Source organism: Procambarus clarkii, chromosome 18, assembly GCF_040958095.1.
Source record: "Procambarus clarkii isolate CNS0578487 chromosome 18, FALCON_Pclarkii_2.0, whole genome shotgun sequence".
In the NCBI taxonomy this organism is placed as follows: domain Eukaryota; kingdom Metazoa; phylum Arthropoda; class Malacostraca; order Decapoda; family Cambaridae; genus Procambarus; species Procambarus clarkii.
Genome location: NC_091167.1, coordinates 43,135,433 through 43,409,078, shown reverse-complemented (window position 1 = coordinate 43,409,078; position 273,646 = coordinate 43,135,433). Strand labels below are relative to the sequence as shown.

The 273,646-nt window shown below is 42.7% G+C and overlaps 4 protein-coding genes across 4 annotated transcripts in view; 2 read left to right on the top strand and 2 right to left on the bottom strand.

Moving 5' to 3' along the window:
* Positions 1-8,657: 8,657 nt before the first annotated feature.
* l(1)G0004 (lethal (1) G0004) lies at positions 8,658-22,004 on the top strand. The gene is made up of 7 exons (XM_045736881.2): positions 8,658-8,814; positions 11,850-12,007; positions 17,363-17,454; positions 19,208-19,313; positions 20,088-20,232; positions 20,775-20,966; positions 21,089-22,004. The coding sequence occupies exons 2-7, from the start codon at positions 11,882-11,884 to the stop codon at positions 21,154-21,156; spliced, it is 729 nt and encodes a 242-aa protein (XP_045592837.1). The 5' UTR covers positions 8,658-8,814; positions 11,850-11,881; the 3' UTR covers positions 21,157-22,004.
* A 726-nt stretch (positions 22,005-22,730) lies between these two features.
* Positions 22,731-32,850, bottom strand: mEFTs (elongation factor Ts, mitochondrial). The gene is made up of 5 exons (XM_045736880.2): positions 32,695-32,850; positions 29,020-29,181; positions 26,293-26,538; positions 23,210-23,486; positions 22,731-22,958 (listed from the first exon to the last, which is right to left on the bottom strand). The coding sequence occupies exons 1-5, from the start codon at positions 32,731-32,733 to the stop codon at positions 22,771-22,773; spliced, it is 912 nt and encodes a 303-aa protein (XP_045592836.2). The 5' UTR covers positions 32,734-32,850; the 3' UTR covers positions 22,731-22,770.
* Positions 32,851-48,903: 16,053 nt separating this feature from the next.
* Usp16-45 (ubiquitin specific protease 16/45) lies at positions 48,904-263,457 on the top strand. The gene is given in 25 exon segments (XM_069326551.1): positions 48,904-49,086; positions 49,303-49,501; positions 60,929-61,264; positions 84,193-84,297; positions 93,042-93,074; positions 138,702-138,847; positions 144,236-144,387; positions 154,479-154,603; positions 160,443-160,585; positions 170,526-170,810; positions 174,940-175,062; positions 182,516-182,536; positions 183,132-183,387; positions 184,370-184,449; positions 188,831-189,617; positions 196,918-197,062; positions 203,199-203,285; positions 233,760-233,901; positions 240,841-240,981; positions 244,613-244,869; positions 252,684-252,814; positions 255,283-255,467; positions 260,299-260,524; positions 260,527-260,582; positions 262,527-263,457. Coding segments are annotated over 23 exon segments (3,915 nt in total). The 5' UTR covers positions 48,904-49,086; positions 49,303-49,501; positions 60,929-61,095; the 3' UTR covers positions 262,647-263,457.
* Positions 263,458-271,422: 7,965 nt separating this feature from the next.
* Positions 271,423-273,646, bottom strand: part of LOC123754639 (alpha-1,4-N-acetylglucosaminyltransferase-like) — a 5,723-nt gene continuing 3,499 nt past the window's right edge. The window contains exons 3-4 of the mRNA XM_045737112.2: positions 273,445-273,635; positions 271,423-272,570 (exon numbers count right to left, since the gene is read on the bottom strand). Coding sequence (XP_045593068.2) covers positions 272,157-272,570; positions 273,445-273,635 — 605 coding nt within the window. The 3' untranslated portion in view covers positions 271,423-272,156. The remainder of the gene's footprint in view (positions 272,571-273,444; positions 273,636-273,646) is intronic.

Genomic DNA, 273,646 nt, shown 5'->3' with positions numbered 1-273,646 from the left:
ACTGCTCCATCACCGTCAACACTCCCTCGGAACACAAGGAACATCACCAGCGCCACACAGTATGATGAGTTTCCCATTTTCAGAATGGTCTTTATATACATAGATAGTGAAACATTACAAGGAACTGTTCACGACCTTTGTGAGACCATTGTTGGAATATGCAGCGCTGGCATGGTGCCCATATCTCAAGACAATAAACTGGAGAGGGTACAAAAGCATGCTACTAAATATCTCCCGGAACTGACAAACAAGAGCTACGAGGAGGTAAGGTAATTAATTATCAGGAGAAAGCACTAAGCCATTACTATTATATAGCACTTACAAGGGATCAGGATAAGGATTTGACGGGGGAAAGGAATCCGGTGCCCAACCACTTGGACGGTCGGGGATTGAACGCCGATCCGCATGAAGTGAGACCATCGCTCTACTGTCCAGCCCAAGTGGTTGGGTGAGAGCTACGAGGAGAGAGAGGCAAAAGGTGTTAAATAACTAGAAGATAAAAGAAAAAGAGGCACATTAATCACTACGTTCAGAATAGTTACAGGAATCTACAAAACTGACAAAGAAGAATTCATGAATACTTCAATTCAAAGACACGAGGTTACAGATTCAAACTAAGCATTCAAAAAAATTACATTAGGGAAGTTCACTTTTGTAAACATATATTTTGTTATTATTATTTTTCTACCACGGACGTGGCCACACATTTACAATGCTAAATAGCATATACACATTTTCTTCTGTCCTCCATGGACAGAGTTAGAGATGTGTTAAATATATAGTTCAGGGGTTTATTGAACAATCAACTACAGAAGGAGATTGTAATGCTTTTAAAATGCTAAGCTAACCTACATATGTAAATACATAGATACACAGAGTTACCTCTGCCCTACATAAAGTGTTCGATGTGACTTGTACATAGTGTCATTAATGTGCATTTACAAAGGGTAAATGTAAATCTGATGAGCTGCCACATATATAGTGGTAGACGGTTGGGACAAGCAGGTGAGAAGGTGGAGGCCAGAACCTTGTGGCATAGTGGGTGGAGGCATAGTGGGTGGAGGCATAGGCATAGTGGGTGGCAGAGGAATGCCACCTACACTGTGCACTATGCCACCCACACTGTGCACTATGCCACCCACACTGTGCACTATGCCACCCACACTGTGCACTATGCCACCCACACTGTGCACTATGCCACCTACACTGTGCACTATGCCACCCACACTGTGCACTATGCCACCTACACTGTGCACTATGCCACCCACACTGTGCACTATGCCACCCACACTGTGCACTATGCCACCCACACTGTGCACTATGCCACCCACACTGTGCACTATGCCACCCACACTGTGCACTATGCCACCCACACTGTGCACTATGCCACCCACACTGTGCACTATGCCACCCACACTGTGCACTATGCCACCCACACTGTGCACTATGCCACCCACACTGTGCACTATGCCACCCACACTGTGCACTATGCCACCCACACTGTGTTCCTCTTTACTAAAGAGGAACTTAACACTATGCCTTCAGCCGAACAAGTCTATGTGGGTGGGGAAGAGGACAGGTCGACTAGTTTAGCAGTTACCAGGGAGGATGTTATTAAACAAATAGTGTAACTCATGCCAAACAAATCCCCAGGCCGGATGAAGTGTTCGCCAGGGTGCTAAAAGAATGCTAAGAGGAGCTTTGTGAGCCGTTGTCTACAATACTTAACAAATCATTAGGGTCAGTCAGAGTGCCAGATTCATAAGAACATAAGAACATAAGAACAAAGGTAACTGCAGAAGGCCTATTGGCCCATACGAGGCAGCTCCTATTCTATAACCACCCAATCCCACTCATATACTTGTCCAACCCGTGCTTGAAACAATCGAGGGACCCCACCTCCACAATGTTACGCGGCAATTGGTTCCACAAATCAACAACCCTGTTACTGAACCAGTATTTACCCAAGTCTTTCCTAAATCTAAACTTATCCAATTTATATCCATTGTTTCGTGTTCTGTCCTGTGTTGATACTTTTAATACCCTATTAATATCCCCCCGGTTATGTCCATTCATCCACTTGTAAACCTCTATCATGTCACCCCTAACTCTTCGCCTTTCCAGTGAATGCAACTTAAGCTTTGTTAATCTTTCTTCATATGAAAGATTTCTAATTTGGGGAATTAACTTAGTCATCCTACGCTGGACACGTTCAAGTGAATTTATATCCATTCTATAATATGGCGACCAAAACTGAACTGCATAATCTAAATGGGGCCTAACTAGAGCAAGATATAGCTTGAGAACCACACCAGGTGTCTTGTTACTAACGCTGCGATTAATAAATCCAAGTGTCCGATTTGCCTTATTACGAACATTTATGCATTGATCCTTTTGTTTTAAATTCTTACTAATCATAACTCCCAGATCCCTTTCGCAATCCGACTTCGCAATCACAACACCATCTAGCTCGTATCTTGTAACTCTATCATCATTACCTAACCTCAGAACTTTACATTTATCAGCATTAAACTGCATCTGCCAATCCTTTGACCATTTCAAAACCCTATCTAGATCAACTTGAAGTGATAGTGAGTCCTCCTCCGAATTAATTTCCCTACCGATTTTCGTATCATCGGCAAATTTGCAAATGTTGCTACTCAAACCTGAATCTAAATCATTTATATATATTATAAACAACAGAGGTCCCAGGACAGAGCCTTGAGGCACTCCACTTACAACATTTTCCCACTCTGACTTGATTCCATTTATACTAACTCTCTGTTTCCTTTGGTATAGCCATGCCCTAATCCAGCTTAATATAGCACCCCCAATACCATGAGACTCTATTTTTTTAATCAGTCTTTCATGTGGCACTGTATCAAAAGCTTTGCTAAAGTCAAGGTATACAACATCGCAATCCTTACCACTATCAACTGCCTCAACAATGCTAGAATAAAAAGATAACAAATTTGTTAAACATGAACGGCCATTTATAAAACCATGTTGCGACTCAATTATTAATTTATGTTTTTCAAGATGAAGACGAATTTTATTTGCTATTATAGATTCGAGTAACTTTCCCACAATAGACGTTAGGCTAATTGGTCGATAGTTAGACGCAAGTGATCTATCTCCTTTCTTAAAAACTGGTATCACATTAGCAACTTTCCAAAACTCTGGCACTCTGCCTGACTCTATTGATTTATTAAATATGGTTGACAGTGGGTCACAAAGCTCCTCTTTGCATTCTTTAAGCACCCTGGCAAACACTTCATCCGGCCCTGGGGATTTGTTTGGTTTGAGTTTTACTATTTGTTTAAGAACATCCTCCCTGGTAACTGCTAAACTCGTCAACCTGTCCTCGTCCCCACCCACATAGACTTGTTCGGCTGAAGGCATATTGTTAAGTTCCTCTTTAGTAAATACAGATACAAAATATTTATTAAAAATACTACTCATCTCTTCATCACTATCTGTTATTTGACCTGTCTCAGTTTTTAATGGACCTATCCTTTCCCTAGTCTTAGTACGATATAACTGAAAAAACCCTTTAGGATTTGTCTTTGCTTGCCCTGCTATGCGAACTTCATAGTTTCTTTTTGCTTTCCTTATCTCTTTTTTTAACATTTCTAACCAGTTGTACGAATTCCTGTTCTAAAGTGACCTCCCCATTTTTAATCCTTTTGTACCAAGCTCTCTTTTTACCTATAAGGTTCTTCAAATTCTTTGTTATCCACTTTGGGTCATTAGTATACGATCTATTCAATTTGTATGGTATACTACGTTCCTGTGCTTTGTTTAGATTATTCTTAAATAAGTTATATATTGAATCCACATCGAAATCCCCATTTAAGTCACCTATCGCTGGGTTCATGTCTCGCTCCAAGACCGGCCCACACCCCATACCCAAGCCTTTCCAATCAATTTGACCCAAAAAATTTCTTAGGCTATTAAAATCAGCTTTTCGAAAATCTGGCACTTTAACAGAATTTTCTCCTACTGGTCTATTCCATTCTATGCTAAATCTGATTTCTTTGTGATCACTGCTCCCTAGCTCACTCCCTATTTCGATGTCATTAATTTGCGTTTCCCTGTTAGTTAACACTAAATCTAAAATATTATTTTCCCGTGTTGGTTCCTTAATGTGTTGCGTAAGAAAGCAATCGTCAATTAATTCTAGAAAATCTTCTGCTTCACTATTCCCTGTTTTGTTCAACCAGTTTATTCCGCTAAAATTAAAGTCACCCATGACATAAATACTGTTAGATCTAGATGCTCTAGATATTTCATCCCATAGATGCTTTGCTTCCATTCTGTCTAAATTTGGTGGCCTATATATTACTCCTATTATAATATTATTAGCTTTTTCGTTTAATTCAATCCAAATAGTTTCTGTGTGTGGCTCTGTTTTGATTCCCTCTTTGAGACTACATTTCAAATTGTCCCTAACATATATGGCTACTCCACCTCCTCGTCTAATATATCTATCTGTGTGAAATAGTTTAAATCCATATATTTGATATTCAGCTAATAGTTCTCTATTTTCTACATTCATCCACGTTTCGGTAAGTGCAATAATATCTATTTTTTCTGTGCAGACAAGAGCATTTAATTCGTTAATTTTATTTCTTAGACTTCTACTGTTAGTGTAATATACCCTAAGTGAATTGTTATTTTGCGGACCTTCTCTTTCCCTGATCGTTTTGCCAATTCCTTTCTCCCACAAACACATACGTTTATTACCTCCTTCCTCCAAATCAATTCCCATACCTCTATCTACTAACAGTTTAAACCCAAACAAACCCCTCTAACCACTTCTTCTAGCGAGTTCGCAACAGCAACAACCCCAGCTCTCGATAGATGCACCCCATCACGAGCATACATTTCATTTCTTCCATAGAAGTGTTCCCAGTTGTCTATGAAAGATATTGCATTTGATTTGCAATATCTTTCCAGCCGGCAATTGACACCAAGTGCCCTCGATATCCATTCATTTCCCACTCCCTTTCTTGGAAGAATGCCACATATGATCGGGATTCCTCCCTTGCTCCTAACTAACTCTATGGCTGTTTTATACCTCTGAATCAGTTCCTCACTCCTGACTCGACCAACATCATTTCCTCCCACGCTAATGCAAATAATGGGATTGTTCCCATTACCAGCCATAATATCATTCATGTTGTTTATAATATCACCAATGCCAGCTCCGGGATAGCAAACCCTTAACCTGTTCCCCCTATCTCTAGCACAAAACGTTCTATCCAAATACCTTATCTGGGAATCTCCCACAACTAATGTTTGCTTAGGTACTTCCTTTACTTTCTGAGGGGCCTGCGCTTCCTTTCTCTTCGTTGCTTTCCCTTTTGCGCGATCCACAGTCTCTCCACAGCACTCGTCCTCCAAAACGTCAAATGAATTTGAAGTTGCTATGGCGTTTGAAGGCGGCTTTATCAAAGTCTTCTTAAGGCCCCTGTCTTTCGCAACTCTCCAAGACGAGGTCCCTTTACTGCTGGTCTCCTCCTTCGTTACTTCTCGTTGTAATTCGTGGAAGGTTGCTAATGTGGTACCAATTTTCAAAAAGAAGATAGATCACTTGTGTCAAACTATCGGCCAATCAGCCTAACGTCTATTGTTGGAAAGTTTCTTGAATCGATAATTGCAAATACCATCACTCGTCTTCATCTTGAAAAAACATAAATTAATAAACGAGTCACAACATGGTTTTACAAATGGCCGATCATGTGTAACAAATTTGCTATCTTTTTATTCCAGCATAGTTGAGGCAGTTGATAGTGGTAAGGATTGTGATGTTGTGTACCTTGACTTTAGCAAAGCTTTTGATACAATGCCACATGAAACACTGATTAAAAAGATAGAGGCTCATGGTATTGGGGGTGCTATATTAAGATGGATTAGGGCATGGCTGTACCAAATGAGTCTACCACTTACGGGCTATTCATGTCCGTGCTACCTCTTGGGTGGCTTAATCTTCATCATAAGAACATAGGTAACTGCAGAAGCCCTATTGGCCCATACGAGGCAGCTCCTATTTATAACCACCCAATCCCACTCACATACCTGTCCAACCCGCGCTTGAAACAATCGAGGGACCCCACCTCCACTACGTTTCGTGGTAATTGATTCCACAAATCAACAACCCTGTTACCGAACCAGTATTTACCGAAGTCTTTCCTAAATCTAAACTTATCCAATTTATACCCATTGACCAGACCACACACTAGAAGGTGAAGGGACTACGACGTTTCGGTCCGTCCTGGACCATTCTCAAGTCGATCAAGTTATCAAGTTGTACCTATTGTTTCGCGTTCTGTCTTGTGTTCATACTTTTAATACTTCATTAATATCCCCTTTGTTATGTCCATTCATCCACTTGTAAACCTCTATCATGTCACCCCTAACTCTTTGCCTTTCAAGTGAATTCAATTTAAGCTTTGTTAATCTTTCTTCAAATGAAAGATTTCTAATTTTGGGAATTAACTTAGTCATCCTACGCTGGACACGTTCAAGTGAATTTATATCCATTCTATAATATGGCGACCAAAACTGAACTGCATAATCTAAATGGGGCCTAACCAGAGCAAGATATAACTGAAGAACAACACCAGGTGTCTTGTTACTAACGCTTCGATTAATAAATCCCAGTGTCCTATTTGCCTTATTTTGAACATTCATACATTGATCCTTTTGTTTTAAATTCTTACTAATCATAACACCCAGATCCCTTTTACAATCCGACTTCGCAATCTCAACACCATCCAGCTCGTATCTTGTAACTCTATCATTACCTAGCCTCAGAACTTTACATTTATCGGCATTAAACTGCATCTGCCAATCTTTTGACCATTTCAAACCCTTATTTAGATCAACTTGAAGAGATAGTGAGTTTTCTTCCTGGTTAATTTCCCTACCGATTTGTGTATCATTGGCAAATTTGCAAATGTTGCTACTCAAACCTGAATCTAAATCATTTATATATATTATAAACAACAGAGGTCCCAATACAGAGCCTTGAGGCACTCCATTTAACACATTTTCCCACTCTGACTTAACCCCATTTATACTAACTCTATTTCTTTTGGTATAGCCATGCCCTAATCCAACTTAATATAGCACCCCTAATACCACGAGCCTCTATCTTTTTAATCAGTGTTTCATGTGGCACTGTATCAAAAGCTTTGCTAAAGTCAAGGTACACAACATCACAATCCTTACCACTATCAACTGCCTCAACTATGCTGGAATAAAAAGATAGCAAATTTGTTACACATGATCGGCCATTTGTAAAACCATGTTGTGACTCGTTTATTAATTTTATGTTTTTCAAGATGAAAACGAATGGTATTTGCAATTATCGATTCAAGTAACTTTCCCACATTAGACGTTAGGCTGATTGGCCGAAAGTTTGATGCAAGTGATCTGTCTCCTTTCTTAAAAATTGGTACCACATTAGCTACCTTCCATGACTCTGGCACTCTGCCTGACTAATGATTTATTAAATATGGTAGACAATGGATCGCAAAGCTCCTCTTTGCATTCTTTAAGCACCCTGCCAAACACTTCATCCGGCCCTGGGGATTTGTTTGGTTTGAATTTTACTATTTAATAATATCATCCCTTGGTAACTGTTAGACTAGTCAACCTGTCCTCGTCCCCACCCACATAGACTTGTTCGGCTGAAGGCATAGAGTTAAGTTCTTCTTTAGTAAATACAGAGATAAAATATTTAATAAAAATACTACTCATCTCTTCGTCATTATCCGTTATCTGACCTGTCTCGATTTTTAATGGACCTATCCTTTCCCTAACTTTTGTTCAATATAACTGAAAAAAACCTTTAGGATTTGCCTTTGCTTGGCCTGCTATACGAAATTCATAGTTTCTTTTTGCTCTCCTTATCTCTTTTTAACATTTCTAACCAGTTGTGTGAATTCTTGTTCTAAACTGACTTCCCCATTCTTAATCTTTTTGTACTAAGCTTTCTTTCTACCTATAAGGTTTTTCAGATCCTAGAACTAAACTAAAAAACTTCTGACCAATAAATAATTTTTGTTTAACAAGTTATCAAGATTTTTAAACATTTTTATTCGGGCGTTAGTTTATTCCAACATAGTTGCACTAGTTGCACAATTTTGGAATACGGTACATGAGTTGACCCAACTGAGAGGTCAGATTCCAGTGTGTCAGACAGATTTCGGGCAGATTCCTGCCCGAAACGCATTGCGTAATAGTGGCTTTAGGCACTGTATGTACTAGCTCTATCTATATATTTTTTTTTTTTTGAGATATATACAAGTGTTGTTACATTCTTGTACAGCCACTAGTACGCGTAGCGTTTCGGGCAGGTCCCTGGAATACGATCCCCTGCCGCGAAGAATCGTTTTTTCATCCAAGTACACATTTTACTGTTGCGTTAAACAGAGGCTACAGTTAAGGAATTGCGCCCAGTAAATCCTCCCCAGCCAGGATACGAACCCATGACATAGCGCTCGCGGAACGCCAGGCGAGTGTCTTACCACCACACCACGGAGGAGACTAATGCATTCTTACCACATTTTAAAACATAATTTTTTCTGGGACATTATAATATCTCAAATTATTTATAAATAGAACTAAACATATATTTCGGAAAATCACTATTTTTGTTAGGCATGTAGACGGTAGATATTTTCCAGTGGCACACGTGTGACTCAAAGGTAAACATCCTAGTGGAGAGCTATCTGCTGTAGCCCAGTTCCTGCACCTGTGTGTGTAGCCAGGAGCCCAGAGGTCACTCCCACGCCCAGTGTAAAGGTTAGTGGACAATACTGTACTATGTAGCCCAGAGGTCACTCTTACTCCCAGTGTAAAGGTTAGTGGACAATACTGTACTATGTATGTAGCCCAGAAGTCACTCCAACGTCCAGCGTGAAGATTAGAGGACAATACTGTACTATGTATGTAGCCCAGAAGTCACTCCAACGTCCAGCGTAAAGATTAGAGGACAATACTGTACTATGTATGTAGCCCAGAAGTCACTCCTACATCCAGCGTAGAGGTTAGAGGACAATATTACCTGTGTTTACCTGGGGGTCCACTACTGGCCTCAATGAGTACAGGAAGCTGGCGGCTTGTTTAAGGTCTTCTCATTTACCTTGATAATCTTTTCAAGTTGGATTTTGAAATTCAACTGTCTTGGCATTTACGGCTTCGGCTGGTGGGCGGTTCCATGGGTTTATAACCCTTTGGGTGAAAAAAACATTTCCTGTTCTCAGTCCTATATTGTGGTTTGTTGAGCTTGAAAACATTGCTCCTTGTTTGTGTTACATTTGACCTTTTGAAGAAATTGTCTGGATCAACATCCTCAAATTGTTTAGTATTTTAAAAGTTTCAATGTGATCTTCCCTGTCAAGCCTGATTTGCAGTGTTGTTAAGAACACCGAGTCCTTCAACCGTTCCTTATATGAAAGATATTTACTTTTAAACATCTCTATATTTTATATTAATATATTTGACTATGTATGTAGCCTAGAGATCATTCCTATATCCAGTGTCAAGGTTAGAAGATAATATTGTAGTGTGTAGCCCCAGAAGTGTGCTTCTTCATGGTAAGTGCAGTTTGCGTGAAGGTTTCTCCTTCTGACAACTGCTGCCAGAGGTCACTCCTTCACTCAATGTCGATCTTGGAGGACAAGTGTGTACAATAGCCCACTATAAATGTATGTTCTTGAAAAGCTGTCCAACTTTTGCCTTATTTAAAAATAAAACCAAACAAGTACCTAATCTCATCTTCATAGTTTCCTACCTAGTACTTGAAACACTGTATCTAGTTCTACCCAATCTTCCAATATATGTCTTTAAATCATACAACTACCATTGTAATCATTGCTATTATCTTATATCATGATTGTTATATTGAATGGATATTTTACTGCATTATACCTTGAAATAATCCTCAAATTATGCTACAATATACCTGTTGATAACCCTTCAATTATACTTTAATATACCTAGTGATTTTTGGCAATTTGTTTACACAATGTAATTTTTATACTTTCTTACAATGTATCTTTTATACTTTCTTACAGTGTACCTGTAAACATTTAAATTTTTGCTAGAAATTGCCTACTTAAAATTATTTGATAAATTAAGGCCCTGCCTGAACAGCTTTGTGTGCTAGCGGCTTTACAAGAATGTAAAACATCAATGCTATGTACTCTCTTAAACCCAATTTACCATCTTGTTTATAAATAAATAAAAAATAAATAAATATGTACAGTACATTATTAGGTCATGGAGATGTATTCATTAACTACTGTACTATTAGATTGAGACTAGCATACCATTACCTGAAGTTGAAAAAGTGACATTGCTTTGTTTTCAGTAAGCTACTGTCATTGTCTTAAATACATTAAAAGCCTCTAGAGGCTAACATAGTTACTTGCCACCGAACCGAGGGTTTTTGAGCCTCAAGGTATGTTGAATCTGAAAATTGTAAATAAAACTGTATTTTAGGATGCTTATTTGACTACTAGAGTTCTTGTAAAATATTCAGTTACAGTTGGCATGCCAAGATGGCTTGTACATGAGCCACTTATACCACTAATGGGGCTACTACATTTTGTGATATCAGGCAAACTGAGATGGTATTTGTAATAATAATTTGTGGTTTTCTTGCCATACTAGGTGACAATATTTTGTGATGCATTTCTGCTCCTTATTGGAATCTGAACCTATGTATAGGATTTAAAAAAATGTGCAATCATGTTGGAATGGCCAGTGATGAGAAAAGCAACTTTTTTAAAACACATCTTTGGTTTTAATTAAAATATTTTTCTGGTATAGGTTCTACATACAGTATACAATGGGGCCTTGACTTACGATGCTAATCCGTTCCCAGAGATGGATCGTAAGTCGAAATATTGTAAGTCGAAGCGATTTTTCCCATAAGAAATAAAGGGATTTGAATTAATCCGTTCCCCACTCTTCAAAATATTAACATACAAATACATTTTATACTGAACACAATGTTTTTTCTAACTACAATACAGTACCTAAGTTTATCTTGCCTTTATGGAGGGCTCTGGATGGCATATGGAAGATGGTGATGAGGGGGGAGGAGGAGAGTTGTTACTGTTTGGAAGGGGAGTCCCCTTCCATTATCACATCAGGCAGTGATGTTTTCTCTGGGGTACTCACTCTCCTACGTTTTGCCTGAATACCACTAGGACCTGGTTGTGGTTCTGTACTTGTTTGTCTCACTACAAATTTGTCAAGACATTTGTTTTTCCCTTCGTTTAACCACTTTCTCAATGTTCCCACAGCCAAAGTAAGTTGAATTTGTTATTTTTTTTTTTTTTTTACATGTACATGTTCAGAGAAGGAATTTAACATTTTACAAAGTTTTTTTTCTCTCTCTCTTGCGAACATTTGATTTTCGGCGCACAGCCAGAATTTCACAATAAGCACAGCACATCACAGTGGTTAAGCAGGTGTCGAGGCTTCGGTCTCTTTTTGAATCCAGGAGTACAGGAGTTTGTTTTGATACACTGACTTCCAGGTTGCCTTTCTTGGTGAAGTGGTAAATACAAATGTCATTGTTGCCTGTTCCCATTGTTCCCTTGTTCAACTCTGTCGCTGGTCCCCAGTTGATCCATTGAACTCGACAGCTGATGCGACCTATTAGATACTGTAGTACTATCTCAGTGTATAGTTTCAAGGACCCACAGGGGCTCACCCAGAAATTGGTGTTAAATTACATTCAACTCCCTCATTACATTCAACTCCCTCATTACATTCAAATCCCTCATTCCATTCAACTCCTTCATTTCATTTTGTCTTCTTTTTAGGTAAAACAAGGGATTTACTCTTTTGCTGAAAGATGGCATCAGTGAAACCAAAGATTATGGCCAAGTCTGTGGCTGCAGATGGGATAGCAGAGGTACAGCAAAAAACTTCTCCACAGAAGAGGAAGATTGAGGAAGACACCACAATGGATGTTGAACAGGTACTGTATTGTACAGTATTTTGATCAACTAACTAACAGTAGGTTCATTCTAGCTCATTAAGTGAAAGGAGAAAACAAACTTAAAATGCAAGTTTGATTAAGAATATTATTTAAGGGTGGAATTTCTGAGATTTTGTAACTTTTATAAATAATTGCCAGAATGCTTTTAAGTAAGGTCAACATATTACAAAAGAAAACAACAGTTAAAGTTGGCTCTTTAAGGCCAATTTATTCAACATTAGTATTATGTTGCATTTAGATAAAGTGATTGAAAACATTTGTGGAAAGTTATAATAAATGAAAAGGCATTTGGAATATTGTGTGCATTAGAAATTTTCCAATTTCTAATGCTCATGTACAGTGTATTTGTATTAGGCCCCCAACACTTGCCTCCCCTCCCTCTGCAGCTGTCCAAGTTATTTCACAGGAGCTGCCAAGCTTTAGGGAATGACACCAGGCCTCCAAGTCCCACTCAAGCTACCTGAGAGCCAGGACCAGAGTCTGGCTCTATGACATGAAAGGAGGTTTGGGATCACAGATCACTCCAAACCTGAGAAAAAACCGACCTTATAATATAAGCATATAAGAACAAGCAACTGCTTTTAAGGAAATCTGTAACCCTGAGGGAAAGAAAATAAATAATTGTTGCTTTGTGGTAAACATCCCACAGTAAGGCAGTGGCCTTACTGCCACCATATGGCAGGCCGAGTCCCTGTCAGCCAGCCACTTCATTCATACAGCTTGTACAGCATGGGTTGCACCATGTTGTAGGACCCACATTCAACTTTGTTTTCAGATAAGTGGTGTTGACTATCTTTGAATGTTTTGTTCAAAAGTGGGCCATTGCTTTGTTTTCTGTAATTACTTAAGTGTAGATACAGGATGAGAGCTATGCTAGTGCTGTCCTATTTTTCCAGTGCTTGAAACTGCTCACAAATCAAGCCTGGCCTCGGGCCGGGCTTGGGGAGTAGAAGTGTCGGGTCGTCTTGGAGTGGGTGCGCTTGGGCGTGTTTATGAGGCCGGGCTTGGGGAGTAGAAGTGTGGGGTCGTCTTGGAGTGGGTGCGCTTGGGCGTGGTCAAAATGACAATGTCCCTCAGGCGGGTTTCCCGCCTGTTTCCAGTTCCGAAATGGGTCTGTGCAGACCTACGGTTCATTCTGGACTTGTCCGGTCTGAACCCCTGGGTTTTTTACCCCTCCTTTCGGATGACCACTCTGTCCCGGGTCCAGCTTCTGTTGGAGCCAGTGCTTGGATGGTGTCCAGGGACGCATATTGACACATCCTGATTCATCCAGGGTTCAAGGACTGACTCAGTTTTATTGTGGGGTGTCAGAGTTACTGCTTTCGTTGTCTCCCGTTCGGGTTGAACCTGGCACATTGCGTGTTCACATGCCTTACCCGGGTCGTGGTGGCCCGTCTGCATCTGTTAGGTGTTTGGGTGTTGGCTTACCTCGACGACTGGCTGGTTTGGACTTCCAGTCGGTCCACGTGTCTGCTCGCCAGGGATTTGGTTCTTTCCCAGCTAGCCGGGTTTGGGTTCCTGGTGAATTGGCGGAATTCCCATCTGGTTCCCTCCCAGGTTCAGACCTGGCTGGGCCTTGTGTGGGACGCTCAGACTGCTTCCTTGTTTCTTCCTTTGGAGTCTCTCCTTCGGGTGCGGTCCCACATGCTTTGGTTTTTGAGGGGGGGGCTCCCGGGTCACCCGGTGGTTGCTCAAGGGTCTATATGGGAGCCTGAACTTTGCGATGATGGTCTACCCATCAGGTCAGGTTTGGCTTCGTCGGCTGTTCTGGTTCCTTTGGGGACATTTCTTCTGCCTTTCTTGTGATTGCTGGGTTCGACCCCCAGGGGCCTTACGTCGGTTGATGCATCGCTGGCTTCCTCTTCGGGTTTTTTGGCGTTCAGTGCCTTGGCTTCTACCTGTAACTTCACTCAATGTCTTCATGGACACGTTGGCTCTCAGCTGGGGCTTTGTGACCAGTGCTCACCAGGCCGGCCAGGGGCGGTGGGGTCCGTCTTTCCGTCGGGCTCACAGCACGGTGCGGGAGTTCGCGGCTGTTGGTCTTCACTTCGGAGGGTTTGGGTCGCTCAGGGTTTGACCATCAGACTCCATTCAGACTGTCTCCGGTGGTTCATTGCCTGAACCGCAGCGGTCCCGTCGGTCCTTGCCTCATTGGGGCTGGTCGCATCAATTGGCTTGTTTGCTGGATTCTAGGGGTTTGGCTTTCCGTGCAGTTCATATCCGGGGAGTCCGTTGTCCTGTCTCAGTTCATTCCTCTGTCCATAGAATGAACGGTCGCTGCCGACTCCTTCCATTGACTGCCGGACAACATACAGACCTCCGGAAGTAGGCCTCTTTGCATCGGTGTGGTCTCGGCATCTCCAGATCTATGTGGCGCCTTTCCCAGCTGCGAGGCTGTTGCAGTAGATGCCTCTCGGCAGGACTGGTCGAGGTAGGGTTACCTGTACCTCTTTCCCCTGGTCTAGCTGTTGCTTCGGATTCTGGCTTGGTTGGAGTCCTTCCTAGGAAGAGTTGCCCTTGTGGCCGCTTGGTGGCCGGCCTAGCCTTGGTTCCCAGGCGCTGCTTGCTCGGTGTGCAAACCTGGGCATTTCCTGCGGCTCTGCCTATTACAGCAGGTCGGACCAATCCAGTACACAGCTGGTTCAGTCTTCTTCTCTGCTCTTCGCATCTGGTCTTTTTGATGTGGGTTTATCACCATTTGTATGGTAGTCAGGTAACTTCATTGATGGTGTCCCACTTAAGAGCTAAAATTATGTTTTCTGGCGTATTTTCCACCATTTTCTTTCTCTTAGTGGGTTGTCTTCTCTTTTGGATCGGGTTGGCTTTCCAGGACTGTTCTTTGGTGTCTAATATTGTCGCCTCGTATCGTGCGGCGCTGGTGGGGCCATTCCAGTTTACGTTGTCTCCTCTGCCCCGTTCCGTAAGTTTTCTCATGCTTTGTTTCCCTCTGGCCTGCTCATGTGCCGCCTGAGCCGTCCTGGTCCTTGGACAGGATGCTCTCCTATCTTTCTTCTCCTCGGTTTGTGGTGGCCCCTTCGGTTCAAGATTGTTTTTCTAAGGCTCTGTTTTTTGTTGGCTTTGGGTTCTTGTGGTGAGGTTGGGGAGCTTCCTGCTCTCCTCTGGCACAGGGATTTCTGCTCTTTTGGCCCAGGTGGTTGGCTTGTTAGTTTGTAGCCTTTTCCTTCTTTTCTTGATTTTAAGGTCGAACAGAGTCCTGTCCACCTTTTCTTTGTTTAACGTTCTTACTCCTGGGCATTCCTGTGTTGCTTTGAGTCGCAGTTTACTGCCCGTTGTCTCAACTTTGCGTTGAGGAGTTTGTGGTGGCCATCTCCTGGGTATGTCCCCCCTCTTTTCCTTGTCTATGGTGATGTAGCTCCATGGGGGGCCGAAGAGGCTTCCCCACGGAAAACCTGCGTTGAATGTAATAAAATGCTATTTTCTGTGTGTGTCCTGGCTCTCTGGCAACTCTCCCTCCCTCCAGTAGGCAGTTTTTCGTGTTTTTGATGCTTAGCTTCTGAACTGGAGGTCTGATTTGCCTGTGTGGAGGTCTGGGGCTCCCCCCCCTCCACTCCCCCTGGGAAGGGGAGGGCTGCGTGGACGAGTGGTGCAACGGTGGAGTGTGATGTTTGCATGTTTCCTTGGGATTAAAGGGAGCTCTACCTCTGTTCAGTTTTTACTTGTTAGTTTCTTACCGTGTAGGGTTTGTTTTGTTATGCCTACTGTGACGTAAAAGTGAAAGAAGAGAGCAGTGGCTATTCTGGCTGGTGTAATGCCAATCACATTAAATAAAAAAAAAATAAAGTAAATAAGACTGCTTCTGACCTCTTTACGGTGTGAGAGCTGTGCGTAAAGTCCAAAGAATGAAAAACTTTAAATATTTAATATAACAAAAATGACTTAAACAACAAATAAAACAATTCCCATATTCTACTTGGTGATTACACAATACAAAAATGCAAAAAGAAATATAAACATATCACAGTTACGTTAATGGCAAAGAAAGGTGCAAAACACAATATACAAAAAGCTGTACACATCTACAGTTCCCTGGAAAGGCGACAGTAGATGTTACGGCTGAGAGCACTTAAGAATATTCTGAGGTCTGGCCGGTGCTGAGCTGCTTATATATGCAGCCAGGCCTAGTGTAGATGGTGCTGGTGTGCCGGTAACTATCACTGGCAGTCTTAGACAAGTGGTTCAGCTGGTCGACCAGCGAGTGGAGTTGGCCCCAGACAGGTGTCTCGGGAATTTGGGGGTGGAGGGGGGGGTACCTGCTTGATAGGGTTCTGGGAGTTCTTCTACTCCCCAAGCCCGGCCTGAGGCCAGGCTTGACTTGCGAGTTTGGTCCACCAGGCTGTTGCTTGGAGCGGCCCGCAGGCCCACATACCCACCACAGCCCGGCTGATCCGGGTTGGGTTGGTGTCTTGTCTAGACACAGGCTTCTGAGCATGTATTATTGTTGTTAATTTCTTACACTTGAGTATGCAAATATGTTGTTGAATACGCAGTAAAGGAATAGGCAGGATCTCCTTGCCTAAGCAGGAGTTTACTGTAACACTACCTCTGGGTGCCTAACCCTAGTCGATGGCAGATAAGTAAAACCCCCAATCACAGGGGGGGTTTTCCAGGGCCATTGCTCCCTGAAACCTCTCTGAAGGGGCCAGGTTCTGGCGCATGGTCCCTGGTAGGTCGAACTCCATAGACTAATGCCCAGGTTTAATATATCACACATTAGCCCAATAGCTCCAGAGAGCCTCCTGGGCTCACCCAGAAAATGGTGTTTCATTACATTCAACGCTGGTTTTTTGGATGGGGCAGGGATTCCTTACAATGGTGCTTCCACCTGGTGTGTGCTAGGAATACAGGGCTGTATAGGATAAAAACACACACTTATTTATTTGTGAAATTTATGTAAAGATTTTCACCAAGTCTTTTGCACTCTCCTGGGTGCTTTGCTACGGTCTTAGTACATGGTTAGGACGAGACTTACATCTCAACGATTAGTCATTGAGATGTAAGTCTCGTCCTAACCACGTACTTAGACCTTGACAAAGCACGCAGGAGAGTGCGAAAGACTTGGTGAAAATCTTTACATAAATTTCACATATACATAAGTGTGTGTTTTTATCCTATGTTGTTATCTCTGTGAGAATACATTACCATTACTTAACTGGGCTATATGTTATGGTTGGTGGTCACAAGTTTGACATCACAGGGGCGTAATTATGCTGACTTGGTATTCTGGCTGGATTGATTTGGTCTCTGGTGATTCCCAACCACCTGTATATATATATTGCTATTTACAAGCTTAACATATATTTTCTTATTTCTCAGGATGATGCAGTAATTCGTCCATCTTTCCCTCCAGCCAAAAAAGAGAAGGTAGCTTTGTCAGAGATGAGGAAGATCCCTGTTCCAAACAACAGGTATTATATATTGCATAGCTTGAAATTGACTTGACAATTTGCATATGAATACATATATGATTAATGGAATTGTGACTTAAGATTTATGTAGTATGGAAAATGTCAATTAGTGTGTGTTGTGGTACTGGATTTTGAAAGTGAAGTTAAGAATTAGAGCCAGCCAGGGAACGAATGTGGCCTGACCTTTTAAGAAAAATAAGAAAGGATTAGATATAATCAGAGAGGTGCATAAAGGCATGGAAGTATCTACTGTTACCTTGAGGTGGTTGTGAGGATCAATGTCCCCATGGCCCGGTCTCTGACTAGTGTTATTACACTGTATGTACACGTTATATATAAGTATCTACATTCGTGTTCACCATAAAGAACCACTAAGTTGGTATGCTGAGTGGCAGTGGCAGCCTGCCACTGGCTGCCACTCCCTCCCTCCCTCACCTCACCTGACTCGCCACCATTCTCCTCCCACCATACTGTTTTTGCTTTTATATACAGACGTTATATATCAGTATCTGCATGTTTTGTTTACCATAGCGAACAACTAAGCTGGTATAGCGAGTCCAGACAGTAAAAGGTGGTCACACAGAGTCAGCAGACAATGCTACCTCCCTCCCCACCAAGATTACTCCTCCCACTACAGCGCTAATTATCACAACAATCCTGCTATTATCAGAATCCTGGTCATTTTTATCAGTCAGGGGTCTTCTGTAATAATATCATCGCTAAATAATAGCGTGCAAATGTATATTATGGCATTTTTAGGCGATGCTGTGGTCACAAGCTGAACAGCAGTGTTGTGAGCTCATGCTGCGTGCGTCAGGCTTGGTAGCTCACTCAATACTGAGGCCCCTTACACCCGGGAATTTGGCCCACGATTTTTTTTTTAAATGGCGTCTGTTTACAAGAGCCCTGATGAAGGTATGGTGAACCCCGTGTATCCGCGGGCTGTTTAAATCTTGCGTAATACTCCAATACATCATATGATGTGGAGCGCAAGTTACTGCAAGTCACTGAACACATCATATGATGTGTTGCGCAGTTAAAGGGTTAACTGAAACTCATATAAAGGATTTATACTCTGTAAGGAGTAAATTCATCTGGATAGACTCTTGTTTCAAATACCAAGTTACCTGTTACTTAGCAGTAAATAGATACCTGGGAGTTAGACAGCTGCTACGGGCTGCTTCCTGGGAATGTGTGTGTGTGAAAATTAGGATTAAAGACTTATCTGAAACGCTATGCATGCTAGTGGCTGTACAAGAGTGTAAAAACTCTTGTATATATAAATAAAAAAAAATCAAGCTTAGATTAAGTTTAACGACATATAATAAATATATGGCACTTATTAATTGTTAGCATAATGTTGTGATTCCAGATCAAATGTTTTTAACTGTTAACAGAATATAATATGAGTATCGCAGTTATTATAATGTCTATGTTTCTTGTCATTTAAAAAGAAAGAGAAATACAACCAGCTTGTTGACAAGAACATTTTCCATGCATTAATGAAGAATTGTAACTTGAAGTTGGCCAGAAGTGTCTAGGTACAGAGACCTTGAGTCTTGGTGATAGGCCACAAGTCTACCAGGAAGTGATAGACCACAAGTCTACTAGAAAGTGATAGACCACAAGTCTACTAGGAAGTGATAGACCACAAGTCTACCAGGAAGTGATGTTACGCTGGCAGAGGAACTGGGTGCATTGTGCTACACCTTATCAAAAGAGCATTTAGTGTAGAATCATTATTTTTTTCCAGATACACTCCCTTAAAAGAAAGCTGGGAAAAGATCTATTCTCCCATTGTTGAGCACCTGAAGCTTCAAGTCAGATTTAACCTAAAAACCAGGAATGTAGAAATTAGGGTAAGTGGCAAAGTTTTGTTTAACTGACATTTCATTGTATGGTGATTCATGCCATCTCATTATTTTTAATATTTTATCAAGTAAGTAAATGTTATAAGATGTTAGTTCAACGAGTGTATCATAAATGTTGTTCATAAGTGTAGAGTTAAGTAGCGACTTGTGGAAGGTGGCCCCAAGGGCAGTACTTACAGGGCACCTAGGGACGGTGACCCTAGGCGCATGCAGCAGAGTACTTGTGAAATTACTCCTGACTCGTGCACCACCAGAGAAAACAGCACCACACCACTAGGCACAGAGCTGGAGGGCAGGAAAACAGGAGCCAGTCACACGACCATTGCCAATCACATCAGCCAAAGAACTGGGGTGTGGATAGCTGGCGTAAGTGGTCTAGGGCTCCTCCTTTCCCACCCCGGGGAGGAGGGAGCTGCACAGACAAGCAGCGCGGTGACATGGTCATTTGGTCATCATGCTCATTTGCGGGGAGTTCTGTCTACTAGTTCGGCTTTCAGTAGCAATTCTTAACCAGAATAGGAGTTTGTTTTGGGGGCATCTACCTTTCTGGGTGCCTGACCCGGTTGATTGCAGACTAGAATGCTTCCAACCACACGGAGGTTTCTATAGGCTATTGCTCCTCATGCCTCTCTGAGGGGGCCAGGTTCTGGCTCATAGTCAGAGAGACAATTAACTTCTCTAATTGGATAATATTACATTATAAAAATGCTCTGTATCTGTCATTCTGAATATTGTACAGTAACTTTTATTTGAATTTAACAGACAAGTAAAGAGACTGAAGATCCAAACAGCATCCAGAAGGCAGCCGACTTCATACAGGCATTTGTTTATGGCTTCGATATTGATGACTCTCTAGCTCTTATAAGACTCGATGATCTTTATCTTGAGACTTTTGACATTAAAGATGGTAAGTTTATAGTATTAAGATAATTAAAACTACATTTTTGCAGTGATCTGTACCTTTACTTCATTCAGGATTGCTTAATGGAATATTACATTTGTTGATGTTTCAACCAGTATAATGAATAGTGACCAACAAAATATACAACTGTTCATCTGATACATACATACATACATACATATATATATGTTGTACCTAATAGCCAGAACGCATTTCTCAGCCTACTATGCAGGCCCTATTTGCCTAATAGGCTGAGTGATTTTTTCTATTAAAAAATCCAATTGGTTTATTTGAATTATTACTGTTATATTATATTAGGAACATAAATTATTGACTTAGTTATGTTAGTTTAGGTTAAGATAGGTTAGGTTCGGTCATATATCTCTCTTAGATTTTACTCAAATTAAAAAAAATGAACTCATACATATTGAAATGGATAGCTTTATCATTTTGTTGGGACTGATTTGTACTAAATAGTGCCTAGACTGGTAAGTATTATAGACATCCAAGGTGATGAAATAAATTTTTATTTGATTCACAATCAACAGTGAAGCAGACACTGCAGGGTGATCATCTCTCGAGAGCTATTGGTCGTGTGGCTGGCAAAGGGGGCAAAACACGCTTCACAATAGAGAATGCTACACGAACTCGTATTATATTGGCCGATTCTCGTGTCCATATATTGGGCTCTTACCAAAATATCCAGATTGCCAGAAGAGCAATATGTAACCTGATTCTCGGTAAGATTTTTAGTAATTTTGTTGCTGAATAAACGGAAGATAATCTGTTGAGAAAAATGCTTCTATTTCACTTAAGCAATATAGTCATAAATTGTTTACATTTACAAATTTTTTCTTTTCAGGTAGTCCTCCATCTAAAGTTTATGGAAATCTAAAGGCGTTTGCAGAGAAAGTTAGAGATAGATTTTAGTGTTTTTTTTTACCAAGGAGCAAATATTTGTCTTTTCCAGTCTTCAGAATGGTTAAATTTTACAGTATGAGCTGTTGTAACCGATAAAACGTCTGCATATAGGACAGGTACCATATTGCTGGTATTAAATTTATTAATATTTTTCACATAATAAAATTAAACTATTCAAGACAGATGTTCTCTTTGGGATTCTTAATTTCATTATAAATAGGAGAACCATTGACATAGCAAACATCTTGTTAAAATTCGCCTTTACTTTTAATTAAAATTCACGATGTTTCAAATACTTCTTGTATTCATCATCAGATCTAAAATACAAAAGTTAGATTAAAATAATCAGCAAAACAAAGAACTCATACTGGACAAGATTTCATATTAAAAAATGAGATACAAAGTGACGCTAGGTATAAAACAAAACACACTGTTCAACTTAAGTGAGGTGATCAAGTTTGACTTTGTTCACTTCATGCAAGTTGAACCGAATGTTTTGTTTTGGAACTAATGTGCTGTTACATCTCTTATATTTTAATATGTCATCTTGTCCAATATGAGTTCTTTGTTTTGCTAGTTATTTTAATTTAACTTTTGTATTTTAGATCTGATGATGAATACAAGAAGTATTTGAAACATCATGAATTTTTCTTAAAAGTAAAGACGAATTTTAACAAGATGTTTGCTATGTAAATGGTTCTCCTATTTACTATGAAATTAATTAAATTGTATTCTGCATTATATATATACTGTACTACAAATTTATATACAATATATCAGACTTTAAATTAAGAAATTTAGTTCACTAGTATACAGTAATGATAGTGTATCTTAAAAACATAAAGATCCTTATTCATTATAGTTTTTCATTTCCACACCATCATACTGTTTCCTTTGAGAAGTGATCCTACAGAGGGAGCCACATGTTGATGAAATTTAAAATGTCTAGGCCAGATGCAAGTGTTAAAACTTTCTTCGAGGCTTCATTTCCCTGCATAGCATGTGTCACAGGATTATACATGGTGCTTGGTGAGAATAAGTGTCATGTTCATAACCAGAATGTGTAAAAAGAATGGAGATCACACATGCATACCTGTGAGAAGTAGGAAGAGATTTGAGAAGATAAAGGTTCAAGAGAAAGAATGGGAAACTATGTAGTGAAAGAAGACTGAACAGATGGATAAAATGAAATGGCACTGAAGTGCAAGTGTAGCAGGAGGTGAAAGAAACTCGGCCCATTTTGTTTCAGCCATCACCGGGGATTGAACCCAGACCCTAGGATTACAAGTCCAGAGCGCTGTCCACTCAGTTATCAAGCCCCCAACAGTGTTGTATATATATAACCCCCGCTTGTATAAGTGTTATATAACTAGATATGAAGAGAAGCTCAAATATATTTAGTAGAAGTGATTAAATGTTGCCTTCTCTTTCTGATTTATGTAAAAAGGTGAACCTAAAGAACTTTAAACTTGCTTAATTTTCTCAAACCAGACTAGAATACCTGCTGTAGTGCTGACTACTAATGTAGTGGAAAAAATGAAACATTAAGGTTCACAATAACTACTCAATCATAAAAGACAATATAAATTCAAATTTTTATTAAAATTAAAATTGTATAAATATTTATTCAACATTCTGCTCTCCCGTCCCAAATCTAATAAAATCTAATATTTCTATGTTTTCTTCTTGTAGCACTTCACCAACAGTCTTTGTAGGGTCCACGAGGAATTCTTGATGAACAAGAATGGTTTCTTCATCAGGATTGGGAGCCTTTGGGTCAGATAATGTCCCAACTGTTTTTGGGTTCATACCTGAAAACAGTTATGTTATTGAATTATATATTTTCTTGAAGGTGTACAATTTCTCAAATTCCATCTAATCCTACTTACCAAAAAAAGATAATGTATACAAAAAAAAAAAAGCGAAAGTTGTAACTTTGTATATTGAACAGATTCACAGTATCAGAAGAAACTAAAGTCATTACACAAAATGTTAAAAAAAAAAAATGTAATATAATTATTGTATAAGTTTAGAGAGTGATAGGAAAGATAAAGGATCGCACCTATAACATGTATACACAGTTCTCTTGCAACCTCACTCAGCTCATGGGGAGTCTTCAGTGCCAGAATTACCCCAAACTTGCCAGTTGCAAGGTTCTGGTCTGGAGTGCTTGGGTGACTATAACCAACAAGATGAATTCCAGCAGACCCTCTTACTTGTACAGCACGAGACAGACTTATGTTCTCTCCAATACTGCCAATAGCAAGGGCTGCGACGTCTCCCAAGGTTTTACCCTCACTCGTTACCAAGGTTTTCAACTGCTCTTGTGATAACTTTGCCTAAAAGGAAAACAATCTGATATGGAATACTTTAAAACAATATAATTTGTCAACTTACTATTAGATAGCAGCCACAGATACATTGTACTGTAGCTTCCCCCACCAAGTACAATTCAGCTCATAAGGAAAAAACAAATTGAATATAATGAAATGTTAGTTTCTGGGTGAGCCCCCTGAAGCTATCATACACTGATCAGTGTTAAACTGAGTGTTACGAGTCGCAGAGTTCTATTTGCCTACCATGAATCACTTAACATTTAAATCTTTGCCACAACCTAGGAAAAGCACCCAGAAAGATAGGCGAATCAAAACAGATCACTCCATGCTTAAAAATGAGAACACAGCCCAAAAATTGCCGAAAGAACTCCCAAATAATGAAAACAACCAAAATTTTGTGAAACTAGCCCCCCCCCATTAATTTACTCAACCCCCCTCCCCCCTTGCTGGGGAAGGTCAACCAGGTGCCACACAGGACACTTCTAGAATCATAAAACACACTAATGACCTCGGGGAGGGAGGGTGTCAGGGCGCCCCATCAGCTCGCTAAAGTTAACTACCCACGGAGAAGAACAAAAAGGACAGGGAGGGAGCAGTACTGCAGGTATCAAGTCAAAGGCGTGACCGACAGCCGTGACACATGACCCAAAGCTACACAAGGCCACAGAGGACCCAGGGACATTATCAAGATACCTGGAAGCTAAGACCCTGTTTGATTTCCAAAACCCCCGTGCTCGAATATTGGTCCAAGACATACTGTACAGTACTACTAAACACAGCTGTCAGAGCAACATACTTCCGGGCATCATGAGTACGAGGGCTTCATCGAGAAGCATATAATCTCCTCACAACCAGACCATCACCAGAGACATGTTAACAAGCAACACTGAAATAATTGACAGGTATAACGACAAACAACAGAAGTCTGGATATCAGCGAGGCCTTACACATCAAAAAGTCAAAACCAGCAATCAACAACCAGTTAACACAATTACATTCTACCCACTTCAAAACCTCAAACCAACACAGAGACAGTAGAAGCAAGAACATAAGCTGCTTATGTTCATGCATGAATTAGCCTATTAATATCCATTATGTTTCATACACTTGTTCATCTCAATCACGTCCTGTACCACCTCACCCCAAGAGAATATAAGCTCTTGTCAAAGCATTGTAAATTTGTCTTTGAAAATGTAAGGAGTGCCTTGCGAAACGCATCCCTAGGCGTCAGACCATAATAAATGGTTAAAAAAAAAAAGCGTTGAATATAATGAAACGCCATTATCTGGGTGAGACCCAGAGGCTCCCTGGAGCTATCCAGGCTGGTATGTGTCTATTAACTTTCTGGCATCAGTCAGTGTATGGAGTTCTTGCCTACTGGGGACCACAACCTAGAAACTGGCCCCTCAGAGAGGCACGAAGAGCAATGGCCTATAGAAATCCCCATGCGGTTGGGAGCATTCTGTCTGCCATCGAGTGGGCCTGGCATCCAGAAAGAAGCGCCCCAAAACATTCACCTATTCTGGTGAAAATATTGCTACCGAAAGCCGAACGAGTGGATAGAACTCCCCAAACAAAAATTAGCAAATGAGCATGACGTCAGCACGTTGCCGTGCTGCTGTCTGCACAACTCCCCCTCCCCAGGAGGGGGAGCCCCAGACCTGACAGGTATAAATTGACAGGTATAACAACAACAGAAAACAGGACATTAGCAAGGCCCTACACATCAAAAAGTGAAGACCATCAATCAACAGCCAGTTAACACATTATTACATTCTACCCACTTCAAGATCCTGTACAACACAGAGACAGCAGAAGCAAGAACAGGGATTTAATGGCCTATTAATATCCATTATGCCATTCATCCACTTGTTCATCTTAATCACATCCTGTTCCACCTCACCCCAAGCGAGTATAAGCTTTGGCAGAGCATAGAAAATTTGTCTTTGAAAATGTAAGGAGTGCCTTGTGAAATGCATCCCTAGGCATTAGACTATATTATAATGTGTAAATAAACTTTTGGAGAGTTAATTTTTCAACTTCCCTCGACAGTGAAGAAAAACATAAGAAATGTTGAGAAGAGTCTTGTTAGAATCATTAATCTTACCCTCTAGGTCATATTCAACAACATATGTTTATAAGACATACATACATACATACATATACATATAAATAAACTGAAAACTCACACCCTAAAAGTGACTCGAACCCATACTGCCAGGAGCATTCTGCAACTGGTGTACAGGACCCCTTAACCACTCGACCATCACCACCGGACAAAAGAGGTTGGTAGCAGAGGCTAATTCCCCATCCTCCCGCCGGCACTCAGATGGTAATCTTGGGCATGGTATCTTATCAAATCACCTCATTCTTTGGGGCACACGTGAGGAACACAAATGCGAACAAGCCTGAATGGTCTCCAGGCATATATGCAACTGAAAACTCACCCCAGAAGTGACTCGAACCCATACTGCCAGGAGCACTGCAACTGGTGCACATTAATTTTTGGTCCTGGTCTTTACAAATACTGTATAAATAAGAAATTAGATATTGCAATATTTCAAGTTGTATGCAGCTAATTTTATAATTCATGATTAATCATTGGCTAACTTGTGAATAAATGTTTTCTTTGATCACAACAGAGCCACATACACAATAACATTTGATACAGAAAATGCTAGACCACAGGAAACTACAGTATTAGCTATTAACAATAAAACAAGTCATGTCAAATGTTGCTAGTTATTAGTTATTGATACAATAAAAATGTTTAAGTAAAGCAAAAATTATTACCCAAAAAATTTATTACCTTTGTTACAGCATGATTTAAAATTGAAGGTGTGGAGCTAATGCATTCCCTTGCTATCTGAGCCACCAAAGTCTTGAACGTGTCATTCCGGGCTACAAAGTCCGTTTCACAGTTGACTTCAACCATAGCACCTTTGTCCCCCTCAATATGGATGCCAACAAGACCCTGCGTTGTCTTGCGACTGGATAATTTCATGGCTTTTTCCCAACCTTGTGACTGCGCCTCAGCTTGTAACCAAGTTTCAGCCTAAAAAGACAATTATACAATATAACCCATTATGTAAAGTGTTGAGAAAGTCTTCCCATATATTACCAAGATGGAGAGATGTGGTGTGTGAGGAAGTGGAGGTCAAGTGTGAGTGTTGAATGAGAAGTGGTAGGAAAAACTTGGTGTTGTGAGCAAGTGAGCTCTCAGTGATATGTTGGAGTGTACTTGTGTTTGCCATGGAGTAAAGGTTCAAGATATGGTGAAGGCAATGCTTTATCTTTACCCTTCTTTTCCTATACAATACTGACTTATCTTCTCTGGGTTGATGCCTCCCCCACCATGAATGTGGAAAATATGGTGATGACACACTCATAATACATGTTCTATCAAGCTTTAATTGTTCAATAAAGAAATGCAAATCCAATACTTTTTAAAGTTCAACAAAAATATTTATTTCAATACCATTTATTAAGTCATGATTGTTTATAGAATTTCAAACATTTCAACAACAGTACAGTACCTTCAAGTTCTACATTTTCATAGGAACAATTTAAACATTTACACCTGGATGAGGTCCTGAAAGTTCTACTCTCCAAGCCCGGCCCCGTAGCCAGGCTTGACTTGTGAAAGCTTGGTCCAACAGGCAGTTTCTTGGAGTAGACCACAGTCCAACATATCCACTGCAGCCCAGTTGGTCTGGTGCTTCTTGCAGAAAAGTGTCCAGTTTTTTCTTGAAGACTTTCACTTTAGTTCCAGGAATATTTTTTATACTTCCTGGGAGAGTATTAATTAACACTTTCGCGCTATCTGGACGCGCCGGCGCGTTCGGTTTCGTCTAACGTAAACGCATAGTGGACATAAAGTTAGGTCAACTTTTAAAATATTTGTATAAAATTCAATTTTTATCCGATTTACTTTGGGTTTGTTTCAAACTGCGCGCTATGAAGCTCTCTTTCTCACCACTAGGCTGCATAGTACAATAAGTTCATGAAAGGTATGGATAACTTCGATCAAATGGTATTTTGTCCCAAACGGGTTGCAGGTGGGTGACTTTAGCCGTTTATACTGGTAATTCTTCCCCCATATCATGTATTATATGCATATGTCTGTTTAGGGAATTTTATTCCGATCAATATACAACCAAAAATAACTGTGTGCAACAAGTATAATCTTGACAAACATAACAAAAGTAAAAATATTTCGTGTGTGTTTGACGCTCACTGATATGTTCCAGCGTTGTTTTATATTTGTCGCTATTCTAACTTACGCTTTGTTGATATTTTTTACCTATGGGCACATAGAACATTCTATTGCGAACACATTGACATAAAAATGAATGACGTACATAGAAAATTAATGTCATGAGAGTGAAATAAGTATAAACTTTCAAAGCGCCGTGCGTCGTCCCGTCACCGATACCGGGTAACAATTTCACCACTTCCCACACTCTTGCGGGCGGGATGCATCATTATTCTACGCTTATATTCATATCACCGTGTTGGGAATTTCATTGCGAGTCCATTGATACCAAAATTAACGCTGTAGAACAAGTGTGGAGGTGATTACAATCCCAAGAGTAAAAACATTTTGTTGCTGATGGGCGCTCACGGCGAGTCATCTACGTAGTTATTTATTTGTTGCTGGTATCCCTATATGTTTCGTGACTTATTTTACTAATGTTCTTCTAGAGAATTTTATTGCGAACACGTTGGTACCAAAATGAAATACGTAGCATGAGAACTAAGGTCAGAAGAGTAAAAAGAGTATACACATTTTTGTTTTTACGCTTAAGCGATAAAAACGCAGCGCGCACATTCGGTTGGCTGAGTGACCTTTGCGGAGAGCGCGAAAGTGTTAACCCCTGTACTACACAGCCTTCACACAAGACCCTGCCGTAGCGTACAAGAAAAAACCAGCATTGAATGTAATGAAACTCCATTTTCTTGCCAAACCTCAGAGGCACTCTGAAGCTATCCAAACTGATATGTATTCACCTAGTTGTGTTTGCGGAGGTTGAGCTTTGCTCTTTCGGCCCGCCTCTTAACTGTCAATCAACTGTTTTACTATTTTTTTTCTCTACACCACACACACACACCCCAGGATGCAGCCCGTGACAGCTGACTAACTCCCAGGTACCTATTTACTGCTAGGTAACAGGGGCATTCAGGGTGAAAGAAACTTTGCCCATTTGTTTCTGCCTGGTGCGGGAATCGAACCCACACCACAGAATTATGAGTCCTGCGCGCTATCCACCAGGCTACCATAATTTAGGGACCTGGCCCTCCCGTAGTTTCCACGTATATATTATATGATGCCTCTCTCGTAAGAATCTGCATATCATACTGGCTATTACATGTATACAGCACGTGCCAAGTTTCTTTTTAATATTAACAGCCAATAAAAGTCAATATTATGAGAAGGCAGCAGACTGCCAACTGGCCTTACAGTATTACATTGCATGGAATATAAATACATTCTTGGAACACCCTAACAGGTAGTATATAACAACAAAACACTTACCTTTTCAAAATCATTGTTATGCATTTCCAAAGCTTTCTTGCAATTACTAATGGAGAAGCCAGTTTGTTTGCGGAGTTTTGCCAAATGATTTTTGTCAACTGCAGACAAAGCCTTGTACATATGAAGTAGCTTCTTGTCTTTCGTTTGGTACCATTTCAACTCCTGCAGAAGAAAGGAAAGGAACTATCAGGAGAAAGCACCAAGCCATTATGACAATATAGCACTGGGAAGGCGGGTCAGGATAAGGATTTGGAATGGGACAAGGGGGAAGGAATGGTGCCCAACCACTTGAATGATTGGGGATTGAATGCCAACCTGCATGAAGCAAGACCATCGCTCTACCGTCCAGCCCAAGAAGAACATCTTTATTAGAAAAATGTTTATTACAGTGTTCAAAATTTATAATTAAACAAAATAATCTATTATTAGTTATGACACAAAGGTTGACACAGATGAATTAAACAAAATCTAGCACATTTGTTCTAATATGGTGCAAGATATCATGCTTATCAAGTTGGGTACAGTGCATCCTCACTCTAATCAACCCCGTTCTATAAAATTCCCGGATGATCCAAACAAATTGAATTTGGTATCAAATATTCAGTGGAACATACAAATGTTCGATTAAGCGAGGATTGTTCGTCCAAGTGGTCACCGAGACCGAGCGTCAGAGGTGGCTGTCATCAACTATGATTCACCAAAGTGTAAACAGTGATTTATTGTACTTACCCATTGTTTCTAGGAAGTAATTGAAGGATGATAAAATGATGTCAGGGGTCATTGGTGAGTTGTCAGGGGTCATTGGAGAGAGTTGTTGTCAGGGGTCATTGGTGAGGAGTTGTCAGGGGGCACGTGATGTCAGTAGTTAGGGTTTATTGTCAGGGGGGGGGGGGGCAGGTGGTGGAAGTTATTCTCATGGGAGGCAGGTGAAGTTGGTAGTGGAAGAGGTCAGAAAAGACTGGTGGTGTCAGTGGTGGAAGTTGTCAGGGAAGGCAGGAAGTGATAGTGAGGTCAGGGGAGGCAGGTGGTGTCAGTGGTGAGCTCTGGCCTGAGATATTTGCTAATTGGCAACACGTGGCTGCGGCCTCGACTCACTGTCTGCTTTTCACCAAATTAGCTGAGAAAATGTTGCCATTTCAGTTGTTTGTAACACATCGCTCAATTATAAAGAGCAAACCAAACAGAAGCAAACAGATGTAATAGAACCCATAATCACCACACCAGAAATATCTTTGATATTCAAACTTATTCTGTGTAAACACTATGCAAATAAAGGGACCTAGTCTATTGAACTCACTCCCTAATGAATTGAAAAGCTGTCCAACTTCTGCCTTATTAAAAAAAATTAAAAAGTACCAAATTTCATCTTCATTTATTTATTTATATACGAGAAGGTACATTGGGTTTGTGAGGATTCATAGTATGGTATTTACATTCTTGTAAAGCCACTAGATTTGTGATTTGCGATTGCAAAGTGATTTGTGCAGCATTTCAGGCAGATCCTTAACATTATCGCACCCTAGGCATGCGCGCTACCAACTTAGAGGTCACGCACCTGACATGTGGGCAAGCGCAGAGCGACATTGAAATGTGTATATTTGTTTCAGTTTTCAAACCTTAATTCTCGTGCTACGTCGTTCGTTTTGGTATCATTGTGTTCGCAATAGAATTCCCTACAGTTGTATATGCATATAATGTCCAAAAGCCTGGCGTGACTCCCAACAGCAAAGCCTAAAGTCAGCAAAAGTTACCCATGAGCGCACAAAATCAGTAAAATGTGTATTCGCACTTCAGTTTTGTCACCTTAATTCTCGTGCTACGTCGTTCGTTTTGGTATCAGTGTGGTGTGAAGTTTTGTGAAGTGTGTTCACAATTAAATTCCCTACAGGTGTATATGCATATAATGTACAAAAGCCCGGCGTGCCTCCCCACAGCAAAGCCTAAAGTTACCCATGAACGAGCACCAATTGGCACACTGCAACCTAATGTGTATACTCGTTCAGTTTGATAACATCAATTTTCGTGTTACGTCTTTCATTTTGGTATCAAATTGTTTGCAATAAAAAGGCTTGTATTTTAAAACTAGTCCTATAATAGTAGAGCAATAACTGGAATTTTAACAAATATTTTAATTCTGGAAGCTCATCATCACAAAATTATTTATATCTTTCCAGTGTTCTGACATAATTGTTTGTGTTACATCTTTCATTTTGTTACCAAATTGTTTGCAATGTAAAGGTGTACATTTTAAAAGTAGTCCCAAAATAATAGCACAATAAATAGAATTTTAACAAATATTTTAAAATTTTGACCAAAAACGTATTTATAATCTTTCAAGTGTTCTGATATCAGGTTTCGTGTTACATCTTTCCTTTTGATATCAAATTGTGCGCATTCTAAAGGCTTCTATTTTGAAACTGTCCCGAAATCAATCGGATAATAAATGAATTTAATACAAATATTTTTGTAATGGACGCGAGACCTGTCCACGGCTAGGACTCAAGAGAAAAAATGGATGTGATCGGTGTCCAAATCGAGCAATAGTGTTAATCTAACAGATAATTTTAAGTAGGTAAATTCTAGCAGAATTTATAATATGATAACAGGTACATTGCAAGAAAAAAAATCATAGTTTCCTACCTAGTGCTTGAAAATCTCACTATATCTAGTGCCACCCAATTCCCCAATATATGTACCCAAGCCATACAACTTTACCATTGTAATCATTGATATCATCTTTTATCATGGTTGTTATACCGAATGAATCTTTTACTGCATTATACAATGAAATAATCCTCAATTATGCTATAATGTACCTGTTGATAACCCTCAAATTTTACTTTAATGTACCTATTAATCTTCGTCAAATTATCTTACAATATTCCTGTAATAATTTTTTGTGCCCAATCATGTCAAAAATTGTACCTCTCTCAACCAGTTTAAGATGAAAACTAAGTACTACCTAATTAACTCCATGTAACTTACCTTACTTCTAAATGTCAACCCATGTCTTACTATTTAACAAAAAAATGCTGTTTGTTGACCAATTTGTATATTGGCTATTTTCTACCATGTTCCCCCTTTTTTTATCTTTTATTATCTTTTTTTCAATGCAATTTATATTTTAAGCTCAATTACTATTAAGTTTTAGTCTAAGTATTTTTTCCCCCACCTCTCCTTGCCCGAAACGCTATGCGTACTAGTGGCTTTAGGTATTGTGTGTACTACCTCTATCTTTAAATCTAACAATGTTTGTACTGTAACTCTGCAACTATTTATGTACTTTTCTTAAATAAATTATTATTATTATTATAAATGTAAATAAATAAATCAGTAAAATAAATAAAATAAATAGCAGGAGCAATGGGTAGTGCAAGGGCATGGGAGGCACTCTTGTATACCATAGATGGTATTTCACTAATGTTCCCAGCTTGGGCTGGACGGTAGAGTGACGGTCTCGCCTCATGCAGGTCGGCGTTCAATCCCCGACCGTCCAAGTGGTTGGGCACCATTCCTTCTCACCCGTCCCAACCCTAATCGTTATCCTAATCCCTTCCTTCCCAGTGTTATACAGTCCGAATAATTCCCTCCCTTCCAGCTTTGGTTTTTAGTGAGTGATTTGCTATGTTATGCTTTAAAGGTACCATTTGCTGCTGTATTTACTCTCTCACTCACTCTAAGTAGAGGTATCCGAGTTATCCACAGCGACGACATGACGAGCCAGGTGAAGGAGGCTTCAGACGCCGGGTGTTGTGGCCGGGCAGTAGACGACGCCTCCACAGGGGGGGGTCATCCCAATTGCTAAGAGTAGCGACTAGCGAGTTGACGGTCTAAAAGTAGCGACTAGCGAGTTGACGGTCTAAAAGTAGCGACTGGCGAGTTGACGGTCTAAAAGTAGCGACTGGCGAGTTGACGGTCTAAAAGTAGCGACTAGTGAGTTGACGGTCTAAAAGTAGCGACTAGCGAGTTGACGGTCTGAAAGTAGCGACTAGCGAGTTGACAGTCTAAAAGTAGCGACTAGGGAGTTGACGGTCTAAAAGTAGCGACTAGCAAGTTGACGGTCTAAAAGTAGCGACTGGGGAGTTAACAGTCTAAAAGTAGCGACTAGCAAGTTGACGGTCTAAAAGTAGCGACTAGCGAGCTGAACTTGAACTCTGTGTGTAGTAACAGTAGTAGAACCCAACTCAATGATACTTGCTATTTCATCAAGTTTGTCTGAGAACTTTAAACTAGAAAAGGTCTGCCCCAAAAAATTATAATTTGTAGGTTGCGAACACGTCTCCTCAGCTCTTTTATCTTCCGCAAAACCTTTCCTCCTATCTCAACCCTATTAGTTCATGGTCTAGTGTTTCACCTTTTTGTTTAAAACTAAATCTACACATGCGATATGAAATGTGAAAACAACTAACTCTAAACTCATTACGGTTGAAATAAATGAAAACCTAATCTGTGTGTATAAACGGTGGAGAGCCAGAAATAACGTGTTGGTGTGAGTTATATATCATAAACACAAATAAAAAGCTCTGGCGGTGTGATCATCACATACTTGCTTCTTATAGGAAATGATGGGGAAGGTGAAGACTGTTTATTAAACACATAAGGTTGCCTTCTCTCTCTCAATATAGATGTGTGATGGTGGAAGTATTTAAAAAAAAGTTCCTTTATGGTGTAAAACAGAGAACGAAATGGTAGTGTCATATGTTTTCGTCTAGTCCAGCTAATAGCTATTGTTACATTAGTCTTATATGTTATGTTTACTTTGCTAACAGCGCAATGCTTGGAATGTGTATGTGGGGGAACATGGCTCACCTATGGGAAGAACGATGTTGCGTGTTGAGACCTTTAAACCTAGTCGCCCAGGCAAAACTTTTAAAGAATGAATGACGCGTTTTGTGGTGGAGTGGAGTCAGACCGCAAGTGTTTGCTGACGCGGTCTGCCGTCTCAGCGATTTGCTGAGACACGCTGTTTATGCTGGGTTGGAATGTATGTAGGACCTTAAAACTAAGCTACCTAGCCAGCTTGAAAGTGTAAACTGTGATGAAAAACGCTTAGTAATATCATTGGATTAGTGATAAAAATGTAAACGGTCTAACCACTTTTACTGTCCTAATGAGCGGTCATCTCGCGAGATGGAGAGAGAGAGAGCGGTGGTGCTAACAAGGTGATAGCAACACTCAACGCTAAATGGCTCAAGGACATCCTGGGTCATTATTCTTATTCTGGTTGTACATAAGCTAATATCTTCGATTTCAGGGTGAAAGGCTATATGCTCAATGATAAACTGTCTCAGGTTTTTAAATCATGTTGATCCTAGCAAATTTGACCAGACTATTTCACTATTGTCTCAGCTGGGGAGATGCTAAAACAAATGTACACACAAGAAAATGATTCCCACATTCACTAAACACTTATTGATTTGACTGCGTGAGATAACAACAACAACATATAGTCAGCCTTGATGTTAGCATGTTATTATTACTTTTAAGATGTAAAACTTTAAAACTAGAAAATGATTACCACATCCAGTAAAACGCTTACTGACTCGACTGAGTAATGCTAAATGCGACTTGACTGAGTGACTGACTGCTTTTACTTACTCTTAAAAGTTAAATGAATCAGAAATATTTGTTAACGCCAAGTAAACAGATGCAACAATTGAAAGGAAAACGCTTCATCAAGTCGGTCTGAGAACTTTAAACAAAAACCCTTTTGAGATGTAAAACTTTAAACTAAACTAGAAAGCTTTACTTAAAAGTTAAATGAATCAGAAATATTGTTAACGCTAAGTAAACAGATGCAACAAGTGAAAGGAAAACTTTAAATCAAGTCGATCTGAGAACTTTAAACTAAAAAAAAAACTTTTAAGATGTAAAATTTACGAAACGGCATTGGCAGAACCTAGGTCTTAGCAAATTAAGCTAACTATTTCACTAATGTTCAAGCCGGTCTTATTCTCATCGGTTGCTGTTTACATTTAGGATAATGTAGGTCTTAGAGCGAGCCTTGAACTCGGCGATAATGAGCAAGTTAATTTAAAATATAATATCAAGGCTATGATTTTCCACGTTGACCTGAGAAAGGCCTTTGACACTGTTAATCACAATTACCTCTTACGTAAACTCCATCATTATGGAATCCGAGGCCATTCACTGTACTATATCCAATCCTATCTTAGTGATAGACACCAATGTGTAACCATCAATAATATAACCTCTCCCACTCTACCAATAACCGCTGGAGTGCCACAGGGCAGCATCTTGGGACTCTCCTATTTTTTTTTTTTTTTTTTTTTTTTTTGAGATATATACAAGAGTTGTTACATTCTTGTACAGCCACTAGTACGCGTAGCGTTTCGGGCAGGTCCTTAATCCTATGGTCCCTGGAATACGATCCCCTGCCGCGAAGAATCGTTTTTTCATCCAAGTACACAATTTACTGTTGCGTTAAACAGAGCCTACAGTTAAGGAATTGCGCCCAGTAAATCCTCCCCGGCCAGGATACGAACCCATGACATAGCGCTCGCGGAACGCCAGGCGAGTGTCTTACCACTACACCACGGAGACTGCAGATTTCTTATATACATCAATGATCTGCCTATTTCTTATATACATCAATGATCTGCCTAATGTCTCTAACATTCTGAAACCTATTTTGTTTGCTGATGATACTACCCTCATCTACTCTGACCCCAACCCACATACACTAAATGATGTTGTTAATAATGAACTATAAAAAAGTCCACTTATGGATGCCAACCAATAAACTAACACTTAACATAGAAAAGACCTACTACATTTTATTTGGATGCAAATCTACAAATGCAATTCAGCTTCAGATAGATAATGTAAACATTAGCAATAAAAATGATGGAAAGTTTCTTGGCCTATTCCTAGACAAGAGACTCAACTTCAGCACCCACATACAACACATAACTTAGAAAGTCTCTAAAACAGTTGGGATACTCTCCAAAATCAGATGTTATGTACCTAACTCTGCTCTCATTTCTCTATATTATGCACTAATCTATTCCTATCTTAATTATGTTATCTGTGCATGAGGTTCAACCACTGCAAACCACCTCAAGTCCATTATCACCCCGCAAAAATCTGCTATCAGAATAATAACAAATTCTGCTTTCAGACAACACTCAGCCCCCTTGTTTAACTCCCTTAACATGCTAAACATAATCGCACTCCACAAATTCTCTTGTGTCAACTACATTTACAAAACCCTGTTCTTAAACGCAAATCCTGCTCTGAAACTCTCCCTGGACAGATGTAATAGGACCCATTATCACCACACCAGAAATAAATATATCTTTGATATCCCCAGTCAAACTTAATCTGTGTAAACACTATGCAAATAAAGGGACCCAGTCGGGCGAGCGGACAGCACGATGGACTTGTGAACCTGTGGTCCCGGGTTCGATCCCGGGCGCCAGCGAGAAACAATGGGCAGAGTTTCTTTCACCCTATGCCCCTGTTACCTAGCAGTAAAATAGGTACCTGGGTGTTAGTCAGCTGTCACGGGCTGCTTCCTGGCGGGTGGAGGCCTGGTCGAGGACCGGGCCGCGGGGACACTAAAGCCCCGAAATCATCTCAAGATAACCTCAAGATAACCAGTCTATGGAACTCACTCCCTAATGAATTGAAAAGCTGTCCAACTTTTGCGTCATTCAAAAACAAAACTAAAAAGTACCTAATCTCATCTGCATAGTTTTTTTTTACCTTGTTGCTTTAAAATTGCATTGTATCTATTGCTACCCAATCTTCCTATCTTTATGTACCCAGTCCGAACATCTTTACCATTGTGATCATTGCTGTCTTCTTATATGTGCTATCAATCTGCTGTTCGGTGTCTGTTAATCTTGTTTAAATTACCAATCAAGTTGTCAATGTAATCAACCGGAGCTTTAATATACCAATGTGCTTTAATATACTTACTATTCCCTCTCATCTCATTTTTTTCTTGCAATGTATCTGTTATTTTATTAATTCTGCTAGAATTTACCTACTTAAAATTATCTGTTAGATTAAGGACCTGCCCGAAACGCTGCGCGTACTAGTGGCTTTACAAGATTGTAAATACTATGCTATATATTCTCTCTAACCCAATGTACCTTCTTGTATATAAATAAATAAATAAAATAAGTGAAGACTCACTTGCACTCTTCCTAGCTAGGGCTTCCGTCACCCGCCTGTAACACTGTGCGTGTCATAGTAGCTTAGCAAGAATGTAAAAACGCCAATATTATGTACTCTCACAAACCCTTTGTACCTTCTTGTAAATAAATATATAAATAAAATAAAATAAATAAATAAAATCGCAATTTTTAACTAATATTTTTTCATGTTTAAATTTATTTTTATTAAAATAAAAATGAAAAAATACTTATTACATTTTTTCTCACTGTTTGATAAGCATGAAACCTTTGGACGGGTCCCACATTCAGCGGGAACTGGGGTCCAGCTCCACATTCAGCGGGAACTGGAGTCCAGCTCCACATTCAGCGGGAACTGGGGTCCAGCTCCACATTCAGCGGGAACTGGGGTCCAGCTCCACATTCAGCGGGAACTGGGGTCCAGCTCCACATTCAGCAGTAAGTGGGGTCCAGTTCCACATTCACCGGGAACTGGGGTCCAGCTCCACATTCAGTGGGAAGTGGGGTCCAGCCCCACATTCAGCGGGAAGTTGGGTCCAGCTCCACATTCAGCGGGAAGTTGGGTCCAGCTCCACATTCAGCGGGAAGTTGGGTCCAGCTCCACATTCAGCGGAAACTGGGGTCCAGCTCCACATTCAGCGGGAATTAGGGTCCAGCTCCACATTCAGCGGGAATTAGGGTCCAGCTCCATATTTAGCGGGAATTGGGGTCCAGCTCCATGTTCAGTAGGAAAAGTGGTCCAGCCTCACATTGAGCGGGAACTGGGGTCCAGCCCCACATTCTGCGGGAACTGGGGTCCAGCCAACCTGTCCTCTTAAAAATAACGTCGATTTTAGCCGTTTGCCCGTATGGCGGAATTTGGACGTAATTTGAAAATGAAAAAAATTGAAAATAAATTTGGGATATTTTTTTTCAACAACAGTAAGTTAAGGGTCCTCTGATAGGTTAGGTGGGCAGGAAATTCTCATAGTCTCAAAACGTTATGAAAAACGTGAATTGAAAGTTATCTATTCTAACCTTACAGAGTAGGCCGGACGACTCAAACAGAAAACGGAACAGTACGTCACTTTTGTGAGTCGATTTCATTTCAAATTACGTCCAAATTTGGCCATAGCGCGCATACGAGCGAAAAGTGACGTTATTTTTAAGAGGACGGGTAAGCTCCACATTCAACAGGAACTGGGGTCCAGCCCCACATTCAGCGGAAAGTGGGGTCCAGCTCCACATTCAGCGGTACTGTTCTAGCCAGTAGTGGTGAACGGGTCTTAGAGTTTGGGTGCTTTTCGGTCACCCACATCAAAGTCCCTCCCGCCTTTCGAGCTGCAGACCTCGTAAAGTGCGCACTGCTGCCCATTGTACTACTTGCACCTCTGTTGCCTCTCGTAGAGTGCACAGGGCTGCACATTGCATCTTTTCCTGCACTTGGAGACTGTCCTCCACTCGTAGAGTGTGCAGAGTCCCACTCAATACTCTCGTCTCACCAACGCGAGACGACGATCCATAAAGCTATGTAGCATAGTAGGACCTTGGCGGAAGTCCTGAGGGCTGAGACCCCAGGGCCGAATACCTCAGCATGCAGCCCAGCCCCAAGATGGGTCAGCAGCACCACTTCCACTATGGCTGCTAGACCGGAGGGAACCTCCAGCCCCAGCCCTGTCATCAGCCCCGACTGAACCACTCGGCCCAGACACCTCTGCATCAGGTAATGCCACAGACTCCAGGCTCGGTCGAGGAGCAGCACCTCCAGCACCGCCGGTAGAAGTGACGGCTCACCCTTGACCTTCATCATCGTCTGGACCGCTTGACCCACATACCTGTGATGGCAGTTTTGAAGCACCGTCCACCACGTCACCAGGAGGCCAAGTCCAGAAAGATGCGGATAGAGAGAGTCGTCCCCTGATCGGTATTCCCTAGGGCCCGGGGCGGCAGTAAATGAGTATGTTAATATTATGCCCAGCAACCCCCAGAGGACTTGAAGGGTCCCCGCCGGAAGGAGGTAGGGATCCCCTGCCTGCCACATCCAGGGCTCAAGGACGTTCCCCTGCCCCTTGTCTCTCAAGTGACTCGTCCCGTGACTCAGCCCTGGGAGCCAGAGTACCCACGCCAGTACAAGGAGCCCTAAAATCGGGAAAACTGAGGGGTCGAGGACGACGTCAACCCAGGGGTGATGCTCGAAGTGCGGAACCCACACACTAGGGGTCGAGAGGGGAGAGTCCCTCGTCATACTGGCCGGGAGGAGGGACACCAGCCGGTCCCAGGCCAGGTGGAGGCATTGATATCGGCCCTGAACCACAGCTGCAGGTGGGCAAGAGGGGTCCCACACCACCTGGTGGGCGGTCCTCAGCCATCGCCATGCTAGGAACACCCAGCAGGTGGCTAGGACCGCCGCCCAGACCACCGCCGGGAGGATGGAGGGAACCTCCACCCCCTCCAGACCCTGCACCTCCATGCGGAGCGCCTGCGCCAGGAGCACGCGCGCCTGCTCCTGGAAGGACCTGACCGTCAGGAGGCTACCGACCGCCGGCCAGTGGCCCCAGGGCGGGACCTGGAGTTGGAGGGGGAGGTGGGTTATGATCAAGGGACGCCCCAGGTGGAGGGCCTCCACCAGGCTGCCGTAGCACTCCGCCAGGGTCGCCCTCAGCCTCACCAGGTACGCTTGGTACCAGCAGGTCAACAATATAAACAATATGGTACCACCGTCAAACATCTTTATCATTACACCTGATACAATTACCAGACTATCACTAAACATTTTGTCCAAAACATCTGTTTGTTTAGTTTCCTGTAAAGTGAGATGGTTTCATACATCTGTCCTGGACACTGGAGGTGGTCTCCCACAACAGTCCTGGACACTGGAGGTGGTCTCCTACAACAGTCCTGGACACTGGAGGTGGTCTCCCACAACAGTCCTGGACACTGGGGGATGGTCTCCCACAACAGTCCAGGACACTGGGGGATGGTCTCCCACAACAGTCCAGGACACTGGGGGATGGTCTCCCACAACAGTCCTGGACACTGGGGATGGTCTCCCACAACAGTCCAGGACACTGGGGATGGTCTCCCACAACAGTCCTGGACACTGGGGATGGTCTCCCACAACAGTCCTGGACACTGGGGATGGTCTCCCACAACAGTCCAGGACACTGGGGGATGGTCTCCCACAACAGTCCTGGACACTGGGGATGGTCTCCCACAACAGTCCAGGACACTGGGGGATGGTCTCCCACAACAGTCCAGGACACTGGGGGATGGTCTCCCACAACAGTCCTGGACACTGGGGGATGGTCTCCCACAACAGTCCAGGACACTGGGGGATGGTCTCCCACAACAGTCCTGGACACTGGGGGATGGTCTCCCACAACAGTCCTGGACACTGGAGGTGGTCTCCCACAACAGTCCTGGACACTGGAGGTGGTCTCCCACAACAGTCCTGGACACTGGGGGATGGTCTCCCACAACAGTCCAGGACACTGGGGGATGGTCTCCCACAACAGTCCAGGACACTGGGGGATGGTCTCCCACAACAGTCCTGGACACTGGGGGATGGTCTCCCACAACAGTCCAGGACACTGGGGATGGTCTCCCACAACAGTCCTGGACACTGGGGATGGTCTCCCACAACAGTCCTGGACACTGGGGGATGGTCTCCCACAACAGTCCAGGACACTGGGGATGGTCTCCCACAACAGTCCTGGACACTGGGGGATGGTCTCCCACAACAGTCCAGGACACTGGGGATGGTCTCCCACAACAGTCCTGGACACTGGGGATGGTCTCCCACAACAGTCCAGGACACTGGGGATGGTCTCCCACAACAGTCCTGAACACTGGGGATGGTCTCCCACAACAGTCCAGGACACTGGGGATGGTCTCCCACAACAGTCCTGGACACTGGGGATGGTCTCCCACAACAGTCCAGGACACTGGGGATGGTCTCCCACAACAGTCCTGGACACTGGGGGATGGTCTCCCACAACAGTCCAGGACACTGGGGATGGTCTCCCACAACAGTCCTGGACACTGGGGATGGTCTCCCACAACAGTCCTGGACACTGGGGATGGTCTCCCACAACAGTCCTGGACACTGGGGATGGTCTTCCACAACAGTCCTGGACACTGGGGATGGTCTCCCACAACAGTCCTGGACACTGGGGGATGGTCTCCCACAACAGTCCAGGACACTGGGGATGGTCTCCCACAACAGTCCTGGACACTGGGGATGGTCTCCCACAACAGTCCTGGACACTGGGGATGGTCTCCCACAACAGTCCTGGACACTGGAGGTGGTCTCCCACAACAGTCCTGGACACTGGAGGTGGTCTCCCACAACAGTCCTGGACACTGGGGGATGGTCTCCCACAACAGTCCAGGACACTGGGGGATGGTCTCCCACAACAGTCCAGGACACTGGGGGATGGTCTCCCACAACAGTCCTGGACACTGGGGGATGGTCTCCCACAACAGTCCAGGACACTGGGGATGGTCTCCCACAACAGTCCTGGACACTGGGGATGGTCTCCCACAACAGTCCTGGACACTGGGGGATGGTCTCCCACAACAGTCCAGGACACTGGGGATGGTCTCCCACAACAGTCCTGGACACTGGGGGATGGTCTCCCACAACAGTCCAGGACACTGGGGATGGTCTCCCACAACAGTCCTGGACACTGGGGATGGTCTCCCACAACAGTCCAGGACACTGGGGATGGTCTCCCACAACAGTCCTGAACACTGGGGATGGTCTCCCACAACAGTCCAGGACACTGGGGATGGTCTCCCACAACAGTCCTGGACACTGGGGATGGTCTCCCACAACAGTCCAGGACACTGGGGATGGTCTCCCACAACAGTCCTGGACACTGGGGGATGGTCTCCCACAACAGTCCAGGACACTGGGGATGGTCTCCCACAACAGTCCTGGACACTGGGGATGGTCTCCCACAACAGTCCTGGACACTGGGGATGGTCTCCCACAACAGTCCAGGACACTGGGGATGGTCTCCCACAACAGTCCTGGACACTGGGGGATGGTCTCCCACAACAGTCCAGGACACTGGAGGTGGTCTCCCACAACAGTCCTGGACACTGGGGATGGTCTCCCACAACAGTCCTGGACACTGGGGGATGGTCTCCCACAACAGTCCAGGACACTGGGGATGGTCTCCCACAACAGTCCTGGACACTGGGGATGGTCTCCCACAACAGTCCTGGACACTGGGGATGGTCTCCCACAACAGTCCTGGACACTGGGGGATGGTCTCCCACAACAGTCCTGGACACTGGGGATGGTCTCCCACAACAGTCCTGGACACTGGGGATGGTCTCCCACAACAGTCCAGGACACTGGGGATGGTCTCCCACAACAGTCCTGGACACTGGGGGATGGTCTCCCACAACAGTCCTGGACACTGGGGATGGTCTCCCACAACAGTCCTGGACACTGGGGATGGTCTCCCACAACAGTCCAGGACACTGGGGATGGTCTCCCACAACAGTCCTGGACACTGGGGATGGTCTCCCACAACAGTCCTGGACACTGGGGATGGTCTCCCACAACAGTCCAGGACACTGGGGATGGTCTCCCACAACAGTCCAGGACACTGGGGATGGTCTCCCACAACAGTCCTGGACACTGGGGATGGTCTCCCACAACAGTCCAGGACACTGGGGGATGGTCTCCCACAACAGTCCAGGACACTGGGGGATGGTCTCCCACAACAGTCCTGGACACTGGGGATGGTCTCCCACAACAGTCCTGGACACTGGGGATGGTCTCCCACAACAGTCCTGGACACAAGGACTATTAGGTATGTCGGCAAGAAGCTTCAGGGTACTGTACGTTATACCATCGTCTCCAGGAGAAGTTGCTTTGCCCTTCTTAAGTGCAGTTTCAAGCTCAAACAGAGAAATGTCATAAGCATCATCTGGACCCGTTTCACTACAGGCAATTCCAATATTAATACCCCTAGTAACATTAGTACTAGCAAGATGTTGTTGAATATTTTGGGGGAAGACTTGATATGCAAGCAGTGCTTACATGCTGTTTATAGCAGCATGTCAGCATAAGCTGTTGGGGCGTGATGAACAAGTTGAGGGATGAAAGATTTGGAGATCTTTTTAATTTTGGTGTATATTTGGGCTGAGAATGTTGCACGATTGATGCCCCTGTACGAGTTGTTCTCAATATTAGCTACGTTCCAGTTCCTCGAGAGCGCGGTAAGCTTGAAATGCATTGAGTGAATCAATTGTTTTGTGAGCTCTATAATGTTCACCAACTTGTAGTGCATGATTTATTTATTTATTTATTTATTTATTTACTTATTTATTTACATGAAGGTACATTGGGTTTATCAGGATCAACAAATATTTTGAATAAAAAAAACAATGCTCTTATCCAATGACAATTGTGTGTTTTCAGCCTCTGGCACTGCTATTGAATTCAATAAGTTCTTCTCATCCAATGGGTCATCCTTTGCTAATGATATTCTATCCTCCCTAACTAATATCAAGGAATGTTCAGGATTTTTTTTGAAAGTTTGCCAATTTCGTCATATTTTGCCCCCCCCCCCTGCAGTTTTCAAAATATCTGAAATATCGGAAATTTGACTCCTGAGCGTCATTTTTGAGCCGAATTCTGGCTCTCTGCACCTATTTGCAGTTTCAAATTATGAATTTTTATACCGAAAATAGGCCAAATACTGAAAACAGCTATGGGTCATATTTTGACCAACCCCCCCCTCCCTTGCAGTTTTCAAAATATCTGAAATGTCGGAAATTTGACTCCTCAGCGTCATTTTTGAGCCGAATTCTGGCTCTCTGCACCTATTTGCAGTTTCAAATTACTACTTTTTATACTGAAAATATGCCAATTACTGAAAACAGCGATGGGTCATATTTCGTCAAAACCCCCCGGCAGTTTTCAAAATATCTGAAGTGTCGGAAATTTGACTCCCGAGCGTCATTTCATTTATGAATCCAAAGTTGACACGCTAATTGTAAGTGACTCCTTGTCATCCTTGACTGTCCTCAGCTCCCTAAGGCATGACTGTGACGTGCTTATCTCTGAAGCTAGACACAGATATAATGAAATAATCAATGGTGGAGTCAGAGTTTGTCACCTGTGGATTCCTTCCCATACTGGTCTCCGAATGCATGATAGAACAGATAGGTTGGCCAAGACTTATGCTCGTAAAGAGAGAATTGATTACCAACTTGGACTGCCTTCAAGCAGCCTGAGGGCGTCAATAACCCAGGAACATCAACTAAATTTCTGAGACTTGAGGCAAAGTGAAATTCACACCAGTTACATCATCTATCATTCTATTATGCAGGAAGAACCGCACGTCTATGGGTCATCCAAAAATGTTAGCAGACTTCTAGATGTTACCACTGCTAGGCTTAGGCTCGGCTACAAGTACCTCTGGGAATTTATAACATCTGCTGATGCAGATTTGACTAAATGTGACAGTGTCAGACCACGGAGGAAAATTGAAACAGGAATTTCCTTAAGTACTTTCGTATATTAATACATCTTCAGAAGGAGTGGTTTTACAGGTCGAGTACTGGACATAAATAGGCAGGAGAGAATAGTGAAGTGAGGTGAGGTACAATAAGTGGACACAAATACGAGCCACACAAAAACTGCAGAGGGCCTATTGGCCCATCCGATGCAGCTCCCATTCATAACCACACACAGGCCCACACATGGATAATCATAGCATAAGGTAATAAATATTTACAATGAATTAGTGAGACAAATGTGTTCCAATGATCCTACTCAAATCGCCCTTTAATTGATCTATTAAAAATGGATCTAAGTTATATAAACCACTGCTAATGTTCAAATTACTTTCTTTTGTGATCTGTATCAAAGCAGAATCAATTATGTTTCTGTTATAAGTGCTTTTACAATTCGTTATTGAAGAAGCCATCTCCCAATCAATTTGGTGAGCATCTTCTGACAAATTAACGAACAAAGCATTAGTCAATTGGCCATGTCTGTTACGGCCCTCTCGGGTCTCAACTGGGTTCTTACTCTGATGTTGTTAGAGGAAGGGTATCCGGCCCCAAGCCAGTAGTGGCTTTCAAGGGATGTGATCCGTAGCGCAAGTAACTTAAAGGGGAAGGGAAATAAAGTCAAGAACTTAATACTATAATTATTACCATCACCAATAAATAATGTATAAAAGATTACACAGGGGGAGGGGTATTAACACTGCACAGGGGACGTATATACACGGTCGTCTTCTCCTGAAGACGCTGGATCCTTTCAGTGCCAAGTCCTCAGTGCTCTCGTGGTCTCTTGACGAATCCTTCGATCAAGCAGAGTCTACCCCGGCCACAGGCCAGCCAAAACACAGTTCCACTGGGGCACCGCCATGGAGGCCATCAACCACAAGCCCAGCAAGCCGCTGGCAGGTTCCGGATCAGCAACGCTGTTCAGGCCACTCCACGAGCGATACTAGGGTAGCGCCCTAGTCAGGAGCCTCGTGTGATACCACAGATCACTCTCCTGTCCAGAATACCCCAGTGGTCAATCGTCTCCAGCAGTCGGTCCCGGGTACGACAACCCTTCAACTGCCACTTCACTGACAGGGTAACACCACAGTGTTCTTCCGGGAGGCGACTCACAGCTGCTGCAGCAAAGCACAAGGTATGGGGACGGCTGCCTTGGGTAGACTGACTCAACTTCCCTTACAGCAGTCCCAGGTCGACTCTGTAAGCAGACACGTCATCAATAACAGGGATACACTAAAGCACCTCACTTACAGGCTCAGACCCAAACGCCCACCTATCCACTCCATAGATGGCATTGGTGTCTGAGCACCACCTCACCAGAGGTCAGCGGTGGCTGTGTTGTGTGCTGAACAGGACTGGAAATTGGCCCTTGTGGCCAGTACGCGTCGTCCTCACCAGGTGTCGTCGTCCATTTGGAGGGGGTTTCGGGAGCTGACCCACAGATGGCGCGGTCGTTACTGCTCCGTGCTCGGACGCTGGATCCGGGTCCGTAACAATGTCTTACAGAGTATTTATGTTGCGAAATTCTACATTTCAAATCTTTAGATATTTGCCCAACATAGAACTTATTACAGTCTTTACAAGGTATTTTATAAATGACACAATTATCACTACGAGGGCTGTTTCTAACTAATAGTTCACCAACAGTATTGTCATAGCTAAACAATACATGTATATCAAAAAGTTTCAAGGCCTTGACAATATTCTCAAACCCAGAGAAATATGGTAAACATAACACATTCTTTGGGCGAATTTTTTCTCTTCATATATTATTATAATATGTACGACGTGCTTTGCTACGGCAAACTTCCCAAAAATTCAGTGGGTAACAAAGCTTGAGACCAATCGAATCAATATTCTTAAACTCTTCATCTAAGAATTCTGGACTCACAACTCGAAGAGCTCTTAGATACATTGATGAAAAAAATGATTTTTTCACATTGTATCTATGCCCTGAAAAATAATGAACATAAGATAAATTATTCGTAGGTTTTCTGTAGATACTAAACTTTAGTGAAAAATCTTCCCTATGAATAAGTACATCTAGGAATGGCAAACATTTATCAATTTCAGTCTCCATAGTAAATTTTATAGAGGTGACTTGATGATTAAGTTTGGCTACAAATTCGTCTGTGTTTACATCTGAAGGCCATATACACAAAATATCATCAACATATCTAAACCATGGAATGATTCCAGGGGTAATTTTTGAAACAAATTTCTTTTCGAAGAATTCCATGTACAAGTTTGAAAGCAATGGCGATAAGGGATTCCCCATTGCCATTCCAAAAGTCTGTAAATAATACTCATTATTAAAGGTAAATTTACATTCTTTAATGCACAACTTAACAAGATTGACAATAATATCAGCAGAAAGAGATAAAACATGATTCATTAGTTCACGAACAAGATAATCAAGAATTATTCTTGATTATCTAATGAAAACATGGTTCATTAGTTCACGAGCAAGATAATCAAGAATTATTCTTGATTATCTTGCTCGTGAACTAATGAATCATGTTTTACCAGTTTTTGAAACTTTTTTTGATATATGTAGAATGTGTCCTTGGAAATTCAGCTTGCGGTCAATGAGAACGCCAAGGAATTTGCCATCTACTTTGTTACAAATTTGGGTATTGTTATTCCTGAGATTTATTTGATTTGAGGATTCATTGCCAAACACAATATATAGAAAGTTTTGTCAATATTGAGGGTGAGTTTGTTGGCAGTTAGCCAGTGATGGACTTTATTTAGCTCAGTATTCACTGTGACATTTAGAGCAAGGGGGTCAGGACTGGTGTAAATGAAGGTCGTGTCGTCAGCAAATAGAATTGGTTTGAGATGTTAGGAGGCATTTGGAAGGTCATTAATGTGGATGAGAAAGAGGAGAGGGCCAAGTATGCTGCCCTGGGGAACACCAATGTTGATGGGTAGGGTGGGAAAAATTAATTTATTCACAGAAACATATTGGAGCCTGTCAGTAAGGTAGGACTCAAGGTACTGCAGGGAGTGACCTCTGACTCCATAATGTTGTAATTTAAGAAGGTTTTGGTGGTTAACAGTATCAAAAGCCTTACGCAGGTCCACAAATAACCCAACAGGGAACTCATTTTTATCAAGAGCTGTGTGTATCAAGTTAATCATACTAATAAGTGCATCTTTAGTGCTTTTTTGGGTCGGAAGCCATATTGACAAGAGCTAAGTATAATTTGTTTGGCTAGATAAGAGTAAAGCTGCTTGTATATAAGTTTTTCAAATATTTTAGACAAGTTTGGCAGAATTGATATAGGTCTGAAGTTGTTAACATCAGTGGGATCACCACATTTGTGGACAGGGATTACTCTCGCTTTTTTTTAGAGTATCTGGAAAGGTTTGGAGTTCAAGTGACTTGTTGAAGAGCAATGCAATGGCAGGAGCTAAAAATCTGGAGGCTTTTTTGTAAATAAAAATATGGTATCTTGGTATCTCCTCAAGGGCACTAGACTTGGTTTTAAGGGAAAGGATAATGTCAGTAACATCAGTGGAATTAGTAGGCATTAGGTACAGAGACTGTGGATATAGTCCTCAATATTAGTGTGTATATATATATATATATATATATATATATATATATATATATATATATATATATATATATATATATATACCTTCTTGTATATAAATAAATAAATAAATAAATAAATAAACAAATAAATAAATAAATTAGTTGCTCTCAAATAAAAAAAAAATCAAATGTTTATTTAGGTAAGGTACATACATACAAGAGATTATACAAAGAGTGATGAATTTATAGATAGGGCTAGTACATACAATGCCTAAAGCCACTATTACGCAAAGCGTTTCGGGCATGAAAAACTTAAATGACTAAAGCTTAATACTAATTGAGCATAAAGAATAAAAGGTAAATCTCTCAGGTAAATAAAGCAACGGAACTGCTTACCCGCTGAAGTTATAAATGCTAAACACTGCTACTATTACAAATTCAGCCAGATAAAATCATCAGGAACAAATGGAGGTCTTTGACATGTCACCGGCTTCCTGTCACAATCGAGACTAATAGTGAGATGGTGGCCCCCACAGGTAAATTTAGGTAATATTATTATAAAGTAGTTACTGCTTCAGATTACTATTTACTTCAAAGAAAATGTTTCCCTGACCTACTCATAATGTGAAGAATTCAAGAATAAATAGACAGTAGTCGCCCTTAAATCAAGAGTATAAATAGACATTCTAATTTCTAAGGAATTCACAATAAAGACCGATAATTTGTATGAAGGTTTCAATAAGTTTGTTTAGTGAGGTGTTGAGAGAGAGAGAGAGGCGGCCAGACACACCAGTGTTGATGCCACCGTCCTCACAGGGGCTTCTTCCTTCATTCCTCACTCTGGTAATATACTTTTGTTCTTTGTTTGTTCTCGTCACACGTGATCACCGTGACCTGGGGTGTGAACAACTATAACTGGACATGCACCTTATGTGCTTGGCCTAGCTCCTACCTCACTGCCAGTGATAAATACAGATGAAATTTTATGTAGTGTCAAGTCACATTTTTCACGTCACTTGGCTCGGGCCGCAATACCAGCATCTTTTTTGTATACGGTAGAGTGACGCAAGTGTGATGCGAGGCTGAGTGTGGGATGCCAGGGTGAAGCTGAGGCACTTGGCAGAGTGCCTGGGGGGAGCCGCGAGCCTCAGGCAGGCTCCAGTGTGCTCCGGCTACCATGTGTTCAACACCCGCGCCTCCTGCACTCGTGTCACCTCCACATACCTCACAGTTACTGCCTCTGCTCACCTCCTCGCAGGTGCCTCTCTGCCCCCTGGCAAGTGTTGGCAAGTGATGGCGGGGCACAAGTGGCACCACAGAGCCTGGCCGGCCCTGCGCCTCACTCACTCACACCAACACATTATACTCTGCTATATTCTCAACATATCATGCATGAATAATGCTAATGTTAACTCTGCTCTTCATCAAATTTAGTTATAATTTAACAGGTGTTAAGTATATTACAATTTATCAATGAGGGAAGATACGTAGCAAGAGATTTCGTTTGAATATAGTCTCCATAATGACAAATTACATATTTTATAATTAATTTTTTGTTAATGATCAAATATGCATCTGGCTCCACTGTTGAAGAATTGCAAGGCTGGTTTTTTATGCCAGTTGGGTGTCTGCCCTGTTTGTTACATATGATATTTCCTCAATGCTTGCAACGACTGGATTTCGTGATTTTTATAATTTCCAGTTTTAGGGACGTCATAACCTGTGGATGTTAAAACATTCTGAGGTGTGTCTCAGAGTAGCTGGTGTTCTTGCTACAGCCGTACAACTACTGTATTAAATAACTGAATTTATAGTGGGAACTTTTTATTCGCACAATGTCTTGAAATACTCTATACTATACAGTACTTGAATTTACCCGAGGGCTGCTAACAGTAGTGGCCTCGACGAGGACAGGAAGCCGACGGCTTGTTTAAGGTCCTCCTATTTGCCAAGATGATCTTTTCCAGATTTACTGTACTTTAAAATTTAACAGTTTTGACCTTTACTGCTTTGGCAGGTAGGTGGTTCCATGGGTTTAGAAGCCTCTGGAACAGATCACTGTGGAACCCTGTGGAACAACCTATGGAACACATAAGGATCACTTCATATACTGTAAAAGACTATAGATTTACCTAACCTAACCAAACGTAATCTAACACTTAGTGGGCCAGCCAGAGGCTTAGGGCCCATGCAGGACTATCCCTGTATAAAAAAAAAAAATCCAAATTTATACTGTATCCATGGGATTGTGTCCTAATAGCTCAGTTTCCCATATTTAACTACAATTCTTAATTTCGGTTTGAGTTCACATTTCTGACAATTTTAAAATTACTTCTCAAAACCATAAGAATAAGGGAACCTGCAGAAGGCTCATTGGTCCATGCGAGGCAGCTCCTATTTATATCTACCCAGACTCATTCATGGGAGGGGGAGACCTTTGATAAGCCGCTAGCTTATTGTTCCTGTTGAGGCCACTAGAGAAAGTGGCCACCAGTTAAATTCAGGTAAATACTGTACAATACAGTATATGTCTAACCTATGTTTGAAATAATCCAGCGATTCCACATCTAATATGTTACCTGGTAATTTGTTCTGTATATCAACAACCTGTTTCTAAACCAGCATTTACCTGGCCTTTTCTGAATCTAAAGTTCTTCAGTTTATATCCATTGTTTTGAGTTCTATTTTGTGTTGATGTATTTGAAGCCTTATCAATATATACCCTTTGTTATATCCTTGTATCCATTTATGTTCAGTCATGTCCCCCTGTTATCCTCAACTAGTAGGGTAGCTGGTAGTGCCTGGGATAGCCTGTCCCTCCCCCCACCCCCATTCCACCTCTCTTTTCTTCCCTCTCCTCACATCTCCCCTCTTCCCCTCCCTCCTTTCCCACCCTCTTCTTTCCTTTAGCATCCCACTCCCATCTCATCTGCCCCTTCTCCCCATACTTCCCCCTTTCCTACCTCCCAACCCATCCCCTCCTTGCCCCTCCAATCTTCAACAGATTAACCGTTCCATATACTGTACTGTACAATAGTACCTCTGTTTTCGAATTTAATCTGTTCCCAGAGACAGTTCGATAGCCGAAAATTTGAAAACTGAAACAACTTTTCCAATAAGAAATAATGTTAATTGAATTCTTCTTGATAGTAGGTGCAGTAAATTGAATTAATCCGTTCCACACCCCCAAAAATATTAACTTAAAAAATACATTTTATACATACTACTACAGTACTACTAATATTTTGTGCTACAGTATATACCAATATATCTTGCCTTTACTGAAGACTCTTGTTGGCGTATGGAAGATGGTGAGGAGGATGGGGGGAAAGAGGAGAGGTGTTAGTGTTTGGAAGGTAAATCCCCTTCCATTATAGCATCAGGCAGTAATGACATTTCTGGGGTATTCTCTCTCTCTCTCTCTCTTACATTTTGCAGGCATACCACTAGGACCTGGTTGTGGCTCACTGCTTGTTTGTCTTACTAAAAACCTGTCTATCAACACTTTGTTTTTCCCTACATTTTAACGCTTTCACTTTTAAATTCACTCACTATGAATGATTTATTGTTTTTCCTCTATCGTCATCCTCACAAATATTTTCTTAGATTGAGCTTTATCACTGACTTCCTTGGGACCCATGGTGTGATATATTATAATTACTTTTATGTTCAGAAACCAAAAAACCACAAAAACAATTAAATTCTTAACAAAAAATTAAAGCGTGGTCATCACTAGGTGGGATACAATGGTAAACTGAGGCACGCCACACACTCGGTCGGCCCATACGTGTATCAATAAACTCGGCAAGCGAGGCAAAGCTCGTATACAGAGTCAAATTTTACGAAGAAATTGAGGTCATAAACCGAAAAATTAATTAAGCAGGGCATTCGACAACCGAGGTTCCACTGTATGTATAAGAAAAGCACGAAAATAAGTGAATATATATCGTTTCACTGTGTGGAGGTGCTCTGTAAATCTGCTTCTGTCACTTATCAACGCCTGGTGCTTAACTTTGCCGACGCTTCATGACTTATTCTCTAATGTTTCACCGATTGTTTTATTATTTGTTTTTCTTTATTTACATCCACAGAGAGCTTTTATATCCATATTTGCATCACCCATGTTAAACTCAGACAATAATTGTTTAAATCAAGTGTTTGTTATATGCTGTTATCATATGATGATAACAGCATTACCCTGTGATTCAACAATTGACAATAATCACTGTCTAAGGGTTAAAGCATTTAACTTTGGCTGACCTTGACCAGCTTATGTTCGTCCTGTTCCCCAGACCATTCCCGCTACAAAGTTGGGTGACACAAGCCCAAGCTTCTGGCTTCAAACTTGGGACAGCCAGAGAGACAAACATTCTCTCTTAGTAGTAGGCATCCATCAGTCTTGGGAGACTATAGAGTTGCTCTCTGGTTGTCGGTCTGGAGTGGCCTCTCCGGGACGCAAAGCCAGAGTAAGTTGATACAGGGGAGAAGCTGTTACCCATGCAACAGGTCCTCCTTCTCCATGGCGCCGAAAGTCTCCAATGGAAAGGCAAACGCCAATATGATTGGTTCCAGCGCCATCGCAGGAACTGTCAGAACGAGATTGAAGGTACTGTAACATCGAACTGCCCTAGGGGCTCCAGCTCCAGAGGTTACCTCGAAGTTTGTAAAAGAAGGCACAGGGACTCCAAACCCAGAGACCGCCATGGTTAGGGCTGGAGAAGAACCACCCCAGCAAGGGCAAGAACAACCCAAGCCTCCCAAAGCAGAGCCTGGGCCGCACGAGCCTCCCTGGAGGTGGACTTCTGAGCCCTGCACCTACTGGGTCCAGACAGAGATCGTCACAGCCTCCTTGTACCCAAGACCGGTTTCCTTCAAGACCAAGCAGAAAGAAGATTAATAATTATTAATTACAACAATTATGATTATTATAATAAAATATAATTAATTAATAATTATTACCCTTCTGCTTGGTCTTGAAGGAAGTCGGCCCTGGGTGAAAGGGAGTTGTGATTATCTCTGTCTGAATTCCATAGGTGCGGGGTTTTTACAGTATTCTCTTTTATCTTATAGATATATATATATAGAGAGAGAGGAATTGGTAGTGCCTGGGTCTTTCTGCTCTCCCCTCCCTTCTTTTCCCTCCTCCCTCTTGCCCTCTGAGTACCTGTTGACAGTTTCAGGGATCAGTGTCCCCATGTCCCAGTTTCTGACCAGGCCTCCTGGTTGCTGGTTTGATCAGCTAGGCTTTTCGTTCTTACACCTCCCCTCCCCCCCAAGCCCGGCCCTGGGTAGAACTACTCCCAGGACCACCCGAAGTTCGAGGTCAAGTATCGTTATTGAGACAAGAAAAAATACATCTCAAAGGGATAGAGTAGCTTGGGCTATTTCTACACCCCCCCCCCCTCCCTCCCAGAACCCCCATCTAGGTACAAGTGCAATCCAGATGCAGCTGTTTGCAGCCTGACATACAAGTTGCAGCCTGATTGATCAGGTATCCTTTGAATATCCTCCTCTTCCCCACCTGTCCTCTTCCATCTTTTTTCCATTTCTCCTCTCTCCCCATTTCACTACCTCACCCCCCTCTTCTCCCCATTTCACTCCCTCACCCCCTTTCTCCCCATTTCAGTCCCTCTCCTCATTTCATTCCCTCTCCCCATTTCACCCTCTCTCCCATTTCACTCTCTTTCCCCATTTCACTCATTTTACCTCCTCTTCCTTCTTCCATTTACCACTCTTCCTCTCCCCTTCCTCCCATTTCATTCCCCCATTCTCCTGCTTCAATTCATCTCCTTATAACTGAAGATTAGGGGAGATGGGGGGCATCTCTCCTAATCTTCAATCTCATACCCCACCTTCCCTTGTTTATTATTATTTTTTTTTTTGAGATATATACAAGAGTTGTTACATTCTTGTACAGCTACTAGTACGTGTAGTGTTTTGGGCAGGTCCCTGGAATACGATCCCTGCCGCAAAGAATCGTAGAATTAATAGTCAAGAACTCTAAATTGATTTCCATCAGGTAACTCAAAGATTTGATTTAGCAGGATTAGCAGATATATTTGGATTAGCAGGCTCTAACAGTACTGTACAGTACAGTATTTTCTAGACTAAACTTATTTTAAATGCTTTAATAAGCATTTAAATGAAATGCCCAAAATGATATGCGTGTTAGTGGCTTTGAAAGAATGGAAAAATACCAGTCTCATGTAATCTCACAAACCCATTGTACCTTCTTGTAAATAAAATTATTATTATTACACAGAGAAATCATATTATCGTGATATATCAATGAGAAAATCCACTGAAGCCATGATGAGGATTCTAACCTATGCACTGGGTGTTCCCACATTCAGGCTCTAATCAATTGCACCACGACATGGTCAAAAGAATTGTTCATCCTCACCATCCCCAACTCCCCTGTCCCGTCGTCCTCCCCACCATTCCCCACTCCCTTGTCCGATGCATTCCCAAATGATATGGTGTTCCCATCAGAAAATTGGGAACATCAAATGATCTGATGTTCCCATCACTGAAATATAAGAAAAACAGTTAAAAAACAAAATTAAAAAATTAAAAATTAAAAGAATAAACTATACTCACGAAATGAACGGTATGATAAACAACACAACTCAATTCCAACGCAATGTCACACAAAATAATTAAAAAAAAATAATAATTAATCTAAATGTATGAAAATTCTATTTGTCAATTCAATCAGAAACATTGAAATGGAATTGTAACATATTTAGTATACAATGCATCCTCCAAATAGACAGTATGTTTTAATACTAAATGTAATAAGTATATTTCCTGACTGTCATGCATAGTACATAATTACACTTATGGTGCTGTTATATTTACCTCCCCATATATTCTCATTTTCTTTTAAGACACTCAAAATTTTAGGATGAAATTTTCATGTTCAATTCTTTATACACAAGTTTTAAATATAAAGAATTTCTTTTTCAGTGTTATTAAACAATAGAGATTTTATACAAAATTTGAAAATATTCTGAGTTACTTTATAATTTATTGAAAGATTTTAGTTTTGTTCTATTAGTTTTATAAAACTGATATCAATATAGCTATAGGTTGAGTACTAATTGTAATTAAGAAGCAATAAAATGCTTGTCCTCATACACTAAGAAGGTTAGGTTAGGTTGTGGTTTTCTATTCAGCTTTTCAGGTAAACTAATATTCTGGTACAAAATCGCGATTTTGGCGATTAAGTGTATTTATGTACTAAGCCTGTAGTCAGGATTGTACTTATTACACTTAGTATTAAAACATACTGGCTATTCAGAGAAGGGGCTGTAGTATAGCGTGTGTTGCTATTATGTGCAACAGATGGCATTGTTTTTAAAAAATAAAAAGCATATTTTTACCTGCCATAGGTGTGGCATCTATATACTGTAGTAGGTACTGTATATAAAAACATATGCATATTCGAATGGAACGCAGTGTCAAAATTTCAAAGCAATCGGTGAAGAACTTTCCGAGATTACAGCGTGTGTTGTTCTTACGTCAAACAGATGGCGCTGTTTAAAAAAAAATGTTTTTCCTGTCACAGGTGAGGCATGTATATAGTAGGTATATAAAAACACGTGCCTATTCGAATGCAACATTGTGTCGAAATGTCAAAGCAATTGGTAAAGAGGTTTCAAAGATTTTCCTCACATGAAAAACACAGTTTAAAAAAAAAAGTTTTTTCCTGTCACAGACGTGACATCTATATAGTATGTATATAAAAACCCGCTCGGATGCAAATGAAACGTTGTGTGAAAATTTCAAAGCAATCGGTGAAGAACTTTCGGAGATTAGCGATTTTGAACAAACGAACATTTACATTTTATTTATATAGATTATTTCATTTAAATTACAAATACTGTATGTAGTTATTTCGTAATTACATATATATTTAGATTATTATGTAAAGATTGTTTTGTCTGAATTGTATCAATTATACAATTATATGCAGGATTCTGTTTGGTAATTTAGGCTTTGTTGATGGCAAAATATATATAAAAATCTTAACATAGCCATTTAAGATTATAGTGCACAAAAAAAATCACATTAACGTGATGCATCAGTGAGAAAATTAACAGGATCCTTGAGGAAGATTTGAGCCTATGCACTGAATACTCCCAAGCAAACACCTTAGACAACTATACCACAACATGGTCAAAAGATTTGTAACCTCGGATTCAACAGAAGGATACCATTGAAGCCTAATTTAGGTTTCACACAATTTCCCCATACACTCTGACTGTGTAGTCTGGGAATTCTACCGCCAACATTTCTCTTCAAATTCGCAAGATAGAATAGGGTTCCTGAATCGTCACGAACCCTAGAGGATTCAGTTGAATCTCGGTTTGCAATACTTTTGACCATGTTGGGGTGTAGTTGTCTAAAGTATTTGTTTAGAACCCAGAGCATAGGTCTGAATCCTCCAAATGGCTCCTACAGATTTTCTCGTAAGATTATAGTGTTTCTTGTGGCCCTAAAATTTAAGAATACAACACAGTACAATACTGTATTGTACAATATTGTCTTGAAAGTATTTTATAATTAATTAGAACAGCATAGACTTAAATAGAGATTAACCCTTAAATTGCTCAGCATAAGGGGGTATAATTCAAAAAATATTTGAATGATGTCAAAATTACTTAAAAATGTTAACAAATCTCCAACTTATTGGCTTCAGCGTCGTGAAACATTCATCAGAATATTTTCAGAAATTGATTTTTGACGAATATTTAAAAAAAAAGAAGTTTTGCTAAGGGGAACGGCTCCTATTAACTGGAACTGATGGATAATGCAATAATAAAGAGATGCAAGCGCCTGTCCGATGCACAAAGAAGAATAGTAATAAGAAGTGTCCACAAAGTGGATGTGCAGCTGGTGCCTTTATAGCATTGGTGAGTAATACATAATAACACAAATAATAATGAGTAAGTATGTTATTATGCTTTATTTTATTATATATCATATAAATACATTACCCAATGTTATTCACATTTACTTTCAACAATGTTCAAATCAAAATTTTTAGGGAATTTTTTTTTAATTGGGTTTTTAGTTTTTTCCTCCTTCGTTTATTATTTGAATTTGTTATAACCTTTACATCCTGGAGAATGCATACCCTTACCTAACTATATGAAGACAGAAGTAAATTGGTCAACAAATAAATCAGTCACAACCCTCAGAACTTGGGACTTTTAATTTTTTTGTCTGATTTTTTCAGACTTCAAACTCTATTTTCCTTGTTTCTTTAGGTTGTTTTGTTGATTAGGGACCAGATTAGGGTTTTTTTTACTTATATAAAGTACAGTATACCTTAAATATATCCCCTAAATCATTATAATTACAGTGGTACCTCGCATAACGAATTTAATCCGTTCCATGTTCGTCATGTGAAACGGACGTCATACAAAACGAGTGTCTCCCCATGTAACCAGTGTGATGCACTGTGCTTATTGTGAAATTTCCCCAGAGTGCATGACATCAAATGTTCCCCAAAATAAAATTTTTCTTTGTAAAATGATAAATTACCGTCCCTGAACATGTCTATGTAAAAATAATTACCAAATTCCACTTACTTTGGCTGTGAGGGCGTGGACAAGGTGCGCTGTGACGTCATCAGGGCCTGGTCGCCCGTGTGTGAAGCTCCCAGACACGGTCGCGCAGGCCATTCAAGCACCGCGTGTTGCCACAAATATATTTTCAAATATTTTTTCTATGCATTTCCAATGCGGCTTTATTTGTTTCATTTATCGTATATGATGCATATTTGTGACCTTTACAATATGTATACAGTAGAATGTTCATAATTTTCCATGAAACTGTGATACATGTGTCAGTAATGTGTCCACAATAAATGTTTATTGTCACAATATTACGTGGTAATAATTCACTAATATTACAATATGTACAGTTTCACATACTATTTACACAGTAACACACTGTATTACACACTCAGTACTTTGGAGGTGCATAATAGTCGACGAAGTAGTCCATGGTACACAGCGCGACTTTGCTCTCCTTGCACCAGCTACAGATAGATTTTTGCTTCCTGTTTCATCGTTATGTGTGCTTGCAAATAACGCACTTGCGTGCACCCTTGGCTTTAGTACTTGTAGGTGGTATGTAGCCAAGCTTGTAAAGCATAAAGTAGTATTGAAACGATTATAGGAAAAGCTCAATTTGTAAGGTAGTCTTGAAAAGATCGCTTTGTAAGGTCCCACACAGGAAGAGATTCAGCTAGCCTCAAAGAGTGTCCATCAGTCAGGAAGAGATTCAGCTAGCCTCAAAGAGTGTCCATCAGTCAGGAAAAGATTCAGGTATTCTTGAAAATATCAATGAACACCACCACCATGGAAGCCGCTAACACTGTTAATCTATGCTACTTGTATCAGATGCATCATCACTGAACGCAGAAAACGATTCATCTATGTATCATCTATATACATTAGAGATGGCAAGGGTGGGGCTCAGAGCTACACCTGGATACGCTTGCTGTATCATCCTCATAGGTGCTGTATCACTGGCATCCGACCGTTGTGTTAAGCCCTTATTGCGCCTAGCTTCACCAATGTTATGACCCTTATGTTCTTCAAACAAAAGGGTCTGAATTGCACCGACTGAGCACAGTCTTTCAACACCGTGTGGGACAGGTGTTTGAGAGCCAGAGGCACGTGTGCCACAAATGGTTGCTCACGCAGTACTAACCCAGCCAGCAGCCCTTGTCTTTCATATTCGTTATGGCAAAAGGTTCGTTCAGTTTTTGTTGGGTAGGCTGCTCCATTATGACAATCTTTCTTTGTTTCAAATGTGTTCCATTTGTTTTGTATTTGTCACTTACGTCTCAATAATGGAGCAGCCTACCCGACAAACACTGAACGAACCTTTATGACATTTGTCCATTTTTCAAATTGTTTCAACAGTTCTTTTATTTTTCGTTTTTTTTTTTTTTTTTTTTAAGAAACATGGAGCAGCCGACCTGTAGACCACCGAACGAACCTTTTTGACATTTGTACTGGTTTTCAAAATTCTTCATTCTTTTTATTATTTACGTTTTTTGTATGTAAGAAACATGGAGCAGCCTACCTGCCGACCACCGAACGAACCTTTTGCTATAAGGCAAATGAAAAATAAATATTGAACACATTTGAAGAAAGGAAAATGTCATAATGGTTTATTCAGTGTATGTAAGGTAGGCTTCTCCATTATTGAGACGCAAATGACAAATAAAAAACAAATGGAACACATTTGAAACAAAGAAAGATTGTTATAATGGAGCAGCCTACCTGCCGAACACCGAACGAACCTTTTTGACATTTGTTGTATATCAGACATTTCATTTCTTTTTTCCTACAAAAACGTCAATGCTTTGCAACATCTCAGTAGTCACCCTTTTATATCCCAGCATCATTAGCATCTTTAAACAAGAACAACATAATTTATGTGCATCGTCGGAGGCGTCTAAGAATGTGCAAGAAGCAGCGCGACCCCTCCATGTGGTGTTGACGTTACTCAAACCAGCGTTCGTCATAAGGGACGATTTGACGCCGATCGGGCCGTTCGTTACCCAAAATATTCGTCTTTTGGGGCAATCGTTATGCGAGGTACCACTGTATTCCTATATTTTTTTTTTGGGGGGGGGTATTTTTTTCTTGACTTCATTTCAACACATAGTGACCTACAACTTTCACATATTTGAGTCTGAATGCCAAACAATGTTTATTACAACATACAAGTAAATTCATGAATTAGATCTGCCATATTCATTGTCGATAAATTCAACTTCAATTATATCTATTAACTAGAATTTCAACTTACATCAGGATCCAAAAATCTAGTTTCTGACCGATTCTCATCATTTTTACATATACAGTAGTGTGCACAGCTGTCTGTTTTACAATCCCTATAGAAATGATTTTTAATAAAATCTAAACGTTTGGAGTTATAAATTTTGCTGTCTAAATTTGCGCATATTTCAAATGCCATAATGACAAATTTTTTTTACAGTAAACTATACTGAAAACCTATATTCTAAATATATGAAAATGAAGATCATATGCTATTCTGAGAGCATAATAACACCAAATGAACAGTTGGTGGTATTTTATATTTTTGCAGCTAATTTCAAAATCTTAAGTTTTCAATATTCAATTTTATAATTATTTTATATTTTCTTGTTTATTAAGTTACACTGGTGTCATTTAGACAAAGTTGGATCATTTGCCTAGTAGATTATGCACAAAACATTTGAAAGAGTTTCCAGAAAATTTAAAAAACTGAGCTCAAGGTCACACATCATATGACGTTTTGCGCAGTTTAATTAAGGGTTGTGACCACCATAATTAGGTGTTGCTAGGTTGGCATGTTGTGAACATACAGTTTGAGCCTGATGGTTGAGGTTAGTGTCTATTATATTAATTTTGAATTAACTTTGATCTAAAAAATTTATCTTTATATTAAAAAAGGAAAATGAAAAGATGCTGACTACTTTCTGAACCTTGCTGCTTGTCCCTGGTAACAAAACATAGCATTATTTCATGCCTTTGTAACATGAGTATCTTCTCTATACAGTACTGATTTTTTTCTTGGCTTAAGGTGTAAAGTGTTCCTTAGTGAAATTTGAAGAAATTGAATGACAGTATTTCAATTAATTCTTTCATACTAGAGGTGAATTACTGTACAGTGAAAAGGTGGTTAATATTTATATTGAAATGAAATGAGTAGAAAATTTGTGTATAGTGCTGTAAGATAATCATTAATCAAGTGTAAATATTTTGAAAAAATTATATTCAAAGTTAAGTGAAAATTGTTGCCGAGTTGTGAGAAAAAAAAATGTGTGCGATGAGGAATAATAAGAGAAACTCGCTCCCTTCCCTGAGCATGAACAAATTCTTTGTGAACAAGAGGGCTTCTATGTTCGAACGACAGGATGAAGCTCCTCGAGACAAGAGAGAATGGAGCCCATGCGGTATCGTTGAAACCTCTCAGCGGAAGATGGAAGGTGCAGTAATGTTCCCAGAGTTGTCTTGTGTGTGTGTATGTTCAGTAATAATGTGTGTTGTGTGCCATGCAATACTAATAGCTAATGCATTTCTTAAAGTTGACATATTTTACATCAATTGGTCTAAGACTGAAATTTTATTATAGAAAAGAATGAATATTTTATTGTGTAGAAAGACATTATGTGGTTCATTACATTGTTTTTTTTTTTTTGGGGGGGGAGGGTCAAGTGTGGGGATGGAGGTGGTGGTTAGGGTCTAGTGTGGGGATGGAGGTGGTGGGGAAAGTCCACTATGGGGGATGGATGGAAGTGGGGAGGGTCAGGTGTGAGGATGGAGGTAGTTGGGAGGGTCTGATGTGGGGATGGAGTTAGTGGGGATACCTGCATGATGGGGTTCTGGGAGTTCTTTACTCCCCAAGCCCGGTCTTAACTTGTAAGAGCTTGGTCTAACAGGCTGTTGTTTGGAGTGGCCAACAGGCCAACATATCCACCACAGCCCGGTTCGTCCGCCACTTACTGAAGAAAGCAACATAGTTTTCTTTTGATGTCCACGGTTGTTCCGGCAATTTTTTTTTATACTCGCTGGGAGGATATTCAACAACCCTGGACCTATGATATTTATACAGTGTTCTTCTGATTGTGCCTATGGCACCCCTGCTCATAACTAGTGCTATTCTGCATTTTCTTCCATATTGTTCACTCCAGTATGTTGTTATTTTACTCTATAGATTTGGTACCTGGCACTCCAGGATTTTCCACGTGTACATTATTTGATATCTCTCTCAGTTACTTTCTAGTGAGTACATTTGGAGAGCTTTGAGATGATCCCAATAATTTAGGTGCTTTGTTGTGTTTATGTATGCCGTATTTGTTCTCTGTGCTCCCTCTATTTCAGCAACTTCCTGCTCTGAAGCGGGAAGTGAGTACTGAGGAGTACTCAAGACGCGACAGCACAGGTGATTTGAATAGTACAACCATTGTGGTGGGATCCCTGGATATGAGAGTTCTTGTAATCCATCCTATCTTTTTCTGGTTGCTGCAATATATGGTTGGTTATGCTCCCTAAACTTTAGGTCATCAGACATCATCAGCAACAAACTTGTTACCCGATGCAGTGCTTGTATCCCAATGCAAATTTTCCGAACAAGTCGGTCTCATAACCGAAAAACTCATAAACAAGGACGCTTGTAACCCGGGGTTCCATTGTATAACAAAATAAAGCATAATAATATACTTACTCATTATTATTTGTGTTATGTATTACTCAGCAATGCTATAAAGGCACCATCTGCATATCCACTTTGTGGACACTTCTTACTATTCTTCTTCGTCTTTGTGTGTTGGACAGGTGCTTGCATCTCTCTATTACTGCATTAGCCACCAGTTCCAGTTAACAAGAGCTGTTCTCCTTATCAACAAAACGTTCTTCTTTTTAAAAATTCGTCTAAAATCAATTTCTGAAAATATTTTGAAAGTTTCACGACACTGAAGCTAATAAGTTAGAGATTTATTTAACATTTTTAAGTAATGTTTATATAATTTAAATATTTTTTGCTTCCCTGCCCCTTTTGCTGAGCAATTTAAGGGTTAAATGGGGATATTTATTTACCAAGACGAGTGTTTCACACGATGAGCTCGGTGCCAGAACGGATTAAATTCGTTAACCGAGGTTCCTCTGTATCTGATATAAGAATAAGGAAAGGCAGTGGTGCAAAGACTGTACCCTGAGGTACAGAGCGTTTTTTTTTTTTTTTTTTAGATATATACAAGAGTTGTTACATTCTTATACAGCCACTAGTACGCGTAGCGTTTCGGGCAGGTCTTTGGAAAACGATCCCCGCCACGAAGAATCGTTGTTACAATAAGTACTTATTTTACTGTTGAGTTAAACAGAGGCTACAGTTAAGGATTTGCGCCCAGTAAATCCTCCCCGGCCAGGATACGAACCCATGACAAAGCGCCCGCAGAACGCCAGGCGAATGTCTTGCCACTGCACCACGGAGACTAACTGCACTTGGACTCTATTTTATTTGATTGACTGTTATTCTTTGTGTTCTATTCGACAGGAAATTAAGTATCCAGTCTTTACTAGTTATTCCCATTTACCTTATTTTGTGTTCTATCACTCCATGGTCATTTGTCGAATGCCTTTGCAAAGTGTGTATACAACATCTGCATTTTGCTTTTCTTCTAAGGCTTCTGTAATTTTGTCATAGTGGTTGAGTAACTGTGACAGACAGGATCTTCCCACTCTAAATCCATGTTGTTCAGGGTTGTGTAGTTCTTAATTTTTCATAAAACTACAAATTTGATTCCTAATCACTTTTTCAAAAACTTTTATAATGTGTGATATTAGTGCAACTGGTCTATAATTTTTTGCCAATACTGTATTGTACTTATACCTCCCTTGTGAAGAGGAGCTATATCTGCAAATTTAAGTGCTGCTTGTATCTCTCCTGTATCCAGTCTCTCTCTCTCCATATTACACTGAGCATTCGCGCAACTGATACTTTACATTTCTTTATGAATACAGTGGAACCTTGTTTGATGAGCGGCTCCATCTATAAGTATTTTGAGTAACGCGCTAGCCACTCACAGAAAACGTGTCTCGATTGACGAGCTTCCGCTCCATTAACGAGAAAACCACGTGGTACTTCCTAGCATTCCCGCTGGTTCTCCCAAATTCTCGGATGCCTTCGACGATGCAAATAAATGTTTTTTTTTTTTTTAAAGATGCTAATGATGCTGGGATGTAAAGGGATGACTGCTGTAATGTTGCAAAGCATAAATTTAAAGTCAGACTAATATAACATCCTGACACTGGCAGCTATATTAGCCTGATTCTGGCCGTTATATTAGTCTGACACTGGCAGTTATATTAGTCTGACACTGTCAGTCATATTAGTCTGACACTGACAGGTATATTTATCTGACACTGGCAGTTTTATTAGTCTGACTGGTAGTTATACTAGCCTGACTGGCAGTTATATTAGTGTGACTCTGGCAGATATATTACTCTGACACTGGCAGTTATATTAGTCTGACTCTGGACCACCCCTAGATCTCTTTCTTTGTCAGAATTCTTTAAAGATTTCTCACATAATTTATAGATTGTGTGGGGTCTATGTTCACCAATTCCACATTCCTTAACATGGCATTTATTAACATTAAATTCCATTTGCCAAGTGGTGCTCCATATACTTATTTTGTCCAGATCTTCTTGAAGGGGATGACAATCATCTAGATGTCTTATCTTCCCTATTATCTTAGCATCATCAGCAAACATGTTCATATAATTCTGTATTCCATCTGGTAGATCGTTTATGTAGTGGTTATCTTGAGGTTATCTTGAGATAATTTCGGGGTTTAGTGTCCCCACGGCCCAGTCCTCGACCAGGCCTCCACCCCCAGGAAGCAGCCCGTGACAGCTGACTATCTCCCAGGTACCTATTTACTGCTAGGTAACAGGGGCATCAGGGTGAAAGAAACTCTGCCCATTGTTTCTCACCTGCACCCGGGATCGAACCCGAGACCACAGGATCACGCGTCCAGTGTTCTGTCCGCTCAGCCACCGGCTCCAGCTTTGTTTATTGTAGACAATAAACATTACCGGTGCAAGAACTGAACCCTGTGTTACTCAACTTGAGACATTCCTCCAATCCGATACATTGCCTCTGATTATTGCCCTCATTTTTCTATCAGGAAATTTTTCATCCATGTTAGAAGCTTACCTGTTACCCCTCCAAAACGTTCCCGTTTCCAAAACAACCTCTTCTGTGGAACTCTTTTCTTTTTTGGCTTTGTGGAAGCCTTTTTTAGGTCCAGATAGATGCAGTCAACCAACCATCTCTTTCCTGTTAAATCTCTGTGGCTTGATCATAGAAACTTGAGTAAATTCGTTACACAAGACCTTCCAGATCGAAAACCATACTGTCTGTCTAATATTATTAATAAATTTTTCTCCAGGTGTTCTACCCATTTAGTTTTAATTATTTTTCCAATATTTTGACTTGTCAATGATGCGGGTCTGTAATTTGGGGGGGGGGGGGGGGGGGTCTTCCCTGCTGCCACTTTTGTAGATTGGAACTATGTTAGCTTTTTTCCACACATCAGCTACAACTCCTGTACACAGGGATGCCTGAAAAATCAGTTGAAGTGGAATGCTAAGCTCAGGTGCACATTCTCTCAGAACCCATGGTGAAACTCCATCTGGACCAACTGCTTTGTTCTTACTTAGCTCCTTGAGCATTTTTTCCACTTCGTCTCTAGACAGCTACCTCTATGTGCTCTATGCTGTTTTCTGGAATTCTTATTTTGTCTGGTTCCCCTGAAGATTTCATTTTGTACAAACATACTTTGGAACTTTTCATTTAATGTTTCACACATTTCCTTTTTATTTTCTGTGAATCTATTTCCCATTTTCAACCTCTGTGAATATTATCCTTTACCTGCAATTTGTTGTTTATGAATTTATAGAATAGACCTAGTTTTACTTTACTTTTGTCCGCAATCCTTTTTTCAAAATTTCTTTCTGCCTCTCTCCTCACTGCCGTGTAGTTGTTTCTCGCATCTTTGTATCGCTGGTAAGTTTGGGGGTTAGCCTCTTCCTATACTGATTCCATTTTTGTGTCTTTTGGTCTCTGGCCCTCTTGCAATTTTTGTTGCACCAATCCTGTTTCCTAGTTCTGCATCTCTTGTTATAAATTTTTTTGTTCCTTTATCATATATTTCACAAAATTTGACATACATCTCGTTTACTTAGTGTCCTAACAGCAAGTCTTTCCAGTCAAATTCCTTAAAGAAATGTCAGAGTTCCCCATAATGACCTCTCCTGAAATCAGGCTTTTCAACAGCTTCACCCTCATTTTCTTCCTGATTATAACGCATTGCATACTTTATTCCCAAAATGACATGGTCACTTTTACCCAAGGAATAGAGGCACTGAATATCTAGTATCTCATCCTCCTTCCTGGTAAATATCACATCCAGCATGGAGGGCACTTCCCCTTCCCTCATCCTCGTAGCTTGTTTAACATGTCGAAACATGAATGTTTCCAGGATGAGGTTTACGAATCTACAAGTCCAAAAATCTTCTGTTCTAGCTTCATATGCCTCCCACAGTATGGATTTCAAGTTGAAGTCGCCGACTACAACTGTTGTGATCTATATTTATCAGCTCTTGCTATAATCTCTCTCATTATTGTTACAAGACCCTCTCGTTTATTATCCAGCTCCTCCTTTGACCATGTGTTGCATGGCGGTGGACTATATGCATTTATGATCGTTAGTTTATCATCCTGATTGCAGATTTCTAGTGCTATTATGTCAACGTCTCGTGGATTGGCAATCATTATTTCATATACCTTTGGGTGTTCTTTCACCAGCACAGCAACACCACCGTCTTTCCTAATTTTTCTGTCCCATTGCCAGACTGAGTAGCCCCATGGGAATATGAGCATTTAAAATATCATCTTCAAGTTTTGTCTCTGCGAGTGCAACAATATCTAGTCTCTGCAACTGTATTACATCACTTGACTCCAGTATCTTTGGTCTCGTCTATCTATGTTGGTGTGCGCAATTTTCAGGAACATGTTTCCCCCTCTCCTATTCTTCACTACCTCTTTCTCTAGTGATTTTGTTGGTTTGCCTTTTTGTACCATTTTACTGGTCTGCCTACCCCTTTCACTTTGTAGAAAAAATAATTAATTTCTTCTTCGTTCCTGCTCTCATTTAAACGTTTTGCCTTGATGAGGTTCAGTTTTAGCTTCTCTCTACTTCTTTTGAAAGACCTTGTCCTAAAGACCTTACTTTCCCTTCCTCTTCACTTTGTAATTTTCTAGCATTCCTTAGTACTTCTTCCATCTCTTTGACACTGTTTAGGGTGATCCTCAAGTGGTTGATATTTCCCTTTTACGTACTTTCCAATCCTCCAGTAGTTGCAGACATTCTCAATGGTAATAATTAAGACCTTCCACGAGGCCAACAGTTTTATCTACTACTTTCTCTTCTTCTACAGCTCTTTCTGCCCTAGATGTTATTTCCTTTTCTTTGCAACCAAAAATTATCAGGGACTTACTTCGATCAACTGTGTTTTGCACCAACTTCGGGTTAGACACCAGTTCCTTTCTCACTTCCAGCCTAATGTTTGTTTTATCCTGGTTGCTGCGATGTTTGGCTTCCTTTACTGCTTCTATTTTTTCCTTCTCCTTGGCCACTTGTGCATAGGTGAGTTGCATATCTTTCTTGCACTGTTCAATTCCCTGTGTAACTTCCTCCATCTGTACTGACAAAAGCTGTTTTTCTTGTAGAATTTTCTTACCTAACCTATCATAGTCATTTATGTTTAAATTTGCTTTAACTTCTTCCAAAGCTATTTTTAAAAGTTTATTTTCCTCATCCATGGCTTTGCAATTTGTTTCCAATTGATTCTTTTCCTTGCATAAGTCTTTCACTAACCCCTCAAGACCTGAGGAAGTGAAGCCTAGCTAGTTCAACAACACTAGTACCATTTTCATGTTTACATATGACCTCTTGTTTTTCCTCTATGGTCATTCATACATGTCTTTTCATATGTTGCACCTTACCACTGACTTTCTTGGGACCCATGGCGTGATATATAATAATCAGTCTTATGTTCAAAAAGCAAAAAATCACCACAAAAATGGAATTTCTTATAGGCGTGATCGTCACTAAGTGGGAAGCTCTAGTAAATTGAGGCAGGTCAGCCCGCGTGACCAGGAACCACACGCTCGGTCGACCCAAACGTGTACCAACAAATATCGTTAGGTGAGGACACTATCGTAAGTCGAGACGCATTTTTCGATCATATTTACATCGTAACTCGAAATTATCGTAAATCGGGGCAATCGTAAGTCGAGGTGCCACTGTATATATATATATACATATATATACTGTATATGTGTATGTATACAGTGGTACATCGGTTTAAGAGTTTAATCCGTTCCTGGAGACAGCTCGTATTCCGAAAACTCGTAATCCGAAGCTAATTTCCCCATAAGAAATAATGGGAAATGAATTAATCCATTCCTGACTACCCAAAAACTCACTTCAAACTAAATTTTATATCTAATTCATATAAATAAACCTACAAAACTATGTTCAAGATATTACTTACCCTTGTTGATGAATGCTGTTGGCGTATGGAAGATGGTGAGGTGGGGGGAGGAGAGGTGTTACTGTTTGGAAGGGGAGTCCCCTTCCATTATAACATCAGGCAGTGAGGACCTTTCTGGTGTGCACTCCCTGGCACGTTTTGCCTGCATACCACTAGGTCCTGGTTGTGGCTCACTGCTCGATTTTCTCACAACAAATCTGTTCATGCAAGCTTGTTTTCCCTTCTTCGCAAGATGTCTCTGTAGTGAGGCATCACATTGTCATTGAAAAGATTAAGGCAACGGCCTACTACAGCATTCTCTGGGTGAATCTTCTCAATAAAAGTTTGCATCTCTTCCCACATCTGGCACACCTTCTTAATTTCTGCAGAAGGGACATTCGCTACTGCCTCATCCTCCTCCACTGGAGAAACATCCTCAGCTGGGTCTTCTTGCTGTTCCTTTTGAAGGGCTTGGATGAGTTCTTTGGTGATCAGTTCTTCGTTGTGTTCTTCCACCAACTCCTCCACATCATCACCATCCAATTCCAAGCCCATTTGCCGGCCCAGAGTAACAAATTCCTCAACAAGAGGCGCATCATTTACAGGCTCAAACCCCTCAAAGTCTAGTTCTGTCACACATTCAGGCCACAATTTTCTCCAGCCAGAAGTCAGGGTTCTCTGAGTCACTTCTTGCCAGGCTTTGTCAACGAGTTTTAAAGAACTACAAATGTTAGAATGGTCTTTCCAGAACTCTTTGAGAGTGAGGTTTGTGGCTTCAGTCACTTCAAAACATTTCCGGAAAAGTGCCCTTTCATACAGTTTCTTAAAATTCGCTATGATTTTCTGGTCCATAGGCTGAATTTCGAGGAGTGGTGTTAGGAGGAAGGAACTTTATTGTGAAAAATTTACTATCTGTGCATCAATTCGTCTTCCAATCCTTGAGGATGAGCAGGAGCATTGTCGAGGAGAAGCATGGCCTTGAGTGGCAAATGTTTCTCCTGCAGATATTTTTCTATGGCAGGGCACACCACATCATTCACCCACTCCGAAAAAAAATTCCTAGTCACCCATGTCCTTTTATTAGCCTTCCACATCACACACATTTGGTTTTTCTGCACTTTATACTGTTTGAAAACCCTTGGATTTTCAGAATGATATACTAGCAAGGGTTTAATTTTCAAATCGCCACTCGCATTTGAACACAGCACAAGCGTAAACCTATCTTTCATAGGCTTGTGTCCGGGTAAGGATTTTTCCTCCTTGGTAATGTATGTCCTCTTAGACAGTCTTTTCCAGAACAGTCCTGTTTCATCACAATTAAACACTTGTTGCAGTAGGTATCCCTCAGCCTCTGCAAACTCTTTAAATTCTTCAATAAATCGTTCAGCGGCTGGTTTGTCTGAGCTGGCTGCCTCCCCATGCCTCACAACACTATGGATACCACTTCTTTTTCTCAATTTTTCAAACCATCCCCTGCTTGCCTTATAGTCTATCGTATCTGCACTTGTTCCAGGGGTTTTCTTTAGGTCTTCGTGCAATACTTTGGCTTTCTCACAAATGATGGCCTCCAAAACACTATCACCCCTTTAACTCCTTGTCGTGTATCCAAATTAATAACAACTTTTCCACTTCTTCAAGTATTTGTGGTCTTTGTTTCGTGATTGTTCTTACGCTTTTTGCCACTTTAGCACTCATAATGTCCTTGCTAAGTACAGTATAGTGCATATCATTGACGTGGCTTTGTTGTACTGCTTACAAAGTTCAACAACACATGTACCATTTTCATGCTTCCGAATGATCTCTTGTTTTTCCTCTATTGTCATCCTCACATGAGCTTTCTTGCCATGATCCTTACCACTGGCTTTCTTGGGATCCATGATGAGATAAATAATAACAACTTTTATGGTCAAATGACCAAAAATCTAACAAAACACTGAAAATCCGGGTGAAGAATTGACGTGGGATAGTCACTGGGCGCGAGGCACTGGTAAACTGAGGGGTGAGGGGCGACGATCGCCGTACCACCACGCGCTAGGTCGGCCTGTACGCGTATCAACAAACTCGCGTTCCGAGGTAACCCTCGCCTTCCGAGGCACATTTTCCGAGCAAATCCTGCTCGTATTCCAAAAAACTCGTATTCAAGGACACTCGTATTCCGTGGTACCACTGTGTATATATTATATACAATGGGACCTCGACTTACAATGCTAATCTGTTCACAGAGACAGATCGTAAGTCGAAATATCGTAAGTCAAAGCGATTTTTCCCATAAGAAATAAAGAAAATTTAATTAATCCGTTCCCCACCCTCCAAAATATTAACATACAAATACATTTTATACTGAATACAATGTTTTTTCTAACTACAATATAGTACCTAAGTTTATCTTACCTTTATGGAGGGCTCTTGATGGCGTATGGAAGATGGTGATGAGGGGGAGGAGAAGAGTTGTTACTGTTTGGATGGGGAGTCCCCTTCTATTATCACATCAGGCAGTGATGTTTTCTCTGGGGTACTCTCTCTCCTACGTTTTGCCTGAATACCACTAGGACCTGGTTGTGGTTCAGTGCTGGTTTGTCTGACTACAAATTTGTCAAAAGACATTTGTTTTCCCTTCGTTTTAACATTTGTCTTCCCTTCCTTTTAACATTTGTCTGTAATGATGCATCACAGTGTCATTGAATAGGTTAAGGCAATGACCTACTGCAGCTTGATTTGGGTGAGTCGTTTCAGCAAAGGTTTGCAATTCTTCCCTTGCTGCACACATTTTCTTAATTTTTGAGGAAGAGACATTCTGTACTGGCACATCCTCCCCTGAAGAAATTTCCTCAGCTGTCTCTTCTTGCTGCTCCTTTTCAACGGCTTGGAGTTCTTCAGTGGTCAGTTCTTCATTGTGTCCTTCCACCAACTCCTCCACATCAGCACCATTCAACTCCAAACCCAATTGCTGACCCAGAGAAACAATTTCCTCAAGAAGAGGCACTTCAGGTTCAGGCTCAAACCCCTCAAAGTCTTGTTCTGCAACACATTCAGACCACAATTTTCTCCAGCCAGAGATCAGGGTTCTTTGAGTCACTTCTTGCCAGGCTTTGTCAACAAGTTTTAAAGCACTATAAATGTTAAAATGGTTTTTCCAGAACTCTTTAAGGGTGAGGTTTGTGGCATCCGTCACTTCGACACATCTCGGGAAATGTGCCCTTTCATAAAGTTTCTTAAAATTGGCAATGATTTTCTGGTCCATATACTGAAGTAGAGGAGTGGTGTTGGGAGGAAGGAACTTTATTGTAACAAACCTAAATTCCTCATCCAATGAATCCTCCAAGCCTGGAGGATGGGCAGGAGCATTATCGAGGAGAAGCTGGGCCTTGAGTGGCAAACTGTTTTCCTGCAAATATTTTTTGATGGCAGGGCACACCACCAAATTCACCCACTCTGTAAAAAATTGCCTAGTCACCCATGCCTTAGCATTAACCTTCCACATCGCACATTTTATATTTCTGCACATTATATTTTTTGAAAATCCTTGGATTTTTTAAATAATACACAAGCAAGGGTTTAATTTTCAAATCGCCACTCGCATTACCACACAACACAAGAGTAAACCGACCTTTCATAGGCTTGTGTCCAGGTAATGACTTCTCCTCCTTGGTAATGTATGTTTTCTTTGGCAATCTTTTCCAGAATAGCCCTGTCTCGTCACAATTAAACACTTGTTGTGGTAGGTATGCCTCACTCTGCACAAAATCTTTAAATTCGCCAATGAATCTTTCAGCCGCTGGTTTGTCTGAGCTGGCAGCCTCCCCATGCCTCACAACACTATGAATTCCACTTTTTTTTCTAAATTTCTCAAACCATCCCCTGCTCGCCTTAAACTCTTTCACTTCTGCATCACTCGTTCCAGGGGTTTTCTTTAAAAGGTCTTCATGCAGTTTTCTTGCCTTTTCACAAATGATGGTCTCCAAAATGCTATCACCCGCTAACTCCTTGTTGTGTATCCAAATTAATAATAACTGTTCAACATCCTCAAGTGTTTGTGTTCTAGGTTTCGTGATTATTGATATGCCTTTTGCCACTTTAGCACTCATAATGTCCTTTTTCTTAGCCAGTTTGGTGGATATCATTGACTGAGATTTGTTGTACTGCCTAGGCAGTTCAACAACCCGCACACCATCTTCATATTTACGAATGATCTCTTGTTTCTGCTCTATGGTCATTCTTACATGGGATCTCGTATGTTGAGCCTTACCACTGACTTTCCTGGGACTCATGGTGTGATATATAATAATTACTTTAATGTTCAAAATGCAAAAAATCGCCACAAACAAGGAATTTCTTATAGGCGCGATCATCACTAAGAGGGCAGCTGTAGTAAACTGAGGCAGGTCGGACCGCGTGACCGGGAACCATGCGCTTGGTTGACCCGAACGTATACCAACAAATATCGGAAGTCGACGACACCATCGGATATCCAGTCACATTTTTCGATTAAATTTACATCGTAACTCGAAATTATCGTAAGTAGGGGCAATATATATATATGTATATATATATATATATATATATATATATATATTATATATATATATATTATATATATATATATATATATATATATATATATATATATATATATATATATATATATATATATGTATATATATATATATATGTATATATAACTGAAAACTCACACCCCAGAAGTGACTCGAACCCATACTCCCAGAAGCAACGCATCTGGTATGTACAAGACGCCTTAATCCACTTGACCATCACGACCGGACATAATGAGGTGATAGCCGAGGCTATTTGAACCACCCCACCGCAGGCACTCGGATAGTTATCTTGGGCATAGCATTTTACCAAATCACCTCATTCTTTGGGGCAACACGTGAGGAACACAAATGCGAACAAGCCTGAATGGTCCCCAGGACATATGCAACAAATATGCAGGACATATGCGGTTGCATATGTCCTGGGGACCATTCAGGCTTGTTCGCATATGTATATATATATATATATGTATATATATATATATATATATATATATATATATATATATATATATATATATACTGTGTATATATATACACACACGTATATATATATAATATATTGTGACGGGAAAGTGTTGGAGTGTAGATGTTCGGCAGTCCTCCAATGGCAGGTGTCAATGCTTAGTCACACTTACAAAAAAAAAAAAGATAGACTGCTTGCCTGTTGTCTGTCTGTCTGTGGTAAAGTAAGGGAAGACACGCAAAATACAAAGTGTGAACAATGACACTTTAGTTAACATAGAAAACGAAATATAAACAAAGACAATCCCTTGGCAATGTACAGTGCAAAAGAACAAGTCAAAAACAATATAGCATAAATGAATAATAGGGATGAAGTTACTCTACAATAATATAATGTTAAAAGTGAAAAATAATCAGGTGCCGAGAATATGGCGCTAGCTGCGAGACATCCACCTGATACAGCAATCAGTTAGTTGTTCACTGCTTGAGAGCACAAGGATATTTTGACTTCAATGGCTGGATCAAGCCCAGACATTGACTCAGGTAGAGGGCTCTGAGGTGCAGTGTGCAGGTGTGCAATCGGCGAGTCACCAATTAGGAGCAGGCAGGCTGGGAAGGGTAGTTGGCTGGTTGATGACGAGCCGGCGTGGAGGGAGTGGAATAGGGGGTGAGTTTTGGGTACGTTTTGCCTCCTGGTCAAAACGTTTTGTGCTACTGGGAGACGTATCTTGAAGGTAGCATCTTATTTTTGTGTAAAATACGTAACTTCATGTAGAGAAGAGCAGGCTCAATCTCTCTTGAAAGAGATTATCGTCACAAAATATATATACAGTATATACAGTATATATATATATATATATATATATATATATATATATATATATATATATATATATATATATATATATATATATATATATATATATATAAGCCTATACTTGCATAAACCACAAGTGAAGATTAACAATCTTTGGACAACACCCACCAGTGGGACTCGAACCCAGAAAGCACAACTACCTTCCAGTAGCTGCCATAACTAGTACGCTTTAACCCACTACACCATCAGACCCTACAAAAGAAGTAGAGACTTCGAGATATATATACATCTCAAATATCTCCACTTCCCGAGGGCACTAGACAAGTGTGAGGTTAGTCTGCGTTTTTCATCAAGCCACTGTCAATGTGAGAGAACTCGTGTCCATGCTATAAGCCTATACTTGCATAAACCACAAGTGAAGATTAACAATCTTTGGACAACACCCACCAGTGGGACTCGAACCCAGAAAGCACAACTACCTTCCAGTAGCTGCCATAACTAGTACGCTTTAACCCACTACACCATCAGACCCTACAAAAGAAGTAGAGACTTCGAGATATATATACATCTCAAATATCTCCACTTCCCGAGGGCACTAGACAAGTGTGAGGTTAGTCTGCGTTTTTCATCAAGCCACTGTCAATGTGAGAGAACTCGTGTCCATGCTATAAGCCTATACTTGCATAAACCACAAGTGAAGATTAACAATCTTTGGACAACACCCACCAGTGGGACTCGAACCCAGAAAGCACAACTACCTTCCAGTAGCTGCCATAACTAGTACGCTTTAACCCACTACACCATCAGACCCTACAAAAGAAGTAGAGACTTCGAGATATATATACATCTCAAATATCTCCACTTCCCGAGGGCACTAGACAAGTGTGAGGTTAGTCTGCGTTTTTCATCAAGCCACTGTCAATGTGAGAGAACTCGTGTCCATGCTATAAGCCTATACTTGCATAAACCACAAGTGAAGATTAACAATCTTTGGACAACACCCACCAGTGGGACTCGAACCCAGAAAGCACAACTACCTTCCAGTAGCTGCCATAACTAGTACGCTTTAACCCACTACACCATCAGACCCTACAAAAGAACGCAGGTCTTTGTAGTTCAAGTATTCTTGAAAATATCTATGGAAGACACCACCATGGAAGCAGCTAACACTGTTCATTTATGCTAATTGTATCAGATGCATCATCACTGAACACAGAAAACGATTCATCTATGTATCATCTATATAAATTGGAGATGGCAAGGGTGGGCCTCAGAGCTACAACTGGATACGCTCACTGTATCATCCTCATAGGTGTTGTATCACTTGCATCCGACCGTTGTGTTAAGTCCTTATTGCGCCTTGCTTCACCAATACTGTATTATGACCCTTATGTTCTTCTAACAATAAGGTCTGAATTTCACCGACTAAGCGCAATCTTTCAACACCGTGTTGGACAGGTGTTTCGGAGCCAGAGGCACGTGTGCCACAAATGGTTGCTCACGCAGTACTAACCCAGCCAGCAGCCCTTGTTTTTCATATTTGTTATAGCAAAAGGTTCGTTCAATGATTGTCGGGTAGGCTGCTCCATTATGACAATTTTTCTTTGTTTCAAATGTGTTCCATTTGTTTTGTATTTGTCATTTACATCTCTATAATGGAGCAGCCTACCCGACAAACATTGAACGAACCTTTATGGCATTTGTCCATTTTTCAAATTGTTTCAACTGTTTTTTTATTATTCGTTTTTTATTTTTTATTTAAGAAACATGGAGCAGCCTATCTGTAGACCACCGAACAAACGTTTTTGACAATTGTTCTGGTTTTCAAAATTCTTAATTTATTTTTTAATTTACGTTTTTTTATGTAAGAAACATGGAGCAGCCTACCTGCCGACCACTGAACGAACCTTTTGCTATAAGACAAATGAAAAATATATATTGAACACATTTGAAGAAAGGAAAATGTCATAAAGGTTTGTTCAGTGTATGTAAGGTAGGCTGTTCCATTATTGAGATGTAAATGACAAATACAAAACAAATGGAACACATTTGAAACAAAAAAAAGATTGTTGTAATGGAGCAGCCTACCTGCCGAACACCGAACGAATCTTTTTGGCATTTGTTGTACAGTATTTCAGATATTTCATTTCTTTTTTCCTACAAAAACGTCAATGCTTTGCAACATCTCAGCAGTCACCCCTTTATATCCCAGCATCGTTAGCATCTTTAAACAAGAACAACATAATTTATGTGCATTGTTGGAGGCGTCCGAGATTGTGCAAGAAGCAGCGCAACTCCACCATGTGGTGTTGACATTACTTAAACGAGCGTTCGCCATACGGGACGATTTGTCGCCGATCGGCCGTTCGTTACCCAAAATGTTCGCCTTTTGGGGCGATCGCTATGCGAGGTACCATTGTGTGTGTGTATGTATATATATATATATATATATATATATATATATATATACATATTTGGTAAAAATGCTATGCCCAAGATAACTATCCGAGTGCCGGCGGTGGGGTGGTTCAAATAGCCTCGGCTATCACCTCATTATGTCCGGTCGTGATGGTCAAGTGGATTAAGGCGTCTTGTACATACCAGATGCGTTGCTTCTGGGAGTATGGGTTCGAGTCACTTCTGGGGTGTGAGTTTTCAGTTGCATATGTCCTGGGGACCATTCAGGCTTGTTCGCATTTGTGTTCCTCACGTGTTGCCCCAAAGAATGAGGTGATTTGGTAAAATGCTATGCCCAAGATAACTATCCGAGTGCCGGCGGTGGGGTGGTTCAAATAGCCTCGGCTATCACCTCATTATGTCCGGTCGTGATGGTCAAGTGGATTAAGGCGTCTTGTACATACCAGATGCGTTGCTTCTGGGAGTATGGGTTCGAGTCACTTCTGGGGTGTGAGTTTTCAGTTGCATATGTCCTGGGGACCATTCAGGCTTGTTCGCATATATATATATATATATATATATATATATATATATATATATATATATATTAGTATATTTTGGTAGCAGTCTTTCCTGTAGACATATATTATTAAATATGACCGAAAAAGTAAGATTAATAATTCTAACACGAATTTTCTCAATCTTTCGTACATTACGCTTCACTGTTGGAGGTAAATAAAAAATCAATTCTCCAAAATTCATTTTTATTTCTAGTCTGACGCGACACGGGCGCGTTTCATAAAACTTATTACATTTTCAAAGACTTTAGTTCACAAATACACAACTGAATAGAACTTACGTATCTCCGATTTTATATCTACATTTGAGTGAGGTGGAAGGGGTGATGTGGCATTAACACAAGACAGAACAAAATGTGGTTTTAATAGGGTATTAATTTCATCAACACAAGACAGAACAAGAGTATTAATAGGGTATTAATTTCATCAACACAAGACAGAACACGAAACAATGGATATTGAATAGAAGTGTTTGTAGAAAGCCTATTGGTCCATATTTCTTGATGCTTCTATATTGGAGCGGAGTCTTGAGGTGGGTAGAATATAGTTGTGCAATAATTGGCTGTTGATTGCTGGTGTTGACTTCTTGATGTGTAGTGCCTCGCAAACGTCAAGCCGCCTGCTATCGCTGTATCTATCAATAATTTCTGTGTTGTTTACTAGGATTTCTCTGGCAATGGTTTGGTTGTGGGAAGAGATTATATGTTCCTTAATGGAGCCCTGTTGCTTATGCATCGTTAAACGCCTAGAAAGAGATGTTGTTGTCTAGCCTATATACTGGGTTTTTTGGAGCTTACAGTCCCCAAGTGGGCATTTGAAGGCATAGACGACGTTAGTCTCTTTTAAGGCGTTCTGTTTTGTGTCTGGAGAGTTTCTCATGAGTAGGCTGGCCGTTTTTCTGTTTTTATAGTAAATCGTCAGTTGTATCCTCTGATTTTTGTCTGTAGGGATAACGTTTCTATTAACAATATCTTTCAGGACCCTTTCCTCCGTTTTATGAGCTGTGGAAAAGAAGTTCCTGTAAAATAGTCTAATAGGGGGTATAGGTGTTGTGTTAGTTGTCTCTTCAGAGGTTGCATGGCTTTTCACTTTCCTTCAACAGAACGCCTTAAAAGAGACTAACGTCGTCTATGCCTTCAAATGCCCACTTGGGGACTGTAAGCTCCAAAAAACCCAGTATATAGGCAAGACAACAACATCTCTTTCTAGGCGTTTAACGATGCATAAGCAACAGGGCTCCATTAAGGAACATATAATCTCTTCCCACAACCAAACTATTCCCAGAGAAAAACTAGAAAACAACACAGAAATCATCGATAGATACAGCGATAGCAGGCGGCTTGACGTTTGCGAGGCACTACACATCAAGAAGTCAACACCAGCAATCAACAGCCAATTATTGCACAACTATATTCTACCCACCTCAAGACTCCGCTCCAATATAGAAGCATCAAGAAATATGGACCAATAGGCTTTCTACAAACACTTCTATTCAATATCCATTGTTTCGTGTTCTGTCTTGTGTTGATGAAATTAATACCCTATTAATACCACATTTTGTTCTGTCTTGTGTTAATGCCACATCACCCCTTCCACCTCACTCAAATGTAGATATAAAATCGGAGATACGTAAGTTCTATTCAGTTGTGTATTTGTGAACTAAAGTCTTTGAAAATGTAATAAGTTTTACGAAACGCGCCCGTGTCGCGTCAGACTAGAAATAAAAATGAATTTTGGAGAATTGATTTTTGATTTACCTCCAACAGTGAAGCGTAATGTACGAAAGATTGAGAAAATTCGTGTTAGAATTATTAATCTTACTTTTTCGGTCATATTTAATAATATATATATATATATGACCGAAAAAGTAAGATTAATAATTCTAACACGAATTTTCTCAATCTTTCGTACATTTCTTTTCACTGTTGGAGGTAAATCAAAAATCAATTCTCCAAAATTCATTTTTATTTCTAGTCTGACGCGACACGAGCGCGTTTCGTAAAACTTATTACATTTTCAAAGACTTTAGTTTACAAATACACAACTGAATAGAACTTATGCATCTCCGATTTTATATCTACATTTGAGAGAGGTCGATGGGGTGAGGTGGCATTAATAGGGTATTAATTTCATCAACACAAGACAGAACACGAAACAATGGGTATTGAATAGAAGTGATTGTAGAAAGCCTATTGGTCCATATTTCTTGATGCTTCTATATTGGAGCGGAGTCTTGAGGTGGGTAGAATATAGTTGTGCATTAACACTTTCGCGCTCTCCGCAAAGGTCACTCAGCCAACCGAATGTGCGTTTTTATCGCTTAAGCGTAAAAACAAAAATGTGTATACTCTTTTTACTCTTCTGACCTTAGTTCTCATGCTACGTATTTCATTTTGGTACCAACGTGTTCGCAATAAAATTCTCTAGAAGAACATTAGTAAAATAAGTCACGAAACATATAGGGATACCAGCACCAAATAAATAACTACGTAGATGACTCGCCGTGAGCGCCCATCAGCAACAAAATGTTTTTACTCTTGGGATTGTAATCACCTCCACACTTGTTCTACAGCGTTAATTTTGGTATCAATGGACTCGCAATGAAATTCCCAACACGGTGATATGAATATAAGCGTAGAATAATGATGCAGCCGACCTGCAAGAGTGTGGGAAGTGGTGAAATTGTTACCCGGTATCGGTGACGGGACAACGCACGGCGCTTTGAAAGTTTATACTTATTTCATTCTCATGACATTAATTTTCTATGTACGTCATTCATTTTTATGTCAATGTGTTCACAATAGAATGTTCTATGTGCCCATAGGTAAAAAATATCAACAAAGCGTAAGTTAGAATAGCGACAAATATAAAACAACGCTGGAACATATCAGTGAGCGTCAAACACACACGAAATATTTTTACTTTTGTTATGTTTGTCAAGATTATACTTGTTGCACACAGTTATTTTTGGTTGTATATTGATCGGAATAAAATTCCCTAAACAGACATATGCATCTAATACATGATATGGGGGAAGAATTACCAGTATAAACGGCTAAAGTCACCCACCTGCAACCCGTTTGGGACAAAATACCATTTGATCGAAGTTATCCACACCTTTCATGAACTTATTGTACCATGCAGCCTAGTGGTGAGAAAGAGAGCCTCATAGCGCGCAGTTTGAAACAAACCCAAAGTAAATCGGATAAAAATTGAATTTTATACAAATATTTTAAAAGTTGACATAACTTTATGTCCACTATGCGTTTACGTTAGACGAAACCGAACGCGCCGGCGCGTCCAGATAGCGCGAAAGTGTTAATTGGCTGTTGATTGCTGGTGTTGACTTCTTGATGTGTAGTGCCTCGCAAACGTCAAGCCGCCTGCTATCGCTGTATCTATCGATGATTTCTGTGTTGTTTACTAGGATTTCTCTGGCGATGGTTTGGTTGTGGGAAGAGATTATATGTTCCTTAATGGAGCCCTGTTGCTTATGCATCGTTAAACGCCTAGAAAGAGATATTGTTGTCTTGCCTATATACTGGGTTTTTTGGAGCTTACAGTCCCCAAGAGGGCATTTGAAGGCATAGACGTCTATGCCTTCATAGGCGTCTATCGTCTATGCCTTCAAATGCCCTCTTGGGGACTGTAAGCTCCAAAAAACCCAGTATATAGGCAAGACAACAACATCTCTTTCTAGGCGTTTAACGATGCATAAGCAACAGGGCTCCATTAAGGAACATATAATCTCTTCCCACAACCAAACCATCGCCAGAGAAATCCTAGTAAACAACACAGAAATCATCGATAGATACAGCGATAGCAGGCGGCTTGACGTTTGCGAGGCACTACACATCAAGAAGTCAACAGCCAATTAATGCACAACTATATTCTACCCACCTCAAGACTCCGCTCCAATATAGAAGCATCAAGAAATATGGACCAATAGGCTTTCTACAATCACTTCTATTCAATACCCATTGTTTCGTGTTCTGTCTTGTGTTGATGAAATTAATACCCTATTAATGCCACCTCTTGTTCTGTCTTGTGTTGATGAAATTAATACCCTATTAATGTCACCTCACCCCATCCACCTCTCTCAAATGTAGATATAAAATCGGAGATGCGTAAGTTCTATTCAGTTGTGTATTTGTAAACTAAAGTCTTTGAAAATGTAATAAGTTTTACGAAACGCGCTCGTGTCGCGTCAGACTAGAAATAAAAATGAATTTTGGAGAATTGATTTTGATTTACCTCCAACAGTGAAAAGAAATGTACGAAAGATTGAGAAAATTCGTGTTAGAATTATTAATCTTACTTTTTCGGTCATATTTAATAATATATGTCTACAGGAAAGACTGCTACCAAAATATACTAATACATATATATATATATATATATATATATATATATATATATATATATACTGTATATATATATATATATATATATATATATATATATATATATATATATATATATACACACACACACATATATATTTGTTTTATTTGAACTTTGTTACAAAAAAGGAGTTACATATAGGTTACAAAGATGGTTATCATAGGTTGTCGAGTTCCTCCAGCTCCTAAGATGGCGGGCAGGAACCCTGGATGCAGTGCGCATTTCCCCTCTGTATCGCCACGCTGAGGCGCTGGAAAAGAAAGCTGGCATCTCTAGGGTCCCTTGTTGTTTCAATGAGCCTAGAACCCAGTTCTTTCAAAAAACTGGTAGCACTTTTACCTCAGGCGCCGAGTGTCTCGGAAGCAATGGGGACAAAATTGTAGTGGTGATCCAGTTCTCTATACTTATGGGATATATATATATATAATATACTGTATATATATTATACAGAGCACCACTTGGTTTTCGAATTTGAGTTATCCGAATGTTCCAGTTTCCTGATTGGGGTTTGGGGTTAGGGAGTCATGCTACACGAACTAAGTTCGGGTAGGAAAGAGTCTGTCAAGCGTCGCGCCGGCCCCGGGGTGATGGGTGGCTGGGAGATGGTCCAGTTTACCCACTGACAGTGTTGTGGGCCACCACTCTAGAGTGCCTTCTACCCTGTGACTTCACAGATTCACTGCCTATTGTTCCTGTTATTTTGATTTGTCATGAGGCTCGAGTGTTCATTCTGTGACTTTGTTTTACATATCTGTACAATCAAGAAACATCTGTGCACTATGTTGGCTCCAAATGCACGTATTGCATCAGTAATGGCTGACTGGTGGGTGGACGGATGGGAGAGCTTAGGTGTAAGGCAGTATGTGAGAGAGGGGGAGAATTAGTGAGAGAGAGAGGGAGGCAGTGAGAGAGGGAGGGAAAATGTAAGGGAGGGGGAGGGAGGGAAGTAGTGAGGGAGGGGGGGGGGGAGAATTAGGGAGGGAGGGAGGGAAAGGCTGGCTGGCTGGCTGGCTGGCTGGCTGGCTGGCTGGCTGGCTGGCAGGCAGGCAGGCTGGCAGGCAGGCAGGCAGGCTGGCAGGCAGAGAGGGAGGAAGGCTGGCTGGCTGGCTGGCAGGCAGGCAGGCAGGCAGGCTGGCAGGCTGGCAGGCAGAGAGGGAGGAAGGCTGGCTGGCTGGCAGGCAGGCTGGCTGGCAGGCAGGCAGGCAAGCAGGCAGAGAGGGAGGAAGGCAGGCTGGCTGGCTGGCTGGCTGGCTGCCTGCCTGGCAGGCAGGCAGGCAGAGAGGGAGGCAGGCAGGCAGGCAAGCAGGCAGAGAGGGAGGCAGGCAGGCAGGCAGAGAGGGAGGCAGGCTGGCTGGCAGCCATGCAGGGAGGGAGGGAGGGATGGATGCTGAGTTGAACTAGGTAACCTTTAAACAGGAAGAGTGAGTGTATGGGATGATGGGAGGGAGGTGTGTTGGGGGAGGCTTCGATAAGCCTAACACACTCGACCCTGTTAGCCAGATTTGTTTCTTAAATTCTGGATGTACATCATCATACGTATTTTTGGTTACAGATTTTGTTTAGTAATATTAGGATAATAAAAAGTTATAAAAATACTTGTTTCATGAATGCTTTATTGTATTAGATGGAGATTCTCTGGCTGGCAATCTACTAAGTCTAGCCACTTTGGGGGGAGGGAGGGCAGCAGCAGTGAGGGTGTACTCACATAGTTGTACTCGCCTAGTTGTGCTTGCGGGGTTGAGCTCTGGCTCTTTGGTCCTGCCTCTCCTGAGGGAGAAGTGGATCAGGACTGCTCTTATTGATGAGTGCAAACAAAATACTGTTGCATTTATGCTATGAACCTGTCATTTTTTTCCCTTAGATTATTTATTTATTTATTTTCTCTCCGTTTTCCTCCACTTCTCGTTTTCGAACTTACACGATAACAGACGGGTCTCGTCCCCAAGGGGCTTCGAAAACCAAGTGGTGCTCTGTGTGTGAGTGTAATTACCTAAGTGTAGTTACAGGATGAGAGCTACGCTCGTGGTGTCCTGTCTTCCCAGCACTCTTTGTCATATAACGTTTTAAAACTACTGACGGTTTTGGCCTCCACCACCTTCTCACCTAACTTGTTCTAACTGTCTACCACTCTGTTTGCAATGTGAATGTATATGTATATATGTGTATAAAGTATATGTGGAAGTTGATCAGAATTACATTTCACCTTTGTAAAAGCACATTAATGACACTATGTAAAAGACACATCAAATACTTTATGTAGGGAAGACGTAAATCTGTGTATCTATGTATTTACGTATGTAGGTTAGCTTAGCATTTTAAAAACACTACAATCACCTTCTGTGGTTGATTGTTCAATAAATCCCTGAACTATATGTTTAACAGATCTCTAACCCTGTCCATGGAGGACAGAAGAAAATGTATATAAGTTGGTTAGCATTGTAAATGTGTGGCCACGTCTGTGGTAACAAGTAATAATAATAAAAAACTGTATATACATTGTCTAGAATCGGAGGAAATCCTCCTTAATGGAATTGGACTTGATCGTACAATGTTGCATTAAAAATATAAATACTGTATCTTTATTTTCTTTCTATTTTTTACAGCACGGAAGGAGAAAGAGAGGAAAGAAGAGATGAGGGCACGTTTAAAGAGACAAGTTGACCCATATGCTGAACAGAGTAGTGAGGCAGAGCAGGAAGAGATGCCAGGTAAATATGCACTAGAATGGTTAACATTTGTTTGATCTTAACCCTTCCAATGTGAACTGCATTAAAGAGAGTTTTTGGCATTTCTGTGGTGTATGGGCACAGTATCTCTGGTCATTTAAGACAAGTTGGCAACTGTAGGTAAATTATGCAAATGTTTGGGTCTTCAACAGTTTTGATGAACTTGGGAAAAAATGAATGCCCATCTCACCTTTGGATAGGTAACATGTCACTCTCATGTGTCACTACACTGCCATCTTTGGTGATCTTGACGACTCTTCAAACAGGATACTTGAGAATTATTCAAAGTTATTAGTGATTATTTAATTTGTTGTGATTGCAATAAAGCTCCTCCTCAGTAAATTTGTGGAAATAGTGGATATCATTAATCCTTTGAGAGGCACTTAATATGTTCTTGGTGAAGGCGATGTGGCATCCAGGAAGATGCCCCATGAGACAGGGCACAGCAATTTGAATCAACATATTTATGTTGACTCAGCCAATTTTTCTCTTTTTTTTCTCTTTGGTGCTTGCTACCTGGCAAGCTCCTCCCAATATAATCCACACCAGGCTGTATCCCTAACTAAGAAGATGCCACCAGAAAGGAGGGCAAGCCAAAATAGACAACAGCAAGGTAAACCATACAAAACGGGACAGTGAAGCCTCGAGATTCACAAGCCACTTTGTCCAAGCAGTTCTCATATTAGCCCACCAGAGAACTGCACACCCTCCTCCATGATCTTCCAACCTTACTATCTCAGTCATATTGCCAAGTAGTTATATTAAACACATTCACAGTTACACATTTGTCATCAGGTTTAGTTCCTTTACTCTGTCTTCATTCCTCATCCCTCGCAGCTCTGGGACAAGTCTCGTTGCTAACTTCTGCACCTTTTGTTTACGACTTTTGTTAGACCAAAGCTGGAATATGAAGTAATTGTATGGTGCCCATATCTTAAAGAGGTACATCAACAAACTGGAAAAAGTGCAAAGACCAAGTGGAAAAAGTGCAACTAAGTGGCTCCCAGAACTGAAGGACAAGAGCTATGAAGACAGGTTAGAGGCATTAAATATGTCAAAACTAGAAGATAGAAGAAAAAGAGGCACTGATCACTACTTGCAAAATATTAACAAGAATTGATAAAATTGGTAGGGAAGAACTCCTGAGACCTGGAACTTCAAAGGAGGCCAAGTCCGTCAGTAGTTTCAAAGCGTTATATGACAGAGTGCTGGGAAGACGGGACACCACGAGCGTAGCTCTCGTCCTGTAACTACACTTAGGTAATTACACTTAGGTAATTACGAGCCGCGCCGCACGTCTGTGCAGCTCCCCCCTCCTCGGGAGGGGGAAGGGGGAGCCCCAGACCCCCGCGCCGGTGATCCCTGCCTCAGTTCCTCGGCTGATGGGATAGTGCATGGTCGTGTGGCTCCAGCTCCGGTCTTGTCTCAGTGCTGTGACTTGTTTTCAGTGCTGCTCTTACGGTGGTCGTATGAGCTGGGAGTAGTATTCTCAGGTACTCGGGCTGCATGTGCTTAGGGGTCACCTTCCCTGAGTGCCCTGTAAGTACCGCCCTTGGGGCTTGGGGTTGCCTTCCACAAGTCACCTTGGGTCTACCTCTGTTGGCTTTTCGCTGCTTGGCGTTTGACCACCCTGAGTGTTTGGGGGTTTTCCTCCCTTGTTTACCTTGGGGTAAGTGGTAGTTTTAGCACTGGTGGAGCGCAGGGTACTGCGTAGCTAGTTTTCACCCCTAACAGCGGCCGGCTCTGTTCCCTCTGGGTACGTTGTCCACTTGTGTGGTTTTTCTTTTATTTTTGTTTTTGCCTGGTAGGGGGGTCTGCCTTGTGTTCCCCCCCCTTATATTAGGGTCGTTTGTGCGGTGGCACCCCTTGCTTCGTCCTCACGGGTGGACACGTCCTGTGGGTTCAGCTTTAGTAGTTTGCTTGGTAGTTTGGGGTGCCGGTTAGCAGTGCCCTGCCTGGGATAACCCTTAGCAGACCCAGTCCCAGGGGCCCTGGGAAACCCCCCTGGGGGCTCTCGGGTTCGATAGTGGAGACCCTTGCATCCCCTCTCGCTTTGTGCGAGTTGAGGGTTGCTCTGTCCCTTTGTCTCAGGGTGACTCTCCTTGTTTTTGCCTCCGTCATGCTGCCTGTTGTGTCGGTGACACATTCAACCCTGAGTCCTGCGAGCTTTGTTGCTTGTTCGTGACTCAATTCACCCAGTCTGCTGACGAATTCCCTTGGGTGCAGGCAGCTCACGCTTTGCAGGGTAGGTTGTTGCAACTCGCTCGGGTTGTCGCTTCCCCGGACGCCCCGAGGCTGCCCCGCTGTGTGTAGCGACCCAGACTTGGGGGTTTTGGTTGCTTCAGCTTTGGTTCTGTCCACGCCCCCTTGTTTCTCCCCTTCGGTGGTTAATTTTGTTCCGCCCTTCGCGCTGGTGGAGCCGCTGCTGCTTGCTTTCGGTATCGATGTTCCTTCTGCACCGTTTCGCAGGCTGTCTCGTGCATTGTTTCACCTCCAGCCTGCTCATGCACTGCCTGTGCCGTCCTGGTCTTTGGACAGAGTGCTCTCCTGTCTTTCTTTTCCTTGGTTTGTTGTGGCTCCTTCGGTTCAGGATTGCTTTGCTAAGGCTCTTTTTCTGTTGGCATTGGCCTCTGGGGGTCGTGTGGCAGAGCTTCATGCTCTTCTCAGGCGCAGTGGTTTTTTGCTCCTGTGGTCGTGGTCATAGGTTTGTTCGTTTGCAGCCATCTCCCCTTTTTCTGGTGAAGAATGTGACTGCTGCTTTCCGGAGGGGTCCTTGGGTTGTCAGGCCAGGGGTTCACCTTGTGTTGTGTCCGGTTGCGGCCCTTCGCTGTTATCTGTGCGCCACAGCTTCTGTGTCCGGGAAAGCGCTTTGGGTTGATCCGGTTTCCCTTCTTCCCTGTTCGCGGGTGCGGGTCTCCCAGGTCGTCCGCAGGGTTATTAACCAATGTGCTGCGCCGAGTTTATTGTGAAATTCCCCCTGTGCGCATGAAATCAAATGTTCCCCAAAATTCTTTTTTCTTCGTAAAATGATAAATTCCCTTCCCTGAACATGTCTATGTAAAAATAAAAACCAAATTCAACTTTGGCTGTGGGGATGTAGACAAGGTGTGCTGTGACGTCCAGGGGTTTTATTTGTTTTTTTATCGTATATGATGCATATTTGTGTCCTTTACAATATGTATACAGTGGAACGTTCATAATGTTCCATGGAATTGTGATACATGTGTCAGTAATGTGTCCACAATAAATGTTTATTGTTGCAATATTACAGTACTTGTTAAAAATTCACTAAAATTATGATATGTACAGTTTCACACATTATTTACACAGTAACACACTGTATTACACACTCAGTACTTCGGAAGTGAGTAATAATCAACGAAGTAGTCCATGGTACATAGCGCGACTTCGCTCTCGTTGCACCAGGTACAGATAACTTTTCGCTTCCTGTTTCTTTGTTCATTGCGCTTGCAAATAACACACTCGCATGCACCCTTGGCTTCAGTACCTGTAGGTGGTATGTAGCCAAGCTTGTAAAGCATAAGGTAGTCTTGAAAAGATTATAGGAAAAGATCAATTTGTAAGGTAATCGTGAAAAGATCGCTTTATATGGTCCCACGCAGGAAGAGATTCGGCCAGCCTCGAAGAATGTCCGTTAGTCTGGAAGAGAATCAGCCAGCGTCAAAGAGTGTCCATCAGTCAAGAAGAGATTCAGTTATTCTTGAAAATATCTATGGAAAACACCATCATGGAAGCAGCTAACACTGTTCATCTATGCTATTTGTATCAGATGTGTCATCACTGAACGCAGAAAACGATTCATCTATGTATCATCTATATAAATTGGAGATAGCATAGGTGGGCAAGGGTGGCGCTCAGAGCTACAACTGGATACGCTCACTGTATCATCCTCATAGATGCTGTATCACTTGCATTCAACCTTTGTGTTAGGTCCTTATTGTGTCTAACTTCACCAATATTATGACCCTTATGTTGTTCTAACAATAATAAGGTTTGAATTTCACCGACAGAGTGCGATCTTTCAACACCGCTCGGACAGGTATTTGGGAGCCAGAGGCGTGGACGCCAACCATGGTTGCTCACTCAGTACTAACCCAGCCAGCAGCCCTCGGGCATTCTGGGAATTTTTTCCAAGATGGCTGCCTCTCACTGTAGGTCCTAAGAGTCCATTTCGTACACAACGAACCGTGCACACATTTAGAATAGGTATGAAAAAATTGAAAAGCGTTTTCTCGGTTTGTGCAATATCCCACCGACCGAGAATACTCGTTTGGCGCAGTTCAGTGGTTAAGGCTAGCCAGCCTGCGGTCTATCCCCATGCCCATGACGTTCGCAAGTTCGCTGCTCTTGCTGCTGTCTTTGGTAACATGTCCTAGGCTAACATTTGGGCGTGGGGATTTTGGTGGTCGAACTGGGTCCTAGCTGCTCGATAGCTCATGAGCGTTCCTGGGTCTAGTTTGACCTGTGTCGCTTTGGGTCAGCGGTAGCAGCCAGTTGTCTCGACTTCGGGTTGAGGAGTGAGCAGCGACTGTCTCCTGGGTAAGTCCCTCTACTTTTCCTATGTGGGTAGTTAGCTCCGGGGAGTCGAAGGGGCTCCCGCCAGAAAACCAGAGTCGAATGTGATAAAACACCATTTTCTGGGTAAGACCAGGAGGCTCCCTGGCATTCCTCCCTCCCCTCGGTCTGCAGTTTTTTTGCATGTTTTGACATCCAGCCTCAGAACTGAAGGGTGGGTAGCCGGCGTGGGGGTCTGGGGCTTTGGGGAAGCTGCACAGACAGCGGCGCGGTGACGTGACGTCATGCTCGTTTGGTTGTTTCCTTTTGGGGAGTTTTATCCACTTGTTTGGCTTTTGGTAGCAATTTTCACCAGAATAGTGGTTTGTTTTGGGACGCTTACCTCTCTGGGTGCCTGACCCGGTCGATGGCAGACAGAATGCTTCCAACCACACGGGAGTTTCTATAGGCGATTGCTCCCCATGCCTTATCTGAGGGGGTCAGGTTCTGACTCATGGTCCCCGGTAGGCCCACAGAACTCCATACACATGACTGATGCCAAAGTCTGACATATCAGCCTGGATAAGCTCTGGGGAGCCTCCGGGTCTCACCCAGAAAATGGCGTTTCATTAAATTCAATGCTGGTTTTTTCGTGTTTGTTGAAGCGTAGCTTCCGAATTGGAGTGCTATGCAGCAGGCGCGGTGAGGTCCGGGACATCCCCTCCCCTCCCCGAGGGACGGAGGGGAGGGGAGGGCTGCGCGGACGAGCGGCGCTGCAGTAGTGTGTTACGTTTGCTTGTTTTCTTGTTTCCTTGGGATTGTAGGGAGTTCTACCTCTCTGTTCTGTTTTCTTGTTAGTTTCTTGCCATGTGGAGTTTGTTTTGTTATGCCTACTTTTCTGGGTGCCTAACCCCAGTCGATGGCAGATAAGGAAAAACCCCAACCACAGGGGGGGGGGGGTTTCCAGAGCCATTGCTCCCTGCAACCTCTCTAAAGGGGCCAGGTTCTGGCTCATGGTCCCTGGCTGGTCTGAACTCCATAGTTAATGTTCCAGTCTAATATTATAGACATTAGCTCGATAAACTCCAGGGAGCCTCCGGGGCTCACCCACCCAGTGTTTCATTACATTCAATGCTGGGTTTCTGTTTTTTTTTCTGAACAGTAAAGTTCTGATTATATTTCACGCCATAGGTCCTAGCTCCAAATGTACTCTCTAGAAAGGAGACGAGAGAGATACCAAATAATATACACATGGAAAATACTGGAGGGTCAGGTTCCAAATCTACACAGTAAAATAACAACGTACTGGAGTGAACGATATGGAAGAAAATGCAAGATTGAACCAGTGAAGAGCAGAGGTGCCATAGGCACAATCAGAGAGCACTGTATAAACATCAGAGGTCTGCGGTTGTTCAACGTCCTCCCAGTGACTATAAGAAATATTGCCGGAACAACCGTGGACATCTTCAAGAGAAAACTGGACGGTTTTCTAAGAGAAGTTCCGGATCAGCCGGGCTGTGGTGGGTACGTGGCCCTGCGGGCCGCTCCAAGCAACAGCCTGGTGGACCTGGTGGCCTCGGGCCGGGCTTGGGGAGTAGAAGAACTCCCAGAACCCCATCAACCAGGTATCAACCAGGTATCTAGGATGGCGAGGGTACTGGATGGATGGTGAGGGAAACTGGATAGATGGATGGAGGGTGGAACTGGATGGATGGATGGATGGGGGGGAACTGGATAGATGGATGGAGAGTGGAACTGGATGGATGGATAGTGGGGGGAACTGGGTAAATGGATGAAGGGGGAAACTGGATGGATTGATAGGGGGTGGATGGATGGATGGATGGTGGATGGGGACTGGATGGATGGATGGTGAGGGAGAACTGGATGGGTGGATGGTGAGGGGGACTGGATGGATGGTTATCTTGAGATGATTTTGGGTTTTTGTAATGTCCCCACGACCCGGTCCTCGACCAGGCCTCCACCCCCAGGAAGCAGCCCGTGACAGCTGACTAACACCCAGGTACCTATTTACTGCTAGGTAATAGGGGCATAGAGTGAAAGAAACTCTGCCCATTGTTTCTCGCCGGCGCCCGGGATCGAACCCGGGACCACAGGATCACAAGTCCAGTGTGCTGTCCGCTCGGCCGACCCTGCTCCCCCTGCATGGTGGGGGGACTGGATGGATGGATGGTGAGCCGGTCAGCCGAGCGGACAGCACGCTGGACTTGTGATCCTGTGGTCCTGGGTTCGATCCCTGGCGCCGGCGAGAAACAAGGGGCAGAGTTTCTTTCACCCTATGCCCCTGTTACCTAGCAGTAAAATAGGTACCTGGGTGTTAGTCAGCTGTCACGGGCTGCTTCCTGGGAGAGGAGGCCTGGTCGAGGACCGGGCCGCGGGGACGCTAAAAAGCCCCGAAATCATCTCAAGATAACCTCAAGATGGTGGGGGAACCGGATGGATGGATAAGGGGTGAATGGATGGATGGTGGAGGGAGACTGGATGGATGGTTGGTGGGGTGAACATCTGTCCCCCTAACCCCACAGTCACTACCAACCCCCATCCTGCCACTGGACTCTTCCTACCTCCCCCATACTGGCACCGAACCTTCCCCGCTTCCTCCATCCCCCACATCACCCCCCCCCCCCACCTCCTCCCAGCTGTACCAGCCACATCTGGGCGGTATTATAACAAGTTTCGTTGCTACCAGCTGGTGGATCACGAGGCAGACTGCATGACATTAAACTCTTATTGTTTACTGGCTGTGAAAGCCTGATTGACTGTAAATGACTGAATGACTGTAAATGCCTGAATGACTAAATGCCTAACCGGTTGCTACTACAACTGTGAATGCTTGATTGACTTGTGACTAAGTGACTGGTTCTGACTGGCTGCCACATAACAGAGGCAGGGAAATGTGTGAAAAGAAAATCTGAAACTATTGATGCAGATATGAATGCACTTAAGGCGAGCATAGGACAGTCTCACCACCTCCTCTCCCCTTATCTCCTCCTCACCCTCCCCATACACCAACACTGCTCCTCCCTCCCACCTCCCTCCTCCTCACTGTCTCCCATACGCCACGAAGAGTCCCCAGTAAAGTTAAAGTGCAGTTAAATGCTCACTTATTTTATTTATGGTTTATATTTATACCTGATTGTTTTGTGTATGAATAATTTGAGCAGTATTCTGTATAAAGTGTATTTTTAAGTTACTATTTTTGGGGGTGTGGAAGGGATTAATTCAATTTACATTATTTCTTAAGGGAAAATTCGTTGTGGTTGACGAATTTTTGGATGACGACGTGTGTCTGGGAACGGATTACAATCGTGAGCAATGGTACCACTGTACTTAGTTTTCTTGGAAGAATAAATTGTGCTTCTGATTTATTTTCCAAAGTTATAATTGCAGTTCAAGACTTCTTTATTTAAAAATGCAGTTAGTCTTTCTGTTGCTTCATTACATTTATATTGTAAAAAAAAACCCTACACAGTGAAGCATTTACGTAAGTAGCCAAAATGAATGTAATGTATAGTGAAAACAAATCCAGAATAGCCATGCAAAAATTTTCACTATGTAGCTCATTTGATGTACTGTCTGATTTTGTTTGTTCTGTCCAATTATAGTTTGTGGCATGATTGATTGATATTGATATTATTCATTTAACATGAGATTGTCTTGTTATAGCAACATCAAATAGTTTCTCATTACTAGCTTGCATACTAAAGATATATTTTATAATGTAAATAGGACCATAGTGCAGTGATGTCTTAATTATCTGAATCACTTGGATTCAGGATATGTTGTACAGTGATATTTTTTCTGTTGTTGCAGTTAATTTATTCTTAGTACCTGGTAGTATAAATGATGCAGCATGTGTGTGTCTATTTTAATAACATCATCCCAGGACAAAATTTATCACATGTAAAATAAAATGTTAAAATTAGCTTACTAGTAAAACAAATTCCAATTGCAGTTCATGTTTTAGATTTTCTCATTTAACCAGACACTTAATCTGGATAATTGAGGTAAGAGTTAACTGGATTGCAATCCTTACGTTACATCCACATTCTCTTTTGAACCGAGTTCTGTTTGAGCGAGACACCACTGTACTTAAAATACTGTACTGTAGTTTTTAGGCATTCACTATAATGCATTTTAGCTGTGAAACAGTCTTGTAGCATTTATTTATAGTACTGATAATTTATTTCCAGCATCAGTGACCTCTGACATGGAATCCAAAAAGGGTAAATATTCAGAATTTTTGTTTGTAGCTTTTCTAGAGAGGTAAGATGATGTGTAGTGTAGTGTAGTGTAGTGTGGTGTATCCTCGTGTTCATTGCTGTCTCCACTCTGGTAGTAACTAGAGCCTGTTTTGCTTGTTTGGCTCGTTATGTATCCTTGTCTGATGCTTTGTAATGTAGTTTTATGTATAGTAATTTATATTTATTTATTGTTAAAATAGTGTTTCATTATTTTACTTTGTTTATGTTTTTAATTTATTTAAAACCCAGCGTGGAATGTAATGAAATACCTCTTTCTGGATGAAACCCAGTAGCTTCCTGAAGCTATCTTGGTGAGATTCCTCCATGCAAATGTCTCACATCAGCTGTAGGAGTTCTGTTTGGCCCACCGAGAACCAGAACCAAAACCTGCCCCCCCCCCTCCCCCCTCACAAAGGCATAGAGAGCAAATGATAATTTGCCACCACACCAGGAAAGCATCCAGAAAATTAGTGAAGTTTTACTGAAAATTGGAGGATTAACAAAGCCAAAACATCAAAAATGCCAAACAACTCCACAGACAATTCACACGGAACAAGAGGAACATTCACAATTAGTGCAAAACTCAGAGTACCGAATGCCACCACCAGGCAGCCTGGTTCTCCACACAGCCATATTGCTTGGCGGTTCTGGAGCTGATGCATAGCACAGGGCAAACACAGGGCGGTTTGCAGGGCAAACCTCCCTATTAACCTAGTAGGGAGGAAGTCAGGGAGCCATCAGGCCCCATCCATAAAGAGATGTTTCATTACATTGAATGCTGGGTTTCTCGGGGAGCCTCCTGGTGTCTCCTTGAAGCTAACCACAAAGAACAAATGCAGAACTTACTAGGGAGGAGGAGAGGTGCATTTCACTAGGATTAAGAAGAAATACAACCTAAGGCATCACACGACCAACTGAGACCAGGGGCATTAACAAACTGCTACTAAGATGCCAGAACCTTGTTAGAATGCCAAAGCCCCGGAGCCCAAATATCAGCCCAGGACTTGTTGGAGAAGACTGCAGCCAATGCAGCATACTTGTGAATATCGTGGTCACAAAGATAGACTGCAGCCTGGCTAGATTTGATGACACTGTGCATAACCTGGGAAATATGAGCCTTGGAACAGGGGGACCAATGAGGCATCCACTAAGGCAGAACTGGTGACTCGCAGGTATTAGGGAAAAGCCGCCACCGGACACAAGAAGTGGTTCACTGCTGGCCGGTTAAACCAAACATTAATCACCATTGAACCTCTCATTTCTCACCAGAAAAGAAAAAGGCTGCAAACAAACTGCTCACCACAGCCAAAGAAACAAAACACCCCACCTTTGGATAAGAGCCTGAGGCTTCCCAACCCTACAACTGGAGGTGAGAGCCAATAAAAATGAAGCCTTGAGAAAGATATTATGAGCCGAAAGGGAAACATAAAATGAGGCGAGGCAAGGAGAGGACGACTAATATCCAGTCAAGAGATCAGGATGGCTCAGGTGGAGCATGTGCTGGCCGGAGGTGAAAAAATACTCAAGACAACTTGTGGAATAGGTCTGAAGAAGACCTTCCACGCAACTTCCATTTCCACACAACTGCTCGATAAACCAGCGAGTCACTCGGGGCTGATCCAGCACCAGCCAGCAACAAAGTTGCAGACAGTATAAAGCTGCTAGAGGTAGGGAAAGAGAAGCACACCAAGAATCTCAAACGAAGCTCGTCCAGGTTTGAATCTGGGATAGAACCAACTGGGACTTTCACCAGTTAACCAGGAACCTGAGCCTGGTGAGCTAGGAAAGAACCAGATTCCTTGCTTGCTGATGCATGGACTGACCGGGAGCCCAAACCAACCAGTTGTTGAGGTATGCCAACACATTAACCCCTAAAAGGTACAGCTAGGACACAATCACATGTGTCAGCCTTGTAAACACAAGAAGAGCCAGGTTCAAATCAACATGAAGGACATTGAAGCTGTAAGCCTGATTCCCCACTACAAAACCTAACCAGTCCCTAAATTTAGGATGAATAGGGACATGCCAGTATGCATCCTTGTAGTCCAGAGGCACCATCCAAGCTCCTGCTTGTAAAAGCAGGTGCACTTATGCCAAGGTGGTCACATGGGAGGATGAACTGGGAATAATGGTGTTCAAACTTTGAAGATCAGGGATGTACCGTAGGTCTGCTGAGTCCCTCTTCAGGACCAGGAACAATCAGCATGCTCACTGAAGGGATGAGGTCAACTTCACCACACCTGAGACAACAACCCAAAATAACCAGATGCAGAGGCAGGTAGGATACCTGACCCAAGAGCCCCATCCCAAGATAGGAGGAGGGACTGACCAACTCCACTGCAGGCCACTATCCTCTAAAAGACCACAAATTGTAGGACAGAACATGAGTAGAACCACCCTTCCATGTGTTATTGCAATATTTAGTGGAAAAGGAATTTATAACATGAAGTGCAACAGCCTTGGAATCTAACTCTTCTGAGGGACCTTTCTCAAATACCTCTGAGTGGGGGGCCAAACCCTAAGAACACAACAACTTGTCAATAGGCCAAAAGGAGAAGGCCACTGCAGACAACTTTGGACACTGCAGCATTTGAGAGGAGAAGTGAGAAAGGGGAGGTAGACAAAATGGAAAGGGACCAAACCAAATTTGACAAACGAGTCAATATAGCCTTTGGACGTGTCAGGCAGGCCTAGTAAAATGCTCCTATCACTTCCAGAAGGAGAGGGCTGAGCATCTTGAGCAAGGCCACCAAAGCAGGAACCACAAACTTCAAGGCCTCCATACCTTGGGTGGTACTGAGCAAAGCCACATTTTCATGAAGCTGCCCAGAGAGACCTTCCACAAGGACCTAAACCCACAATACTGCTACTAAGGGCAAACGTGCCTTGTGGTCATTCACAGTAAGAGCTCCAGATAGCATAGGCAGCTGGACATGGATCTGCCATTTGTCCACATCCTTGGGGAGTGCCGGAGCAAACAGGTAATCTCCAAGTGGGGTACAAGAAGCGCCACCCGAAAGACAGAACACACCTGCCAGTCAAGCATGTAGGTCTGACACAACCCTTATCAAGCCCACTAGGAAAAAGGAGATGTCAGCCAGCCTGGATGAATCCAAAACCTCACATCGCAGTCAAGAAGCCACGATAGACCCCGTAATCCTAAGAGGCCAGATCTATCAGTGAAGAGAAGTCCAGATTCTGCAGGACGTGTGAGCCGCTAGAAGGGAAAATGCAGGAAGATGGAATCCCCTGGAAATACAATGATTCCAAGGCATGGAATGGGACCCGGAGCCAGACAGAGCGAAAGTAGCTGAACGATCATACTCATAGATAGGAAAATATGAAAAATTATCCCTCTGAAGAAAAAGACCCTCCGGAGAGAGGGAACTAAAATCCAAAAAGGGTTGAAGAGCAAACATGGACACTCCTCAGAGTCACCCTCATTCCCTAAAGCCTGCCATAGGCTACCCTCAGGGGAGGATGAGCTACACCTGGGACTAAAACCTGCCCCGACACGGAACCCTTGGACACATTGGAGCCGGAACCAGTAGATATCAGAAGCAGGGGCTAACCAGACCTGCAGGGAGAAAGAAGCAGAAGGTGTGGACTTGGTCCAAGTGGAGATCACTAACACCTCTACTTTTTGGTCCCTAAACACCATAAGGGCCCCTAAACTCTGAGGCATCTATCCAATCACAATTCTGCAAACAAACCTAGCAAAAAAAAAAAAAAAACTGGCAAACCTAGCTCTCAAAGTGGCAGCTGCCCAGAAAGCTTCTGTATTGGAAGCTGAATCAGTCAGTTTGGAGACCCAGAGGAAACAAACCAACCAACCACACAAGGCTCAGGGTCATAGATGGTTCAACCCAACTGGCAGCATGGCAGAGGCAGAAAGTGTTACTATCATCTGGTACCAAAGATGATGAGTACCTTGCAAACTCAACGCGCAGCATCAATCATGCCAAAGACCCACTAGGAGATTATTGAGTGCTGGGAAGATGGGACACCACGAGAGTAGTTCTCATCCTGTAACTACACTTAGGTAATAACCAGGGTCTGAAGGCAGCTAGGTAAGCAGAGAACCCAGGCTCTTCGGCTGCTCACGAGAAGGCAACCTTGGAACAAAATATTCGTTTGTCATGTAAACAAACAAGCCCCAGTGTGTGATTCCCTCAGGACCAAAGAGCTAAAGCTCAACCCCTGCAAGCATAACTAGGTGAGTACAAGCCCCAATGCACAACAGCACAATCAACAGAATGCCCTCAGCCTAGGGGCCCAAACAGAGTAGTCGAAGACTTTTGAAGAGCCCTAAGGGTCTCCAACTCGGTGGTCTGGTCTCTCAGGGATGAGCTCTAAAACATACCAAAGAAGATATCTTTTGTCAGTGTAGGGGCAGTGTTAGTGGGCACCTTCCTATCTTGAGGCTATCTTGAGATGATTTCGGGGCTTAGCATCCCCGCGGCCCAGTCCTCGACCAGGCCTCATTTTTGTTATGCATCCCCAGGAAGCAGCCCGTAGTAGCTGTCTAACTCCCAGGTACCTATTTACTGCTAGGTGAACAGGTGCATTAGGGTGAAAGAAACTCTGCCCATTTGTTTCTGTCTCCGCCGGGATCGAACCTGGAACTTTAGGACTACAAATCCTGAGCAGTGTCCACTCAGCCGTCAGGCCCCCGTCCTACCTACCTACCTACCTACTCTGGGTAGGAACCCAGAATTCATGCAGCCCAATGCACAGTAAAGCCAAATCCATACAATATGTAGATAAAAAACATGCATGTGAAGCAATTACTGTACTAAAATATACGATAGAGTACAAAGCAAGTGGGCCATACAGGAATTAGTCCAAGGATGGTTTAGCTTGAAGCTGGGGGGGGGGGGAGACCCTTGCAACATCAGAAAGACACAAAGCAGTAGTGTCCCACAGGACATCAGCAAAAGAACTGGCAAGCGGTATGACTGTGTGCAGAAGCTAGGCTACCTTGTGGTGGGATTCAGTACTATGAGTTTCATGTTAATTTTGAATGTTTCTCTTGTTCTTTGTGAATCATTTAAGGAGTTGTTTGTCATTTTAGAGGTTTTGGTCGTTGATAATCCTCAGCTATCAGCTAAGCTTCACTGACATTCTGGACTCTTTCTTGCTGTGGTGGCAAATTGTCACTTGCTCACTGTGCCTCTGTGAGGGGGCCAGGTTTTGGCTTTGGTCCTCGGTGGGCCAAACAGGACTCCCACATCTGATGTGACTCATTTGCATGGAGCAATCTCAGAGAAATAGCTTCTGGGAGCCACCCAGGAGCTTCGTTAGAAAAGGTACTGTACTTTAATTTGTGAGTATTACACAAGTAATATTTACACACCAATTATTCCATAATTTTGGAGTGACAACATTCTTTGCCAGTCACTGTTCATATTGAGAGATTGTGCTGTTTGAGTGTTTGAGGTATTTATGCAAATTGTTTTTAGGTGTTTTTTTTATAGTAGTTATGTTGTTAATGATATTCAGATGTTAAAGTATCCCTCTTGGTGATTAGTTATGTTCTGAAACATTGAATATTAATGTTATTGTTTGAGTCACCACTTAAATTAGGCCCTTGTTAAACTTTAATGTTCTGATGATACTAAAACGGGTCATCCATCTCGAAATTCCCAAAACTCTCACCTTTCTCACCTTTATTTTTTAGCAGCATTTTGCTTTAATTTATGGGTTACTCATGCCTATGCCACCTCTTGGGTGGCTTAATCTTCATCAATCAATGCAAGCTGGCACAAGTCTGGACACCACGAGTGAAGCTCTCATCTTGTAACTTCAAATAGTTAATTACACAATGTATACAAACACAACCACCTGTAGCTTGTGTTTGCAGTGTACACTATATGTAGAATTGATATTCAGTACTGTATGTATTTGTGTTGTATGTATTTACAGTGCATATTTAATCAAGATGGCTTTTAGGCAATTGAATCAACTCGAAAAACTACAGTTTTTACTTTAATATAAACACCTGGGTGAAGTAATTAAATTTTATTACAAAGAGAAAAGAGCTTTCTAAATGTGTGTGTTTTGTAATATTTGTGTGTGTGTAATCACCTAAGTAATTACCTAAGTGTAGTTACAGGATGAGAGCTACGCTCGTGGTGTCCCGTCTTCCCAGCACTCTGTCATATAACGCTTTGAAACTACTGACGGTCTTGGCCTCTACCACCTTCTCACTTAACTTGTTCCAACCGTCTACCACTCTATTTGCGAAGGTGAATTTTCTTATATTTCTTCGGCATCTGTGTTTAGCTAGTTTGAATCTATGACCTCTTGTTCTTGAAGTGCCAGGTCTCAGGAAATCTTCCTTGTCGATTTTATCAATTCCTGTTACTATTTTGTATGTAGTGATCATATCACCTCTTTTTCTTCTGTCTTCTAGTTTTGGCATGTTTAATGCTTCTAACCTCTCCTCTTAGCTCTTGCCCTTCAGTTCTGGGAGCCACTTAGTAGCATGTCTTTGCATATTTTCCAGTTTGTTGATATGCTTCTTAAGATATGGGCACCACGCAACCGCTGCATATTCTAGTTTTGGCCTAACAAAAGTCGTGAACAATATCTTTATTGCATCGCCATCCATGTATTTAAAAGCAATTCTGAAGTTAGAAAGCGTGGCATAGGCTCCTCACACAATATTCTTTATGTGGTCCTCAGGTGATAGTTTTCTATCTAGAACCACCCCTAGATCTCTTTCTTTATCAGAATTCTTTAAAGATTTCTCACATAATATATAGGATGTGTGGCGTCTATGTTCTCCTATTCCACATTCCATAACATGGCATTTATTCACATTAAATTCCATTTGCCAAGTGGTACTCCATATACTTATTTTGTCCAGGTCATTTTGAAGGGCATGACAATCATCTAAATTTCTTATCCTTCCTATTATCTTAGCATCATCAGCAAACATGTTCATATAATTCTGTATACCAACTGGTAGATCATTTATGTAGACAATAAACATCACTGGTGCAAGAACTGAACCCTGTGGTACTCCACTTGTGACATTTCTCCAGTCCGATACATTGCCTCTGATCACTGCCCTCATTTTTCTATCAGTCAGAAAATTTTTCATCCATGTTAGAAGCTTACCTGTCACCCCTCCAATATTTTCCAGTTTCCAGAACAACCTCTTTATGTGGAATTCTGCCGAAAGCCTTTTTTAGGTCCAGATAGATGCAGTCAACCCAACCATCTCTTTCCTGTAATATCTCTGTGGCTCGATCATAGAAACTGAGTAAATTTGATATACAGGATCTTCCAGATCGAAAACCATACTGGCTGTCTGATATTACTGTACAGTGGTACCTCGGAATGCGATTGTCCCTGTATGCGAGGTTTTCGGAAGGCGAGGTGTATTTACTCCAAAAATTTGTCTCGGAAGGCGATGGTTACTTCGGGAGGCGAGTTTGGACGCGAGTTTGTTGATACGCATACAGCCGACCTAGCGCGTGGTGGTTCGGCGATCGTCGCCCCTCAGTTTACCATTGTCTTGCGCTCAGTGACTACCCCCACATCAATTCTTGTCGCGGATTTTCAGTGTTTTGTTGGATTTTTGGTGATTTGTCTATACAATTTGTTATTATATATCTCACCATGAGTCCCAAGAAAGCCAGTGGTAAGGATAAAGGCCAGAAAGCTCATGTGAGGATGACAATAGAGGAGAAACAAGAGATCATTCGGAAGCATGAGAACGGTACACGTGTTGTTGAACTTTGTAGGCAGTACAACAAAGCCACATCAACAATATGCACTATACTTAAGAAGAAAAATAAGATTATGAGTGCTAATGTGGCAAAAGGAGTAAGAACATTAACGGCACAAAGACCACAAATACTTGAAGAAGTGGAAAAGTTATTAATTTGGATACACGACAAGGAGTTGAGGGGTGATAGTGTTTCGGAGGCCATTATTTGTGAGAAAGCCAGGGTGTTGCACGAAGACCTTCTAAAGAAGACCCCTGCAACGAGTGATGCAGATAAGAAAGAGTTTAAGGCAAGCAGGGGCTGGTTTGAAAAATTTAGAAAGAGAAGTGGTATCCATAGTGTTACAAGGCATGGGGTTATGTGATGTGATTATGGAAGGGGACTCCCCTTCCAAACAGTAACTCCTCTCCTCCTCCCCCCTCCTCACCATCTTCCATACGCCTACAGCACTCGACAGCAAGGTAAGTAATAACTGGAACATAGTTTTGTAGGTTTATTTAGATAAATTAGGTATAAAAATTTAGTTTGATGTGGGGTTTTTGGGGTAGTCAGGAACGGATTAATTCATTTCCCTTTATTTCTTATGGGGAAATTAACTTCGGAATGCGAGTTTTCGGAAGGCGAGGCGTCTCCAGGAACGGATTAAACTCGCATTCTGAGGTATGCCTGTATATCATTTCTCTCCAGGTGTTCTACCCATTTAGTTTTGATTATTTTTTCCAATACTTTCACTTACGCTTGTCAATGATACAGGTCTATAATTGAGGGGGTCTTCCCTGCTGCCACTTTTGTAGATTGGAACTATGTTAGCCCGTTTCCACACGTGTGCTACGATTCCTGTACACAGGGATGCCTGAAAGATCAGGTGAAGTGGAATGCTGAGCTCAGATGCACATTCTCTCAGAACCCATGGCGAAACTCCATCTGGGCCAGCTGCTTTGTTCTTACTGAGCTCCTTTAGCATATTTTCCACTTCATCTCTAGACACCTTTATCCGCTCTATGTTGTTCTCTGGAATTGGAATTCTTATTGTGTCTGGTTCTCTGAAGATTTCATTTTGTACAAATACACTTTGGAACTTTTCTTTTAATGTTTCACACATTTCCTTTTCATTTTCCGTGAATCTGTTTCCCATTTTCAAACTCTGGATATTATCCTTTACCTGCAATTTGTTGTTTATGAATTTGTATAATAGGTCCGGTTCTATTTTACATTTATCCGCTGTCCCTTTTTGAAAATTTCTTTCTGCCTCTCTCCTTACTGCCGTATAGTTATTTCTCGCATCTTTGTATCACTGGTATGTTTGGGGGTTTGGCCTCTTCCTATATTGATTCCATTTTTGTGTCTTTTGGTCTCTGGCCCTCTCACAATTTCTGTTGAACCAATCCTGTTTTCTAGCTCTGCATCTCTGTTTTGGTATGAATGTTTGTGTGCATTCATCGTATATTTTGCAAAATTTGGCATACATTTCATTTACTTCCCTGCCTAGCAGCAAGTCTGTCCAATTACACTCATTAAAATTTTTTCGAATTTCCCCATAGTGACCTCTCCTTAACCCTCAAACCGCGCATATCATATATAAATAATATCAGTGACAAAACCAAAACCGCGCACATCAGTTATATATGATTTCATGTCTAGCGCTATAATTTAAATGCCCCGCCTGGGATAGGGGCAGCTATAGTACAGCCACGACCGATAGTTGCCAGATGCCACCTAGAAAAAAAATCCAGGCCAACATTCTTGCGTGTTAGAGCGTCAGTATTGAGCAAGCCACCAAGGCTGGCGCTCGCAGCACCGCTGTTCAGCTTGTGACCACAGCATCGCCTACAAATGCCAAAATATAAATGATACTGCTATTATTTAGCAGTGATAGTATTACTGAAGCCCCCTGACTGTGATAAAACTGACCAGGATTCTGATAACAGCATGATTGTGGTGATATTTAGCCCTGTGCTCCATGGAGGGAGGAGTAAAGCTGTGGAGGGAGGGTTGTGGCATAGTCTTCTGACTGTGTGTGGCCACCATTTTTTTTTTTTGTTTGAGATATATACAAGAATTGTTACATTCTTGTATTGTATCATTCATTTGTTGTGTTGTATCATTCATTTATTGACTGCACTCACCATACCAGCTTAGTGGTTCGCTATGGTGAACACAAATGTAGATACTTATATATAACGTATGTATAGTGTGAGATAACAGCGAGAAGAGTAGGTTGAGAGCCGCCATTTTGGTGAGGGAGGAGCGTCGTCTGCACGACTTGTCATGTTGTTTACTGATGGCTACTATGGTCTTTGGGCACCATGCCAGCTTATTTGTACAGGTATGGTGAATAAAACAGGTAGATACTTATATATACTGTGTGTATATAGCGTAATAACACCACAACCAATATTGTTGGAGGAGAAATATAAGTGCGTCTGGCCTTGAGGGCGGCCGCTGATCAGCTGACTGTATGAGTAGCTATGTCTTTGTGCCTTTACTCACCATACAAGCTTAGATGTACAGTTATGGTGAACATAACATGTAAATACGTATATATAATGTCTGTGTATAGTGAATAAATGCAAAAACAGTATTGTGGGAGGTGAATGAGGGTGAGTAAGGTGGTGTTGAGGGAGGGAGTGGCAGTGAGTGGCTCGCTGGTGTTTGGCGGTCACGCCTCGTTGCTTTTTTACTCACAAGCCCAACTTAGTAGTTCGTTATGGTGAACAAAACATGCAGATACTTATATATAACCTGTGTATATAGTGTAACAACAACAAAACTATTTGTTTATTGTTTTATGAACATAATAATTGAATCACTTATATGCGCACCATAATTTTGAGTACAGCGATGGTTCACACATTTTATAATATAAATATACCACAATTCACTGTATGGAATAATATTACTGCAAAAAAACTAAGAAAAAATCAATCAGAGACATTGAAATAATTAGGTAATAATATATTTGTGGCAACTGCCGTCTGACAGCTCGGGCGGAGTAGACCTCGTCTGGCTAAGGCTCTGCCAACGCCCCTTTTTTGCCACACTTCCCTACCCGATTGCGGCTAAAATATGCCACCTACGATTTTTTTGTTATTTTTTTCCATGATCAGGGAACAAAAATGAACACTTCTATAAGACGAAAGAATTTTTTGGATTTTTTTTTTTTTTTGTTGCGCCTGTGGGTGTGAATTCCATTTGGGCCCCCTAGCGGTTTGAGGGTTAAAGCGAGTTTATCAACTTTTTCAATGTCCCCATTTTCTTCTAGATGATATCTTAAAGCATAATCAATGTCTAACAGGACGTGATCACTCTTTCCCAAGGGAGGAAGGTACTGGATGTCAAATATCTCTTCTTCTTTCCTGGTGAATACTAGATCCAGTACTGACGGTACATCTCCTTCCCTCATTCTTGTGGCCTGCTTTATGTGTTGATACAAGAATGTTTCAGAATGAGGTTCACAAATCTGCATGTCCAAAAGTCCTCTGTTCTTGCTTCATAGGCCTCCCAGTCTATTGCTTTAAAGTTGAAGTCCCCCAGTATCAACAGTCGTGATTTATCTTTATCTGCTTGTACAATAATATCTCTCATGACCATTATGAGGCCCTCTCGTTTGTCATCCAGTTCTTCCTTTGTCCATGTGTTGCTTGCTGGTGGGCTGTAGGCATTTAATATTTTCAGCTTATCATTCTGATTCCAGATCTGCAATACCATTATGTCAATATGTCGAGGGTTTTCAAATACCCTATATATAATAATAAATAAATAATAAATAAATAAATAATAATAAATAAATAAATAATAAATAATAGTGTGTGTGTGTGTGTGTAAATTATGAAAATTAACACATGATGAAAAATGTGACAGTGTCAGACCACGGAGGAAGAACTGAAACAGGAATTTCCTTAAGTACTTGCGTATATTAATCTTCGAAAATACTTAAGGAAATTCCTGTTTCAATTCTTCCTCTGTGGTCTGACATTATCATTCATATATATATATAATATATATATATATGTATATATATATATATGTATATATATATATGTGTATATATATATATATATATATATATGTATATATATATATATGTATATATATATATGTGTATATATATATATATATATATATATATATATATATATATATATATATATATGTATATATATATATATATATATATATATATATATATATATATATATGTATATATATATCTAGAAGAAGGGGGACCCATAGCCTCGGAGGAAACCACGCATATGGCATTAGAGGGAATGTTTAGATCCCCTCCAATACAGTTTCTGTGTGCTTTTCTCCTACCACCCCCTTCCTTTTTTTTGTGCTTTATTATGTATTTGATGGTTACAAGATATACTTTTGGTATTATTTTTGTATCAACCAAAGTGCTTAAAGGTTATGGATCTCTTGAAGAACATGACAATGGGAAACATTGATGAATGTCACAGACGGGTTCGATCATTGTTGCAAGTCAAACACTTCTTCGAATTCCTCTGAAGTTGGACTAGTGCCCAAGACGCAACAGGCATTTCCCCTCTGAATCGCAACACTGAGGTGCTGGAACAAGAAGCTTTTTGCTCTCTGATCTTTAGTTACGCTGATCAATTTGTCTCCCAATTCCTTCAGGAACTTCAATGCACATTTTCCCCACGAACCGAGGGTCTCCGAGCCGATCGGAACAATGCTGTAGCAGTGTGCCAGACCTCTGTATTTAATAATTTTCTGCGATTCCCTGAAAGAAGGGAATATAGAGGGGAAAATAAATATATATATATATATATATATATATATATATATATATATATATATATATATATATATATATATATATATATATAATATAATATACAATGTATATTGTGTGTCATGTATATAGCCCAATCGATACAACCCCCCCTCAAACCGACCCCATCCCCTCCCCCCCACCTCACTACCTGAGCTGACCCTCGCCCCACCTCACTACCTGAGCTGAACCTCACCCCACCGGCCCCTATACCCAGCCATGGCCTCCACACCCAGTTGATGCCTCCACACCCAGTTGATGCCTCCACACCCAGTTGCTGGCTCCACACCCAGTTGCTGGCTCCACACCCAGTTGCTGGCTCCACACCCAGTTGCTGGCTCCACACCCAGTTGCTGGCTCCACACCCAGTTGCTGGCTCCACACCCAGTTGCTGGCTCCACACCCAGTTGCTGGCTCCACACCCAGTTGCTGGCTCCACACCCAGTTGCTGGCTCCACACCCAGTTGCTGACTCCACACACAGCACGGACCCTGCAAAGCAAGCACGCACCCAGAGCCCATCAAGGCGACAACATCGTTCCGCCGCCAGCCGACACCATTTCAGACCTATTAACTGTTGGTGAATCTGAGGTCTACAAAGCAGCCCTTTCTTTTCCACCTGGGTCAGCAGGCAGCTTTACAGGGTTAAAATCTCAACACATCAAGCAAATGTTAAATCCTACGGTTGGTGATGCTCCACACGATCTTCTTATGGAACTCACAAGGTTCGTCAACATGTGCCTGGCTGGTGATATACCTGAGGTCATCAGGCCCATCTTTTTTGGTGCCTCCCTCTGTGCTCTCAAAAAGAAGGACGAGGGAATCGGGCCAATCGCTGTTGGCAACACTCTCCGACGCCTGATTGCCAAGGTTGCTTCGAGGGTTGTCAGCCAGCAAGCGGCTGAATTGCTGAAACCAATCCAGCTAGGATTTGGAATCCCCCAAGGCTGTGAAGCGTCTGCCCATGCAGCACAAGCGTACATCACCAACATTTCTGATGAAAAGGCCCTGCTCAAACTGGACTTTAAGAATGCCTTCAACATGGTCAGAAGAGATGTAGTACTTTGTGCCGTACATCGCCATTTTCGGCCCCTCTACCCGTTCATACTATCATGCTACAGTGGTGAGTCAAAACTGCTCTGTGGTGAACATGAAATCAGATCATGTGAAGGTGTTCAGCAAGGTGATCCTCTTGCTCCCCTTCTTTTCTGCTTAGTCTTAAAAGAAATCACCGAAAGCTTGTCCAGCGAGTTCAACATCTGGTTTTTGGATGATGGCACTATAGCTGGCACTGTAGACCACCTCATGGAAGATATCAGGAAAATAAGGGAGCAAGAAGTAAGCCTGGGTCTCTTCCTGAACCCTTCCAAGTGTGAAGTAGTCTCCTCCAACCCAGACATCGTAGCTAGAATAAGGTTTGCCTTGCCTGGAGCCCATGTCATTAGGGCCGAGAACAGCACCCTCCTTGGAGCCCCCCCTCGGGTCTAACGCCATTGAGGAGATCCTTGACAGGAAAATCACAGACCTTAGGAGGATGGAAGACAGAATAGGTGACATCGATGCCCACGATGCTTTATATCTCCTCATCGAATGCCTATCCCTTCCGAGGCTAACCTACTTTCTGAGGTGCGCCCCATCTTACGACAACCGAAAGCTTGAAGAGTATGATCTTTCACTGAAGCCCATGCTAGAAAAAGTTGTTAACCTCTCCCACAATGAATGCCAATGGCAACAAGCCACTCTTCCTGTCGGGCTCGGTGGCTTGGGTGTCCACACCGCCACCCAAATTGCTGTCCCAGCCTTCCTGTCTTCCTCCTCAGCATCAGATGACCTGGTTAAGGAAATTCTACCTGACACCCTGAGTGATGTAGCAGGGATACAGGACTCTCGCTGCATGGAATGCGACACGAAATGAGGTGCCATGGCAGACCCTGCACTCAGACCAGCCATGCCGAAAGCCAAGAAACAATCTAGTTGGGACAGCCCCATTGTAGACAAAGAAGCCACAGCTTTGTTGGAGGCAGCAACAACCCCCAGTGATCGTGCACGCCTCACAGTTGTGCAAGCTCCCCATGCAGGGGACTTCCTTTTGGCAGTCCCTATGTCTGCGACAGGCACACGTCTTGATCCGCAGGAGCTCTGTATTGCAGTCGCTCTCTGCCTTGCTGCCCCTGTCCACACTGTTCATCGGTGTATTTGCGGTGAGGCAGATGCTAACGAATGTGGATTGCATGGCCTGCACTGTGGAAAATCTTGTGGTTGGCACACTAGATACGACAAAGTCAATGACATCATTAAAAGAAGCCTTGCCTCTGCTCAGTGTCCAGCGGAGAGAGAGCCCCGCAACCTACTGAACCATGACTCTGTTAGCTTTGCTGGCCGACCAGACGGAATCACACTGCGCCCGTGGAAGGGTAGCAGACAGTTGGCGTGGGACTATACTTGCGTATCCACCCTGGCAACCACATACATCAACCTCTCTGCCCGCCAAGCAGGAGCCGCGGTGACACACAGAGAAAGACACAAGTCAGCCAAGTACAGGGAATTACATCATCGGTACAACTTCGTTCCAATAGGGTCTGAGACCCTAGGCCCATGGGGAGAGAGTGCAAGAAGGTTTCTTTAGGATCTTGGTTCCAAGCTCATTGACACTACAAGAGACCCTAGAGCAGCAAGTTTTCTCTTTCAGCGCCTCAGTATAGCGATCGAGAGGGGGAATGCCCGCTGCATCCTCGGTTCCTGCGGCGTCGGAGGAATTCAAGGAAATCTACAGCCTCTAGGAAGCGAACTTTTTCTTGTGTCCTCTCAATGTTCATTTTTTGTATAAAATCAGATATGTAACCATATAACCTTGCACAATAAAGTGTACACCATAAAAAAAGGGGGTGGTAGGAGAAGCGAACACTCATACATATTTAGAATTAAATGATAAGTTTTTCTCTGAATGCGCTGTGTTCCCTTCTTTGAGGCTGTGGATCCCTATAATTGCACCAGAGGTGGTACCCCCCTATATATATATATATATATATATATATATATATATATATATATATATGTAATGTCGTACCTAGTAGCCAGAATACACTTCTTGGCCTACTATGCAAGGCCCGATTTGCCTAATAAGCCGAGTTTTCCTGAATTAATATGTCTTCTCTAATTTTTTTCTTATGATATGATAAAGCTACCCATTTCATTATGTATGAGGTCAATTTTGTATTATTGGAGTTTAAATTAACGTAGGTATATCACCGAACCTAACCAACCCTACCTAACCTAACCTAACCTATCTTTATAGGTTAGGTTAGGTAGCCGAAAAAGTTAGGTTAGGTTAGGTAGGTTAGGTAGTCGAAAAACAATTAATTCGTGAAAACTTGGCTTATTAAGCTTTTATTAGGCTAACTTTTTCGGATACCTAACGTAACCTATAAAGATAGGTTAGGTTAGGTAGGGTTGGTTAGGTTTGGTCATATATCTACGTTAATTTTAACTCCAATAAAAAAAAATTGACCTCATACATAATGAAATGGGTAGCTTTATCATTTCATAAGAAAAAAATTAGAGAAAATATATTAATTCATGAAAACTTGGCTTATTAGGCAAATCGGGCCTTGCATAGCTGGCCGAGTACGACGTTCTGGCTACTAGGTACAACATTATATATATATATATATATATATATATATATATTTATATATATATAGCATGCATGCATGCATGCAAACAAGGAGTCACAATAACATGGCTGAAATATGTTGACCAAACCACACACTAAAAAGTGAAGAGACGACGTTTCGGTCCATCCTGGACCATTCTCAAGTCGATTGTGATGAGGTAAGGAGGCGAGGCAGTAAATAGGCAAGAGAGGTGAGGAGAAGAAAATCTTGGAGAAAGAAAAAAGCCAGGCAAAAGTTATGAAAGGTTAGGTGTAATAAAGGGGATAGTAATTTTAATTGATTACTTTATTACAATATTACAACATCTACAGCATAACAAAACAATGCTAAACAAAAAATATACTGTGTGTGTGTGTGTGTGTGTAATTACCTAAGTGTAATTACCTAAGTGTAGTTACAGGATGAGAGCTACGCTCGTGGTGTCCCGTCTTCCCAGCACTCTTTGTCATATAACGCTTTGAAACTACTGACGGTCTTGGCCTCCACCACCTTCTCACTTAACTTGTTCCAACCGTCTACCACTCTATTTGCGAAGGTGAATTTTCTTATATTTCTTCGGCATCTGTGTTTAGCTAGTTTAAATCTATGACCTCTTGTTCTTGAAGTGCCAGGTCTCAGGAATCCTTCCCTGTCGATTTTATCAATTCCTGTTACTATTTTGTACGTAGTGATCATATCACCTCTTTTTCTTCTGTCTTCTAGTTTTGGCATGTTTAATGCTTCCAACCTCTCCTCGTAGCTCTTGCCCTTCAGTTCTGGGAGCCACTTCGTAGCATGTCTTTGCACCTTTTCCAGTTTTGTGTGTGTGTGTGTGTAATTACCTAAGTGTAGTTACAGGATGAGAGCTACGCTCGTGGTGTCCCGTCTTCCCAGCACTCTTTGTCATATAACGCTTTGAAACTACTGACGGTCTTGGCCTCCACCACCTTCTCACTTAACTTGTTCCAACCGTCTACCACTCTATTTGCGAAGGTGAATTTTCTTATATTTCTTCGGCATCTGTGTTTAGCTAGTTTAAATCTATGACCTCTTGTTCTTGAAATTCCAGGTCTCAGGAAGTCTTCCCTGTCGATTTTATCAATTCCTGTAACTATTTTGTATGTAGTGATCATATCACCTCTTTTTCTTCTGTCTTCTAGTTTTGGCATATTTAATGCTTCTAACCTCTCCTCGTAGCTCTTGCCCTTCAGTTCTGGGAGCCATTTAGTAGCATGTCTTTGCACCTTTTCCAGTTTGTTGATGTGCTTCTTAAGATATGGGCACCACACAACAGCTGCATATTCTAGCTTTGGCCTAACAAAAGTCATGAACAATTTCTTTAGTATATCGCCATCCATGTATTTAAATGCAATTCTGAAGTTAGAAAGCATAGCATAGGCTCCTTGCACAATATTCTTTATGTGGTCCTCAGGTGATAGTTTTCTATCTAGAACCACTCCTAGATCTCTTTCTTTATCAGAATTCTTTAAAGATTTCTCACATAATATATAGGTTGTGTGGGGTCTATGTTCTCCTATTCCACATTCCATAACATGACATTTATTAACATTAAATTCCATTTGCCAAGTGGTGCTCCATATACTTATTTTGTCCAGGTCTTCTTGAAGGGCATGACAGTCATCTAAATTTCTTATCCTTCCTATTATCTTAGCATCATCAGCAAACATGTTCATATAATTCTGTATACCAACTGGTAGATCATTTATGTACACAATAAACATCACTGGTGCAAGAACTGAACCCTGTGGTACTCCACTTGTGACATTTCTCCATTCCGATACATTGCCTCTGATTACTGCCCTCATTTTTCTATCAGTCAGAAAATTTTTCATCCATGATAGAAGCTTACCTGTCACCCCTCCAATATTTTCCAGTTTCCAGAACAACCTCTTATGTGGAACTCTGTCAAAAGCCTTTTTTAGGTCCAGATAGATGCAGTCAACCCAACCATCTCTTTCCTGTAATATCTCTGTGGCTCGATCATAGAAACTGAGTAAATTCGATACACAGGATCTTCCAGATCGAAAACCATACTGTCTGTCTGATATTATATCATTTCTCTCTAGGTGTTCTACCCATTTAGTTTTGATTAGTTTTTCCAATACTTTCACTATTACACTTGTCAATGATACAGGTCTATAATTGAGGGGGTCTTCCCTGCTGCCACTTTTGTAGATTGGAACTATGTTAGCCTGTTTCCACCCGTCTGCTACGATTCCTGTACACAGGGATGCCTGAAAGATCAGGTGAAGTGGAATGCTGAGCTCAGATGCACATTCTCTCAGAACCCATGGTGAAACGCCATCTGGGCCAGCTGCTTTGTTCTTACCGAGCTCCTTGAGCATTTTTTCCACTTCGTCTCTAGACACCTCTATGTGTTCTATATTGTTCTCTGGAATTCTTATTGTATCTGGTTCCCTAAAGATTTCATTTTGTACAAACACACTTTGGAACTTTTCGTTTAGTGTTTCACACATTTCCTTTTCATCTTCCGTGAATCTATTTCCCATTTTCAACCTCTGAATATTATCCTTTACCTGCAATTTGTTGTTTATGAATTTATAGAATAGACCTGGTTCTGTTTTACATTTGTCCGCAATCCCTTTTTCAAAATTTCTTTCTGCCTCTCTCCTCACTGCCGTGTAGTTGTTTCTCGCATCTTTGTATCGCTGGTATGTTTGGGGGTTCGGCCTCTTCCTGTATTGATTCCATTTTTGTGTCTTTCGGTCTCTAGCCCTCTCGCAATTTCTATTGAACCAATCCTGTTTCCTAGTTCTGCATCTCTGTTTTGGTATAAATTTTTTTGTGCCTTTATCATATATTTCACAAAACTTGCCATACATCTCATTCACTTCCTTGCCTAGCATCAAGTCTGTCCAATTATACTCACTAAAAAAATTTCTAAGGTCACCATAATGTCCTCTCCTGAAGTCTGGTTTTTCAACTGCTTCAACCTCCTTATTTTCTTCCAGCTTATAACGCATTGCATACTTTATTCCCAAAAAGACATGGTCACTTTTACCCAAGGGAGGAAGGTACTGAATGTCAAATATCTCTTCCTCCTTCCTGGTAAATATCAAATCTAGCATGGAGGGAACGTCCCCTTCCCTCATCCTCGTAGCTTGTTTAACATGTTGATACAAGAATGTTTCCAGGATGAGGTCTACAAATTTACAGGTCCAAAAATCTTCTGTTTTAGCTTCATATGCTTCCCAGTCTATGGATTTCAAGTTGAAGTCACCGACTATCAACAGTCGTGATCTATCGTTATCCGCTCTCGCTATAATCTCTCTCATTATTGTTATAAGACCTTCACGTTTACTATCTAGCTCCTCCTTTGACCATGTGCTGCTTGGCGGTGGACTATATGCATTTATCATCATTAGTTTATCATCCTCATAGCAGATCTCTAGTGCTATTATGTCAACTTCTTGTGGATTGGCAGTCATTATTTCCTTCACCTTTAGGTGTTCTTTTACCAGCACAGCAACGCCACCGCCTTTCCTAATTTTTCTGTCCCGTCTCCAAATTGAGTAGCCCCTTGGGAATATGACCTCATTTAAAATTACATCTTCAAGTTTTGTCTCCGTGAGTGCAACAATGTCTGGTGTCTGCAGCTGTATTACATCACTTAACTCCAGTATCTTCGATCTCACTCCATCTATGTTGGTGTATGCAATCTTCAGGAACTTGTTCCCCCTCTCCTTATTCTTCACTCCCCCTCTCTCTATTGATTTTGTTGGTTTGCCTTTATGTACCACTTTACTGGTTTGCCTACCCCTATCACTTTGTAGAAAAAAGAATTTATTTCTTCTTCATTCCTGCTCTCATTTAAATGTTTTGCCTCGGCGAGGTTCAGTTTCAGCTTCTCTCTATCTTCTTTTGAAAGATCTCGTCTTAACGACCACCCTTTCCCATCCTCATCCCTTTGCAATTTTCTAGCATTCCTTAGTACTTCTTCCATCTGTTTGGCACCGTTTAGGGTGATCCTCAAAGGTCGATCTTTCCCTTTTACGTACCTGCCTATTCTCCTGTAGTCGCACACATTCTCTCTGTTTGTAAGACCTTCCACGAGGCCAACAATTTTATCTACTACTTTAGCTTCTTCTACAGCTCTTTCTGACCTAGATGTTATCGCCTTTTCTTTGCAGCCAAAAATGATCAGGGACTTACTCCGATCAACTGTGTTTTGCACCAACTTCGGGTTAGATGCCAATTCTTTCCTCACTTCTAGCCTAATGTTTGTTTTATCTTGGTTGCTGCAGTGTTTGACTTCCTTTACTGCTTCTTCTATTTTTTCCTTCTCCTTGGCCACTTGTGCATAAGTGAGTTGCATATCTTTCTTGCACTGTTCTATTCCCTGTGTAACTTCCTCCATCTGTGCTGACAAAAGCTGTTTCTCCTGTTGAATTTCCTTGCCTAACCTATTGTAGTCATTTATGTTTAAATTTACTTTAACTTCTTCCAAAGCTATTTTTAAGAGTTTATTTTCTTCTTCCATGGCTTTGCAATTTGTTTCCAATTGATTCTTATCCTTGCGCAAGTCTTTCACTAAACCCTCAAGACATAAAACTTTGCTATTCAAATGGTCATTACTTTCTTTCAATTTACTAATTATTTCTACATGAGAGTTCACTATAGTATCTAAATTTACCAACTTGTTATGTAGACTACTAATATCAATGCTTTCTTCATTGAATCCCTCAAAATCAAGCTCTGTTTTGTTTTTCCCCTTGCCAGTGGCCATCTTGAATGTTCTTCTCTGCACTGTAAACACTAGGGCAACTTTTTCTCATCCAATTTTTCACTTCCCTTAGCACTTTCCTGTTATCTCACCTATTTTTCAAGAGCATTATACCTTTATGTTCTCTGGGACACCACTCACTACCATCAACCTGTACTACAATACTTAGGATTGTTGAAATATGCTGGAGCTCCTCTGCTGCAAGTGTTGACCCTAGGGGTGTCACCTTTTGAATTTTTCAAAATTCTGTGTGTGTGTGTGTGTGTGTGTGTGTGTGTATATATATATATATATTATATATATATATATATATATATATATATATATATATATATATATATATATATATATATATATATTTATATATATTTTATTAAATATGACCGAAAAAGTAAGAATAATGATTCTAACACATATATATATATATATAATATATATATATATATATAATATATATATATATATATATATATATATATATATATATATATATATATATATATATATATATATATATATATATATATAAATATGACCGAAAAAGTAAGATTAATGATTCTAACACGAATTTTCTCGATCTTTCGTACATTTCTTTTCACTGTTGGTGGTAATTCAAAAATCAATTCTCCAAAATTCATTTTTATTTCATTATTTATTTTATTATTAGACTAGAAATAAAAAATAAAAATAAAAATGAATTTTGGAGAATTGATTTTTGAATTACCACCAACAGTGAAAAGAAATGTACGAAAGATCGAGAAAATTCGTGTTAGAATCATTAATCTTACTTTTTCGGTCATATTTAATAATATATATATATATATATATATATATATATATATGCATATATATATATATATGCATATGTATATATATATATATATATATATATATATATATATATACAGTATATATATATATATATATATATATATATATATATATATATATATATATATATATATATATATATATTAATATAATATAATATAATTTGTGGTGTGATAAAACTACATGTTACACTGATACACCACTTGCTTAAGAACACCACTTTATTTCTCTCAAAGTTGATAGGAATTTGATTATACTGTATGTGGAATTTCAAAATTATTTGATACTGTAAATAAATCAAATAATTGCTGTAATATATAGTGAAGGAACCAATAAATAATAACGTAGGCGGCTTTTTCAGTGTGCAGCATTACGGAAGTGTTCTCTAGTTGGATCTAATTTTTTTTTCCTTCGGGTGTGTGTTAAAGTTTTGAATGTGTGCCAGGTTAGAAGGGAGCTGATTGTGGTGGTCGCAGTAGCAGGCTGCATTCTCAGGCTGTCTGGGTGTTGCCAAAGGGACCAACACAAAGTCCTGTGGTATTTTCCTCCATGCATTTTTACATGTTGCTTATTGTAATTTTGGCCTTTATTTCAAATATTTGTATTTATTATGGTGAGTTTCACATTTTAATTTGCCCTGTAATAGTACGACTGTAGTATGGTGTAATTATAGTGTCATGCAGTAGTGTTCACATTTTATCATTTGGCTAAAAATGCAGGCATGTGCATCAGCCTAGTTTTTGTAAACATTTACTCAGTGAACTGTGTTTATTCTTCAATGATTTTATAATTACTCTTTTAAGCAATTTTAATTGATTACTTTATTACAATATTTACAAAACATGTATTTTAAATTGGTGCATAGGGCCTAATATATTTTAATTAAAAATTGTGCCTTAATTTTTTGTTCTTTTTAGAGGTTATAAATTTCTGAAGTTATTGCTAGTAATAGCTGTTAGTAACAGTACATGTCTTCTGTGACTTTCATAGATGACAGATAGTATGGTGGCAAATATATATGAAATACAGCACACACAGTCACAATAAAGCACCTAAATTATTGGGATCATCTTAAAGCTTTCCAAATGTACTCGCTAGAAAGGAGACGAGTGAGATATCAAATAGAGATATCAACTCTATTGAGATACTGTATCAATGACAAGTGGAAAATACTGGAGGGCAAGGTCTCAAATATACACAGTAAAATAGCAACATACTGGAGTGAGCGATATGGAAGAAAATGCAGAATAGAATTAGTGAAGAGCAGGGGTGCCATAGGCACAATCAGAGAACACTGTATAAACATCAGAGGTCCACAGTTATTCAACATCCACCCAAGGAGTATAAAAAATATTGCCAGAACAATTGTGGATATCTTCAGGAATAAACTAGATAATTTTCTTCAAGAAGTGCCGGACCAACCGGGCTGTGGTGGATATGTGGGCCTGCAGGCCACTCCATGCAACAGCCTGTTATACCAAGCTCTCACAATTCAAGCCTGGCCTCAGGCCAGGCTTGGGGAGTAGAAGAACCCCATCAAGCAGGTAACAGTAAAGTGATAAACCTACCTGTTGATCATTTCGAGGATCAATGTTTCCTCGTAGAGACCAGGCCTCTTGGTTGATTGTTTGGTCAACAAGGCTGTTTGGTGCTGTTGCTCGCAACCAGTTTTTTATAGTTTCCATCAGTGATTTCAAGATTCATTCCTTTGATGTCGAAGTGAGGGGGACGGCTTGTCTGTTTCGGCGTCATCCTGCTCCCATGATTTCTGGGCTATTTTAGATCATTGTGTTTGGCCTGCAGTGGAGTTGGTCAGTTCCTTTCCCCACTCTGGGGGTTTGGGTCTTTCTCGTCAGGCTTCTATCCTTTATCTGTATCAGGACATCTCTGAGTGGGTGGCTTCCTGTGTGGTCAAAATGACTGCATCTCTTCACTAGGTTTCCCACTTCTTCCCGGTCCTGAAACAGGACTCGCCAAACCATTGACTCGTCCTCAATCTGTCGAGGTTCAACTGGTTCATTCCCTGCCCTTGGCTTTGGATGATTACAATTACCTTGTCCCATGTCCTAGATCTGTCTCGTACTGGAGGCAGGCACCTGGATGATCTCCCTGGATATCTGGGACACATATAGGTGTGTCCTTATACATTCGAGGTTTAGGGATTGGTCAGGTTTTGTTGTGGGGTGACAAACTTACGACTTTTGTGTTCTCCATTTTGGGCTCATTTGACTCAGTGTGCATTCATACGCTTAGCTCAAGTCATCGTGGCTCATCTTCATTTGTTGGGGGTTCATATTTTAGCCTACCTCGGCGACTGTCTGATGTGGCTTCCAGATGGTCCACGTTGTTATCTTGAGGTTATCTTGAGATGATTTCGGGGCTTTTAGTGTCCCCGCGGCCCGGTCCTCGACCAGGCCTCCACCCCCAGGAAGCAGCCCGTGACAGCTGACTAACACCCAGGTACCTATTTTACTGCTAGGTAACAGGGGCATAGGGTGAAAGAAACTCTGCCCATTGTTTCTCGCCGGCGCCTGGGATCAAACCCAGGACCACAGGATCACAAGTCCCGCGTTGATCACAAAGATCACAAGTTGGTTTGTTGGTGCTTGGTTGGTCGGGCCGGGGATACATCGTGTTTTGTGCCTGGTTGCGGCCCTCCACTGTTATTTGCGCGCCACGGCTGCTGTGTCCGGGACACGCTTTAGGTTGATCCGGTTCCCTTCTTCCCTGTTCGCGGGTGAGGATCTCCCAGGTCGTCTGCCGTGTTACTGAGGGTAGCCAACCTGTGTTCCATTGCGGTGTCCATGGCGTTCGTAGATTCGCTGCTCTTGCTGCCGTCTTGGCGGCATGTCCTGGCTGACATTCGGGCACGGGGCTTTTGGCGGTCGTACAGGGGCCTGGCTGCTCGATATCTCGTGGTTGTTCTCATGCCCATTTGGGCCTGTGTCGCCTTGGGTTGGTGGTTGCAGCCAGTTGTCTCGACTTTGAGTTGCGGAGTGTGCGGCAGCCGCCTCCCGGGTACGTCCCTCTTATTTCCTTTGTGGGTTATCTTGAGGTTATCTTGATGATTTCGGGGCTTAGTGTCCCCGTGGCCCGGTCCTCGACCAGGCCTCCACCCCCAGGAAGCAGCCTGTGACAGCTGACTAACTCCCAGGTACCTATTTACTTTTTTTTTTTTTTTTATTTGTGTGGCCAAGTCTGTGGTAGAAAATAATAATAATAAAAAAAAAAAACCTATTTACTGCTAGGTAACAGGGGCATCAGGATGAACGAAACTCTGCCCATTGTTTCTTGCCGGCGCCCAGGATTGAACCCGGGACCACAGGATCACACGTCCAGTGTTCTGTCCGCTCAGCCACCTGGGTAGTTAGCTCCGGGGAGCTGAAGGGGCTCCCGCCAGAAAACCAGCGTTGAATGTAATGAAACGCCATTTTCTGGGCGAGACCCAGAGGCTCCCCGGCATCCCTCCCTCCCTCCGGTTGGCGGTTTTTCATGTTTTTTGACATCCAGCCTCAGAACTGATGGTGGATAGCTGGCACGGTAGGTCTGGGGCTCCCTCTTCCCCCTCCCGGGGAGGGGGGAGCTGCGCAGACAGCAGCACGGTGACGTGTGACATCATGATCATTAGCTTGTTTCCTTTAGGGGAGTTCCATCCACTGGTTTGGCTTGTGGTTGCAATTTTCACCAGAATTGGGATTTGTTTGGGGACGTTTACCTTTCTGGGTGCCTGACCCGGTCGATGGCAGACATAGAATGCTTCCAACCACACGGGGGTTTCTATAGGCCATTGCTCCCCCTTGCCTCTCTGAGGGGAGGGGGGCCAGGTTCTGGCTTGTGGTTCCCGGTAGGCAAATAGAACTCCATACACATGACTTATGCCAAAGTCTGACATTAGCATATCAGCCTGTATAAGCTCCGGGAAGCCTGCAGGTCTCACCCAGAAAATGGCATTTCATTACATTCAATGCTTTTTTTTGGGGGGGGGTCATAATTTAGTTTATCGTACTGCAATGAAATGGGTGATATAAATTTATGTACTAAACTGTAATTAAATAGTTTGTATTACTGCCACAACTCTGTTAGCTATAATTTAAAATGATCTCAGCTGATTCAGTAGTGTTGACTGGTCATTCAACATAAGATACCCTCGGACACATGTACTCTGTACTGGACATGTATTAATGGCGTCCGCATGGTCGTGGGATGTATCAGTTCAACTGATGTTTCATGTGGTCACAATTTACCTGCTAATAAGTTAAACGGTAAAAACTCTTGATTACGTGTAAAGCATAGGTGTTACACATAAAATTTAGGTACAGTGGTACCTCTGAATACGAGTGTCCCTCTATGCGAGTTTTTCGGAATACGAGCTGGATTTCCTTGGAAAATGTGTCTCAGAAAGCGAGGGTTACCTCGGAACGCTAGTTTCTTGATACGCGTTCAGGCCGACTTAGCGTGTGGTGGTACGGCGATTGTCGCCCCTCCGCCCCTCATTTTACCATTGTCTCCCGCCTAGTGACTATCCCACATCAATTCTTCACCCGGATTTTCAGTGTTTTGTTGGATTTTTGGTCATTTGACTATACAATTTGTTATTATTCAAAGAGATTCAAAGAAGAGGAAGAGATTCAAACTTGTTGAAAAGACTCACCGAGAGAAAGCTGTAGTAGGCCGTTGCCTTAATCTTTTCAATGACAATGTGATGCCTTACTACAGAGACAGCTTGCGAAGAAGGTAAAAGCAAGCTTCCATGGACAGATTTGTGGTGAGAAAATCGAGCAGTGAGCCACAACCAGGACCTAGTGGCACTCAGATAAAACGTGCTAGGGAGTGCACACCAGAAAGGTCCTCACTGCCTGATGTGATAATGGAAGGGGACTCCCCTTCCAAACAGTAACTTCTTCTCCTCCCCCCTCCTCACCATCTTCCATACGCCTACAGCATTCAACATCAAGGAAAGTAATAACTTGAACATAGTTTCGTAGGTTTATTTAGATGAATTAGGTATAAAAATTTAGTTAGATGTGGGGTTTTTGGGGTAGTCGGGAACGGATTAATTCATTTCCCATTATTTCTTATGGGGAAATTAGCTTTGGAATAAGAGTTTTCGGAATACGAGCCGTCTCCAGGAACGAATTAAACTCTTAAACCCAGGTACCCCTGTAATTATTAATGAATAAGACGTACCCTTTTGGATGGTGTTTTCCTGCATCGTTGCCAAAAATTTTGTACTTCAGTACAGTATTAGAAAAAAACGAACCCTGCACTTTCCTTATTTCTGTCAAGTCTTGGCAGCAAATGGTAACTAATGTAAGTCACACTGCTCTCTGGAACTTGCTAGAGTAATTTTCTGCACTGTGGGAGGTACGCTCTGTTGCGGCTCAAGTTTCACCAACCGGAACAACATGGCTGTCCTCCTCCTCCTGCCTCGGCATCATACTCAACTTGTTTTCATTAAGATTCAGATGGAGGAATGGGTTTGATGTCAAATCTTAATTGACTATATAATTAATTTAGTAATTAATTTTATTTTGGTTTCAGTCCTGAGATTGATTATTTTAGTGAAAATTAGGTAAATAAATTTTGTGACGAGATGATGATGACGTGGGGAAATTAACCCTGTTTTCTGGAGTAAAGTAGTCATTTTCAGTTTCTTATGACTAGCTAATGTGTTAATTTATAATGGAATTAACACAACCAGCAGTAATTTATTTCTTCCTGTTGCATTAACAATTTATGAGTGATGCGAGAGTATTTTCCCACACACGTGTCTGCTAGCCAGGGATTTGGTTCTTAACCAACTCGATGGGTTCTGGTATCTAGTGACCTAGCGGAAGTCTCCGTTGGTTCCCTTCTGGGTTCGAACTTTTCCGTGCCTCGTTTGGGAGACTCGGTTCGGATAACTTTCCCTGTCTCTGGCGGCCTTGCCTCAGCTGCAGTGCTGCCATCTGTTGGTGTTGAGTCGGCTTTGAGTGATTCTGCAGTTGCTCGAGTGGTTGTGCAGGAGCCTGAACTTTTCCTACATATTTTTCTGTGGGGGAGCCCAGTCGGCTCTCTGGGCCTATTGGACTGATATTAGCTAATACTTGTATGGGGCTCCAGTCATATGGAGTTGTTATGCCTTCCGGGATCACTAGACAGAACATGGTCCCCTCAGAAAGGCGGATAGAGCAATGGCTTATGAAACTCACATGTATGAAAGTATTCATGTCTGCCATCGACCGGGGTTGAGCACCCAGAAAGGTAGGTGCTTCAAAACAGACCCCTCCTGGTAGAAATATTGCAACCTGAGACCGAACATAAGGGAGAAACTCCCCCAAAGCAAAACAAGCAAACAAGCAACAAGTCATCACCACGTGCTGCTCATTTGTGCCGACCAATGGAGTGGGAGAGGGGGTCCCAGCCCACCGAGCCGGCAGCTGGACAGTCAGTTTAGAGATTGAAGCTATACGGGGTGGAAACCTGCTCTGGCCTCGATTACCCGATTGGCTTCACCCTGCTGGTGTTCCCTCTGTGTGCTGGTGATGGCCAGGAGTTTGTACCAAGGGCTGCATACACTTAGGGCTCCCTTCCCTAAGCCCCCTGTTAGTACACCCCTTAGGGTTCAGAGTTCTTTTCTCTGGATCCTTCAGGTCCCCATTCCCATAGGGGTAGTGACTGCTTGGTTCGCTACTTTGCCCTTGGGGTCAGCTTAGGTCCCAGTACTTTCCTTTGGCCCTGGGTAGGGAGTGGTTAGTTGCTGGTTGGGGTGTGCTGGGCTGCCCAGTTTGTATAATCGCAGCGGCCGTGACTCTTTCTCGTCCCCTTGGGATGTGGCGCTTTCTCGAAGTTCTCTTTCAATCTTTAGTTTGCTTTCTTGCTCGTTGGGAGGCTGCCACAGTTCATATTAGGTGCTACCTAGGTTCAGTTGGGCAGTCCTCCTCTGGGCCCCTGGGGGTTGCTCGCCTCACAGGGGCCAATTTGCCTGATCAATTACAGGGATACAATTGGCTTTGGCAGTCCAGCACCTGAGTTTCCCGTACGGACGCACACCCCTGCGGGCCCTGGAAAACCCTGTCAGGACTTTGCTGACCATGATGGATGAGTTTTCTGAGTCCCATCTTACCTTGTGCAAGTTTGAAGGTTGCTTGTTGCCCCCGTCTCAGGCTGACAATCACCTGTATTGCCTCCGTCATGCTGGTTGTTGGGGCGACGACACCTTCGACCCGGAGTCTTGCGATACTTGTTTTCTGCTCATGCTCCAATTTACCTATACTGCTACGGCTGAGATTAGGGGGTCAAACGGCTTGTGCGTTGCATGCTAGGTTTAGGTTGCTCCAACACGCATGGTTGATTGCCCACAGTTAACTTCAGGGAGCCACAAGGGGGGATCCCTAGAGAACCAGCAATGAATGTAAGGATATGCCAATTTCTATGTGAGCCCCAGTGGTTCTTTGATACCCACCTCTTCTCCCCTTTCTAGGTTGTTATGTGGGTGTATACTTCTGATCAAGAACTGACTGCTCACACCCTGGCAAACTGTGAGCCACTTCTTCCTCTTCCCCCGGCCCCCCCCTTCCCCCCACCTCCCCAAATGAGTGTGAGAGGTGCGATGAATGAGCTCCCACTAGTTTCAAGAGAATTTGTTTACATAGTTTGGGGTGGAATCCATTAGCCGGGTTTAAAGACTTCTGTCACTTTTGATCCCAGCAGTAGTTTGTTTTGCCTCGCTGACTGTTGCTTTGCCTTCCACTGTGAGGTGACAAAGTGTCACTGCTCCCTGCACCTCTGTGAGGAGCCAAACTATGGCACTGATCCCCGGTAGGCCTAAAGAAATCCACAGCTGGTGGAACCTGGTTGATGGGAACCATCTCGGCATATAGCTTAAGGGAGCCACCAAGGCTCACTCAGAAATTGGTGTGTCATTACATTCAGTGCTAGATTTTTACAAGAGGTGAACCACTAGTGTTAAAAAATAAGGCTTGCAAATCCAGTCAACAAACACTTTACCTCGAATTTGATGGAAACAATTATATATATATGTCACCAGCAACAACTTCAGCATCACCAGGGTTAAATTAGGAGAAATCCAGTGATGAGAATGCATAACATGTAATAGTATATAAAAAATACATTATTCATAAGAGAGCAAACAATATGAGAGATGTGTTGAGTTGTGTTCAGGTGAGGAATAAGCTTGGCTTGACAGCCCCACAACCCTGCTGGCACACACCTGACTCACTCCTGCCAACTGCCCCCCCAGATATGCACCATGCTTCACCTCCCTCTACAGTATGCACCATGCTTCACCTCCCTCTACAGTATGCACCATGCTTCACCTCCCTCTACAGTATGCACCATGCTTCACCTCCCTCTACAGTATGCACCATGCTTCACCTCCCTCTACAGTATGCACCATGCTTCACCTCCCTCTACAGTATGCACCATGCTTCACCTCCCTCTACAGTATGCACCATGCTTCACCTCCCTCTACAGTATGCACCATGCTTCACCTCCCTCTACAGTATGCACCATGCTTCACCTCCCTCTACAGTATGCACCATGCTTCACCCCCCTCTACAGTATGCACCATGCTTCACCTCCCTCTACAGTATGCACCATGCTTCACCTCCCTCTACAGTATGCACCATGCTTCACCTCCCTCTACAGTATGCACCATGCTTCACCTCCCTCTACAGTATGCACCATGCTTCACCTCCCTCTACAGTATGCACCATGCTTCACCTCCCTCTACAGTATGCACCATGCTTCACCTCCCTCTACAGTATGCACCATGCTTCACCTCCCTCTACAGTATGCACCATGCTTCACCTCCCTCTACAGTATGCACCATGCTTCACCTCCCTCTACAGTATGCACCATGCTTCACCTCCCTCTACAGTATGCACCATGCTTCACCTCCCTCTACAGTATGCACCATGCTTCACCCCCCTCTACAGTATGCACCATGCTTCACCTCCCTCTACAGTATGCACCATGCTTCACCTCCCTCTACAGTATGCACCATGCTTCACCTCCCTCTACAGTATGCACCATGCTTCACCTCCCTCTACAGTATGCACCATGCTTCACCTCCCTCTACAGTATGCACCATGCTTCACCTCCCTCTACAGTATGCACCATGCTTCACCTCCCTCTACAGTATGCACCATGCTTCACCTCCCTCTACAGTATGCACCATGCTTCACCTCCCTCTACAGTATGCACCATGCTTCACCTCCCTCTACAGTATGCACCATGCTTCACCCCCCTCTACAGTATGCACCATGCTTCACCTCCCTCTACAGTATGCACCATGCTTCACCTCCCTCTACAGTATGCACCATGCTTCACCTCCCTCCACAATGTGCACCATGCTTCCCCTCCCTCCACAATGTGCACCATGCTTCACCACCCTCCACAATGTGCACCATGCTTCACCACCCTCCACAATGTGCACCATGCTTCCCCTCCCTCCACAATGTGCACCATGCATCACCACCCTCCACAATGTGCACCATGCTTCACCACCCTCCACAATGTGCACCATGCTTCACCTCCCTCCACAGTGTGCACCATGCTTCACCACCCTCCACAATGTGCACCATGCTTCACCACCCTCCACAATGTGCACCATGCTTCACCTCCCTCCACAGTGTGCACCATGCTTCACCACCCTCCACAATGTGCACCATGCTTCACCATCCTCCACATACTGGCATGTTAAACTGATGGCCCCTCCAGGGTGACACGGCTCACATTTGTGTTGTCATGAGGGCTACACATGACAATTAATTGAGGTCATTTAATAAAAATTATTGCAGAATATTTTTATTACTTAACCCTTAAACTACTCAGCATAAGGGGGCATAATTAAAAAAAATATTCAAATTATGTAAAAATTATTTAAAAATGGTAAACAAATTTCCAACTTATTGGCTTCAGTTGGAGATTTGCACCATGGTGTATGGTGTAAATCATATTCGAGTATGAATGCCAACAAAATAGTCGTGAAATTTTCATTAAAATATTTTCAGAAATTTATTTTCGAGGAATATTTAAAAAAAAAAAAAACGTTTAGTTTGTTTAGGAGAACAGCTCCTATTAACTGTCACTGATGGAGTATGCAATAATAGAGAGATGCAAGCACCTGTCTTATGTACAACGAAGAAGAATACAAGTAAGAAGTGTCCACAAAGTTGATATGCAGCTGGTGCCTTTATAGTATTGGTGAGTAATACATAATAACAAATAATAATGATTAATTATGTTATGCTCTATTTTGTTATATATCATATAAATACATTGCCCAAAGTTATTATCAGTTACTTTCAACAATGTCTAAAAAACATTTTTTTAGGGGAAATTTTGTTTATTTAGGTTTTTAGATTTTTTCCTCCTTTGTTTATTATTTGAATTTGTTGTAACCTATACATCCTGGAGAATGTATACCCTTACCTAACTATGTGAAGACAGAAGTAAATTGGTCAACAAATAAATCAGTCACAACTCTCAGAACTTGGGACTTTAAATTTTTTTGGCAGATTTTTTCACAGATTTCAAACTATATTTTTCCTTGTTTCTTTAGGTTGTTTTGATGATTCCTATATCCCTATATATATATATATTTTTTTTTACCTCATTTCAAAACATATTGACCTACAACTTTCACATATTTGAGTATGAATGGCAAACAATGTTTATTAAAACAAACAAGTAAATTTATGAATTAGAACTGCCTTATTCATTGTCGATAACTTCAAATATATCTATAAGTAGAATTTCAACTTATTTCAGTATACAAAAATCTAGTGTCTTGATTCTCACCATTTTTACATATAGTGTCATTACCCAAGTGTAGTTACAGGATGAGAACTACGCTCGTGGTGTCCCGTCTTCCGAGTACTATTTGTCATATAACGCTTTGAAATTACTGATGGTTTTGGCCTCCACCACCTTCTCACCTAATTTGTTCGAACCGTCTACCACTCTGTTTACAAAAGTGAATTTTCCATATTCCAGCTTTGGTCTAACAAAAGTCGTGAACAATTTCTTTAGCATTTCTCCCTCCATGTAATTTAAAAGCAATTTTTCTGAAGTTATAAAGTGTACCATAGGCTCCTCGCACAATGTTTTTAATGTGGTCCTCAGGTGACAGTTTTCTATCTAGAACCCCCCCCCTAGATCCCTCTCTTTGTCAGAATTCTTTAAAGATTTCTCACATAATTTATAGGTTGTGTGGGGTCTATGTTCTCCAATTCCACCTTCCATAACATGGCATTTATTCACATTAAATTCCATTTGCCAAGTGGTGCTCCATATACTTATTTTGTCCAGGTCTTCTTGAAGGGCATGACAGTCGTCAAGGTTTCTTATCTTCCCTATTATCTTAGTATAATCAGCAAACATGTTCATGTTCATATAATTCTGTATTCCATCTGGTAGATGGTTTATGTAGACAATGAACATCATCAGTGCAAGAACTAAACCCTGTGGTACTCGTGACATTTCTCCAGTCCAATACATTGCCTCTAATTACTACCCCTCATTTTTCTATCAGAAAATTTTTCATCCATGTTAGAAGCTTACCTGTCACTTCTCCAATATTTTCCAGTTTCCAGAACAACCTCTTATGTGGAACTCTGTCGAAAGCCTTTTTTAGGTCCAGATAGATGCAGTCAACCCAACCATCTCTCTCCTGTAAAATCTCTGTGGCTCTATCATAGAAACTGAGTAAATTCGATACACAGGATCTTTCAGATAAAACACCATACTGTCTGACTGATATTATAATATTTCTCTCCAGGTGTTCTACCCATTTAGTTTTTATTATTTTTTCCAATATTTTGACTATTACACTTGTCAATGATACAGGTCTATAATTGAAGGTGTCTTCCCTGCTGCCACTTTTGTAGAGTGGAACTATGTTAGCCTATTTCCACACATCTGCTACAACTCCTGTTCACAGGGATGTCTGAAAAAACAGCCGAAGTGGTATGCTGAGCTCAACTGCACATTCTCTCAGAATTCATGGTGAAACTCCATCTGGGCCAACTGCTTTGTTCTTACTTAGCTCCAAGAGCATTTATTTCACTTTGTCTCTAGACACCTCTATGTGCTCTATGTTGTTCTCTGGAATTCAGATTGTGACTGGTTCCCTGAAGATCTCATTTTGTACAAACACACTTTGGAAGTTTTCGTTTAATGTTTCACATATTTCCTTTTCATTTTCTGTGTATCTGCCCCCATTTTCAACCTCTGAATATTATCCTTTACTTGCAGCTTGCTTTTAATGAATTTATAGAAAAAGGCTTGGATCTGATTTACATTTGTCTGCTATACCGTTCTCAAAGTTCCTCTCTACCTCTCTCCTTACTGATGTGTAGTTGTTTCTCGCATCTTTGTATCGCTGGTATGTTTGGGGGTTTGGCCTCTTCCCATAATGATTCCATGCCTAGGTCTTTTGATGTCTGGCCCTCTCGCAATTTCTGTTGAACCAATCCTGTTTCCTAGGTCTACATCTCTGTTTTGGTATGAATGTTTGTGTGCCTGCATCGTATATTTTGCAAAATATGGCATACATCTCATTTATTTCCTTACCTAGCAACAAGTCTGTCCAATTATACCCATGAAAACAATTTCTAAGTTCCCCATAGCATCTTACAGTATCTTGAAATTGAGTTTAACAACTGTTTCAATGTCCCCATTCTCTACTAGATTATATCGCAAAGCGTATTTAATGTCCAAGAGGACGTGATCACTCTTTCCCAAAGGAGGAAGGTACTGGATGTCAAATACCTCTTCTTTCCTTGTGAATATTAGATCCAGTATTGACAGAACATCCCTTTCCCTCTTTCTTGTGGCCTGCTTGACGTGTTGATACATGAATGTCTCCAAGATGAGGTTTACAAATCTGCCTGTCCAAATGTCCTTTGTTCTTGCCTCGTAGGCCTCCCAGTCTATTGCCTTAAAGTTGAAGTTCCCCAGTGCCAACAATCGGGATTTATCGTTGTCAGCTCTTACCATAATCTCTCTCATGACCATTATGAGGCCCTCTTGTTTGTCATCCAGTTCTTCCTTTGTCCATGTGTTGCTTGCTGGTGGGCTGTAGGCATTTAAAATGATCAGCTTATCATTTTGATTCCAGACCTGCAATGCCATTATGTCAATATCTCGAGGGTTTTCAATTATTAACTCTCTTACCTTCAGGTGTTCTTGCACCAGCACAGCCACTCCTCCCCGCTTCCTAGTTTTCCTGTCATGTCTCCAAACTGAGTAGCCCCTTGGAAATATGACTTCATTTAAAATATTTTCTTCAAGTTTTGTCTCTGTTAATGCGACATTATCTGGGACTTTGAGCTAGATTATATCCTTCAACTCCAATATTTTTTTATCTCACTTCATCTATGTTGGTGTGCACAGCTGTCTGTTCCACAATCCCTATAGAATTGATTTTTCATAAACTCTGAACGTTTGTAGTCATAATTTGTTTTTGTCAAAATTTGTGCATATTTCAAATGCCATATTGACAATTTTTTTTTTTTTCAGTAAACTATACTGAAAATCTATATTCTAAATATATGAAAATGAAGATCATAAGCTATTCTGAGAACATAATAACACCAAATGGACAAGTGGTGATGTATTTTTGCAGCTGATTTCAAAATCTGAAATTTTAATATTCAGTTTTATATATATTTTTTTATTTTCTTGTTTTTCAACTTACACTGGTATCATTTAGGCAAAGTTGGAGCATTTGCCTAATAGATTATGCACAAAACATTTGAAAATGTTAAAAACTGAACTCAAGGTCACACCTCATATGAAGTTTTGTGTAGTGTAGGGGTTAAACTTAGAAACATATATTATACATATAAATTGTGTAGTGGCTAGTCACATTTATGAATGCAAAGTAATGAAGTAGTATCCTTTGTGCAGGCAGTAGGTGTGCTTGCAAAAGGCTGCATGTTTGGTATGACTGCTCTGCAATATGCACCATGCTTTACCTCCCTTCATAATATGCGCCATGCTTCACCTTCCTCCACAATATCAGTCGAGAACTAAGGGATGAGCCGGTTACCCCTTCCCCCATTAAGGGTTTGGGAATTTTATTATCTTCTGCTTCCGTAACATAAGGAACTGACTAGCCATTGAGAAACTGTTTTCTTCTTGGGGTAGTGGGCTGTATCTATTCTGTGTTTTCTAATTGGCTCAATTTTCAGAGTAATCCAACAGAAATGGGAATTTTTTCATTAGCCTGTTGAAATGGAAAAATCTCTCCTTACCACTTGGTAAAAAGTAATATGAATAAATGCATCTAGCACTGATATGGTTACAAATTATTTTAGCCTATCCTTTTAATCTGGTATCTTGCCACATATGAATTATTATAAACAATGACAAGATTATGTAATGATATGAATTTATCTATTGCGAATGGATACAGAGGAACCGCTGTTAACGAATGTCCCCATTTAAAATAATGGAAATACAATTAATCCGTTCCACCCCTGAAAAACATCAATATGACATTTTATAATGTAATTATAATACATATAATTATTATAAATGTTTTGTTTTACTGTTTTCAATTGTACTTTACCTTATGAAGAGTTGTTGCTGGCTTGAGGGTGACGATGGGGAGGAGGGGAGGAGGAGAGAGGTTACGGTGTGGAAGGAGACTCCACCTCTGAGTCAGGCGGGCTCTCTCTTCTTGTGAATTTGGGGGGGGGGGGGTAGAGGTAGCAGGGAGGGTGCAGGATGGGGGGAAGGCAGCGGGAAGGGTGTGGGATGGGAAGATGGAGGTAGCCGGAAGGGTGACCAGCTCTGCCAACCATCTTACTGCTGCCCGCCTGCACACACTTAAACACCTGCCACCCACCTATCCACCCATTTTTCCCCCTTGCCCCTCCACCATCCATCCATCTAATTCCCCTTCACCATCCATCCATCCAGTCCCCCTCCACCATCCATCCATCCAGTCCCCCTCCACCATCCATCCATCCATCCAGCCCCCCTCCACCATCCATCCATCCATCCAGCCCCCCTCCACCATCCATCCATCCAGCCCCCCTCCACCATCCATCCATCCAGCCCCCCTCCACCATCCATCCATCCAGCCCCCCTCCACCATCCATCCATCCAGCCCCCCTCCACCATCCATCCATCCAGCCCCCCTCCACCATCCATCCATCCAGCCCCCCTCCAACATCCATCCATCCAGCCCCCCTCCACCATCCATCCATCCAGTCCCCCTCCACCATCCATCCATCCAGTTCCCCTCCATCCATCCAGTTCCCCTCCATCCATCCATCCAGTCCTCCTCTACTTTCCTCTTGACAACACTATCTTTAGCAATCAGCTTCTTTGGCGGCAGCGTGGGTTACAAATTGTAGTCACAAAACCACTTAAAAAACAAAGAAAAGGGCAAATATATGCAGAGGGAGGCTTATTCTGCACGATAAAACAACAACACTGTCGTCGGAAGCAGCCAAGAATTTGCAAGAGCTAGCAGGAACGCTAGGAAGCACCATGAGGTTTTCTCGTTAACCGAGCGGAAGCTTGTAAATGAAGACAAATTTTCTGCAAGTGGCTTGCTTATTACCAGAAATGCTCGTAGATGGGGCTGCTCATCACTCGAGGTTCCTCTGTATGTATTTCAATTTATTTTTATGCAATTGCAATACTGTATATCAATATTAGTTGGATATTGATTAACCTAGTTAGTATCATTTATTTTAGTGGCATGTAATTTACTTACTTAGGTGAGCTCATAAGCTCATGGTTGTAACTGCACCTGCAATATTAATGGGGTTAGTGGCACAAAGAATTGAATCCAATTACTATTGTTACAACACCACCAACCTCCTTTATTTTAGTAAGATGCAGGTGAGGAGCACTAATCATATGGTATGAAGATTTTAGCCCTCTTGTAGGGCCAGAGCTTGTAGTGTTGTTCACTATTATGTTGAGGTGGGGTTATCTATGGCTTCTGGCGTCAGACGATGTTCACAATGCCTGACGCCTGATTGAATGAACGCCTGATGAATGAACCTGATTGAAGCGAAACGTCTAAATGGGGGATAGAAATGAAGAAGAAAGGAATTCTTTTTCTACAAAGTGTCAGGGACTGGAAAGCTTGTGAAATGGTACATAAAGACAAAGCAACAAAATCATTAAAGGAGGGGGTGTATAGAACAAAGGGAAGGGGAACATGTTCCTTTTGTCTTCACTTCGTCTCTCCTTCCTGTTTCAATATTCCTCATCTTAGTTACCTTGCCTTGTACATGTGTACATACGCCTTGCTGGTGTATGTATGATATGTGTACATACGACTGGAGTACGAGCCGCGCCACCCGGAAGATGGGTGGTGCAGTTCGTACTTCGGGCGCTGGGGCCGGGGTGATCATTTTATTTCTGGGCAGTGTACATGTGTGTTGGTGTTCCGCGTTCTTTCTCGCGGATTCTACGCCATTTTCGCTCCTCTTCTTTCCAGTCATAACCCCCTGGTCTGAAGCGAGTGTGGGGTGACTTTTGAGTGGCGCCTCCTCCGCCTCTATTCTGGATGCACCTCATCTTCTCCTACTAGGCTCACACCTCTGGACATTCTCCACTAGGGATGCTCCTGTTACATTGCACGGCTCAGCTGTGTCATGACACGGTGGTGTGTTTGTTTTGCTGTTGGGGTTGTCCTGTCTGGTGAATCTGTCTGCCGGGTGCTGGTTCTCGCTGTCTGGTGGGGTACTTGCCTCGTTGTACTCGCCTAGTTGTGCTTGCGGGGGTTGAGCTCTGGCTCGTTGGTTCCACCTCTCCACTGTCTATCGTCAGGTGTATAGCTTCCTGAGCCTACTGGGTTCTATCTTCTCTACATTTGCGACTGTGTATGGAGTCTGCCTCCACCACATCACTTCCTTGTGCATTCCTCTTACTAACACTGAAACAGTTCTTTTTGTGTCTGTAGCTCATTTGGGTACTCGGCTTCCGCCTGTGTCCCCTTGCCCTCACTTGACAGGGTAGCATCATTGGCTCCTAACAGGGGTGTTAGGTGTTTTGTGTTTTGCTTGGATACTTTGCGTGTGTCTTTCAGTGACTACCTTGTCCGTGTATCTTGTTCTTGTTGTACTGGGGACCCCTGCCCCGCATTTTGGTGCTTTTTGTTTCGTTTTTTGGCGCCTGGGTCTTTTCTCGATCTTTGGACATTCTTTGCCTATCTTCGGTGCCTGGGTGCATCCTGATATCCAGGGTGTCCCTCTGTGTATGTGTGACCACTCACAACACGTTGTGGTTGGTCATTTATATTGCATTACCAGCTGCTACTTGGTCCGTATTCCCGTCTTTTCCTTGCCTATTTCTGTTTTTCTCCCCCTCTATGCTACACATGGCTGTGTATCTTGGTTGGTGCTTATTGGCTGTACTGTGCTGTGGTGGGCTTCTGTCCATGTTCCGTTCCCTGATTTTGGACTACCTCAGTGTTCAGTTTTGGTACTGAGTTCACTTTCCTTGTTCTCCCTTGTTGCAATGTCAGTGGGAGGTTGTGGACTTCCGGTCAACCGCTCCTGCCCTCCTGGTTCTTTTTATTGGGACAGGGATAGCTTGGATTCCGGTCCTGGCTCTGGTTTTTCTTTGTTCTTTTTCTGGAACGTGCGTTTTTGTTTTCTTGTGGTACACGTCTTGAGTAGTTCTCCTGTGTACCTCGGTGATGCGTGCCTCGTTCTTCCCTGCTGGGGCTGGTTCCGCTGCTCCTTAGGGTCGCGGGGTCACTGCTTTTCGCTTCGCGTCTCGCCCTTTATTTCTTGGTGCTTGGTTTCTTCGTTGGCCTCTGCCTGGACCCTGGCTCTTTGGTATTTGGCCTTGTTGGTCCTTCATGGGTCCTGGGAGGGGGGGTCCTCCCAAACGGGGTGTTTCTGCTCGTTCGGGTTGGTTCCTTTTTGGCTCGCCGGGATTGGGTTCCTGGTTCCCTGGCGGCCATTCCTTGTAGTTTTTACCAGCCTTGTTTGGGGGCTCTGCTTTCCTCGGTTCCAATCCTGAGGGGCTTCCAGGCGGCTCTGCCTCTTTTTGCGGATCGGTCCAGCCCTGTACGGGGCTGGTTCGTTCTTCCCCTCGAGTCTTTACGTCTGGGGTTTTTGTCTCGTGTTCTCGTCGCTTGTGGGGGCACTGATGGCTTCATTGTTGGTCTCCCTCCTGCGTGCTTTGTCTCGGCGGTAGTGTGTGGTTTTCTGGCGGTCCTTCTGGTTTTCCTATCACTGCGAAGGGTTCTTCGGTCTTTGATAGGGTTGTCTTGTCTTTTCCTTCGGGGTTGTTCAGGGACCGTCTTCTGGTGCCGTGTACTGTTGCCTCGTCTTGGGTGGCGCTGGCGGAACCGCTCCAGCTTGTGTTCAGTGTTGCTGTTCCTTCTGCTCTTTTTTTTTTTTTTTTTTTTGAGATATATACAAGTTTTTTTTTTTTTGAGATATATACAAGAGTTGTTACATTCTTGTTCTGCTTGCTGTCTTGGTCGTTGTTTCATCTCTAGCCTGATCTTGCACTTCTGGTGCTGTCCTGGTCGTTGGCCCGGGTGGTCTCTTTTCTTCTTTTCCTCGGTTGTTGTGATCTCTTCGGTTCTGGTGTACTGTATTTTCAGGTCTCCTTCTTCTGTTGGTGTTGACCTCTAAGGGTCGGGTCGGGGAGCTTCCGTCTCTCCTCTGGCACCCGTGTTTTTCTGCCTCATTGGTCCTCGTGGTAGGGTTTTTTTTTTTTTTTTTTGATGCAGTCTCCTTCTTCTTGAGTGATGGTTGGGTCTGCTGCTTCCTGAGGGGTCCTTGGGTTGCTGCTTGGTTGGCCAGACCCAGAGTGCTTTCTTTTGTTGTTCGGTTGTGGCTCTTCGCTGTTCTCTGTGCGTCTTGGCTTCTGGGGCTGTGAACGCGTTTCAGTTTTCCCGGATTCACTTACTTCCCTCCTTCCTGTTCTGGGGGTTCGGGTCTCCCAGGTCATTGGCAAGGTCCTTTCTTTTAGTCTGTGGTTTTGATTTTATGTTAGGGCGCATGGAATCCGCCTCCTGGATCCTGCCCTCTTTTCCTTATCTGTGGTGAGGTAGCTCCAGGGAGCCAACGGGGTTTCCCCCAGAAAACCAGCGTTGAATATAATGAAACGTCATTTTTCTGGGCGAGTCCCGGAGGCTCCTCGGCATCCCTTCCTCCCTCCCAGTCAGCGGTGTTTTTCTCGCTTTTTGACATCCAGCCTGAGAACTGAAGGTTGGGTCGCCGGCGGATATGTCTGGGGCTCCCCCTTTTCCCTCCTGTGGAGGGGGGGGGGTGTACAGACAGCGGCGCGGCGACATGATGACGTCATGCTAGTTTGCTAATTTTTGATTGGGGAATTCTGTCCACTTGTTCGGCCTTCAGTCGCAATAGTTTTACCAGAATAGGGGTTTGTTTTGGGGCGCCAATCTTTCTGGGTGCCTATCCCGGTTGATGGCAGACATAGAATGCTCCCAACCACAGGGGGGTTCTCTATAGACCATTACTCCTCGTTCCTCTCTATAGGGGGCCAGGTTCTGGCTAGTGGTCCCCGGTAGGCAAGAACTCCATGCATTGACTGATGCCAGAAAGTTATATATATCCATTCAGCCTGGATAGCTCCTGGGAGCCTCCGGGACTCACCCAGAAAATGGCGTTTCATTACATTTAATGCTGGTTTTTTGCCAAAGCTCTACTACCTTTCTTGTGCAGAGGAGCTATATCTGCTGATTTAAGTGCTTCTGGTATCTTCCTTGTATCCAGGCTCTTTCTCCATATTACACTTGAGCGCTCGCACTACTGATACTTTACATTTCTTTATGAATATTGAATTCCTCGAGTCAGGACCAGGAGGTGAGTGCATGGGCATGTTGTCAATTTCTCTTTCAAAGTCATCTGAGTTCATGTTAATATCTGTTATATTATCTGCATCTTGGATGTCATTCATAAAGAAGCTGTCTTGATCTTCAACTTTCATGTTGTTTATTGGTGTGTGTTGAACATAGCCTCATAGTCTTAGTCTTAGTCATAGTCTTAGAATTTCACTATGTAAATTTGTTGTTGTCCTCTGTGTACAACCTTCAGTTGTAATTAAAGATCCAATACTGGTGGAGGTTTTTATTTTGATTTTGCATATGTGAAAAAATATTTAGGATTTTGCTTTATCTCTTGTATAGCTTTCTCTTCCAATTCTTTTTCCTCAGGCTCATATGATCGCTTCAACATCTGCTCAATTTCTTCAATCTCCCTGTTTAGATTGATTTTCCCTTCTTGTGATAGTCGTGTTTGGTTTAAGCATTTTCATGATTTTTTCCTTCTCCTGTACAGTCGTCTGCATTCTCTTTCTAGAGTGGTCCTCTTTCTGACCCTCCTCACAAAGGCACATGATCTTGTATACTTCAGGTGTCAGTTGAGCTATTCCCTGTGTGGGGGTTTTGTTGCTAAGACTGTCTCCCACTAAATATTTGCAAGGCCTATATTTATTTTTTCCCAGTCGAACCCTCTCATGTTGAAATTGAATTGATTGAATAACCCTTCTCGCTTGTTGGTTTTCTTGGACCTACTACCGTTATTAATAATAGTTTGCACTTCAAGGAACTTATGGTCTGAGTACAGTATGTAGTATCTGAGATTGTAATGTCTCTGATTAGTTCATCATTGTTTGTGAATATCAGGACTAGTGTGTTTTTCGTTTCTAGTGGGTTCTTTAATATGTTGATTGAGTGAGAATTTGTCACAAAATCTAAAAAGTTTTCTCATCTGTGGTTGATTATTTCCAGGTTGGTGGAATTTTATTTCCACCAATTCGTTGCTGGAAAAAACAAATTTTCCCATAAGAAGTAATGTAAATTGAATTAATCCGTTCCACACTCTCAAAAATATTAACTTCGAAATACAATCTGTACATAATACACACACATTTTGTACTATATTATGTACAAGTTATAGCTTACCTTTATTGATAACCCTTGTTGTCATATGGAAGACGGTGAAGAGAGTGAGAGGAGGAGAGGTGTTAGTGTTTGGAAGAGCGAATCCCCCTTCCATTATAACACCGAGCAGTGGTGACTTCTCTGGGGTACTCTCTTACGTTTTGCAGGCATACCACTAGGACCTGGTTGTGGCTCACTGCTTGCTTGTCTTACTAAGAATCTGTCTAAAGACACTTCTTTTTCCCAACATTTTATCACTTGTCTGTAGTGAGATATCACAGTCATTTAAAAAGTCAATGCAATGGCCTGCTACAGCTTTATCTGGGTGAGTTTTTTCAACAAAACTTTGCAGTTCTTCCCATACTTCACACATTTTCTTAATGAGGAAGGGACATCCTCTACTGCCTCTACTCACAACTATTTTCTTAGGTTGAACCTTACGACTGACTGACTTGGGACTCGTGGCATGTAATACAGTTACATGCATCTAGTCAAGCATAAGACTAAACTGGAAAAGGTTCAAAGGTTTGCCACCAGACTAGTACCCGAGCCGAGAGGTATGAGCTACAAGGAGAGACTACGGGAATTAAACCTCACTTCGTTGGAAGACAGAAGAGATAGGGGGGACATGATCACCACATTCAAGATACTCAAGGGAATCGACAGGGTTGATAAAGACAGGCTATTTAACACAAGGGACACACGCACTAGGGGACACAGGTGGAAACTGAGTGCTCAAATGAGCCACAGAGATATTAGAAAGAACTTTTTTAGTGTCAGAGTGGTTGACAAATGGAATACATTAGGAAGTGATGTGGTGGAGGCTGACTCCATACACAGTTTCAAGTGTAGATATGATAGAGCCCAATAGGCTCAGGAACCTGTACACCTGTTGATTGACGGTTGAGAGGCGGGACCAAAGAGCCAGAGCTCAACCCCCGCAAGCACAATTAGGTGAGTACAACTAGGTGAGTACAGTAATTACTTTAATGTTCAAAAAACAAAAAGCACAAAAATAATGAAATTCTTTACAAAGAATTCAAGCACAGTCATCACTAAGCAAGTGGCTCTGGTAAACTGAAGCAGGGTTGCCCCTGGTGACCATGTGCTTCATAGTTCCATGATCAGGAACCATGTGCTCGGTCGACCCATACCTTTATATCAACAAAGTCACAAGTCGAGTCAAATTTTCTGACGAAATTGGGGTCGTAACTCAAAAAATTTGTAAATAGGGGCATTCATAAGTCGAGGTTCCACTGTATTATTATTTGCTCTTCTCCATCTTAGACTTGGTAGATTGAAGTCTCCAAGAAAGATAATATCTGGAACTGGATTTGTTAGCTTATTAAGGATGTTCTCTATTTTGTGCATCTCCTCTGTGAATTCCTCAACCGTTATATCTGGCAGTTTATATATTAAAATAATAATTAGGTTTATTTTTTTATCTTGATTCCAAGTACCTCTCCTACCTCATTGTTGAGTTTAGTAGCTCTGTATATACCAGATCCTCTTTAATATACAGACGTACTCCTCCATTTGACCTAGTTTCTCTATCGCATCTAAATAAATTATAATTTGTAATCCAGCTTTCACAATCCATGTAATCTTTCATGAGAGTTTCCATGATCGCCTCAAATATTGAGTTCGACTCTACTAAAGGCTATTTATGAACTTAACTTTATTTGTTGATTTTGACTTCAAGCCTTGTATGTTGGCAAATAAATACTGCAAATAGAAATACTGTTGTCAGTGGTGCAGAATGTCAACTTACCTGGTCTCTCCACAGTCCAGTCTATGGGAATAAAGGATTTTGTCAAAGGTACCAACAGTGTATCCTGTTCAATGAGTAGCTTTTCATACACACTCAAAGCCAAATTGTTATAATATGCATTACTGATTATTCATCTCATAATACAGCGAATACAGTATGGCATACTTTAAGGTTATAGTAGTGTTGTATTCTAAAGCTGGAATAATGAAGCAAGGATGTAAAGTGGTTGCATAACAATAAATGATTTATCATTTTCACTATCAAGTTTTTAGAGTTTTGCATAGTTTTAAACATAGAATTAACACTGGTAACTAATTTATCATTAAATTATTTTTAAATGTATGTACTATATCTACATACTGTAGAAAAGGTTAAATATGTATTACATTATTTAGTGCATATGTACAGGTATTATCTTTTTATTGACATACACCTTCATAGCAGTGAGGAAAATGTTTGCTTAACCTTATTATAAATAATAATAATGTTTTTTTTTCTGCCATGGTTATCTTCGTGAAATGTACTGGGAATTTTTGGGCTTTGCAGTTGGGTAGCAGCCAGTCAAAAGCTGAGAGGTTAGGCCTGCGAGGTATGTAGTTTGTGGGTGTAGTGTTGTTGGCACTGAATCGGTTTCTGGAGGCACTTACTATGTGGTATAAGTCTTGAATAATTTATTTACTTGTCCCTTAAAGCTTCTTATTGGTCTGGGTAATATATTAATGCTGGCATTTTATAACCTTTTTTGGATAACATTAATTTTATACTGCAAAATTCTCTTCTTTGACGTTGTTTTGAGTTACGCAATATGTCCGCATAAATAGTACTGCTTTTGGAGTTTATACAATTTCTTTGTTTTTATCTATTTATTTTTAATTTATTTTTTGAACTAAGCTTTCCTCTTTCAGTTTTCTCCATGAAACTAACGTTTGATTTGTAAACTGATAATTAGTGAAAAGTAGGTTGTAGCATTGTAGAATGAAATTTTCACAAAACATATGTAGCTTTATATTGTGTTGTAATGATAAAATATATAATTATTTAGATTTTCTTTTCATTGTGTGCATAAATCTTCAAACATAATTCATCTCATTTCATATTCTGATAATTTTATAATGACAAAGTTTACTTATGTGCTACTAACTGTATTGCAGAGTCCAAAGCATGTGGTCATGCGAGTAGATCCGTCAACTTGAATCTAGTGAAGAAATCTCTTAAGCAAGGCCAGGTGATTGGTGAATGTATACTGTGTCGCAAGGGACACCAAACACAGTTACAAGATCAAACTAATCATGTCTTGGTAAGTAGTATCATTCTATATTGAAGATAAATAAAGGTTTGTAATACAGACTTCTATTTATGAAGATACCAATTACAATGCACAATAAAATTGTATTAAATTAAGTAAAGGCTTACCTGGAGCATACCTGGAGAGGGTTTTGGAGTTGTTCTTCTCCCCGTGCCCAGCCTGGGGCCAGGCTCAAATTATGATAACTTGATCCAACAGACTGTTGCTTGGAGCAACAAATAAGCCTACATATTCACTACAATTCGGTTGGTCCAGTATTTCTTGCAAAGAACTTGTCCAAGTGTATCTTGAAGACATCCACCTTTGTTCCTGCAATAATTCTAAACAGAGCTGTAGAGACAGCTCTGTCCTGCACCTCGGCTTCTGCTGGGCACGCATCTCTAGACGTACTTCCCTAGCAATGCTCCTGGTTTATTACTTCCCTCAGCTGTTTTGTGCCACTGTTGTGTCTCCACTCTGCAGGTGAGATTGTGCGGTCTGGCGATGCTGTTGGCCGGGCACTGGTTCTCGATTTTGGTGGGGTGTGGTTGTTGTGTGTTTTGCTTGGCCACTTTGCGTGAGTCTTGCCATGGCTTTCCTTTGGTCAGTGTACTGTGGGACGCAACCTCGGTCTACGGTGCCTTTTGTTTAGTCTTTCGGCACCTGAATCTTTTCTCTGTATTCATTGTGCTTTTTCCCTATCAGTTTTTTCCTCACCTGGTTGTCCTCCCCTAGTTCTGCTTGCGGGGGTTGAGCTCTGGCTCCTTAGTCCCGCTTCTCAGCTGTTGTTCAACTGGTGTACCGATTCCTGAGCCTTTTTGTCTCTTTCATCTCTCCCTTTGGAGTTGTGTCTGGTGTTTGCCTCCGCCACACCGCTGGCTACTGCCTTCCATCTGTTACCTGCTCTGACACTGACAGGATTCTTACTACTATCCCTGTGGCTCTTTGGGTACTCAGCTTCCATCTGTGTCCCCTTCTTTGCGTACAGCCCTCCCAGCAAGCATAAGAAATATTGCCGGAACAACCGTGGACATCTTCAAGAGGAAACTAGATTGTTTCCTCCAAGGAGTGCCGGACCAACCCGGCTGTGGTGGGTATGTGGGCTTGCGGGCCGCTCCAAGCAACAGCCTAGTGGACCAAACTCACAAGTCGAGCCTGGCCTCGGGCCGGGCTTGGGGAGTAGAAGAACTTCCAGAACCCCATCAACCAACCAGCCTGTGTTTACCAGTTTATCATTCTCTACCCTTTCATTTCCTCTGAGAATTTTGTTGGTTGTGTTCTTGTCTCCCCTTCCTCTTCTGCCTTCATGTCGTGTGTTGCATTCCCGCAGCCTGTCCTCGTAACTTGTGCCTCTTCGCTCTGGGACTAGCCTCGGGGCTTGCCTCTACATTTTTCCAAACGCGGTACGGGCTCCATGCTGGAGCCGCATACTCCGGGTTTGGTCTTTTGTATGTGGTATACGAGGTGCTTGCAATGCCTGCGGGTGGGTGTTGCTTCAGTTCGCCCACTCCTGCCCCTAAGATTCCTTTTTGTTGGGACGGGTGGAGCTAGGTTTATGATCCTGGCTCCTGTTTTCTATTCCTTTCTGGGACGTTCTTTTGTTTTTGTGTGGTTCACGTCATGGGTAGTTCTCGTCATATCTACCTCGGTGACACGTGCGTCCTTCCCTGCTTGGACTGCTTGCGCTGCTCCTGCGGGTTGCAGGGTTGCTGTTCTCGCTTCGCGTTTCGGTTCATGGTCCTTGTTTCCTTGTTGTCCTCTTCCTGTGCCTTGGTTCGTTCTTCCCCTCGAGTCTTCGCGTCTCGAGTTTTTTTGTCGGGTTCTCGTCCCTTGTGTGGGCGTTGGTGGCTTTGTTGTTGGTCTCCCGCCTGCGTGCTTCGTCTCGGTGGCAGTTGATAGTTCCTGGCGGTCCTTCCAGTTTTCCTATCACTGTGTGGGTGTACTGTGGTCTCTGATAGGGTTGTCTTATGGGGTTGTTCCAGGACTGTCAATTGGTGTCGAGTGCTGTCGCCTCGTCTCGGGCAGCACTGGCGGGTCTGCTCCCGCTTGTGTTCGGTCTTGCTGTTCCTTCTGCTCCGTGTCGCTAGCTGTTTGGTTTGTTTCACCTCCGGCCGGCTTATGCACTTCCGGTGCTGTCCCTAGTCGTTGGTCAGGGGGGGGGGTTCTCATCTCCTCGGTTATCGTGGTCCCTTCGGTTCTGGTATGTTTTTCTGCTACTTTGGTCCTGGTGATAGGTTGTTCTTATGCTGCAGTCCTCTTCTTTTCAGGTGACATTTAGGTCTGCTGTTTCCCGTTGGGGCACCTTGGGTTGCAACTTGGTTGGATGGGTCGGGGTGCTTCATGTGTTGTTTGGGTGCAGCTCTTCGCTGTTTTCTGCTCGTCGTGGCCTCTGGGGCCGTGAGCGTGTTTTGATTTGCCTGGGATCACTTCCTTCTTTCCTGTTCGGGGGTTAGGGTCTCCCGGGTCATCTGCAGGGTCCTTTGGTTTGGCCTGTGTTTTTTTTTTTTTTTTTTTTTTGGTTTGGGTGCGTTGCGTCCGCCTCCCGGTTCCTTCCCTCTTTTTCCATATCTCTAGTGAGGTAGCTCCGGGGAGCCATAGGGTCCCCCCCCCCCAGAAAACCAGCCTTGAATGTAATGAAATGCCATTTTCTGGGTGAGTCCCGGAGGCTCCCCGGTATCCCTCCCTCCCTCCGGTCGACGGTGTTTTTCACGTATTTTGACATCCAGCCTAAAAACTGCCAGTTGGATAGCCAGCACGGAGGGTCTGGGGCTCCCCCTCCCGGGGAGGGGGGTGGGTGGGTGGGTTGCGAAGACGGCAGCATGGCGACGTGATGACGTCATGCTAGTTTGCTATTTTTGTTTAGGGAGTTCTGTCCACTTGTTCGGCTTTTGGTAGCAATCTTTTCTCCAGAATAGGGGTTTGTTTTGGGGTGCCTACCTTTCTGGGTGCCTGTCCTGGTCGATGGCACACATAGAATGCTCCCAACCTCAAGGGGTTTCTATAGGCCATTGCTTCTCGTGCCTATCTGATGGGGGGGGGCCAGGTTCTGGCTCGTGGTCCTCGGTAGTTAAGAACTCCATATACCTTGACTGATGCCAGAAAGTTATACATATTCATTCAGCCTGGATAACTCCGGGGAGCCTCTGGGACTCACCCAGAAAATGGCGTTTCATTACATTCAACACTGTTTTGTTTTACATTTTTAAGCGACGCTGTGGTCACAAGCTGAACAGCAATGCTATTAGCTCATGCTGGGTGCACCAGCTTTGGTTGCTCAGTCAGTACTGATGCTCTTGCACCCGGGAATGTTACCCACTATTATTTTTTAAAATTGCGTCTGTTTACAAGAGCCCTGTGGAAGCTGATTTGAAGCCCATGTAGCTGCTGGACTTCTAAATGTTGCATGGTACTCCAATACATCAATAGCTATGGTGTGCAATTCTGTGACAGTTACTCACCGCAGCTATTGATGTGTTGTGCAATTTAAGGGTTAATAGGCATTTAGATAAGTTCTTGCAAGAAGTGTCGGACCAACCAGACTGTAGTGCATGTGTGGGCCTGCGGGCCACTCCAAGCAACAGCCTGTTGGACCAAGTTATCACAAGTCGGGCCTGGCCTCAGGCCAAGCTCGGGGAGTAGAAGAACTCTCAAAACCCTTTCCAGGTATGCTTCAGGTATGAGCCCTGGACCCCCTCCCATCCTAAATGGGTGGGGAGGGGGGGGGGGAATGAATGAGCACATGCATGTTTCGAGAGATTCATTCATTTGTTTACATTGTTGGGTGAGTTTATTCAGTGGGTTGTAAGGCTTCAGTTTTTTTTTTATCCAGCAGTAGTATGTATTAGTTTGCTGATATTATTAATGATGCCATTCCTGGTGAGGTGGAGGAGTGACACCAGCTACCCGTGCCTTTGTGAGGGGACAGCTCGGGTTTGGCTCGTCTCCAGTAGGCTTAACTGAACTTCATGCTTGGTGTGATCTAATAGTTGGAAGTCATTTCAGCAGGATAGCTCAGGGAGTCACTGGGATTGCCCAGAAATTGGCTTCTCATTACATTCAGTGCAGGGTTTTCATGAACGACACAAACCTAGTATTTACACTGATTGGCCACTTGAAGCCCTTCACCATTTGATCACTTCAAGCCCTTCACCATTTGATCACTTCAAGCCCTTCACCATTTGATCACTTCAAGCCCTTCACCATTTGATCACTTGAAGCCCTTCACCATTAGATCACTTCAAGCCCTTCACCATTTGATCACTTGAAGCCCTTCACCATTTGATCACTTGAAGCCCTTCACCATTTGATCACTTCAAGCCCTTCACCATTTGATCACTTGAAGCCCTTCACCATTTGATCACTTCAAGCCCTTCACCATTTGATCACTTGAAGCCCTTCACCATTAGATCACTTCAAGCCCTTCACCATTTGATCACTTGAAGCCCTTCACCATTTGATCACTTGAAGCCCTTCACCATTTGATCACTTCAAGCCCTTCACCATTTGATCACTTGAAGCCCTTCACCATTTGATCACTTCAAGCCCTTCACCATTTGATCACTTCAAGCCCTTCACCATTTGATCACTTCAAGCCCTTCATCATTAACTTATATTTCACAAACCTTCTGCTTCACTATAACTAATTATATCGTCGTTAACTATTAAATCTTCTCTCACGCGCGCAATAAAAATTTTAGATACTGTGTGATACAATAGTCTTAGAAGTCTATAAATTATCTGTATTATGTGCATATATAAAATTTGACATGCTCCCATTATTCATATTAGGGCTATGTACTAGGTTTACACCTCTCTAACATTCCTACCTAGACCTCCCTCATTAGGCTGTTTATGTATATATTGAAGATAGAGACTGATATAACACAACTCTGATATTCACATACTGTACATTAAAATCAAATCAAACCATTAACACATTTCATTAAATAAGTTCACTAGTACAAATATAAAATTACCCTGGTAAACATTTGAATGAAAAAGATTAGCAAGGCTTGCTCTCCAATTTACAGTTAACTATAAGTGTAATATGTAGCACCATCTGAATGTCTTAAGACTCAAAATAGTTCATGTATAGTCTAAATATGTGTCTCTCAAATGTTTTGCAATGTTGCATATTCTGTAGACCAGGAGCATGCCAGCCAATTTTCAAAAGGGAAAATCTGCATTGTCTAAAATGAATGTACCAGTATATAATGTCCTGTTGATTGTAATAAGAATACCTGTACATGTGAAAATAGTGGTGACCAAAATGTTCTGAAAATATTGTACTGAGGAAAGTTTGCAGCATTTGACTCTAATTGATGACCTTTTCTCTCAGAGTTAAAAAATACAGCTGAATCATTTATTTCACTTTTACGTTGTGTTTTTTGTGATTTGCAGGATTCCTATGAACCAGTAATTTGGTTGTGCCTTTATTGTGGCCATCAAGGCTGTGATCGCAACACAAAAGAGCAGCACGCTCTTCTCCATTATAGAACTCCCCGTTCTGACCCTCACTGCCTCATACTTAATACTCAGGCCTGGAATGTATGGTGAGTAAGTTTATTTTTTATACTGAGAATTCCATAGGTGACCTGTTACAAAAATAGTGTTTTCTGTGGGGAGCCTTGTTGGTACCCTGAAGCTATCCAAACTGACATGTGCCATATTAGTTTGGTGTCATCAGTCCCGGGAGTTCTAGTGCCTACCCGGGGCCATGACCCAGAATCTCGCCCCCCTCAGAGAGGGGCAGGTTCTGGGTGCAGGCCATATAAGCACTCTACATTTAGAGTATGTTATGTCTGCCATCGACCAGAAAGGTTGGTGAAACAATACAAGTCCTCTACTGGTGAAAATTGCAACCTACGTTCGAACAGAGCCAAAGAACTCTCCTCAAAAGAAAACAAACAAACAAACAAGCAACTTTGAGGTTCGATGCCTTGGCGCATTCCCCTTCCCTTGTTCGATGTGTTCACGGGCACCTCATCTCTCGCCTGGGGTTTTGTGACCTGCGGTCACCAGGCTGGTCAGGGGTGTTGGGCTCCGTTCTTTCGTTTGGCTCACAGCAGGGTGTACTCACCTAGTTGTGTGAGTACACCCTGGTTCCTGACCAGCTTGTGTGTTCACGCTGGTCAGGGGTGTTGGGCTCTGTTCTTCCGTTCGGCTCACAGCAGGGTGTGGGAGTTGGCGGCTGTGTAGCAGGCGCTGGGGTGGATTTGGTTGCCTTGAGGCTCAGTGATTCGGCGGCATTTGGACTGCTCTCCTGTATTTCATTGTGTCAACCGGGAGGGGGGGAGGAGTCTGTGGCTCTTTGGGGCTGATCGCTTCGGTTAGCTCTTCTGCTGAGTTCTCGGGATTTAGCTCTCCAATTCTCTTCCTCATCCATTTCAATTCTACATCAGCAGATGTTACAAACTCCCAGGCTCCCAGGTACCTATTTACTGCTAGGTAACAGGGTTATCAGGGGTTACCTTACCTTGAGGTTACCTTGAGGTGCTTCCGGGGCTTAGTGTCCCCGCGGCCCGGTCGTCGACCAGGCCTCCTGGTTGCTGGACTGATCAACCAGGATGTTAGACGCTGCTGCTCGCAGCCTGACGTATGAGTCATAGACTGGTTGTTACAGCCCTCTCGGGACGCAACGGGGTTCTTACTCTGATGTTGTTAGAGGAAGTTATATCCGACCCCAAGCCAGTAGTGGCTTTCAAGGGATGTGATCCGTGACGCAAGTAACTTAAAGGGGGTAGGGAAAGAAAGTTAAGAACTTAAGATTATAATTCACCATCACCAAATAAATAAATAAGATATAAAAGAGTGCACAAGGGGGAGGGGTATAAACACTTATTTTACAGGGGAAATACACTGTAGTCTTCTGCTGAAGACTATGGATCCTCGCTCTCGGTGCTAAATCCTCGGTGCTTCTTCGTGGCCTCACAACGAATCCTCTAGGAAGCTGAGCCTACCCTGGCCACAGGTCAGCCAAAACACAGGTCCACTGGGGGCACCGCCGTGGAGGCCGTCAACCACACGTCCAGCTGGTCTGCTGGCAGGTTCCGGATCAGCAAGGCTGGTCAGGCCACTCCACGAACGATATAAGGGGAACGCCCTAGACAGGAGCCTCGTGTGACACCACAAATCACTCTCCTGTCCTCAATACCCCAGTGGATGATCGTCTCCAACAGTCGGTCCCGGGTAATCCTTTTACTGCCACTCCACTGGCAGGGTAACACACCACAGTGTTCTTCCGGGGGGACGACTTCACAACTGCTGCAGCAAAGTACAAGGTATGGAGACGGCTGCCTCGGGTAGACTGACTCAACTTCCATCACAGCAGTCCCAGGTCGACTCTGTAAGCAGACACGTCATCAATAACTGGGACACTAAAACACCTCACTTACAGGCTCAGACACAAACGCCCGACACATCCACTTCATAGATGGCGTTGTAGTCTGAGCATCACCTCACCAGAGGTCAGCAGCGGCTGTGTTGAGCGCTGAACCGGACTGGAAACTGGCCCTCGAGGCCAGTACACGCCGTCCTCACCAGGTGTCGTCGTCCGTTTGGAGGGGGTTTCGGGAGCCGACCCACAGATGGCGCGGTCGTCACTGCTCCGGGCTTGGACGTTGGATCCGGGTTCGTAACACTGGTTGATCAGGTATCCTTTGGAGGTGCTTATCCAGTTCTCTCTTGAACACTGTGAGGGGTCGGCCAGTTATGCCCCTTATGTGTAGTGGAAGCGTATTGAACAGTCTCGGGCCTTTGATGTAGATAGAGTTCTCTCTCAGAGTACCTGTTGCATGTCTGCTTTTCAATGGGGTAATTCTGCACATCCTGTTCCAATAGTTTAGATGTTTTACTGAGTGGATTTTAGCAGTAAAGGATCTCTGCATGCTCTCCAGGTCAGCAATTTCTCCAACTTTCAAAGGGGCTGTCATTGTGTAGCAGTATTCCACTCTAGAGAGCACTAGCGTCTTGAAAAGTATCATCATCGTTATCGCATCTCTAGTGTGAAAAGTTTTTGTTATCCAACCTGTCATTTTTCTTGCAGTTGTGACGGCTACTTTATTGTGTTCTCTGAAAGTAAGGTCTTCCAACATGAGTACACCCAAAAACTTTTCATTGCCTTTTCATTCTATGTTATGATTTGACTGCATTTTGTACGTGGTTTCCATTTTAATATTTTTATTTTTTCCGTAGCGCATGAGCTGAAACTTATCTTCGTTAAACACCATATTATTTTCTTTAGCCCATAGAAAGACCTGATTTACATCTGATTGGAGGTTTGCCGTGTCGTCTATGTTGTCTACTCTCATAAAAATCCTAGTGTCATCTGCAAAGGATGATACAGTACTATATAGGTTGTGTCCTTGTCTATGTCCGATATGAGAATGAGAAAAAGTACTGGTGCAAGCACAGTACCCTGGGGGACTGAGCTCTTCACGGTTGATGGACCGGATTTGATTTTGTTGACTATTACACATTGGGTTCTATTAGTCTGGAAATTGTAGATCCATCTGCCTATTTTTCTGGTAATTCCTTTTGAACGCATTTTATGTGCAATAACACCATGGTCACATTTGTCGAAGGCTTTTGCGAAATCTGTGTAAATTACATCAGAGTTTTGTCTATCTTCCATGACATCTAGTGCCATGTCATAGTGGTCCAGCAACTGTGATAGGCAAGAGTACCTTGTTCTGAAACCATGTTGTCCAGGGTTATAGAGATGCTGTAATTCTATGTATTTTGCATAATTAAAATCAACCCACCTTGCCCTCCCCCTCCCCCCCCTGTCTGGGGAGGGGGAGGGGGAACTAACAAGTGGGTGCGCTAGTTGGATGGTGATTTGCTTATTACATTGTTTTCTCTTGGGAGGACTTCTTTGGCTCTGTTCAGACATAGGTTACAATTTTAACCTTTCTGGGTGCCTTCTCTGGTCGATGGCAGACATGACACCCTCTAAATGTAGAGCTCATATGGCCATTGCTCCCTGCGCCTCTCTGAGGGGGGCCAGGTTCTGGCTCGTGGCCCCCCTGTTAGGCACTCGAACTCCAGGGTCTGATGGCTCCAAACTAATATGGCATATGTCAGTTTGTGATAGCTTCAGGGAGCCTTGAGGGCTCGCCCAGAAAATGGGCGAGCCCGAGAAAATTTTATTACATTCAATGCTCTTTTTTTTCAGTCAAGAGTTGTTAACAAATGAAATGTACTACAAAATTATGTAGTGACAGCAGACTCGATGCACTATTCAAATGTAGATTTGCTTTGTGTATTGAGTCGAGGCAGATTCAATACTCTATTCAAATGTAGATTTGATAGAGCTCAATAGCTCAGGACCAAAATAGATGCAGGACCAGAGAGCTTTGCTCAGTGCTCACAAAATATAATTAGTGAGAGAATCCTAGTAAGTATAAGTGGTATGGTTTTCAAGACCTAGTTTAGTAACTTTCTGAATATTTTTATCAGTGTCTGCTTATTCTTTCTTCACTTTTATTTATTTTTCCTGCTTAACCCATTAGCTGCACAGCCTATAAATATGACACCCCTCCTCAGTGCGCAAGAAATAAATTCTCGGGAAAAAATTCTTTTTTGTTCTGAAAGTGTCAAAAAAACCCTCCCTGTATATGGGTATAGCAATGGAATTTCGAAATTGTACTTTGGCTGCTATGGGGTCCGTAAGGTGGCGCGTGACGTCATCATTCCCCGTGTGCCTGTGCCGTAAGCTCCCGGGGCCGGTGGGGCGCCTGGGGCGGGGAGTGCAAGTTGCAGCGAATATATTTTTGTACATTTGTTTTGCACACATTTCCAAATACAATTTATTACATTTTACGTGCCGAACCAATGTATGGTGAACACGTACACTATATTATGGCAGTAGAACATCCGTACTGTCCGTAGACACTGTGTTACATGCATGACACTTGTGTACACATATGTTGCACATATTTACCATGTATCATGCTAATTTATGTATATGTACAATCTATTTACAGACTATACACTGTCACACACTATATACATTCACCATCAACACATTCAGAACACCGCAAGTGTGAGCAGCCACACCCAGCCAGCCCTCCCTCACTCCTCCAACATTGTATTCACCATCATTGCTCCTCCCATCATACAGTTATTCACACCAATGTTTCATGTTCATTTATGTATATTTACAACATATATATACAGACTATACACTGTCACACACTATATACATTCACCATCAACACATTCAGAACACTTCGAGTGTGAGCTGTCACACCCAGCCAGCCCTCCCTCACTCCTCCAACATTGTATTCACCATCATTGCTCCTCCCATCATACAGTTATTCACACCAATGTTTCATGTTCATTTATGTATATTTACAACATATGTACACAGTATACACTGTCACACACTATACACATTCACCATCAACACATTCAGGACATTGCGAGAGTGAGCAGCCACACCCAGACAGGCCCTCCCTCACTTCAACATCTTACTCGCCAACATTGCTCCTCCCACCATACTGTTATTGTTTTTATTACACTATTTACACATGTTATATATACCTATCTACATGTTTTATTTACCAGAACTATGCAAGTAAGCCAGTATTGTGTCCAAACAGTATAGTGGCCACCATACACTGCATGAGAAATCACACAGCAGACAGCAGACGACGCTACGATTACAACGTCACCTCCCTCACCAAAATAGCTCCACTCAATATACTCCTGTTGCTATTATTACACTATATACACACACACACTATATATACCCATGTACATGTGTGTTCCCCATAGCGAACCACAAAGCTAGTATGGATAGCAAAAAAAGAAAAAAGTGGTTACCACACAGTGAGGCTACCTCAGTTCTCTCCCTTCCTCCCCCCTCATCAAAATTCTTCCTTCCACAATACTATGCACAATGCTAATTATAACCACAATCCTGGTCACTAATTCCTGTAAATGAATAATTGACCACAAGTTTATTTTGAAAAGGAACCTAAGAATTCGTTTGAAGATTCCTAGATGGATGAAATAATGCTGTGGTGCTGTGGCTAGCGCTGTGAACATAGTGAACAGCAATGAATCACTGATATTTGAACATTGTACCCAGTCATTATCACACTCAAGCTCTTCTATAATACTATCATGGCTAAATGATACAAGTTATATATATATATTTTGACATTATTAGGTGATGCTGTGGTCACACGCTGAACAGCAGTGCTGTGCGCTCATACTGCGAGCGCCAGCCTTGGTTGCTCACTCACTACTGAGGCTCTCACACCCGGGAATGTGGACCATGATATTTTTAAAGATGGCGTCTGTTTACAAGAGCCCTGAGGAAGCTGATGTGAACCCCATGTAGCCGCGGGAGTTTTGAATGGAACGTGAAAAATACAAATACCTGGAGGCGTGTAGCGCACCCCAGACGTGGGCCTGCAGGCGCATTTCACAGTTAAAGAGTTAACCACTGTGATGCACCACATTTATTGTGACATTCTGGCTGTGCGCCAAAAATCAAGTGTTCCCCAAAAATTCTTTTTCTTTATAAAATGTTAAATTCCCTTCCCTGAACATGTACATGTAAAAAAAAAATATCAAATTCCACTTACTATGGCTGTGGGTACGTGGACAACGTGTTAAGTGATGTTATCACTGTCGGTTTGCCCATGCGTGAAGCTCCCAGAGGCGGTCACCCAGGCCATTCAAGACTTATGAGTTGTCACAAATATATTTACATATATTTCCTGGGGTGAACCCCTGTGGCTCCCCGGAGCTATCCAAGCTGATATGGATATATTAAACTTTGGCATCAGTCAATGTGCATGGAGTTCTAGGCTTACCGGGGACCACGAGCCAGAACCTGGCCCCCTCAGAGAGGCACGAGGAACATTGGCCTATAGAAACCCCCATGTGGTTGGAAGTATTCTATGTCTGCCATCAACTGGGTCAGGGACCCAGAAAGGTAAGCAGAGGGAGATCCCAAGGTGACTTGTGGAAGGAGGCCCCAAGGGAGTACTTAGGGAACCTAGGAAAGGGAACCCCAGGCACATGCAGCCCAAGTACCGTGGAATATTACTCATGGCTCATGCACCACCTGTAGAGACAGACCACACCACAAGGCACAGAACTGAGACAAAAAGTAGGAACCAGTGGCACAAGACTACTCTAGTATCGAATCGTCGAAGAACTGGTGGTTGGATTGCCGGCACAAAGGTCTGGGGCTCCCCCTTCTCCCTCCCTGGGAGTGTGGGGAAAGGGTTGTACAGACAGCAGTGCGGCAATGTGATGACGTCATGCTCGTTTGCTAATTTTCGTTTGGGGAGTTCTGCCCACTTGCTCGGCTTTCGGTAGCAATAGTTTCACCAGAATAGGGGTTTGTTTTGGTATGCCTACCTTTCTGGGTGTCAGATCCGTTCAATGGCAGACATAGAATGCTCCCAACCATATGGGGGTTTCTATAGGCCATTGCTCATCGCGCCTCTCTGAGGGGGGTCAGGTTCTGGCTCGTGGTCCCCGGTAAGCAAGAACTCCATGCACATTGACTGATTCCAGAAAGTTGTACATATCCATTCAGCCTGGATAGCTCCGGGGAGCCTTCGGGACTCACCCTGAAAATGACGTTTCATTACATTCAAGGCTGCTTTTTTGTGGTTTTGTAACTACAATTTATAACCAACAATGTCGCCAAAGAAGCGGTTTGTTAAAATAGTGTTGTCAAGAGGAAGAAAGACAATTACTGTAGATTTGAAGATTTGGAAAAGCGTCACTCTGATAAAGCAGTGACAACACGGTGTGTGAACTTGTTTAATGACAATTTGCTGTCTTGTTTTAGGGACATCCTAAAACGAAGACAAAAGCAAGTGTCAATAGATACGTTCTTTGGAAAGGTTCAGAAAAGACGAGCAAGAGATAGTGAACCACAACCCGGTCCCAGTGGGGTGAAATTCACAAGGAGAGAGAGCCTGCCTGACTCAGAGGTCAGGCGGGCCTCTGAGTTATGGTGTTCTCCTTCCACACCGTAACCCCTCTCCTCTTCCCAACCTCCCCATCGTCATCCTCAAGCCAGCAACAACTCTTCATAAGGTAAAGTACAATTGAAAACAGTAAAACAAAACATAATAATTACAGTACAGTACATATTATAGTTACATTATAAAATGTCATACTGATGTTTTTCGGGGTGGAATGGATAAATTTTATTTCCATTATCTTAAATAGTTAAATTTGTTTCACAAGATACCTGGTTGATACCTGGTTGATGGGGTTCTGGGAGTTCTTCTACTCCCCAAGCCCGGCCCGAGGCCAGGCTTGACTTGTGAGAGTTTGGTCCACTAGGCTGTTGCTTGGAGCGGCCCGCAGGCCCACATACCCACCACAGCCCGGTTGGTCCGGCACTCCTTGGAGGAATACATCTAGTTTCCTCTTGAAGACGAGTGTTTCACATGACAAGCTCGGTGCTGGAACGGATTAAATTCATTAATCGAGGCTCCTCTGTACAGTGGGGCCTCGACTTACGATGGTAATCCGTTCCCAGAGACGGATCGTAAGTCAAAATTTGAGCGATTTTTCCCATAAGAAATAAAGGTAATTGAATTAATCCATTCCCCACCCTCCAAAATATTAACTTACAAATACATTTTATACTGAATACAATTTTGTTCTCTAACTACAATACAGTACATATATTTATCTTACTTTGTTGGAGGACTCTTGATGGTGTATGGAAGATGGTGATGAGGGGGGAGGAGGAGAGGTGTTACTGTTTGGAAGGGGAGTCCCCTTCCATTATAACATCAGGCAGTGATGACTTTTCTGGGATACACTCTCTGGCATGTTTTGCCTGCATACCACTAGGACCTGCTTGTGGCTCACTGCTTGTTTGTCTTACTAAGAATCTGTCTAAAAACACTTGTTTTTCCCTACGTTTTAACACTTGGCTGTAGTAAGACATCACACTATCATTTAAAAGGTCAATGCAACGGCCTGCTACAGCTTTATCTGGGTGAGTCTTTTCAACAAAACTTTGCAGTTCTTGCCATACTTTACACATTTTCTTAATGAGGAAGGGACAGCCTCTACTGCCTCAACTCAACTATTTTCTTAGGTTGAACCTTACCACTGACTTTCTTGGGATCCTTGGCGTGATATATAATAATCAGTTTTATGTTCAAAAAGCAAAAAAACACCAAAAAAACGTAATTTCTTATAGGCGTAATCGTCACTAAGCAGGCAGCTCTTAATAAACTGAGGCAGGTTGGCCCACGTGACAGGGAACCATGCGCTCAGTCGACCCAAACGCGTACCAACAAATATCGTTACTCGACGACACTATCGTAAGTCGAGTCGCATTTTTCGATGAAATTTACATCGTAACTCGAAATTATCGTAAGTCGAGGTGCCACTGTATTTACAACATGTACACTTTCACACACTTTTTATACAGTAACACACTGTATTACACACTTAGTACTTTGTAAGTGAGTGAAAATCAAAGAAGCGGTCCATGGTACACAGCGCAACTTTGCACTCGATTCATCAGGTACGAATCTATTTTTGCTTCCTGTTTCTTCGTTGTGTTCACTTGCAAATAACGTACTTACATTCACCATTGGCTATAGTACCTGTAGAGATGCAGCTATTCCTGAAAAGATCACTTTACAAGGTAGGATTGAAAAAATCCAGATATTCTTGGAAAGATCTAGGAAAACCTCAGTGACAAAATTCTGTCCTGGTATCACTCATATCTTCACCTGTATATGGGAAAGTGGGTGCATCTATAAAAATTGGAGATGACAAGGGTGAGCATGGGTGGCACTTATCTACTACTGGATATGCTTGCCATATCGTCCTCATCAGTGCTGTATCACTTGCATCCAACTCTTGTGTCAGGTCCTTATTGTGCCTAGCTTCATCAATATCATGACCCTTATGTTCTTCACACAATAAGTTATGAATTTCACTGATAGATAGCGATCTTTCAACACCGCATCGAACAGGGGATTATGAGCCAAAGGCGCTTGCGCCACCCACGATTGCTCACTCGGAACTGAGCCAGCCAGCAGCCCTTGAGGTTATCTTGAGGTTATCTTGAGATGATTTCGGGGCTTTTAGTGTCCCCGCGGCCTGGTCCTCGACCAGGCCTCCACCCCCAGGAAGCAGCTCGTGACAGCTGACTAACACCCAGGTACCTATTTTACAGCTAGGTAACTGGGGCATAGGGTGAAAGAAACTCTGCCCATTGTTTCTCGCCGGCACCCGGGATCGAACCCGGGACCACAGGATCACAAGTCCAGCGTGCTGTCCGCTCGGCCGACCGGCTCCCGACCCCCCCTAGTGCATTCTGGCAATTTTTCCAAGATGGATGCCTCTTGCTGCAGGTCCCAGGATTCCATTTCATACCCAACCTACAGCGCATGCGTTTTCAATGGTACAAAATCTTAAATTGGTGTTTTCTTGGCCTGCAAAGTTTCTGGTGAATGAGTTTTCTCGTCTAACGCAGTCCAGTGGTTAAAGAAATGTTGACATTTTTGATGAATGCAGCAATTCTTGATAAGATTGCTGTTATTAGAGCTGCATGCAGCTTTTATCTCAAACCATAACTATGCAATTTGGTATTATTTCCAAATGTAATTACATAAGGTTTAATTTTTTACAGGTGTTATGAGTGTGATTCAGAGGTTCACCAAACCAGTACAAAGAAGCTTCATGAAATTGTAGAATATATCAAGAGGCAAAAAGATATGGCACCACGTCGTTCCATCTCCTCACAACCTGTTTCTAGTAAGTAAGCCATGTTTATAATAAAGACATATAATGTTTCTTTTTTTTTATCCTTTTTTATTTATTTTTCTATCCTTTTTTTTTTATTTTTTTTTATTTTTATACCGGGTGTTCGTTCCTGAGATCAACATCCCTGCAGCCCAGTCTTTGATCAGGCTTCCTTGTTGGTGGCCTGATCAACCAAGCAGCTGATCATAGTTTAGTTGATACAGTATTCTTTGGAGGTGTTTATCAAGTTCTCTCTTGGACTCGGTGAGGGGGCCAGCCAGTTATGCCCTTATGTGTAGTAGGAGAGTGTTGAAAATATTTGGATCCTTGATGTTGATAGAGTTCTCTCTGTGTACCTATTCAGCCCATCCTCCTGTTTTGGTAGTACTTACAATAACGATGAGGACCATTGTACAGTACAACCTCGTTTCGGCCTTCTGTTTGGGACCAACCCCAGTTCATTGCAACAGGTGATGCCTCCATTAGGCATTTGCATCAGTGTCTTTTTTTTTCCCTTGTACACAACAAAAATGCATTATCATATTATATACCGTACCTATATATATATTACTACTCTAATAAAAAATACTGTATCATAATTGTATTTACCTTATTTCTATGGGGAGCTCCTCTGGCCCCCTGGAGCTATTGGACTGATATACGCTATATTAATCTGGGGCATCAGTCAATTGGAGTTCTGCCTACCGGGGACCATGAGCCAGAACCTGGTTCCCTCAGAAAGGCCCAGGGAGTAATGGCCTATGGAAACTCCCCCGTGTGTTTGGGAGCATTCCATGTCTGCTATCGACCAGAGTTAGGCACCCAGAAAGGTAAGCATAACAAAACAAACCCCACCTGGTAAGAAATTGCAACTGAAGACCGAACAAAGAGAGAGAACTCTCCCCAAAACATAATGAAACAACCAAACAAGCAAATGTCATTCACCGCCGCCATGCCGCTTGTCCGTGCAGCCCTCCCCTTCCTGGGACGCCGGCTACTCACACCTTCAGTTCGTAGGCTGATGGGCTCTGGGGTGGTCATCATTGCTCCCTGTGCCTCTCTGAGCTATTCTGAGGGGGACAGATTCTGGCTTGTGATCCCTGGTAGGCTGAACTCCAATTGACTGATACCCTAGACTAATATATCGTATATCAGTCCGATAGCTTCAGGGCGCCTCTGTGGCTCACTCAGAAAAAGGCGTTTCATTACATTCAATGTTTTTTTTTATCAGAAATTAATTAAAACAAGGACAGAGTGCTAACTGCAATGTAGAGAAGCAGTAAAATGAGGGTATACTTTATTTGTAAATAACATTTTGCTTGTAAGGCAAACCTAAGTGTATACTACTTGCATACTATTGTTTCTCTATACAGTGGTACCTTTGTTCACGATCATAATTCGTTCCTGGAGACATGTCGTCTTCCAAAAATTCATCAACCAAAACGAATTTTCCCGTAAGAAATAATGTAAATTGAATTAATCCATTCCACACCCCCAAAAATATTAACTTAAAATACATTTTATACAGAATACTACTCATATTATTCATACATAAAACAATCAGGTATAAATATAAACCATAAATAAAATAATAGTCTCCGTGGTGTAGTGGTAAGACACTCGCCTAGCGTTCCGCGAGCGCTATGTCATGGGTTCGTATCCTGGCCGGGGAGGATTTACTGGGCGCAATTCCTTAACTGTAGCCTCTGTTTAACGCAACAGTAAAATGTGTACTTGGATGAAAAAACGATTCTTCGCGGTAGGGGATCGTATTCCAGGGACCTGCTCGAAACGCTACGCGTACTAGTGGCTGTACAAGAATGTAACAACTCTTGTATATATCTAAAAAAAAAAAAAAAAAAAAAAAAAAAAAAAAAGTGAACATTTAACTCCACTTTACCTTCACTGGGGACTCTTAATGGCATATGGGAGACAGTGAGGAGGGAGGAGCAGTGTTGGTGTATGGGAAGGGTGAGGAGGAGTGAGGGATGGAGGAGGTGAGACTGTCCTATGCTCACCTTAAGTGCATTCATATCTGCATCGCTGGTTTTAGATTTTCCTTTCACACATCTCACTGCCTCTGTTATGTGGCAGCCAGTCAGGACCAGTCACTTAGTCACAAGTCAGTCAAGCATTCACAGTCAAGACCAGTCATAGGCAGTCATAACCAAAGGCAGTGTAGCATTCACAGTTGTAGTAGCAACCGATTAGGCGTTTAGTCATTCGGCCATTTACAGTCAGTCAGGCTTTTACATTCAGTAAACAACAAGAATTTAATGTCATGCAGTTTGCCTCGTGATCCACCAGCTGGTAGCAACGAAGCCTGTATTAATATCGTCCAGATGTGGCTGGTACATCTATGGTGGGGGGGGGGCGGTGTGGGGAATGGAGGTAGTGGGGAGGATCCGGTGGGAGTATGGGAGAGGTGGGGAGAGTCCAGTGGCGGGATGGGGGTTGGCAGGGAGGGTGCGGTGTGGGGGCCGGAGGTTCACCCCACCATCCATCCAGTCCCCTCACCATCAATCCATCCATCCAGTCCCTTCACCATCCATCCGTCCAGTCCCATCACCATCCATCCATCTAGTCCCTGCATCATCCATCCATCCATCCATCTAGTCCCTGCATCATCCATCCATCCATCCATCCATCCATCCATCCAGTCCCCTCACCATCCATCCTTCCATCCAGTCCCCTCACCATCCATCCATCCAGTCCCCTCACTGTTATGGTCACTATGGACCAGTAACCGGGTTCCTTGATGAGTGAACCTTGTTTGTCGTATCCGACCCCGAGTGGCTTTCAAGGAATTTGCTATATAATGCAATGAATAGAAGGAAGGAGGGGGGATAAACAATACACTATTCCCTTTTTAAATATATCTACCTCCACCGTTAAAATATATATATATTAGAATAAATAGACTATTTCTACACCTATGTACAGTGACCCATTCACACAGGACATCAAACGCACTCACGTGCAGTGTTCGTCAAGCCCCAGTGTTTTTCTCACCCAGTACTTTGTCCAACCGTACTGGGAAACACTGGCGAGTTTCACCTTGTACGTGGGCCAGCCCACTAACAGTATTACGCAGTGCCTATACCCCACGACCACTCTCCAGCCACTTGATGGCAGAGAACCTCAGCCACACGCTGATCGGGGCCACAAAACAATCGATACAGGGGTAGCGAACCCGTGGCAGAAGCCTCTAGCGTCCGGCTAGCAGCGCTTCCCAACAGGCACCTCACTGTCGTTCGTTTCTTCCCCAAGCCAGGCCTGGAATACACCGATCTCTTCCAATACTACGTAAGCAGCAGTCAATATACACTGCTTTAGATCGGCGGCAGCTTACTTAGTCGTCTTGCAGGACTAAGTCGGGAGAACGTCGACTGCCCAAGGTAAACTGGCGTCTCCAGTACCACTGCTGTCCCACGTCACCTCTGTGGACACAAACACGTCATCAGTTAAATTGACGGTACTGGTGAAACCATGAAGCAACACTTACTCACTGGGGAGTTGACATTATGCATGTAGCACAACCTAGATGGCGCTGATCTTGATCCGCCACCTCACCACAGGTGGCGGATTAAGACCTCCACACCGACCTCCCTGTATAGCCAAGGCAGGAAACCAGGGCATTTGCCGATGTCAGGCTACCACCACCAGATGGGGTTGTCTACATAGCATCCAATATCATGAGGGTTGGAGTGCAGACTTTTAGATGGCGCTGGAATTACCAGGCCACACTCAGACGGTGGTGACTAGTCTGTAACATCCTGGGACATATGGCGTGATATATAATAAGAATTTTTCTGTTCAGAGCCCTCTTTACGGGCTCACCATAGCCTGTGTTACATGGACATTTCGTTTTGAGTAGCTAAATCTAAAACAACGTGTTCAGAAAACAAAAAAACAAAAATAATGAAATTCTTTACAAAGAATTCAAGATTGGTCATTGGAATAGACTTGTAAACAAACTGAGAGCACCTCGCCCCTTGCCCGCAGCACCACGCGCTCATTCGGCCGTTATGCGGACGAACAGACGTCGTTTTCCAATTCAAATTTTACGACGAATTTGAAGTTGTGTTCCAAAAAATTTGTCTTCTAGGGTAATCGTCAACTGAGGTTCCACTGTAATACCATAAATTATAAGTAGTGTATTGTTTATAAAAACTATGATCATAATACAGTGTCCTTTAACCACTTAACTGCGCCAACCGAGAAAACTCTTTCTGATTTTTTCATACCCATTCAAAATGTGTGTGAGGTTGGTTGTGTACAAAATGGACTCTTAGAACCTCCAGTGAAAGGCAGCCATCATGGAAAAAATTCCCAGAATACCCTAGGACTGCTGGCTGGATTAGTTCTGAGTGAGCAACCATGGGTGGCACACGCGCCTCTGGCTCCCAAACACCTGTCAAACGCGGTGTTGAACGATCGCGCTCTGTTGGTGAAATTCAAACCTTATTGTTTGAAGAACATAAGGGTCATAATATAGGTGAAGCTAGGTGCAATAAGGGTCTAACACAAAAGTCGGATGCAAGTGATACAGCACCTATGAGGACGATACAGCGAGCGTATCCAATTGTAGCTCTGAGCGCCATCCTTGCCCACCTATGCTATGCTATCTCCAATTTATTTAGATGATACATAGATGAATCGTTTTCTGCGTTCAGTGATGATGCATCTGATACAAGTAGCATATATGAACAGTGTTAGCAGCTTCCATGGTGGTGTTTTCCATAGATATTTTTAAGAATAGCTGAATCTCTTCTTGACTGATGGACACTCATTGAGGCTGGCTGAATCTCTTCCTGTGTGGGACCTTAGAAAGCGATCTTTTCATGACTACCTTACAAATTGATCTTTTCCTGTACTCTTTTCAAGGCTACCTTACGTTTTACAAGCTTGGCTACATACCACCTAAAGGTACTAATGCCAAAGGTGTACGTGAGTGCATTATTTGCAAGCACACAGAATGAAGAAACAGGAAGCGAAAATCTATCTTTACCTGGTGCAACGAGAGCGAAGTTGCACTGTGTACCATGGACTACTTCGTTGATTATTACTCACCTCCGAAGTACTGAGTGTGTAATGCAGTGTGTTACTGTGTAAATAGTGTGTGGATCTGTACATATTGTAATTTTAGTGAATTTTTAACAAGTAATATTGCGACAATAAACATTTATTGTGGACACATTACAGACACATGTATCACAGTTCCATGGAACATTATGAATGTTCTGCTGTATACATATTGTAAAGGACACAAATATGCATCATATACGATAAAGAAAATAAAACCCCATTGGAAATATATAGAACAAATAATTGAAAATATATTTGTGGCAACACCCGGTGCTTGAATGGCCCGTGCGGCCATGTCTGGGCGAGTCATGCACGGGCGACTAGGCCCTGATGCCTAGTCGCACCTTGTCCACATCCCCACAACCAAAGTTAGTGGAATTTGGTATTTATTTTTACATAGACATGTTCAGGGAAGGGAATTTATCATTTTACGAAGAAAAAATAATTTTTTGAGAACACTTTATTTCATGCTCACAGGGGGAATTTCACAATAAACTTGGCACAGTACGGTGGTTAATAGTTATGCATTAAAATTATATTTCATGCTTATAAAGACTTATTAATTTATTGCTGAGATTATGGCTGTTATACAATTCCACTTCATAAATTAATAATAAATTAAGTTTACTAATATAAAGAATAATATTATGCTTCCTCTGAATCATTGTGATGGTCCATATCTAGATTTTCTATTCACTTAAAGATAAATTTGATACTTAATGCTTAACATATATATTAAATATAAATTTTTTTTATCCCCCAGATTCATCACAATTTTGTGGACCAGAGTCTGGTTCACTCACAGTTACCAAAGGTTCTGTAACTTCCTTAGATGACAACTCCAAAGCAGCAAAAAACCATCGAAATGCACAGGCCAGTGTTCTTGCATCCTTGCCAAAAGTAAAGGTATACATTACATATAATGTACAGGCCAATGTTCTTGAATCCTTATCAAAATATAAGATATTCACATGTACAAGAAAAAGTAATGTCAATATTTTGAATTCCCTCTCCCACTTCTTTATTATGCAAGATGAAGACAGACTGATAATGAGACAGGATGAGTGAGGTAAGTGAAAGGGCAGCAGGCAAATATGGGATCATATACGTACACACATGTAATTGCCTAAGGGTAGTTACAGGATGAGAGCTGTGCGCGTGGTGTCCCGTCTTTGTCACATGATGCTTTGAAGCTACTGACGGTTTGGGCATCCACCGCTTTCTCACTTAACTCTCTCCAACCGTCTACCACATTGTAAAAGAGAACTTTTTAATATATTCTTGGCATCTTTCTTTCCTTAGCTTTAATATATGACTTCTTGTTCTTGAAGTTGTAGGTTTCAAGAATTCCTCCTTGTCAATTTTGTCGTTTCCAGGTACTGTATTAGAGACTAGAGGCTAGAAACCTCTAGCCTCTTTTTGTAGCTCATTTTTCAGTCCCAGAAGCCATTTCATAGCTGGTCTTTGCATCTTTTCTAGTTTATTGATGTTCTTCTTGAGATATAAGCATTACCTACATGTTGACTACCTGTTGAAGATTCTGCCAAGGGTTGATGTCCCTGCAGGTTGGTTTCTGACTATGCCTACCGGTTCCTGGTCTGATTCACCAGGCTGTTTGATGTGGCTGCTCACAGCCTGACATCTGTGTATTCACCTAGTTGTGCTTGCGGGGGTTGAGCTTTGCTCTTTCGGCCCACCTCTCAACTCTCAGTCAACTGTTACTAACTACTAACTAACTAATTTTTATTTTTATTTCTCCCCCCCCCCACCACACACACACCCAGGAAGCAGTTTGTAACAGCTGTTTAACTCCCAGGCACCTATTTACTGCTAGGTAACAGAGGCATCAGGGTGGAAGAAACTGCCCATTTGTTTCTGCATGGTCCGGGTATCACAGAATTACAAGTCCTGCGTGCTGTCCATTCAACTACCAGACCCTCTGGTAGTTGAATGGACTGAATGGACAATATTTTCATTGTGTGTGTGTCACTGCCTGGTTGATCAGGTATCCTTAGCAGGTGCTTGTCGAGTTCTCTTTTGAACACTGTGAGAGGGCAGCCAGTTATGTCTCATATGTGTAAGGAAAGTGTGTTGAAAATTCTTGGCCCTTTGATGTTGATTGAGTTCTCTCTGACACCTACTGCACCTCTTCAGTGTTTTTTTTTTCACATCCTGCCATGCCATCTTGTCTCATGTGGTGTTATTTCTGTGTGCAAATTTGGAACCAGTCCTTCCAATTTTATCAAAGTGTAGATTATTATGTATCCCTCCCATCTGCACTTAAGGAAATAGATTCAAATTTTTTAGATGGTGCCAATAATTAAGATGTTTTATCAAGTGGTTTCTAGTTGTAAAGGATCTTTGAATGCTCACCAGTCAGCAATTTCTCCAGCTTTTAATGGGGCTGTTAGTGTGCAACAATATTCCACTCTAGATAGCACAAATTTCCTAAAAAGTATCATCATTGGCATGGAATCTCTTGTTTGGTAGGTTCTTGTTATCCAACCTGTCATTTCTGGGGGGAGCCCTGTTGGCTTCCCGGAGCTATCCGGGCTGATATGAATGTATTATACCATGGCATCAGTCAGGTGAACGGAGTTCTTAGGCCTACCGGAGACCATAAACCAGAGCCTGGCCCCCTCAGAGAGGCACGAGGAGCAATGGCCATAGAAACCCCTGTATGGGTGGAAGCATTCTATGTCTACCATCGACCGGGTCAGGCACCCAGAATGGTAGACGCCCCAAAACAAACCTTTTCTGGTTAAAAATTTGCCCCTGAAAGACGAACTGTTAGACAGAACTCCTCAAACTAAAAAGGAGCAAATGAGCATGATGTCAACACCATCACCACGTTTAGTGGGGTTCAGTGCCTTGGCACCTACCCGAGCCCTTGGTCAATGTGTTCACGGATGCATCATCTCTTAGCTGGGGCTTTGTGACCTATGCTCACCATGCTGGCCAGTGGCAGTGGGGCCCGTCCTTCCGTCAGGCCCAAAAACGGTGCGGGAATTCTCAGCAGTGTGAATGTCGTTTCGGAGGGTTCAGGTTGCTCGGGGTTCGAAGATCTGGCTCCATTCGGACTGCTCTACAGTGGTTCATTGCCTGAACCGCGGGGGTTTGTTGCAGTCCTTAGCTTTTTGGGGCTGGTTGCTTTGGGTGACTCATCTGCTGAGTTCCCGGGGTTTGGCTCACCTGGCCCTTTGTGTTCAGGGGGTTATCTTGAGATGATTTCGGGGCTTAGCGTCCCTGCAGCTCGGTTCTCGACCAGGCCTTCTTTTTGTTACACACCCCCAGGAAACAGCTTGTAGCAGCTGAACTCCCAGGTACCTTTTTACTGCTAGGTGAACAGAGGCATCAGGGTGAAAGAAATTCTGGCCATTTGTTTCCGCCTCCACCGGGGATCGAACCCGGAACCTCAGGACTACGAATCCGAGGCACTGTCCACTGAGCTGTCAGGCCTGTCACAGTTCGTTCCCCTGTCCACGGAATGGATGGCCAACGTCAACTCGTTCAGTTGGCTCTGCCAGACGTACGGGCTCCTGGAGGTGAACCGCTTGGTGTCGGTGTGGTTGAGGAGTCTCCCGAATTATGTGGCACCCTCCCTAGACTGCGACGTCATCAGGGTCGATGCCTTCAGGCAGGACTGGTCGAGGTGTGATCACCTGTACCTCATCCTCCCGGTTCAGCTGTTGCTTCAGGTCCTGGCTTGCTTGGAGACATACCAAGGGAGAGTAGTTCTGTTGGCCCCTTGATGGCCGGCCCAGCCTTGGTTTCGGGTGCTACTTGCTTGGTGTCTGAACCCTTGGGTATTCCCGCGGCTCTGCCTCTTTCAGCAGATCGGGCCAGTCTGTTACCTTGTAGCTGGTTCGATCTTCTCCTCAAGTCTTTGCGGCTGGTCTTTCTGATGCGGGTCTATCATGGTGAGCAGGTGACTTCGTTGAAGGTGTCCCCACCTCCGTGCTTTGTCTTGGTGGCAGTATGAAGTTTCCTGGCAGTCCTTTCATTATTTCTTGTTACTCCGTAGGTTTTCTTCAGTTTTGGATCAGGTTGTCTTGTTCTTCCTTTCTTGGTTGTTTCAGGACCGTCATCTTATGCCGAATACTGCCGCCTCGTATCGTGCGGCACTGGCAGAGCCGCTTCAGCTTGCGTTCAAAGCCGCTTTGGAGTGGATGTTACTTCTGCTCCGTTCTGCAAGCTGTCTTGTGCGTTGTTTCACCTCCGGCCTGGTTATGATTTGCCTGAGCCATCCTGGTTATTGGACCGGGTGCTCTCTTTTTCTCTCTTCTCAGTTTGTGGTGACCCCTTTGGTTCAAGTTTGTTTTTTGAAGGCAATTTTTTCTGTTGGCATTGACTTCTGGGGGTTGGGTTGAGAAGCTTCATGCTATCCTCCAGTGCAGAGGTTTCTGCTCTTTTGGTCCTGGTGGTAGGTTAGTTCGTTTGCAGCCGTCTCCTTCTTTTCTAGCGAAGACTGAGACTGTTGTTTTCCAGAGGGGTCCTTGGGTTGTTGATGCCTGGTTGGTTCAGCCAGGGGTGCATCATGTGTTGTCTGGTTGCGGCTCTTTGCCGTTAGCCTGCACGGGGAAAGTGAAAGGGGGTCTGGAGCTTCCCCTTCCCCCTCCCAGGGAGGAGGGAGCTGCGCAGACAGTTGCGCAGTGGTGGTGGTGACATCATGCTCATTTGCTCGTTTTTTAGTTTGAGGAGCTCTGTCCAACAGTTCGGCTTTCAGTAGCAATTTTTAAGCAGATAGGATTTGTTTTGGGGCACCTAACTTTCTGGGTGCCTGACTCGGTCAATGGAAGACATAGAACGCTTTCAACCACACGAGGGTTTCTATAGGCCATTGCTCCTCGTGCCCCTCTGAGGGGGCCAGGTTCTGGCTCATGGGCCCTGGAAGGCCTAAGAACTCCATTCGCTTTGACTGATGCCACAGTCTAATACAGTACATTCAAATCAGCCCGGATAGCTCCAGGGGAGCCTCCGGGTATCACCGAGAAAATGCAGTTTGTTACATTCAACTCTGGTTTTTCCATAGTCCAGTAATTGGAACTTAATGTTATTAAACATCATGTTTTTTTCGTTGGCCCATTTATTGACTTGGTTAACATCAGATTGGAGGTTAGCTGTGTCTTCTATGTTGTCTACTTCCTTGAAATTTCTAGTGTTATCTGCAATGTATGATATAGTACTATAATTTATTTCCTTGTCTTTGTCTGATATGAGGATACGGAAAAGTACCGGTGCAAACACAGTACCTCAGGAATGAGCTTTTCATGGTGGATGATTCACATTTTACATTCTTGACTATTACACTCAGGGTTCTGTTTGTTAGGAAGTTAAAGATCCATCTTCCTACTTTGCAGTAATTCCTTTTGTGCACATTGTAAGGGCATGAGATTGGAAGCCGCACTCTAGAGTACAACGAACATAACCTGTTCTTACTTTCTTATAAACAATGGGAGGGATATATATGTATATACTCCACAAAACACTTTAAGCTGTCTACACTAAATCTTATTTTATATGGGACAAGAAATACACCTGTCTCCTGTGCTCACCCACTTAAAGCTGTTTGGTGGTGTGTGAGGCAATGTTTTTTGTGAACCTTCCAGTTGTCTGTAAAGGTGTGCTAATGTTCTAGAGGCTTGTTCCCATGTAGGTCAAACAGAACTTTTTGCTACTGATGTAACATTTATTATGAAACAGTCTGGGAAAGATAGCTTCAGAGAGCCTCTGGAGCTTCTCCGGAAGTGGTCATTTCATTACATTCAGTGTTGGTTCTCTTTTAAATTATAAAATAAGTAAAACAAATCAAACTGCAAAACTTATTGAATTGTGCTCATTCATTCATAAATTCATGGAGTGGTGACTCAACCTTTCTAGCTAATCCCACAGGCCAATTCTTGTGTGCATATTTCTGCTCTTAACCCCCAGGCAGTGCTGCTAATAATAGCTGACAACACTGCTGTGCTCAAGGGAAAAAAAAAGAAAGAGTTGAATGTACATGAGACACCATTTTCTCGGCGAGCCCTGGAGGCTCCCTGAAGCTATTCAAACTGACATGTGCCATATTAGTTTGGTGTCATCAGTCATGGGAGTTCTTTATGCTTACTGAAAACAAGAGCCAGAACCTGGTCCACTCAGAGAGGTGCAGGGAGCAATGGCCATTATGAGCACTTTACATTTAGAGTATGTGATGTCTGCCATTGACTAGGAAAGGCACCCAGAAAGATAGACGAAACAATACAAACCCTCAACTGGTAACAATTGCAACCTACGTCTGAACAGAGCCAAAGAACTCCCCCCAAATGAAAAGAAACAAACAAGCAAATTGTCATCCAAATAGTGCCCCCCCCCCTTCCCCCAAAAGGTGGGAGGAGATGCCTGGAGCTTCATGCTCTCCTCCAGCACAGGGGGTTTCTGCTCTTTCAGATCTGGTGGTAAGTTTGTTCTTTGCAGCTGTCTTCTTTTTTTTTCTGTCGAAGAACGAGACGGCAGCTTTCCAGAGATGTCCGTGGGTGGTTGATGCTTGGTTCAGCTGGGGGTGCATCATGCAATTACCTAAGTGTAATTACCTAAGTGTAGTTACAGGATGAGAGCTACGCTCGTGGTGTCCCGTTTTCCCAGCACTCTTTATGTGTTGTAGTATGTACTCTTTATGTAGCACTCATGTGTTGTCAAGTTGCGGCTCTTCTGCGTTATTTGTGCGCCACGGCCTCGGTGACCACGGACGCTCTTTGCGTTGACCCGGTTTCCCTAAGGTCGAGTCTGACTCGGGTCTTTAAGGTAGTCCGCAAGGTTATTAGGCCTAGCCAACCTATGGTCTATCCTCGTGCTTATGATGTTTGCAAAGTTGCTGCTTTAACTGCCGTTTTTGGTAATATGTCTTGGACTAACATTCGGGCGCAAAAATTTTGGAGGTCGAACAGGGTCCTGGCCGTCTATTACCTCGTTAACCACTGAATTGTACAACACACCTGCAGGTGCTCAACAGGGGGTGCGCAACACCCCTCCGGGGTCTTATAGTTTAGTATGCGATTCAAAATTCCCGCGGCTACATGGGGTTCACATCAGCTTCCTCAGGACTCTTGTAAACAGACGCCATTTAAAAAAATCGTGGGCAACATTCCTGGGTATGAGAACCTCAGTACTGAGTGAGCAACCAAGGCTGGTGCACGCAGCATGAGCTCACAGCACTGCTGTTCAGCTTGTGACCACAGCATCGCCTAATAATGTCAAAATATATATATAACTGGTATTATTTAGCCATGATAGTATTACAGAAGAGCCTGAGTGTGATAATGACTGTGTACAATGTTCAAATATCAGTGAATCAATGCTGTTCACGATGTTCACAGAGCTAGCCACAGCACCACACAGCATTATTTCATCCATCAAGGAATCTTCAAACGACTTCATACGTTACTTTACAAAATAAACTTGTGGTCAGTTATTCATTTACAGGATTTAGTGACCAGGATTGTGATAATATCAGGATTATAGTGATAATTAGCGCTGTGCGTAGTATTGTGGAAGGAGGATGTTTGGTGAGGGAGGGAGGGAAGGAATCCAGATAGCGTCACTGTGTGCGGCAGCCACTCTTGCTTTGCTCACCATACTAGCTTAGTGGTTCGCTATGGTGAACACATATGTACATGGGTATATACAATGTGTGTATATAGTGTAATAACAGCAACAGGAGTATGTTGGGAGAAGCCATTTTGTTGAGGGAGGTGGCGTCGTAATCGTAGCGTTGTCTGCTGGCTGCTATGTGATTTTTCATGCAGTGTATGGTGGACACTGTGCACAATACCAGCTTATTTGCATAGTTATGGTGAATAAAATATGTAGATACATATACATAACGTGTGTAAATTGTGTAATAAAAACAATAACAGTATGGTGGGAGGAGCAATGTTGGCGAGTAAGGTGTAATGAGTAAGCTAGGTGTTGGAGGAGTGAGGGAGGGCTGGCTGGGTGTGGCAGCTCACACTCACAGAGGTCTGAGTGTGTTGATGGTGAATGTATATAGTGTGTAATAGTGTATATGTAGTGTGTAAATATGTTGTAAATATACATAAATGAACATGAAAAATTGAATATATGAGCAAAATATGTGGACACATTTGAGACACATATAACACAGTGTCTTGGGACAGTATGGATGTTCTACTGTCATAATATTGTGTACTTGTTCATTATACATAGGATTGGAAAGAAAAAACAAAACAAATGTATTTGTAACTGTGACGGTGTTGAGCTCTGCTCTTTCGGCCCGCCTCTCTACTTGTGGTCAGTAGTAAAACTACTGACCACAATACTACTACTACTACTAAAAGTAGTAGTACTACAGTACTACTACTTTTTTTTCCCCACACCCCATGTGTGGCCACGTCTGTGGTAGAAAATAATAAAAAAAAAAAAAAAATGCCCAGGAAGCAACCCATGACAGCTGACTAACTCCCATGTACCTATTTACTGCTAGGTAACAGGGGCATATGGTGAAAGAAACTGTCCATCGTTTCTCGCCGGCATCCGGGATCGAACCCGGGACCACAGGATCACTTGTCCAGCATGCTGTCCGCTCTGCCGGCTGGCTCCCAACCATGTGTACACTTATGTGTATAATTACCTGAGTGTAGTTACAGGATGAGAGCTACGCTCGTGGTGTCCCGTCTTCCCAGCACTCATTGTCATATAACTCTTTGAAACTACTGACGGTCTTGGCCTCCACCACCTTCTCACCTAACTTGTTCCAACCGTCTACCACTCTGTTTGCGAAGGTGAATTTTCTTATATTTCTTCGGCATCTGTGTTTAGCTAGTTTAAATCTATGACCTCTTGTTCTTGAAGTTCCGGGTCTCAGGAATTCTTCCCTATCAATTTTATCGATTCCTGTTACTGTTTTGAACGTAGTGATCATATCGCCTCTTTTTTTCTTCTATGTTCTAGTTTTTGCATATTTAATGCCTTTAACCTCTCCTCGTAGCTCATGTATGTGTGTGTGTGTGTATATATATATATATACAGGTATATATAATATATTCATATTCGGAAGGGTATATATTCAGAAAGCTTTTTCTTTCGGATGGGGCTCCGTTCCCTTCGCTGTTGACGGGGCGCTGGGAGAGCAGCTTGCTCTCTTGACTGTTGTCCTGCAGTTAGTGGGTGTTTTTAGTTCCGGCCTCTGGTGGTGGCGGATGGCTTCTTCCCCTTTGGGGGGTTCGGGGCTGGCGGGATGGGCTTCTTCCCCCGCACTTCGTCATGTTATCTTGGTGGGTGCTTTTGGATGTGGTCTATCCACCCCATTCTTCCGGGGTTCCAGTCTGCTCTCTGCAGACACGGGCCTTGTGGATATGCGGTTCTTCTGGACTTGTTCAGTCTGCACCCTGGATTCTTTTCCCTCTTCGGGGGACTGTTGTCTCCTGTCCGGCTTCTGTTGGGGCCGGGTGCCTGGATGGTGACCCTGGACCTCCAAGTCACTTCTTGGCACGTTCCTCTCCAGGGTTCCGGGACTGGCACAGTTGATGGTGGGGCTTCAGGCTTGCCCGTTCTTTGTGCGCGTGCCTGCTCCTGTGCGTTCTTGTGTTGCCTTGGGTCGCAGGTTGCAGCCTGTTGTCTCGGCTTCATGTTGCGGAGTTTGTGGCGGCCGCCTCCCAGGTCAGCCCTTTCATTTCCTTCTCTTTGGGTATGAAGCTCCAGGGAGCCGTAGGGGCTCCCCACAGAAAACCAGCATTGAATGTAATGAAATGCCATTTTCTGGGTGAGCCCCGGAGGCTCCCTGGCAACCCTTCCTCCCACCGGTCGAAGTTTTTTTTGCGTTAGTTGAAGCTTAGCTTCTGAACTGATGCTAGGCAGCCGTCGCTCCCCTTTCCTTTCTCGGGGCGGGGAGGGTTGCCCGGACGATCGGCATGGCAGTAAAGTGTGATATTTGCTTGTTTCCTTGGGATTGTAGGGAGTTTCTACCTCTCTGTTTAGTTTTCTGTTTTAGTTTTTTACCATGTGGGGTTTGTTTTGTTATGCCTAACTTTCTGGGTGCCTAACCCCGATCGATGGCAAATAAGGAAAACCCCAACCACAAGGGGGTTTTCCAGGGCGATTGCTCCCTGAAACCTCTCTGAAGGGGCCAGGTTCTGGCTCATGGTCCCTGGTAGGTCTGAACGCTTTAGCTAATGTCCGGATCTAATATAACATACATTAGCCCGATAAGCTCCAGGAAGCCTCCGGGGCTTATCCAGAAAATATCGTTTCATTACATTCAACGTTGGTTTTTTGTGATTGGAAAATATCGTTTCATTACATTCAACGCTGGTTTTTTGTGATTTGAATGGAAAAATCCAGTTTACATTATTCCTTACTGGAAAAAATTATTTGGTACAGAACAGATACTCTAACGAGTTCTGGAACCAATTAAGTTTGAGTGCCAAAGTTCCACTGTAATTTAATTATTATTATTAATAATAATGTATAAACATGAATTTTGTGCCTCATATCCTTTGGGGCAGGATGGTAGCAGATGACATGTTTTCCTCACTGAGATTAGATGGTCACTGATTCCTTTCCAAATTTATCAGATCAAAGTCACTATATCACCAGAGACCTCTGATAGTGTCATCCCAACTGAACATTTGCAGGCTATATCATCAATGTTAAAGGTGTGTGTGTGGGCTTATGGGGCTTATGATTGTGTTTTGCAGAGGAATGGTTAAGAAATATTCTACATGATACCACACAAATGAAGGAAATTTCCTTGAGTAATAAGTCATCTAAGGGTTTAATAAATTAATATTGTACAACTGTATATCATTTGTGATTTAATTTGTCAGTTAACAAAATTTTATTTTTCCAGGGTTTATGCAACTTGGGAAACACCTGTTTCTTCAACTCAGTGATGCAGAGTCTTTCACAAACACATTTCCTAACACAACTGCTTGATGTGCAGTGCCAAAGTGGTCAGCACATGTTCCTTCCTGGGCGCCTAAAGTCTTCAGAATTATGTGTTGAAGGCAAAAGTAATGGAGAGGTACAGCTAAACAAATATATGTCAGAAAATGGCCAGGGCTTGAATAGTCAAAATGACAGTAGTCAAGACAAGAAAAATGATGGAGAGGATGTGGATGACGACTTAGAATTGGTAAGGTTTATTTGGGTATCTCTGGTGGGGATACTTTATGGTTTTGTCTGTTTTTCTGCTTTCTCAAAATTTCTTTTCTATGACTAGAAAGTGCATTGTCGTATTGATTATAACATTAAAATACTGGTACAAAAGTATTTGAGCATTGTAACCATGAAGCAACTATTTTTTTTCTGGTGGCTCTCCTCCTGCCCTTCCCTTGGTGGCTCTAGTGTAAACCACCTGGATAACTCTACACACAGCAGTGTTGGTTGGTAGCTTGGGTGCCGGTTAGCAGTACCCTGCCTGGGATTACTCTTAGCAGACCCATTCTAGGTGCCCTGGGAAACCCTGCAGGGCACTCTGGTTTGATGGATGCTGCCCATGAGTTCCCTTTGCCTTGTGCGAGTTTGAGCGTTGCTCTGTCCCCTTGCCTCAGGACGACACTCATTGTTTTTGCCTCTGCTGTCTATTGGGTCGGTGACACATTCGACCCTGAGTCCTGCGAGCTTTGTTGCTTGTTTGTGACTCAATTCACCCAGTCTACTGATGACATTATTCGGGTGCAGTCGGCTCGAGCGTTGCAGGATAGATTTAAGTTGTTGCAATGTGCTAGGTTGGTTGCTCACCCAGATGCCCCGAGACTGCCCCATTTTGCTTGTAGGGACTCGGACTTGGGGTGTTGGTCGCGTCAGCCTTGGTTCAGTCCATGCCCCCTTGTTTTTTCCCCTGCTGTGCTTCATTCGGTTCCCCTTTCCCCTGCTTCCAATGCCTAAGCATCTCAGGGCTTTGGGGTCGGAGCCGGGTTTAGTGGTTTCTGAGACTCTGGCGTTTTCGGGGGTTGCCCCTTCTGGGGTTGCGACGGAGGCATTCGAGTCTGTTCCTCCAGCTGTAGCTCTGGGGGTCTGACCAGTAGACCCACTCTCTTCCTGCTATTTTGGCTGCCCCGGCTTTGTTTTTGTGAGGCCTGGGCTTTGGAGGATGACTCGCCCCCGTGGCCTGACGTGGAGGTTCCCTGGGTTGGGGAGGAGCTGACTTGGGGGCCTTGGGCCCCGTTGGATCCCACCTGGGTTTTCCGACCCTCCGAGCGGGGTTTACTGTTACAAGGAGTGGGGTTTTCCTTTTCCCCCTCTGTATTCGAGTTGGATTAAGGCTTGGCTCCTCCCCGGGTTCGGTTCAGTGTCCCTGCGGGTTCTTCAGTTCCGTCCTTCCGGAGGTTTTCGGCTTCCCACGTCTCGCCTCGTATCGGCTCTACCTTCGTCCTTACCCACCCGTATTCTATATTTACTTCAACTTAGTACCAAGGGATCCCAGAGTTACTCTAGCCGAGTCCCACGCCACGTGGTCTTAGCCGGGATCTCCTTCTGCTGCCACCACCAGACCATTAACCAGATGTGTCAATTAATCGGGGTCTGGACCAATTAATTGATCATTAAAACCTTGGGGCTTGATCCCCAAATTACTTGGAAAAGGAGGGATGAATCTACGTTAAGTGTGGGAATTATAGAAAACAAAGGGATATATGATCTCTTAAACTTTGCTAGGCTTGCGGCCCAACTAAAACTCAGACTCATGGAGACCACGTGACAAGGACATGCAACATATTCATGGAAATAATAAAATACAGAGAACAAACTAATTATTTATTTATGCAAAATCTAAACAACAGCTAAATCAACTCGCTCTCTAACTTAACACTTCCTATTGAGGCATGAAATGAACTATTTACTTATACAAAAACGTAGCAACTATACTTTGTCAATGCGACCAGCTGATGCGACCGAGTCCACACTGTCTCTACCTCGCTCTCCTCACCACTGAGGCTAGAGGGGTATTCCTACGCCAGGTTTACTAGTTCACTAAGCAGGGTTTAAATTGAACAACTAACCTCTGTTGTACTGAACAACAGAGGAACTCTTATAAACTGATGGGAATCGTACAGGTATGTTAGGGAAAGGCTATTTCCAATTACAATATGGCTATTTGAACTTTGTGAATTACTAAATATGGAGGGCTTTGGTGACCCTTGACCCAGGGTCGTCAAGATTCATCCGCATCAGAAGCTAGTCCTCTCTTATTGACGTCACTGATGGTGACTTACTCATTATTCCTACAATTGAGAATACTCTTGATACTTGAACAGGTATATTATTGACTACAATTTGTATGAAAACTTGAATTCCTCTAAATTACTGAATTTTGTTAAATAATTCATTATACGTTGCTTTAAGACAAAGGCGATGGCTATTTTGTAATCTTATCTGCTAATCCTAGGAGAGATGACCTTTCTCTGCTTGAGTCAGGTCGAGTACCGTCTGACTCCAAACTTTCAAAACTCGGTCCCCCATGTCTGAGAATCCATACTGAATAATTCCCTACAACAAACCTAGTTTGTTACACTCTTCGCATCGGCGTGGTCGAGGGGTCTTCCAGTATATGTGGCGCCCTTCCCCAATCCCAAAACTGTCGGGAGCGACGCCTTTCGGCAGGACTGGTCAAGGTGGGGGTTCCTGTACCTCTTTCCTCTGGTTCAGCTGTTGCTCCCGATCTTGGCTCGCTTGGAGACTTACCAGGGGGCGAGTTGTCCTCTTGGCCCCATGGTGGTCGACCCAGCCATGGTTTCAGGCGCTGCTTGCCCAGTGTCTGAATCCGGAGTTTTTTCTGTGACTCCGCCTCTTTCAGAAGATCTGGTTCGCTCTTCTCCTCAAGTCTTTGTGTTTGGTATTTTTTACTTAAGTTTATCACCAGTTGTATGATGATCAGGTGGCTTCGTTGATGATGTCCCACCTGTGGGCTTCGTTGATGATGTCCCACCTGTGGGCTTTGTCTCGGCGGCAGTATGCTGTTTCCTGGTGGTCCTTCAGTTTCTTTTTGACTCTTCGTCGTTGTACTTCACTTTCGGTTTGGGTGATGTTGTCCTTTCTCTCATGGCTGTTCCAGGACCGTCGCCTCGTATTGTGCGGTGCTGGCGGAGCCGCTTCAGCTTGCTTTTGGTATTGATGTCACGTCTGCCTGTTTCGCAAGCTGTCTCGGGTGTTGTTTCACCATCGGTCTGCTCATGTGCTGCCTGAGCCGTTCTGGTCTTTGGACAGAGTGCTCTCCTACTCTCTTCTCCTCCTGGGTTTGTTGTGGCCCCTTTGGTTCAGGATTGTTTTTCGAAAGCTCTTTTCCTGTTGGCATTGACCTCTAGGGGTCAGGTCAGGGAGCTTTATGCTCTCCTCTGGTGCAGGGGTTTCTGCTCTTTCGGTCGTGGAGATAGATTTGTTTGTCTGCTGCCGTCTTCTTCTTTTCTGGTGAAGAATGAGACTTTCCGGAGGGGTCCTTGGGTTGTTGATGCTTGGTTGGTCAGGCTGGGGGTGCATCATGTTTTGTGTCCGGTTGCGGCCCTCCGTTGTTATTTGTGCACCACGGCTTCTGTGTCCAGGGACGCACTTTGGTTTGATCCAGTTTCCCTTCTTCCCTGTTTGTGGGTATGGGTCTCTCTGGTTGTCCGCAGGGTTATTAAGTCTAGCCAGCCTGCGGTCTATCCCCATGCCCATGACGTTCGTAAGTTCGCTGCTCTTGCGGCCATTTTTGGGAACATGTCCAGGGCTGACATTCGAGCACAGGGTTTTCCCTGTCGAACATGTTCCTGGCTGCACGCTGCCTCGTGAACGTTCCTGGGCCTAGTTGAGCCTGTGTCCCTTTGGGTCGGCGGCTGCAGCCTTTCTCGACTTCAAGTTGAGGTGTGGAGCACTGATTGCCTTCCGGGTAAGTCCCCTTTTTTCCTTAGTATTTGGTTTTGTAGCTTCGGGGAGCCATAGGCTCTTCCCCTAGGAAGCCAACGTTGAACGTAATGAAACGCCATTTTCTGGGTGAGTCCTGGAGGCTCCCTGGCAACCCTCCCTTGTCTGGTTGGCAGTTTTCACAAATTTCGATATCCAGCCTCAGAACTGAAGGTGTGGATCGCCGGTGCAAAGGTCTGGGGCTTCCCCTTCCCCCTCCTGGGGAAGAAGAAGGGGAAGACACATTTCATTACATTTAATGCTGGGTTTTTAAAATAATTTTTGCTGTTGTGAGTGAATCCTTAAACATTGACTTGTGTTTTGTCATATTTACACTTAAATCCATTATGGCTGATATGTTACTATATTTATTTACATTTTTTCAGAAACCTCTTGATCTCATTCTTCGTGAAGGTGGGGCGTTGACCCTCGCTACGGCAGCTTTCCTCAAGGATATGCATTCTATTGGCAAAAATCCGTCACTAAATCCAGGACATTTGTTTGGCCAGGTTGGTGGTGGCATGAAGAAATACAGCTTGTTAATGATATTATGTAACAGCATTGTTCTTGTATTTTGGTGTGTACGTAGTTATGATATTTTTATCAGTACATACATAAAATGTTCTATAATCTATGTGCACTTCAAGGCCTAATTTCACAAAAGTACTTATGGTAGGTAGAGTTAAAGCAGGTGTTTCCCATATGATCGTAAATGTTAAGAGAGGGTCTCATGGACTAAAGGTGAATTTCCTTGACTCAAACTTGAGGGACCAGGCTTCAGTTTCCTGCCAGAACATTTATTCCAAAACAGGGCAGCAAATATAGAAAGCAAAACTAGTAGAAATTATGAGCAGACCAAAGAACAAAAGACAAAAAAATGTAATGAATATAGGAAGAGGCCAAACCTACAAACAAGCGAGAGACAACTACACAACAGTTAGAAGAGAGGCAGAAAGAAACTTTGAGAAGGAAATAGCAATTGAAATTGAAATTGAAATTGAAATAAGTTTATTGAGGTAAAATACACACAAAGGGATGAGGTAGCTCAAGCTATTCTCACCCCGTTCAGTACAACGTGTTAATATATACATATACACACATCACAAATAAACATATTACCAAACATTCTGAGAGGTAAACATATACATTTCCTCCCTCACAAGTAGTATGGTATCAGACGTACACACAAATACTTTTATGACCTAGACAATTTGCAAGACACCTGCAGATAATTCAACAAAATATTACAATCTTGGTGCAAAATTCTTATATCTCTCAAGAATATCATCAACCTTTCCGTTGTGACACATCCAGGCTATTTGTTCAGGAACAGTCCTTATCTCAGTGTTTCTATATACACTAATCAACGGACAATCAAGAATATAATGGGCAAGGGTGTGAGACCTTAACATACCACATAGTTTACACTTCGTGTCATTACCATGAACATCTATCCCATATTCCCAGTAATATTTGTACCCAAGCCTGAGCCGCATGTACACAGAGTCACTCCAAGCATTTCTCCTTTTACCATAAGTGAAATGGGTGTTTTGACTCACATACATGTAGTGTTGCATGGTTTGACTACTCTCATACATTATCTCTCTCCTCTCCACTCCCGCCTGTGCCTGAATATTTCTGATTTTGCTTCTTATTTGTCTCATTGTGAATTCACATTCGATGTCAACTTGTGGTTTTGATGTGGCACGTTTGGCCAAGTCATCCGCCACCTCGTTAAGCACTATTCCAACATGAGATGGAATCCACATGAATTTCACACTATAACCTTTCAGCTGTATCTCAGTTATTCTTCTCTTACAGTCCTCCACTATAGACATGAAGACTGGGTTTCTACTGTTTAAGGACTCCAGTGCTCCTCGGCTATCGACAAATACAAAAACATTTTTGTCGTCATGACGTACTTCCTCCAAACACGCCAGAATGGCCTGCAGTTCAGCTTGTGTGGATGATATATAATTACTAAGCCGGAGTTCAATTATCCTGTCCACAGTCCCAAACTCCGTATAATCCCTTATTAGGACACCACACCCTGCCCTGCCATCCTCCGCCACCGACCCGTCGCAATATACATGTAAACTGTTGCCTCTTGGTAACCGAGATATCATGCTTCCATACAAACACCGTAATTGTCCCGGTTCATGATGAATCTTTTTCACCTTGAGGGGTACAATTTCGACGTCTATTTTCTGTACTTTCCAGGGAGCAGACATATTACACTTTCGAGAGGGTTTACAGCAGTCAAGTACGTCGTATTCCCTGAGGTCATGAGCTAATCCTCTCGTATAGCGAGTCTCCCTCAGTTTCCTGGAAGTGTGTACGTCACTCAAGCAGGTCTGAACGCTCTCAAACAGCTTATCCCCTCCTTTTCTCCGCATGAAACGAATAGATACTCTAGTGTTAATGTCACGGACTCTATCACACACACTCTGTAAATTTAATTCCATTCTCATTATTTCAATCATTGCATTTCTTTGACATCCAAGAATAATCCTCATAGCCTCGTTCTGTATCAGCTCTATTTTTTGAATTCTGCCTTGGCCTGTGTAAGACAATACGGGTGCTGCGTAGTCTATCAGGGATCGAACAGTGCTTATGTATAACATCCGCAAGATAGGTACCCCAACACCTTTACCAGAAAAAGCCAGTGCTTTTAGAGGATGCAGACGGGCTTTACATAAGGTGCTGATATGATTTATTTCAGCATTTTTACTCTCACATGTGTATCCAACATACATGCCCAGATACTTGTACTTCTGTACACGGCTCAGTTCCACACCATTTAGAGTAAGTGTTATATTTCTTCGTTTCCTATACTCGTATTTGGTTTTATCTGCATTTATAACTAAGCCTAACTTGTGACAGGTTGTACCAAGTATGTTAAGAGCATCTTGAATTTTGTTCCCAGAAGTGCCTTGTATAAGAATGTCATCAGCATATATGATCGTCGTGACCCCTGGAGGATACATCTCTGATGCTAATCTGTTCATTAATACATTGAATAAGGTGGGACTTAATACTCCCCCTTGTGGGGTACCTAACTGAAACCTCCGTTCCTCAGACATGTATCCCTGGTAATACACCTGACCTTTTCTGCCTTGCAGGTAATCCCTTATCCAGTGTAGCAATCTCCCTGTTATTCCCAGATTGGCTAATTCGTATAAGATTACTTCCCCATTGGCTTTATCAAACGCTCCTTGTAGATCAACAAAAACTCTACAATTGTCATCCACATTAGACAAACACTTTAAGAGACAATCCGCAGTACTTTTGCCTTTGATAAAACCAAAGAGATTATTGGACATGTTATCACCTACAAGGTAGAGTAGCCTATTTAACAAAATCCTTTCCATCATTTTACAAAAGCAGGATATTAAGGAGACAGGTCTGTAGCCTCCGTTTGACTTAGGGATAGGAATGATGACAGCCTCTTTCCATTTTCTTGGTAACTTTCCCTCTCTATAACTCATATTAAACAAATCAAGTAAGGGATTAGGTTTCATACCGGCTAAATAATTAAGTATGTCATACGTTACTCCATCTTTTCCCGGAGCAGTGGAGCTGCCACTTTTTATAGCATCCAGTAGCTCATCGTGGGTTATCTCAGTGCATGCTATAGATCTTGTATTTAAGGCACATAAAGTTACTCCATTTCTAATATTTTCCCATGACTCAATGGTGACTCTCGTGTCTGCAGGTAAGGACTCCATACCAGCAGAAATAGCAAAGAAATGTAAAACAGAATCTAGCCTATTCTATAAATTCATAAAAAAAATGCATTGAACACAAAATCCAAAGACTACAAATGGAAGACAGATTCACAGAGACTGAAACGGAAATGTGTGAAACACTAAATGAACAGTTCCAAAGTGTGTTTGTGCAGGATGCGATCTCAAACAACCCAGCCTCAATACTGACTTTCAAATATAAATTAGAGTATACAGACGTGTCTAGCATCTCGTTTTGTGCGGTGCTGGCGGAGCCGCTCCGGCCTGCTTTTGGCCCTGAAATGTTTCAGACCTTGGGTCTGGGGCAGGGTTTAGCTCAGAATGTGGCTTGTGTTGCTCTAGGGATTTCCCCATGTGATTCGGGTGTGGCAGCAGTTGAGCCTCTCGGTCTCACTGCGGCATTTGGGTTTTCCTGCTATCCGGCCACTTCTCTCGATGTTTTTCCTTTGGACTTTAGCTGTCTGTTCCGAGTGGTGTGCGTGGATGATGGCTCTTCCCTAGGACTCCTAGGTTGCTGTTTTGTGGGCGTGGGAGGAGTCTGAATTGGGGCTGTGGGTATCTATTGATCCTTCATGGTTTCTTGTATCTTCCACAGAGGGTCTTCAGTTACAGGGCATGGAGTTTAGATCTTCTTCCTCCTATTGGGTATATTACAAGGTTCCAGAGTCATCCTGGATATGAGACAATCCTTTGTTTTCTCTTGAATCCTGGCATGGTTTTTGCCAGACCAGGAGACTATACCACAAGACATGGTTTTGTCTTGTGCCCCTCACTCACTTGAGTGGCACAAGGTGAGCGAGCATGTTTCAGTTGTTTTTGGGGACTTTAATTTTGAGGCCCCTTAATGCTTATCTGTTTATCTGGGATTTTGGAGCTCTCTCCAAAAAATTGTGCAGCTCCATGCACAAGTTCTTCTATTGTTGCTGTCGGTTGTGGTGGATGACTTGTATGCCCGTCAGTACTTGGGCTGTCATGCAGTTTCTTAGTCTCCTTGATCTGCATTCGGATTGGCTTACAGAGGATATCGGAGAAATTGGGAGTAGACCTCATGTGGGGGTTTTGGCATCAGTCATGGCATCCGTGGCGGCTCTCCCTCTCCTTATGTGTCAGCAGAGCCTGCTGACACATAAGCTGGCACTTTTTCTAGATTTGGCCTGGGCCCTTGCTTTTCTTTCTGCCTCTCCTTTCTCTCCATTCCTCTTTCCAGAGGATGCAGTGGCATGCTCTGGAATGCCACAAAAGAGTCTAAAGTTTTGTCTTCTGCTACTACCTCTTGTTGGAAGCAGTGGCAGAAGGACCATCTTTGTCTTTAGCAGGGTCATTCTTGTTGAGTGCTGGTTAAGCAGTCAGCAAGTCAGACTGCTTAGTCTGACTTGCAGACTAAGTCAGGTCGACAAGTCTGGTTGCCACTGTGGTCGCTCTGTTCACAAGGCAGTCTCAGGTTCCACATTGGTCCAGTTGCTATTGATGCAGTTGATGGGGGTGGTGGGGGGCAGCTAGTCTGGTTTGCCGATGCTTGGTTCTATGATTTGTGGGGTTTTCGGGGCATCTCTGTCAGTCTTTGGTGGCGTTGGTCAGTCAAGCCTCCTTTCAAGTGCTTGGGGTCTGTCCTGGCAAGCTTCCTCCACACGTCTTTGTCAGATCATTTTCGGTTGGGTGGCTTTGGGGGCGGTTGAAACGATCATGTCACTTTGGTTGGTTGCCACTGGGTGCAGGCTCTGTTGACCCTGTGTCAACTGCTGTGTCGCCAGCTTCCTCTTCTGGCTTTTCAGGGGGTATGATCCCCTGAGGCCTTCCTCGCTCAATGTCTTCACAGATGCCTTTGCTCGCCTTTAGCTGGGGTTTTGTAACCAGCAATCACCTGGCTGGTCAGGGGCATTGATCTTTCCTCCTCTGTCGGGAACCCAGCACAGTGTGGAAGTTTGTGGCCATGTGTCAGGTGCTGTGGAGGATTTGGATTCCACAGGCTCTGTAATCTCCAGCTCCATTTTGACTGTTTCCCTATGGTTCATTGTCTGAACTAGGGAGATCTCTTCAGTCCCTGCCTTTTTGGAGCTGGACCCTGTGTGTAGCTCTTCTTTTGGGTTCTCGGGTTTTGGCTCTTTGTGCCATCCATATTCTGGGAGTGTCCAACGACCTGTCCCAGTTCCGTCCCATCTCCATGGAGTGGACCATCAATGCCTTTTCCTTCCTGTAGCTTTATGGGATGTTCTGGCGGCCAAACATGAACCGCTTCATGTTATCTTAGTCTCGGCATCTTCCCCCTTTATGTGGCGCCATTCCCCAATTATGAGGCCCTCTTTGTGCTGGACTGGTCTTTGTACTGGACTGGTCTTTGTGCTGGACTGGTCTTTGTGCTGGACTGATCTGTGCTGGACTGGTCTTTGTGCTGGACTGGTCTTTGTGCTGGACTGTCTCTTTGTGCTGGATTGATCTTAGTGCTGGACTGGTCTTTGTGCTGGATTGATCTTTGTGCTGGACTGGTCTTTGTGCTGGACTGGTCTTTGTGCTGGACTGGTCTTTGTGCTTGATTGATCTTTGTGCTGGACTGGTCTTTGTGCTGGACTGGTCTTTGTGCTGGATTGATCTTTGTGCTGTACTGGTCTTTGTGCTGGACTGGTCTTTGTGCTAGACTGGTCTTTGTGCTGGACTGGTCTTTGTGCTAGACTGGTCTTTGTGCTGGACTGGTCTTTGTGCTGGACTGGTCTTTGTGCTGGACTGGTCTTTGTGCTAGACTGGTCTTTGTGCTGGACTGGTCTTTGTGCTAGACTGGTCTTTGTGCTGGACTGGTCTTTGTGCTAGACTGGTCTTTGTGCTAGACTGGTCTTTGTGCTGGACTGGTCTTTGTGCTAGACTGGTCTTTGTGCTGGACTGGTCTTTGTGCTGGACTGTCTCTTTGTGCTGGATTGATCTTTGTGCTGGACTGGTCTTTGTGCTGGATTGATCTTTGTGCTGGACTGGTCTTTGTGCTGGACTGGTCTTTGTGCTTGATTGATCTTTGTGCTGGACTGGTCTTTGTGCTGGATTGATCTTTGTGCTGGACTGGTCTTTGTGCTGGACTGGTCTTTGTGCTGGACTGGTCTTTGTGCTGGACTGGTCTTTGTGCTGGACTGATCTGTGCTGGACTGGTCTTTGTGCTGGACTGGTCTTTGTGCTGGACTGTCTCTTTGTGCTGGATTGATCTTTGTGCTGGACTGGTCTTTGTGCTGGACTGGTCTTTGTGCTGGACTGGTCTTTGTGCTGGACTGGTCTTTGTGCTGGATTGATCTTTGTGCTGTACTGGTCTTTGTGCTGTACTGGTCTTTGTGCTGTACTGGTCTTTGTGCTGGACTGGTCTTTGTGCTAGACTGGTATTTCTGCTGGATCACCATTTTGTCTTCTTTACAAAATTAGTCATCTCCACATGTTCTGTCGTCTCTCTCTGATTATCTTGTCTAATATTTTACATGGAATGCATACACATCCACAAGTCTGGGATTATCCCGGACGTAGGTTCCAACCCTCATCACGACCCTTGTGGATTTGTTCATGGAATGCATGTCAGTGATACTAATCTGTAACTGGAAGCCTCATGATATTTTTTGGTCTTGTAGATTTCTGAAAGCTCATAACACACTAACTAGTTAGTGGGTTGCATAATATCTGTGCTGCCTCTCGCATTAGCCATGGCAAAATCTGATACAGTCCTCTCGTTTCTATATGACGAATTTTGCTGGTTGTTTCTCTGCTTTCGCACTTTTACTTGGTACTGTACCTTGCCTTACCTTGAGGTGCTTCCGGGGCTTAGCGTCCCCGCGGCCCGGTCGTCGACCAGGCCTCCTGGTTGCTGGACTGATCAACCAGGCTGTTGGACGCGGCTGCTCGCAGCCTGACGTATGAGTCACAGCCTGGTTGATCAGGTATCCTTTGGAGGTGCTTTCCAGTAAGCACCTGTAACCCAAACTGCGTGCAGACCACGTGTTGAGTATAATTTTGCTCTGATTTTATTGTAACTACCCATCAATTCAAAACTTCTCTATTTGGACTAGTGAGCATATAATGTATTTGTTCACATTTCTATTATATCTTTTGTGTGTTTTTTTTCTTTATTTAACATTGTTCTTTTTAAATGTTTCATGGTAATGTTAAATATGCACTGTGTATCATTCAGTGGAGTAGGTCCTTTATTTAAGCCTAGTTTCTGTTAACCCGAGCATTTCTTTTGTTTTTTTGGCAGTTGCACGGGATGGATTCGTCAGTAAGTGTTGTCATTTGTGTAATTTTTTCTAGGCGACATTATTTAAATAAAGGAAAGGGTTTTAATTGTAAGTTCTAATATTAAAACTTCATCCTTTGTAATATTAGGATGGTCATCCTTTGGTAATATAATTTGGTTCTCTAAATTAGCTGGTCTTCAATGATTTGGTCATTGAAGACCATTGAGAAGACCTTCTTGTAACAATTATAGTAGATCATCATCTTATAATAATTATAGATCAACTTCTTATAATAATTATAGATCATCATCTTATGATACTTATAGTAGATCATTTTGTTATAATAATTATTGATAATCTTATAACGATTATAGATCATCTTATAAAAATTATAGAAGGTATTACTTTTATAAAATTTGTAATATTATTCTTATAACAATTATAGTAGATATTCTTTTAATAATTAAAGTAGATATTCTTTGAATGATTATAGTAAGTATTCTTGCATTGGTTGTAGTATAGCAATATCCCTGGCAGGTCTTGAAAATGCACACAGTAACTTTTGTATGCTTCTTTTAAAATTTTTAAAATATTTTGTATGTAAGATAAGTTTTTCTTATTTTCTTCCCAATACAGATATGCAAGAAAAGCACCCAGTTTCAGGGTTACGAACAGCAAGATGCACATGAGCTCTTGCGATGTCTTCTTGAAGCTATACGAAATGAAGAAATTTTAAGAGCAAAGCGAGCCATTTTACGAGCATTTGCACTCTCTGAGAAGACTGATCCAAACAGTGTGAGTCCACGACTGAAGATGATGATAAAGGGATATGGTAGACAAGCAACTCACACAATTGTTGACCAGATATTTGGTGGTCATTTAATAAGTACTGGTGAGTGCTGATTTTATCTATTATCTAACTATATCAGAAGCTCTTACCTTTTCCACTGTCATGTGTGCTAATTTTAGAGATCTAATCAGATAATATAATCAACAGCATCTTAAGAACATAAGGGGTCAATGCAACTGTAGAAGGCCTTTTAGCAAGTGTGAGACACCTCCTATTTATACCAACAAAACTCATTCATGTACAATATGTCTAACCTATGCATGAAACAATCCAGCAATCCCACATCTATTATGCTACCCAGTAATATGTTTCATAGATCAACAACATGCTAACATTTTCAAACCAGTAATTACACATGTCTTCCTTGAATCTTAGAATATCCATTTTGTATCCATTAATGCTTTGATGGTCTGGTCTCTCCTCGTGTTCCCGATGGTGAGCGTAACAGGCTTCCAGGGCCCTGCTCGGTGATGCATAAAATGTTTACAATCATTTTACATTTTCTAAATTATTTTCTGTGAGGAGCCCCGTCAGCTCCCTGAGGCTATCATACACTGATCAGTGCTATATTGCTTAGTGCCATGAATCAGCAGACATTCTCTCCTGGGGAAGGATTGGAAAAAGTTTCTCTACTGCCTTCCCTCACCAGCTATATAGCAAACCATTTTAATGATTTCAAACATGTCATTATGGGGCTAAAAGTTGATAAGAACCTATTGTGTGAGCAATGTCCTGAATGAATTCTGATCTAGAAAGCAATCGAGTAATGACTCGGAAAGGTGAATTTCAGTCTCGGTTTCATATTTTTTGGCACATTTGGTAAGGTATTTATCATCTCCAATATTTTATTGTTAAAATTTTTGTATTCAGGTACAATATTTTAATATGCTTCTTTGTTATTTAAGACTTGATTTAGTTGCTCCACAAAGATTTGTTACAGATTGACCATCTATGTTTGATACATGTCATAATGCAGAGTACTTTTTGTGTATTGTAACTTAAATATGTTTTATCATTGTTTCAGTATTTTGCGAAGAATGTCACTGGTCTTCACAGGTATTTGAACCCATGATGGACCTGTCTTTACCAATTAATGAAGAAAAGGTAATATAATAACAATTAACTTAAATTATATTTTGTTAAATTAATTTCTAGTTGTAATATCCCACAAACAAAATTCAGTGAATGTTTCATATAATTAGACATTATTAACATGTTGCCTATCCTGGCAGGCCACTCGCAGTGCACCTCAAGTTAGGCCACACGTTGCCCGTGATCAGACAACCACACTCCAATGGTTATAATCTTTACAGTTTTTTCACCTCAATTTTCATGCTATGTCGTTCATTTAAGTATTAAATTTTTTGCAGTAGAATGCTCTAAAGGGATATATGCAAATAAGGTCAAATAGATGCACAACATTATCAATAAAATATGATAAAGTACATCGTCATGTGAAAAAGCTAGCGTTAAATGTAATGAAACGCCATTTTCTGGGTGAGACCCGGAGGCTCCCCTGAGCTTACTAGGCTGATATGCTAATGTCAGACTTTGGCATCAATCATGTGTATGGAGTTCTGTGGGCCTACCGGGGACCACAAGCCAGAACCTGGCCCCTTCAGAAAGGTATGGGGAGCAATGGCCTATAGAAACCCCCCCGTGGGGTTGGAAGCATTCTATGCCTGCCATCGACCAGGTCAGGCACCCAGAAAGGTAAGCATCCCAAAACAAACCCCTATTCTGGTAAAAATATTGCTACCAAAAGCTGAACAAGTGGATAGAACTCCCCTAAAAGAAACGAGCAAACGAGTATGACGTCACACGTCGCCGCGCTGCTGTCTGCGCAGCTCTCCCCTCCCCGGGATGAGGAAGGGGGAACCCCAGACCCCCCCATGCCTGCTATCCACCAGTCAGTTCTGAGGCTGGATGTCAAAATACGTGAAAAACTGTCGACCAGAGGGAGGGAGGGATGCCGGGGAGCCTCCGGGTCTCAATCAGAAAATGGTATTTCATTACATTCAACGCTGGTTTTCTGGGGTTAGCCCCTTTGGCTCCCCGTAGCTAACTACTCACAGAGGAAAAGTGTAAGAGGGACTTACCCGGGAGGCGGTCGCTGCTCACTCCTCAACTCGAAGTCGAGACCACTCGTTGCAACCGCCGACCCAAAACGACACAGGCCCGACTGGGCCCCGGAACGTGTAACCAGGACCCTGTTCGACCACCAAAATCCCCGCACCAGAATGTCAGCCCAGGACATGTTGCCAAAGACAGCAGCAAGAGCAGCGAACTTACGAACATCATGGGCACCCAGCGTGAGTGAACAGTGCAAGCCTTCCTCCCATCGCCCCCTCAATGGGGCAAACCGCAAAAGAGCCAGCGCCCCTTACGAGACCCAGAACCTCACACAGATCGAACACTGCACCGACCAGAGGAAGGTGAGACCGAAGGCGGGTCCTAGGTTTTTCAATTTGGTATCAATGTGTTCGCAATAGAATTCTCTACAGGACTAAATGGATATAAATCACAAAAACCCGGCGAGAAAGTGAGAGCGTCTTACCCGGGAGCGGGCAAGAGCTCTCTCTTCACTTCACACTCTTCACTTTGGACATCTCAATTCTCGTCCTAGGCCTTTCATTTTGGTATTATTGTGTTCGCAATTGAATTCCCTACAGGAGTATATGCAAATATAAAGTCCAAATGCCTGGTGTACCACCCATAGCAAACAGAGAAAGTGACAGAGCGTTACCCACGTGAGCGCTAATAAAGAGCAATAAAATTGGTATGCTCGTTTCAACTTTGTTACCTCAATTCTGGTCCTAGGACTTTCATTTTGGTATCAATGTATTCGCAATGAAATTCCCTACAAGTGTATATGCATATAATGTCCAAAACTGCAGCAAGACCTTCTCGAAAACACTGCTACTGTTGCCGTACTGAAGACAATGCTGAGTCGTCGCCGGGCATGCCTCTGTTTTACGGATGACTCGGCATTGAGTTGTTGCAGAGCGAAAGTGTTAACACTTTCGCTCGGCGACGACTTAAGTAGGAAGAGTCGGCTGTTCTGGTTCCTTCGGGGATGTCCCTTTCGCCTCTCTTGCAATCGCTGGGTTCGGTCTCCGGGGGCCTTGCGTCTGCTGCTGCATCGCTGGCTTCCTCTTCGTTTTTCTCTGGGTTCAGTGCCTTTGCGCCTACCTGAGCCCTCGCTCGATGTGTTCAAGGATGCGTCGTCTCTCGGTTAGCACTTTGTGACCGGTGCTCACCAGGCCAGCCAGGGACGGTGTGGTCTGTCCTTTCATTGGGCCCACAGTACAGCCCACAGCACGGTGTTCAGGGCAGTGTGATATGCTCTTTGGTGGATTCAGGTCGCCCACGGATCGACGATCCGGCTCCATTCAGACTGCTCCACGATGGTTCATTGCCTGAACCGATGGGGTTCGATGCAGTTCTTGACTCTTTGGGGTTGGTTGCTTCGGGTGACTAGTCTGCTGAGTGTTCTGGGTTTGGCACTCCTGGCAGTTCACATTCGGGGGGTTGTCCAATGTCCTGGAGTACGGCCTGTCTCATTTTGTTTCTCTCTCCACGGAATGGACCATCGACGCCGACTCATTCAGATGGCTCTGCCAGACGTTCAGGCGTCCGGACGTGGACCTCTTCAGGTCGGCGTGGTCAAGATGTCTTCCGGTGTATGTAGCAGCCTTTCCCGACTGCAAGGCCGCCGGGGTCAATTCCTTTTGGCAGGATTGCTAGAGGTGGGGGTTCCTGTACCTCTTCCCCCCGATTCAGCTGCTGCTCCAGGTCCTGGCTCGTTTGTAGACTTATTAAAGGAGAGTTGTCCTCTTGGCCTTGTGTTGGCCAGCCCAGCCGTGGTTTCAGGCGCTGCTTGCTCGGTGTCCTAACCCAGAGGTTTTCACGCGGCTCCGCCTCTTTCACAGATTGGTCCGGTCCATTACAATACTGGTTCGATCTCCTCAAGTCTTCGCGTTTGGTCTTTTTGACCCGAGTATATCACCATCTCTATGGTGATCGGGTAGCTTCTTTGATGGTGTCCCACCTGCGGGCTTCGTCTCGGTGGCAGTATGAACTTGGTGGTCTTTCCGGTTCCTTTTCAGCCATCTCCTTTTCTGGCGAAGAATGAGACTACTGCTTTCCAAATGGGTCCTTGGGTTATTAATACTTGGTTGGTCAGGCCGGGGGTGCATCATGTGTTGTGTCCGGTTGCAGCCCTCCGCCGTTATTTGCGTGCCACGGCCTCGGTGGCAGGGGACACGCTTTGGGTTGATCCGGTTTCACTTGTTCCCATTTTGCGGGTGCGGGTCTCATAGGTTGTACGCAGGGTTATTAAGTCTAGCCAGCCTGCGGTCTATAACTGTGCCCATGACGTTCATAAGTTTGCTGCCTTTGCTGCCGTCTTCGATAACATGTCCTGGTCTGACATTAGGGCACAGGGTTTTTGGCGGTCAAACAGGGTCCTGGCTGCATGCTACCTCGTAAATGTTCCTGGGCCTAGTCAGGCCTATACAGCTTTGGGTCTGCAGTTGCAGCCTGTTGTCTCAACTTCTAGTTGAGATGTGAAAACCGAGCGCCTCCCGGGTAAGTCCCTCCAGTTTCGTCTTTGGTGAAGTAGGTCTGGGTGCTGTTGGGGCTCCCCCCAGAAAACCAGCATTGAATGTAATGAAACGCCATTTTCTGAGTGAGTCCTGAAAGCTCCCCGGCATCCTTCCCTCCCTTCTAGTCGGCAGTTTTTCGCGTGTTTTTGATATCCAGTCTTAGAACTGGGGTGTGGATCACCGGTGCGGGGGTCTGGGGCTCGCCCCTTCTCCCTCCCGGGAAGGGGGAAGCTGCACAGACATGCGGCGCATCTCGTGTGATGTCATGGTTGTTTGCTCGTTTTCATTTGGCGAGTTCTGTCGCCTAGTTTGTCTATTTTCGTTTTTTTAACCAGAATAGGGGTTTGTTTTGGGGCGCCTATCTTTCTGGGTGCCTGTCCCAGTCGATGGCAGATATAGAATGCTCCAAATCACATGTGCATTTCTATAGGACATTGCTCATCATGCCTCTCTGAGGGGGCCAGGTTCTGGCTGTGGTCCCCGGTAGGCCTAGAACTCCACCCACACTGACTGATGCCAAAGTTTAGGTATATTCATATCAGCCTGGATAGCTCCGGGGAGCCTCCGGGACTCACCCAGAAAATGGCGTCTCATTACATTCGACGCTGGTTTTTGAGGGATAAAAACTTCAAGACAAAATATAATCAAGAATTTAACTATAATCATTCACAGCATTTCTATTGTATCCTAAATATTAAGATAGTCCAGTTATTTTCCGACTAAAATTTGTAAAATATACTTGTTTTCATTATGACTAATGGCAAATATTGACATTATCTGAAAACAGTTAAAAGTTAAGGAGTATTATGGAGTATATGCATAGTAAGGAGTATATGAGCCAGTATTATGTTTCACTTTTGCTTTATGTTGCATTACAGGGGAAGCCAAAGAAGGTATCTCCAGATGATGATTGTGCCTTTGACTGCTTTGGTAGACCTGCAAGCAATAACACTGTCTCAAAACATCAATTGAAAAAGCAGAAGAGAGCAGATAAAAAACAGCGTAGGAGCACAAAGAAGCACAATAAAGGTGGAAGTTTAGCTCCATCTTGCATGCGAGCAAATACAGAAGAACACGAGGAAGAGATAGGTACATCAACAGTAGTAGAAAATGAAAGAGTGAAAAGGAGAATAACAGAGAAGAGTCGACCAGAAGATTTGGAAGAAAGAGCTAAGAAGGAGAGTGAGAAGAATGCTGATGAAAAGGAAACAACAGTTGTAAAGAAAAGGGGTGAAAGTTCAAAATTTAAGCAGTTGATGGCAGCAAGAAAAGTTGGGAGAAGGGATAAGGAAAGTGATGGAGAAGAAAGTGATGAGGATTCTGAATATGATTTTGAAGAAGACGAGGAAGATGATTCACTAGTGGGAAAGGGTGGTGATGTAAAGAAGAAGAAAACAAATGGGGGAATCTCTTCAACTAGCATAAAAGAAGAAAACGAGTGTGAGGAGACAGTGAGTAAGACACTAGCAGATGAAAAAGCTGATGAAACTAAAGAATCAAAAAGTTTCACAGAAATGGGTGAAAATGAGGAATTTGATGATAATGACAATGATGATGATGATGATGGGGATGATGGTGATGATGATGACTCAGAAGAGACTGAAAGTGACAGTAAAGCCAATGGAAGTGATAGTGCCATTTCCAAGAAAAAAGGTTCATCCACAGGTAAATATTCCGAGTCTTTATTACTGTACTGTACTGTACTTTCAAAATCTCCTCATTTAACCCTTAAGGTGTTGTTACGAGTTAGCATCCATGTCTGCCTATGTGCACAAAAAAAAATAATAATAGAATGATTAATTTGGATGCAAAATTTACAGGAAAGAGGAAATAAACTACACGTTTTTATTATAGTGTGTTTTGTGCATAGAACAAGTTGAGCGTGTCATGGCCCAGCAGCAGCCATCTGTCAACATACACCCTCCCAAGCTCAGTCATAAATGGCTGCTTGGGCCATGTGAGGTAGCTCCTATTTATCACTGGGAGTATAAATAGGATCTGCCTTGTAGCTCATGCCCGACAGCTCCTATTTATATCCTCCTAAACTCATTCATATAACACGGCATATTGTCCCATACAGTATATGGCTTCTCCTACTTATTATCCGAAATATAAATAGGAGCTGTCCCATATTGGCCAAAAGGCCTATGTTATACTTCATTACAACTACAGTGGCCCCTCCGTTTACGAATTTAATCTGTTGCAAGATACAGTTCGTCCACCGAAAATTATAAAACCAAAATAAATTTTTCCATAAGAAATAATGTAAATTGAATTACTGTAATCCGTTCCGCACACCAAAATATTAACTAAAAAATACATTTATACAGAATATTACTCATAAGTACCTTACCTTTATTGAGGACTCTTGTTGGCGTATGAAAGACGGTGAGCAGAAAAGAGGTGTTAGTGTTTGGAAGGGGGAGTCCCCTTCCATTATAACAGCAGTGATGACATTTCTGGGATACTCTGTCTCCTACATTTTGCAGGAATACCACTAGTTGTGGTCGAGCCACCTGGTTATGGCTCTGCTTTCTTGTCTTACTAAAAACCTCTCTTGAAGACACTTGTTTTTCCCTACATTTTAACATTTGTCTGTAGTGAGACATCACATTCATTCACTATGAATGATCTAGTATTTTTCGTCTATCGTCGTCATCACAGCTAGTTTAAGCTTAGGTTGACCTTTACCACTTACTTTCTTGGGACACATGGCATGCCCCAGGGCAGTGGGGGTTGCCCACTAGCAGTTCTGGGACTGTTTGCCCCTGCCTGGGTTTTCTGCTTTGAGAGCGGGGTTTTTCATCCCTCTCGTTTCCTTACTTCCTACATTTGCTGGCGTATTTTCTGATCTCTTGCATCTGTCGCATCTTCTTTGTTGTGGTGGCCATTTTGTTTCTGTGGGTTGATTCCCCCCCTGGCCCCTGGGGCGGCGTTGAGGTTTGTTTACCTATGCCTGGGTGTGCGAGCTCGCGTTTTGGGGGAGTTTTTCATCTCCTTCAGGGTTTTATCCTCCTGTTGCCATTTCTTTGCTTTTTCTCAAGCGTTCTGCCCTTCTTCTGTTCCTCTGAGAACACTTGGGTGTTGGTTTTTACCCCAGTTTTGTGTTTTCTGTCTGTTTGAGTCTGGGCCCTGGGGTTTGGGCCCAGTGTCCCTGTCTGTTTATGCTTGCTCCCACACCTTATGTCCCCTCAGTTTTCAGTCCATTTGGCAGTTTCACTGGGGTTCTGTCTGGGTGCTGTGATTTGCCTTTTCTGTGGTGCATTTCTGCCAACAAATGTGGTGGTTTGGGCTCCCAGGTTCAATTCCGGGTACCTTTGGATTCTTTGGTTTCGTTCTGGAGGTTTCTTCCTCTTGGGCCCCCCTTTGAGGGTTCAGGAGGCCTTTGGTTACCTCATGTGTGACCCGGTTCTGCCTACTGGGGTTCCAGGGTCTTCCTGGTTTGCAGATCGCTATTTTTGGGTCTTGGCACGTGTTGTGGTCGTGCCAGAGCCTTGATTTTTTGTCGAGGTGGGCCTTTTTGTGCGGCTTTTGTGCTCTCGGTGCCTTCTAAGTAAGGCCGGCGCAGACATGCGGCACGGCTCGTGTGACGTGATGCCCATTTGCTCGTTTTCATTTGGGGAGTTCTGTCTACTCGTTTGTCTATTTTAGTAGTTTTAACCAGAATAGGGGTTTGTTTTGAGGCGCTTACCTTTCTGGGTGCCTGGCCAGGTCGATGGAAGACATAGAATGCTCCAAATCCCACGTGCATTTCTATAGGCCATTGCTCCTCGTTCCTCTCTGAGGGGGCCAGGTTCTGGGTCGTGGTCTCCGGTAGGCCTAGAACTCCATTCACACTGATGCCAAAGTCTAATGATATACATATCAGACTGGATAGCTCTGGGAAGCTTCTGGGTGACACTCAGAAAATGGCATTTCATTACATTCAACGCTGGTTTTTTGCCACTTCCTTTCCCTTTCTCGTCATTCTTTTCTCTCAGTTCATGTGGTTCTTTTGTTCCTTGCTTGGTTGTTTCTAGATCAGCATCTCATACCGAATACTGTCACTTCTTATTGTTTGGCACATGTGGAGCCGCTACTGCTCTCATTCAGCGTCAAAACTTTTCCACTGAACCTCGCCGAGGCAAAACATTTAAATGAGAGCAGGAATGAAGAAGAAATAAATTCTTTTTTCTACAAAGTGATAGGGGTAGGCAAACCAGTAAAGTGGTACATAAAGGCAAACCAACAAAATCAATAGAGAGAGGGGGAGTGAAGAATAAGGAGAGGGGGAACAAGTTCCTGAAGATTGCATACACCAACATAGATGGAGTGAGATCGAAGATACTGGAGTTAAGTGATGTAATACAGCTGCAGACTCCAGACATTGTTGCACTCACGGAGACAAAACTTGAAGATGTAATTTTAAATGAGGTCATATTCCCAAGGGGCTACTCAATTTGGAGAAGGGACAGAAAAATTAGGAAAGGCGGTGGCGTTGCTGTGCTGGTAAAAGAACACCTAAAGGTGAAGGAAATAATGACTGCCAATCCACAAGAAGTTGACATAATAGCACTAGAGATCTGCTATGAGGATGATAAACTAATGATGATAAATGCATATAGTCCACCGCCAAGCAGCACATGGTCAAAGGAGGAGCTAGATAGTAAACGTGAAGGTCTTATAACAATAATGAGAGAGATTATAGCGGGAGCGGATAACGATAGATCACGACTGTTGATAGTCGGTGACTTCAACTTGAAATCCATAGACTGGGAAGCATATGAAGCTAAAACTGAAGATTTTTGGACCTGTAAATTTGTAGACCTCATCCTGGAAACATTCTTGTATCAACATGTTAAACAAGCTACGAGGATGAGGGAAGGGGACGTTCCCTCCATGCTAGATTTGATATTTACCAGGAAGGAGGAAGAGATGTTTGACATTCAGTACCTTCCTCCCTTGGGTAAAAGTGACCATGTCTTTTTGGGAATAAAGTATGCAATGCGTTATAAGCTGGAAGAAAATAAGGAGGTTGAAGCAGTTGAAAAACCAGACTTCAGGAGAGGACATTATGGTGACCTTAGAAATTTTTTTAGTGAGTATAATTGGACAGACTTGATGCTAGGCAAGGAAGTGAATGAGATGTATGGCAAGTTTTGTGAAATATATGATAAAGGCACAAAAAAATTTATACCAAAACAGAGATGCAGAACTAGGAAACAGGATTGGTTCAATAGAAATTGCGAGAGGGCTAGAGACCGAAAGACACAAAAATGGAATCAATACAGGAAGAGGCCGAACCCCCAAACATACCAGCGATACAAAGATGCGAGAAACAACTACACGGCAGTGAGGAGAGAGGCAGAAAGAAATTTTGAAAAAGGGATTGCGGACAAATGTAAAACAGAACCAGGTCTATTCTATAAATTCATAAACAACAAATTGCAGGTAAAGGATAATATTCAGAGGTTGAAAATGGGAAATAGATTCACGGAAGATGAAAAGGAAATGTGTGAAACACTAAACGAAAAGTTCCAAAGTGTGTTTGTACAAAATGAAATCTTTAGGGAACCAGATACAATAAGAATTCCAGAGAACAACATAGAACACAAAGAGGTGTCTAGAGACGAAGTGGAAAAAATGCTCAAGGAGCTCGGTAAGAACAAAGCAGCTGGCCCAGATGGCGTTTCACCATGGGTTCTGAGAGAATGTGCATCTGAGCTCAGCATTCCACTTCACCTGATCTTTCAGGCATCCCTGTGTACAGGAATCGTAGCAGACGGGTGGAAACAGGCTAACATAGTTCCAATCTACAAAAGTGGCAGCAGGGAAGACCCCCTCAATTATAGACCTGTATCATTGACAAGTGTAATAGTGAAAGTATTGGAAAAACTAATCAAAACTAAATGGGTAGAACACCTAGAGAGAAATGATATAATATCAGACAGACAGTATGGTTTTCGATCTGGAAGATCCTGTGTATCGAATTTACTCAGTTTCTATGATCGAGCCACAGAGATATTACAGGAAAGAGATGGTTGGGTTGACTGCATCTATCTGGACCTAAAAAAGGCTTTCGACAGAGTTCCACATAAGAGGTTGTTCTGGAAACTGGAAAATATTGGAGGGGTGACAGGTAAGCTTCTATCATGGATGAAAAATTTTCTGACTGATAGAAAAATGAGGGCAGTAATCAGAGGCAATGTATCGGAATGGAGAAATGTCACAAGTGGAGTACCACAGGGTTCAGTTCTTGCACCAGTGATGTTTATTGTGTACATAAATGATCTACCAGTTGGTATACAGAATTATATGAACATGTTTGCTGATGATGCTAAGATAATAGGAAGGATAAGAAATTTAGATGACTGTCATGCCCTTCAAGAAGACCTGGACAAAATAAGTATATGGAGCACCACTTGGCAAATGGAATTTAATGTTAATAAATGTCATGTTATGGAATGTGGAATAGGAGAACATAGACCCCACACAACCTATATATTATGTGAGAAATCTTTAAAGAATTCTGATAAAGAAAGAGATCTAGGAGTGGTTCTAGATAGAAAACTATCACCTGAGGACCACATAAAGAATATTGTGCAAGGAGCCTATGCTATGCTTTCTAACTTCAGAATTGCATTTAAATACATGGATGGCGATATACTAAAGAAATTGTTCATGACTTTTGTTAGGCCAAAGCTAGAATATGCAGCTGTTGTGTGGTGCCCATATCTTAAGAAGCACATCAACAAACTGGAAAAGGTGCAAAGACATGCTACTAAGTGGCTCCCAGAACTGAAGGGCAAGAGCTACGAGGAGAGGTTAGAAGCATTAAATATGCCAAAACTAGAAGACAGAAGAAAAAGAGGTGATATGATCACTACATACAAAATTGTAACAGGAATTGATAAAATCGACAGAGAAGACTTCCTGAGACCTGGAATTTCAAGAACAAGAGGTCATAGATTTAAACTAGCTAAACACAGATGCCGAAGAAATATAAGAAAATTCACCTTCGCAAATAGAGTGGTAGACGGTTGGAACAAGTTAAGTGAGAAGGTGGTGGAGGCCAAGACCGTCAGTAGTTTCAAAGCGTTATATGACAAAGAGTGCTGGGAAGACGGGACACCACGAGCGTAGCTCTCATCCTGTAACTACACTTAGGTAATTACACTTAGGTAATTACTGTCTTGGAAGCTGTTTCTCACATTGTTTCACCTCTGCCCTGTTTATGTGTAATCTGAGATGTCCTGGTCTTGGGGCCGTGTCCTCTTCTGCCTGGTTTATGGTTTGCCCTTTGATCTATGTTGCTTTTTCTAAGTTAAATTTTCTTGTTGGTGCTCATCCTTTATCTGATTGTGTGATCAGCCTGTATGATTCAGTGATTTGAACCAATCACAATCCACCAATGTTTTCTAAGAAAGTATACGAGCATCTCCCCATTAACACTTTCGCGGGATGAGGACGCACCCCGGAGTCCTGTTTCGCCTACCCGCTCCCGCATAGTGGACATAAACTTATGTCCTCTTTTAAAATATTTGTATAAAATTCAATTTTTATCCGCTTTACTTTGGGTTTGTTTCAAACTGCGCGCCATGAGGCTCTCTTTCTCACCAATAGGCTGGATGGTACAATAAGTTCATGAAAGGTTCACAAACATAACAAAAGTAAAAACATTTCGTGTGTGTTTGATTCTCACTGATATGTTCCAGCGTTGTTTTATATTTGGCGCTATTCTATCTTACGCTTTGTTGATCTTTTTTACCTACGGGCTCATAGAACATTCTATTGCGAACACATTGACACAAAAATGAATGACGTACATAGAATAATAATGTCATGAGAATGAAATAAGTGTAAACTTTCAAAGCGCCGTGCGTCGTCCCGTCACCGACACCGGGTAACAATTTCACCACTTCCCACACTCTTGCGGGCGGGCCGCAATCATTATTCTACGCTTATATTCATATCACCGTGTTGGTAATTTCATTGCAAGTCCATTGATACCAAAATTAACGCTGTAGGATAAGTGTGGAGGTGATAACAATCCCAAGAGTAAAAACATTTTGTTGCTGTTGGGCGCTCACGGCGAGTCATCTTCGTAGTTATTTATTTGATGCTGGTATCCCTATACGTTTCGTGACTTTTTTTACTGATGTTCTTCTAGAGAATTTTATTGCGAACACGTTGGTACCAAAATGAAATACGTAGCTCGAGAACTAAGGTCATGAGAGTAAAAAGAGTATACACATTTTTGTTTTTACGCTTACGTGGCAAAACGCCGGGAGCACTTACGGTTGTTTTTTTTACATTCGCCAAGAGCCGGAAAGTGTTAATGGTTGTATCAGTTATCATCCAGCTTTCTCTCAGTCACTTCTACCTCAACTGGCTACGGGTCAGTCTGATTATCAATCTCCTTCATTGATTTGAGCTGCTTAGCTGTATCAGGGTGTGGGTCTACTGGTACCAACCCTTCATACATTGGTCATTTCCTTATTCATCCTTTAGCTAATGTTATGACCCCTGGCCCCATTGTTGCATATTGGAACCAGGATCGTATGGGATTTGTTTATATGGAGAATGTGAGGAACCCTTAGTAGGGTATGTCTTTTATGGTGATAGGCCCTGAATGTTGTGAGAATATGTTGAGAATGATACCGTATTCGGAAAATTATAGGGCTAGTTAGAAAGGATTGTAGTAAGGTAGGAATGTTTATACAGTATGTGTTGGAATTTATAGCGACTGCCCCCTATAGTGATGTGACAGAGGCTAGGGGAGTCTACTCTCTCTGGTTGGTTCCCAGTCTCTGCTCTGTGGTACTGTAGCAAGTTGTGGTCTTTATGAAGTGTCATGTGTGGTTAAGGTCTTCATGGTGTCATGTGGTTGTAGGATGATATATAAATATTGATAAGCTTTATGAATGATAAACATGCAAAATAATGATAAAACCAAAGTTAATCCTATTTTTTTTTTTTTTATCAGAGATCAGCGATGCTGATATTGAAGACAACACAGACTCTGAAAGAGTCCGGCACAAGTACCACAACACTCGGCAACCTTCCATTGTTGTTGAACATTCAGAAAATGATATTAGAACAACTAATGATGCAGTTGTTGCTAATCACAGGTATGTTGACAAAACTTTCATTCTTTTATGCTTATATGAATGCATATTCTTTAGGCTGTATGGAAAACTAATTGCTAAGTAGAGATTGTAGCAGTAATAGTTGTAGTAATGAATTATGTTCTGTAGTGCAGCATTTTATTTTTTTTTTTTTTTTTTAATTTTAATTAACACTTTTAACCCCTGGGCAGCGCTTGTGATTATAGCCTGTAACACTTGTCAGGCACAAAAAAAAAATCTTCTAAGATTGTTAAAATGTGTGTCCTGATCACGGGAAAAATAATTAAAAATTGTAGGTGACATATTTTGGCTGCAATACGGCGAGGAAGTCTGGCAAAATTGAGACACTGACACAGTAATCGTCCCACGCTGGTGTCTCCTCCACCCGTGCAGTCAGGCAGAAGTTGCCACAAAGATATTATTACCTAATTATTTCATTGTCTCTGATTTTTTTCTGTTTTTTGTGGAGAGCCCCTTTGGCTTCCCAGAGCTATACTGGGCTGATATGCATATATTAGACTGTGGCAACAGTCAGTCGATGGCGTTCTAAGCCTACCGAGGACCAGTGCCAGAACCTGGCCCCCTCAAGAGAGGCACGAAGAGCAGTGGCCTAAAGACACCCCTGTGTAATTAGAATCACCTGACCTGACCTATGTGATCAGGTCTATGTGGCCATCTACCAGGTCAGGCACCAAGAAAGGTAGGAATTCCAAAACAAGCTACAGCTGGTTAAAAATGGCAAATGGAAAACCGAATTAGCAAACAAACAAAACTCCCCAATTGAAAACAAGCAAACAAGCATGATGTCACCATAGCTGCTGCACCGCTGTCTGCACAACTCGCCCCCTCCCTGGGAAGGAAAAGGGAGTCCTAGACCTCCCGCTCTGGCTAGCCAACCTCGGTTCAAGAGGATGTTGTGTTGGTGACAGTCGAGCGACTGGCTCCATCCTTTTGAGCAGTGCTGCAGAGCAGTGATGATGATCTGTGTTAGTGGTGTGCGAGCCAAGAGTAACATAAGAGTACTGGGGATGCATGCACCTAGGGCCACCTTCCCTAGGTGCCCTGTAAGTACTGCCTTTGCGACTTAGGGTTATCTTCCATGAACTGTTCAGGAGAGGCTACCTCCGTGTGGTTCGGTTGCTGCTCGGTGTTTGCCTGCCCTTGGGGTTCAGTTGGGGTGGTTCTTACTCTGTTTGGCCTTGGGTAGAAGGTAGTATCATTGCTGGCTGGGGCACAAGGTACTGTGCAGCTGTCTGATATACTACTATATCTGATGATATACTACTATATCTACTACTATATATATCTATACTATATACTACTATACTGATGACAGAGTAGCTCTGTTCCCTGGAGACGTTGTGCTTTTTTTTTTTTTTTTTTTTCTGGTGTGACTTTGGGACCACTTATATCATTTAAGTGGTCCTCCACTAGGTCCCCATGCTTGCAGACATTGCAGGGGTCAGCTTTTAGTTTGCTTGCTTGGTAGCTCTGGGATAACAGGTGTCCCTTGTGGGCCAAGTATTTCTGCTCCCATGGGCATTTGGCTTTGGTCTTACACTTATTTTTCCCTGTTGGAACTGTCTTTGGACTGGCTCGAGGAGGATGTGGAGGAGCTAGGTTCAAAACCTGTGTCCAGTGCGCAAGCCTCGGCAGCTCGAGCGTCGGCTGCCTTGTTGAAGTTTTTGCAGCGATTATGAAGGAAGCGGTGTCTCTATTCTTGTTTCCTGCCTCGTGTGCTGGCAGGTAGTGCTCGTCCAATTTTTGGACTCCACTTGGGCTCTGGCTCTTAGAATTTCGTCCCCTTTTTGTCCGTTGCTTTTGCAGAGTCTACAGGGGTGCATTTTCTGCAGGGTGCTCGTTTGCTCGTTTTCATTTTAGGAATTCTGGCCACTAATTGGGCTTTCAGTAGCAATTTCTTAACCAGAATAGGGGTTTGTTTTGGGGTACTTACCTTTCTGGGTGCTTGACCCTGTTGATGGCAGACATAGAATGCTTCCAACCACACGGGGGATTCTGTAACTCCTCGTTCCTCTTCCATTGCTCCTCGTGCCTCTCTGAGGAGGCCAGGTTCTGGCTTGTGGTCCCTGGTAGGTCTAAGAATTCCATTCGCTTGACTGATGCCAGGGGTCTAATACATTCATATCTGACCAGTTAGCTCTGAGAAGCCTCCAGGTCTCACCCAGAAAATTGTGTTTCATTACATTCAACGCTGGTTTTTTGTGCACCATAATGAACCACTATCGTGTGTTGATAGTTTATAAACAAAGAACAAGATTCCAAAATCTGCCTACTACTTGACAGCTGTGTGGTTGAAGAAGCCACAAATACATTTTTCCATGATTATTTCAATGTCTCATTGGTTTTATCTCAGTTTTTTTCAGTAAAATTATTCAATATTGTGTAATATTGTGGAATTTATATAGTTAAATGTGTTCAACATCATTATGCTCAAAATATAATGCTCATATCTAGTGACATGTATATTTTATATTCTTAGCAGAATACTGTACAACAGTGTTTTTGCTGTTATTAAGCTATATACACACATTATATACATCTATATTTTTATAAACCATAATGAACCACTAAGTAATTGTGTGTGTGGTAATGAAATATTAGCACAGCATAGAGGTACGCGCTACGACCAGCTGACTCCATCAGCCGACGCCACCTGACGCACCAAAATTCCTAGAAATACACCATGTACATTGCTATTATCACTTTGAATACTGCTATTATTATCAGATTCCTGTCACTAAATCATGAATATGAATAATTTTGCTCAAGATTATTTTCTAAAGGAACATGAGGTCATGTTAAATGATGCAAAAGATTCACAAACCTTCGCTGTGTGCTGTGAATGCCTGCCTCCTGCTGTGAACATTATAACTAGCATTGTGTTCACTGATATCTGAACCTTGTACATAATTATTATTACACTCAGGATCATTTATAAAACTATCAGTGCAAAATAATTGCAGTTACTTGTCTTATTCATCATTAAATGGTGCTGTGGCCCTAACTTTTGCATCTGTGTTGTGAACTGGAGCTGCATGCACCAGCCTTGGTTGCTCTGGCACTACCGAGGCTCTCACTGTAAGGAGGTATGCAGATAATTTTTTCAAGGTGACTTCTGTTTAATGGAGTCTTGAAGGAACAGGATGTGAGCCGTGTGTACCCGTGGGAGTTTTGAAACTTACAATATACAGGCACTAACCTTCATCACATGTCTGGTGGTGCTCCACCACACCACACATTATATCAAGTGGTGCAGTGCTGAGGTTAAGTATAAAATGTTACAGTGGTAGACACCTAACAAGGTGGACTATGGGTAATAATAAATATGGTCGGACACTAATTCCATAGGAAACAAGTGGCAGTATCCACTCAGCAAAACCAAGATCTATCTATCAAGATCAATTAGAAATATTGATCCAATTAGCAGTTAAGTGAGGCAGTGGTAACACACACTGCCTGCGCTTCGCGAGTGATTTGGACTGGGTTCGTATTCTGGCTGCAGAGGATTGACTGGGCACCAATCCTTAACTGTATGCCCCTGTTCAGCCAGCAGTGAATGGGTACCTGGTTGTTAAATGATTTGGCGGATCATATTCCAGGGAAAATTAAGATTAAGGACCTGCCCGAAACACTGTGTGTGTGTTTGTGGCTTTACAAGAATGTATGACCTCTTGTACAGTGGTACCTCAGCTTACGAATTTAATCCGTTCCCAGAGATGGTTCGTAAGCTGAAAATTTGTAAACTGAAGCCAATTTCCCCATAAGAAATAATGGAAATTGAATAAATCCGTTCTAGACTTCAAAAAAAATTAACTTCAAAGTAAATTTTATACCTAATTCACCCAAATCTTCAGTACTAAAATATGTACAATTTATTACTTACCTTTACTGATGACTCTTGTTGGCGTATGAAAGACGGGTTGGAGAGAGGAGGAGGAGAGGTGTTAGTGTTTGAAAGGGGAGTCCCCTTCCATTATAACATTGATGACTTCTCTGGGGGTACACTCTCTGGAACATTTTGCCAGCATACAACTAGGACCTGCTTGTGGCTCATTGCTTGCTTGTTTTACTAAGAATCTGAAGACACTTGTTTTTCCCAACATTTTATCACTTATCTGTAGTGAGACATCACATTGTCATTTAAAAGATCAATGCAATGGTCTGCTATAGCTTTATCTGGGCGAGTTTTTTCAACAAAAGTTTGCAGCTCTTCCCATACTTCACACATTTTCTTAATGAGGAAGGGACATCCTCTACTGCCTCTACTCTCAACTATTTTCTTAGGTCAAACCTTACATTGACCCTCATGGGACCCATGGCAAGATATATAATAATTACTTTTATGTTCAAATACCCAAAAATCTGAAAAACACTGAAATTCTTTACAAAGAATTCAGGCGCGATTGTCACTAGGCGTGAGCCACTGGTAAACTGAGACGCGATCGCTGTTCCTCCACGCTCTAGGCCGGCCCATACGTGTATCAACTGACTCATTTCCCAAGGCAAAATTCGTAACCTGATTCAAATTTTCCAAAGAAATTGAGCTCGTAACCTGAAAAGTTCATAAATAGGGCCATTCATAAGCCGAGGTGTCACCGTATATATAAATAAAAAAATATACAGTATCGCCAATACATGCCTATATACAATTCAACATGCACATTAATAATCTGAGATCTTAATTTTTTATTATATTTTATTTTATTTACATATACAGTACAAAAGTTCTTACATTCTTGTAAAGCCACTAGCACACATAGCATTTTGGGCAGGTCCTAAATCTTAATTATTCCCCAGATTACGAACTGCTAAATCATTAAACAGCCAGGTACCTATTCACTGCTGGGTGAACAGAGGCTACAGTTAAGGATTGGCACCCGGTCAATCCTCTCCAGCCAGGATACAAACCTAGGCCAAAGCACTCGCTAAGCGCCCAGCGATTGTCTTAACACTTCGCCGCTGAGACTGCAGCAGTGAATGGAATTAACATGCAGTGGTTCCTATGGAATATGCTACTGAACATGGAAGGATGTCAGTGCTTATGTCAATCCATGTGGGGTTGTCAGTGCTAATGTCTAGCCCTTAACGAGCATTCCCCAAAAAAATGTTGCCAAAAAATTTGAAAAAAAAAAAAAAACACTTAGCACTACTGAGACACCATGCTCTCATGTCCAGTAAACAGATCGTAATGTTCATTAGTTTCCAGGAAGTGAGCCACTGAACATTGAGGTGGCCAATGCCATTGTCTGCCCATGCTGAGGTTGGACCTGTGGGTATCAAATGTTGCCTTTGGAATGGAACACAATTTTAATGAATGGATGGTGGGTATAATATAAATCCTAATAAATCTATTTACCAATTTGTAAAGAATTTTCAACAGTATAATTGGACAACCAGGGCAGATGGATGGCCTGACATGTGTTTTAAATTTGGCTACCTATATTACTGTAGATATCTAAATAATTGTTTAGTATTGCACTTGTAAATGACTTCCTTGTTATTCATGTCATAGGTTTTTCTATATAATGTAGGTATTATTTATATTTGCAAGTAAAATTTTAATACATATAACTTGGACAAATGGTTGGATATTGGTGCCTTCCCCAATGGTTAACTTTGGTCTTTGGTAGCAGCTCAATGGTGTTTGTGAATATATTACATAGAAGGAACATATAAATATAGAAGGAACTTGTAAGGCCACATTATTCATATAGAAGGAACTTGTAAGGCCACATTATTCATATAGAAGGAACGTGTAAGGCCACATTACTCATACAGAAGGAACTTGTAAGGCCACATTACTCATATAGAAGGGACTTGTAAGGCCAGATTACTCATATAGAAGGAACTTGTAAGGCCACATTACTCATACAGAAGGAACTTGTAAAGCCACATTACTCATACAGAAGGAACTTGTAAGGCCACATTACTCATATAGAAGGAACTTGTAAGGCCACATTACTCATATAGAAGGAACTTTTAAGGCCACATTACTCGTACAGAAGGGACTTGTAAGGCCATAGTTCTGCATGGAGGTGTACAGGTCCTCTCTGATATTTAAATCAGTATCCACATTTTGTGATGCATCCATATTAAAGTAATTTCATATGGTTTTCAGAGAGAATTACATCTACATTTTCACCTATAATCTTATATTTTATAGAAGAAAACCGGCCACTAAACCCCGTCCATCACTACTTTTCAGGTAGTAACTACAGTGTGACCCCCAAAGCCCTTCCCTACTCCCCAAATTAAACAAATAAACTTAGATCAGAAAATGGATATTCACAACTCTAATGTATTACAGAAGAACCTGAATTTTAACTTGTGAGAAAACTGCAGCTCTTTAAAAGATTATCATCATGAAGCATTTTTTAGTGCGAAGATAAAAGCTGTGTACTAACTAATATGATTTGTACTATTTTTCTGGGGAAAGCCCCGTCAGCTTCCCGGAACTTACCATGCTGATATGCTAATATCAGACTTTGGCATCAATCATGTGTATGGAGTTTTATGGGCCTACCGGGGACCACGAGCCAGAACCTGCCCCCCCCCCTCAGAAAAGGCACGAGGAGCAATGTCCTATAGAAACCCCCGTGTGGTTGGAAGCATTCTGTGTCTGCCATCGACCGAGTCAGGCATCCAGAAAGGTAAGCATCCCAAAACAAACCCCCATTCTGGTGAAAATTACTACAAAAAGCCGAACAAGTGGATAGAACTCCCCAAACAGAAACGAACAAACGAGTATGACGTCACATGTCACCGCGCCACTGTCTGCTCAGCTCCCCCCCTCCCTGGGAGGGGAAAGGGGGAGTCCCAGATCCTCATGCTGGCAATCCACCTCTCAATTCTGAGGCTGATGCTATTGGCAACAGTCGTGTGCTCTGGCTCCAGTGGTTGTTTCTGCACTGTGTCTTGTGTGTGGTGACTGTCTTCTAGGTGGTGTGTGAGCCAGGCATGATTCTCCAGTACTCGGGCTGTATGCGCCTAGGATTTCCTTCCCTAGGTGCCCAGTAAGTACTGCCCTTGGGGCTTGGGGTCACCTTCCACAAGTTCCTTGGGTTCTGCCCCTGCTAGACCGTTTACTGCATGGTTTTTGTCCACCCTTTGTGTGCTAGGGTGTTCTGTCTCTCTTGTTCGCCTTAAAGTAGCGGGCAGTTTGCACTGGTAGGGGTGCAGGGTACTGCGCAGATTGTTTTCACCAATCATAGCGGCCGGCTCTGTTCCGCCTGGGCCCGCTGTCCACTTGTGGAGTTTTCTTTTTGTTTGCCTGCTTGGTAGGGGGTATGCCTTGGTTCTTGCCCCCTGTGTACTGAGTACTCTTCCTTCTTCTGGTGGTTCTCCGTGCTATGTCCCAGTGAGTGTACACGTCCTGGGGGTTCAGTTCTTGGAAAGTTGTTTGGTAGACTTGGGCACCAAGTCGACCAGGGAGCCGGTCGGTCGAGCGGACAGCACGCGGGACTTGTGATCCTGTGGTCCTGGGTTCGATCCCAGGCGCCGGCGAGAAACAATGGGCAGAGTTTCTTTCACCCTATGCCCCTGTTACCTAGCAGTAAAATAGGTACCTGGGTGTTAGTCAGCTGTCACAGGCTGCTTCCTGGGGGTGGAGGCCTGGTCAAGGACCGGGCCGCGGGGACACTAAAAAGCCCCGAAATCATCTCAAGATAACCTCAAGATAACCAGTTAGCAGTACTATGCCTAGGCTTTCCTGAGCATGAGTTCCATCTTAGGACCCTGGGAATCCCCACGGGGACGCGTGGGTCTGATGGATGAGACTCCGGAGTTCCCCCTCGCTTTGCGCGAGTTCGAGGGTTGCTTTGTTCCCTTACCTGATACCTGGTTAATACCTTAACCAGGTATTAACCAGACCCAGAGTCTTGCGAGTTTTGTTGCTTGTTTGTGACTCGGTTACCTAGTCTTATGCAGACTATGTGGGTGCATGCAGCACGGGCATTGCATGTTGAGAGTTCAGGTGGTGGCAATATGCTAGGTTGTTTGCTCCCTGAAAGCCCCGAGGCTGCCCCATTTTTTTTTGGTTGTTGTGTCGGGGCTTGGGGGTGTTGGTTGCTTCGGTTTTGTTTCCGTCCATGCCCCCTTGTCTTTTCCCAGTTGTGATCTAGTCTGGTTCCCCCCCCCCTCCCTTCCTCCCTGCATCCGGATCCTCACAGTCTGTGGGTTCAGGGTTGGGGCCAGGGCTTCGATGGTTTTGAGACTCGGGCGGTCTCCGGGAATTCCCCTTCTGGGGATAGCAACGGAGGCATTCGAGTCTGTTCCTCCAGCCGTGTTGCATGAGTCTGCCAGTGGGCTCCCTTCCTTAGTACTTTTTCGGCTGCCCCGACTTTTCTTGTGAGGCTGGGGCTTTGGGGGAACGGCCCCAGAAACCCACCTGCCGTGTGGGTTTCTGGGGCTGGGGAGGGGCTGACTTGGGAGCCTCGGGCCCCGTTAAACCCCACCGGGGTTTCCTACCCTCTGAGCGAGGCTTGCGGTTACGAGGAGTGGGGTTCCCCACCCCCCCCCCACCCCCTACGTATGAGTTGTTGGGTGTCGGCCTCTCCCCAGGTTCGGTTCCTTGTCCTTTGGGTCTGTCGGTTCCGTCCTGTCGGTGGGTACTCTTCTCTGTTTACTGACCCTTCTTTGGGACGGGACTTCTCCATCATGTTCCCCTCTTCTCGGGGTTCTACATGACATTTAGTGTTAGGTGCGACTATGCCTTTATGTGCCTTTGTGATTTGTGCTTGTTTCTGTGTGTCCTCGAAGGTTCGGGAAGGTTTTCGCTTCTTCCCGTATTATTGGAACATCTGTCGCCTTCCGGTGTAGCTTCCCTCCAGTTCTTTCTAGGGCTTGTTGGTCTTCTTCCGTGCTTCTTCTTGGATTTCGGTCCTGAATCATTCTTTTCTTATTGTTTCGCTTCTCCGTGCTCTGTCTTGGTACTACTCGTTTTCTTTAAATACTCCTAGCTGGTGCCTCCCCGCCGAGTGGGTTGTGCGGTTCGAACCTCGTGTCCTGCGCATGCGCCGTGGGAGTTTGTTTTGGTTATGGGCGGTGTACACAAGTGCTGGAGTTCCACGTCCTTTTTCTCTAGAGTGCTTCGCCTCTCGCTCCTCTCATCTCTCCAGTCCGTGCCCCATAGCTACTGGGGGTGTTCTGGATTGCCGCTATGGGGAGAACGCCGGGTGTGTGGGCTCCTCATTCGCCTCTACCGTACTCTTCTTCTTCATGTGCAGCTCTGGCCTTCTTCCCCTGGCAGTGCTCCCAGAATCTTCTCGGCTATGTTGTGTAGTGACAACGTTCGTGCCTACATTCTGCAGGTGAGTTTATGCGATCTGGTGTCTTGTCGGCCAGGCGCTAGTTCGTGGGTTTAGGTTACAAATATATGACCAAAAGAACAAAGGTGACTGCGCATGGCCTCTTGGCCCATACGAGGAAGCTCCTATTTATCCCCATCCAGTCCCACTCATATACATATCCAACCCATGCTTGAGTCAATCAAGGGGTCCCACCTCCGCCATGTTACGAGGTAAAATGGTGGAGGTGAATGTTATGAGGTAAATGTTACACTGTCAGGATGTTATGAGGTGACATTTTGCTGCAGTTTTGATACTGGGGATGCATGTTGGGGATTGGTTGTGGCGTTTTGTTTGGCCCTTGCGTGCTTCTTCCTGGGGTCTTCTTTTCTCGTCTGTGTTATCTGTTATACAGGGGTCACTGCCCCATTTTTCGTGGTCTTATCTGAGTCACTCATTCCTTGCCAGTCTTGCAGTGCCTGGCTTAGCCCTTCCGTATACATTGGCTTCTCTGTACTCACCTAGTTGTGTTTGTGGGGGTTGAGCTTTGGCTCTTTAGTGCTGCCTCTCACTTGTCACTCACCTGACATCTACATGGCCTCTGTACTTGCCTAGTTGTACTTACATAGTTGTGCTTGCGGGGGTTGAGCTCTGGCTCTTTGGTCCCTCCTCACAACTGTCAATCGACAAATGTACAGGTTCCTGAGCCTACTGGGTTCTATCATATCTACACTTGAAGCAGTGTATGAAGTCAGCCTCCACCTCACTTCCTCATGCATGTCATTTGTCTACTACTCTGACCCTGAGATACTTCTTTCTAACATCCCTATGCATCATTTGGGCACTCAATTTCCACCTGTGTCCCCTAGTGCGTGTGCCTCTTGTGTTAAATAGTCTGTCTTTATCTACCCTATCACTTCCTCTGAGAATCTTGTATGTAGTGATCATGTCCCCTCTAACTTTTCTGTCTCCAAGTGACGTGAGGTTTACTTCCCATAGTCTCTCCTCATAGCTCATACCCCCGGTTTGGGTACTAGTCTGGTGGCAAACCTTTGCACCTTTTCCTGTTTAGTCTTGTTGTGTTGGGACGTGACCGGCAGTTGTGTAATTACCTAAGTGTAGTTACAGGATGAGAGCTACGCTCGTGGTGTCCCGTCTTCCCAGCACTCTTTGTCATATAACGCTTTGAAACTACTGACGGTCTTGGCCTCCACCACCTTCTCACCTAACTTATTCCAACCGTCTACCACTCTGTTTGCGAAAGTGAATTTTCTTATATTTCTTCGGCATCTGTGTTTAGCTAGTTTAAATCTATGACCTCTTGTTCTTAAAATTCCAGGTCTCAGGAAATCTTCCCTATCGATTTTATCAATTCCTGTTACTATTTTGTATGTAGTGATCATATCACCTCTTTTTCTTCTGTCTTCTAGTTTTGGCATATTTAATGCCTCTAATCTCTCCTCGTGGCTCTTGCCCTTCAGTTCTGGGAGCCACTTAGTAGCATGTCTTTGCACCGTGTTGTTGGTCGTGTCCCTTTCGTTCCCATTTGCTACCTGCCTTCCTTGTTCCTCATCTTCCTTCTACACTCTTGCCCCTAGCCGCTGTTGCTGGGGCTGTTCTTCTGGTCTTTTTCTTGCATTTTTCCGTTTTTCTCATTGTATCCTACACGTAGTTGTTGTGTGTTTTGTATGGGCCTTTTAGCTCTCCTATTGCCAGGTTTGGGTTCCTGGTTTCCTGGCTTGCCCTGCCAGTTGGCATTTTCGAGGTCTCGTGGTGTCCCTTCTTTAGAGTCTCGCATCGGAACCGTAGGGTCTCCGATCTCCTGGTGAGCCCGCTGGCGTTGGGTAGTTTTCTGTATGGCAGACGTTCCATCTCCTTCCTTGCCAGCTTGGGTTTCCGGCTCTGCCTGCTCGTAGTCACACCTGAGATCTTCCCGTTGCTCCACCTCTTTCTAGGCTCGATCGGTCCATGGCAGGGCTGGTTCGGTTCTGGTTCTGCCTCGAGTCTCTCACCATCAGTTGGTGGTCAGGTGGCTTCGTTGATGGCGTCCCACCTGCATGCTTCTTCTTGGCAGTGGTGTGTGTTTTTTTGGAGGTCCTTCCTTTTTCTTTTTTGTCCCTTCTTAGGTTTGCTGGTTTCTGATGTTGTGGTCTTGTCCTTCTCTTGTGGAGGTTCGGAGCTGTCATCTTGTCACATACTGTCACCTTGTCTCGTGCAACACTGGCAAAGCAGTTCTTGGCTGCTTTGGTTTTGGAGTTGCCTCTGCACTGCTTTGTGAGCCATCTCTGGCGTAGTTCACCTCCGGCCTGCTCTTGTGCTGCTTGAGCCATCCTGATTCTTGGATTGTGTGCACTTTTTCTCTTCTTCTCAGCTTGTTGTGGCTCTTTCGGTTTTGAGTTTTTTCTGGGGCACTTTTCTCGTTGGCGTAGACCTCTGGGGGTCGGGTCGGAGTGCTTCATGCCGCCCTCCGGCGCCTGGATTTCGGCTCTTTTGGTTCTCCTGATGGATTGTGCGCCTGCAGCTTGCAGCCTTCTCATTCTTTTCTGGCGAAGACTGGCTCGGCTGCTTTCCTGAGGGGTCCTTGGGTTGTTTGATGCTTGGCCGGGGGTGCATCATATGCTGAGTTCGGTTGTGGCACTTCGCTGTGCTTGGCGTGCCACGGCTGCTGTGACCGGGGTCCCGCTTTGGGTTGTTCTGGGTTCCCTCCTTCCCTGTTCCAGGTTGTGGTTCTCTTGGGTCGTCCGCAGGGTGGTTCAGTCCTGTCAGCCTCGCTGACAGGACTGTTAGTCTACGCTTCACGTTGGGGTGTGTGCAACTTCCGCCTCCTGTGTTCGGGCCCTCTTGTTTTCATCTTTGGGTAGGTAACTCCGGAAAACCAGAAAACCAGCATTGAATGTAATGAAACACCATTTTCTGGGTGAGACCGGAGGCTCTCTGGCAACCCTCCCACCTCCCAGTCGGCGGTTTTTCTCGTGTTTTGATGTCCAGCCTCAGAACTGAGAGGTGGATTGCCGAAGCGGGGGTCTGGGGCTCCCCCTGCCCCCTCCCGGGAAGGGGGGAGCTGCGCAGACAGGTGCGACATGTGACGTCATACTCGTTTGTTCATTTCTGTTTGGGGAGTTCTATCCACTTGTTCGGCATTTTGTAGCAATTTTCACCAGAATGGGGGTTTGTTTTGGGATGCTTACCTTTCTGGGGGCTTGACCCGGTCGATGGCAGACATAGAATGCTCCCAACCACACGGGGGTTTCTATAGGCCATTGCTCCCCATGCCTCTCTGAGGGGGCCAGGTTCTGGCTCGTGGTCCCTGGTAGGCCCACAGAACTCCATTCACATGACTGATGCCAATATCCGACATTAGCATATCAGCCCAGATAGTTCCGGGGAGCCTCCGGGTCTCACCCAGAAAATGGCGTTTCATTACATTCAACAATGGTTTTTTTATAATAAAAAATTTTTTTGCATTGCAATGGGGGTAGAAGTCTGGTTAAATTAGTTTCCATTTAAAATCTCTTTAGCATTTACAAAATTTTTAAATTGCTTTCAAATTTGAAGTAAATTTGAGTTTTGGTTTAGTGATATACTGTAAGTTTTTAATTAAGATATATTCAGTGATTGAAGTTTTGTTTAGCTTGGTGTGCCAGTACCTTCAACAGTAAAGTAATAAAATGTGATTATACAAGTTCTTCTGTATTATTCTAACTGTTAACACCAACACACTACCATATTTGTATTTATTATAATCATAATTATGCTAATCTATGCATGAGCTTCATGATATCTGTCATCCTGTTTGTAAATAGGCAGTGAGACCCGGTGTTTTGTGCTATTAATACATTTTATATCCATAACAAGATAAACAATATTATAGGTATTCAAATATGGCACAACCCTTTAAAGTGGAGGTCAAATAATGTGAAAAGCATTGATATTTATAATAAAATCTTTCTTTTGGTTATTTTTTTATATGGTGAGTTCTGTAACACTAAATTTTCACATACTGTTAATTTGTATTCTCTTCTAAACTGGCTATCATTTTATCATATTTATATTTAAATTTTGGTATTGTTAACCCCTGGGCGGAGCTGCTACTAATAGCTGACAACACCGCTGTGTGTAAGGGGATAAAAAAAAAAAAATTAAGATTGTTAAAATATGTTCCCTGATCACAGGGTAAATAATACAAAAATCACTGGTGAAATATTTTGGCCACAACAAGGTGAGGAAGTCTGCACAAGATTCAGGTGCTGATAGAGTAGGTGTCCGGGACGGTCTGCTCCAGCCGAGCCGTCAGGCGGGAGCTGCCACAAAGATATTATTACAATACAACCTCCATTCAACGCACTATATGGGACCAACCCCGGTGTGTTGCAGCATTGGATTCATTGCAGGAGGTGCCCTTCAGGAGGCGTTTGTGTCAGTGTCTTTCTTTTTCTTGTAAACAATAAAAATGCATTATCATATTATATACTGTACCTATATATTACTATTCTACTAAAAAAATACTGAGTTACAGTTGTTATTTACTTTATTGTTGGAGTTATGTCCATCTTGAATTCTCATGGAGTTGTGAATACTGTACAGTAAATACGTACTGTACTGTATTATGTTGTTAGCACTGTATTAATAAGTACAGTAGTTCTGTTGTATGTTGAGTACTACAATACAGTTTATGAAAACTATTTTACACTAAAATTACTGTACTGCAACCTTAATTTTAACATGAACAATATGTACTTAAATTTAACACTTATTCTAACTGTACACTTCACACATGACATTCTTAGATGTTTGCATCAGCTTTGCTGGTGCTCGCTGCTGCTGCTAAGTTTGCTTCAGCTGCTTCTGAGCTGGTGCTGGCTGCTGTTGTACTGGTGCTGGGTATAGCTGTGCTCATGCTGGGTATGGCTGTGCGTGTGCTGGGTACAGCTGTGCTTGTGCTGGGTACGGCTGTGCTTATGCTGGGTACGGCTGTGCTTGTGCTAGGTACAGCTGTGCTCGTGCTGGGTACAGCTGTGCTCGTGTTGGGTACGACCGTGCTGGTTGATTTTCTGCTTCTAGTTCTTGAAAAATATTGACTCATTTTCAGCACTAATAAGGCCTCACTGCCTCCCTCCCTCCCTAATTCTCCCCCTCTCTAACATACTGCCTCTCATCTAAGCTTCCCCATCCATCCACCCACCAGTCAGCCATCACTGACACAATGCGTGCATCTGGAGCCGACATGGTGTACAGATGTTTCTTGATTGTGCAGATATGTAAAACAAAGTCACAGAATGAACACTCCAATCTTGTGACAAATCAAAACAATAGGAACAATAAACCGTGAATCTGTGACATCACCGGGTAGAATGCACTCTAAAAGTGGTGGCACCCAACGCGGGTCAGTGGGCAAACTGGATCATCTCCCACCCACCCCACCACCACGGGACAGCACGACACTTGGCGGACTGCTTCTTCACCCGAACTTAGTTCATGCAGGGTAACCCCAACCCCGGCTGGCATTGGGCCTTGGCGGACCGCTTCCTACTCGAACTTAGTTCATGTAGCGTGACTCCCCAAACCCAATCAGGAAACTGGAAGTTTCGGATAACTAAAGTTCGGAAACCAAGTGGCACTCTATATACTGTATATATTTTGACATTTTCAGGCGATACTGTGGTCACAAGCTGAACAGCAGTGCTGTTAGCTCATGCTGCGTGTGCCAGCCTTGGTTGCTCACCCAGTACAGTACTTATATTTTCAAAGTTATACATAATAGACAGTACCTTTGACACACAAATACAACCTGTTAGCATGAAAAAATTAAATAAATAAAGTGAGAAACAATGAAAATATATCAACAAAGTTATTCCCATGCGACACCTCAACTCATTTTACCTAAAAATACGCAACTTCTCCAGGCTACTACAGCTAAATCACAAGATCTAAAAGACTTTTTAATTAGATGTTTGGGTTTCCTGAAGGCTAATTAACAATGTCATAAGAAAAAAAAAAAAATTTTAGAACAATTTTTCTGTGGGAAGTCCCGGAGGCTCCCTGGAGCATATCGGGGTAATGTATGTTGTATTAGACCGGGACATTAGCTAAGGAGTTCAGACCTACCAGGGACCAGCGCCAGAACCTGGCCCCTTCAGAGAGGTTTCAGGGGGCAATGGCCCTGGAAAACCCCCTTGTGGATGGGGTTTTCCTTATCTGCCATCGACCGGAGTTAGGCACCCAGAAAGGTAGGCATAACAAAACAAACCCCACATGGTAAAAAACTAAAACAAAAAACTGAACAGAGAGGTAGAAACTCCCCACAATCCCAAGGAAACAAGCAAACATCACACTTTATTGCTGCGCCGATCGTCTGCGCAACTCTCCCCGCCCCAAGAAGGGAAGGGGGAAGTCCCGGACCTCACCGCGCTGGCTGCCTAGCATCAGTTTGGAAGCTAAGCTTCAACTAATGTGAAAAAAACACCGACCGGTGGGAGGGAGGGTTGCCAGGGAGCCTCCAGGGCTCACCCAGAAAAATGGCGTTTCATTACATTCAACGCTGGTTTTCTGTGGGGAGCCCCTACGGCTCCCTGGAGCTTCATACCCAAAGAGAAGGAAAAGAAAGGGCTGACCCGGGAGGCGGCCGCCACAAACTCCGCAACGCGAAGCCGAGACAACAGGCTGCAACCTGCGACCCAAGGCAACAAGAAACGCACAGGAGCAGACGCGTGCATAAAGAACGGGCGGACAGGAATCTGTGCGACCCTCAAATCCTCGCGCCCGAAGTGAGACCTAGAGGTCACCAACACAGCAGCGAAAGCTGCAAACGTCCGAACAGCACAGGTGGAAGGATAGACCGCAGGCTGGAAGATCTAAAAACTCTGCAGACGACCTGGGAGACCCGAGGGAGACCAACATCCTTCCAGCGAGCATAAAAAATATTGCCGGAACAACCATGGACATCTTCAATAGAAAACTAGGTCATTTTCTCCTAGGAGTGCCGGACCAACCGGGCTGTTATCTTGAGATGATCTTGAGATGATTTCAGGGCTTTAGTGTCCCCGCGGCCCGGTCCTCAACCAGGCCTCCACCCACAGGAAGAAGCCCGTGACAGCTGACTAACACCCAGATCCCTATTTTACTGCTAGGTAACAGAGGCATAGGGTGAAAGAAACTCTGCCCATTGTTTCTCGCCGGCACCCGGGATCGAACCCGGGACCACAGGATCAAAAGTCCAGCGTGCTGTCCGCTCGACCGACCGGCTCCCTGTGGTGGATATGTGGGCCTGTGGGCTGCTGCAAGCAACAGCCTAGTGGACCAAACTCACAAGTCAAGCTTGACCTCGGGCTGGGCTTGGGGAGTAGAAAAACTCTCAGAACCCCATCAAGCAGATCAAGCAGATTGGTTAGGTTAGGTTAAGTGTTTAGATTCTGTTAGCAATTATTTGTATTTAAAGTTCATGGGTGAAGCATTTACTGAGCTGCGATTGAAGCAGAGGTCATTAGCGAGGCACTGTTCAAGAAATATTTGAATGTCAGCAATTTATTCATGTGTAAACTGATTTTAATTTCATGAACAGGGGGTTTGGATGCTGGATCAATGAGTATTTTGCCTTTGTTGTCGAGGACGGGTTAATTATCTGCATACATGAAGTCTGAAGTGAACAAATAGTGTAATGTAGTGTGTAAGTCTGAAGTGTTTCATTCATTCCTATCATACACCAAGTTTACACTAATGTACTATTGCCCACACTCTCAATTTCCTTCTGTTAATATTAATAATAAAGTTTGTTTCTCACTTTATAGAAATTGTGCCATATTTTGCCTTATTGTTCAGTGAAAAATACTTAGGACCATTGTAATTAATGTGTCAGATTTATTTTATATTCTTCCCCACTCAAGAGTTTAAAATTACTGTACATTATTCACTCCAAAATTTAGGGTCATAAGTTAGTCACCATACAAATAGTTTTATCTGGATTTCTGTAATTAAAGTAACGTGTTCTATAGTGTTCTATAATTAAATTTACAATATGTTTCTGCCAAATTTAGTCAGTCAATTTCTCAGAGAAATTAAGACACTGTATTTCCTTGCAAAATTAGCACACAATGCATCACATTAGAAAACCAACATATACAGTATTAGTTTATTACAGTATCATGCCCCCAAAGTACTCAATTATCTCTTGTGTTATTAAAGTAAGTTGTGGTCAGTAACTATCACACTTTTCTTTCATAATAAGTCAAGACAACTTTCTCTTAGCAAGAAGTATGCAAATAATGGTTGTAATTAATTGATTACTGTACTCTGAAGTGTGGGTCGGCTGGCTGTCAGCCTCATGCAGTTTCAGTGGGTTACTTAATTTGTTACTAAGACTATGTTTAGTGAGTTGAACTGTTTCGAGTCGTTTCTTAAGGGTTTGCTGTCTACATTATAATATGAAAGATCAGATAGTGATATACTGTATACATGTACTGTACATGTATATTTGTAATTTTGCTGAGAAGTTTGAAATAACCAATATATGAAAGGAGTTGCAGATATAGTTCAAAACTGCATCAAATGGACTAAAGCATGTTTGAAACCGAGTGGTCATATTTGCTTGGACTTTAGTAGTGTTGACAGCTCAATATGTTACAGTTTACTCAGTTGCCCATTACTTATGTTCTGTTTTTCTATCATTGTTTTCTTATTTGGAGTATTGGAATTATATTATTTTTACCTGTGTGTGATCTGGAGTGACAATCTTTATTTCAGTGTGTTGAATTTTTATTTATTCTTATTACTTTTATTTATTTATTTATTTTAGAATAAATATTCAAGGTTTGCATTTTGTATATTTATTATAGTAATTGTTGTATATCTATACTATAAGAAAAAATGTCTATTTCCATCTGTTCAAAGTTGGAGGCCAGATGTTTGTGGCTAGCCTCAACAAAAGTGGCAGAGGGAATGGTCTAGGGTATAGGATGAACATAAACTGACCAAGGTCACCAGAATTCAAAAGGGAACCGAGTGCCAGGGTCACATTCAGACCCCACAAAAAATTTTGGCACTACTCACTGGCTACAGCTAAATATTTTGAAAACAAACATTTACAAAAAAATTCTTATAGTAATATACACTATTATTCACTGATATTGGGAAAATTAACAGAAATTTCCTGCTATCCATAATTTACCTATACTTACATAAAACAAACTGTCAAAGGCTTCTCTAGCCATGGTCCTTTCTCAGAAGAAAGGGATGATAATTCTATATTTTAGTATATCAAACCACTAAGCTCATCTCACCGGCATCCACGGACATATTAGACAATTATATTTTTTATAAGAGAGAAAGAGACAGACATACATTGACAAAAACAGAGAGACAGACACACACTTGTCATGGTCATGAGAGCGATTGTAGTAAGGGTAGATAGAGATAAGTCATGATTGACCAGACCACACACTAGAAATTGAAGGGACGACGACGTTTCGGTCCGTCCTGGACCATTCTCAAGTCGATTGTCACATCGACAATCGACTTGAGAATGGTCCAGGACGGACCGAAACGTCGTCGTCCCTTCAATTTCTAGTGTGTGGTCTGGTCAACATACTTCAGCCACGTTATTGTGACTCATCGCCTGCATAAGTCATGATTGTTGGTACTGAGGGACTTCAACTTGAAAGCAATAGACTGGAAGGCCTACTAAGCAAGACTGGAGGACATTTGGACAGGCAGATTTGTAAACCTCATTCTGGAGAAATTCCTGTATCAACACGTCAAGCAGGCCACAAAAATGAGGGAAGCAGATGTTCTGTCAATACTGGATCTAATATTCATCAAGAAAGAAGAAGAGATATTTGACATCCAGTACCTTCCTCCCTTGGGAAAGAGTGTTCATGTCCTATTGGAAATTAAGTATGCTTTGTGATATAATCTAGAAGAGAATGGAGACATTGAAACAGTTGATAAACTCGATTTCAAGAGAGGACACTATGGGGAACTTTATTGAGCTTAACTAGACAGACCTGTTGCTAGGCAAGAAAGTAAATGAGATGTATGCCAATGTTTGCAAAATATTCAATGAAGGCACATAAACATTCATACCATCAAGAAGACTTGGACAAAATAAGTATATGGAGCACCACTTGGCAAATTTAATTTAATGTGAATAAATGCCATGTTATGAAATGTGGAATAGGAGAACATAAACCCCACACAACCTATAAATTATGTGGGAAATCTTTAAAGACTTCTGATAAAGAAAGAGATCTAGGGGTGGTTCTAGATAGAAACCTATCACTTGAGGACCACATAAAGAACGTTGTGCAAGGAGCCTATGCTACGCTTTTTAATTTCAGAATTGCTTTTAAATACATGGATGGCGATATACTAAAGACATTGTTCATGACTTTTGTTAGGCCAAAGCTAGAATATGCAGAGGTTGTATGGTGCCCATATCTTAGGAAGCACATCAACAAATTGGAAAAAGTACAACGACATGCCACTAAGTGGCTCCCAGAACTGAAGGGCAAGAGCTACAAGAAAAGGTTAGAGGCATTAAACATGCCAAAACTAGAAGATAGAAGAAAAAGAGGTGATATGATCTCTATGTACAAGATATTAACAGGAATCGATAAAATTGATAGGGAAGACTTTCTGAGACCTGGAACTTTGAGAATAAGAGGTCATGGATTTAAAGTAACTAAACAAAACTGCTGAAAAATATAAGAAAATTCACTTTCGCAGAGTAGTAGATTGTTAGAACAAATTCAGTAAGAAGGTGGTAGTGACTAAAACCGTCAGTACAGTACTTTTCAAAGTGTTGTACGACAAAGAGTGCTGGGATGACGGGACACCATGAACGTAGCTCTCATCCTGTAACTACACTAAGGTAATTACATTACCTAAACAGAGATGCAGGACCAGAAAACAGGATTGGTTCAACAGAAATTGTGTAAGGACTGCGAGGAAAAGACAGGAAAATGGGTTCAATATCGGAAGAGGCCTAACCCACAAACATACCAGCATTACAAACAAGCAAGAAATAATTGCACATCAGTGAGAAGAGAGGCAGAAAGGAACTTTGAGAAAGTGGACAAATGTAAAAACAGATCGGGCCTTTTCTATAAATTCATTAAAAGCAAGCTGCATGTAAAAGATAAAATTCAGAGATTGAAAATGGGAAATAGGACTACTAAGAATGAAAAAGAAATGTGTGAAATGTTAAATGAACAGTTCCAAAGTGTGTTTATAGAAAATGAGGATTTCAGAGACCCGGACCAAATGCCAATTCCAGAACACATCATAGAATACATAGAAGTACTGTATTTCAAGACGAAGTGGAAAAATTACTTGGTAGATTAGGAAGAAATAAAGCAGTTGGACCTGATGAAGTTTCACTTTGGGTGCTGCGAGAATGTGCAACTGAGCTGAGCATTCCACTCCAATTAATCTTCCAGACATCCTTGTGCACAGAAATCTTAGCAAATAAATGGAAAAATGCAAACATAGTACTGTACTAATTTATAAAAATGGTAGTCAAGAGGAACCTCTAAAGTATAGGCCCCATGTCGTTAACCATTGCACTGCGCAGGGCACCTTAAGTTGCTGGATTGAGGGTGTGCAGAGCGCCATATGGCGATCGTAGCTACAGTATATCGTAGGACTCAAAACTTTCGTCTGTGTCGTCATAGTTCAGTGACCTATGACTTTAAAAGTTTGATTAATACCGTAAATCATTTCTAAAACCGGTGTTTTAATAGCTCTTTATTATCCTAATTAAACTAAAGTAAATAAAACCATAAATATACTGTAATATGATAGATATCTGCTATTTGAGAAATTATTAATTTTATTAGCACAGTAACTTCAGAGCAAGCAGACGGGTCTAATCCATGTGCACACAGCACCGTGCGTGTTTCATTCGATTTCGTCGCCACAGTTCAGTGACCTACGGCTTCGAAATAATAAAATTAATAAGTCACTTCTTAAATAAGTATTTTTTATACCTCTTATTATCATAATAATGTTCCTAAACTAAATATATGATGTTAAAATTTTATGTAAATCCAATATTTGAGAGAAATTTATGTTACTGGATCTGGCTTAAACACCAGCCTACTGTAGGGTGTATAGACTTAGTCTGCATTCATACATTAGGCACCCAGTGCCATTAGCTATGTCTGCGAGTGATGTGTTTGTCCGCCGGTGAAAGAATAATCGTGGAATTTACCATTTTTTGACTACAGCTGTATTGTTATGCAACAAGATGTCTCAGGGGCTTGCTAATAGTGCCTTATTAATGCTGAAAATGAGTCAATATTTTGCAAGAACTAGTAGCAGAAAATCAATTGGCACAACTGTACCCAGCACGAACACAGCTGTATCTTTAGGGAACCAGACACAATAAGAATTCCAGAGAGCAACATAGAGCACATAGAGGTGTCTAGAGACGAAGTGGAAAGAATGCTCAAGGAGCTAAGTAAGAACAAAGCAGTTGGTCCAGATGTAGTTTCACCATGGGTTCTGAGAGAATGTACACCTGAGCTCAGCATTCCACTTCAACTGATTTTTCAGACATCCCTGTTTACAGGAGTTGTAGCTGATGTGTGGAAAAAGGCTAACATAGTTCCAATCTACAAAAGTGGCAGCAGGGTAGAACCCCTTAATTATAGACCTGTATCATTGACAACAATCATAGTCAAAATATTTGACAAAATAATTAAAACTAAATGGGTAGAACACCTGGAGAAAAATGATATAATATCAGACAGACAGTATGGTTTTCAATCTGGAAGATCCTGTGTAACGAACTTACTCAGTTTCTATGATTGTGCCATAGAGACTTTACAGGAAAGAGATGGTTGGGTTGACTGCATCTATCTGCACCTAAAAAAGGCTTTCAACAGAGTTCCCCATAAGAGGTTGTTCTGGAAACTGGAACATATTGGAGGGGTGACAGGTAAGTTTCTAACATGGGTAAAAAATTTCCTGACTGACAGAAAAATGAGGGCCGTAATCAGAGGCAATGTATCGGATTGGAGGAATGTCACGAGTGGAGTACCACAGGGTTCAGTTCTTGCACCGGTAATGTTCATTGTCTACATAAACGATCTACCAGTTGGAATACAGAATTATATGAACATGTTTGCTGATGATGCTAAGATAATAGGGAAGATAAGAAACCTAGATGATTGTCATGCCTTCAAGAAGATCTGGACAAAATATGTATATGGAGCAACACTTGGCAAATGGAATATTTAATGTGAATAAATGCCATGTTATGAAATGCAGAATAGAACCAGTCAAGAGCAGAGGGTGGTGCCATAGGCACAATCAGAGAATACTGTATAAACATCAGAGGTCCACGGTTGCTCAACATCCTCCCAGCGAGCATAAGAAGTATTGGCGGAACAACCGTGGACATCTTCAAGCGGAAACTAGATTGTTTCCTCCAAGGAGTGCCGGACCAACCGGGCTGTAGTGGATATGTGGGGCTGCGGGCCACTCCAAGGAACAGCCTAGTGTACCAAACTCTCACAAGTCAAGCTTTGCCTCAGGCCGGGCTTGGGGAGTAGAAGAACTCCCAGAACCAAATCAACCAGGTATCAACCAGGTTATGGAATGTGGAATTGGAGAACATAGACCCCACACAACCTATAAATTACGTGAGAAATCTTTAAAGAATTCGGACAAAGAAAGGGATCTAGGGGTGGTTCTAGATAGAAAACTGTCACCTGAGGACCACATTAAGAACATTGTGCAAGGAGCCTATGCTACACTTTCTAACTTCAAAATTGCTATAAGTATATGGATGGAGAAATACTAAAGAAATTGTTCACGACTTTTGTTAGACCAAAGCTGGAATATGCAGCGGTTGTATGGTGCCCATATCTTAAGAAGCACATCAACAAACTGGAAAAGGTGCAACAACATGCCACTATGTGGCTCCCAGAACTGAAGGACAAGAGCTACGAGGAGTGGTTAGAGGCATTAAATATGAAAAAAACTAGACGATAGAAGAAAAAGAGATGATATGATCACTACATACAAAATAGTAACAGGAATCGATAAAATTGATAGGGAAGAATTCCTGAGACCTGGAACTTCAAGAACAAGAGGTCATAGATTTAAAATCACGAAACAAAGGTGCTGGAGAAATATAAGAAAATTCAGCACAAGCACAGCCGTACCCAGCACGAGCACCAACCCGTTCTCGCAAATTTAATAAGTCAATATTGACTTATTAAATATGTGCATAGGTGACATACTTAACATAATAGTTTCCCTTGAAAAGCTTCATAGAAAACACCGACCTTACCTAACCTACTTAGTATGTTAAGATAAGCATCTTATTGCTTCGTAATTACAATTATTACCTAACCTATACCTATAATAGGTTAAGTAATAATTGTAATTACGAAGCTATAAGATGCTTATTTTAACATACTAAGTAGGTTAGGTAAGGTCGGTGTTTTCTATGAAGCTTTTCAAGGGAAACTATTATGTTTAGTATGTCACCTATGCACGCAACTAATAAGTCAATATTGACTTATTAATTTGTCTGAATTTATTAATTAATCTGAATTTGCGAGAACGGGTTGCGAGCACAGCTGTACCCAGCACGAGCACTGCCGTACCCAGCACGAGCACAGGCGTACCCAGCACGAGCACAGCCGTACCCAGCATGAGCACAGCCGTACCCAGCACGAGCACAGCCATACCCAGCACGGTTGTACCCAGCACGAGCACAGGCATACCCAACACGAGCACCAGCCGTACCCAGCACCAGCACAGCAGTACCCAGCACCAGCACAGTCGTACCCAGCACCAGCACAGCTATACCCAGCACAAACACAGCCATTCCCAGCATGAGCACAGCCATACCCAGCATCAGTACAATAGCAGCCAGCACCAGATCAGAAGCAACTGAAGCAAACACAGCAGCAGCGAGCTCCAGCAAATCTGATGTAAACATCTAAGAACATCGTGTGTGGAGTGTACAGTTAGAATAAGTGTTAAATTTAAGTACAGTGGTACCTCGGAATACGAGTGTCCCTGTATACGAGTTTTTCGGAATACGAGCTGGATTTGCTCGGAAAATTTACATCAGAATACAAGTGTTGCCTCGGAAGACAAGGGTGTTGATACGCGTACAGGCTGACCTAGCGCGCGGTGACACGGCGATCGCCCTTCAGTTTACCAGTGCCTCGCGCCCAGTGACTATCCCGCCTGAATTCTTCACCAGGATTTACAGTGTTTTGTTGGATTTTTGCCCATTTGATCATAAAAGTTATTATATATCTCATCATGGGCCCCGAAAAGCCAGTGGTAAGGATCAATGCAAGAAAGCGCATGTGAGAATAACCATAGAGGAAAAACAAGAGATCATTCATAAACATGAAAATGGTACACGTGTTGTTGAACTAGCTAGGGAGTATAACAAATCTTCAGGGGAGGAGGAGGTGGAGGCAGTAAAGGATGTCCCTTACTCATTAATTAAGAAAATGTGTGCAGTATGGGAAGAACTGCAAAGTTTTGCTGAAAAGAATCACCCAGATAAAGCTTTAGCAGGCCGTTGCATTGATCTTTTTAATGACAATGTGATGCCTCGCTACAGACAAGTGTTACAAAGAAGGGAAAAACAGTTTTCAATGGAATGATTTCTAGTAAGAAAATCAAGCAGTGAGCCAGAAGCAGGTCCTAGTGGTATGCAGGCAAAACATGTCAGAGTGTGTACCCCAGAGCAGTCATCACTGCCTGATGTTATAATGGAAGAAGACCCCTTCCAAACAGCAACACCTCTCCTCCCCCTCCTCACCGTCTTCCATACGCCAACAGGAGCCATCAGTAAAGGTAAGTAATAACTTGTACATACTTTTGTAGTAAAGTTTTGGGTGAATTGGGTATAAAATTTACTTTGAAGTTAATTTTTTGGGGAGTCAGGAACAGATTAATTCATTTCCCATTATTTCTTACTGAGAAATTCGCTTTGGTTTACGAATTTTCCGGTCTTTAGGAAGGGATTAAATTCGTAAACTGAGGTACCCCGTGTATTACCTAATTATTTCAGTGTCTGTGTGTAACAGTAGGACTGTTAATATAGAAGACCATAGATCTAACATTAAATGTTGTAGTTCACTAGAAAGGGAGGATACTCCCTTTTGTAAAAATTTGGAGTGAGTTGGTAGTTGACCTGAAAGGTGTGGGTTAATTCCCCCCCCCCCCTCCCCTCCCGAGAGATTAGAGCTCATGTGTAGAAAACAGTAGCGCCACATGGATCCTGTGTCGAGTCATCAAACTAGGAGAATAATTCATGTATTAAAGAAATAGTAGGAAGAATCAATCGTGTTTAAGTACTTATGTTAAAATTAACGTCAGTTGAGAATAAAAAATAAGTCTCATATGTTATCAAAGAAGCCGTTGACTTCAGTAACAATATGGTATCTCTTTACTTGGAAAATATGTACCTACCAGCTTGCTTGTTAATTCATGTAAATCAGTGAAATTCAAGGGCTATTGAATATTGTAATTAGCCTGGCTCAAGTATCTAGATAATTCCCAATTGTTTTGAAATAATAAGTCACTTTCAGTGTACAGTACAAGAGTTTAGTTAGTAATCATCTTCGAAGATTAATTTGGCAACTAAGATAAGGTCAGCCTCACCGAGGTCAGTAGAAAATTGGATGAATGTGGACTGGGTAACAACTGGTTACTGCTCCCCTGGAACCGAGGCAGAACATCTAGGTCTGGTTGTGGTATTTTAAGGTATCTATGTCTGATAAAGTGCAGTTGTAGAATCCACATTATTTGTTGTAGTCAATTACCATTTGCCTTAGTTAGGAATATATTCAGTTTAGGAAGTGTTCAGATATGGCATGTTTCTTTTTATTTTCATTGATAATCTTTGTTTAACCCTTAAAGTGCGCATCACTTCATATGAAGTGTAAATCGTTTTACCAGTCAACTGCGCTTCACTTCATATGAAGTGTATGGGTACCGTGCACGATTTGAATGGCCCGCGGTGTAGCTGGGGGTCCCATACGCTGCCCAGGGGCTCTAGTAAACAGCGGCCATTTTGAAAAAAAATCCAGCTCACGCTCCGATGGCATGGGAGGCCTCAGTTTAGCGAGAGTCACCATGGCGAGCGCACGGTCAAACGCCTCACGAGCACGCATCACTCAGTCCCTCACCCCAGAGCAAATAGCCCACAAATTATTCTCTGAAGGTGAAGAAAGTGTGTTTGACGATTCAGACAACGATGAGGATTATACACAGTTGTCGGGAGATAGTAGCAGCAGCAGTGAAAGTGAGAATGACCGCCATGCCATGGCGAGGCCTATACGCTCTCCCATGCCTCCTCGCCCATTTTCTACCCCAATTCTACCACGACCTCACAGTTCCTGTGGATATTTTCTGTTTGAGGGTGACGAGTCAGAGGGAGGTGACTCCTTTTCTGGGTTTAGTGACTCAGATCAAAGTTTTATTGAGCCTGTGGCTGGTACCAGTGGTGTAACTGGGCGAGAAATTGTCGCGTCAGCAGCATCTCGCCCAGCCAAGCGCCACCGCATGGCACCACATGAGGGACCAAGACCCTCGTGTTCACGTGCACCCACCTCACGTGCACGTAGCCGCCGTGCTTCTCGCAGACGGTATTCAGCTCCTGGTCGCCGGTATGCATCGCTTCCTCGCCGTCTTTCCTCTGCATCTCGCAGGACGCCTGGTGTACTTGAGTGGAGTGATGGTGACGATTTTATTCCTAATATTCCTCACTTTGACGATAAAGATGTAGGGATTACAAACCTTTTCCCTAATCAAGGTGAGGACATGGCTGGGATGGAATATTTTACAGCATTCTATGATGAACCACTCATGGAATACATTGTACACCAAACGAACCTGCATGCTGCTTACCTGATTGAGAGGGAAATCACAGAATTTTCACGACTGCAGCGTTGGAAAAATACCACAGTGGCGGAAATGTATGTGTTTTTGGCACTCTGTTTGTTGATGAAGCACTGTCACAAACATGCAATAAATGACTATTGGAGCAAGGACAAGACAATACCAACACCTTTATTCGGGAAATATATGTCACGAGACAGGTTTCAGATACTCCTCAGGTGTCTACATTTTGGAAGTGTTCACGACCGAACACCTGATGATAGACTGTGGCGAGTGAGGCACTACATGAACGATGTTATTGGAAAATTCAGAGATTTTTACGTACCAGCACAGAAGTTGGTGGTTGATGAATCTCTCATACTTTTCAAGGGACGTGTTCCATTCAAACAGTACATTCCCTCAAAACGAAACCGATTTGGCCTGAAATTTTTTGTTCTTTGTGATTGTGAGACAGGATACGTGTTACACATGATTCTGTACTCGGCTAGTGATGTAGACATTCCCGGTAACGACGAACATGGATTCTCGGGGAGTGTAGTGAAGACCATCATGGCTCCGTGGATGAACAAGGGACACATTTTATACACAGATAATTACTATACAAGTCCCTTGCTAGCTCGGTTCTTGCTAGAAAATAGAACCGGATTGGTTGGTACAGTAAAGCCACAACGAAGGGAAATGCCTGTGTTTGACAACGACATTGCAGTTGGTGAGTGTCAGAGAAGGAAAAGTGATAACATTCTGTCAGTTCGGTGGAAAGACAAAAGAGAGGTGAACTTGTTGACAACAATTCATGATGGAACAATGGTGAACAGTGGGAAAGTGAGCCATAAAACAAACGCACCACTATATAAGCCAGACTGTGTTTTAGACTATAATATCAACATGCGGTTGATTGATAAATCAGACATGATGATTGGCACTGCAGAGTGTGTGCGGAAGACATGTAGGTGGACGAAAAAAGTGTTCTTCCATCTTGTGGACATGAGCATGCTGAACTGTTTCAACATGTACCTTGTGAGAACTGGACGTAACCCCACTTTCCGTGACTTTGTATTTGATGCTGCAATACAGTTATTAGGAAAGTTTGCAAAAGATGTCCCAGGTATTCAGCGGCCCATCATAAACCCACTGTTGCAGCATGCTGGTACTCCACGCCTCGCTCACACTGAAGGCTTCCTAGCACACAAACTTAAGTATTTGCCACCTGGTGTGAAGCGTGCAATAGCCCAACGTGATTGCTTGGTGTGTAAAACAACGACACGTAGAGACAAGAAACGGAAGCTTGTGCAAACATGGTGTGAAACGTGTGGTATCCCATTATGTGCTGTCGACTGCTTCAATGACTACCACAGTCTAGAAATCTTCTAAGTGTGCTTCAAAGTGTGTATAGCGTGTGCGAGTGTGTAAATATGTAAACATATAAGCAGAACATATAATATAATAGACTGTAATGACATATTATATTGCCGTAATTGAAAACATTTGTGTGCGCCTGTGTATACTCAAATATGCAACAATTATTGATACAAAATATGTTCAAACAGTATTTGAAACACAATTAGTGAAAAAAAATTAGATAAAATGCGCTTAGACATTGTAAATAAATAGCGCGAAAATATATTTGTGGCAACTCTGGCTGTTTGAGGACCGCGCGCAACATCTCCCGGGCGTGTACTGTATGAGCGACCATGCAGATTGTGACGTCATCGCAGAGCTTCTCGGCTCTATTGCAACAAAAGTAAGTACAATAGAATTTTTTTTTTATTTTTCCCGTGATCAGTGAACAGAACTTAACAGATTAGCAAAAAAAAAAAATTTTTTTTTTTTTCAAAATGACATGCGCCTGTGTGGATAGCAGGATATTAGACCCCGAGCAAGTTAAGGGTTAATAAATCTTGTTTAGCATTTATGGTGTTTAACCACCATGCTGCGCGGAGTTTATTGAGAAATTCCCCCGGTGCACATGAAATGAAGTGTTCCCAAAAAATTATTTTTTCTTCGTAAAATGATAAATTCCCTTCCCTGAACATGTCTATGTAAAAATAAGTACCAAATTCCACTTACTTTGGCTGTAGAGACGTGGACAAGATGCTCTGTGACGTCATCAGAGCCTGGTTGCCCATGCGTGACTCGCCCAGACACGGTCGCGCGGGCCATTCAAGCACCGGGTGTTGCCACAAATATATTTTCAATTATTTGTTTTATGTATTTCCAATGCACATTTATTTGTTTTTTTTATCGTATATGATGCATATTTGTGACCTTTACAATATGTATACAGTAGAACATTCATAATGTTCCATGGAACTGTGATACATGTGTCAGTAATGTGTCCACAATAAATGTTTATTGTCGAAATATTACCTGTTAACAATTCACTAAAATTACAATATGTACAGTTTCACACACTATTTACACAGTAACACACTGTATTACACACTTAGTACTTCGGAAGTGAGTAATAATCAACGAAGTAGCCCATGGTACACAGCGCGACTTCGCTCTCAGTGCACCAGGTACAGATAAATTTTCACTTCCTGTTTCTTCATTCTGTGTGCTTGCAAATAATGCACTCACGTACACCCTTGGCTTTAGAACTTGTAGGTTGTTGTAACCAAGCTTGTAAAGCATAAGGTAGTCTTGAAAAGATCGCTTTGTATGGTCCCACACAGGAAGAGATTCAGCTTACCTCAAGAGTGTCCGTCAGTCAGGAAGAGATTCAGTTAGCCTCAAGAGTGTCCGTCAGTCAGGAAGAGATTCAGTGAGCCTCAAGAGTGTCCGTCAGTTGGGAAGAGATTCAGGTATTCCTGAAAATATCTATGGAAAACACCACCATGGAAGCCTCTAACACTGTTCATCTATGCTATTTGTATCAGATGCATCATCACTGAACGCAGAAAACGATTCATCTATGTATCATATAAATAAATAGCATAGGATTGCAAGGGTGACGCTCAGAGCTACAACTGGATACGCTCGCTATATCGTCCTCATAGGTGCTGTATCACTTGCATCTGACCTTTGTGTTAGGTCCTTATTGCGCCTGGCTTCCCCAATATTATGACCTTTATGTTCTTCAAACAATAAGGTTTGAATTTCACCGACAGAGTGAAATCTTTCACGTATCTTTCAACACCGCCTCGGACAGGTGTTTGGGAGCCAGAGGCGCGTGCGCCACCCATGGTTGCTCATTCAGTACTAACCCAGCCAGCAGCCCTAGGGCATTCTGGGATTTTTACCAAGATGGCTGCCTCTCACTGGAAGTCCTAAGAGTCCATTTCGTACACAACCAACCTCGTACACATTTAGAATTGGTTACGAAAAATCAAAACGAGTTTTCTCGATTGGCGCAGTTTCCCGCCCACCGAGAAAACTCGGTTGGCGCAGTTAATTGGTTAATGGAATTTCACCCCCCCCCCCCCCCTAAACGATTATTTTACATTTGGTTGTTGGTCTCAAGACCCAAGGCTTCGGACTAGGCACCCTCTGTAAGCCCGCAAGCATTTACTTAATATTAATATAATCCCTTTGCATTTTGATTTAATCCACACTTAACATAAATCTTATCCCTCCTTTTCGGATAACTGGGGATCCCATTTCGGGATTTATACCTAATTGACAGTATCCTGCTTCACAGTCAATTGGGGGAATTACTCAGTGGGTAGATGTAGCAGATGGTGGCGACGTCTCAGAGGTTTGCAGTGTAGCATAGAAGGGTATGGTGTCCTCGGGTCGTGATATCTAAACGATCAAACGTTTTAGATCTCAAGGAGTTGAACTAAAGGTTACACAGCAGAATTCTGGTCTGTAGGATTACTTAATAACGACCAGCATTTAACCAGTAAGTGAGGTTAACCTCTGCACTGCGCAAAGCACCTTAAGGCGCTCTGAGGGTTGTGTGATTTTTTTTGTTTAATTAGGCCATTTTTTAACACTTTCGCGTCCCTGGCGTGCATGCCCCAGCCCACCTTGGGGTGGGCCTGGCATTTCCAGTGAGCATGCACCCACACTAAAATGTGTTACTCTTTTCAGTTTTCTCACATCAGTTTTCGTGTTGCATCGTTCATTTTGGTATCAAATTGTTCGCAATAGAATTTTCTAAAGGGATATATGCACATAAGGTCAAAAAGCCCGGCGTGCCACCTGCAGCAAACCCAAAAATTGACTAAGCATTTCCTATGAGTGAGCACACATCTGCGCACCAACACTATAATGTGTATACTCTGTTCAGTTTTCTCACCTCAATTTTCATGCTATATCATTCATTCTGGTATCAAGTCGTTCACAGTCTAAAGGCACGCATTTTAAAACTAGTCCCATGATGATCGGGAATTTTAACAAATATTTTAATTTTTTTACACAAAATGCATCACCAACAGACATCCTTCGAGTTATTTATGGACACAACATCCGTCCCCCTCAGGACGAAAGTGTTAACTTTCTTTGCTTTAATATAAAATTTGTAAAATTTTTGCTAACATCATATCGGCCCTAACTTGCCCACCAACCAACCTTCTATCCATCCATCCAACCTGCCTGCCTTCCCCCACTCCTGCCCATCTTTTCCCCTCACTCCCGCCTGTTTTCCTCCTCACTCCCGCCTGTTTTCCTCCTCACTCCCACCCGTCTTCCCCTCACACCCGCCCATCTTTTCTCCTGCCTACTTACCCTCCACTCCCACGTGCCTCCCTGCCTGTTTCACTCGCCTGCCGGCCATTCGTATATTCACCGGTCATTAATTGAGTGGATATTGAACAAGCAAATGTCATACACAAGGGCAAATTTAATGACAAAATTGTTGTCGTACACCGAAAAATGTGTACTTGGGGGCAATCGTATATCTTGGTTCCCATATATTTATAACATATACATAAAAACTGGGCAATAGTAATTAACCCTCAAACCTCTAGGGGTTCAAATGGATTTAACACCCACAGGCGCAACAAAACAAAAAAATCCAAAAAATTATTTTGTCTTATAGAGGTGTTCATTTTTGTTCCCTGATCACCAAAAAAAAAATCGTAGGTGGCATATTTTAGCCGCAATAAGGTAGGGAAGTCTGGCAAAAAAGGGGTGTTGACAGAGCCTTCGCCAGACGAGGTCTACTCCGCTCAAGCTGTCAGGAGGCAGTTGCCACAAATATATTATTACCTAATTATTTCATTGTCTCTGATTTTTTCTTAGTTTTTTGCAGTAATATTATTCAATAGAGTGAATTGTGATATATTTATATAATAAAATGTGTGAACCATCGCTGTACTCAAAATTATGGTGTGCATATTAGTGATTCAATTATTATGTTTATAAAACAATAAACAAATAGTTTTGCTGTTATTACACTATATACACAGGTTATATATAAGTATCTGCATGTTTTGCTCACCATAACAAACCACTAAGTTGGTATTGTAAGTCAGAATGCAACGAGGAGTAACGCCACACACCAGCCAGCCACTCACTGCCACTTCCTCCCTCAACAACACCTCACTCGTCCTCATTCTCCTCCCACAATACTATTTTTGCATTTATTCACTATACCCAGACATTATATATATAAGTATTTACATGTTTTGTTCACCATAACTGTACATCTAAGCTTGTATGGTGAGTAAAGGCACAAAGACGTAGCTACTCACACAGTCAGCTGGTGGCGGCCGCCCTCAAGGCCAGACGCACTAATATTTCTCCTCCAACAATATTGTTTGTGGTGTTATTACGCTATATACACACATTATATATAAGTATCTACCTGTTTTATTCACCATACCTGTACAAATAAGCTAGTATGGTGCTCAAAGACCATAGTGGCCACCAGTAAACAACATGACAAGTTGTGCAGACGACGCACCTCCCTCACCAAAATGGTGGCTCCCAACCTACTCCTATTGCTGTTATTACACTCTATACACATGTTATATATAAGTATCTACATTTGTGTTCACCATAGGGAACCACTAAGCTGGTATGGTGAGTGCAGTCAATAAAAGGTGGCCACACACAGTCAGAAGACGATGCCACCACCCTCCCTCCCACAGCATTACTCCTCCCTTCATGGAGCACAGCGCTAAATATCACCACAATCCTGCTATTATCAGAATCCTGGTATGTTTTATCACAGTCAGGGGTCTTCTGTAATACTATCATCGCTAAATAATAGCAGTATCATATATATTATGGCATTTGTAGGCGATGCTGTGGTCACAAGTCAAACAGCGGTGCTGTGAGCTCGTGCTGTGCGCGCCAGCCTTGGTGGCTTGCTCAATACTGAAGCTCTTACACCCAAGAATGTTGGCCTGGATTTTTTTTCTAGGTGGCTCTGGCAACTATCGGTCGTGGCTGCACTATAGCTGCCCCTATCCCAGGCGGGGTAATAATTACCTAAGTGTAATTACCTAAGTGTAGTTACAGGATGAGAGCTACGCTCGTGGTGTCCCGTCTTCCCAGCACTCTTTGTCATATAACGCTTTGAAACTACTGACGGTCTTGGCCTCCACCACCTTCTCACTTAACTTGTTCCAACCGTCTACCACTCTATTTGCGAAGGTGAATTTTCTTATATTTCTTCGGCATCTGTGTTTAGCTAGTTTAAATCTATGACCTCTTGTTCTTGAAATTCCAGGTCTCAGGAAGTCTTCCCTGTCGATTTTATCAATTCCTGTTACTATTTTGTATGTAGTGGTCATATCACCTCTTTTTCTTCTGTCTTCTAGTTTTGGCATATTTAATGCTTCTAACCTCTCCTCGTAGCTCTTGCCCTTCAGTTCTGGGAGCCACTTAGTAGCATGCCTTTGCACCTTTTCCAGTTTGTTGATGTGCTTCTTAAGATATGGGCACCACACAACAGCTGCATATTCTAGCTTTGGCCTAACAAAAGTCATGAACAATTTCTTTAGTATATCGCCATCCATGTATTTAAATGCAATTCTGAAGTTAGAAAGCATAGCATAGGCTCCTTGCACAATATTCTTTATGTGGTCCTCAGGTGATAGTTTTCTATCTAGAACCACTCCTAGATCTCTTTCTTTATCAGAATTCTTTAAAGATTTCTCACATAATATATAGGTTGTGTGGGGTCTATGTTCTCCTATTCCACATTCCATAACATGACATTTATTAACATTAAATTCCATTTGCCAAGTGGTGCTCCATATACTTATTTTGTCCAGGTCTTCTTGAAGGGCATGACAGTCATCTAAATTTCTTATCCTTCCTATTATCTTAGCATCATCAGCAAACATGTTCAATTTATTCTGTATACCAACAATTTATTCTGTATACCAACTGGTAGATCATTTATGTACACAATAAACATCACTGGTGCAAGAACTGAACCCTGTGGTACTCCACTTGTGACATTTCTCCATTCTGATACATTGCCTCTGATTACTGCCCTCATTTTTCTATCAGTCAGAAAATTTTTCATCCATGATAGAAGCTTACCTGTCACCCCTCCAATATTTTCCAGTTTCCAGAACAACCTCTTATGTGGAACTCTGTCGAAAGCCTTTTTTAGGTCCAGATAGATGCAGTCAACCCAACCATCTCTTTCCTGTAATATCTCTGTGGCTCGATCATAGAAACTGAGTAAATTCGATACACAGGATCTTCCAGATCGAAAATCATACTGTCTGTCTGATATTATATCATTTCTCTCTAGGTGTTCTACCCATTTAGTTTTGATTAGTTTTTCCAATACTTTCACTATTACACTTGTCAATGATACAGGTCTATAATTGAGGGGGTCTTCCCTGCTGCCACTTTTGTAGATTGGAACTATGTTAGCCTGTTTCCACCCGTCTGCTACGATTCCTGTACACAGGGATGCCTGAAAGATCAGGTGAAGTGGAATGCTGAGCTCAGATGCACATTCTCTCAGAACCCATGGTGAAACGCCATCTGGGCCAGCTGCTTTGTTCTTACCGAGCTCCTTGAGCATTTTTTCCACTTCGTCTCTAGACACCTCTTTGTGTTCTATGTTGTTCTCTGGAATTCTTATTGTATCTGGTTCCCTAAAGATTTCATTTTGTACAAACACACTTTGGAACTTTTCGTTTAGTGTTTCACACATTTCCTTTTCATCTTCCGTGAATCTATTTCCCATTTTCAACCTCTGAATATTATCCTTTACCTGCAATTTGTTGTTTATGAATTTATAGAATAGACCTGGTTCTGTTTTACATTTGTCCGCAATCCCTTTTTCAAAATTTCTTTCTGCCTCTCTCCTCACTGCCGTGTAGTTGTTTCTCGCATCTTTGTATCGCTGGTATGTTTGGGGGTTCGGCCTCTTCCTGTATCGATTCCATTTTTGTGTCTTTCGGTCTCTAGCCCTCTCGCAATTTCTATTGAACCAATCCTGTTTCCTAGTTCTGCATCTCTGTTTTGGTATAAATTTTTTTGTGCCTTTATCATATATTTCACAAAACTTGCCATACATCTCATTCACTTCCTTGCCTAGCATCAAGTCTGTCCAATTATACTCACTAAAAAAATTTCTAAGGTCACCATAATGTCCTCTCCTGAAGTCTGGTTTTTCAACTGCTTCAACCTCCTTATTTTCTTCCAGCTTATAACGCATTGCATACTTTATTCCCAAAAAGACATGGTCACTTTTACCCAAGGGAGGAAGGTACTGAATGTCAAATATCTCTTCCTCCTTCCTGGTAAATATCAAATCTAGCATGGAGGGAACGTCCCCTTCCCTCATCCTCGTAGCTTGTTTAACATGTTGATACAAGAATGTTTCCAGGATGAGGTCTACAAATTTACAGGTCCAAAAATCTTCTGTTTTAGCTTCATATGCTTCCCAGTCTATGGATTTCAAGTTGAAGTCACCGACTATCAACAGTCGTGATCTATTGTTATCCTCTCTCGCTATAATCTCTCTCATTATTGTTATAAGACCTTCACGTTTACTATCTAGCTCCTCCTTTGACCATGTGCTGCTTGGCGGTGGACTATATGCATTTATCATCATTAGTTTATCATCCTCATAGCAGATCTCTAGTGCTATTATGTCAACTTCTTGTGGATTGGCAGTCATTATTTCCTTCACCTTTAGGTGTTCTTTTACCAGGTAGGTAGGGGTGTTTAAATTGTAGTGCTAGACACAAAATTATATATATATGATATGCGCGGTTTCGGTTTTGTCACCGAAATCATACATATATGATTTGCTTGGTTTAAGGGTTAAAGTCAACTTAAAATGATAACCAAAGATTTGCCTAGGGGGTCAAAGTTTTATGGTAACTGCACTTTAAGGGTTAAGCATTAGCCATTGATGAATGGCATGCTTATGTAAAAAAGAATTCAAGCCTTCAAACATAAAGTTGTCACTATAAACATTTGCTTTTATCTTATTACTGTATTTACTCTGTTAAGGTAGCATTTGTTCCCCCCCCCCCCATCCCCCTCCCTCAGCCAACCAACAAAATATTGTTTGTGTGTGTTTTGCTGTTGGTTTCTCATGTAATTATTCTTGGACATGGGATAATTAGAACCATGTTTTAATGTTTTTGCAGATGTTTGAAGACTTGTTATTCCAGTGACCAGCTGAACTATAACTCTGCCTCAGACACGTCTGAAAGATACTTCACCCCATACGAGAGAGACTGTAATGGCGTGGATACTGGTGATGATATTGACAACTTCCATGACCCTATGGTAATTATTTGAGAAGTTTATTTATTTATTTGATACAGTAATATGGGTCTTTTTTTTTTTTAATGATGTCTGTACTGTTGTATGAAGAAGCAGATACAGTAGAGAAGTAAAAAAAAACAGTATAAATCAATCATCATCCATGTTATATGTTATTATCCAGTTATAGATACCATAATGAAAAAAGACTGGCAAGAGAAATGGAACTTTGTGTAGAATAAACACAAAAGTATAAAACCAGCAGCATTCTCAGAGCCATTGTTGTGCCAGGAAAGCAGACACTAGGAGGTGTCTGCTCACTAAATTACAACACAACCACCCAAGAATAGCTCTTGGACACCTTCTTGGTAGCGAAGGAAGGATAATGAATGTGATGTTCACAGAGAAAACCTTGCAGTTAAGTTAAGCACTTATTAACCTTTAAAGTGCATTTATCATCATACATTTATTTAAGTTATTATTGTCTAGATTTTACACTAGTGGTGCCAATAGTCCCTGTGGCACTGTGAGGGTTACTGGGGGAAAATGATGTTTCCTGATTACTGTTGCTTCCTGCAACAACATGCAGTTGCATACAGTAGGACCAACACCAGTGATGGTCACACTGCTAGAGGTCACTTTGCAGAAAGCCAACTACCAAACAAACAAACCTCGAGGCGTGAGCAAAATGCCAAGGTCCCTATATCCCAGGTGGAGATGAAAGTTAGGACAGCCCCCGACTGCCACAAGCAATTCAGGGCTCCTTCTGACATTTAAATCATTTGTTCTTCAGCTTGCTTGCAAGCAAATATAGAAGATAACGAATGGGTCACATCGAATTTGTAGTACAGAACACCACTTGGTTTCCGAATTTTAGTTATCCGAAACTTCCAGTTTCCCGATTGGGGTTGGGGAGTCATACTACCCGAACAAAGTTCGGGTAGGAAGGGGTCCACCAAGCGTCGCACCGGCCTGTGGTGGTGGGTGGGAGATGGTCCAGTTTGCTCACAGTGACTTCACAGATTCACGGCCTATTATTCATATTATTTTGAATTGTCTTGAGGCTGGAATGTTCATTCTGTGCTTTTTGTTTTACATATCTGCACAATCAAGAAACATCTGTGCACCATGTCGGCTCCAAATGCACGCATTACATCAGTGATGGCTGACTGGTGGGTGGACGGATGGGAGAGCTTAGGTGGGAGGCAGTATGAGAGAGGTGGAGAATCAGTGAGAGAGAGGGAGAATTAGTGAGAAAAGGAGGGAGGGAGAGATGCTAGGAGAAAGGGGGAGGTAGGCAGGAAGGGAGGGAAGTAGTGAGGGAGGATGGGCGAATTAGGGAGGGAAAGGCAGGCAGGCAGGCTGGCAGAGGAGGAGGCAGGCAGGCAGGCTGGTAAGGAGGCTGGCTGGCAGGCAGGCAGGCTGGCAGGCAGGCGGGCAGCCTGGCAGGCAGGCGGGCAGGCTGGCAGGCTGGCAGGTAGGCAGGCAGGGATGAATGGGTGTTGAGGTGAACCACGTGACCTTTGAGAGCGTGTGTGTTAATGCTTTGAAATTACTGACGGTTTTGGCCTCCACCACCTTCTCACTTAACTTGTTCCAACCGTCTACCACTCTGTTTACAAAAGTGAATTTTCGTATATTTCTCCGGCAGCTTTGTTTCATTAGTTTAAATCTATAACCTCTTGTTCTTGAAGTTCCCGGTTTCAGGAATTCTTCCCTATCAATTTTATCGATTCCTGTTACTATTTTGAACATAGTGATCATATCGCCTCTTTTTTTCTTCTATCTTCTAGTTTTTGCATATTTAATGCCTCTACCTCTCCTCGTAGCTCTTGTCCTTCAGTTCTGAGAGCCACTTAGTGGCATGTCGTTGCACCTTTTCCAGTTTGTTGATGTGCTTCTTAAGATATGGGTGCCATACAACCGCTGCATATTCCAGCTTTGGAATAACAAAAGTCGTGAACAATTTCTTTAGTATATCGCCATTCATGTATTTAAAAGCAATTCTGAAGTTAGAAAGCGTGGCATAGGCTCCTCGCACAATTTTCTTTATGTGGTCCTCAGGTGATAGTTTTCTATCTAGAACCACCCCTAGATCTCTTTCTTTATCAGAATTCTTTAAAGATTTCTCACATAATATATAGGTTGTGTGGGGTCTATGTTCTATTCCACATTCCATAACATGGCATTTCACAGTCTTAGTGGGCCAGCCAGAGGCTTAGGGCCCGCACAAGAATTTCCCTGCAAAAAAAAAAAAAAATCACAGCCAGGGGTTTACAGCCAGAGTCAACACCTGCATCAGAAGAGCTCCAAGATATTTCAAATTCCTAAGTACTATATTTTAGAACAGGTTGATGACCGTGAGTGGTGTCTCAAGAAACATATATGTGTAGTGTATTTGAAAAATAGGTGAGTTAAAACGAATGTGCCAGGGACAGTGAAATAATTGGATGAGAAAAGGTTGCCAGTGTGTAAACAGTGCAAACGACAAAATTCATCATGGCTGCCGGCAAGAAACAAACAAAACACAGCTAGGTTTTGGTGGATTATATGAGCAAAGTATTAATATAAGCAGTCTACACAACAAGTAGGCAAAATTAGACATTATTGTGAACAATTATATAGAAATAAGCAGTAAATTGAGAGAAAGTAATGACCACTTGAGTAGCAAAGTATTAGATCTTGAAGGGCTAGAGCAAGACTTATGCAAGGAAAAGAATCAATGGGAAGGTAAAAGCCAAGCCATCGAAGAGGAAAATAGTCTTGAAAATAGCTTTTGAAGAAGTTAAAGCAAATATAAATATACATGACTATACTAGGTTGGGTAAGGGAATCCAACAGGAAAAACAGCTTTTGTCAGTATAGATGGAGGAAGTTACACAGGAAATAGAACAGTATATGCAACTCACCTATTCACAAGTTGCCAAGGAGAAAGTAAAAAATAGAAAATAGAAGAAGCAGTAAAGGAAGCCAAACACTGTAGCAAACAGGATAAAACAAACATAAGGCTAGAAGTCAGAAAGGAGTTGGCATCAGACCCGAAATTGGTGCAAACCACAATCGATCGAAGTAAGTCTCAATTAATTTTTGGTTGAAAAGAAAAGGACATAATACAGTGACACCTCAACTTATGACTGCCCCTACTCACAAATTTTTTTTAGTGACGTAAATTTCGACGGAAAATGCGACTCGACTTATGACTGTGTCCTCAACTAACAACCTTTGTTGATACGCGTTTGGGTCGACCAAGTGCATGGTTCTTGGTGGCACGGCTGATCATGCCTCAGTTTACCAGAGCCGCCCGCTTAGTGACGATCGCGCTTGTAAAGAATTCCATTATTTTGGTGCTTTTTTGTTTTTGAACATAAAAGTAGTTATTATATATCACACCATGGGTTCCAAGACAGTGAGTGGTAAGGTTCAACCTAAAAAAACACATGTGAGGATGACCATAGAGCAAAAATATGAGATCATTCATAAACATGAAGATGGTGTGTGGGTTGTTGAACTAGCTAGGCAGTAAAACAAATCTATGTCAACGATATTCACCATACGTGCTAAGAAAAAGGACATTATGAGTGCTAAAGTGGCAAAAGGCATAACAATAAACACAAAACATAGAACACAAACACTTGAGGATGTTTAACAGTTATTATTAATTTTCAGAGTTTCAGAGATAGCATTTCAGAGGCCATCATTTGTGAAAAAAGCAAGGAAATTGCATGAAGATCTTATAAAGAACAGCCTTGGAACGAGTGATGCAGATGCGAAAGAGTTTAAGGCGAACAGGGGATGGTTTGAGAAATTTAGAAAAAGAAGTGGCATTCATAGTGTTGTGAGTGTTGTGTGTTGTGAATTGGTGGAGGAACACAGCAAAGAACTGACCACCGAAGAACTTTACAAGGAGCAGCAACAAGAGACAGCTGAGAAAATTTCTTCAGGGAAATTTCTTGCGTTCGATGTGGATGTCACTTTTGCTTCGTTCTGCAAGCTTTCTCGGGCGTTGTTTCACCTCTGAGCTGTTTATGCTCCGCATGAGTCGTCCTGGTTGTTGGACTGGGTGCTCTCTTTTCTCTCTCTTCTTCTTGGTTTGTAATGGCCCCTTCAGTTCAGGACTGTTTTTGTATGCTGGTGTTTTCTTTATGCTGGATTGCATGCACCTAGGGTTCTCTTCCCTAGGTACCCTTCCGTTGCGTGTCTTGGTTCTCTTACCTGCGAAGTACTTTTCTTGTTAGCATTGGCCTCTGGGGGGGGTTGTGTCTGGGAGTTTCATGCTCTCTTGTGGCACGGGGGTTTCTACTCTTTCGGTCCTGAGGATTGGTTTCTTCATTTGCAGCCGTCTCTCTCTTTTCTGGCCAAAAATGAGACGGCTGCTTTCCGGAGGGATCATTGGGTTGTTGATATATGATTGGTTTAGAGTGGGGTGCATGGTGTTTTGTATCCGGTTGCGACTCTTCATCGTTACTTACACTCCACAGCTTCGGTGGCAGGGGACGTGCTTTTGGTTGACCTGGGTTTACCTTCTTCCCTGTTCCAGGGCACGGGTCTCCCAGTTCATTATCTGCAGGATTATTTGGTCCAGCCAGCCTGTGGTCTATCCTCGTGCCCATGGCGTTTGTAAGTTCGCGGCTTTGACGGCTGTTTTTGGCAGTATGTCCTGGGCTGACATTCGGGCATGGGACGTTAGGAGGTCGAACATGGTCCTGGCCGCAGCATACCTCCTTAATGTTCCTGGCACTTCTCAGGCTTGTGTAGCCTTGGGTTGCAGGTTGCATCCAGTTGTCTCGACTTCGAGTTGAGGAGCAAGGGACAGCCGCCTCCCAGGTAAGTCCCTCTTTTACTTTATCTTTGGTTAGGTAGCTCCGGGGAGCGGAATGAGCTTCCCACAGAAAATCAGCATCGAATATAATGAAATGCCATTTTCTGGGTGAGACCTGGAGGTATCCCTCCCTCCATCAGGTCGGCAGTTTTTGCATTTTTTATATTCAGCCTCTGAACTGGCATTGGGTAGCTGGCGCAGGAAGTCTGGGGGGCCCCCTTTTCCCTCTCCGAGGAAGGAGGGGAGCTGCGCAGACAGCGTGTTAGCTTGTTTTCAGATTGGGGAGTTCTGCTTGCTCGTTCAGCTTTCGGTTTGCAATTTTTAACCAGCTGTAGTTTGCGTTGGGATTCCTACCTTTCTGGGTGCCTGACCTGGTAGATGGCAGACACAGACTGCTTCCAACTGCACGGGGGGTGTCTATACAGGCATACCTCAGAATAAGAGTTTAATCCGTTCCTGGAGACGCCTCGCCTTCCGAAAACTCGCATTCCGAAGTTAATTTCCCCATAAGAAATAAAGGGAAATGAATTAATCCGTTCCTGACTACCCCAAAAACCCCACATCAAACTAAATTTTTATACCTAATTCATCTAAATAAACCTACAAAACTGTGTTCCAGTTATTACTTACCTTACTGTCGAGTGCTGTAGGCGTATGGAAGATGGTGAGGAGGGGGGAGGAGGAGAGGAGTTACTGTTTGGAAGGGGAGTCCCCTTCCATAATCACATCACATAACCCCATGCCTTGTAACACTATGGATACCACTTCTCTTTCTAAATTTTTCAAACCAGCCCCTGCTTGCCTTAAACTCTTTCTTATCTGCATCACTCGTTGCAGGGGTATTCTTTAGAAGGTCTTCGTGCAACACCCTGGCTTTCTCACAAATAATGGCCTCCGAAACACTATCACCCCTCAACTCCTTGTCGTGTATCCAAATTAATAACAACTTTTCCACTTCTTCAAGTATTTGTGCCGTTAATGTTCTTACTCCTTTTGCCACTTTAGCACCCATAATCTTATTTTTCTTCTTAAGTATAGTGCATATTGTTGATGTGGCTTTGTTGTACTGCCTACAAAGTTCAACAACACGTGTACCGTTCTCATGCTTCCGAATGATCTCTTGTTTCTCCTCTATTGTCATCCTCACAGGAGCTTTCTGGCCTTTATCCTTACCACTGGCTTTCTTGGGACCCATGGTGAGATATATAATAACAAATTGTATAGACAAATCACCAAAAATCCAACAAAACACTGAAAATCCGCGAGAAGAATTGATGTGGGGGTAGTCACTGAGCGCCAGACAATAATAAACTGAGGGGCGGCGGGGCGGAGGGGCGACGAACGCGCTAGGTCGGCTGTACGCGTATCAACAAACTCGCGTCCAAACTCGCCTCCCGAAGTAACCCTCGCCTTCTGAGACAAATTTTTGGAGTAAATACACCTCGCCTTCCGAAAATCTCGCATACAGGGACAATCGCATTCCGAGGTACCACTGTAGGCCATTGCACCTCGTGCCTCTCTGAGGAGGCCAGGTTCTGGCTGGTGGTCCCAGGTAGGCTAGAAGTCCATCCATATCAATTGACTGTTGCCACGGTCTAATATATACACATCAGCCTGGTATAGCTCTGGGAAGCCTCCGGGTCTCACCCAGAAAATGGCATTTCATTACATTCAATAATGGTCTTATGGGCAGGTTAGTGAAAATTGAGGAATTGAAGGAAAACTTCTTATATCTGAAAGGAGCATTTCCCAGCAGCAGGATGAAATTACCAGCTTGACTGCAAAGGTGAAGAGACAGGAATTATAAATCAAAGAACTTGAAAAAGAAAATGATACATGAAAATTGAAAGGGGGGGGTTGGGGTTTGAAGAAATTTGCTGGAAAATTAGTACATAAAGGTCATTGAGTAAATTGAGTTTTGGGTGGACAGTTATGCCAGTATTTAGAATCTGGTTTGTGAAGGAACCTGGTGGGGCTAGGTCAGAAATCAGATGCTTATGGGCATTAAACTCGAAGACTTGCAGTGCAACAAAATTTTCTTTAAATGTATGGTGAGATATGAACTGGAAATGTAAACTTGAATAACTATGTCCTATTAATATCATTGTGTATGTCAATCATAACTATTTTGTTTTTGTTTCTAGGGAAAAGCAGACAGTACATCTTTCAAGTCGGATCACACAACTAACACAAGTGGTAGGGCATCTTCCTGCAGAACTGGAGACAACTTCTCTATATCCAGTGGTGAGACAATCAACAACTTTGATGGAACAATAGAACATAAGGTATGTAGAGTATTGCCAATACAAAGAACCAGGAGGAATTAATTTCAGTGTTGGTTTTATTACTGTATATGGAATAATTTTACAATATTTGAGCTAAATCAGCAAGAGAAAAAAAACAAAAAAAAAGTGTTCATGATTAGAACCTGATCCCCTCAGAGAGGCGCAGGGAGCAATGGCCATATGAGCACTCTACATTTAGAGCTTGTCATGTCTGCCATTGACCAGGAATACCACCAGAAGGGTTGGCGAAACAATACAAACCCCCAACTGATGAAAATTACAGCCTACGTCCGAACAGATCCAAAGAACTCCCCCCAAACGAAAAACAAACAAGCAAATCGTCATCCAACTAGCACGCCTGCTCGTTAGCAAAAAAAAGTTTGAAAATTTATGAAAAAAAAAAGCTTCCCCCCTTCAATAGGGGGGGTGGGGAGTCCGCTCAGGTGAGCGAGCTGCTCACCTCACCAGTTCATTGACTGATGTGCCTGGTGTCAACACATCTCTGGCCTCATTTTATTGACTGGCTTTTGCATTTGTGGCTTTACCAGCTTTGTGTGGTGTGGTGGCCAGATGTTGTCTTTATGCTGGGCTGCATGCGTCTAGGATTCTCTTCCCTAAGTGCCTGGTAAGTACTTCCCTTGCGTTTCTTGGTTCTCTTCCCTGCGACGTTCGGATCTCGCTGTTTGAGGGCTTTGTCACTTGACATTGTTCTCACCCTTGGGGTCCATCGTGGGTCTTGGGCTTCCCATCTTGCTCCAGGTAGGGAGTGGGTTTTTGCTGGGTGGGGGCCACTATGGCTGACTCAGCCTGCATACGGCGACAGCCGACGATTCTCTCTGGGGACCGATTTGTTTGTGTTGCTTTAAGGGATTTTTTTTGTGTGTATGGCGTATTTGCTTACTTTTGGTGGAGAAGGTCTGCTTAGCTTTCCATTTGGCATGCCTAGGTTGTGTTGGTGGTCCTCCTCTTTTGCCCCAAAGTTTCATGGCAATTACCAGTTGTCAGTTTGCTGGCTTAGCTAGCCCCAGTGCCTGGGCTTTCCGTAGGGCTAACATATCCTTTGGGGCCCTGGAAAATCCTGTTGGCTCTGGAAAACCCTGTTGGCTCGGGGGTACCATTAATGCATCTTCCGAGCCCTGTCTCGCCAAGTGCGATGCTGAAGATTGTTCATTGCCCCTGCCTCCCGGTGACGATCACCCGTACTGCCACCATCATGCTGCCTGTTGGGTCAGTGACACCTATGACCCTGAGTGTTGCGGGATTTGTTCTCCACTTGTCATTCAGTTTACTCATTCCTTGTGTTGGGAACCGACTCGTGAGATTTATATTTATTTAATTTATATGAATTTATATAGAATTCATATTTACGTTAATTTATATATTTTGATAGCAATTTGTATGATGTTTAGCGGACTGTATTTCTGCAATATTCTCACAAATCGACTCCTTGCACATTAGGGGGTTTATATTAAATTTATATATATGCAGCCAATCAAATTACAGTATTAAACTACATATATTAGTAATAATAATTTAGATCTTATCTTATTGTATAGTAGACTTAGTCCACCAGGTTTAACCTTTTAACTGCGCAACGTGCCTGCAGGCCCAGGCTTCGGGTGTGCAACGCGCCTCCGGGTGTTTTTATTTTTCACGTTCCATTCAAAACTCCCGCGGCTAAATGGGGGTTCACATCAGCTTCCTCACGGCTCTTGTAAACAGACGCCATCTTTAAAAAAATTCATGGTCCACATTGCCGGGTGCCAGAGCCTCAGTAGTGAGTGAGCAACCAAGGCTGGCGCTCGCAGCATGAGCGCCCAGCTCTGCTGTTCAGCGTGTGACCACAGCATCGCCTAATAATTTCAAAATATATATATAACCTGTATTATTTAGCCATGATAGTATTATAGAAGAGCCTGAGTGTGATAATGACTGAGTACAATGTTCAAATATCAGTGATTCAATGCTGTTCACGATGTTCACAGCGCTAGCTACAGCACCACAGCATTATTTCGTCCATCTAGGAATCTTCAAACAACTTCTTAGGTTCCTTTTCAAAATAAACTTGTGGTCAATTATTCATTTACAGAAATTAGTGACCAGGATTGTGGCTATAATGACAGAGCCAGAGTGCATTGGGGAATTGTGTGAAAATCATGGTCTGGCTTCATGGAAGCCTCAGGAAATCCTTGTGAGTTCAGTAGAACTTCAGGTTGCAATCCTTTTCACCATGTCTTGGCCTAGTTGACTAGGGTGTGTGCATGGGAACACCCACCACATAAATTCGAATCCTCATCACATTTATGGATTTTCACATTGATACATCACGTCAGTGTGATTGCTCTCTGTGAATATTATTATTGTTGTACTATTATATTGTTAATCAAATGTCCTTGAGACGATAATAACAACACTGTAGATAGTTATATATAATGTGTGTATACTGTGTAATGTAATAACAGCAAGAACAGTACGGTACAACCTTGATTCAATGCATTATATGGGACCAACCCCAGTGCGTTGGAGCATTGGATTTGTTGCAGGAGGTGACCTTCAGGAGGCGTTTGCGTCAGTGTCTTTTTTCTTGTACACAATAAAAATGCATTATCATATTATATACTGTGCCTTTATATTACTACTTTACTAAAAAATAATGTGTTACATTTGTTATTTATCTTGTTGTTGGAGTTATGTCCATCTTGAAGTCTCATGGAGTTATGAATGCTATACAGTAAATACGTACTGTTGTGCATTATGCCATTAACACTGTGTTGATAAGTAGTTCTGCTGTGTGTTGAGTACTACAATACAGTTTATGAAAACTATTGTACACTAAAATTACTGTACTGCAACCTTAATTTTAACACTAACACTATGTACTTAAATTAAACACTTATTCTAACTGTACACTTCACACACGATGTTCTTAGATGTTTGCATCAGGTTTGCTGGAGCTCACTGCTCTTGTGGTTTGCTTCAGCTGCTTCTGAGCTGGTGCTGGCTGCTGTTGTACTGGTACTGGGTACGGCTGTGCTTGTCGTGGGTAAGGCCGTGCTCGTGCTGGGTATGGCTGTGCTCGTCCTGAGTATGGCCGTGCTTGTGCTGGGTATGGCTGTGCTCATGCTGGGTACGGCTGTGCTCGTGGTGGGTATGGCTGTGCTCATGCTGGGTATGGCTGTGCTCGTGCTGGGTATGGCTGTGCTCGTGCTGGGTATAGCTGTGCTCGTGCTGGGTATAGCTGTGCTCATGCTGGGTACAGCTGTGCTCGTGCTGGGTATGGCTGTGCTCATGCTGGGTATAGCTGTGCTCGTGCTGGGTATGGCTGTGCTCGTGCTGGGTATGGCTGTGCTCGTGCTGGGTATGGCTGTGCTCGTGCTGGGTATGGCTGTGCTCGTGCTGGGTATGGCTGTGCTCGTGCTGGGTATGGCTGGGTACAGCTATTTCATAACATTGTTTGTAACATGAGATATTCTGGTGTAAGAAATGGGATTTTGAATAGAGTATAGGTTTTCAAAGCTGTTTTAATTTTTATTTGTAACGTTTTAAAATGGTGGTGTTCACTCGATATCTGATTATAAAATAATTTCACATTCAAGTAGCATATCAATTAATGTGATTATTTGCACTGCAGGTCCCAGTAGATCAAGCACATATGGATGAAATGTGCCTAAAAGTGAAGGAATTAAAGATTCGACGAAAGTCCAGCAGTAAGGAGAATTTATTAGACACTCAGCGCTGCAACAAAACACGAGGTTCAACAGAGACCCTTCACACCTTCAATGACCGAGCTGGAGAAGGTGAAGAAGATGAGGGCAGAAAAAAGACAAAATACATGAAGAAATTGAAACAGGAGTGGATTGCAAGGAGTCTTACAACGCTAGCACCTCGGTAAGAGGGTTTTTCTCTATTAATAGTACAGTATATTTTTCACATCCGAAAGATGACTGACAGTTATAGTTAAAGCTCCATCTTTGACCTTATATTTTCTATGGGGGGGGGAGCCCCGTCGGCTCCTGGTTGATACCTGGTTGATCCCTGGTCCAATAGCTCCCTGGAGCTATTGGACTGATATTAGCTAATATTAGTACGGGGCTTCAATCATATGGAGTTGTCAAGCCTACCGGAGACCACTACCCAGAACATGGTCCCCTCAGAGAGGCGAAGGAAGCAGTGACCTATGAAACTCACTTGTATGATAGTACCTTGGTTTTGGTATGATAGACCTTGGTTTTGTCTGCGCCCCTTTGTCTGCCACATCAACACTTTCCTTGTTGATGTGGATCACTGTTCTCCTTTCACCCTGTATTCAGCTCCTAAATGTCTGAAGCAGGGTTCAGCTGGGGATGAGGCTCAGGCGGCTCTGGGGTTTGCCCCATTCAAACCGGGGACAGAGGCATTTGAGTCGGTTCCTCCCGCCGAGGCTCCTGGGTCCTTCCAGCAGGTCCCTTTCTTGGATGTCTTTTCCCTTGGACTCTGCCTTTCCTTCAAGGGTGGAGAGCATTGAGGGCAGCTCTGCCCTGGATCCTATTTTAGTGGATTTCGGGGCTGGGGGAGGCAACCTGATTTTCGTACCCCCTTCCCTCCCTTCTGTGTCCGAATTTTATTCCCCCCCCACCCCCCACCCCACCCCCGTTAATATCTGGCTCTGCACGCAGGTCAGTCTCTCAGAAGGGTCGCCCCCTTTCATAGGTTGCTCCATTGATGGTCCTGGGAGTCATTTTGTTCATTCGCAGCCTTTCTTTCTTTTCTGGCGAAAAATGAGAAAACTGGTTTCCGGAAAGGTTATTTGGTTGTTGATGCTTGGTTGGTTAGGCCAGGGGTGCATCATCTTGAGGTTATCTTGAGATGATTTCGGGGCTGTTACGGCCCTCTCGGGACGCAACGGGGTTCTTACTCTGATGTTGTTAGAGGAAGATATATCCGTTCCCAAGCCAGTAGTGGCTATCAAGGGATGTGATCCGTGACGCAAGTAACTTAAAGGGGGAAGGGAAAGAAAGTTAAGAACTTAAGATTGTAATTCACCATCACCAAATAAATAAATAAGATATAAAAGAGTGCACAGGGGGAGGGGTATAAACACTTATTTACAGGGGAAATACACTGTAGTCTTCTGCTGAAGACTATGGATCCTCGCTCTCTCTCGGTGCCGAGTCCTCGGTGCTTCCGTGGCCACACAACGAATTCTCTGAGAAGTTGAGCCTACCCTGGCCACAGGTCAGCCAAAACACAGGTCCACTGGGGGCACCGCTGTGGAGGCCGTCAACCACAAATCCAGCAGGGGCTCTGCTGGCAGGTTCCGGACCCGCAACGCTGGTCAGGCCACTCCACGAACGATATAAGGGGAACGCCCTAGACAGGAGCCTCGTGTGACACCACAAATCACTCTCCTGTCCTTAATACCCCAGTGGATGATCGTCTCCAACAGTCGGTCCCGGGTAATCCTTTTACTTCCACTCCACTGGCAGGGTAACACACCACAGTGTTCTTCCGGGGGGACGACTTCACAACAGCTGCAGCAAAGTACAAGGTATGGAGACGGCTGCCTCGGGTAGACTGACTCAACTTCCAACGCAGCAGTCCCAGGTCGACTCTGTAAGCAGACACGTCATCAATAACTCGGACACACTAAGGCACCTCACTTACAGGCTCAGACACAAATGCTCACCTATCCACTCCATAGATGGCGCAGTTGTCTGAGCACCACCTCACCAGAGGTCAGCAGCGGCTGTGTTGAGCGCTGAACAGGACTGGAAACTGGCCCTTGTGGCCAGTACACGCCGTCCTCACCAGGTGTCGTCGTCCGTTTGGAGGGGGTTTCGGGAGCTGACCCACAGATGGCGCGGTTGTCACTGCTCCGTGCTCGGACGCTGGATCCGGGTTCGTAACACCTCCCCACCAAAAGAATTTGGTTTGGGGTTCTAGAAAAAGAAACACAAACCAAATTAGTACGGCGACACAACTCCAGATGGACACACATGCTTCATAAACTGGAACGTCGAGGCTGTCTCGCACAACGAGAACTTGAAGATTGAAGGCAATGTCCTGCCTGGCGTAACCTTCCACGTCTCCACTGCGATGTCAAGCAGGGGCATCATCTCACCTCTCCCGAGTAAGAATCAGTGTAGACACGATGAAGGGCGACTCGACACTTCCCTGTGTCATGGCACCGATGATGGCTGGACACAGACGGCATTTCTGGTACCGATCCGGCGGTCCTTCAGGGAGTCGGGCACCTGGAATACAGGGGTCTGATAATTCAGAGTGACAGCGACAGCGGGTAAAACAGTACTTACAGCATACTCTACTAGGTCCACACCTAGTCCCAACGGGGCTGTTCGTACGTCGCAGATGGCATTCGCTCTGCCACCGTCAGGTCGACCAACGTTCCGCATAACGCTGCATTGAGGCTCAGCTATCACGCGAGGGGTGTCAACCTGTCGGAAACAGTCACTCATATTATCCCATCTCGTACTTCCTGTATCTACCATCACTTTCCAGGTCCCTTCTTCAACTGCAACACTTGCAGTGCAAATCCCCAATCCCTGGGATCTCTTCACGATGTTCATGGGAGCCATCATCCTACGGGTCGTCCACTGGTCCTTACTGAGAACACTGAGAACACATACGAGAACACAACAAAATACCGCTAAGAGACATGCGGCCAACTGAGGAATAAGCTTCCTGAGTCTGTAATGTCCATAACCGGCTATATCCATTAGCCTGGTTTGGATCGAAGAGGGCTCTAGAACCTTCACACATACCTCACATACCTCTGACGTCTGGGGAATCTCTGGTCGGTTCAATGAACATGGTATCTTGCCATACCGCAAGTACTCATCTGCCTTCCCTCCAGACTCGTTGGTATCCGTGGGTGCCTGCACACAAGGCCTCTCTTCTAGCTCAGGTACTTCTGCCATCGTAACCTCATGTTCCTTGTCGAGAGAAGAATCAGGAGACTCTGCTAGAACACTGTTGACTCTGTCGTCAATCTGTAGGCGAGAGGAAGGATTAAACATTATATCTGAATCCGGGTCTGACTGTACCTGGAATTTACCACTGCCCGCTGTTACTTCAGACCTTGCTGTTCTGGCTGACTCGTCCACGACCTTGGGATGATTGGTGCTCCAATCCGATACCAAGTCGTTGGCTAGTACCACGTCAATCCCAGCCACAGGGAGGGTATCGACTACTGCCAACGCACATGTGCCGCTGAAGTAAGGCGAGTCGAGATGTACTGGCACTAAGGGGGCGATGTACCGCGTCCTTGGAAACCCGACCAGGACAACCTTTGGTCTCCCAACCACACTTACTCCCTCGGGTAACGAGCTCTTCACGATCAGGGACTGGGCTGCTCCACTATCTCTGAGCACTACAACTGATCTACCAGTATGATCACTCGATACATACCCGCCTGAAGTGTGAGGGGAAAACAATCTGGGTTCTTCCTGCGTAGTCGTAGACTGGTTTCCTGCTGGTGGTGTAACACAGCTCATCATCATCACCTCCCTACGTGCGCTGCCACCTCTTCTGCCTCGGCACCTAGCAGCTATATGCCCTTTCTGCCCACAAGTTCAGCACACCATATTCCTCCTCGGGCTCCGGTGTTTCGGACTGCTAGGACTTGTTCTTCGAGGGCTACTTGGGGGCGTCTTCTTAGCACTTTGTGGGACGGGTCTTTCCTCTTCGTCATGAGGTCTGTCAAACCGGCGCTGGTAATTCCTTGGGACGTACTTAGCAGACGGCCTATGAGTCAGGATATACTCTTCAGCCATGGTGGCTGCCGCACTCAAGGTTTCTACCTGCTGCTCTTCCAAGTACGTTTTTAGGTCTCCAGACAAACAATCCTTGAAGTCCTCTAGCAGTATCAGCTGCTCGAGGTCTTCCTTGGTCTCCACCTTCAGAGAGGCACACCATTCCTGGAAAAGTCGCTCCTTGATCGTGGCGAATTCGGTGAAAGTGTGCTCTGAGGTCTTCTTCAGGTTTCTAAACTTCTGCCTGTAAGCCTCAGGTACCAACTGGTAAGCCATGAGCACAACCTTCTTCACCTTGTCGTAATCGCTGGAGTCGTCAAGGGATAACGTAGAGTAGGCGATTTGGGCCTTCCCAGTCAAGACTGACTGTATCATGATGGCCCAATTCTCCCTTGGCCACTCCAAAGAGGCAGCGACTTTCTCGAAGGCTGCAAAGAACTTCGAAACTTCCCTCTCATTGAATTTGGGGACCATTTTGATGTTTCTTACCGGATCGAAACTGCTTGCTCCAGTTTGTCTCTGTCCAGCGCCTAATCGTAATACTTCTAGTTCATGTTGTCTCTGTCTTTCGTTTTCTTCTCTCTCTCGCTGTTCTCTTTCTCTTTCTCGTTCTTCTCTTCTTTCTTCTCGTTCTTCTCTTCTTTCTTCTCGTTCTAGTTCTAAACGCCTCATCGCCAATTCTTTATCTTTTAATTCTCGTTCTAATTCTAACTTCTTCCACTCTATCTCGCGATTTATTTCTAAGGCGCGCATTTTGACTGTGAGCAAACTTATATTTAGCTCACCTGCATCACTGTCAACGTCGCTGCCTTTATCTTCCTTTTCCGTGGAAGCTATTTCCTCACCTTCCTTTGTACTAGGAGCCTCGCCTTCCTGTTTCTCTTCTGCCTTCAGGTGCCGGTGAACCTTGGACAAGATCTCCACACGGGAATCACTGGCACGGATCTTGATCTCCAGGTAGGCGCTCACTAGTACAAGCTCTGGTTTGCTCAGATATTTTAATCTGGCCAGACAGTCCTCTCTGTTCAGAAAAGCCTGCACATCGTCCAGATCATCGATGGTAGCTTTTTCTGCCATTGTCACAGATGGAACACTTAGCACTTAACACACCGCTTACACGTTAGCACTTAACGCACCGAGCACTGTTCTACGTCAATATTGCACTTTATCGCACCAAACACTGCACTTGCCAATATTACACGTAATTACTTCGGGCACCACACTACGCAATATCGCACTTAATAACAGCGAACCCTTCGCTCCACAATATTGCACTGAATCACTGAGCACCGCACTACTCAATATTGCACTTAATCGCTTAATCACAGCGAACACCGCACTGCACAATATCGCACTTAGTCACACTTGAGCACCGCACAGGACGTATAACGTCACAATCGTCACACAGGGGGAATTATATACAGGGATTACGCCACTTCACCACCCCTGTCAAACATACTTAACAAGGGGACGGATCCCGCTGGGGATGCCAATTATGTTACGGCCCTCTCGGGACGCAACGGGGTTCTTACTCTGATGTTGTTAGAGGAAGATATATCCGTTCCCAAGCCAGTAGTGGCTATCAAGGGATGTGATCCGTGACGCAAGTAACTTAAAGGGGGAAGGGAAAGAAAGTTAAGAACTTAAGATTGTAATTCACCATCACCAAATAAATAAATAAGATATACAAGAGTGCACAGGGGGAGGGGTATAAACACTTATTTACAGGGGAAATACACTGTAGTCTTCTGCTGAAGACTATGGATCCTCGCTCTCTCTCGGTGCTGAGTCCTCGGTGCTTCCGTGGCCACACAACGAATTCTCTGAGAAGTTGAGCCTACCCTGGCCACAGGTCAGCCAAAACACAGGTCCACTGGGGGCACCGCTGTGGAGGCCGTCAACCACAAATCCAGCAGGGGCTCTGCTGGCAGGTTCCGGACCCATAACGCTGGTCAGGCCACTCCACGAACGATATAAGGGGAACGCCCTAGACAGGAGCCTCGTGTGACACCACAAATCACTCTCCTGTCCTTAATACCCCAGTGGATGATCGTCTCCAACAGTCGGTCCCGGGTAATCCTTTTACTTCCACTCCACTGGCAGGGTAACACACCACAGTGTTCTTCCGGGGGGACGACTTCACAACAGCTGCAGCAAAGAACAAGGTATGGAGACGGCTGCCTCGGGTAGACTGACTCAACTTCCAACGCAGCAGTCCCAGGTCGACTCTGTAAGCAGACACGTCATCAATAACTCGGACACACTAAGGCACCTCACTTACAGGCTCAGACACAAATGCCCACCTATCCACTCCATAGATGGCGCAGTTGTCTGAGCACCACCTCACCAGAGGTCAGCAGCGGCTGTGTTGAGCGCTGAACAGGACTGGAAACTGGCCCTTGTGGCCAGTACACGCCGTCCTCACCAGGTGTCGTCGTCCGTTTGGAGGGGGTTTCGGGAGCTGACCCACAGATGGCGCGGTTGTCACTGCTCCGTGCTCGGACGCTGGATCCGGGTTCATAACAGGGGCTTTTAGTGTCCCCGCGGCCCGGTCCTCGACCAGGCCTCCACCCCCAGGAAGCAGCCCGTGATAGCTGACTAACACCCAGGTACCTATTTTACTGCTAGGTAACAGGGGCATAGGGTGAAAGAAACTCTGCCCATTGTTTCTCGCCGGCGCCCGGAATCGACCCCGGCACCACAGGATCACAAGTCCAGCGTGCTGTCCGCTCAGCCGATCGGCTCCTCATCATGTTTTGTGTCCTGTTGCGGCTTTATGTCGCTGTGTGCTACTGGTTCGGTGACTGTGGACATGCTTTTAGTGGATCCGGTTTGCCTGGTTCCAGGGTTCGTATCTCTCAGGTCGTCCATAAGGTTATCAAGTTTAGTCAGCCTGCGGTCTGCCCTCGTGCCCATGACATGAGGAAATATGCTGCTCTCACGGCTGTGTTTGGGAATATGTCGTGGGTCAATATTCGGGCGTGAGGGTTTTTAGAAATCGAACAAGGTCCTAGCCGCATGGTATCTTGTCAACGTTCCAGGCCCTCTCCAACCTTGTGTTACTTTAGGACATCTTTTGTGGAGTTTGTCTCATCTTCGTCGTGAGACCTGCGGTGCTGCTTTCCCTCGGGTAAATCCCCGTTTTTACTTATCTATGGGTATTTAGCTTCTGGGAGCCAATGGGGCTCCCCCACAGAAATCCAGCATTGAATGTAATGAAACACCATTTTCTGGGCAAGCCCCAGACTCTCTGGTGGTATACCCACTTTCTGGTGGTATTCCCGGTTGATGACAGACATGACAAACTCTAAATGTAGAGTGCTCATATGGCCACTGCTCCCTGCATCTCTCTGAGGAGGCCAGGTTCTGGCTTATGGCCCTCGGTAAGCACTCAAACTCCAAGGCCTGATGACACCAAACTAATATGGCACATGTCAGTTTGATAGCTTCAGGGAGCCTGCATGGCTTGCCCAGAAAATGGCGTTTTATTACATTCAACACTGGTTTTTAACCAAGCAGTAGATTGTTTTGAATTGCCTACCTTTTTGAGTGCTTCCCAGTTAATGATAAAAATGATAGACTTGAAAGGTACAGTATTCATGAGCCATTGCTCCCTGCACATTTGAGGGGCTAGGTTCTGGCTCATGGTCCCCGGTAGATATACAAGAACTCTGCAACTGTTGACACTCAAGTAATACAGCACTTAATCTGTAAGCTAGCTTCAGTAAGCCTCCAGGGCTTGCTCAGAACTGGCATTTCATTACATTCAATGCTGGTTTTCTTTGAGTTAGCAATAGGTTTTCCTCCTGACCTGCTGCTAACTCAACCTTCATTGCTTACTGGTTATATTCTTTCAATTTAATACAGGTATTTGCCATTCTGTATTGTCCAGTTTGTGGATGAATAGCAGATACAGTATGTTCTTTTGATTGTTGTGTGTTTTATTTACAGTTATCAATGCCAGAGCCAGGAATGTTCCATCATGTCCAGTCTCACCAACTTCACTGCACCCGAGTTGCTGACGGGTAATAATAAGATCACTTGTGAAAATTGTACCAAAGTTCACAATCAGCTGCATCCAGGTATGTACCAAGAGTCCTAAAGCAAAATTGACCACAATTTATTGATTGCCTGTGCTTCCTGCAGTGTAAGATTCATAGATAATGCAGACACATTTACCCTTTTATTTGCATGAGCATAACACATACCTTTATTGAATGCTTAACCACTCTGCTGTGCCACTATTAACACATTTTCGCTGCCTGATCACACACATTTCATCATAAAACCAACATACACAGAGTGCAAGATGATGCAAACAACATCAATAATTTAAAAATTTGTAAAAATTCCACTTATTTTCCAAATACACTGTACTACGGAACGTGTTTTAAAATGCACACCAACATCTTCCCATTCTCTTTATACCCCACTTGGCATCCCGACCCTGTGGAGTGGGCAGCCACCGACGCTGGAGACCCGTTGTTCTCTTGACCACGCTCGTGACCATCACAGCCTCCCCCTAAAGTCGACAAGTTTCTCGTTTCACCTCATTCTTTTGGTTGCATATATGCCTGGGGACCATTCAGGCTTGTTTGCATTTGTGTTCCTCACATGTGCCCCAAAGAATGAGGTGATTTGATAAAATACTATGCCCAAGATTACCATCAGAGTGCCGGCAGGATGATGGGGAATTAGCCTCAGCTACAATCATCTTTTGTCCGGTCGTGTTGGTCGAGTGGTTAAGGTGTCCTGTACGCCAGTTGCAGAGTGCTCCTGGCAGTATGGGTTCGAGTCACTTCTGGGGTGTGAGTTTTCAGTTGCATATAGTCCTGGGGACCATTCAGGCTTGTTTGCATATATATATATATATGTATATGTCGTACCTAGTAGGAGTGAGGTGGGTGACGGAGGTGACGTCGTCTGCACGATTTGTCTAGCTGTTTAGAGGGTGGCCACTATGCTCTTTGGGCGCACTACAAGCTTAAGTGTACAGTTACGGTGCATAAAACATGTAGATACTTATATATAATATGTGTATATAGGGTAATAACACTGCAAACAGTATTGTTTTGGGGAGAAAGTTTAGTGGGTGTGACCTTGAATGAGTGAGGGAGCCGCCAGCCGCCATCTGTGTATAGCGACGACTCTTAGTGCCTGAACTAACTATATCAGCTTAGCTATACAGTTGTGGTGAACAAAATATATACATACTTATATATAACGTCTGTATATAGTGTAATAACACCACAAATGGTATTGTTGGGGAAGAAAGTTTAGTGCGTGTGTTGAGGGAGTGGCTGGCTGGTGTGTGGCGGTAACTCTTCGTTGCTTTTCGACTCTCAATACCAACTTAGTGGTTCGTTATGGTGACCAAAACATGCAGATACTTATATATAACCTGTGTATAGAGTGTAATAGCAGCAAAACTATTTGTTTATTGTTTTATAAACATAATAATTGAATCACTAATATGCATATCATACTTTTGAGTATAGCGATTATTCACCACTTTTATTATATAAATATATTACAATACACACTATTGAATAATATTACTGCAAAAAAACTAAGAAAAAATCAATCGGAGACATTGAAACAATTAGGTAATAATATCTTTGTGGCAACTCTCATCTGTCAGCGCTGGTGACGCTGACCGGGTCTGACGACCGCTCTGTCAACGCCCACTTTTTGCCAGACTTCCTTGGTCAATTGCGCCCAAAACATGTCACCTACGATTTTTTTTTTATTTTTCCCGTGCTCAGGGGACACAAATTAACATGTTTAGAAGACAAAAAAAAAAAATTTGAATTTTTTGTTTCTTGCGCACAGGGGTGTAAATGTCCCCAGGACCTCTGAGCAGTGTAAGGGTTAACCACTCGACCAACACGACTGGACAAAAGAGGATGGTAGCCGAGTCTAATTACCATCCCCCTGCCGGCACTCTGTTGGTAATCTTGGGCATGGTATTTTATCAACTCACCTCATTCTTTGGGGCACACGTGAGGAACACAAATGCGAACTGTAGCTCTGTTTAACTCAACAGTAAAATGGGTAGCCTCTTTTGGCTACTTTTCTAGTGCAGTTGTCCTGGTTGGCGCCTTCCCGCAGAGCGGGTTGTGCGGTTCGGCCAGCGTGTCATGCGCATGCGCCGTGAAGTTTGGCCCTGAATTGTTTGCAGTCATTTGCCTTGTAGTTGTCCGTATTGCTTCTTTTATTTTCTGGATAGTTTCTTTGTGGGGGTGATCATAACAGTTCCATGCTCTTTGTGCTTCTGTGAAGGGGACCAGGTTCTGGCTCTGGTCACCGGTAGGACATGCAAAACCCCCATGACTGTTTTTGACTCATTAGGTGGAACCAACTCTGTGAGATAGCTTCAGGGAGCCACCTAAGCTTTGCCAGGAAGAAGCATTTCATTACATTCAACTGCTGGTTTCTTTACTCCCACTTCTACATCATTTATGATAACTGCAGTCTGAGGGTTAAATATTATGTTGTAATGGAAAATTAATTGTAACATATCACTGAAACTTTGAAATTATTGGTACAGATGATGCAAAGGAATCCGTGAAGAGCAATGCCAGCAAACAAATGCTAATACTTTCACCACCTGCTGTGCTGACACTCCAGCTGAAGCGTTTTCATCACCTGGGCAGCAACCTTGCTAAAGTCAACCGTTATGTCCAGTTCCCACTAGTTCTCGACATTGCTCCGTTCACATCGTCAATCTCTCTGGTATGTATTCAAAGTATAATGTATTAAATTTAGTTATTACTTTCATCATCTTAAAATCTGCTTAACACTTTGGTTGTCCGGCCTCTCTGTGCTTTCCCAACTGTATACGTTCCAGAGACCCTGGGAGCCCCACTCAGCGACACATAAAATGTTTACTATCATTGAACCTTTTCAAAGTTATTTTCTGGGGGAAAACTCTTTGTGGCTTCATGAAGCTATGTGCTGAGTTGATTACAGTCTATTGAGTCACATCAGTCTTAGAGTTCTAAAGGCCTACCAGGGGACTTGAATCAGAACCCAATCCCCCTTTCAGAAGCACAAGGTGTTATGATAATTATTTTCACTGCCTCACCAAGGAAAGCCAATAGAAAGTCAGCGAGTCAAAACAAACTAATGCTGGATTCAAAATGGACCAAAGCCCCAAAAATGACCAAGAGAAATCCCTCAGCAATCTAAACAAATGATCAAATTCTCTTGGAACTATCATGAGCTTGTTTGCCCAACTTCTCCCACTTGTTTGGGGGGAAGGGAGGGGGGTAGGTAGTTCAATGCCTGCCGGAGCCTGAACTCCGAGTTCTAGTGCTGCGATAGAGGTTACTGGGTTGCCGTTCTTTTGTACATGTGCTGGTGTTCTGTTATTCAGCTCAATAGTGTGGTGTTTGCTCTTAGTGGCTATTTCTTACACTAGAGTGTAGCTTGAGCCTTGCTTTGACAGTGCTTAGAGATACATGTTCTCAGGGTTTCCTTCCCTGGGTGCTCCCTAGCACTGCTTTTTCACACTGGTGTGTTCCTGGATCTCTTCCTAAGAGGTCCTACTTCCTCGTTCATGACCTTGCTATTTTTATTTATTTATTTTTTATTTATTTATTTATTTATATACAAGCAGGTACATTGGGTTGTGAGGGTACATAATACTTATTCTTATATACTTGCAAAGTCACAAACACTCATGGTCATTATGGGGAACTCGGACATTTCTTTAAGGAATTTCACTGGAAAGACTTGCTGTTAGGACATGAAGTAAATGAGATGTATGTCAAATTTTGTGAAATATTTGATAAAAGCACAAAAAAATTTATACCAAAGCAGAGATGCAGAACTAGGAAACAGGATTGGTTCAACAGAAACTGCGAGAGGGCCAGAGACCAAAAGACACAAAAATGGAATCGATATAGGAAGAGGCCAAACCCCTAAACATACCAGCGATACAAAGATGCGAGAAACAACTACACGGCAATGAGGAGAGAGGCAGAAAGAAATTTTGAAAAAGGGATTGCGGACAAATGTAAAGCAGAACCAGGCCTATTCTATAAATTCATAAACATTAAATTGCAGGTAAAGGATAATATTCAGAGGTTGAAAATGGAAAATAGATTCACGGAAAATGAAAAGGAAATATGTGAAACATTAAACGAAAAGTTCCAAAGTGTGTTTGAACAAAATGAAATCTTCAGGGAACCAGACACAATAAGAATTCCAGAGAACAACATAGAACACATAGAGGTGCATAGAGATGAAGTGGAAAAATTGCTCAAGGAGCTAAGTAAGAACAAAGCAGTTGGTCCAGATAGAATTTCACCAAGAATTCTGAGAGAATGAGCACCTGAGCTCAACATTTCACTTCAACTGATTTTTCAGGCATCCCTGTGTACAGGAGTTGTAGCTGATGTGTGGAAAAAGGCTAATATAGTTCCAATCTACAAAAAGTGGCAGCAGGGAAGACCCCCTCAATTATAGACCTGTATCATTAACAAGTGTAATAATCTAAATATTGGAAAAAAATAATTAAAACTAAATGGGTAGAACACCTGGAGAAAAAAGATATAATATCAGACAGTATGGTTTTTGATCCTGTGTAACAAATTTACTCAGTTTCTATGATCGAGCCACACAGATTTTACAGGAAAGAGATGGTTGGGTTGACTGCATCTATCTGGACCTAAAAAAGGCTTTTGACAGAGTTCCACATAAGAGGTTGTTCTGGAAACTGGAACATATTGGAGGGGCAGACAGGTAAGCTTCTAACATGGATGAAAAATGTCCTAACTGATAGAAAACTGAGGGCCGTAATCAGAGGCAATGTATCGGATTGGAGGAATGTCACAAGTGGAGTACCACAGAGTTCAGTTCTTGCACCGGTAGTGTTCATTGTCTACATAAATGATCTACCAGATGGAATACAGAATTATATGAACATGTTTGCTGATGATGCTAAGATAATAAGAAAGATAAGAAACCTAGATGATTGGCATGCCCTTCAAGAAGACCTGGACAAAATAAGTATATGGAGCACCACTTGGCAAATGGAATTTAATGTGAATAAATTCCATGTTATGGAATGTGGAATTGGAGAACATAAACCCCACACAACCTATAAATTATGTGAGAAATCTTTAGAGAATTCTGACAAAGAAAGGTATCTAGGGGTGGTTCTAGATAGAAAACTATCACCTGAGGACCACATTAAGAACATTGTGCGAGGAGCCTATGCTACACTTTCTAACGTCAGAATTGCTTTTAAATACATGGATGAATAATTACTAAAGAAATTGTTCACGACTTTTGTTAGACCAAAGCTGGAATATGTAGCGGTTGTATGGTGCCCATATCTTGAGAAGTGCATCAACAAACTGAAAAAGGTGCAAAGACATGCCACTAAGTGGCTACCAGAACTGAAGAACAAGAGCTACAAGGAGAGGTTAGAGGCATTAAATATGCAAAAACTAGAAGATAGAAGAAAAAGAGGGGATATGATCGCTACGTACAAAATAGTAACAGGAATCAATAAAATTGATAGGAAAGAATTCCTGAGACCCCGGAACATAAAGAACAAATGGTCATAGATTTAAACTAACTAAACAAAGCTGCCAGAGATAATATAAGAAAATTCACTTTTGTAAACAGAGTGGTAGATGGTTGGAACAAGTTAGGTGAGAAGGTGGTGGAGGCCAAAACCGTCATTATCTGACGGTGTCCCGCTGGGTAGACGGGACACCATGAGCGTAGCTCTCATTCTGTAACTACACTTAGGTAATTTCACTTGGGTAATTACATAGCGTTTTTCCTCATTTGGGAGTGATGTTGGCTGGCGGGGTGCACTGGTGGTTTATGTGCTCAACGATTTTAGCATATCAAGGTTGGCCTTCACAGCTGCGTGAACCAGGCTGTGTCGGTTTACTTTTTGGACTAGCGTAGTAATCCCAATGCCTGGGTGTCCGGCTTAGTTTATCCTTCAAGCCCTGGAAATTCCCTGAAGGTTTGGTGGTTCCAAGGATTTCCCCCAAACCTGCTCTTTGCTTCATGAGAGTTTAAGAGTTGTTTGTCATCGGTGCCACAAGGCAACGATCACTTTTTCTGCCACCGCATGCTACCTATTGGTTCAGTACACCTTTGACCCCTGAGTCCTGTGAGGTTTGTTCTCCCCATGTGGCTCATCTTTCTGACCCTCCTGATGAGATTAGGGCCTATCAGGGCAGTAAACGCTTTGTATGTTCATCTTGCTAGGTTCCAGCATTTTAGATTGTGTGTCCAATTGAATGCCCTAGAGCTGCATTGTTGTTTAGGGACCAGGAATTAAAAGTGATGAACTCCTCCTTGGCTCCGTCCTCACCTCCGTTCTCACCTCCTCTTCCTTCCCTTCAGGCATGGTTCACCCTTCCTTTGATCCTTCCCCCATCCCTGCTTCCAGCCCCAAAGCGTCTTAGGGGTTTTGGGCTCGGGGCAGGGTTTACTTCATGATGTGGCTCGGTCAATTCCAGGGATTGCCCCTTCTAAATTGGACGTGGAGGCAGTTGAGCCGGCAGGTCCCGCCTAGGCTTCTGGGTCGTCTTTTCAACCAAGCCTGCCTGCCTTTGAATCCTCTCCTTTTAACTCTTCTTTTCTATCCCAGGCAATGGGCATGGATGCTGGCTCTTCTCCAGGGCCTTCAACTGCAGTTTCCATGGCTTAGGGGAGGTCAGATATGGGTCTTGTTCAACTCTGTGGTTCCTTGTTCCTTCCGAGGAGGGTCTTCTTTTGCCAGAGAAGGGGATTTTCATATCCCAGTCTCTGTATGAATTTGATTTGGATGTAACTACTATTAGGGTTCATTTCTGCATTACTGTACTTTGGAGCCATCATGTTAGTCCTTCCAGAGGTTTCCTACCTCTCTGGTCCCTCCTGCAGAGGCTTGAGAGATGCTGTTTACATACCTCCTGCAAGACCCAGATTCCACATAGTTGCTGAACCGTACCTCTTTTTAAATTTGTGTCTTCCCCTTACTAGATGCATTATCATGATCCACAAACTTCTTGGCTGGCAGACACTCCATTATTTTCACTTGGTGCAGCTTTTGTCGACTCGCACACTTGAGTGCATGAGGTGTCAACTCTAAGACAGGTGTTTTCTTGTGGCTCTTCTTTTGTGCCCCTCAGTGATTGCCTGTTTGCTCCTGCTCTTGCTAGGGACATGGTCTTGTGCAGCTCCAGCGGCGGGCTGCCACTGGCTGCCATTGCCACTGCCACTCAGCATACCAACTTAGTGGTTCGTTATGGTGAACACGAATGTAGATACTTATATATAGTGTCTGTATATAGTGAATAAAAGCAAAAACAGTATTGTGGGAGGAGAATGTGGGTGAGTGAGGTGTTGAGGGAGTGAGTGGCTGGCTGGTGTGTGGCAGTCACTCCTCGTTACTTTTTGACTCATAATAGCAAATTAGTGGTTCGTTATGGTGAACAAAACATACAGATACTTATATATAACCTGTGTAAATAGTGTAATAAATAATTTGGTAATAAATATGTATTTAATGTATGTGTTTTTATAACTGCACCCTGTTTTGTTTTTTCAGGGTTTAGGTAACATGTCACGAGGGCAGAGCCAAGTGCTATATGGGCTTTATGGTATTGTAGAACATTCAGGTCGCCTCAACTCGGGCCACTATGTAGCATATGTTCGCTCACGTCCTCTAGATCCTGCTCGCACGAATAAGCAGTATCTCAACCTTAAGCCTTCTACGCAGTTTGAGATTAATCAGTTAGTGGCAGAAATGGCTGACAAAATTGATGCATCATCGGGTACTTAGGAAGTGATCTTAAAGGCTCATCTGGAAACAAGAACTCCATCAATACTGAAGTGAGAACTTTTATATTTGTATTGCACTTTCTTGTTTATTTTTAGTATTCCTTTCTGTTAATAATGTAATAATGTTTTTTCTGAACCTTACCCTTGGTATCTTCCAGTTCATTAGGCTCTGGTACAATAGATATGTAGTCCCCAAAATGGTACCAGAACTCTGTATTTGCTCAAGCCTAACAAAACCCAGAAACAGAATCTGGTTTGTTCATAGGGCAGGCAAGTGCCCTTACTCATGTGCCTGGAACCCACTGACAAACTAGCCTCTGCAGTGACCTATTCTCCTATTATCTACTTTAGTTAATTTTTCATGCTGTGGGTCTGGGCTTTTGTTATTGTTCCTAATGTGAGCCCAACAAAGGAAAGGAGACCAACAACCCTGGCCAGTTTGGCTGAGTGCTAATCCAGCCCATCATCCTGTTTTGATAGTACTTTTAGGAAGGATGAGGACCATAGTACATATACTGATGTACAACACAATTAGAAAGTAGAAATCGGCACTATTGAATTGGGCAAACCGGAAATTGATTTTCTACTTATTTTTTATTTTGATTTATACATATATACAAGCGTTCTTACGTTCTTATAAAGTCACTAGCACGCATAGCATTTCAGGCAGGTCCTTAATCCTAATTTTCTCCGAAATACTACCCGCCGAATCATTTAACAACTAGGTACCCATTCACTGCTGGGTGAACAGAGGCTACAGTTAAGGATTGGCACCCGATCAATCCTCCCTGGCCACGATACAAACCCAGGCCAAAGCACTAGCAAAGTGCCGGGCGAGTGTTTTACCACTGCACGACGGGAACTGCAAAGAAAACTAAACTAACCTAACCTAACTTAGGCCTAATTCATGCTGGTGCCTAATATAGTACATATATGTGCTATACTAGGCCTAAGAATATTTAAGCTTCTTTTTAGCTTCATTTTCTGGGGGGAGCCCCAACGGCTCCCTGGAGCTTATCCAGGCTGATATGGATATGTTAAACTTTGGCATCAGTCAGTGTGAATGGAGTTCTTAGGCCTACCAGGGACCACGAGCCAGAACCTGGCCCTCTCAGAGAGGTATGAGGAGCAATGGCCTATAGAAACCCCCAGTAGTTGGAAGCATTCTGTGTCTGCCATTGACCAGGTCAGGCACCCCGAAAGGTAAGCATCCCAAAACAAACCCCTATTCTTGTTAAGAAATTTCTACTAAAAGTTGAACTAGTGGACTGAACTCCCCAAACAAAAACAAGCAAACGAGCATGACGTCACCATGTCTCTGCGCCGCTCCTCCCATCCAGGAGGCAGAAGGGGGAGCCCCAGACCCCTCGTGCCGGCTACCCAAAACCCCAGTTCTGAGGCTGATGTGATAGATTGAAGTCGTGTGCTCTGATTCCTCTCCCCAGGCTGCCCTGCCGCACGTCTCTGCTCACGGTACTAAGTGGAAGTACTCCTCCGTCATCCCGATTTCCAAACGCCCTGCCACCTTGCCTGATGGGCCTCTTACATCGCATTCTCCCACGACTTGTCCTTGTGCCCTTCCTAGGTCTTCCTCCCGCTGTCCTGCTGGCGCTTCTGCAGTGTCCAATGCGTTAGCGTCCCAGTCGTGAGGCTCCAAATGCCATCTTTGTACCTTGCCCTGTCCTAACTTCGCCTGCTCCGTCTTATAATAATAATAATAATAATAATATTTTATTTTGGAAAAGTACTTACATAGATATAGAGTTACAAAAATAATGTTGGATTTATAGATAGAGCTAGTACATACAATACCCAAAGCCACTAATATGCATAGTGTTTTGGGCAAGCTGGACATTGTATAAGGGAGCAACAGAGAAAACTAGCTCAGAAATAGTAGTGTATGTACATTTATTTACAGGATCATAGTTGGTAAGGCATTACTGTAATAAAAAGACAATTTTCATGTTCTAAGTAATTATATTTATGTATTTCTAGGAATTTGAAGAGGAGGTGAGAGCTGGAAGATGGTTTCATGTTTCTGACACTTACGTCGCTGAAGTTAACATTGAGCGTGTTTTGAAGGCCCAAGCATATTTACTTTTTATGAACGTCTGATTTGAACTTAGGAGATTTATTGTACATAATATTTCATATTTACTTATTTGTACGTGCATTAAGTATTTATTTGTAAATTTCTTAATGATGATTGTATAGTTGTACTCCTTCATTGAGTTATATTTAGATATTATGGTACTGTATTATGAATTTCTTTTTAATCCAAATATATATAAAATGTAAGGCACTTATTGACAGCTGCATACAAGTAGTACAAAGCATTGTTACACAAGAATATACATAATTTATTCCGTTAAAAAATTCTAAGACGACAGGTATTGTGACTATCACTGAGGTAGACAGACGTGACCTGAGGACATCAGCCAGTAGTTACTCCTTTGTGTGAGTTAGTCTACTGAATTATGTTAACAACATGGGTAATTCATGCTATATTTCTGAGGTAACACTAAAAGTTTGCATTGTATAGAATGTTTTAAACAGTTTTAAAGTATTTTGTGATGAGTTTTATCATAAATATTATTAGTGTCCTTGTCACATGAATAATAGTAAAAAAGCTCAACATGCATCTTAAAGTTGACCTCCGAAAATATATGTAAGGAATGTCTAGAATCTTTTTAATTACATATTAGGCAGCATTTTGTAATTAGGATGAAAACCAGGAAGTGGCAAAGAATTATTTTTAAATTGTACTACCAATTCCTTAAAACACAAAAACATTTCAAATTATAAAATTAATGAAGCATATTGGAAATATAATATGTATTGTGCTTTCATGTTTATACAAAATTCTGAAAACTTGGCATTTATAATGAAAATAAAAAAAAGAGTGGTGCACTATATGTCTGTCTTCCATGGTGTCTTGGCATTTCCTTCAAAACTGCAGCTATTATCAATCACAGTACTTGAATTTCAATTTACTATTTAACTTATTATGATATAGTATTTTTTATTATGAAACAGTACAGTATACACTATTTTACATAAAAGGGTACCTCGGTTTTCATAGTTAATCCGTTCCTAGGGACGGTACGAAAACCTGAAACAAATTTTCCCACAAGAAATAATGTAAATTAAATTAATCCGTTCCACACCTCCAAAAATATTAACTTAAAAATGCATTTTATACCGAATAACACTTATTTTGTACTAGCTAAAATACAGTACAATACCCCTGAAAAACATCAATATGAAATTCAATTTTTTTCCATAGAAAATGGAGCAACCTACCTGACACACACTTAACAAACCTTTTGACATTTTTTATTTTTACAAATTTTCTGGGGGGAGCCCCGTCAGCTCCCCGGAGCTATCCAGGCTGAATGGATATGTATATCCTTCTGGCATTTTTCTTTCTGGCTTTTCTTTCTTTCTGGCAATTTTTCAAATCAAAAATATTTTTTCACATACGCAAAATCAAAAACCTCCACCAGTAATGGAACATTAATTACAACCGAAGGTACGTACACAGAGGACAACAAAGAAATTAGTGAAATTCTAAGAAGCCAGTATGAGGCTATGTTTAGCACACCAATATACAACATGAAAGTTGATGATCCAGACAGCTTCTTCATGAATGACATTCAAGCTGCAGATAATATAACAGATATTAACATGAACTCAGAAGACTTTGAAAGCAAAATTGACATATGCCCATGCACTCAGCTCCTGGGCCTGACTCGTGGAATTTAATATTCATAACAAAATATAAAGTTCCAGCAGCGCGAGCACTCAGCGTAATATGGAAAAAGAGCTTGGATATAGGGGAGATACCATCTGTGGTTAAATCGACAGATATAGTTCCTCTGCACATGGGGGGGGGGGGTAGTAAAGCCTTGGCAAAAAATTATAGACCAGTTGCACTACCATCACACATAATAAAAGTTTTTGAAAAAGTGATTAGGAATCAAATTTCTAGTTTTATGGAAAATAATGAGCTACACATCCCAGGACAACATGGATTTAGAGCGGGAAGATCCCGTCTGTCACAGTTACTCAACCACTATGACAAAATCACAGAAGCTTTAGAAGAAAAGCAAAATGCAAATGTTGTATACACAGACTTTGTAAAGGCATTCGACAAATGTGATCATGGAGTGATAGCACACAAAATGAGGTCAATAGGAATAACTGGTAAAGTAGGGCAGTGGATACTCTCAACAGTGATAAATTTCCTGTCGAACAGAACACAGAGAGTAACAGTCAATCAAGTAAAATTGAGTCTAAGTGCAGTTAATACTGTCCTTGCACCACTGCTTTTCCCTATTCTCATATCAGATATAGACAAAAATACAAATCACAGCTTTGTGTCATCCTTTGCAGATGACACAAAAATCAGCATGAAAATTACCTCTGCTGAAGACATGAAAAACTTCAAGCAGATATTAATAAAGTTTTCGATTGGGCAGCAGAAAATAACATGATGTTGAACAGTGATAAATTCCAGGTACTCAAGTATGGCAAAAATGAGAATTTGAAGCGCAATACAGGATACAAAACACAATCAAATCTGCCCATAGTAGGAAAACAGCATGTCAAAGATTTGGGAATAATGATGTCTGATGACCGAATGTATAGGGAGCATAGTCAAGCAAATATTGCATCAGACAGAAAAAAATAGGATATATTACGAGAACTTTCAAATCCAGGGATCCCATCACAATGGTTATCTTGAGGTTATCTTAAGATGACTTTGGGGCTTAGTGTCCCCACGGCCCGTTCCTCGACCAGGCCTCCACCCCCAGGAAGCAGCCCGTAGCAGCTGACTAACTCCCAGGTACCTATTTACTGCTAGGTAACAGGGGCATCAGGGTGAAAGAAACATTTTGCCCATTTGTCTCCGACTCCACCAGAGATCAAACCCAGAACCTCAGGACTACGAGTCCGAAGCGCTGTCCACCCAGCTGTCAGGCGGTTGGTTGTACTATTTAAATCACTTGTGCTGTCCTGTCTTGAGTACTTCTTAGTACTCACTTCCCCCTTCAGAGCAGGAGAAATTGCTGAAATAGAGGGAATACAGGGAACATATATGGCATGCATAGATGCGATAAGGCACCTATATTATTGGGATTGTCTCAAAGCTCTCCAAATGTATTCACTAGAAAGGAGACGAGAGAGATATCAAATAATATACAAGGGAAAAATACTGGAGGGCCAGGTACCAAATCTACATAGTAGAATAACAACGTACTGGAGTGAACGATATGGAAGAAAATGCAGAATATAACCAGTGAAGAACAGGGGTGCCATAGGCCCAATCAGAGAACACTGTATAAACATCAGAGGTCTACGGTTGCTTAACATCCTCTCAGCGGGCATAGGAAATATTGTGGGAACAACTATGGACATCTTCAAGAGAAAACTAGATTGTTTTCTAAAAGAAGTGCTGGACCAACTGGGTTGTGGTTGGTAAGTGGGCCTGTGGGCCACTCCAAGCAACAGCCTGGTGGACCAAGCTCTCACAAGTCAAGCCTGGCCTTGGGCCAGGTTTGGGGAGTAGAAGAACTCCCAGAACCCCATCAAGCAGGTAGTAGGACCCTTCCACTTTCTATAATTCTTCCACCAGAACATCTGGTGCCAGATACTCTGTTCAGGAGTACATTCCCTTACCTAGACTTTTCATTAAATGCTGTAAATTTGAGCATGGTGCCCTCAATTACACAAGTGCAATGTCTATGTCCCATGTGTGGAGCCTTGGGTCACTAAGACGGAGTGCTCTTCTTCCCAGGCTACCTGCCTCAATTGCGGTGACGCGCACCCCTACCTTCTCCCGCGTGTGTATACACTACAAATTTGAGGAAGCCATCCTCAATTTGAAGCATCACGAACGTTTGTCTTTTCCTGAGGTGAGAAGCCAAGTCCACTGTCTCCCCCTCTTTTGCTAGCATATCTTATGCTCATATGTTGCATTCCACCTCTCCTCACCCTTCCCTCCTTTCTCAGTCTTGCAACCATTTCCAGACCTTAGACCCAGACACCCCCACCGCCTCCTCCCCTGTTCCTTTACGTTCTGAACCACGGAGTCCTCCTCCTCCTGGTTCTCCATCCGGCTGATTCTTTTATTTTATTTTGGAAGGCGAGTGCTGTTGCCCATAGGATCATCCGTACAGCTAAACGTGAGAGTTAGAAATCTTAAGTCTTCACCATTACGTCCAATACTCCTCTGCTGCAGATCTGGGAGAAAATCTACAAGATAGCGGGTAAGTTTGTTCCAGATGTCTCGCCAGTCCTTCACCTGTGTGGTACTCTTGTGGCAGATCCAGTGATGGTCGCGACTGAACTGGGTTCCCACTTTTCGATTGTTAGCTCCGGTTCTCATTTTCCTCAATCCTTCCTTCTTCATAAGCCCGTTCTTGAATCTCGTCTCTTAGATTTCCGCACTCATTTCCGACTTCCCTATAATGATCCCTTCTCTCTCTCTTCGAACTTCAGTCTGCTCTGGCTTTCTTTGGTTCTACGGCAGCAGGCTTAGATGACATTCATTATGAGATGCTTTACCATCTCCCTCCATGCGCATCTCAGTATTTACTTAATTTGTATAACCGTGTCTGGGAGTCGTCGTCAGTCCCTGAGGACTGGCTCGATGCTGTTGTACTCCCTATTCGGAAACCGGGGTCTCTAGGGACATCCCCTAAGGACTTCCACCCTATTGCCCTCATGTGTGGTGTCTGCAAACTCTTTGAATGTATGGTCAATGCCCATCTGATGTGGTTCTTAGAACACCATCACCATCTCTCCCTTTCACAATTTGGTTTTTGCAAGTGCCACAGCTTGACTGATGTCTTGGTGAACTTGAATGTCTATATTCGTACTCCTTTTGCTGCGAGGACCTCCGTTGTTGCTGTCCTTTTTGACCAGGAAAAGGAATACAACACCACTTGGAGATACCATATTCTGTTCCATCTTCGTTCTTTTGGCCTTCTTGGTAATCTCCCTCTCTCTTTCTCCAAAGCTTCCCTCTCTTGTCGTTCCTTTAGAGTGAGGCTTGGTACCACTCTCTCTGCCTCTTTTCGGCAATATGAAGGTGTACCCCAAGGTAGTGTTCTGAGCACTACTGTTTTTCTGGTTGCCCTCAATGGTCTTCTTTCCTGCTTTCCTTCTGGCATCTTCACCGCTCTCTCTGTCGATGATCTTACCCTCTGCTGTTCAGGTGATGATTCGCCTCTCCTTCAATGGTGGCTTCATCTTGCGATTGATGCCGTGTCGTCTTGGGCCACCAATCATGGCTTCAAGTTCTCTGCAACTAAGACTTGTGCTATTACTTTTACTTGGAAGCAGGTCCTTCTTCGTCCCTCTTTGTCGCTCTATGGTCAAACCCTTGTGTACCAAGATTCCGCTAAGCTTTTGGGATTAATCTTTGACACTCATTTGTCTTGTAACCCCATATCTCTTACCTCCAAGTTGAATGCTCTAAGGCCCTTAACCTACTTAACATCCTGTCCCATACTTCTTGGGGCGCTGATAGGTGCATGCTCCTCTCTTTACATTCCTCTCTCGTACTGTCTAAACTCGATTTTGGTTGCTTTGCTTACTCGTCTGCGTCTTCTACTCTTCGTCGTCTTGATGCTCTGCACCATACTGGGTTACGCCTCAGCTCTGGTGCCTTTCGTTCGACTCCTATTCTCAGCTTGTATGCTGAAATCAGCATCCTGTTTCTCCAGGATCACTGTGATCGCTACTATCTTCACTACTTGCGTGGCCCTTACAACACCCTCACTCTTGCCTAAATCGTGCTTTGACTTTTACGCCCTCCTGTGGTCCCTGTTCCCTTTCACCACCTCTTTCCTTCTGTCCAGTTGTCTCACCTACAAAATTCTCTTTCGTGGAGGGTTCCCCTTCCTAAATTTTGTAAAACCCTGACCCACATGACTAAATTTTTTACCCCTCCTGCAGTTCTGAAATACCTTTTCCTTGTACACTTTTCTTCGCATTCCCGCTCCATTTCCATCTTCACCGATGGGTCTAAGTCTGCAGATGATGTAGGCTACTCTGTTGTTTTTCCTGTCCACACCTATATGTGTAGCCTGTCTCCGGAGACTAGCATCTTCACGGCAGAACTTTATGCTATTCTCTATGCTCTTCATCAACTGCTTTCTCACTGTTAATCCTCCTTTCTTGTTGTAGTTGACTCGCAGTGCCCTCATGGCTCTGGAGTCCTTTAATCCAATCCATCCAGTGGTAGTTGAGATTCAACATTGGCTGTTTCTTATCTCCAGCAGATTTAAGACTGGAGTTTTGCTGGGTTCCCAGCCATATTGGTGTCTCTTTAAATGAGCGTGCAGACGCTGTCACTAAGGAAGCTGTCCGCACTTGTCTCATCTCTCGTAAAGGTATTCCTTATTCCGACTTTTACCCAGTTATTCATTCCTTCATCCTTGCCCATTGGTAGAGTCGTTGGTCTTCTGTTACTGGTAACAATCTGCGTGCTCTTAAGAGTAGTGTGTTCCCATGGCCTTCCTCCAACCACCATAACCGGTGGTGGGAAATGGCTCTGGCCAGGTTGCATATTGGCCATACAGTACACGTTTAACTCATGGGCACTTAATGGAGCGCCGCTCTGCTCCTTATTGTCCAAACTGCATTGTCCCTCTTACAGTCGTGCATATCCTTGTTGAATGTCCTGACTTCCAGGACGAGCATGTGTCTTTCTTTCCGACCATCCCCCGCGGGCACTTGTCCCTCGATAGAATTCTTGGTGAATAGGATACCTTTGATATCGTTCGCCTTATGCGTTTCTGTTCTCATATTGGCATCTTAATGATATTTAGCGCCCTATGATTATTCCGTACATTTAATGATGCTACATAGCCTTCCTGGCTTGGTGCCTTCTTTTGATAATTACTTATTTCAATTTGTTAAACCTTTGAATAACAAAATTTTGATAAAGGTTACTATGTCGAAAATGTTTAATACAAAATACAATTACATGTATAATTTTTTCTGGAGGAGCCAAACGGTGGTCATATTGATGTAGCCCAACATATGTAAGTCATATCAGCCCTTGCGAATCCTTTAACCTATGTACTCTACATTAATACAGTATAATGTAATAACCCTGTGGTGCATGTAAAAAATTATTCTACCAGAATTTGATTTCTCTCTAATACTGTTAAAATGCTTTCCCCTGATGACAGGAAACTAAAAAAATATTTTATGCGATGGGGCGGGAAGTCTGGCAATATACAGGCATTAACAGAGCAGTTTCCTCTCCATTGTGATGGGAGGTACTGCAAAGATATTTTTACATAATTATTTAAATACAGTATATCCGAATTGTTTTTTATCTAGCATTCTGCGGAAGCCAGTTGTCGCTCCCTGAAGCTACCATGCTGATAAAGTGCCAAACTACTAGGTGTCATCGATTGATTGATGAAGATTAAGCCACCCGAGAGGTGGCACGGGCATGAATGGCCCTTTATATATATAAAAAAATATATATAATATATATATATATATATATATATATGTCGTACCTAATAGCCAGAACGCACTTCTCAGCCTACTATGCAAGGCCCGATTTGCCTAATAAGCCAAGTTTTCATGAATTAATGTTTTTTCGGCTACCTAACCTACCTAACCTAACCTAACCTAACTTTTTCGGGTACCTAACCTAACCTAACCTATAAAGATAGGTTAGGTTAGGTTAGGTAGGGTTGGTTAGGTTCAGTCATATATCTACGTTAATTTTAACTCCAATAAAAAAAAATTGACCTCAAACATAATGAAATGGGTAGCTTTATCATTTCATAAGAAAAAATTAGAGAAAATATATTAATTCAGGAAAACTTGGCTTATTAGGCAAATCAGGCCTTGCATAGTTGGCTGAGAAGTGCGTTCTGGCTACTAGGTACGACATATATATATATATATATATATATATATATATATATATATATATATATATATATATATATATATATATATATATATATACATACATACATACATACATACATACATACATACATACATACACTGTATATATATATATATATATATATATATATATATATATATATATATATATATAATTTTTTTTTTTTTTATCGGACGATTTGCATGAAACTTATACACCTGACTGCACATAAGCCTATCTGTAAGGGTGCCAATTTTGGAGAAAACTGGTTGATGTCAACCTCAGCCACAGATGGCAGCACCTTAGACTTTATTATTTTCTTATTTATTTTCAATATTTTCAAGTAACATAAACGTTCAAATAACTCTTTCATTTTTTATTCAATTTACATGAAACTTACACCTTATATGTAAAGTTTATATATGTCTCCAAAATCTGTATTAAGCATTTTTTCCTAAGTTCATTTATTGATTTTATAATAACAATAAACATGGCATATTTGCATAATTTTGGGGGGAACTGTGACTATTTGTATTAGGAAAACTAAAAATGTTTTGGAAACTCCCTATCTCCGGATCCTTTATTATATGCTAATGTGTCAGAAAAGTGTCATAGAATGATTATATCTGAAAGGTATGTTTGTTTATTCACACTTGAAAATGTGTAAAATTCATTGAAAAAAATAAAAAAAATTAAAAATCTCCCTTTCTATTTACGCTGCAGTACTGAAACTTGGAACAATTGCAGCCCTTTTCATATACAACTAGTCAAAAAATATTGGTTGACATTGAACAACTTTTAAAAAACGTGTTAATGCCCCCTATAGGGTTCGGTATCATCAAGTCATAGAGCGGACCAAGAAAAAAATTATATTTTGAAATCAAAGGGGGCTGATCGACAACCTTTCAAGACAAAAAAAAACTGTTTTTGTGAATTTTTATGTGAAAATAGAATTACAACAAGTTTATTTATTAATTTATTTATATATACAGTATATATATATACTGTACAAGAAGGTACATTGGGTTTGTGAGAATACATTGGATAGTACAGTATTTACATTCTTGTAAAGCCACTAGTACGCGCAGCGTTTCGGGCAGGTCCTTAATCTAGCAGATAATTTTAAGTAGGTAATTTCTATCAGAATTGATAAATGATAAAGATACATTGCAAGAGAAAAATGAGATGAGAGAGCTTAGTAAGTATATTAAAGCACATTGTTATATTAAAGCTCTGATTGATTACATTGACAGCTTGATTAGTAATTTAAACAAGATTAATAGACACCATACAGCAGATTGACAGCACATATAAGACAGCAATGATCACAATGGTAAAGATGTTCAGATTGGGTACATAAAGATTGGGAGACTGGGTAGCAAAAGATACAGATAAACAAGATTTATAAACACCATACAGCAGATTGGCAGCACATATAAGAAGACAGCAATGATCACAATGGTAAAGATGTTCAAATTGGGAACATAAAGGTTAGGACACTGTTATAAACATAAAGTTATAACAACATAAAGTTACAACACTGGGACCCATTTTTGCTACAAGAGTCCATGATCTGTACAGTCCATTCATAGTTAGCATAGTTACTATCATTCTTGGACAACCTGGTTGCTTGGAGTCTACTAGATGCAGTCAAGTTTTGTTTTATGTTTTAGGGATGGTATTATTGGAGTGGTTCCCTACAGATCCATTTTATGTGTCTTGAGAGCCTCCACCACTCGCGGACAGTTTTTGACGGCAGCCTCCTTAAGGATGGAGTCTCCAGCGAGACTAACGACTGTCATGTGGGTGAGAGAGTGGGTGAGGTGGAGAGAAACGGCCTTGGTACTGCTGAAGAAGGCGGTACCCATCCCCATACCCTCCATGAAGATGCTCTCCGTCCTGTACTGTGGGTAGCCGTAAGGGATGGGGTAAAAAAGATTGGTGGGCCAGACGGTGATGTCGCCGCAGATCTCGAACTGGTCGGAGGCGACGGAGGCGGGGATGGTGACGTTGTCGGGACACCGACGATGGAGGTGCTGAGTGATCAGATCAGGACCAATGCTGCAACACATGCCCGGGTCAAACACTGAAGGGATGTCCGCTACCACTGCCTGCGGAAGGTTCAACGAGGCAAAAATTTCTGACACTGTCAGTTTGACTAAAATAGATTCCCCTAAGAGAGCTGTTTTTGTAATTATTATTATTATTAACACACAGAAATCACATTAACGTGATACATATTAATGAGAAAATCCACTAGGACTATAGGTAGGTGCGAACCTACGACCCCGGTATTGCCAGTCGCGTACTCTACCACTAGAAAACCAGAACTTGTAAAGTCTTACAACTAGAGTTCTACTGAAATCACGAAGTCTGGAGGCCTCTGTTGAAGTCAGTCCAAGTTTTTACATATGACCCACAAGCACTCGGGCGGAAGGGCAAATTTTTCTACACCTTTACGTCAAGGGCAAAGTGGTCTTACACCTTTACGACGTAAAGGATGTTACAGGATTACGACGGATTTTCTCATTATTATTATTATTTTATTGAATTTGCAAGCATAGATTCTACTTAATACCTATTGATATTCTGTATGGGTCACTCCTTGACCCATGCCAGGAAACTCGGCAATCTAACTCTCTCTTTCCATAAAAGATTTTTGTTTTTAACTTATCCAATTTGTGATTATTTTCAGTAGCGTTTAATCATTCCCCTTGTTATGTCTTTCCATCCAGTTGAACACTCCAAAAATAAGCCTCACTTAAAGAAACGGGTGATCGAAAAATGTATTGCCTGATTACGTAATAATACAGGCGTTCGAAAATGATGGTAAGCGGAACACCTCTTTTGGGGAAACGTATGTTGGAAGGTGAAGCGTGACCTCAAGTTCAAGTTCAAGTAAGTTAATTGAGAGATAATAAATAACATCACAAAAGAAGAAGAGTAGCTTATATTGGGTATTTCTACCCTTAAGCTTGACCTTACCTGAAGAAACGGGTGCTCCGAACTGAAGCTCATAATGCCGTTGCCGACGAGGTTGGTGTGGATCCTTGCCACCCAGTTGGTGGAGCTGGGCAGGGCGCGGAGAGTGATGGAATCCAGGTCGAGGTAAGTCCCTCCGTGTCTCCTTAAGACCTCCACACGGGCGGCGTCGCTCACTACCCAAGCCACGCGGTCTGGCACACGC

What these genes read in the sequence shown, in the direction of transcription:
- mEFTs (XM_045736880.2), bottom strand. Translation starts at nt 32,733, where the DNA reads ATGTCGTCGCTGTGGATAACTCGGATACCTCTACTTAGA. An exon ending in TAAATCATGCTGTAACAAAG is followed by an intron (nt 23,487 to 26,292) that starts GTAATAAATTTT and finishes TTTTCCTTTTAG; the next exon opens with GCAAAGTTATCACAAGAGCA. An exon ending in ACTGTGTATACATGTTATAG is followed by an intron (nt 22,959 to 23,209) that starts GTGCGATCCTTT and finishes AACTGTTTTCAG; the next exon opens with GTATGAACCCAAAAACAGTT.